The sequence below is a fragment of the Scyliorhinus canicula genome, chromosome 15, assembly GCF_902713615.1.
Source record: "Scyliorhinus canicula chromosome 15, sScyCan1.1, whole genome shotgun sequence".
Taxonomy (NCBI): domain Eukaryota; kingdom Metazoa; phylum Chordata; class Chondrichthyes; order Carcharhiniformes; family Scyliorhinidae; genus Scyliorhinus; species Scyliorhinus canicula.
Window position 1 is genome coordinate 133212328 of NC_052160.1, and position 288358 is coordinate 133500685.

Below are 288358 nucleotides of genomic sequence, written 5' to 3' on the forward strand. Positions count from 1 at the left end.
GTACATGTCCGGGGGGGGGGGGGGGGGGGGGGGGGGTAACTTGATTGAAGTATATAAGTTCCTGAATGGTCTTGACAAGGCGGATGTGGAAAGGGTATTTCCTCTTGTGGGCGAGTCCAGAACTAGGGGGCAACTGTTTTAAAATTAGGGCTCGCCCATGGAGGACAGAGATGAGGAAAAACCCTTTCTGTCAGAGGGTCGTGTGGCTTCGGAACTTTCTGCCTCAGAAGGCGGTGGAGGTGGGGAGGGGGAGGGGTCATTGAATATTTTTAAGGCAGAAGTAGATAGAATCTTGTTAGGCAAGGGAATCAAAGGTTATCATGAGTTAGACAGGGAATGTGGAGCTCAACACAAACAGATCAGTCAAGATCTTATTGAATGGCGGAGCAGAGTCAAGGGGCCGAATGGTCGACTTCTGCTCCTATTTCATATGTTCATAATTCTCGCATTTTCCCTCGCCTTTCCTTCGCCTGTTCCCGTACCAGCCTCCCCGGACAGGCGCCGGAATGTGGCGACTAGGGGCTTTTCACAGTAACTTCATTGAAGCCTACTTGTGACAATAAGCAATTTTCATTTCATTTCATTTCATTTTTGAACTCCCGTCCTCTTGAGATGGGGGTAACCATCCCGTGACCCTCTTTGTTTACCTGCACACTGCTTTCAGTGATTTGTGTGCATGGATGCCTATTTTATTTGATCCTTGTGTTGAACTCCCTCGATGGCTTCACCCTTCCTTATCCTGTAACCTGTATCCTCCAACACTCCAAGAGCTCTGCATTCCCCAGTTCTGGTCTTTGCTGCATTCCCAATTTTCATTAGTCCACCATTGGTGCCAGACCTTCAGCTGTTTAGATCTTCAGATCTGGAATATTTTTCCCTACCTCGACCTCCTATAAGCTTACCCCTTTAAGCAAGCATTCATACCTGGAGTAATACCCCCTTTTCTGGTTTGATGTCAGACATTTTCTGACAAAGCTCCTTAAGTGCCATGTTGCATATTAGAAAGTTAAAGGTGCTATATGAATGCAGCCGTTATGATTCCATTAGCCATTTTTTTTCTAATTACTCTCAGTACCAATTATTAGCAATTTGCGCAGATTGATTTCAATCCTTTCGCTCAATGACCATGTTGAATTGTTTTTAGTGAATCATCTTTTCCACACCTTTGCCATTCACCATTTAACCATAAAGCTTCGGTAACTGAATATCATCCACCTTAGCGGCCCAATGGACCCTTCCAATGATTATTGTCACCTCAGTGCTTTCCATCCCATCCGCCCTTTCCCTGACTCATAGAAACATAGAAAATAGGAGCTGGAATAGGCCATTTAGCCCTTCAAGCCTGTTCCACTATTCATTGGATGGCACAGTGGTTAGCAATGCTGTCTCACGGTGCCAGGGACCCGGGTTCGATTCTAACCTTGGGTGATTGTGTGTGTGGAGTTTGCACCTTCTCCCCGCGTCTGCGTGGATTTCTCCTGGATGATCCTTGTGTTGAACTCCCCAGATGGCTTGACCCTTCCTTATCCTGTATCCTACACCATTCCAAGAGCTCTGCATTCCCCAGATCTGGTCTTTGATGCTTTCCTAATTTTCATCACTCCACCTCTGGCGGCCAACCCTTCAGCTGCCTAGATCTTCAGATCCTCCGGTTTCCTCCTACAGTCCAAAGATGTGCAGGTTAGGTGGATTGGCCATGACAAATTGCCCCTTAGTGTCCGATGGGTCTGTGGGGTTACAGGGCTATGGTGGGGTTATGGGCCCAGGTGAGGTGCTCTTTTGGTGTGTCGGTGCAGGATTGATGGGCCAAATGGCCTCCTTCTGCACTATAGGGATTCTATGTCTTTGTCAATTCTGATCATGGCTGATCATCCAACAGTTACCGCTTGACCCCCCCCCCCCCCCCCCCCCCCCACCCACCATATCCTTTGACCCGCTTGGCCCCAGGTGCTTTATCTAATTCCTTCTTGAAACCATACAGGGTGGGATTCTTCATCGACTGACACCAGAATCGCGAAACGCGATTGGGTGGAGAATCGGTTTTGACGCCGAAATTTTGGCGGGCGGCGGGTTCACGCCAAATTGTAATTCAGCTGTGCCTTGACAGCGGTGTCAATGTGTTTCACTCCACAGGTACAGTAAACGCCGTTGGCATATCATTAGCGGGCCTGACCCGGTATTCTCCTGGGCCGGCACAATCCTCCACCGGGGCGAATTCCCGACGGCAAGGTTCACTCGTGCACAGGCACTGTGGCTGGTGAGGGGGGGTACAGAAAGTGTCCAACATGGCTATGGTGTGCTGACAGTTGTGCCGCTGGTCAGGGGGCTTTTGCCGGGGCCGGGGTGAGTGGCGGTGGGTGACCAGGAGGTGGGCTGTGGGGTTGGAATGGACGGGCACGGAACACCATATCCGTAGCCGGCAAGGCAGTCATGCAGCAGCGCACGCCGCTAACAGCCCACTGTGAACTTATCGCCACAGGTCGTATGTGTTCCCCCCGCCCCAGGGCATCCCCCTAAGTGCCCTCTGGCACCAGCCGCCCCATCAACTGGATAGGCGGGTTCCCGCATAACCACTGCCACCCTGTTGGCTGGGATGAATGTTTGTGGGGAATGGTGAGCTAATATGTGCTGCAGCTTGTCAGCTTTCGAGTATCAATCCCGACACTGACGAATCCGGCACCATTGGAATCGATCGTGTTCCACATGGCGTCGGTTCTCGCCTCTCAATGGCCGATGAGTTGGTCCAGGTGCAGCACCAGTTTTGCTGTCGTATGTGGTGATATGCATCACTGTAAATACACAAGGGGTTAATGCAAATACACTAAGACTAAGTAAACACTATAGGGAGCACCAGAGACATGCAGACATACAACTAATGAACACATAGAATAGGACACGACCAATGGGCAGTCAAGACACCCAGAGGTGACACTACCACAAGGGGGCAACCCATATAAAAGGACAGGGCACACAGGCTCTTTCTCTTTTCCACAGGCGACACTTAGAGAGAAGGACAGGGGCAGATCGGAAGCATCACACCCACCGCGTGGCTTAGAAAAGACTGGTTAGTTAGACTGAGTTGCTATCGCAAGATTAGCAGGAGAATCGAACTCAAGTAGGAGAATTGTTAACTGTTCAATAAATGTGTTAAACCTATCTCCAAGTCTGAACCTTCCTTTGTCAGAGCATACATCAAGGAACCAGCTTATGCTACATGAAGAAGCAGAACACAACATCGTAGAGCTCCGCTAATCCTGCCCTGGCATCAATACTGTATCTCAGGAACGGAGAACCTGACTGACAATGTTTTGGCCTTCACCGCATTATGTGGTAGAGAATTCCACAGGCTCACCACTCTCCTCATCTCAGTCCCAATGGTTTACCCCGTATCCTTAGACTGTGACCCCAGGTTCTGGGACTCCTCCGCCATCTGAAACATCCTTCCTGCATCTACCCTGTCCAGTCCTGTTGGAATTTTATAGATTTCTACGAGATCCGCCTCATTCTTTTCAACTCCAGTGAATGTAATCCGACCGACTCAATCTCCCCTCATACGTCAGTCTTGTCACCTCATGAAATCAGCCTGGTAAACCTTTGCTGCATTCCTTCTGCAGCGAGAACATCCTGCCTCAGATAAGGAGACCAAAACTGCACACAGTATTCCAGGGGTGGCCTCAGCAAGGCCCTTTATATTTGCAGCAAGATATCCCTGCTCCTGTACTCGAATCCTCTCGCAATGAAGGCCAACATACCATTTGCCTTCTTTACTGCCTGCTTCACCGACTGCTTACCTTCAGTGACTGGTGTACAAGGACACCCAGGTCTCATTGCACATTCCCCTCTCTCAATTGATAGCCATTCAGATAATAATCTGCCTTCCTGTTTTTGCTACCGAAGTGGATAATCTCACATTTATCCTCATTATGCTACATCTACCATGCATTTGTCCACTCACTCATAAGAACATAAGAACTAGGAACAGGAGTCGACAATTCAGCCCCTCGAACCCGCTTCACCATTCAATACGATCATGGCTGATCTCCTCTCGGCCTCACCTCCACTGTCTTGCCCGTTCCCCATAACCCTTCAACCCATCAATAGTTACAAATCTGTCTATCTGCTCCTTCAATTTACCCAATATCCCGACATCCACCACACTCTGGGGTAGTGAATTCTACAGATTCACGGCTCTTTCAGAGAAGTAATTTCCCCTCATCCCTGTTTTAAATCTGCTACCCCTTATCTTAAAACTATGTCCTCTCTTCGCCCAATGCAGTTCTTCGATCCAAAGTCCTCCCACTATCTCCATACCTAACCCTTCCTCCCATGTCTTGTCCTGTGCTGACTGTGCCCTCTCCAGTAACCATCCGTACATGTCCGGGGGGGGGGGGGGGGGGGGGGGGGTAACTTGATTGAAGTATATAAGTTCCTGAATGGTCTTGACAAGGCGGATGTGGAAAGGGTATTTCCTCTTGTGGGCGAGTCCAGAACTAGGGGGCAACTGTTTTAAAATTAGGGCTCGCCCATGGAGGACAGAGATGAGGAAAAACCCTTTCTGTCAGAGGGTCGTGTGGCTTCGGAACTTTCTGCCTCAGAAGGCGGTGGAGGTGGGGAGGGGGAGGGGTCATTGAATATTTTTAAGGCAGAAGTAGATAGAATCTTGTTAGGCAAGGGAATCAAAGGTTATCATGAGTTAGACAGGGAATGTGGAGCTCAACACAAACAGATCAGTCAAGATCTTATTGAATGGCGGAGCAGAGTCAAGGGGCCGAATGGTCGACTTCTGCTCCTATTTCATATGTTCATAATTCTCGCATTTTCCCTCGCCTTTCCTTCGCCTGTTCCCGTACCAGCCTCCCCGGACAGGCGCCGGAATGTGGCGACTAGGGGCTTTTCACAGTAACTTCATTGAAGCCTACTTGTGACAATAAGCAATTTTCATTTCATTTCATTTCATTTTTGAACTCCCGTCCTCTTGAGATGGGGGTAACCATCCCGTGACCCTCTTTGTTTACCTGCACACTGCTTTCAGTGATTTGTGTGCATGGATGCCTATTTTATTTGATCCTTGTGTTGAACTCCCTCGATGGCTTCACCCTTCCTTATCCTGTAACCTGTATCCTCCAACACTCCAAGAGCTCTGCATTCCCCAGTTCTGGTCTTTGCTGCATTCCCAATTTTCATTAGTCCACCATTGGTGCCAGACCTTCAGCTGTTTAGATCTTCAGATCTGGAATATTTTTCCCTACCTCGACCTCCTATAAGCTTACCCCTTTAAGCAAGCATTCATACCTGGAGTAATACCCCCTTTTCTGGTTTGATGTCAGACATTTTCTGACAAAGCTCCTTAAGTGCCATGTTGCATATTAGAAAGTTAAAGGTGCTATATGAATGCAGCCGTTATGATTCCATTAGCCATTTTTTTCTAATTACTCTCAGTACCAATTATTAGCAATTTGCGCAGATTGATTTCAATCCTTTCGCTCAATGACCATGTTGAATTGTTTTTAGTGAATCATCTTTTCCACACCTTTGCCATTCACCATTTAACCATAAAGCTTCGGTAACTGAATATCATCCACCTTAGCGGCCCAATGGACCCTTCCAATGATTATTGTCACCTCAGTGCTTTCCATCCCATCCGCCCTTTCCCTGACTCATAGAAACATAGAAAATAGGAGCTGGAATAGGCCATTTAGCCCTTCAAGCCTGTTCCACTATTCATTGGATGGCACAGTGGTTAGCAATGCTGTCTCACGGTGCCAGGGACCCGGGTTCGATTCTAACCTTGGGTGATTGTGTGTGTGGAGTTTGCACCTTCTCCCCGCGTCTGCGTGGATTTCTCCTGGATGATCCTTGTGTTGAACTCCCCAGATGGCTTGACCCTTCCTTATCCTGTATCCTACACCATTCCAAGAGCTCTGCATTCCCCAGATCTGGTCTTTGATGCTTTCCTAATTTTCATCACTCCACCTCTGGCGGCCAACCCTTCAGCTGCCTAGATCTTCAGATCCTCCGGTTTCCTCCTACAGTCCAAAGATGTGCAGGTTAGGTGGATTGGCCATGACAAATTGCCCCTTAGTGTCCGATGGGTCTGTGGGGTTACAGGGCTATGGTGGGGTTATGGGCCCAGGTGAGGTGCTCTTTTGGTGTGTCGGTGCAGGATTGATGGGCCAAATGGCCTCCTTCTGCACTATAGGGATTCTATGTCTTTGTCAATTCTGATCATGGCTGATCATCCAACAGTTACCGCTTGACCCCCCCCCCCCCCCCCCCCCCCCCCCCCCCCCACCCACCATATCCTTTGACCCGCTTGGCCCCAGGTGCTTTATCTAATTCCTTCTTGAAACCATACAGGGTGGGATTCTTCATCGACTGACACCAGAATCGCGAAACGCGATTGGGTGGAGAATCGGTTTTGACGCCGAAATTTTGGCGGGCGGCGGGTTCACGCCAAATTGTAATTCAGCTGTGCCTTGACAGCGGTGTCAATGTGTTTCACTCCACAGGTACAGTAAATGCCGTTGGCATATCATTAGCGGGCCTGACCCGGTATTCTCCTGGGCCGGCACAATCCTCCACCGGGGCGAATTCCCGACGGCAAGGTTCACTCGTGCACAGGCACTGTGGCTGGTGAGGGGGGGTACAGAAAGTGTCCAACATGGCTATGGTGTGCTGACAGTTGTGCCGCTGGTCAGGGGGCTTTTGCCGGGGCCGGGGTGAGTGGCGGTGGGTGACCAGGAGGTGGGCTGTGGGGTTGGAATGGACGGGCACGGAACACCATATCCGTAGCCGGCAAGGCAGTCATGCAGCAGCGCACGCCGCTAACAGCCCACTGTGAACTTATCGCCACAGGTCGTATGTGTTCCCCCCGCCCCAGGGCATCCCCCTAAGTGCCCTCTGGCACCAGCCGCCCCATCAACTGGATAGGCGGGTTCCCGCATAACCACTGCCACCCTGTTGGCTGGGATGAATGTTTGTGGGGAATGGTGAGCTAATATGTGCTGCAGCTTGTCAGCTTTCGAGTATCAATCCCGACACTGACGAATCCGGCACCATTGGAATCGATCGTGTTCCACATGGCGTCGGTTCTCGCCTCTCAATGGCCGATGAGTTGGTCCAGGTGCAGCACCAGTTTTGCTGTCGTATGTGGTGATATGCATCACTGTAAATACACAAGGGGTTAATGCAAATACACTAAGACTAAGTAAACACTATAGGGAGCACCAGAGACATGCAGACATACAACTAATGAACACATAGAATAGGACACGACCAATGGGCAGTCAAGACACCCAGAGGTGACACTACCACAAGGGGGCAACCCATATAAAAGGACAGGGCACACAGGCTCTTTCTCTTTTCCACAGGCGACACTTAGAGAGAAGGACAGGGGCAGATCGGAAGCATCACACCCACCGCGTGGCTTAGAAAAGACTGGTTAGTTAGACTGAGTTGCTATCGCAAGATTAGCAGGAGAATCGAACTCAAGTAGGAGAATTGTTAACTGTTCAATAAATGTGTTAAACCTATCTCCAAGTCTGAACCTTCCTTTGTCAGAGCATACATCAAGGAACCAGCTTATGCTACATGAAGAAGCAGAACACAACATCGTAGAGCTCCGCTAATCCTGCCCTGGCATCAATACTGTATCTCAGGAACGGAGAACCTGACTGACAATGTTTTGGCCTTCACCGCATTATGTGGTAGAGAATTCCACAGGCTCACCACTCTCCTCATCTCAGTCCCAATGGTTTACCCCGTATCCTTAGACTGTGACCCCAGGTTCTGGGACTCCTCCGCCATCTGAAACATCCTTCCTGCATCTACCCTGTCCAGTCCTGTTGGAATTTTATAGATTTCTACGAGATCCGCCTCATTCTTTTCAACTCCAGTGAATGTAATCCGACCGACTCAATCTCCCCTCATACGTCAGTCTTGTCACCTCATGAAATCAGCCTGGTAAACCTTTGCTGCATTCCTTCTGCAGCGAGAACATCCTGCCTCAGATAAGGAGACCAAAACTGCACACGGTATTCCAGGGGTGGCCTCAGCAAGGCCCTTTATATTTGCAGCAAGATATCCCTGCTCCTGTACTCGAATCCTCTCGCTATGAAGGCCAACATACCATTTGCCTTCTTTACTGCCTGCTTCACCGACTGCTTACCTTCAGTGACTGGTGTACAAGGACACCCAGGTCTCATTGCACATTCCCCTCTCTCAATTGATAGCCATTCAGATAATAATCTGCCTTCCTGTTTTTGCTACCGAAGTGGATAATCTCACATTTATCCTCATTATGCTACATCTACCATGCATTTGTCCACTCACTCATAAGAACATAAGAACTAGGAACAGGAGTCGACAATTCAGCCCCTCGAACCCGCTTCACCATTCAATACGATCATGGCTGATCTCCTCTCGGCCTCACCTCCACTGTCTTGCCCGTTCCCCATAACCCTTCAACCCATCAATAGTTACAAATCTGTCTATCTGCTCCTTCAATTTACCCAATATCCCGACATCCACCACACTCTGGGGTAGTGAATTCTACAGATTCACGGCTCTTTCAGAGAAGTAATTTCCCCTCATCCCTGTTTTAAATCTGCTACCCCTTATCTTAAAACTATGTCCTCTCAATGCTCTTTGGTGAGTGACAAGAAAATATGTTGAATTAACCCATGCGGTCCAGATTTAGAAATCGTGCATCAAATCAACTAGTCAGGTTGAGATTCAGAATCACAAAATTGTTACAATGCAGAGTGAGGCCATTCGGCCCATTCTGTCTGCAGCGGCCCTCCTACTGAACGATTCATTCATGTTATTCCCCTGCCTGCTCCCTGTAACCCGGCACATTCTGCCTTCTCAGACAATAGTCAAATTCCCTTTCGAATGCTTCGATTGAGGTTTCCTCCACCTCAGACAGTGCATTCCACACCTTAACCACTCGCTGCATGAAAACGTTTGTTGCATCTCACTTCTGTTCCTTTTGTCAATTATTTTAAATCTGTGCTCCCTCAGTCTGGATCCTTATCATAACTGGGAATACTTTCTCTCTCTCTCACTACTCGATCCCAGACCTCTCATGATTTTAAATACAGCTGGCGGATCTCCTCTCAGCCTTCGTTTCTTCAAGGAACTCAGTCCCAACTTCTTCAATCTATCTTCATAACTGGAGTTCCTCATCCTTGGGACCATTCTTGTGAATCTTTTCTGCACCCTCTCCAAACATCTTTCCTAATGTGTGAGGCTCAGAATCACACACAATACTCCAGCTGAGGCCAAACTAATGTCTATCGATTAACTAATTTACTGTCGCAAGTACCAAAGTACAGTGAAAAGTATTTTTCTGCGGCCAAGGGAACATTCACAGTATGTACATAGTAGACAGAATACATTGAAAAATGGTACATTGACAAATAGTTATTGGTTAGAGTGCGAACAAGGGGCCAAACAAAGCAAATACATGAGGAAGAGCAGCATAGGGCATTGTTCTTACAGGGAACAGATCAATCCGAGGGGGAGTTGTTGAGGAGTCTAGTAGCTGTGGGGAAGAAGCTGTTCCTATGTCTGGATGTGCGGGTCTTCAGACTTCTGTATCTTCTGCCTGATGGACGGGTCTGGAAGAAGGCAATGCCTGGGTGTGAGAGGGCTCTGACAATGCTGTCTGCCTTCCTGATGCAGCAGGAGGTGTAGACAGAATCAATGGGAGGGTAGCAAGCTTGTGTGATGCGTTGGGCTGGGTTCACCACACTCTGCAGTTTCTTGTGATCTTGGGCCGAGCAGTTGCCATACCGAGCTGTGATGCAAGTTTAAATTAATCTCCTGTACTTTATGCCCCTACTAATAATGCCCAGGATACCGTATGCTTTATTACACGCCCTCTCCACCTGTCCTGCCACCTTATAGGGGCTGGTTTAACATAGTGGGCTAAACAGCTGGCTTGTAATGCAGAACAAGGCCAGCAGTGCGAGTTCAATTCCCATACCGGCCTCCCCGAACAGGCTCCGGAATATGGCAACTCGGGGCTTTTCACAGTAACTTCATTGAAGCCTACTTGTGACAATAAACGATTATTATTATCTCCAATTGCCCCAGCATCCACAGCCTTTGGGTAGAAAAGGATCCAAATTTTTACTACTCTTTGGGTGAGTAAGTGCTTCTTGATTTCCGACTGAAATGACGGAGATCTAATTTTAAAACTGAAGTTCTTAATTCCCCCATCAAAAGAAATGGTTTCTCTCAATCTATCCCATCGAATCCTTTTAACGTTTTAAACTAAATTAGCGGCACAGTGGTGCAGTGGTTAGCACTGCTGCCTCACGGCGGCAAGAACCATGGTTCAATCCCTCCCCGGGTCACTGTCCGTGTGCAGTTTGCACATTCGCCCTGTGTCTGTGTGGGTCTCACCCCCACAACCCGAAAGATGTGCAGGGTATGTGGATTGGCCACGCTAAATTGACTTTAATCAGAAATGAAAAGAATTGTATACTCTAAATTTATTTTAAAACATTTTAATCCAAGCGCATCGATCACCCGTCAATCCCCAACCACAGAAACACAAGTCAAATTTCTTCAATAATCTCCACAACCTTAATCAGAATTCGAGGCAAAATTAACAGCCATGCGGCTAGATGCGGGTTAACTAAGGAAGGTCGGTGTGGATCTAGCAAAGGAAAATCAATCGTGTTTAACTAAATTGCTGACATTTTTGAAAAGATAGCAGAGAGGGTTGATGAGGGTGATGCTGCTGATGTGGTGTACATGGACTTCCAAAAGGCATTTGATGCAGTGCGACAGAACAGATTTTGAACTAAGTTATAGTTTATGATAAAAGGGACAGCAGCAACATGGAAATTAAATTGCCCGAGTGACAGAAAACTGTGTGGTTGATAATGGATGTTTTTCAGACTGGAGGACAGGTTGTAGTGGAGTTTTGCAAAGGTTAGTGCTGGGACCCTTGCTGTTCCTGACAGATATTAATGACTCAGACCTCGGTGTAGGGGACCAGTTTTGAAGTTTGAGGATGATACGAAAATCTGAAGCATTATGAACTATAAGGAGGATCATGTAGAACTTCTAAAGGACATTGACAAGGTGGTAGGATGGGCAGACAGGTGGCAGATGACGATCAATGCAGACAAAGGTGAAGTGATTCATTTTGGTCTGATAAACATGGAGCGCCAATGTAAAATAAAGGGTATAATTCTAACAGGGATGCAGGAGCAGAGGGACCTGGTGTATATCTACATAAATCATTAAATCATTCTGGCGCCTGTTCGGGGAGGCCGGTACGGAAATTGAACCTGCGCTGCTGGCATTGTTCTGCATTACAAGCCAGCTGTTTAGCCCACTGTGCTAGATCAAGATTGATAAATGTTTGTTGGGTAAGAGTATTGAGGAATATGAAGCAGGCTTGAGGGGCGAAATGGCTTCCTCTTGTTCCTAATGTCCCTCTTTACTCCTGCTCAAAAGCCAGGTTTGAGGCTGGGCTCCATTTGACATTCCTTTGAGAATTTTCTGACCAGGGCTGCCAATGTCATACACGCAATGCGACTTTCTGTTCAGGAACTGCTCCTAACAAATGATTATAACTAAGTCTTGAAACATTTTCAACATTTAAGGTCACAAAATTCCGCTTGTTAACGAAAAACAGGAGGTTTTCTTCTATAATTAACCCACTAGCAGAATGACAGGAATGCACAACTTCAAAGTAACAATCTCCGAGCAATTTTATTACTAGGCCATTAATTTTACAGCGAGAAGAAACATTCTTCAGCTCAAGTTAAATTGTACCTTCTGTGGACACGGTTGTGCTTTTTAAAAGTCTGTAGACAGTGACTCCTAGTGGTATTAGACACCTATGCTGGCTTAGAATCATGGTTACAGCTTAGGCCTCGTCTGCAGGAATATTGTGACCTAGCCAACTTTGGGAATCAATCTGATTAGAAGGATGTTGAAGCTTGGGAGAGGCTGCAGAAGACATTTATAAGAATGGGTCAGGGTGTGAGAGACTGCAGTGAGGTGAGAGATGCTGGGATCAATTTCCCCGGTGCAGAAAACATGCTGTTGTAGCCACCTGGGGTGGCCACGTCCCGATTCCAAAATGGACACTCGCAAAGAGTGCAGGGAAAAACGGACAACGCTAGAGAAAACAAGCAGGCGCAAGGTTTCCTGTGTATTAAGATTTGCAGAACCCAGACAGAACTGAAACCAATAGCCATTAGTATATTAATGAGCTATCTCCGGAGACAAAAAGAGACATTGAAACAATCGAGAGCAGCACAGACTCCCCGGCGCCAGTAGGAGCTAAAACAAAGGCAGGCCAACGGCCAACGATCAGGGAACAACTCCGGTATTGGAGAAAATCAATACTAACGATTGGGACATGGTCCAATTAATTGGGACCAAGTCCGGGGTCCGCCCAGAAGGACGCAAAACCCCTGGGGACTATAAAACAGAGTCCCCAAGGTCAGTTTGCTCTTCTCTTACCCTGACTCCTCTCCATCTTCAACTTGGCATTTGGCTCTCAGCGACGAGAGGCCACCAAGCACCAGCCAAGTAAGTCTAAGATCAACGCACGCTACGAGATAGGCTCCTAGCTACTATTCTATACCAGTTCGAAGCCAGCAGTATCAGAACCGGACAACGGCCATTGTTTCTCTGGCTGAGTGGGCCACTCGAAGCTAAGTATAGGCTTTAAGTAGTAGTTGTAGTTTAGCGAGTAGAGTTTATGCATGAGTAATAATTGACTATGTAAATAAATGTGTATTGATTTCAAACTTACTAACTGGTGTATCGAGCCATTGATCAGTACTTGGCTTTGAACCCTGTGGTGGTATCAGAAAGATAACTAGCGACTCTTGAGCAAAGGTAATTAAAACAGAGCAAATTAAGGGAAAGCATAACGAGCAACAATGACAAGGGATCCTTGCTGTTATGCATCTTGTAGATGGTACAAACTGCAGCCACACTGGGCCAATAGCGGATGGCGTGAATGTTTAATGTAGCATTTGGGATGTTGATCAAGCAACTGCTTTGCTGTGGATGCTGGTTGAACTTTCTGAGTGTTGTTGGAGCGGGATGCAAGGGGAGCACTCCCATCACACTCCTGACTTGTGCCTAGTGGATGGGATGTGCTGGGGTTGCACAAGACTCTCATGCGAATGCAAGTTCAGCCAATTATTTTTTTTCCAATTAAGGGGCAGTTTAGCGTGGCCAATCCACCTACCCTGCACATCTTTGTGTTGTGGGGGTGAAACCCATGCAGACATGGGGAGAATGTGCAAACTCCACACGGACAGTGACCCAGGGCCGGGATTGAAGCTGGGACCTTGTCGCCGCAATCCCAGTGCTAACCACTGCGCCACATGCTGCCCCGCAAGTTCATTTGAACTCTTTCTTTCAAAACAGAGCTGAATGTAGCACGCTTGATTGACTGGTTGAGCTGGTTTTGGATAACAGCACAACTTGGCAGCAACAAACTTGCATTTATATAGCACCTTTCACAAACTTGAGGCATTCCAAAATATTTTACAGTCGATTAAATACTTTTTTAAGTGCAGCTGCTGTTGTGGGAAATCTGACAGCCAACTTGTGGACACGAACTCCCACAAACAGCAATGCGATAATGGACCGGTAACAGGTTTCAGGCAGCGGAAACAGAAAATGCACTTACGCCGCTTCTCGACCTTTTGGCTCAGAGCAAGAGTCAAATCAAGCCCAAGATGAGGAGCAATGCCTTTTCTTGCCAGCTTGGATCTTGTATGTCTCCCTTGTGGAGACCATGAATTGGCTTCAATTTGAATTGGATTTTGGAGCAATGGGGTGGATTGACGTGTCCAATCTGCGCATTAGCATTGTAACTTTAAGGATGGGGGGGCAGAAAGAAAATGCACTTACAGGTCAGGCAGTGCCTGCAAAGAGAGTAAAACAGAAGGAATATTCAGGTCTTTGACCTTTCATCAGAAGTTCTGTTTTGATTCAGAGTTCCAATATCTGCAGTAGTTTGTTTTTGTAATCCATTTTAAGTGTGGGTTAATATTGACCAGGACATCATGAAGTCGAACCCCCCTCTGCCCTTCCGCAATTAGTGCCAAGCTAGGATCTTAGCACATCCACCAAGGAAGGTCTCATCCGGGGGCCAGCACCAACCAACAGTGCGTCGCTCCCTCAAGACTGCATTGACAGGCCCAGCCCGTGTGTCATGTTCAAATATGGAACGGGGCTTGAACTAACAACACTTCTGACTCAGGCAAGAATGCTACCCCCTGACCCATGGCTGACAGCACATATCCGTAGCATGTAAAGAAAGGAAAATTAACGGATACAAATTTTGTTTAAAATTCTTGCAGCATTGGGCACATGGCATTGAAGGCCAGACCACATATTCAGTGTCAGTTTATGTTGCCCTCTGGCAGGAGTTTACTTTACATGGAAAAGTTGGATCAGTGAATAGTTTGAAATGTCTGCACTTTATGATTTGTCGAACTACGGCAACATGATTTTGCAATGTACATTAGTGTTGCACATTACCAAATCGCTTCGCGATGACTCAAGAACTTCCAACTTTTTGTTTTAATCACAGCATTGCAGCTTCAATGCTAGCACCGTAGAGGGTTAAAATTCACAACTGCACAAAGCTGATATAAAACACCAAGAATGCATGGCTTCCAAAAGGTGTTTTTTGAGAATATACAGTACCACTTTAAATGTCCACGCTCACAACTGGGGCACAGATGCAGTAGTGTGTGCCACATGAAAGATGCACTGTAGCAACATTGGGCAGTGTGGTGGCACAGTGGTTAGCACTGCTGCCTCACAACTCCAGCAACACGGGTTCAATTCCAGTCTCGGGTGACTGTCTGTGTGGAGTTTGCACTTTCTCCCCCCTGTCTGCGTGGGTTTCCTCCCACAGTCCAAAGATGTGCAGGTTAGGTGGATTGGCCACACTAAATTTCCCCTTAGTGTCCAAATGGTTAGATGGGGTTATGGGGATAGGGTGGTGGCTTAAGTGGAGTGCTCTTTCTAAGGGCCGTGCAGACTAGATGGGCTGAATGGCTTCCTTCTGCACTGGAAGTTCTTAGAAAGCACCTTCCAAACTTGCAACCTCTTCTAATCAGAAGGACAATGGCAGCGGAACACCGTCACCTACAAGTTCCCCGACAAGCCACACCTCATCCTGACTGGGAACTATGTAGCCGTTGCTCTATCGGCACTGGCTCAAAATCCTGCCACTCCCTCCCAAAAAAACTTTTGATGCATCTATACTACATGGACTGCAGCGGTTCAAGAATGCAGCTCATCACCACTCTCTGAAGAGCAAATTGGGATAGGCAATACATGTGGGCTATGCCTGTGACATCCCAGGAACAAATTTTAAAACACATTTGCATTAGTGGATCACAGATAATAATAGCCAGGGAGATTGTGCTTATCTATCCTATTTGTTAATTGTGTCTTATGTGTTGGCTATGCAGGTTCTGGTTAACCTTCTCTAAAGACCAGTACGTAGCAACTCAGATGGGGACTCTGGGTTTATATTCCCTGCCCATGCCAATTTTAGTTTCCCAATTGTTGCTCTGGCTGAGGGAATCAAATTGAGCAGTTGTCAGCACCTCATAGATCACATATTGGATTAGCCCATAGTTGCGCAAAGGAACCTTCCATTTATTTAGGGCCAGAACTTACGATCTCCAGATGGTCATACCCCAGAGTTGCCCCCATGATGTGCTACGGGCCTCCTCAGATGTCCTCACGTACTGACTACGTGGGAATTGCCCAGGAAGCTTGGACTTCCAACAGACAATATCCCTGCATCCAGAACCCTCTGAAAATGTCTCCAACCGAGTTAGAGTTGGGAGACTTGGATGATTCCGACTTATCTGAAGTTACCGAGAAGTTAGAAGGATCTCCTGGACGAATATCCCACTTATCCCTCGACTCCCCACTGGACCGCCCCAACTAATCCCCTCGGACAACCCGATTACTCCCACGACCCAACCAACACCCAACCCCCTCCCCTCCCCCTCCCCCAATTAACTTACACACTTGCCTTATACTCCATAGCTTCTTAAAGTGGCTTTGGAGACATTTGAGCTCTTTACTTACCAAAATATGGCAGCTGGTGCCATTTAAAAAGGTGCATGGCTTCTACAGCTATGCTCTCTGCTGTCCCTGTGTCAATTGCTGCACTGAGAGGTTGGATGGTACCTCCATTGGAAGACAGGCTAAGAAATCATAGACAGTGTGGTGAATGAGATTCACACGGTATTATAAGTTACCAATGTCACTCTGTTCCCATTGTATATATGTACCGATATTGTAAGTGCAGTTGCACTACCTGACCACCAGGGGGAGTAGCTCTGGGAGTACTCGAGAGTTTGTACTGGGCTCCCCCCTTGGCTCCGCCCAGAACTCCTCCCCCTGGAGCTGCTGTATAAAGATCCGTGCCACAGAGCCAGCCGGCCAGTTCATCGAAAGTTCAACGGCAAACAGGCTGGCTCTGTTGTAAGTATATTAAAACCGCTATTCTAATCCTACAAGCACGTGTCCGTAGGATTGATGGTTCCATCAATTTAATATACTTACGAAACAGTTGAAGTAAATCATGGAAGCAGCCCTCAAGCCCGGACGCCTAGAACTCGACCTGCAGGATGCAGAGGCTAAAGAAATTTTCTCCCACTGGCTGAGAAGTTTTAAGGCCTACCTGGCAGAAGCCAGCACCGCTGGAACAACGGAGGAACAAAAGCTCAGCCTACTGCACGCGAGGGTAAGCCACAGAATCTCCACACAGCTAAATCCTGCCGGTTCTTACACCGCAGCGCTGGCGATATTGGACAAAATGTACGTTAGGCCCATTAATGAGGTTTATGCACGCCACGTGTTTACGACCCGCCGTCAGCGGCCTACAGAAACGCTAGCCGAGTTTGTACGTGAACTGAACAATCTCTCTAATGACTGTAATTATCAGGCCGTTACCGCGGCTGAACATAGGGAGCTTGCTGTGCAGGACGTTTTCGTAGTGGGCCTTAGATCGAACTATGTGCACCAAAGACTGCTAGAAAAGGGGGCCCAGGACTTAGATACTACTGTGGAGGCTGCTACCACTATGGAAGTCTCCTTCCGCAGCCTCACCTTGTTTCCCGCGGACCCCGCAACCTCATCGTGGGTCCCCGACCAACAACTCCCCCAGGCCTGTGCCGCACTGCCCCCCAGCTACTGCGCTGCCAAAGCCAGTTACGCTGCAGCCCCAGCCAGTCACTCTGCTGCCCCAGTCAGCTACTCAGCTGCCCCAGCCTGCCATTTCTGTGGACAAAGCCAGCACCCGCGGCAGCACTGCCCAGCCCGATCCACGACCTGCAGCAGCTGCGGGAAGAAAGGCCACTATGCTAGAGTGTGCCTCGCGAAAAGGGCCCCAGTTTCTAACTCCCCAGTAGAGAGAACAAATCGCTCCCAGCAGCAGCGGGCCCGCGGGGCCCGAAACGCTGCGGCCTACGCCCCGACTCCGCCCCCTCCCGCCACGTGCGATCCATGGGGCCCGCCATCTTGGCAAACCCCCACCATGCGGCCGGCCACGTGCGATCTATGGGGGCCGCCATCTTGGCAAACCCCCACCACGCGGCCGGCCACGTGCGATTGATGGGGGCCGCCATCTTGGTCGCCATCTTCCGCGCCGCTCACCACGTGCGATCCACGGGCCCCATCTGCATCTCCATGCTCAGATAGCTCATCAGAAGACTACGACTTCCCCGGGCACCCATCACGCGGCCCGCAACTCATCGCGGTCACCCTAGATCAATCCCGCCCCAAGTATCTACGAAGTTCGATGGCGGAGGTCCAGATCAACGGGTACAGCACGCCATGCTTTTTTGACTCCGGGAGCACCGAGAGCTTCATACACCCAGAGCTGGTAAGACGCTGTTCGCTTCCTATTTTTCCTGTGAGCCAAACTATCACCCTCGCTTCGGTCTCCCACTCAGTCCAAATCCAAGGACGCACCGTCGCTATGCTCACAATTCGAGGCACTAGTTATTTGAAATTTAAACTTTATGTCCTGCCCCATCTCTGCGCCGCGCGCCACTCTTATTAGGCCTGGATTTCCAGTGCAACCTCAAGAGCCTCACCCTCAGATTCGGTGGGACCCTGCCCCCACTCACTATCTGCAGCCTAGCCACGCTGCGCATCTCCCCCCCTCCTCTCTTCGCCAATCTCACTCCAGATTGCAAACCAGTAGCTACTCGCAGCAGGCGATACAGCCGACAGGATAGGGTCTTTATCCGATCAGAGGTCCGACGGTGCTCAGTGAGGTGATCACAGAGGCCAGTAATAGTCCCTGGAGAGCTCAGGTGGTGGTCGTCAAGACCGGGGAAAAGTTTTGCATGGTCGTCGACTATAGTCAGACCATAAATCGCTTTACGCTCCTAGCCGCGTATCCCCTCCCCAGAATTGCAGACATGGTTAACCAGATCGCCCAGTATCGGCTATTTTCCACGGTGGATCTGAAGTCGGCATACCACCAGCTCCCAATCCGCCCGGAGGACCGCTACTACACGGCGTTCGAGGCCGATGGCCGCCTCTTCCATTTCCTCTGGGTTCCCTTCGGCATCACTAACGGGGTTTCGGTGTTCCAACGAGCAATGGACCGAATGGTAGACCAGTACAGGCTGCGGGCCACGTTTCCGTATCTGGACAATGTTACCATCTGCGGCTATGACCAGCAGGACCACGACGCCAACCTCCACCGTTTTCTCCAAACGGCACAGAAATTAAATCAGAAAAGAAATCACTTATAACAAGGAGAAATGCGTTTTCCGCACAGACTGGCCATCCTCGGCTACGTCGTGGAGAACGGAGTCCTGGGCCCAGACCCGGACCGCATGCACCCCCTCTTAGAACTCCCCCTCCCTCATTGTCCCAAGGCCCTCAAACGGTGCTTGGGGTTCTTTTCATACTACGCCCAGTTGATCCCTCAATCTGCGGACAAAGCTCGTCCACTCTTTAAGGCCACACGATTTCCCCTGTCACCTGAGGCGCGCCAGGCCTTCAGCTGCATCAAGGAGGACATCGCCAAAGCAGCCATGCGGGCGGTGGATGAATCCACTCCCTTTCAGGTTGAGAGCGACGCCTCAGAGGTAGCTCTAGCTGCCACTTTAAATCAGGCAGGGAGGCCCGTTGCATTTTTCTCCCGTGAGAACTCTCCACCTATAGTTACGATATTCAATATCGACCGGGGAAGCTCAACGAGCCCTCGGATGCCCTATCCTGCGGGACATGCGCCAGTGCGCAGATCAGCCATCTGAAAGCCATCCACGATGACCTCTGCCATCCAGGGGTCACCCGGCTCGCCCACTACATCAGAGCCCAAAACCTGCCTTTCTCCAATGAGGAGGTAAAAGCAGTCACCAGGGACTGCCCGATCTGTGCAGAGTGCAAACCGCACTTCTATAGACCAGACAGGGCCCACCTGGTCAAGGCTTCTAGGCCCTTTGAACGCCTTGCGATCGATTTCAAAGGGCCATTCCCCTCCACTAACAAGAACATTTATTTTCTCAACATCATAAACGAGTTCTCCCGATTCCCCTTCGCCATCCCATGCTCCGATATGACCTCCCACACAGTCATTAGGGCCCTGCATAGTGGGTTTCCCCAGTTACGTGCACAGCGACCAGGGTTTGTCCTTTATGAGCGACGAGCTGCGTCAGTACCTGCTCGACAAGGGCATCGCCTCGAGCAGGACTACCAGTTACAACCCCAGGGGGAACGGGCAGGTGGAGAGGGGGAACGGGCAGGTGGAGAGGGAGAACGCGACGGTCTGGAAGACCGTCCTACTGACCCTTCGGTCTAGAAAACGCCAAGTCTCCAATGGCAAGAATTCCCCCCCATACGCTCTCCACGCAATTAGATCACTCCTCTGTACAGCGACTAATCAAACCCCTCACGAGCGGCTCTTCATTTTTTCTAGGGGCACTACCACCAGGGTCTCACTTCCGGCGTGGCTGAGGACACCAGGCCCGGTTCTCCTGAGGAAGCACGTCAGGGCGCACAAAACCGACACCCTTGTTGAAAAGGTGCGCCTCCTCCATTCCAACCCCCAGTACGCATTTGTGGAGTTCCCGGACGGTCGTCAGGACACAGTATCCCTTCGGGACCTGGCACCCGCTGGATCCAGCCCCCCCCTACCCCCACTGAGGAACCCCTTACCCCGTTCCCTATGTTGCCACCACCTCGCGCCCCCGATCTCGCCCCACCGGTTCCACACGCCAGCACCAGCCCGCCCCCAGTCTCCGGTCGAGCCAGAGGTGTACGAAGTTTGGATGAGACCCACCCTGGAGTCTGCCATCGTACCCCAGCTCTCAACACCCACCCAGCCACCGCAAGAGGCTGCAACCCCGGTGCTCCGCAGATCGCAACGAACGATTCGTCCACCGGACAGACTAACTCTGTGAGCCACCACCCCCGCAGGACTTGATTTTTTTCACAGGGGGTGAATGAGATTATAAGTTGCCCGTGTCACTCTGTTCCCATTGTATATATGTACCGATATTGTAAGTGCAGTTGCACTACCTGACCACCAGGGGGAGTAGCACTGGGAGTACTCGAGAGTTTGTACTGGGCTCCCCCCTTGGCTCCGCCCAGAACTCCTTCCCCTGGAGCTGCTGTATAAAGATCCATGCCAGAGCCAGCCGGCCACTTCATCGAAAGTTCAACGGCGAAAAGGCTGGCTCTGTTGTAAGTATATTAAAACCGCTATTCTAATCCTACAAGCACGTGTCCGCAGAATTGATGGTTCCATCAGACAGGTACGGGGCTAACGTTTTGCCTGACAGGGATGCCATTCCGGGCTTCTCATGTCAGACAGTGCAAAAGGAAGCCATTCAACCCATGGTGCGTGTACCAGCTCTGATGGAAGAGCTGGGTAGTAAAACTGATTAGATGGAATCCTTCAAATTTCCATTTTTCATGTATAAATCCATTTAAGTTTAAGGTTACTATTGAATCTTCTTTCATCATTTCAAGCAGTACATTCAGGATCATAACTTGCTGCTTTAAAAAAAAAATCATCTCCCATCTGTTTTTTTCCCCAATTACCTTGAATCTGTGCCTTGATTACTAATCCTTCGGTGAGGAGGGTTGGTGAGAATGCGGGCGAGAGGGGAGAGAAAATGGGGAGGGAAAGTGGGGAGGGGAATTGGAATCATATTGGGTTACATGTGTTTAGGAATTGTGGGATTGATTTTATATTCTAAGATCATGCTGGAATTTTAGAAACCCCAGGTTAAGCCTCAACTGGAATATTGTGAGCAATTCTCGACAACGCACTGCAAGGAAGATCTAAAGGCCGAGATCCAGAGGTTTGAAGGGATGTTACCAGAGATGAGGGGCGCAATTCTCCGAAAGGGAGACTAAGTGTTCGCGCTGCGAAACAAGTGTGGGGATAACCGATTTAGGCCCCCACAGGGGGCTAGCACGGCGCTAGAGCAGTTCATGCTGCTCCAGCCTCCCTTCCCGGCGTCAACCCACACATGGGCAGGGGACTTCTTCAGCGTGCCGGCCCCAACGCAACATGGCGTGGGGGTTCAGGGCCGGCCGTGCAACAAAGTACGCCCAGAAGGGGGGGGGGGGGGGGGAAGAGCCCGGCCTGCCATTCGGTGGGCCCCGATCGCAGGCCAGACCCCATCGGAGGGCCCCCCCGGGACGGAGCCCCTCTTCTCCCCCCCCCATCCCCATAGGCCGCCCCCGACCCTTCGCGCAGAGTTCCCACCGGCATCAAGCAGGGGTGAACGGTGCCAGGGGGACTCTGCCGTTTCCGCTTGGCCCAATCTAGCCGGAGAATCAGCAGCCCGGCTGCGGACCGGCGCCACGCCAAACGCGTTGACACAAATGGCGGCGATTCTCCGCACCTCGGATAATCGCGCACCGGCATCGGGGCGGCATGGCGCTGTTGCGGCGATTCTGCAGCCCAGCGCAGGGCTGGGAGAATCACGCACGAGGTATCCCATTAAGAGGGGAGATTGGAATTTATGAGAATTCTTGCTGGAAAGTGGATACATTTTTTTTCCACTGGCACACGTGCGATGGACAAAGTAGTCTCCTGTTGTGCCATTAAAAAAATCTTCATGAAAATATATTTTACTTGAATCTTGAAATTGAATTTGTGCATGCTACGTGCAATCCAGTCATATTTTGTTTTCCCTTGCTTGTCCTATGCACAAATATAGGAGATTGAGGGGTGCTCTGATTGGGATGTTTAAAATGATCTAATATATTATTTCTTCTGATGTTGAAATGGAGAACAAACAAACCCAATCTTAAAATTAGATGAGAATTAGAATTCAAATTAGTGGGGAAGGAGCCCCATGGTTAGAGGAATTTGAGAGATAGGGCAACGACACCAAGATACTTAAAATTGAGAACAAGCATTTTCAATTTAATTATTTGGGGAACGGTGGACTAGTCTACTTCAGCAGAATCCATGAATAGATTATCTTGAATGCCCATGTCCCTTATTTTTCACCACAAAATTAGGCCACATTGCCATTTCTTTAATTCAGGTTCCAGGATAGCAGCTCCTGCATTTACACCAACACACATGGCTCAACTTTTTCAGTTGCCAAATCAAAGACCTTCAACAAACTGGGCTCTATAATTCTTCTGCTATGACTAATATGGTCAAAACTTCAGGAGGTATCAGTTGAACATTGGTCTCCCATAATCTGGACCAGATGCGGTGCAGTATAAAAATGGCTTTGCGTAAGATACTGAAGGACTATTGGTACAAATGGCACCATACCTCTGTTATGTGTCAGAAGGGGAGAAACTAGCAAGCTCCAGTCGAATTCTTGGCTAAACTCCTTCAGAACAAATTATAAACTATGCTGTAAGCAGTCTGCAGTACAGCTGCAATCAAAATGTTGCATCATGGAAATTTGCCGTGTGAAAATGTAATTTTGCAGCTGTGATTCCCGGAAACTGTGGGAAGCAGTGAAGACCCACCCTGGTCTGTTTGCAGAGTGAAGCGTGGCCTCTGTACAGCACAGCTGAAGCAAAGGCCTGCACTTGTTCCATATCCTCCAAAGTATCTGTAGCTTCCTGTAGCCTGGGCGTACTCCTGGCTCGCTGGACAGTCACTCATTAACAATGAAAACATTTGATTTCTGCTGTTAAAGAACCAAGTGTACAGGTTAAAAGGTGCTTGGTCGAACATCCCATCTCCGGAACAGTATCAGGAAAGAGCTTCATTGCCACTGAACAGGGGAAGTGAAGTGCACAAATCAGCCAGCTTCTCCCTTCTGATGTTAAAATCTTAATCGTCCTTTTCAACTCTGTCCAAGGCTTCACAACCCCAATCCTACATCTCTGCAACCTGTACAGCCTACACCTGATAGATCTCTATGTCTACTGCGGTTCTTGTGTATACCTGATTTTTTTTTTGCTTAATTAGTGTGCATGCCTCAACCCCAAGTTCTGGAATTTTCTCTCTAAACCTCTTTCTTTTAAGACAGGTCTTAAAATTTACTACTGGCCAAGTTTTTGGTCAGCTGCCCTCATATCTCATGCAGCTCAGTGTCTATCTTGGTTTGGTAATGTACATTCTGGGACAGTTTAAAGGCACTATATAAATGCAAACTGTTGTTGCCACCCAGTGACCATTGTGTGGTTGTGGCGAGAGGATTGGATTGGATTTAGATATGATGCCCACACAATGATTAATGCTGCATCAGCTCTAGCTATTTAGTTCACACAAAGTTACAGCCCTGCAGATGAGCAATATTGTTTTTGCAGCAGTCAGTGTCTTTAAGAAAATGGACAAAAATCCAGGATCACCTATTGACTATTTTAGGATTTAAACCTCCAAATCTCTTGAATAGATTGGGATCAATGGAATGACACAATGGAAGGGCATCATGACTGATCAGTCAAACTGCAGGAACCAAAAAACTTATACTGTTGAATAAATTTATTGAAAAATTGGTTTATTTTTTGACAATTTTATTTCAAGTTTTTGTTTCAGTTGTGTAGAAGTGTACATTTATCTAGAACATTTATTCTTCTAGAAAGTAAAATACAATGAAGGGATGATGGGAGATTCCGATATAAAGTGTATCCTTGAAAACTCTTGCACCCAGATCTTTATGCTGAGCACATATAGATAATGAGGAACACTGACAGGTGAAGTTCCCCAAGGGATCAGTGACTAAAAGCAACCAAGTACTTCTTCATCCTTGCCATTTATACAAGACAATGTTAATCTGATAACGTTGCCAATTGATTTATTCCCCCCCCAACCAAAAAATTTAAAACTCCTTCCATGATTCTTTGTCCACCTGAATAAACATCTCAATGACACAGACCCAGTATCAAATTCTTTGGCATGGGGATATGCTTTCCTGGCAAAATAGTTCAGCCACATGGTAATTAAGCATCTTGAGGGCTAAAGAAAAAGACATTGATGTTTGAGATTTCAACAAACTAACATTGTAGCTTGCTAAAGTCCCAGTGGAATCCAAGTATTAGCAGAACTTTTCAGACAGTGAGGTTTCAGTTTTTCTCCCTGGCCAGCCACCCCAATCCTCCCCGGACATTGTTTCTAAACACAAAATCCTCTTATGATAGTTCTAAGGGAGTTAGCAGCCCTCCTGCCATTCACTATTACAGTCACACTTGTGCCCGACAGCCACATACATGCACACTTCCCAGTCGGCATCAATGAATAGCAGTTTAGAAGTAGGAACTTAACCTAATTTTGTCCCTCCCGAAGTATAGTGCCCCAAATGCAGACCCAAGTAATGCTCAACCCTTAAGACCACAGGCAGATAGCACAAGTAGTGAGCGTATTGGGATGGAAGTGCATCAACTAATCTGATTCACTGAGGAAACAGACTTTGAAATGCTGAGGTAGGGGGTTGTTAATTTCCCGATATCTTAACATATTCTAATACATCAATTCATACGTTGGACACAAGAAAGCCATCCATGGTGTCCAATAGCTGACAGGTTCAAACAATCATAGGGTAAATTCAGGGCTAATAACAGGAATATTTTCTTCACATAAGAACGTAGAATGGGCTTCCAGTGGACCAAATGGCCGTTCCCATCCTTGTAGGCATCTTGGAACAGAGGTGCACATTTAAATACAAGCATAAAATTCTTCCAATCCGATTTTGCAGCACAGGAATGCTTTTTCCTTATAAAAGAGAAATGAACATATTTTCCACCTGCAAATAGGTGCCCTCCATTGTAGCACTGTGGAAGAAATCTGTCGGAGGTAACTGCTCTTAAGTAATAAATATATTGCAACATGAAGGTGAAAGTAAAGAAAAATTAAAACAGTAAGAATAATCTTGAAATAATGGAACTGCGAATAACAAACATTCACACTGCCTAGAAATGCCACAGGAACAGCCCGTGGATTGTACAAAGTTGTTTCCCCAGGAGTTGGTGCAGCAATACAATTGACCTGATGCCCACATTTGGGAGGAAAGGGCATCAGAGTCCTGGAAGGCATGTCATCGGAGTGTCAGTAAGAATAGTAACTTAAATAATTCAGCCAATAACAACATATCATAACTTAACTTCAGGTATCTCTTTAAATAACTTGATAAAATAAACTTTGAACCTTGCATGTAAAAAAAAAGAGAGTTTACATTTTTAACAGCAATTGGAGGACTTACGGCTTAGAATCTGTAATGCACAACATCCCATGAGAGGGGCTTCTCTCTTCTCTACTTTATCACAATAGACCACTCCCTCTAATCAATAAGGTTGTCTTTGGGCTCTGTAAAGTGTGTGCTCTAAAAAGGGAGTGCTTTACACATGTTTTCTATTAAAGGAGATAACATAACCAGAGATGATTATTTATACAACATTACAACTAGCCTGGCTCGCTGTAGGATCATGTTGCATACTTGACTCGATAGCTGTGTTCTTTTGAATGTCCACTAGTTCTAACCCCTTTCACATTTTTGAGCCCTCAAGTATCCAAAATTAGGAAAATATTTCTGTTTTTCTCATGTAGCGTGGAGGTGAAAGATAATTTACTGCTGCAATATGATGATCCAAAGCACTTAAAAGCAATAGTACACAGTTTTATGTAACTGAAATGGAAAGGGCCATCTTGTAAATCGATGCAAACAGAATACTTTTTCCAAAACATACATACTCTGCATGGAATCAATTTTCATTCTCTCACCGTGCCCCACCTAGTGAACTAATGTAAAATTGTTTGAAAACATAGCTAAGCATTTAAAGCAGAAGGTAAATTGAAGAGGGAACACATTATGTTTGAACTATTTCCCCGATTGATAGTGAGAAAAACACTTGGATTAAAGATTTTTGTTAAACTTTGGACTTGACGATAGAGGCATTGAGCAGATCTTGCTCCTCATGATTGACAGTGTCCTATTTAAAACATCAGGCCAGCCAAAGAATTAATCAGGCACAATCTAAGAAACTTTGCAGGGTATTTTTTAGGAGAAAATGGAGTGCACCTCAAGTAAAAAAGAACCCCCCCCCCCGCCCTCAAACCGGACTTCCACTTCAATGCCACTTCTGAGAACTTTCAAAGGGCTTTTGTAGAAACAGTTGGCCATGTTGGGAGTTAAGAGGAAACTAGTTCACACAGCATAATAGTAGGTTTTAAAAAATTCAGTTAAGACTTGGAAAATAAAAATAAGCTGTTATACTAAACAGGGAGATATCCCTTTTCAGTTCTTACACTTAACTATCCATGGTCAGTTACCAGGTCTTTGCCACTAATAGGATAAACTGGATATTTAGAGGCTTTCCACATCTTATTGCTCTTCATTACTACATACACAAAGTTTATTTTAATAATACAAGAATGCAGCCAATGGCAAACACGCTGTTCTTCCACTGTCAGTGACAATCTTTGATGCAAATAACCTGACCTTCAGAGAACCAACAGCACTATGGACCAAAAAAAAACATGGACCCACACATCTGCCACTGAATTAAGACTGGCTGTTTTAATAAAGCAAACGGAGGAACAAAGAGTCCTGGGCATTCGTTCTTTCAGCCCCTATTTTTCATAGCAAAATCATGTACATCTAAAGTAATACAGTACAGCAGTGTGGTAACACTCCTAAACAGGACCTGTTACCGCCTGTACTAAAGCACCAAGATAAATGTGCCTTTTGACTGCCTTACTATAAAGGTCTATTGTGCCTACATAAAGTGCTTGATGCTGCAAGAACTGCAAGATCCCCAGGGAGAGCTCTGACTGGGAAGTGGCAGTAAATCTTCAAAATACAATACTGTTAAAGTGGAAAAGGAAAATATCAATTAAATTGTTCAGCTGACATACGAGGAATGAACCCAATTACTTACAATTAAATTATCAAATTGTGCAATTAATATTTTTCAATTTTACTGTAGAGCAGTTTTCCTAATATTCGATAATTTCTGTATGAAAATTTTGTTGGGTTTTAATTTGATGTTCGATTAACTTTGCCATTGTATGACTCAATATTTGTGATTTAATGTTTGTGTCAAAGTGACAAATCCAAACATTGTGAAAATAAGATCCAAATTACAGTTTGTTAAATTTGTAGGGTTAGCAATTTGCTTTGTTCCATTCATTTGTCTTTTGTACGCCTGTCAACTAGTTACGTGGCCATAACTCGGACAAACAAATTTGTTGGGGCTAATCATTTGCTTTAGTATAGGTGCGCGGGAACTGGCACTTCCTCTTCCACCTGGCTTTTTGTACAAAATGAATGTACCCAGGCAGCAAATCATGCAGAAGGTGCGGTTAATTTGTGAGATTTATTTTTGGCTGCTAGGCAAATGGGTTTGTGTTTTTTGAGGCTTAACCATGAATCAAGGCCCTGATGGAAGATAAAAATCCAAGCCACACCACTAGCTGAAACAAAATCTTAAAAAGTTGGGAAATGCACAGCAGGCTAGTCAGTACCTGTGGAGAGAAAAGACAAGTTAACGTTTGGGTTGAGAGGGAAGGATATACATCTGTATACTGAGAAATCATGACTAAATGATAAAACACAGATCTGCTGCATCATTCCAATCAAAGTCCTTTGGTTTGCCTGTGTATATAGTTTACGCCCTCGCCTTTTCAGATCGTATTAATATGCCCGCTCTTCTTTTATTTTCCAGGTGTTCTATTCCATCACAAATACTGCCTGGCCTGCTGTGTTTCTTGGTGCTTCTGTTTTAGATTTTCTGCATCACAAATCCAGTTATTACCACATGATTCATCGATTGATGCAAATGTAATCATAAGGAATGTAATGCGGTGGGCTACAAACATTAAGAAATGGTGAAACCAGTAGAAAAAACATGTTATACAGTTCAAACTAAAAATCCAGCAATTATTTGAGATGGGATCTGATTGCCAAGGCCTATTGGGAGCAGTAGTCACTGATGCGACTGAACAAGTGGAATGATGGTCAGCACTGAATATAGACATTCAATTACCTCTCTTGAAATTGCCCTAATTCCAGAAATCTAATTCCTTAGAACATTATTTTGAATAACTTGTCGAATACATAGATTATATTAGTTAATCGCCTGTAGCACTGCAGAGTCCAAATCAATTAAACCGTGGTTAGAAGGTGGGGATAAATGTTTCCATTTTAAATTCCTACGCCCACTTTATTAATGGAAACTCCAATGTAAACCTGCCACCCTACAATTGTACCCTCTCGCTTGTGGGGGTACAACAATGCCATCACTGGCAGGAGAGCATCTTTGCAGCAAGACAAGTCTACAAAACAAGTTTTGGTTATAAATTTAGACTCAGGAATTTATACTGGAAAACTAAAACAGGAAGCACGCACAGATTTAAGAGTTTTAATATATTAAATTCCTGCATCAAACAGATCAGGACAGTAATGCTCCAGCATCAATATTCATCAGGCTCTAGATTTATAATTTTGACCATCCAAGCAAGCTTGCTACAAAGGCGATGGTTCAAGTTTTAAAACAGGAAAAAGTATAATTTAAAGTAAATAATATTTTAACCAAAAGTGCTTCACATTTAATTCTGGAGATTAAAAGCTGACCTTCAAAATGTACACTCCTTTTTCCTCATGCTGCACCTACACAGGAAAGCACATCCCTTCCTAAATGGCAAGAATTTCCATTGCGTTAACAGTGTGCTACCTTGCATTATTGTCCTTCCTGTTACACACACTAATGTATTATTGATGTATTAGAATGGCCCTGCTGACACCACATCCTTGCATGGCATTGCATTAGCCCCATATGTCCTGTGACTATGTTTTTGCAGTACAGCTGGACTAAGATTATTTAACTTCCAACTAACTTGACTGGCCATATTGTAACCTTTCTCCTCTTTCTCTTTTCTACTGATGCTCCTTCCCTTTTTCAAAGACTCGTGGTACAGTTTCTCTCTATGTTCAAGCAATCATGTTTGCGCGTATAAGCCTAGGAATTCAGTGCAAACCTGGAACCTTCTGGTCTATCTGGCTCACCATTTGACATATTTACTCATCAAGGCAACTATAAATCATGGTCCTTGCAAAATTCCATAAAACTACAAGCTGTTTTCAGGCTACTGATGGGATGGCTTTCAACTAGGTGCAGGCTTCACCAACTCTGAACCCATTTAATTGCACACTGATTTTCAAACCAGTGCTCTGCATGACAATGCTTCCTAGGTGCCAATAGTTTCCAAAAAAGAAATAAGAGCACCAAAAGATACAGCAATTCTCTGATTAAAACAGGAAAATAATGCGAAACATATTGTTCTCTTTGGGAATGTTTTTCTGGTATTATCTCTACTGTAAGTATCTTATGTTTGATCCAAATCACCTCTGTTTGAGGGTACTTTTGATTGCTGCACTCTCCACCCCATATCTGAGGATTGATTCCCGATATGATTTGTATTTGCTTGGAGAGTCCACCTATTGGAATTGCAAACTTACTCCAGCCTGCAGTAATTATTAGAAATAATGAAAGCACACATTTCCCCCAGATAGTTAATGCAGGAAATGAAAGGCGGCAAAAAATGTTGAAAAAGTGGGACACACACATTGTTGGTATGGTTTGGATAGACAAGATCAAATAGGTAAAAGGGATTTCTTCGTCTGAATCTATGGCATGGGCTGGAATTTCATTTTACATGAAACATATTTTCAGTGAACGATATGATTGCTTGAAGTGTGGATCATTTTGTGTCTTTAACATGTTGAGCACATGGAGTGCTGCTAACATTTTGGTGTATTACCACAATCCCTCTGCTATTGCTGATGTGCTATGTTGCTTATTTCACGTCTGCTGATCGTCAAACACCCAATTTGCTCTTTCCAACAAGACATTGTTCTCCATTAGCTCACAATGGTCTTTGGAACCAAATAGGAGAATATGAGAGGGTGTGCTGTGGCTGAAAGAAGGGAGAAAGCAAAAGTGGAAACATGCACCTAATCTCCTGATCTACCAGGTGTTGCTTAACCGGCACCTGGATAAAAAATATTCTCATGTTGCTTCACCAAATAGTCCTTATAAATAAAAAATATAATCTTTAAAAAAAATTCCAGAAATGCACCACAAAAAGCCACTGCGCCCTGATGAGGCAAACTTATTTCAATCATTACTTATCCACACAAAGCTGATACACACCCTGCAACAACAGCACAGCAGCTGTGAAAATGTATTTTAACAGCTTTAAAAGCTTCACACCAAACCCAACATGTAGGTCCAAAACACTCTCTCTCAATCAGAGAGAGGTGACCGTTCTCTGGTTAACAGGTCAAGTGATTGTAAGGTATAGGGAAGAGCAAATCCATCGTGCTTAAATACATTTAAAAAAATAACAAATTGTAGAAAACCTACCTACTAACACATATCATGATGGTCTTAATTCCTGGTAACACCGTCAATTGAATTTTTGAACAGGTTATAATGTCTTTATTTTCTACCGCACTAATGGATCCTACCATGACTCAAAATCCCCCCCCCCACCCACCCCACCCCCACTACAGGTCATGTGTCATAATCCAACATTATCTCAGTGACCAAGACATCTCTTGCCATTTCATATTTGCCAAGACGAGGCTGCAATAGTTTGCCCATTTACTGATGCTGGCAGCTACAGCAGCAAATCAAGCCAGTGCGAAAGATGTAAAACTGAGAAAATTAAAATTTTAAAATATGGTCCAGTGTGGCAGCAACCTTCTGTCACCAAAAGCATCTGTAATTTTAGCTCCAACGCTCTACCCGTTCTTCAATTGCAAATCTTCCCAAATGGGAAAAGCAAAACTTCCTTCACCGCCTGCTCAAGCAGTCCAACAGAAATATCTTCAGCACCTCCCCTCCTCCTAGTGCCTTAAGAAGCGAGAATTAATTCCTGCTTCTTGCAAGGGCTGTTTTCACATAAACCGGAATGTGCAATGTGATTAAGCTTAGGGGATCTCGCAAACCATGTGCTATATCGAATGTATATTAGTTATAAATAAATATATAAGCAGTCACACAAATAATATCGATTCTCTCCCTGACCCCCACAAAAACTCTTAAATATTTGTTATAAGTTAACAAGAAAACAAAAAAGAAATACTGAAATGGTACAATTCATTATGAACAATGTTTTCCTCAAACTTCCTTCTTTCATTGCTTGCTTCAGTCAGCGTGCAACAAGTTTCTCAAACTGTTCAGTTGAGATCTTTCAGAAGAGCAACAGTTCGATCAGCTCTTCCTTCTCATGGGCCTCATCACATTGTGAGTCACATTGCTGCACATAGCTGCCAAACCAACAATGTCATCGATATCGATGTGAGGTGGTGGGGTGAGAGAGGAGGAGAAAAACAAGAGGTTAGAATCCTTGTTTTTTTTCTTTTAAAAAGCACGCCGATCTGTCAGCTATCAAAAATGTCCAGATCAGCTGGGTAACTGGATCTGTTCTGAGAAGTACATAATATTTTCCCATTGCTTCCAGAGGGAGACGAGGAACAGCACCAGCAGCAGCGTGCTCAGCACCCGAAACCGTGTCTTCATGAGAGGAGTGATGAAGTTGGCTATGGTGGAGACAAAGACCAGTATGACAGCCATGAGTGCCAAGATAACGTTGATGAATTTGCCCAGCAGTGCCCTTGCATTAGCGTTCTCCACCCCTTCCAGTTGCACCACCTGTTGTTGCTGTTGCTGAAGCTCCAGTTTGGTAATCCGGGTGAGACACGACTCCAGTGCTTCCTGTAAAGGGTGAACAAAGAAGAGGAACCAATGAGTGAGGCGTTAGACTCCTAGATTCCTTACAACACATGGGCGTTTTTGAGAGAGGACCCAAGGTAGATTATCAGGGCAGACAGATCAAGCACACAACTATGCTATGCTTGGCTTGAGAATAGTAAATACCCAACTTGGAAAGCATTCTATTCTCAGCACTAACATCCCTCAAATGGAAAAAAAAGACATCCTCCGGGACATTGTGGGTGAAAATGGGGTGGGTTGGGGCGGAGGGTGCAAGGCAGAAAATGCCAGAAATTACAAAACAAAATAGAGACTCTCCAGGATATTACTTAATATCTACTGAAAATCCACTGAAGTCCTGCCAGGGTGACAAAATGTTTCTTACAACCATGCAACAGCTGAACTGATGGATCCATCACATGTACTTTATAAACACTTTGGCTCAACAATCAACGCTGGAAATTTCTTGAAACATGACCCAACTAACTGTTATAAGAAGAAAATAAGGGAAAGCAAAAAAAAAAGAATTGCCATTCAGCCCACCCAACACCCTCCATTCATGATTATATAGAATTATATAGAATGTATAATTACATAGTATGATTATCTAGAATTTATACAGCACAGGAGGCAGCCATTCAGCCCATAATGCATTCACAGACTCTTTAAAAGAGCTATCCAATTATTCCCACTGCCCTGCTCTTTCTTCACAGTCCTGAAAATCTTTTTTTAAAGTATTTATTCAATTCTCTGGAAAGTTGCCGCTAAATTTGCTTCCACTGCTTTTTAGTGAAGTGGATTTCAGATCATTGCAACGCACCAACTTAAAAAGAAATCTCCACCTTCCCTCGATTTCTTTTGCCAATTGTGTTCTATGTTTGTCCTCTACTTATTGACTCCTGCAAGTGGGGACAGTTTCTCGCCATGAAATTTTCATATCAAAAAAGGCCCTTCATGACTTTGAAAAACTCCAATTAAACATTCCCTTAACCCTCTCTGCTCTAAGGTTATTTATAAGAACAGGAGATGCTCTTTTCTGCAACACCATCCATTGCTCCCCTACTTTAAAGAGAAGTTCCATAACAAGCATTTCTCAAAAACATTTAAATAAAAATAAGCAACAAAATCTTCAATTTTATTTTTAAATTTAGAGTTCCCAATTCATTTTTCCCAATTAAGGGGCAATTTAGCGTGGCCAATCCACCTACCCTGCACATCTTTGGGTTGTGGGGTCGAAACCCACACAGACATGGGGAGAATGTGCAAACTCCACACGGACAGTGACCCAGAGCCGGGATCGAACCTGGGACCTCGGTGCCATGAGGCAGCAGCACTAACCACTGTGCTACCCATCATAATCTTCAATGCTTGGACAGCAATGAGGTAGATTACTGTGGCAACTTTTTATAGCTTATTCAGATTAATGTTGTTTTGGTTTCATTTCTCAAAGTCTACACACAAATATGAAGACATTGACCTTTACGAATGGAAAATCTGCAATGAAAAACCATGAAGAGTATATTGCAGAAGGAACTGACAGCAAATCCAAACTAGAAAATGAAGTAGGGATGAAAATGGATGTCGAAGGGTGAGAAAACAAAAAAAAAATGGGGGGGGGGGGGGGAAGAGAATTACTTTTGCCGCTATTACATGTTAAAACAAAGGACCTTCAGCTCTTTTAAAGGTTAAAGAGCACAGAGCAAATTGGGGTACAGCTGGAGTGCTGTGTGGTCAGCAGACAACGCAGAGTGGCTGTAAATTAGTCAGAACCGGATCAGACAGTTCAGGAATGTGTCTGCTCAGACACTCTTAGAATTATCAGTAACATCCTTCTTTGAACAATACATTTAGCAGTGTGCGATTATCTTGGACGTACCGTATCAAAGCAAATACTGATAGGGACAGTATCCTGAACCGCCCAGACACCCCCTCATACAGAAACCACACACATTCCTCAGCCCCAAAGAATGTTTTTTTGCCTTTTTTTATGTCCAATTGCCACACATACCACATCCCGACCAAGATCATCTTTTGTTTGCAGTCCCATGTCAATGACGTGCTGTATGTTGCCATGCAAAGCACATCAACTGAGGAGCAATTATACCTGCACTCTCCCCTTCTGCAGAAGGCATAGCTACCATCAAGAATTTACCACTCAGGGAATTACACAAATGGGAATCTGCATCTTCAGACTCTACAGGACGATACTTCTGACATTTCCATTCTGGTTTATAAAAAAAAGACCATTCAGCCCATCCAGGGTGTTCTGCCATTCAGTTAGATCAAGGGTGATCTATATCCCAATTTATCTGCCTTCATTTTGTAACCTTTAATACGCAATAGACAAAAACCGTATCAATTTCATTTTGACATTTTCAATTGATCTGGCCTCAACAGTGCTTTTGAGTTCCATTTCCACTACCTTTTGGGTGAAGAAATCTGTCCTACACGACCACTGAACATCTTAGCTCTAATTTTAAGGCCACGCACCCTTATTCTAGGTTTCCCCACCAAAAGCAATAGTTTTCCTCCATTCATCCCCAACTCCTTAAATCATCTTAAATACCAAAATTAGTTCCCCCTCAATCGTCTATACTAAGGCACCCCTAGTCTATGCAACCTGTCATAACTTAACGTTTTCGTTCCAGATGTGTCAATTATTTCCAGGCTCAGTTCCTGATTTGGGCAGATTTAATCTCAGCTGAGGCAATAGTAATGCACTTCAACTAGCTTTGGAAAATCACACCCACATCTCTGCTCAAAATCAGTATTCTGTGGCTTGTACCGAAAAGCACACCTGGATACATGCAAAGATGTGTACAGATGCAACTGTGATGCTCCAATGGTCAAGCAGCTTGCTGACACTAACTGTCCTTTGACTGCACTTTCCAAAGGAAGCCACCTACACCATCTAAAATAAGGGCAACAGGCGTTATTGAAACACCAACACCCACAAGAACCCCTCCAAGTAACACACCATCTTGACTTGGAAATAATCGCTGTTCCTTCCCTGCTGCTGGATCCTGGAACTCCCTCTCTAACAGCAGTGTAGGTGCACATACAAACACCAGACAACAGATGAACTTCAGCGGTTCAAGAAGGTAGCTCACCACCACCTTCTCAACAGCAATTAGAGAGGGGCAATAGATTTTTAAAAAATTTAAATTTAAGAGCACCCAATTCATTTTTTCAAATTAAGGGGTAATTTTTAGCGTGTTCAATCCACCTACCTTGCACATCTTTGGGTTGTGGGGGCAAAACCCACGCAAACACGGGGAGAATGTGCAAACTCCACACGGACAGTGACCCAGAGCCGGAATCGAACCTGGGACCTCGGCGCTGTGAGGCAGCAGGGCTAACCCACTGCGCCACCGTGCTGCCCCGAGAGTGGCAATAGATAATGGCAATGTCAGTGACAGTCATACCTCAATAAATGAATTTTTAAAATACTGAACGGTTGGTCATTTGAGCAAGGTTGTGAAGAAACATTTGGGTTTATGAAATTGCATTGCCACATAAGTCAGCATTTTCAGGAAAGGGTGCAAGAAAAAGAATGATACTGCCAAACAGACAAATAGAAATACAAAGCAAGGAAGGAGGGAAGAGAGAGAAAATAAATGAGTGCATGCATATGCATGCCGCAAATGGATTTCTGTTTGACACATCTGCGTGATGGTGAACAAAAAGAAATGTAACTGAAAGCAATAAAAACAAAGTTATCTGACCAAACAAATTAACTTAACAGTTTATAAGCAAGCAACGCTACTGTTATCACCAAGATTTAATTAAAATATAACAGTGGCCTTGTGATTGATTCATACAATCTCCAAACAAGAATTGTCTGGAGCCACCACATCGTCTCAGTGAGTGGGGTGAATGAAGATTGCACAAAAAGTAAGTTTCCTTCTGTTCGACTATTAACACACAAAGGTTAGATTCACAGGCAGGTCTAGTCAAATGGATTTGGAAGCACTACATTTAGGTTAACTTCAACACTGTTTCATTTGGCCTAAAGGATGGAAGGTTTTGAAAAATGAAATGAAAATCGCTTATTGTCACGAGTAGGCTTCAATGAAGTTACTGTGAAAAGCCCCTAGTCGCCACATTCCGGCGCCTGTCCGGGGAGGCTGGTACGGGAATCGAACCATGCTGCTGGCCTGCTTGAAAAGCCAGCGATTTAGCCTGGTGAGCTAAACCAGCCCCTTTTCAACAGACATTGGGATTTGTAATCTAATTAATAATAATTTGAAGTCCAAATTGCAGAAAATATCCATTTACTTCCAATTGTGGCACGGTAGCACAGTGATTAGCACTGTTGCTTCAGAGTGCCAGGGTCCCTGGTTTGATTCCTGGCTTGGGTCACTGTCTGTGTGGAGTCTGCACTTTCTCCCCATGGCTGCGTGGGTTTCCTCCGGGTGCTCCGGTTTCCTCCCACAAGTCCCAAAAGACATGCTTGTTAGGTGAATTGGACATTCTGAATTCTCCCTCCGTATACCCGAACAGGTGCCGGAATGTGGTTTTTCACAGTAACTTCATTGCAGTGTTAATGTAAGCCTACTTGTGACAATAAAGTTTATTATTATTAAATTTGGTTCCTTCTGTTAATGACATTCTGCAGCCTTTTAATCAAAGGTGCATGAGAGCAGTCCAGGATTATTTGCTCCATGGTGTGAACTTCATTCCTATCAGGAAGTACCTCATCCCCTTGAAGTACAGTTGAAATCTGCACCACGGAAATATGCAGGCATGTTCACCAACAAGCAGTTCATTTATTAGTGGAACGTTTACCTGGATATCTCTGGCCCTCTCATCCGATTGGTACGCCACTTTTTCCTCCATACTGGCAAGCTCCTGTTTCAAGTTAGACATTTCATTTTGATGAAGCTCCGTAAGATCATTCAGCTGCTCCTCCAGGCGTTCGTACCTGCACAGAGAGAAATGTAAAACTGCCATTAAAACAATTAATAATGCTTCCTGTTGATAGCATAAAGCAACAAACAGCTTTCTTAAGTTGCTATAAAACCAGACAATGCTGAAAATACTCAGGTTAGGCAACATCTGTAAAAAGAGACACTGAATTGATACATCAAAAGTTCATCGACATAAAACGTTAACTTTTTTTCTCCCCACAGATGCTTCCAAACCTGCCGAGCATCAGTTTCAATTTAAGATTTCCAGCATCTGCAGTTTTTTGCTCTTGTATTCCGAAATCAGACCCCGTCCTTCTCTCGATGTCAGTTGAACCATTATTAGGGGTGGAAGAGGAGCTCAGTCTACAGTAGTTTCAGGGTATGTCTCTTGCATACTTAAACACTAAATTTGTACAGACAATGCACAATATCCCAGATCACACTTCCAGGTTTATGCCGTTGCAACTCGCACTGGCCAGTAGGCAATACCCACATAATCAATGAACTAAAAAGGAGCATTACTCTCCATGCATAGTGTTCGCTTTGAAAATAAAGTAGAGACATCAAGAGGATTGATGAAAGGCTAGAAAAAGTTGGATTCTTCAGTCTTGGCAGGAGGCTAATCAGAGATAACCTGTAGCAGAACATGAGATACTAATTGGGATAGAAAATGTTAATCTTGAGCAGTATACCAAATTACAAGAGGGCAAAGAGGGCAAAAATAATAACTGGGAAAGTCTAGTTCAAGACCAATACCAGGAAGCATTTATTCACAAAGTAATTAACATTTAATTAATTATTGCTAAGCACAAGTTATTCTGTATTTATTTGGAAAATTAATGCAATTCCATGAAAGTTGGAAGATACACTGTTCTAGTCTATGAATTATTCTGCTCATAAAGTGGGGCCCTTATCATCTTTTAATGTCACAAAGTCTAATTATAAGCAAGTACAAACATTGTCAAAATGAATCGCAGATTAGAAGGTTAATTTCAGCCTCCAGGTTAATAACCACCAAAAGCAGCTAAATGGAGTTGAGGTACAGATCAAGCTTCATCTGATCGAATGGTGGAACAAACCCCAGGGGCTGAATGGCTCATTGCTGGTCCTACATTCTCTTTTCAATTAAAAAAAAATGGTTTTGCAATGTGAAAAAGTACAAGAGGAGCCAGAATATAATGGATGACATTCACACACATTTCCACCCCCCCCCCCCCCCCCCCCCACCCCCCAAAGTATGATGCTGTTTATCAATTGAATCAGCACATTTGCAGCAATTTGGTATTGGGGCTGACATTTTATGATCTATTTAAGTAATCACTGCTAATATTTTAATAGCAGAAATAAAATATAGCTATCACAAAATAAGATTTAGTAACTCAAATTAAGTAATTTATTCATTTGTTTTGTTCCTACTTGATTGGGGGCCGGTTTAGCTCAGTTGGCTGGTAGTGATGGAGAAATTGGCCAACAGCGCGAGTTCAATTCCCGTACTGGCTAAGGCCTTCTCAATCTTGCCCCTCACCTGAGGTGTGGTGATCAGGTTAAATCATCACACCTCAGTCCACTCCCCCCTCAAAGAGGAAAGTTGCCTCTGGTCACCTGGGACTACAGCGACGTTACTTTACTTTTACTTGATTGGAGACTGTGTTTAATAAATAACAGGAGCTGGTGTGCATTGTACGTTCTGTCTCTGTGCGACCTTATCTCATTTTTCAATTTGGGGGGGGGGGGGGGGTGTAAGCAAGGGAGAAATTGGAAACGGGCGTAAGTTAAGATGTGGGTGTATGCTTCAGAGAATTTGAGTAACACACTGCCTGAAATTAAGTGTGACAGGCAAGTTTAACACTAACAGACAGGAAACTGCACTGCATTAATGGATGGGTGTGCTATGTAGGAGAAATAAAAGAGGATTAAAACACAGTCACAGGAAATACTCAATAAAATCAGCAGGTCAGCAGCATCTGTGGAGAGAGAAATAAGAGTTAACATTTCAGGTCAAAGATCTTTCATCAGAACTGGAAGACATCAGAAATGGGGTGGGTCAGAAACAACTGTGCTACACTTGGGTAACTGTAAAGGAGTGAGGGCAGAGTTGGCAGGAGCGGACTGAGAAAGGAATTTAGCTGGAAAAACGGTTGATCATCCATGGCAGACGTTTATGACTCACAACAAAGATACATCCCAATGAGGAAGAAGAATTCTAGGAAGTGGATAAATCAACCATGGTTAACCAAGCAAATTAAGGATATCAAACTGAAGGAAAATACATGAAGATTACTAGTAAGCCAGAGGATTGGGAAACTTTTAAAAAACAGCAAAATATGGCCTAAAAAAATTATAAATAGGGAAAAGATAAACTATGAGGGTAAACTCGCAAGTAATAGAAAAATGGTCAGCAAGAGCTACTTTAAATATATAAAAAACTGAACATAGGCCCCTTTGTGAGACTGGGGGAGTAATAATGCGGAATCAAGAAATGGCAGAGGTGGTAAATAAATACTTTGTTTCAGACTTCACAGGGATTAGCATTGCAAAAATACCAAATAATCAAGAGGAAAAATGCAGGGGGTGGGGGTTACTACGGAAACTAATGGGGTTAAAGGGCACTACGTTTTTAAAAATTAATTTTCTTACGGGATGTGAGTGCCGCTGATTAGTCCAGCATTTATTGCCCATCCCTAGTTTCTCTTCAGAAGGTGGCAGTGAGCTGGCTTCTTGGCCATTGCAGTCCCTGTGGTGTAGGTGTACCTGCAGTGCTGGTATACCTGCAGTGCTGTTAGGGAAGGAATTCCAGGATTTTGACCCAGCTACAGTGAAGGAAGGGTGACATATTGCAATGTCAGAACGGTGAATGACTTGGAGGGCAACCTCCCAGTGGTGTTATTCCCAGGTATCTGCTGCTCTTGTCATTCTAGAACAGGGGTGGGCAAACTTTTCCGTGCAAGGGCCACATTCAGAAATTCACAATTTTAAAGGGCCGCATAGTATATTAAGTAAAATAATTACCTCACCCGGTTATGATTCTGGGCGCCTCATATAGAACACAGAACAGTACAGCACAAAACAGGCCCTTCGGCCCTCGATGTTGTGCCGAGCAATGATCACCCTACTCAAGTCAACGTATCCACCCTATACCAGTAAGTAACCCAACAGCCCCCCCCCCCCCCCCATTTAAAAATTATTATTTTTTTTTTAAAATGACTTAGTGGGCCGCATAAAGACCTTTATGCATGTGGCCCGCGGGCCGTAGTTTGCCCACCCCTGTTCTAGAATGTAGTAGTCGTGGATTTGGAAGGTGCTGCCCAAGGGACTTTGCTGAATTCCTGCAGTGCATCTTGTAGATCAGGCATTGTCAAATTCGGGGGCGCAACCCACGGGTGGGTCGCGGGCGGGTGTCAGGAGGGTCGTGGAGTAATCTGTCGCGGTACTCCCGATCGCGCAAATCCGCGTGCAACAGCCGGCTTTTAATATGCCGACTACAAGCGGCCTTCAAAATGGCCAGGAACAGATTTTTAAAATTTGGCCGCACTGCGCACACATGCCCAACATGGGTGTGCATGCGCAAAAACAATGCACATGCGCACCGATGATCGGGCATGCATGCGCAGTGCGGCCGCTTTTGTTTTTATATGGTCGCAGCCTTTTTTTTTTAAACAAGTTTGGGGGGGGGCCAAAGGGGTCATTGGGGCCAAAGGGACCCAAAACCATTTTCTCCATTTTTGTCAACGTGGGCCGGTGTGAGCCGAGCAGATCGGCCGGGGTGGGTCTCGCAGGTCGGTCAGTTGGTAAAAATGGGCCCCCAAAAAAAAGGCTTGAAAAATACTGTAAGAAGTCTTACAACACCAGGTTAAAGTCCAACAGGTTTGTTTCAAACACGAGCTTTCGGAGCACGGCTCCTTCTTCAGGTGAATCTGAAGAAGGAGCCGTGCTCCGAAAGCTCGTGTTTGAAACAAACCTGTTGGACTTTAACCTGGTGTTGTAAGACTTCTTACTGTGCTCACCCCAGTCCAACGCCGGCATCTCCACATCTTGAAAAATACTGTTGTATATGGTACACATGGCTGCCAGTGTTTGTCGATGGAAAGGTGGAATCAAGTGGGCTGCTTTGTCGTGGATGGTGTTGAGCTTCTTGAGGGTTGTTGGAGCTGCACTCATCCAGGCAAGTGGAGAGTATTCCATTGCACTCCTGACTTGAGCCTTGTCGATAGTGGACAGGCTTTGCGAGGGTCAGGAGGTGAGTTACTCACCAGAGGATTCCTAGCCTTTGACCTGCTCTGGCAGCCACAGTATGGCTTGTCCAGCTCTAATTCTGGTTAATGATAACCCCCAGAATATTAACAATGGAGGATTCAGTTATGGTAATGCCATTGAATGTTAAGGGGTGATGGTTACATCCTCTCTAGTTGGAGATCGTCATTACCTGGCACTTGTGTGGCGTGAACGTTACTTGCCACTTGTTAGCCCATGCCTGGATAGTGTTCGGGTCTTGCTGCATTTGGACATGAACTGCACCAGTATTTGAGCCATGAGTGGTACTGAAAATTGTGCAGTCATCTACCAATATTCCCACTTCTGACTTTAAGGTGGGAGAGAAGGCGATTGATGAAGCGGCTGAAGATAGTTGGGCCTAGGACAACCTAACAGTGTTTAACACTGCTGCCTCACAGCGCTAGAGACCCTGGTTTAATTCCGACCTTGGGTGACTGTGTCAAGTTTGCACATTCTCCCCGTGGGTTTCCTTCAGTGCTCCTTTTTCTTCACACAGTTCAAAGGTGGGGTTATGGGGTTACAGGGATAGGGCAGGGATAGATTTGCTCGGGCTCCTCCATACCACACTCAAATACAAGCCTGCAGGATCATTGCTGGAATATGGTCAGGATCCTTGCAGTATCCAGTGCCTTCAGCTGTTTCTTGATATCACGTGGAGTGAATTGAATTGGCTAAAAACTGACATCTGTGATGCTGGGACCTCTGGAGGAGACAGAGATGGATCATCCACTGGGAACTTCTGGCTGAAGATGTTGCCATTGCTTCAGCCTTATCTTTTGTACAGGTTGTGCTGGGCTCCTCAAACATGGAGGATGGGGATATTTGTGGAGCCTCCTCGTCCAATGAGTTGTTTAGTTGCCCACCACCATTCACAGCTGGATGTGGCAGGGCTGTGGAGCTCAGATCTAATCCATTGGTTGTGGAATTACTTATTTCTGTCTATTACTTGCTGCTTATGTTGTTGACTTGCAAGTGGTCCTGTGTTCTGGCATGCCGTCCTGCATGCTTCATTGAACCAGGGTTGAACCACTGGCTTAAGTGGTAGAGTGGAGGATATGCTGGGCCATGAGGTTACAGATTGTGGCTGAGAACAATCCTGCTGCTGCTGATAGTCCACGGCATCTCATATTGCTAGACCTGTTCTAACTCTATCCTATTTAGCAGGGGGTCGGTTAGCTCAGTTGGCTGGACGGCTGATTCGTTACGCGAGTGACGCCAACAGCGTGGGTTCAATTCCTGTTCTGGCTGAAGTAATTCATGAAAGCCCCTCCTTATCGACCTTGCTCCTCGCCTGAGATGTAGTGACCTTCAGATTAAATCACCACCAGTCAGCTCAGAAGGGAGAGCAATCTGTGGCTGTGGCAATATTTTTAATCCCATTTACCACAGTGTTAATGCCATACAACACAATGGAGGTATCCTCAATGTGAAGACAGGACTTTGTCTCCACAAGGACCCTGCAGTCGTCACCGATGCGGTCATGGACAGATGCATCTAGAGTAGGCAAGTTGGTGAGAATGAGGTAAAGTTGCTGGTTCCCTCACCACCCGCCACAGTCCCAGTTTAGCAGCTGTGTCCTTTTGGACCCAATCAGCTCAGTCTGTGATGGTATTACCGAGCCACTCTTGGCTATAGTTATTGAAGTCCCCTCCCAAAGTACATTCTGTGCCCGTGCCACCCTCAGTGCTTCCGTCAAATTCAACATGGAGGACTGATTCATCAGTTGAAGGGGGAACGATTCATGGCAATCAGCAAGAGGTTGCCATGCCCATGTTGAGGACTCCCACGGCACTCCCTCCTGACTGTATATCACTGTGCCGTTGCCTTTGCTGGGTCTGTCCTGCCGATGAGATAGGATATACTCAGGAATAGTTATAGTGGTGTCTGGGACAGGAGCTGTAAGCTATGATTCTGTGAGTATGAGTCTGTGAGACAGCACAAACTGTCAGATGTCAGTAAGGAGGACTTTGCAGAGTTTCCCATTCTCATTTTCGGAGCCGAGGGCCAGCCGGTTTGTGTTTTTTTTAATACAACTGAGTGGCTTGCCAGGACATTTCAGAGGGCATGGAAGAGTCAACTATATTGCTGAGGATCTGGAGTCACATGTAGGCAGACCAGGCAAGGATGGCAGGTTCCTTCTCTAAAGGGCATTTCTACAACAATCGACAATTAATTCATAATTAGACTTAATTTTATGCATTCAATTCCACCATCTGCTATGGTTTTGATTTGATCCCAGGTCCCGAGAGGATTACTCTTGGTCTCTGGATTACTGGTCCACTGTCTGCAATGCCATTGATCCACCGATCTGATGGATTGCATCCTAGGATATTAAAGGAAGTAGCTACAGAGATAGTGGATGCACTGGCAATAATCTTCCAGTAAGAATCTTACAACACTAGGTTAAAGTCCAACATGTTTGTTTCAAACACTAGCTTTCGGAGCACTGCTCCTTCCTCAGGTGATCCTGAGGCATTCACCTGAGGAAGGAGCAGTGCTCCGAAAGCTAGTGTTGGAAACAAACATGTTGGACTTGAACCTGGTGTTGTAAGATTCTTACTGTGCTCACCCCAGTCCAACGCTGGCGTCTCCACATCATAATAATCTTCCAAGAATCTTAAATTCTGGAAAAGTCCCTGAAGATTGGAAAACTGCCAATGTAACACCCTTATTAAAAAAGAGAGAGCGCCAAAAGACCAGTTAGCTTAACATCTGTCATTGGGAAAATGTTAGAGTCCATTATAAAGGGTGGAACAACAGTATTTAAATAGAGTTGGCATCATCTTCATGAAGGGGAAATCATGCCTGACTAATTTATTAGAATTCTTCGAGGTGGTAACAAGCAGGATAGATAAAGGGGAACCAGTAGATGTAATATACTTGGATTTCCAAACAGCATTTGATAAGCTACTGCATAAAAGGTTACTTAATAAGATAAAGGCCCATGGTGTTAGAGGGAGTATATTAGCAGAGGATTGGGTAACTAATTGAAGACAGAGTTGGGATAACAGGAGCATTTTTAAGATTGCCACCTGTAACTTTTGGAGTGCCACAGGGATCACTGCTGGGCCACAATTATTTGGAATATATATTAATGACTTGGGTGAGGGAAGTGCATGTACTATTGCTAAGTTTGCAGATGACACAAAATAAGGTGGGAAGGCAAGTGGTGAGGGTGACAAATTTGCAGAGGGATATAAACATGTTAAGTCAGTGGGCAAAACTTGACAGATGGACTATAATGTAAGAAAATGTGAAGTTATCCATTTTGGTACGAAGAATAAAATAGATGAATATTACTTTATTGAAGGTGGGCCGCACTGCAGCACAGAGGAATTTCGGGGCCCTCGTGCACAACTCACAAAAAGCTAGCATGCAAGTTCAGCAGATTATTGGGAAGGCAAATGGAATGTTGGCTTCCATTTTAAAGGGAATGGAGTATAAAAAATAAGGAAGTCCTGCTAAAACTATACAAGGCACTAGTCAGACCACACCTGGAATATGGTGAACAGTTCTGGTCCCCATATCTTTTTTAAAAATAAATTTAGAGTATCCAATTATTATTTTTTCCAATTAAGGGGCAATTTAGCGTGGACAATCCACCTAACCTGCACATCTTTGGGTTGTGGGGGTGAAATCCACACAGACAAGGGGAGAATGTGCAAACTCCACACAGACAGTGACCTGGGATCAGGATTGAACCAGAGTCCTGGGCGCCATAGGCAGCAGCGCTAACCACTGCACCACCATGCCGCCCCTGGTTCCCTTATCTAAGGAAAGACACAGTGGCATTGGAGACAATCCAGAGAAGGTTTGCTAGGTTGATTCTGGGTATAGAGGGTTTTATGAGAAGAGGTTAAGTAGGTTAAGCCTATTCTCATTGGAGTTTAGAAGAATGATAGGTGACCTTATTGAGACATAGGATTCTCAGGGCGCTTGACAGGGTAGATGTTAAGAGTTTGTTTTCCCTTGAAAAGTCTAGGACCAGAGGGCATAATCTCAGAGTAAGGGGTTGTCCATTTAAGACAAAGAAGAGGGAGAATTTCTTCTCTCAGTTTAGCAATTCTGTGGAATTCTTTACTGTGGAGACTGGTTTGTTAAGTATGTTCAAGGCTGAGATAGAATTATAGAATCCCGACAGTGCAAGAGGCAATTCAGCCCATCGGGTCTGTACCGATCCTCTGAAAGAGCACCCTACCTAGGGCAACCCCCACACTATGCCAAAAACTATCTCCGATAGACAGATTTTTAATCAGTAAGTGGAGTTGAGGATTATCACAACAGATCAGTCATGATCTCATTGAATGTGTTATGGGAGCGGCGTTCAGAACCCCAAAATATATCAGAGAGTTCAACCAACCTCTCCCTTTAATGTATTGTTGCTTTTGAAGCACACGGCTTGTTCCCTAGGTATGGATTACAATTATGGACACGTGTTTTTTAAACACAAAACAATGTTTATTCCATGAACTCAACTTAACCTTTTAAAATAAACATTGGATCTCTTAACACCCCTTTCTTCAAAGATAACCCCGAAAATAATACAACACTAAATAATCCCTCAAAATGTTCCTTCAAACCTCCAAAAGACTTAGCACCTTTAAACAGAAACACATCAGGTTAAAGACATTACTATTATGAGTTTAAATCATCCAAATGATTCAGAGATAGTCTTTCATGGCAGAGATCACCGCAGATCCAGCTCACAGCAAACACAGACACGCCCAAGCTCTTTTCCTCAAAACCTTGCTTTCTCCTTTCAAACAGCTCACAGCAAACCAGCCAGGCACTTTTCAGCTGCTCTCTCTCAAACTGAAAACAAAAGCAGAAGTGAGCTCAACTCAGCTACCCCCACCCTCTGACATCACTTCAGGAATATGAGCTGCTCCATTTCTTAAAGGTACATTGCTTAAACATCCATTCCTTAAAAGGTACTCTCACATGACAAATGGCAGAGCAGACTCGATGGGCTGAATGGCCTTCTTCTGCTCCTATGCTTGATGGGAGGGGACAAAGCTAAAAGGGGAAAAGAACAAATTAGGGGGGTCTGGGTGGGGGGGGCAAGAGTAAATTAAGAGACAAAAGTGATAGAGATAAAAGGTAAAGGAGGACAAGTACTGAAACAGAAGATGGATCTGGAGACATTAATAATTACAGCAGACATGGGGCAAACATGAACAATCTGGCAAAGAGAAGATGAATTTTGTGTGGCTTGAGAATGCAGCAAGAGGTCTGAAAGGCACCAGGATCAGTAGGTTTCATTTAAACCTCCTCTTCCTGATTATTTGTTCCGTCTCTTGTGTTTGCTGAAAAGCTGCTCATCTCTTAACATCTTCCAATTCTCACCAAAAGGTCATAACCTGAAATGTTAATGCTGTTTTTATCGCTCCACAGATCTTCGGACCTGCTTAGTACTTCCACAATTCTGTTTTTATTACAGATATCCAGCATGCAAGTATCTTGCTTCCCTTTAAAAAGTGTTCATTGACCATAGTCAGGGTGTGAGGGTACACTGACGGTAGGGTCACAATACTGACGGAGAAATTCCAACTAGCAAGGGGCAACAAACTCAGGTACCTGCAGCTTAAAAGCTTCCTATGAAAGGAGACAAGGACATACTCACGACCACCGTGAGACACACTATTGGAAGGACAACTGGATGCAGACATTCTAGGCAGAGGGAACTGTAGTGACATGTACAAATGACTGATCGAGAGGGCCAACACCGAACTGGACGTGACGAGGAGGAAATGGGAGGACGATCTGGTGTTTGAAATAGGGTTGGGACTCTTGAGCGAAGCACTACGTAGGGGCAACTCCATTTCCACATGCACAAGACTCAACCTAACGCAACTAAAAGTGGTACATAGAGCCCACTTGACCAGAACCCGAATGGGTAGGCTTTCCTGGAGGTGGAGGACAGATGTGAACGGTGCAAAGGAGGCCCGACCTACTGCGCCCAAATGGTCTGGTCTTGCCCAGACTTGCTGGTTACTGGACACCTTCTTCGAAGCAATGTCCAAAGTGGTGGTGATGAGGGTGGAACCATGACCGAAAGTGGCAGTCTTCAGGGTATCAGATCAGCCAGATCTGTTCATGGGGAGGGGGGACACCCTTGCCTTTGCTGCCCTGATCGCCCACCATAGAATCCTGCTCGGCTGGCGGTCAGCAGCACCAGCTAAAGCTGCAGACTGGCTGTCCGACTGTCGGAGATTCTCCAAATGGAAAAAAATCAAATTCGCCATCCGTGGGTCGGAAGACCGCTTCCTCAAAACATGGGAGCCATTCACCCGACTGTTCCGGGACCCGTTTGTGGCCAACAAATAAGTAGCCAGGAAAAAGTAGCCAAGACATGATAGAAGAGAAGGAGGACCCAGGGCGAACAAGAATAGGTAGCCAAACCTAGCAAGAAAGAAAAGGGGTAGCAGGGAAGGGGGGAAACAATAGAGAGGAACCAGAAGGGAGAAAGGAGAAGGGAACACAAACTAGAGGGGGGGGGGGGGGGCACAGGGGACTATTAATGACCACAACAAACACAGCAAGGCAAAAAGAGAAAGCAAGAACGGGAAGAGGGAACCACTCATGGCCGAAGCTTACGCAACTGTGCAGCGATAAAAAGCGAACCAAAAGTATAAATAGCATCAGGGGCACCGCCCAGGTGCCCCTCCCACCCTGCTTGGTAATAAAAAAGAAAAAGGGGTAGGGGGAACCCCTTTCTCATTTTGTATTTTTACTTCCTTTATTTTTGTGTATATTTGTAATTATACCATGTACAAAACCCAATCAAAACGTTAAAAAAAAATAGCAGATGCTTACACAAAGAAAGAGAGGAAAAGTTAGTAAGAGACAAAGTTCAGTTGACATGCTTTCTTCTTTGAAACCAAAAACGGTTGACTGCATCAGTGATACCTTCCTCTCAAAATTACATTCAAAGATGTTACAATGTACTTTATTACTGTTCCACTTTAATCTATATAGTTAACTGGCTAATTTGAAAAATAATTATATTGTGCACTTCTGATGTACATTGCCAGCAGGTGCACTACACTGAAATGGCTGGCGGAACAAATGCATGTGGAAGTCTGTGGTAGGCAGCACCACCACCAGGCATTTCATGGTACTACCACCCTGGCGGTTAAATCAATTACTGCCTGCCCTCTTTGGATTTTCCACATTATTCAACCCTCAATTCAACATACCCAAGCCTTTTATATCAGATAATCTTCTCAACCAAGGATGGACAGACGCTGCTATTAAGTGCAACCGATGTCAGCCCTCAGTTGACGACTGGGTGGTCCTGTAAAGTTGAGATTCTTTCCCTGTCTTTCCAAATTTACTTTATTTTGTTTTCCCATCCTCTACTCTTGTCCCTTACCTGTATTTGAGAACACCATAACCACTTAAAGCACATATTTTTCAATTTTGTTCACTAATTTATACATGTAATTCTGGGCGGGTTACATTAATATGACTCCAGCACTTTAATGTGTTAATTCAACCGAGCAGAGTTAAAACTAGCCCAGTTCACTATATATTACAGGTTACATGGTCTTACATACATGTGTACAGAGTTCGCCATGTTTTAACAATATTTTGAGGGATCAGGGTTATTCGTTTGTTAGGGTATGGGTGGATGAAGTGATGGCAGCAGTTTAGGTCAAGTCCAAATTATACTCAAGTTGGTTCCTTTCCCTTCTGTTCGGTTTCCTTCCACATTGCCTTGAATCTTTTTCCACCTGGCTTCCGCACACATGCACGATTTTGCAGGGATCACCAGGTAATGATTAGGACAAGATGCCCAGGTTAATATTCCCCTCTTCCCAGCTTAGTAGTGCTCATTTCAAAATCTAGCACACACCATCTGTAGCCACAGCTGAGATGTACCTCAGGCAAATCTGTTTCACCTCAAAAGCAATTTGACAGAAGAATCTCTGGTGGTGCAGACTCACTTATTATGGAGAGAAATGGGCTTTTCAAAACAGTGACTGTACATGCTGAGAACATACTGGGGTAATCACAATACCATAAAGCTGAATATCATCTAAACCACAACTGAAAATAGATTGCACTGGAAGGGAGTGCTCTCTGACCTTGAGGTGAAAGAGGATTTTCCATCAAGGACTATATTGTTTCATGGCTACCAGTAAAGTCTGAATGCACCAATGCTGTTGTCTTAGGAATGAAATTGAGCATGTTCACATAGATACCATATTTAATAAACCATTTTTTCCCTAAATGTAACCTGTTTGCTGATAGGAACTGGGATAAATAAAAGGGAAGGGAGAAGATAGCACATTTGGATTTCATGATAGTGCAGACATCATTTCCCTATTGCTCAAGCCAATATTCATCAAATTTTAGAAGCTAGATACCTGTATCGTTCTTCTTGCAAACACTGTGTCATGTAGGCATAGTCTCTTTGTAGCTGCCCTTTCAAGTCTTCCATTGCATCTTCCAAATGTGACTGGCTATCTTTAATTTCGCGAAGTTCATCCAGGATAGTATCGAAATTGTTATGATGGCTGTCCAGTGTATTCGATTTGGGGCTCCCCATACCTCCAGCCCCCGCCCCAGAGTTACTCCCACCTGCTGAGCCAGAAGTTGCACTGGAACATTCATCCTCACTTCCATACTTGGGGCTTGACACTAGTGTAGCACTTCCACTCAGAGTCCTGGCAGTCTCTTCCTGATGTGACTCATCCAATGTGTCTTTCAAGTGGGCAATGTTGTCAGCGCTGCCAAACTTGTTTCGTATCAGACTGGCAAATTCCCGTGGCTTGGAAACGACAGCTGTGTGGGTGACTTGAGAGAGACCAGACAGGCCTCCCTTCACACCTTCCACCACACCTCCGCCAAATCCACTGATTCCAGCTCGGACATTGGCACCCACATCCTTTAGACCTTGCTGCATGTCCCGCAAAACATCCTTTGGCTGCCTCGAAAGACCATTTTGTTCAATCTCTGTAAAAGTTAATCAAAAAATTTATATTATGAATGAAATAAAGCATGTACAATTTAGCCTTTATCAATCTCTTAAATACACGATTCATATGCTCCCTTGTCCTCTTTATAAATCGTCAAGTACTCCACTACAAGTGAAAGGATATAGACCTGCTCTCAGACATTCATCAATCTCACTTTGCATACTTCCAACTGCCCAGCTGCAGAATCAAACACATCTGTGTAATTTTCCATGACTGCAACGAGCTACACAATATTTGTTCTGTACCTCCCTGATTAGGCACTGGTAATCCAGAATCATAGTACACAGAAGCACAAGTATTATACCATTTTAAAAGATAATTGGATCATAAGGATGATAAATGACACTAAAGGACCTTAGCACGGATGAAGCATTTTATCTATTCATTTAGTTTTCATTTCTCTATTTCTCATTAGGTCTGTGGCTGACGTTTGGCTGCAGTTCCACAGAGGGTTGTGAGGGGCACTTAGCATACCACAAATGACTTGTAGAGTGGCCATTTCATATGCAAGCTTAAATTGCAAAATTATTTGTTACCCACAGCTGACAATTATATATAGGCTTACATGGCGGCATGTGATGCAGTGGTTAGCACTGGGACTGCAGCGCCGCGGACCCGGGTTCAAATCCTGGCTCTGGGTTACTACCAGTGTGGAGTTTTCACATTCTCCCCATATCTGTGTGGGTTTCACCCCCCACAACCCAAAGATGTGCAGGTTAGCTGGATTGGCCTTTCTAAATTGCCCCTTCATTTAAAAAAAACACAATTGGGTACTCTAAATTTAGTTTTTAAAATTAAAAAAAATAAAAATAGGCGTATATATATAGGCTCTCTGACAATGAGGAATGGGGCATTCAATTGGCAACAAAATTCTATGCCTACAAATGATGCTGGCAACCTTAGACCTCATCTGCAGCTCTCACCCGAACTCAAAATAGACTGAGGACTAGAACTCAAACCTGCTCCTTGCTTTATTTTCCAATGAGATCAGCAAGGGAGTTATCCCTTCAGTTTCTAGAGCAGAAGGTTTATGCACCTACATGAATAACATCGAGCTAGTTTGCTCTCATCAACAAACCTATTTTAACTCATTACCTCTACCTGTCACTTTAGGTGACCATGTCTAAACCTTAAACATAAACGGTGAACATGCCGCGGTATAAGTATTTTTCTGTGAACTCGATCAGTATAACCGGAGCTCTGCGAATCCAGATATAAAAACATGGAAGCAACAAGTCGATGGGCCTCACCGAGTGTGTTCCTTCCACAGGTCAGACAATTTATCCAACTGGAGACTCCATCTACCCCCAAAACAACATTTCTGGATAAGTGCTTCTTGAGCTCAAAAATTCTCATGCAACATTTTGGAAATTTGATCCTTAAGTTTGGACTACTCAACTCTCGTTTGTTGAACCCCGTCTGACAGCCGAGCCTGGTCTCCAGTCATCTCTGATTTCTCTACCATGGGCCAAGACTTCCCTTCTCTGGAACCATGTGGTGGTTGCTGTGCAACTGCCACCACACATTAAAAGAATCGACACACAGGTATCTTCTACCCCTTCATATAGGCCTATCTCGCTCCTTAACGTAGACGCTAAATTGCTGGCGAAGATCCTGGCTACCAGGATAGAGGATTGTGTGCCAGAGGTAATTAATGAAGATCAGACAGGATTTGTCAAGGGGCGGCTGCTCAACACGAATGTGCGGAGACTGCTCAATGTTATCATGATGCCGGCAGTGGAGGGGGAGGCAGAGATAGTGGTGGCGCTGGACGCAGAGAAAGCATTTGATAGAGTTGAGTGGGGGTACCTGTGGGAGGTGCTGGAGAGGTTTGGATCTGGGGAGGGATTCATCAAATGGGTGAGGCTGCTTTATGCGGCGCCGATGGCGAGTGTAGTCACAAATTGAAGGAGATCGGAGTATTTTAGGCTTTATCGTGGGACCAGGCAGGGGTGTCCCCTGTCCCCCCTGTTCTTTGCACTGGCGATTGAACCGCTGGCCATGGCGTTGAGGGAGTCAGGGAAGTGGAGGGGTCTGGTGCGGGGTGGGGAGGAGCACCGGGTATCGCTGTATGCGGACGACCTGCTGTTATATGTGGCGGACCCAGAGGGGGGAATGCCGGGGGTGATGGAGCTGTTAGCGGAATTTGGGGGCTTCTCGGGCTATAAGCTGAACTTAGGAAAGAGCGAGGTATTTGTAGTGCACCCGGGAGATCAGGAGGAGGGAATTGGGAGGCTCCCCTTCAGGAGGGCAGTGAAGAGTTTCAGGTACCTGGGGGTGCAGGTGGCCAGGAGTTGGGGGCCTCTTCATAGAACATAGATCATAGAACAGTACAGCACAGAACAGGCCCTTCGGCCCTCAATGTTGTGCCGAGCAATGATCACCCTACTCAAACCCACGTATCCACCCTATACCCATAACCCAACAACCCCCCCTTAACCTTACTTTTTAGGACACTACGGGCAATTTAGCATGGCCAATCCACCTAACCCGCACATCTTTGGACTGTGGGAGGAAACCGGAGCACCCGGAGGAAACCCACGCACACACGGGGAGGACGTGCAGACTCCACACAGACAGTGACCCAGCGGGAATTCAACCTGGGACCCTGGAGCTGTGAAGCATTTATGCTAACCACCATGCTACCATGCTGCCCTTCATAAGCTTAACTTAACCAGATTAGTGCAACAGATGGAGGAGGAATTTAAACGGTGGGACATGGTGCCACTATCGCTGGCGGGCAGAGTGCAATCCGTCAAAATGACGGTTCTCCCGAGGTTCTTGTTCCTCTTCCAGTGCTTGCCCATCTTTATCCCTAGGGCCTTTTTTAAAAGGGTGACCAGCAGCATCATGGGATTTGTTTGGGCGCATGGCACCCCGAGGGTGAAGAGGGTCTTCTTGGAGCGGAGTAGAGATGGGGGGGGGTCTGGCGTTGCCCAACCTCTCGGAGTACTACTGGGCGGCCAACGTGTCAATGGTGCGTAAGTGGGTGATGGAGGGGGAGGGGGCAGCATGGAAACGGATGGAGAGAGCGTCCTGTGGGGATACAAGCCTGGGGGCCCTGGTAACGGCGCCGTGGCCGCTCCCTCCCACGAGGTATACCACGAGTCCGGTGGTGGCGGCTACCCTCAAGATTTGGGGGCAGTGGAGGCGACATAGGGGAGAAGTGGAGGGCTCGATGGAGGCTCCGTTAAGGGGGAACCATAGGTTCGTCCCGGGGGACATGGATGGGTGATTTCGGGGATGGTATAGTCCGGGCATTAGACAGCTGAGGGACCTGTTTATCGACGGAAGGTTTGCGAGCCTGGGGGAGTTGGAGGAGAAATTTGGGCTCCCGCCGGGAAACATGTTTAGATATCTGCAGGTAAAGGCATTTGCTAGACGGCAGGTGGAGGGATTCCCTGCGCTCCCCACGAGGGGGGTGAGTGACAGCGTGCTCTCGGGGGTCTGGGTCGGGGAGGGGAAGATATCCGATATCTACAAGCTTATGCAGGAGGTGGAAGAGGCGTCAGTAGAGGAGCTGAAAACGAAGTGGGAGGGGGAACAGATCGAAGACGGGACATGGGCTGATGCCCTGGAGAGGGTAAATTCTTCCTCCTCGTGAGCGCGGCTTAGCCTCATCCAATTCAAGGTGCTGCATAGGGCCCACATGACTGGGACGAGGATGAGTAGGTTCTTTGGGGGTGAAGGTAGGTGCATCAGGTGCTCGGGGAGTCCAGCGAACCATGCCCATATGTTCTGGGCATGCCCGGCATTGGAGGAGTTCTGGAAGGGGTGGCGAGGACGGTGTCAAGGGTGGTGGGATCCAGGGTCAAGCCAGGATGGGGACTCGCGATCTTTGGGGTTGGGGTAGAGCCGGGAGTGCAGGGGGCGAAAGAGGCCGGTGTGCTGGCCTTTGCGTCCCTAGTAGCCCGGCGAAGGATTTTGCTACAGTGGAAGGACGCGAGGCCCCCAAGCGTGGAGACCTGGATCAATGACATGGCGGGCTTCATTAAGCTTGAGAAGGTTAAATTCGCCCTGAGATGATCGGTGCAAGGGTTCTTTAAACAGTGGCAACCTTTCCTCGACTTTCTGGCTCAACGATAGGGTACTGGGACAGTAGCAGCAGCAACCCTGGGGGGGGGTGGTGTACGTTGATTATGTTGGCTTATTTTATTTAAATTTGATTTATTTAATTTTAATTTATGGTTAAGTTCTCTTGTTTGGGGGGGGGGGGGGTGGGGGATGGGGGGAGTGTGATACATGTGATGTTACGGTATGGGGGGAATTGTCGGTGTTATGGGGCTGTTAGTTGCATATTACTGCTTGTTGCTATACTTGTTGTTATATTTTTATATTTTCTGTAAAAAAATTCCAATAAAAATTATTTTTTAAAAAAGGTATCTTCTACCCCAACCCCATACCACCCACCCAGACCCGAACATCGCACTGCCATTATAGTTTGGGGACTTATATGCTACAACATTGACATCACCGTCCTGAGCGAGTCACAACTGGCAGGAGGCCAGCCAGGTGGGAGATACACTTCCCCCTCAAAAGCCAAACCAGAAGAACGGGGTTAGCTTCGCCACAAAAAACTAATTGTTGGACATTTCAATGAATCCTCCTGTGAGGTAAGTGAGCACTTCATGACCCTACGGCTCAGCTGGCTCAGAAGCATCTCACACCACAGCTTGTTAGTGCTTACACCCTGATCCTGGACTCAACGAACGAGACAAAGAGGCATTGTACTCCAGCCTTGACCAAATGCTGCCCAACATCCCAAAGGGAGACCAGCAGATTCTCCCGGATGACTTCAATGCCAAAGCTGGGAGGGGTGCAAGCCCTTCGAAAGATTCATCAGGCAGGGAAAGCGTAGGAAATGTAAACCCCAACAGAGTCCCCCTCCTCCTGGTCATAATGAACACTCTGTTCGGCCAGAGAGACAAGCACAAGACCTCATAGCAACACCCACGCTTCAAACAGTGGCAACTAATAGACTTCCAACATCGTCTGAGGGGCGTTTGTTATGGATGCCTGGTCAGCCCTCAACAATGGCCAAGATACTGAACCAGATGCTTAATGTTTTTTAAGTTTTAATGCGGTACTGAAAGATCGATTCCTTCCAGGAATGATAAGAAATAGGGCGTTGTTATTTTATAAACAAACTTTATTAAAACAAAAGAAAACAATTTTTAAACTTTTACTCCAGCTTCAACACCAATAGATTACATGCAGCTTCTTAACCTTAACACATTAGTTTCCATTAGCTAACACTAACAGAACATGCAGCTCTCGTTCCACTTACACAAACAGACAAAGGCAATACAGGTCGAGTATCCCTTATTCAAAATGCTTGGGTCCCAGTCTCTCAGATTCTGGAATTTTTCAAATTTTGGAATTCCAAGCTGTAAAGACCCTCGGACACCACTCTGATACGCCAGTCCATGCTGTGGCTGATGGGGGGTGGGGTAGAAGGTAATCAGGTACCGGGTTCAACACTTTTGGTGCAATAAACCTGTGTTGTCTATTGGAAGGACACACACACACACGCATGTGTTTCGGCCACAGGAACAGACACCGTGCTAGGATCAGCTGACACGGAGGACTCAATTGTGAAATGTCACATAGCCAGCAGATTTCAGTTGAACAATTTTTTAACTAGAAATATAATTTTGGTGCTAAAAAAAGTGCTGATTTCAGAGCTTTTTGAATGAAGGATAGTCAATCTGTACTTTTATTTACGAAGCAATTGGTCTTCTGGAGGGACATTCATTCTGAACTCTTTCCAAAGCCTGCCACGGTGGCAACTTTCATGACCTCTCTGGGCGATTTCCACAGCCTTCTCCTGTAATTGTTCTTCCTCTCTCTCCAAGCTCCGCCCACCCTCTCAAACAAAGGTTCTCCCCTGAGGTGGCTAGCCTTGAATCCCTCATCATTGTATTGGCCAATTGCCCACTCCTGCTTATACAAAATAACAGCTATGCCATTCACATGCAATGGGCCAAAATGGGTAATCAGACTCTGTAATGCGATAATGGCTGGTCGTACAAGCTTGTGCCGACTGACAATGGATCTTGAATGGATCATCCTGGCTGAACAAGGGCATCCAGTGTATTCTCACCAACAAGGTTTAGTCTGAAGGGGACACGGTAAGATAGGCTGTGGGTGTGTCCCTCTGACTTAGCTGCTGACAAATGTTTTAACCCCCAAATTGCCTGCTACATCTTGGACCCCAATTCTGGACCCAAGTTCTTAATATCGCCCTATCATTACATTGTGAAGATGTCCACATCACCCGTGCCACAAACAGAGCAGAAGACTGCTGGACTGACTAACAATTAATCCGTTCTACCATTCCATCTTCCTGGCCCCAAACCGACAAAAGGTAAAACAAATGCTGTCATAGGAGACTCAATGTCACTGGACTCAAAGACATTGAGAAGACCTATTCAGTCTGCACTGCAGTCAATCTGGCAACAACCAATAAGCCAGAGCCAGAGTATTCACAGCACCTGATACTCCCGAAAAGCTACCACAGTCAGGACCCACAACGAGATGCAATGTCTCTTGTAGCCACCTAGGGTGGCCACTGCCCAACACAAAATGGAAGATTACAAAGAATGCAGGGAAAATGGACATGTTGCAAAAGCAAGCAGCTTGCAAAAGCGCTTGTGTATTCTGACTGCTGGCGAAACCAGACAGCACTGTGAAAAAAACAAGTTAGCATACTAATGAGGCGATACCCGGTGATTCCCAGGTACAATTGAAATAAGTTAACTCAAATTGCTACATTGAATAGAAGGCCAGACTTCTCGACGCCAAGAGAAGTCCAAAACAATAAGCCCCAAGAACCGCCCAGTGATCGAAGGACTGCCCCGTTATTGGGAAAATTCAAATCAATCAATTGGGAAGAGACCCAATCGATTGCGAGTGCATAGAGGGTCCGCCCAGGTGGGCGCGAGACCCTGGGAGAGGTATAAGACAGAGACCCGAGCCCAGCTCGCTCTCTTGACTAGCTCTCTTAGCCAGCCTCTCCTTGACCAGCCAGCCCTCCCAGCAGAACACCGTTGCAGCAGAAGATCTTGAGAAGGAGAGGCCTGGTCAGCAGCCGCCATCAAGTAAGTGTCATACAACGCTCGCTACGAGAGTAGACACTCCTGACCGCTTTAGTCCACACCGACTGGAAGCCTGAGGATCCAGGACAAAGCTAGAGGCCGTTGTTCCCTGATCCGGCAGTTCCCTTATTCCAGATAAGTATTGGCCTGTTAGTGGTAGGATTAGCCTAGTCTTGTAGTTTTATATGCATAATTAGTAGATAACTGTATTATAATAAACGTGTCTTGTTTGAACTTACTAACTGGTGTATGGAGTTATTGGTCTGAACTTGAACTTGAAACTTGTGGCGGTATCTTAACGATACCTGGCGACTCTAGAGCTAAGGAACAAAACAGGGCCAGATCGAGTGTAAAGCACACTCACCCAGAACGAGCAACACTCTCAACCAGGAAACACTGAGACTCGTTCGACAGGAATGATCAGAGATCCAAGATCTTCTAGCCACCACAAAACCTCTCTCTCCCTCTCTCTTTCCCCCCCCCCCCCCCCCACACACACACACATGCAAAATAGAAGCAAATCATCCTTGACCCTGAGGACTGCCAAGAACAAGGGGAAGCTGACCTCCCAAGTTATCATGCTGCTCTTTTTGCTCAAAAATAGGAACCTTTTGTTCTTCTGGAAGACATCACAGATGCTTACTGCTCAATTTTTATTTTATATTCTGAAGCAACTATGCATCTAGCCTTTTTGAAGTTTAGTATTGTTGGGACGGTTAGCCCAAAAGAAAACCCAAAATATTTTCTTCTATTTACTTAACTAGAATTATAGAGTTTTAAACTTTCTGAAAATCTTTCGTTTAAATTCCTAGCTCCTGTTTCAATTTCTCTATTTCACTTTCTATTTCAAGATTATAGAGTTTTAAACTTTCTGAAAATCTTTCGTTTAAATTCCTAGCTCCTGTTTCAATTTCTCGATTTCACTTTCTATTTCGAGTGGGGGAATTTATCCATGCCCTCAGGTTTCATTCCTTTGACAATTTTGTGGAAACAGGAAGTGAAAGAAATAAGTGTGGCAAAAATCAAAACGTATCGGAAAAATATTTTGAGCAGAATTGATTTATTCCACTAATCTGAATTTCAATTCTTATATTGAGTGGCTTGCTGAGAAGACAGCTGAGAGAGACGATCTAGACTCGGATGATGTAGCGTCTATTTGGGTGAAGGTAAAAAAAACAGCAAGGGAAAGACGACAGGAACATAAAATACTGGGCAATCTCAGCAGGTCTGGCCACATCCGTGGAGAGAGAAGGGCGTTAACGTTTCGAGTCTGAGTGACTCCTCGTCAAAGCTGATAGTCATCCAGACTCGAAACATTAGTACCCTCTTCTCTCCACAGATGCAGTCAGACCTGCTGAGATTGCCCTATACTTTCTGTTTGTGTTTCAGATTCAAGCATCCGCATTAATTTGCTTTGACATAAGGGAAAGACAACATCAATAGTAGTTTAGGAGACCCCTAAACAGTAGCGACACTGGATACAAAATCAACAAATAATAGGAGAAGGTAAAAGAATAAAGATAGTGTGGGTGACTTTAACCTTCATGTTGATTGGGTTAATCAAGTTGGTACAGGTAACTATGATAACAAATTCATAAGAGTGCATTTGGAATAGTTTCCTAGAGCAATATGTCATGGAGCGAACTAGAGAACAGACTATCTTGGATCTGGTAATGGGTAATGAGGCAGGTTAAATAAATGACTAAGAAAAGATCCTCTAAGTAGTATTGATCATAACATTAACATCCAGTTTGAGAGTGAGAAACTTAGGTCGGAAACAAATGTGTTTAATTTAAATGAAAGGAATTAGAATGGCATGAAGGTAAGACTTAGCTAAAGTGGACTGGGCAGATAGATTAGCAGGAAAGACAGTGCACAAGTAGTGGCAGACATTTAAGGAGGTAATTCATGGCTCTCAGCAAAAATATATCCCATAAGGAGGAAAGATTTTAAGGGAGGGATAAACCAACCATGGCTAACCAAGGAAGTTAAGAGTATCAAGTTTGAACAAAAAGCATACAAGGAGGCAAAAGTCAGCGATAGTCCCGAAGATTGGGATAAATTCACAATCCAGCAAAGGAGGGCTAAAAAGATAATAAAGAGGGAGAAAATAAACTGAGGGCAAAGTAACAAACTAAATTGCCGACTGTTGCTCTTAGTTCATGTGTTCCAAGAAAGAACTATTGTGGCTGATTTCACCATCGAGCTCTTGATCTGTAGCACTATAGGTAGCAGCACCTATATGGCGTTCATCACCAAGGAGGAAGTTTCTTGATTAATACATGAAATGAAAATCGCTTATTGTCACGAGTAAGCTTCAATTAAGTTACTGTGAAAAGTCCCTAGTCACCACATTCCGGCGCCTGTTCGGGGAGGCTGTTACGGGAATCGAACCGTGCTGCTGGCCTGCCTTGGTCTGCTTTCAAAGCCAGCGATTTAGCCCAGTGTGCTAAAACAGCCCCTATGCATAGATAATACATAGATCAGGGGTTACGGGAGAAGGCAGGAGAATTGAAATGAGGTACATACCAACCATGATTGCATTTCAGAGCAGACGCAATGGGCCAAATGGCCTAGTTCTGCTCCTGTATCTTATGAATTTACATAAAAAATTGACAAGAAGAGCTTCTTTAAATATATAGAAATGAAAAGACAGTTCAAAGTGAACACAGACACCTTAGAAAATGAATCTGTGGAGATAGTTATGGGAACAAGGGAATGACAAAGGAATTAAACAGATATTTTGTATCAGTCTTTACGGTGGAAGATGCTTCAAACATCCCATTAATACTCAAGAATATGGGGGAGGAATTGAATACCATCACCAGAGAAGTTCGACAAACATTCCGACTGAGGTTATTCATGAAAGACCCCGCCTTCTCAATCTTGCCTCTCGCACGAGGTGCGTTGATTCTCAGGTTAAATCACCACCAGTCAGCTCTCTCCTCAAAAGGGGAAAGCAGCCTATCGTCATCCGGGAATATGGCGACTTTACAATGCATTTACATCAGACAAACTAAAGCAGCTAATAGATCTCCTCGTCCTGATGGCTTGCATCCTAGGAACCTAAAAGCCGTAGCTATAGAGATAGTGGATGCATAGGTTGTCATTTTCCAAAATTGCTTTGATTCTGGAGGAGTACTGGAGAATTGGAAAACTGTCAATGTGACGCATCTTTTCAAAAAGGGGAGGCAGGCAAATGCAGGTAACCATGGGCCAATTCGGCCAACATCTATTGTTGGAAAAATGGTGGAATCAAATAACAAAGTAATAGCACATTCGGCAAATCACAATCTAATTAAGCAGAGTCAGCATGGCTTCATGAAAGGGAAATCAAGTCTGCCTTATTTATTAGATTTTTTCGAGGAAGCCTCAACCAAAGTGGATAGAGTAGAACCAATAGATGTGTTGTATTTGGACTTCCAGAAGGCGTTCAACAAGGTACCTCACAAAAGGTTAAGTCACAAGGCCATGGTGTTGCAGGTAGTATATTGGCATGGATAGATAATTGCTAATGGGCAGGAAACAAATGCCGTTAGGGAGTTCCTTTTCAGTTTGGCGACTTGTAACTAGTGGGGTTCCACAGGAATCAGTGCTGGGACCGCAATTGTTTACAATAAATATTTAGACTTGGAGGAAGGAAACAAATGCACTGTAGCCAAATTTACAGATAGCACAAAAACAGGTGGAAAGGCAAGTTGCGACACAATTACACACAGTTTGCAAAGAGATATTGATAGGTTAAGTAAGTTGGTAAAAAGTTGGCAAATGGAGCAAATGGGAAAATGTGAAGTTGTTCATTTTGGAAGAGAGAACAAAAGAACAGTATTATTTAAATGAAGAAAAACTGCAGAAGGCTGCAACACAAAGAAACTTGGGGATACTTGTGCACAAAACACAAGGGGCAGGGGGGGGGGGGGTGGAATCAGGGTACTGACCTTGGATCAACCATGATCATAATCGATGGTGGAGCAGGCAGGCTCAAAGGGCTCCTCCTGCTTCTATTTTCTACGTATGTTTCTACGTAAAAGTCTTAATGCTCCATTTTCACCACCAATTATCGACCTAAAAACATACACTTAAAATTCTAAGCTAATCAGACCTCAGTGTTCAGTGTGGGAGTTGTTGAGCAAACTGGAGCTAGTGTTCTTACCCATACTTGCTTCTTGACCCAATTTTCAAGATACATTGTTAGACAGAAAGAGATGAGACAGTGAAATCATCGGTTTGGGCAGATGTGAGACAGAACAGATAGATTAACGCTCCACATTTGGCACCCAAACAAAAAACATTATTTCTCCCTCAATTTTCCTCCCATGTTAAAAGTCAAACTGAGGGTAGACTTCGCTTTCTGGCAAGTCCACATGTGTACATTAAGGAGAGGACATGAGTTGGCTCATCACTTTTGCCCTTCCATCAGGGAAAACCTGCCTACATTTACTGTTTAGGCTGACAGGTGAATTATTACTACCTTAGTAAGCATTGGGGCAACTATACCGTAAATGTGAATCACATCTTCAGGACAGCACGCTAGAGAATTGGTAGGGACAGGGACAAAAAATGTAAATGGGCTAATTAAAATAGTTTCCTATTTCAAATCAAAAACTGACTACATACCCCCATCTTTCAGTGAATAGTTAGCAAGATTAACCCCATGCCTCTTCAAACCGTGGCTCTCATAGGAATATATTAGTATTACTGACAACTACAGTTCTCAATGTTACCTTTTAGTTTTCTGTGGTAGTGTTCTAGCTTCTTGTGCAGTTGTGCAATTGTCTGTGCCGATTTCTGGTTCTTCTTCTCAAAGACCTGCTTGATACGGGAGGCTTGCTGTTTGTCTGCATTGTTGGCCAACTTCAAATACTCTGCTACGTTATCATCCCGTGCAGTTTGCTCAATTTTTATCTGCTCTGTGATTTTCAGGATCTTCTGGTGAAGGTGATCTATGGCGGCTTTCGTTTTATGAGGATCTGGGGTCCCATCGGGCACATCAAGGCTGATGTTGGAGTCTGAGCCCCCATGGCTGGTGTTTGCTGGCAAACCGAGTGTACTCACATCTCCCTTTTCAAGCTGAAAGAGGTACAGAAAGTTAACTTTTTTAATGCAACTTGTAACATATATAGTTTTTTTCTCTACAAATCACTTTCATGCTCTCTTGAAGTTGCTGACCCACAGGGGAGCTCAATTTCCCAGGCACCTGCAGCTAACCTTGTGACTATGGCCGTTCATAATATATATTATCTTATATTATACATGTATAATAGCCTTATGAGGGGTTTTAAGTTGAAACTCATGGAATTAAGCACATTATTAAACCAGTTTATGAAATTGGCTAAGTGGCAGGAGTCAGAGACAGGGATAATGGGCAAGTTGGCATTGTGACTAGTAGTGCCCGACAAGGATATTAGGTGGGACATCAACTATTCACTGTATTAATTAACTTGAATGATGGGATAGAAAAAGCCACATATCAAAGTTTACACAAACCAGTGTTTACAGGATCATAAAATTAAAGAAATTTTAATAGATTGAGTGGACAAAAACCATAGCAAATGGATTTCAATGTCGGCTTCGACCTTCAAAAGGGACAGAACTGGGTAAATGACAAAAAGCTAGAAACAGTAGAACTCCAAAGAGACACAGGGTCCATGTACACGGATCACTGAAAGATTATTAACAGGTTAAAAAATAATGAAAAACACTAATGGAATTAGTGAATGGTCTAGAATACAATGTTCTTCTACAGCAATATACAGTCTATGTTCAGATCATATCTGGAGTATCGTGCTCAGTTCCGGGTGCCATACCTGAAGGATTGATTGACCTTGGAAGGAGTTCAACATACATTTACCAAAATGATACCCATACAAGGAAAATTACAGAAACTAGGGTTATATTACTATTCTAATTTCAGGCAGTGCATGATTTTAATCAAAGTTTGCAGGATATTAAAGGAAACCAATAAGGTAGTGAGAGATCAATTATTTAAACTGGTTTGAGATTCTAAGACATCGCCTAAAATTTAGGCATTTCTGGAGTAACGTTAGGAAAATAGTTCCTACACTCAAAGGATTGTAACAAGTTCAAATATCTTCCACAAACGGCAGCTAATAGTAGATCAATTGTTAATTTCAAAATCGGAGATTGATTGACTTCCATGAACTAAAGCTATTAAGGCATATGGGGCAAAGATTGGTCAATGCAGTTGGGTCACAAATCAGCCATGATCTCATTGAATGGTGAAACAGGCTAGAGTCTACATTTGTTTCTGCTTTCTTATCCCCATTTTCACACAAATTGACAGGTTTCAAATTGATTAACAAACCTCCCAAAAGTCCCTTGCATTTGGCTTGCCACGTTTGGCATTCATGGACTTTCAGAATTTACAAGGGAGTTAGGTTTTTCGTTATACACAAACACATAGTGCCATGTTAACCTGCAAAGCAAAACTATAGTTTGTATTATGTTGTAATTTAGTTTTTGATGTCAGTTGACTTATGTACACGGATTACGACAATTGAATCATGTGGTTTTTCCCTTCTTCCCTCTTCCAACCTCCACTACCCACACTCCAGTCACTTCAGTAAGGAATTCACGGGAAATTTATTTACCCAAAGAATGTTGAGAATGTGAAAGTAGCTGTCATATGGAGTAGTTGAGGTGAATACTATAGTTACATTGAAGAGAAATCCGAGGGATAAAGGAGTAGAAGTATATGTTGAGAGGGTTAGATGAAGTAGGCTGGGAGGATGCTTGTGTGAAGCACAAACACCAGCATGGACTAGCTCGGCCAAATAGTCTGTGTGCTGTAATTTTTATAATTCTGTGTAAAGGACTGCTTCCCAATATCAGTCCTGATCATGCCTTTTTAACAATTTGCACTTATGTCATCATGTCCTGCAGTCAATAGTTTGACATGAAATAGTGCTGGACATTAGTTCCTTTTCCTCCTTGTCGCTATTTATATACCCTGCAGAGGCCCCTTCTCATTTGACTCATGCAAGATTAGACAGCTCAAGTTTTAGAAATTTTCCTCACAACAATACTGCACAATTCAAACTCTGATCTAAAAGTTTGACTGCTGTTTGTTGGAGGCACTCACGCTGAAGTGAAGGAGTCAGTGTCAAACTAAGTTTAGAATTATACTGCCCTTTTTAACGTCATAAAGTAGGAATGGAAGTACCTTCCCTTTAGAGAAGAATATGCCCATGTGCTCTTAATAAATTACTGTAGCTTTCAGATTAGGCAAATTCAAGTAACAGGACTTGAGATAGTATGGGGCAGCAGGGTAGCATGGCGGTTAGCATAAATGCTTCACAGCTCCAGGGTCCCAGGTTCGATTCCCGGCTGGGTCACTGTCTGTGTGGAGTCTGCACGTCCTCCCCCTGTGTGCGTGGGTTTCCTCCGGGTGCTCCGGTTTCCTCCCACAGTCCAAAGATGTGCGGGTTAGGTGGATTGGCCATGCTAAATTGCCCGTAGTGTCCTAAAAAGTAAGGTTAAGGGGGGGTTGTTGGGTTATGGGTATATGGTGGATACGTGGGTTTGAGTGGGGTGATCATGGCTCGGCACAACATTGAGGGCCGAAGGGCCTGTTCTGTGCTGTACTGTTCTATGTTGGAAAGACAGAAATAACTCCCTCAGGGCTCCCGCACCACAGCACAAACAATAGATTACCTTTAAAAGACCACTATCTTACATAGGCAAATGCAGCAGCCGATTTGTAAAGAGAAAGATCCCAGCAGCAAATGAACAACTAGGTGCTCTATTCTGATGGCAAGCAGCAAGGTTATTAAAGTCAGGCTAGAGAGTGTAGGCAACATCATTGAAAAGCAAGGTTAAAGTCAGGCGAGGGAGTGTTTGCAACATCGTTCACAAAGAAAGAGGTATTCCCTTGTTATGTTCAAGGTGAAAGAAAAACAACCTAAATCATATTATACTCTCAAAAGAATACTAACCCTCAAAAACTTAAAACAAAAAAAGCAGCATTTTGGAACAGAAAGGCCACTTAGGTTAGCGGGACTTGCTTTTTTTCATGCTTCACTTCAAATTACCCCTTCTCTACATAGCCCAGGATTTCTTTCTCCACCAGCAATATACCTAATCCAATGTACATCAGCAATGGAGTGCCTTACAATTGGTCTTGGGGACATTTGGGTACAGGGGTGAACCCAGCATTTCCACTGATGTCATTGCCCAGTGATTCTTCCTTAAAAATGCACACGTCGATAGGACAAGTCTCTTAAATTGCCCAAATGAATTCAATGTGGTGGTGGTGGGGGGGGGGGGGGGGGGGGGGGGGGGGGAGGAGGAGGGAAGAGTGGAGGTTAACAACAATAATATTTATTTACCTTTATTGCACACCAGTTGGTTTAATGAGGAAGAAAATGCCATAACTTACCCCTCAATGGACTTGACAAAAAAATTTTTTTTGGCTAAGCTAATGGGAGAGTAAAATGCAGCACTAACTGTACAAAACATTTGATTAGGCGAGTTAAGGTAAAAGCAAAATAAAACTTGCATTTATGTAGCATCTTTCACCACCAATGAAATACCTGAAATGTGGTCAACATCATAAGGGGCAGCACGGTAGCATTGTGGATAGCACAAATGCTTCACAGCTCCAGGGTCCCAGGTTCGATTCCGGCTTGGGTCATTGTCTGTGCGGAGTCTGCACATCCTCCTCGTGTGTGCGTGGGTTTCCTCCGGGTGCTCCGGTTTCCTCCCACAGTCCAAAGATGTGCAGGTTAGGTGGATTGCCCATGATAAATTGCCCTTAGTGTCCAAAATTGCCCTTAGTGTTGGGTGGGATTACTGGGTTATGGGGATAGGGTGGAGGTGTTGACCTTGGGTAGGGTGCTCTTTCCAAGAGCCGGTGCAGACTCGATGGGCCGAATGGCCTCCTTCTGCACTGTAAATTCTATGATAATGTAGGAAACATGACAATCAATTTACACAGGGAATCTACAAATAGAAAATTGACAATGATATGTTTTACTGATGTTGACCAAGGGATAAATATTAGCCAGGACACCAGGGACAACTCCCTGCTCTTCTTCAAAATAGTGCCATGGGATCTTTTACATCTGCCCGAGAGGACAAGCAGGGCCCCAGATCAATTACTAATCTGTCAGCACCTGTGACAGTGTAGCACTTTCGCAGTAATGCACTGAGTGCTAGTCTTGATTTTCTTTTGTGCTCAAGTCTTGGGATGGACTTGAACCCACTCGATCCTTTAACTCTAGAGACAAGCATTCTCAGAACTGAGTCATAGTTGATAGCCGTGGCAAATTACACATGTAACTCTAGGTCATGTGAAAGTGAGGCATCACTCTCTGGTCTCTGCAGAATTAGAATTGGTCTTTATGTGGATTCACATCTGCATAGGAGCAAGCAAGCAGCTGTGGCACTACTGTTGACATGACATCAATAAATGCTGACTACTTGGCATCTGTACAGTCCAAAGATTCATGCTTTGATATCAAGGGCATATGAACCACAAATTTGATTAATAGGCTTCAGAGCTGAGTCTCATGAGTTCTGGAAACCAGTGACAAATGGGATGCACAAATGCAGAAAATTGGATCGCAAAAGCCCCAAAATTACAAATCATGGATAAGTTTGTCTTGGGTAATGGTCCCAGCACAATGAACCCAGTATGCTGGGAGCATGGGGTAATAAAAACACATTTATGAAGACTTAGATTAAGATCTTGAGATTTCACCTCAATATCCAAACTACTTTTCCCTCGTAAATGATTTTTCATTACAGCAATCTTACAACAGGTCACTGCTGCAGGTACGGCTTTACCGTAAAGTGTCACAAGCAAAACTAATTGCATCTTCATTGACTAACTGAATAAAAATCTAACGGAATAAAAATCTACCAAGCAGGGACTGATACGATCAGAAACATTACTTCAAAAAAAAAAAACTATTTTTATGCACTTTTCTTGAGCACCACAGTCTTTTCAATTTACAAACACGCTTAAATGGAGAACTGATGAATTTCCATTTGGTAGCTCCACAAATGATAAAGTCTCCTACATGTTTTAATGGGTACTGTAAAAACATATTTTGCAAATGAACTCTGTTGAAATCTTTAACCATTAAAAGAGGTCCTAAAATTATTTGCATAAATTTCTGAATTTAATAAACAAAAGTAGTAATATTGTAGAAACCCAAGCGCCGAAAGACCATTATTTTAGCATCAGCATGTCTCCTGAAACTGAGAGGCTGCTGCAATCTTCAGCCAGTTCCTACATCACCCAGAGAATTCAGTACCAAAAGAGTTACAGTACCTTCAGTTTGTTTCCATGAAATTTCTCTTTCCACATGATAAGAAAAAGTTGGTGTACATAGTCAAAAGATCAGCACAGAAGGAATGGTGAACCAGACAAAAGATCAGCACAGGAATGGTGAACCAGTCAGTGCAGCTTAAGACACAGCGTGCCTACCATTAATAGCATCCAGCACAGTTGCACCACTGCCTCTAGTGCAAGATCCACCCTCTCCAGCAAATCAGAATGGCCCCTTTGTTACACCTATTTAGTGGTAGCATGTAGCTCTTTTCTCAAGTACACAACCTGAGAAATCAAATAATCAATATGAAAATGCACTCCGTTGAAACCACACCGAATGATGTACTACTAATATACAAAACAGCTAAATTAGTTGAACTTCCCAATATTCAGGTCACGTGTTTCAGAAATGATTCCTGTTAAATGCAGACAGTGATTGCATCAGGAATGGTTTCCTTTCCTATTTTGCTGAATTTCAAATGTTTTTATAACATGTGCTACTTTATGAAAATTACTGGGCCCTCAAGTGTCGCCTTTCACCAAGTTTCTTATTGTTGGCATGGACAGTTTTTTGAGGTAAGGCTTCAAAAGGTTCACATTACTCTATCACTTGACATCAGTACTGTGCTTTGAAAGGGTTTATTGTGATTCTGTGACAAGATGCTGAGGATTCAAATGTGTTTGTTCTTATTTAGAAATTCTGCACCATGAGCAGGTTGATGTAATCATTGCAAATTCCTGTAAACGTCAACTACATTTTTGGGACTCTCCTCTATTCATTTATGGTCCAGATTAAAGTGAAAGGGGAGTAAAATCACAAGCCTTGAAGATGCTTTAATAGTGTAGGATATTCAAGTGTTTAAATAATGCTGAATGTACCAAAGGTATATCCAATCTAAAACCTTCAGGACAATCTTATTTTCATTTGCTTATATCATTGATAGGGCATAGATAATAAGTCTTTATTAGGGTCACAAGTAGGCTTACAGTAACACTGCAATGAAGTTACTGTGAAAATCCCTTAGTCACCACACTTGCCTGTTCAGATACATTGAGGGAGAATTCAGAATGTCCAATTGACCCAACAGCACATCTTTCAGGATTCTGGGAGGAAACCGAGCGCCCAGGGGAACCGACGCAGACCTGGGGATAACGTGCAGATTCCACATAGACAGTGACCCAAGCCGGGAATCGAACCTGGGGCACTGGATGTTGTGAAGCAACAGTACTAACCACTGTGCTATCCACAGGAAGAAACTTTTCCCCTTGATCGGGGGATCAATGACCAGGGGGCATAGATTTAAGCTAAGGGGCAGGAGGTTTAGAGGGGATGTGAGGGAAAACTTTACCCAGAGGGTTGAGAGAGTCTGGAACTCATTGCCTAAAAAAGGTGGTGAAGGCTGAGGCCCTCATAATATTTAAGTATTTAGATGTGCACTTGTTATCCCAAGGCATTCAAAGCTGTGGGCTAAGTGCTGGAAAATGGGATTTGAATAGTTGGTTATTTTAGACCAGCTCAGACACGATGGGCTGAAGGGCCTTTTCTGTGCTATATGACTCCATGATGAGCTGCCTTATAGAATAGAATTTATAGTACAGGAGGCCATTCGACCCATCGAGTCTGCGCCAGCCCTTAGTAAGAGCACCCTACTTAAGCCCACACCTCCACCCCATCCCCATAACCCAGTAACCCCACCTAACTGTTGGACACTATGGGGCAATTTAGCATGGCCAACCCACCAAACCCGCACATCTTTGAATTGTGGGAAGAAACCAGAGCACCGGAGGAAATCCACGCAGACACAGGGAAAACGTACAGACTCCGCACAGTGACCCAAGCCGCGTTGTTAAGCAACAGTGCTAACCCCTGTGCTACTGTGCCATCCCCACATTACCAACAAAATAGCTTCACAGTTAACAGTTACAACAGTTCTCAAGTAAACGAAACATCAACATGCTTCCTAAACCAGCCATTATATTCCAATTAAGCAAACCTGTGTATACATAATAATAATAGCTTGTCACAAGTAGGCTTCAATGAAGTTACTGTGAAAAGCCCCTACATAAAATACCATTCATGAATAAAGTTAACAATTAGGTTCTTTAAACTATGTCAGCAAATCTGTATACATACACCCACCGCACCTTTAGGGAATTCCAGGATATTGACTCAGTAACAGTTAAGGAACTTGCAATATTGTTCCAAATCAAGATGGTGTGTGGTTTGGAGGATGTTCCAATGCACTGACTGCCCGGTTTTTATAAGATGGTAGAAGTTGCAGGTTTGGAAGGTGCTATTGGTTGAAGCACAACGAGTGGCTGCTGTGCATCTTTTATATGGTACACTTGCTGCCACTGTGCACTGGTGGTGGAGGGAGTAAACGTTTAAGATGCTGGATGGAATACGAATCAAGTTGGCAGCTTTGCCCAGGATGTCGTTGAGCTTCTTGTGCATTGTTGGAGCTGCACTCATCCAAACAAATGCAGGATATATTTCATCACACATCTGACCTGTGCCTTGTCGCTGGACAGACTTTGAGGAGTCAGGAGGCAAGTTACTCACTGCAAAATTCACAACTGTAGCCACACGCCTTGTCGAGTTATGTTTTTGGTCAAATGGTAAATCCGAGGAGGTTGATGGGGAGGAATAATAATTGTTGGGTAGGCACAATCTTACTCATTAGAATGGTGTACAAAAATACACAATACCCACTTATTTGAACTTTCAGAGGTATTCATGATACCCAGCTCCATCGCTTCATCACTGCGAGGCGCCCTGGAATTAGCCTAGTGATTATTCTTTACATTGGTTTGCTAACTTCTATTTTTTGGAATTTTCACTTCTTCCAGCTCAATATCAGGGTAACATCAGCCACCATCTTTAGGAATCACCAGCTCTGCTGAACCAGACTGATGGTGACCTATGCGTCCTATTTAAGCCAGATAAACATTTGATCCAAACATTTCTCCATCATAAATAGCAGCAGCTACTTATTCATTCAAGGGATATTGGTGTCGCTGGCTGATTGAGTATTTATTGCCCATCCCATGTTGTTTTGGATCTGGAGTCACATGTAGGCCAGACCAAGTAAGGACGACAGATTTCCCTTCCAGATGTGCTTTTATGGCAATCGATAATGGTTTCATGGTCATCATTAGACTTCTAATTCCAAATTTTTATTGAATACAAATTTCATCATCTGCCATTGAGGGTTTTGAACCTGGGTCCCCAGATCATAACTATGGGTCGCTGGATTACTAGTCCAGCGACAATACCACTATGCCACTACCTCCCACCTTTATAACATTTACCCACATCTACCCTTATCTCAGTCCACCTCACTGGAACCCTCATCCATGCCCCAAGCTCAACCATTTTGACTTTTCTGGTCATCCTTCCATTCAAAACCATTCAAAAACTTCACTTCACCCAAATCTTTGCTGTCATATCTTATCCCACACCCAAGCCAAGGAGTTCTCCTGGACTCCAAAGGTCTTAAATTCAAAACTTCACCCTAGTGTTTAAATTCCTCAGATATCTTGCCCTTCCCATCCATGAAACCTCACTCAATGTCACTACATGCCCCAGAATTTTGCATTCCCTTTTGTGTCTTGCCCTGCACTTCACCAATGGCAGTCATGCTCCAAACCATGGAGGCCTCACACATTGCACTGACCCAAATAAAACACAAAATCCTTTATTTGTCCAGAACTTTATATTGTTTTTAACATAAACTTTTTGAAAACACTTTTATAAGTGTATTTAGAGCCAGGGGATTGGAAACGAATACCAGAAGACTGATAGACTTCCAGCTCAAATCTCAAGCTTGCCATACATGCCTCCAGTTGAGAAGTTTGTGGGCTAAAATCCATTGCCCAGAGTTTGAATACATAATCTCAGTTTGCTCAGCAGTGCAGTTACAGCTGCCTTGTAATGCAGAACAAGGCCAGCAGCGCGGGTTCAATTCCTGTACCGGCCTCCCCGAACAGGCACCGGAATGCGGCGACTAGGAGCTTTTCACAGTAACTTCATTGAAATCTACTTGTGACAATAAGCGATTATTATTATTAGAACTGAGGCAGTGCTAAATTGTTCATAATGTAACTTCCACAGAGATATTAAACTGAGGTTTTGATTGCCTGTTCAAGTGAGCCTCAAAAATTCCGAAACATTATTCAAAGAGGATCAGGAGGGTTGTCTGAGATAGCATTCCTTCTTCACCTGCTACTACCAAAAGCAGAGCATCATTCATCCTTAGTTGTTAGAGAGATTTTGCTTTGTGTAAAAGTGCTTCATTTGTCAAAGTAATAATTGTCAGGGCGGCATGTGGAACAGTGGATAGCATTGGGACTGCGGCACTGAGGACCCGGGTTTGAATCCGACCCTGGGTCACTGTCCGTGTGGAGTTTGCACATTCTCCCCATGTCTGCGTGGGTTTCACCCCCATAACCCAAAGATGAGCAGGTTAGGTGGATTGGCCACGCTAAATTGCCCCTTAATTGGAAAAATGAATTGGGTACTCTAAATTTTTTAAAAAGTGATTGTGTCACATGCACTTAACATGACATCCAGAAGCAGTTCATTTAGCACACCCAATGGCACTGTTATTATTCCTACGCTAATTGATATAGTTGCCATCTGCTTCAAAGTAGAATCATAGAATAGTTAAGCACAGAGGAAGGCCATTTGTCTTGTCAGGTCTGTGCTGGCTCTCTGAAGGAGCACTTCACCAATTAAAAAAAATAATTCATCATGGGGCATGGGCGTTGCTGGCTCGATGAAATGCTTTGAGTTGGAGAAATGCAATAAAGTACTGCATAAATGGTTTTCCTCCTGCAACATAAAATATCAATAAAAACAACACATACAAACATATCAGATAGGAGCAGAAGTAGGCCATTCAGCCCCTCGACCCTGCTCAGCTATTCAATAAGATTATAGCGGATCTGTGTTGAGAATTGCAAAAAAGTGTTCCAACCTCATGTGAGAATTGTCTGGATAGAGGAAATAGAAGAAAATAATAGGTAGAGGGAAAAGAAGAAACAAATACACATTTCTGAAACTGCTAAATAGAAGGCACATGATGGGAATGACTGGTTAAATGCCTCCAGCTGCCCAGATTAGTTACTGGCTCCATTCATTGGATAATTATTACAGTTAGTCAGTCATTAACACAGCTTATAATTATACAATGAATGCAATATAAATAAACAAATGAACAGCTTTCCCTATCAACTCTCTTTGCCCCATTTCTGAAGGTATTCATTCCTTGTTGAGCTTTGGTTCAATGGGCATTTGCAAAACCCTGATAACTTGCCCAAACAACCACCCTTTGATTGAGGCTAGATAGTAATTATGAACTACTTATTCAGCTACAGAATGCATCATAGGTGGTAAGAATTACTAGATAAAGCTCAGGATTGGAAACTGTGGATTTTTTTTGCTCACCTACGTGTAACCTACTAACAAATTAGTTCATTGGTGTCCCTCCAAAAGTGTTTCCAGGAAACATCAAGGGTCAAATTTGGTACCTTCCTGTATTTCTCAGTTACCCTGGCCAAGTGAGCAGAAGCAACTTTTTAAAAAAAGAAAAAAAGGGACTATTCCACGTCAGCCCAAAATAAATTAATGAAAGCCTTGATATTGGTCATTTTCAGTTAACTGTGTTTTTCCATATCATTATCAAGCGTAGCTTGTCACAGAAGTGAAACATGGGCTTCTGTGAATTTCAGCATCATACTGCACATTCAAGCACAAAATACTGCAGAAACAAACATTTTGTAACGGATACATTAAACAGCAATTTACTAATTTGCATACACTGTACATTAGTTCCTGTTTTCAAAGGACTGAAGCAGAGTAATGATATCGGTTTCACATACAGCAAGTACAATATGAGGTACGAACTAATAAGAAAAGCTGAAAACCTGACACAAGGAATAATAAATGCTGGAAACACACAACGGATCTGAGAGTCTGCAAACAGAAGAGGCAGCTTAACCCTTTATCAGAAATATTGAACATTCAACTGTCCGAATGCAAGAGATTCATACAAATTCGAAGTTTGCATGCAGACTTTTTCCTTCAAGGATAAACCGTTGACAAAATTCACAATTGCACTGCTGGAGTTAGGAATAGATAGCAAACAAGTTCAGTGAAGTGAAGAAGTTTTTTTCATGGCTTATATCCATTCTTGTTTATGCAAACAGCGCTTTACATGCAGATGGACCCAGATTTTGTTTCATATTCACTGTTGAAGGGGTGAAATGCAGAGAAAATGTACTGAAGTTTTGTAAGCTTGCTCGAAAATATCTTTCCATTTTACACCCTAAGGGCACAGGGTAAACTACTATGCATGTGGAAAATGGCCACGACGACTACAAAATAAAGAATCAATCAAGTTGACCTCTCAATGTTTCCTTCCACCACTCAATATATACTTTTGCTCTTCCAGATATTTACAGCAATAGTTAGAAGTTTAAAAAAATACATGGATGAAAATCTGGTTACCGTATTGTTGTGAGAAGCAAGAACATTAACTGTATCCAAGTGAAAATGTTCTGTTGTTGGTGGCACCGCCTCATCACCTGGCATGGCTAATTGACTCAAATGCCACTTTTCACTTCCTCCATCTTTCCTTTTTTCTACCTCATACCAGCTCCAGAGGAGAGTTCTTTGTAGAGACGAGCAAATCACTGCAGGAAGCTAGTGAACTACTCTGCGCGCTGCCCATGAGAGCATCTATGCTGTTCTTTAAACACATCACTTAGTATAGAATGAAATAAAATAGAACAAGGAGCTGCTTTGAACTTGACGTATCTATTATCTTCAAGGGTTATCATGTAACTTCAAATGAACACGAAGATTGATGTTTAATTCATTTGATTTGTTTTGTAAAACCCGCACATAATCAAAGGCAACAGGAGCAGTGCTTTGTAACAATTAATGCTTTGGGTCGAACGTGTTTATTTCTGTGAGCTTCCTCCGGCATTCTACTCCCCTTTCAAATTCAGCTTCACTTTAGTGGTTCAGACCAAGAGCCTGCAGTATGGAACATCCTTTTCTCTCTTGGGAGCTGCACTACTTAGACTTTTGTACAGATGGATGCAAAGGCTTGCCGACAGAAATAGCTACAGCACACACATCAACATAACAAAATAAGGATGGTATGAGGTTTTTGTGTCATAGCAAAATTTAAAAGAAGCATTCAGTAGACTTGGAATCAAAGGGTAAAGTGTTTTAATGTTCTGACCAGGTATTTTAATCACCTAAATGCACATTTTCAGACTATTGTCTGAAAAGACACTTTTTTTTTTAAATGTCTTCTGTCCCCTCACTAGTTTAAAATATCTGATGCAGAAACAGTCCACTCTATTGTCAAATATTTAAATATCAAAAAATGATCACCCCATCAACAAAAATGTTTTATTCCTCCTGAAAATGAACTTAAAAAAATAATCCTTGATACAGTTATTATCCTCTGTCCATTATTTTATAATTTCATGGGATGTGAGGACGTCACTAGTTTAAATCTTTGACAACTATTTTTTTGTACTAACTCTTCACCCCCTACAAGTTGGATAAAACCTATAACATCCCATTTACAAAATAATTTTTTATTCATTTAACACTGTAGATCAATTATTTTTCAAATCCCAGCAGAAAGCAGCTGCCTTGAATTTTAATACTTCTATAGAGCATGTGACATTTTTCCAATTTGTATTAAATTGCAACGTCTGTTTCGCTCTTCAAATACGATGCCCTCAGAGCAGAGTTCTGAGTAGAGGCTCAATTCGGGGATGTTGGCAGATAGAGAATTTTGTGACAAAGTACGGATTGTGATGAAAGATTATGTAGAATTGAACCAATAGCACTGCTGTCTCACGGCACCGAGTTCCCAGGTTCAATCCCAGCTCTGGGACACTGTCATTGTGGAGCTTTCACATTCTCCCAGTGTTTGCATGGGTTTCACCCCACAACCCAAAGTTGTGCAGGATAGGTGGATGGGTCACGCTAAATTGCCCCTTAATTGGAAGAAACAGAATTGGGTACTCTAAATTTATTTAAAAATAGAATTGAGCCAAAACAGGAAGGTGTCGGTGGTCACTTTTTGGGAAGCGCTAAAAACAGTGGTTCGAGGGGAGATCATCTCATTCAAGGCTCATGCGGATAGGAAAAGGAGGGGGGAAATAATATGAAAGGTTACTGAACGAGATAGTGAAGGTAGATGGGGAGTACTCGAGGGTTCCCACCAGGGAAGGGTTGGCTCAGGACCTGGGTTCGAATCCCGGCCCTGGGTCACTGTCCGTTTGCAGTTTGCACATTCTCCCCGTGTCTGCGTGGCTTTCACCCCCACAACCCAAGGATGTACAGGTTAGGTGGATTGGGCACGCTAAATTGCCCCTTAATTGGAAAAAAATCATTGGGTACTCTAAATTTATATATTTAAAAAAATTACAGGGGCAAATTGATCGGCTGACAGCGGGGAGGGCGGTAGGACAGCTGCGTAGGGCAAGAGGGGTGCAATACGGAGAGAAGGAGAATCGAATGTTAGCGCATCAGCTGCAGAGGCAGGCTGTGTCCTGGGCAATATTGGAGATACGGACTGGGGCAGGGGATGTGGTGTTGGAGCCAGGGAAGATAAATGGCAGGCGCTAGAGGAGCCCCTGGGGCCGAGGGAGATATTGGACCGTATAAGTGGTATAAAGTCGGGGAAGGCCCCGGGGCCCAATGGCTACCAGGCGGAATTTTAGAAGGTGTTTGCAATGGGTCTGGCATCACACCTCTTAGGGGCGTTTAATGAGGTGTTGGCGAAGGCAATGACGCAGGCAACGATTAAGTTAATACCAAAAAAGGAGACGGACCCGTTGGAATGTGGGCCATATAGGCCCCTATCGCTGTTAAATACAGACGCGAAAGTGCTGGCTAAGTTGGTGGCGGGAAGGAGGGAAGGTTGTGTTCTGGGGGTGGTTGCGGAGGACCAAACAGGCTTCTTAAAGGGCAGGCAGCTTTCTAGCAATATAATGTTATCATGTGATCATGGCCCCATCGGACTCTCAGGCACCGGAGATAGTGGTATCCATGGACACGGAGAAGGCATTCGACTAGGTGGAGTGGCGGTACCTTTTTGATGTCCAGACACCTGATCTTTATTCCAAAGGCCGTCTTCGGAAACACAATTATTTCAGACTTTGTATGGGCTGGGAAGGTGCCAATAGTTAAGAGAACCCTGTTACAGAGGCACAGGCAGCAGGGAGAGTTGGCATTGCCGAACCTGCTACATTACTATTGGGCTTGATGTGGAGAAGTTGAGGCGATGGTGGGAAGGAAAGGGGGGTAAAATGGGTTAGGATGGAGGAGGAATCCTGGAGGGGGTCCAGTTTAAGGGCTGTGGTGACAACATGGTTGCCAATGGCGCTGTGCAGATACTCAGGGACCCCGATGGTGCAGTCCACGGTGAAGATCTGAACCAGCTTAGGAAGCACTTTAGGATAGAGAGGATGTCAGTGTTAATGCTGTTGGTTGAAAACCACGGTTTTGTGCCGGGGGGATAGATGGCAAGTATCGGAAGTGCAGCTGGTTACGGTGAGGGATTTGTATCCGGAAGAAGGAAATGAGAGGAAGTGAGTTTAGGTACGGGAAATATATTTTTTAAAAGCATATTGGAAATGCAAAAAAAAAAAAACTGAAATTGGGGGTTGGAATGTGCTGTCTGTGAGAGTGGTGGATGTGCATTCCATAGGAGGTATCAAAAGAGAACTGGATATGTATTTGAAAGTGATGAGTTTAGAGGGCTACGGAAATAGGGCTGGGGAATGGGACTAACCAGGCTGCTCTTTTGGGAGCTGGTGCAGACACAATGGGTCAAATGGCCTCCTGCTGTGCTGTAAATAACAATTAGTTCAGTACAAATGGTGCAGTCATTTACTCAGTTACTTGAGTCCAATCAGGAAACAGATTACAAACTTATAATTCATTCCCCCAGGGGATGAGTGCTGTGAACCTAATCATCTGAAGATTAAGGAACATGAAACCATTTAGGACAGGTGGAGATATGGAATACATTAGATGTAAAAAGACGCTGTGTGAAAACACAAGTGTCATGCACAGTACAGGTATGAAGATATGACAAATTTTCATGCCCTATTTTTAAAAAAGTTGCTCAAGATGGCTGCAGCTTATCGTGTAACTTGGCAATGCTCAGCTTCAGATAGTCCCGAGACTCAAGCAAATACCCAATTAAAATATGGACAATTACAATCGTGTGTGAAATATACACATCCCTTTGTTAACGATGGACTGTCAACAGAAACACACCTTCAGACTCATCATTCTGCTCCACCATGGACAGCAGACTCATCATTCTGCTTCATCATGGAAAATGGAGACATTGAAACTCAATGGGTGGTAAATGAATATGAAATTGATCTCATCGCCCTTTCATTGTATTGCGATGGCTCTTCATCCCAAACACAATGACCTTGGTTGCCTGAAACTCTCAGGGCGTGTGGTAACTTGACCATAGGAAGGTATTTGAATGTGTTCCAAAAGTTAATACTTTTTTTACATGTAAAAATATTGAAACAACACTATAACATGGATTCAGAAGCAAGCAACAGTTATACACAACTATACACAAGCTCCTCGTGGCAATACGAAAACCTACAATACCAATAACCTCACATGTGCATGCTCACACTCGTTAAAGGCCTCCATACATATAATCAAATAGAAAGATGCTTACTATATCATTTCTCCATCCCCCCTCAAATTTCAATCTCACTTAAGGAAAGAAACATAATAACATACATCTCAATTATACACTCTTTCAGGAGCTTTGTGACTACATTGTGATCTGTGTAGACCACTAGTGACTCAGGAGACACTCATGAATCTTGGCTCAGTTGAGCTAGACTTGTGGGCTCAAAAGTAGATTGGGTCCGAGGGAAATAATGTCCCCCAACCTCCCTAGGAATAGAGTCCACTGGATGCCCCGAAGCAACAGGAACCACTTTGTTGAAATGCCACAACAATATTTTCTTCTGCCGGGAGATCAGAAAACTTAGCTATCTCAAGAGTCATGGTGCAGACGAATGTGATCTGGGCATCTGCAGATATCCCTTCCATTAGTTTGTTTCACCATGTAAGATAATGGACCACTTATTCAGAAACATATACCTACAGTGCAGAAGGAGGCCATTCAGCCCATCGAGTCTACACCCACTTTCTAAAAGAGCATCCTCTCCAGACCCACTCCCACATCCCATCTCCATAACCCCACCTAGTCTTTTGGACTCTAATGGGCAATTTAGAATGGTCAATTTACATTTTATTTTCATTCATTCATTGGACATGGGGTCACAGGCTGTGCCACCATTTATTGCCCATTCCTAATTTCCCTTGAGGGGGCATTAAGAGTAAATCACATTGTACTAGGCCAAAACGGATAAGGACGGCAGATTTCCTTCCCTAAAGGACATTAGTGAAGCAGATGGGTTTTTACGACAATTGACAATGGTTTCATGGTTATCATTAGACTTTTAATTCCATATTTTTACTGAATTAAAATTTCACCATCTACTGTGATGGGATTTGTACCTGAAAGCATTACTCTGGATCTCTGGTTTACCAGTCCAGTGACAATACCACTACGCCACCGCCTCAGTACAATCAGTAAGAATGAACGCCAACACCTCCTCCACAATAGTCCTCAATACCGGTGCCCCGCAAGGCTGTGTACTTAGCCCCCTACTCTACCCCCTGTACACACACGACTGTGTGGCAAAACTTGGTTCCAACTCCATCTACAAGTTGGCTGACGATACGACCATAGTGGGCCGGATCTCGAATAACAACGAGTCAGAATACAGGAGGGAGACAGAGAACCTTGTAGAGTGGTGCAGCGACAACATCTCTCCCTCAATGCCAGCAAAACTAAAGAGCTGGTCATTGACTTCAGGAAGTAAAGTACTGTACACACCCCTGTCAGCATCAACGGGGCCAAGATGGAGATGGTTAGCAGTTTCAAATTCCTAGGGGTGCACATCACCAAAAATCTGTCCTGGTCCACTCACGTCGATGCTATCAGCAAGAAAGCGCAACAGCGCCTAATTTCCTTAGGAAACTAAGGAAATTCGGCATGTCCACATTAACCCGTACCAACCTTTACAGATGCACCATAGAAAGCATCCTATCGGGCTGCATCACAGCCTGTTATGGCAACTGCTCGGCCCAGGACCGCAAGGAACTTCAGAGAGTCGTGAATACCGCCCAGTCCATTACACGAACCTGCCTCCCATCCATGGACTCCATCTACACCTCCCGCTGCCTGGGGAAAGCGGGCAGCATAATCAAGGATCCCTCCCACCCGGCTTACTCACTTTTCCAACTTCTTCCATCGGGCAGGAGATACAGAAGTCTGAGAACACGCACGAACAGACTCAAAAACAGCTTCTTACCCACCGTCACCAGACTCCTAAATGACCCTCTTATAGACTGACCTCATTAACACTACACCCTGGATGCTTCATCCGATGCCGGTGCTTATGTAGTTACATTGTATATCTTGTGTTGCCCTATTATGTACTTTCTTGTATTTTGTTTAATTCCTTTTTCTTCCCATGTACGGAATGATCTGTTGAGCTGCTTGCAGAAAAATACTTTTCACTGTACCTCGGTACACGTGACAATAAACAATCCAATCAATCCCCTAACCTACACATCTTTGGGGAGAAATCGGAGAACCTGGAAGGAACCCACGGAGACACGGGGAGAACGTGCAGGCTAAGACAGTCACCCGAGTTTGGAATTGAACCCAGGTGCCTGGTGCTGTGAGGCAGCAGTGCTAACCACTGTACCGCCCAGGCTGATTCAGGTTGAAGTGCTCCTCCTTAATTTTCCCACTGAACAAGATATCATCCAAATAAATTACCACACAGGGAATCCACTGCAACAAATTGGAAGACACCCCAAAAACTAGACGCCTATTTGAACAAACCCTTGTTAATGGGGTAATTTAGTTTTCCTCCAACAAGAGCTATTGGTAGGCTTGACGCATGTCAAGTTTGGAAAACATCTTGCCTCCTGCCAGAGTTGAAAACAGATCTTTATGGCAATGGGTAATCGTCCAGTTTGGAAGCTTGATTTATGTTGGGCTTGCAATCCCTATATATGCGTACAGTACCATCACTTTTAAGAACCAGTACAATTGGAGCTGCCTAACGGGAAACCGGAATAGATTCAATGATTCCCAGCCTTTGCAGCCGATCCAACTCCTCCTCCATTTTGCCTTTCCTGGTATCAGACACCCTGGACTTGAAAAAGTGAGGAGCCTGTACCCAGGTTATTTTTGAAAACCTCAGGATATTTCTGAATGACATTCCCTGTCACTGTAGTGTGCTTTATCTAACCCCGGTTCAACCAAAATTTCCTGAGCGAGTCATGCCTGGGTAGATAGGCCCATGCCCTTTTATGAGCAGAAGCCACGATGTTACTTCTTGGCTGTTGCGTGCAATGCCCACCTCCGACGCTGCATGTAATGGTATGGTCTCCAGTATAAGTCCGAAGGTTAATCCCTACCTGAGTACGGGCTGGTGCCTGCTTCAATCCACAAATCATCCTGTAGGGCTCCTCATTGAATGGCAAATGCAGAGGCTTCTGTGTCCACGTCCAAGTTTCTGTCCATCAATGCCATTGTAGCATAGACAAGCTCGGCCTCACTCAAATGTTGTGGGAGTGCTCCCGTGTGCTTTACAGGTGATGTGTAGCTGACTGAGGCTTATTTGACTTTCCCAGCTCAGCCTTCTTATACTCCTGCACTTTTTTTGTCCCCAATTGTGCCAGACTGCATCCATGAACTTGGATTTGCATACTGTGTGCCTCCACAACTGAAACATTCCACTGTTTCCCTTTCTGTTTGCTGTCGCTTTTCTTACTTGATGCCCTTTACCTGGCTGTGCCTCACCACTGGCCTTTTTAATATCTTTTGCATTGTTCGCAACTAAAGCTGCAACTGAAATTTTTCCCGTTTCTGTGGCGTTGCTAAACTCCTCATTAACCTGCAAGTCTTCACCCCAATACATACTCAGGAGAACGGAGCACTGTTCAGCCTCATCTGAATTTCATTCGCTAAGAAAAAGTATCCTAATCTTTCTGCACATTCAGTCCAGTCCTTGTGCCCCTCCACAAACTTCACTGAAAGCTATGGCGCCAATTTCGTCCAAGATGAAACTCACGGAAACCCGTCTTTCGATCGTCGTCCACTTTGAAAATGAGCTAGACTGTACAAAATTTTGTATTGACATGCTGAACGTCAAATATTTGTTTTCCTGTTTAATTCTTGTTTCCAAAAAGATGTGGTAACTTAACCACAGAAATGTAGTCAAATGCACTGCACAAGTTAAATCTTGTAAAAACGTAGAACATAGTACAGCATGGATTCAGAAACTAGTATTTCTACACAACAAAAACACAAGCTCCTTGTGGCGATACAAAAAACCGATGTTACCGATGATGGCATCACCTGCATGCACCCACTTTCAAAAGATATCCATACATATAATCAAATCTAAAGATGCTTATTATAACACTACATCAGTGAGAAATGCCATAACCCTAGATGTTTACTGGTCTAATGCACCACCTTATATTTGGAAAAGGACTTGGGATTTGTAACAGGTCACAATGAGTAACGGCAGTCATGTCTGTTACCTGCTTTTATATTAAAATAGCAAAAGCTGTTCTCAAATAGATACCATCAAAAACATCATGTTAGCCATGGAACCAGTTGCAAGATCATGGTAATACAAAGCTGTACCTTGAAAGTGAGAGAAGGACTCGTCCCAACGTTTTTTAAAAAAAATCTTCTACGGGATATGGGCATCAATACAAAGGTCAGTATCTGTTGTCCATCCCTAATTCCCCTTGAACAGAGTGGTTTGCTAGGGTCATTGCATGGGCAGTTAAGAGCCAACTATACTGCTGCAGTTGTATGTAGCCAGACTAGGTAAGGATACCAGATTTCCTTCCCAAAAGTGGCATCAGTGAACCAGATGGGGTTTTACCACAATCGGTGATAGTTCCATGGTTACCGTTACTGGGATAGCTTTCAGATCCAACTTAATTAATTGAATCTAAATTCCACCAACGGTCATGGTGGGATTTGAACCTATGTCCCCAAAGCACTAGCCTGGGGCCCCATGACTAGGTCTAAGGACACTGCAAATACCCACCATCACCCCTTCGAGTTCACATGAGGGCTAGCCATCTGGCAATACAAACATAAGAAGCTTCGCAGTCTGAGAATCCTCTGCTTTTAGTTCGTACTTGCAGAAGCATCAATTCATCTCAGAAACCACAGGCCTGCTGTGAAAAATGTAAATAATTCCAGATACAATCGTGTTGTTTTTTTCTGCATCTAATGGGTGTGTGCCGCATCTGTGGGATAGAGACATCGGACGGGATTCTCCTGCCCCCCCCCCCCCCCCGGGTCGGAGAATCGCCAAGGGTCGGCGTGAATCCCGCCCTCGCCGGCCGCCGAATTCTCTGGCCCTCCAAAAGTCGGCAAGACATGAGTGGTGCCGCCTGCCCCGGAAAATGGCGGGAACCAACGCGACTCAATGGGCACCGGGGCTGCCCGAAGTCTCCGGACAACGATGGGCCGAAGTCCCGCTGGTTTTTTTGCCGGTCCCGCCGGCGTGGATCAGACTAGGTCCCTTATCAGCGGGACCTGGCGGCACGGGTGGGGTCCCAGGTCCTGGGGGGGGGCACGGGGCGATCTGGCCCTGGGGGGTGCCCCATGGTGGCCTGGCCTGCGATCGGGGCCCACCGATCGGCGGGCGTGCCTGTGCCGTGGGGGCACTCTTTTCCTACGCGTCAGCCGTATCAGCCTCCACGATGGCCGACACGTAGGTGTCCCCCGTCCTGCGCATGTGCGGGGATGACGTCAGCAGCGACTGTCACACCCGCGCACATGCGGACCCTCGCCGGCCGGCAGAGTCCCTTTGGCCCCGGCTGGTGTGGTGCCAAAGGCCTTCCACGCCGGCCGGCGGGTCACAAACTACTCCGGCGCCGGCCTAGCCCCTGAAGGTGCGGCGGATTCTGCACCTTTGGGGCGGGTCGACGCCGGAGTGGTTCACGCCACTCCGCCCCGCCGAGACCCCCCGCCCCGCCGGGTAGGGGAGAACCCCGCCCATCATGTTTTAAACCTCTGTGGCAACTAAATGATCTTTATTTTTACATTCATAAAAGCTTATTGCTGTAGTCATTTAAATTGAGACACATCTGTGGGTAAGAAAATACACTAAACTCACACAAAAAGTAAGATCCAGGACAAAAAAAAAATGCTTTGTCCATGACAAAAGGAAAAGCAATGATGAAGAAACAGACAGGGTTATTAACCTGAGAAATGCACTGTTTCAATGTGCACCAATACATGCTCAATTGGAAGATTTTTAAAAATTGGGCCAATTTATGATTTTACAAAAACACTGAGGGATATGGTTTGTAGAGTAAGAAAATGATCCAAGACTTGTTTAATGAAGCAAGTGGATTAAACTGAGGGATGTTTCTTGTTTTATTCACTCAAACTAAGCTCAGCTAACTTTAAAAAAAAATTGTTGCAAACTACATTTAAACTAATATACATTCTACACAATCCTCACCATCACACCTGATCTATAAATATCCCTACCTTCACGACCTCGGACGAGGCAAGAGACCCATCAGCTGCTTGCCCGAGCAACCATTCTTCAAGTATGAACTTGTAGATGAATACTGCCAAACAATTCAAGTGCAGAAGCCATCACAGCTGAGCTCAATCCTTTCCTCACTGTACTTATACTGCATATAAACAGACTGTAAAGGATCACTTGAAAATGATTGGAAAAGTTCCATACATTTCCTCAGCGTCAGAGTGGAGGAGATTGGAAACTAACCACATGGGGCATCTCACCATAAAGTCGATGCCTTGAACAGGATTCCACTATACTGTTATTCCACTATACCATTATCCATTGAATGCACCCCGCACCCCGGAGACACTACCTTAATTTATACAGCTAATCTATTGAACTGACAATAGAGCAATTGAAGATATACTTATAAAGCCTATCTTCAAAAGTAGCAGAGCTACTTTAACACAAGAAAGAAAATTCTGCGAACTAAAATCTTATATTCTCCAACTTCTACATTTATTGGTCTGCCATGAGACACCAGCCTACTGCCCAAAGCAGATGATGCTATATATAAAGACAGACTGCAAGAATTCCATTCACATGTCATAAAACAAGATTTAAGCAAGTAATTTTATGTGACAAGAGCTTAAATATAGATATAATTCTTCATTTTTTTCATTTCATTTTCATTTCACAAGTGCTTTTCAATATCTTTATCAGTGTAGGTGTTAGAACTAAGCAGCATACATATTTGCACTCTCCTCCTAAAGTCAATAATTCATGCTGAATTGTTTCGCAGGCAACACATCTATGTCTTGCCCAGTAACCACTACTCAGTAACCGCCACTGTGATCCTTGAACAGAGATAGGAGCAGTAGGACATTTGGTCCATCGAGCCTGCTCAGTCATTCAATGAAATGGCTAATCATCTACCTCAACGCCACTGTCCCATCCAGTCAAGCCAAATGCTGAATAGAAATTCACAAATACGCACTTCCCATAATGGTCACTAGATAGAGATCGTGGCTAAATTTTACATGCCCCTGGCAGGTGTGTTTTTTAGGGAGGGGGCGTGTAAAATCCAGTCGAGGATAACTCACCTGATTCCCCAAAGCAATAATGCAGACTATACCAAGCAAAACACAAAATTGTGCACCGTTGACAAGGCACAAGTCAGGAGTGTAATGGAACACTCTCCATTTGCCTGAATGAATGCAGTTCCGACAACATGCATGAAGTTCAATGCCATTCAAGCCAAAGTAGCCCGCTTGAATGGCACCCATTGGAGCACCAACACATGGGGGCAGCAGTGTGCATCATCTTACAAGATACACTGCAGGAACTGAAGCCTGCTTCAACAGCACCATCCAGGACCCAGGGCCTCACCTCCTTCGCAAAAGGAATTAGGGATGAGCAATAAATACTGGCCTAGCCAGTGACACCCATATTCTGCAAAATAACTTTTCTTTTTAAAAAAAAAAAAAATCTTTTTATTGGCTTTTCTCATATTTAAAAACAGTTGTTACTTATATACATTACATTTTTCTTGCCCGCGCTAATTTGATTTGTTTTACAGAGAGGTTTGTTTTGTCCTTCATTTGACCAATTGTACTTACATTTTGGTGCCTGTGGACCGGTCTATGATATCCCCCTTCCTCCTCCTCCCCACATTGGTTTCAGCACCCTTCCTCTTCTCTTATGGTTTCCCCATTTTTCTCTTCACACCACTGCCGATTGCCAGCCGAGCAGGATTCTCCGGCATGCGATTAGGGAAGCGAAAGCAAGGGCGTTGACCTCCTGCCCCATGTGTAGCTCTGGCTGCTCCGATACCCTGAAGATTGCCACTATTGAGCATGGCTTCACCCTCACTCCAACTTTGGACATTGCCTCGGAGAAGTGTTGGTTTGGAAATTCTCGGGTTCTTGCTCTCTCCCCCCCTCCCCCACACACACACACACAAACGCCATGATTAGCCTGCCTATGTTTTGGAAAAAGACCTTGGGGATGAAGATCGGGATGGATCTAAACAGGAAGAGGAACCTTGGCAGTACGTTCATCTTGATGAAATAAAATGTTTTTTGACATGCGAGTTTTAAACCGTTCAAAATGTTTTTTTGTTAACTAGGACATCAAAGCATATATCAATTGGTTGGGTAAGAAAAAGCTATAAAAGTTTAGAAATAAAGAAATAATAAAGAAAAATTAGAAATAAAAAGAACGGTGGAAATGCACAAGTCCATCAGCATCTGTAAAAGGAACAGGCAGGCTAATATTAAACGGTGAAGAACATTTGCCAGATGCTAGCTTGTTGTTTCTCCACAAAGACTGACTGGCCAAATCAAAAGCAAAATATTCCAGAGGCTGGAAATGACAACAGAAAACTTTGGAAATACTCACTAAATCTGGCAGCATCTGTGGAGAGAGAAAAACAGTTAATATTTCAGGTTGATGACCTTTCTTCAGGCCACTGACCTGAAAAGTTACATTAAGTCCGTTCCTCTCCCCACAGATGCTGTCGGATCGGTTGATATTTCCATCATTGCTTTCAATTGACTGCCCAAATGCTTGCATTTCCAGCATTCTCCGAACTGGATATTATCTCATAAATCCTTTAAATCTACCCACAATATTTTATTTTAGTACTGGTCTGTCACCCAACTTAGCAACTGAAGGTTACTTTGTAAGCACCTTCATTTAGACTGTGACGGCTCCCTAATACCTTTCATCTTTCCATTTATAACTAGAAGCTGCCAGCTCCTAATACTGAATATCAGCAAAATGACAGGTGCCACATCACAAGTGTCTTCCAACAGTGGTGTAAAATACTGCAATCAGTTAAAATTCAACCAACCAATCTGTTTTGGATCAGTTTCACTGGGAGCTAATGGTAAGATTTTTAGAAAAGTAATATTAATGATGAAACACTTTTATCTGGCGACGCAATCAGTGTTCAACTTAATAACATTCATAGCAAACTGAGGACTAAAGTAATGAAAAAGTCACTATTTGCTATTGACAGTGATATTGAAAGTATTACAGATTACAGAGAGAGAGAGAGAGAGAGAGAGAGAGAGAGAGAGAGAGAGAAATACAGCACAGAACAGGCCCTTCGGCCCACGATGTTGTGGTGAACTTTTATCCTAGGTTAATCATAGAATTTTGGACACTAAGGGCAATTTATCATGGCCAATCCACCCAACCTGCATATCTTTGGACTGTGGAAGGAAACTGGAGCACCCGGAGGAAACCCACGCACACACGGGGAGGATGTGCAGACTCCACACAGACAGTGACCCAAGTCAAATCGAACTTGGGACCCTGGAGCTGTGAAGCAATTGTGCTATCCACAATGCTACCGTGCGGCCCTTAAGAAGAAACTAATCTACACTCCATTATTCTACCCTAATCCATGTACCTATCCAATAGCCGCTTGAAGGTCCCTTACGTTTCCGACTCAACTACTTCCACAGGCAGTGCATTCCATGCCCCCACTACTCTCTGGGTAAAGAACCTACCTCTGACTTCCCCCCTATATCTTCCACCATTTACCTTAAATTTATGTCCCCTTGTAATGGTGTGTTCCACCCGGGGAAAAAGTCTCTGACTGTCTACTCTATCTATTCCCCTGATCATCTTATAAACCTCTATCAAGTCGCCCCTCATCCTTCTCCGTTCTAATGAGAAAAAGCCTAGCACCCTCAACCTTTCCTCATAAGACCTACTCTCCATTCCAGGCAACATCCTGGTAAATAGACATAGAATTTACAGTGCAGAAGGAGGCCATTCGGCCCATCGAGTCTGCACCGGCTCCTGGAAAGAGCACCCTACCCAAGGTTAACACCTCCACCCTATCCCCATAACCCAGCAACCCCACAACCCAGTAACCCCACCCAACACTAAGGGCAATTTTGGACACTAAGGGGAATTTATCATGGCCAATCCACCTAACCTGCACATCTTTGGACTGTGGGAGGAAACCGGAGCACCCGGAGGAAACCCACACACACACGGGGAGGATGTGCAGACTCCGCACAGACAGTGACCCAAGCCGGAATCGAACCTGGGACCCTGGAGCTGTGAAGCGATTGTGCTATCCACAATGCTACCGTTTGCACCTCCTTACAGCAGCAATGCAGAGGAGACTAAAAAAGAAGCAAAACTATAATAGTATATTTTTGAGGCAGTGAAAATTGAAATTCCTCTAATTTTACTTCAAAATATTCATTTTAGTTTTTCTATGCTCTCATGTCCCTGGATTTTAACTACTCAGAAATAAAATCCTACAATTATAGAATTTTACATCACAGAAGGCCTTTTGGCCCTTCCTACCTGTGTTACTTCTTTGAAAGAGCTGCCAAGTCTTTCTCTTATGCTCCCTCCTCAGCGTCCTGCAATTCTTTTCTTACCAATTATCTATTTTATTAATTTATGAAAGTTACTGCTGGATATACTATTATTTGTATGTTTCAGACCAGTAAACACAAAGTCTCATCTCCCACCTGGTTCTTTTAACAATTACTTGAATCTGTGTCCTCTGGTTAGAGAATCGCGCGCCAAGATAATCCGTTTCTACCCACTTACTCTCTCAACTTCTCAATTTTGAATGCTTCTGCTAAGTTTCCCCTGAACCTTCTCTGCTCCGAGAAAACCAGTCCAGCTTCTCTCATCTCCACACATGACTGAAGTCAATCATTTCTGCCATCATTCTTATAATCCTTCTCTGCCTCATATTCTAGACCACACTGTAGGAAGCAAGTGAACACAGTGCATCAGAGGTTTAAAGAATGGCTCCAGAATTGAGAAACTTCAGTACTGAGGATTGATTTGGAGAGGTTGGAACCGTTCTCCTTGGAAGGGCGGCAGTTCAGAGATTCGATAGAGGTATTCAAAATGATGAGGGAGCGGGACAGAGTAAATAGGGAGAAACTGTTCCCGCTCGTAAAAGGATTTCAAACTAGAGGGCACAGATTTGAAGTGATTTGCAAAAGAAGCAAATGTGATGAGAGAGAAAACATTTACTCAAAGTGTGGGGTTTGGGTCTGGAATGCACTGTCTGGAAGTATGGGGGAGGCAAGTTCAATCCAGGAATTCAAGAGGGTATTAGATGATTATTTGAATAGAAATAATGTGCAAGGGTACAGGGAAAAGGCAGGAGAATAGCAGCTGGTGCAGACACAATTGGCCGAATGGTCTCCTGCACTATCACAATTCTGTGATTCAGAAAAATACTCTAGCTGAGGCTTCCTGGGTTACGAAGTGTTATAACGTTTTAGTTCATAAAAAGTACTGCAAATATTGTTCATTGTTTTGCTTTGTTCTTATTTGTTACCCAACAAGTTCAGTCTCCATCTTGGGTCTAAACAATCATGCAAGAGATATATCATCTGGTTACAGGGGTTGAGAGCTGACTATACAGCACAGTAGCACAATCGCTTCACAGCTCCAGGGTCCCAGGTTCGATTCCGGCTTGGGTCACTGTCTGTGCGGAGTCTGCACATCCTCCCAGTGTGCGTTTCCTCCGGGTGTTCCGGTTTCCTCCCACAGTCCAAAGATGTGCAGGTTAGGTGGATTGGCCATGATAAATTGCCCCTAGTGTCCAGAATTGCCCTTACTGTTGGGTCGGGTTACTGGGTTATGGGGATAGGGTGGAGGTGTTAACCTTGGGTGGGGTGCTCTTTCCAGGAGCCGGTGCAGACTCGATGGGCCGAATGGCCTCCTTCTGCACTGTAAATTCTATGTAAAAAAATATGTAAAATGCTGATACCATCGCCTTTCTGAAGAGGGCAGTATGTCTAAGTGGTTTTGCACCTCAGGCAGCTTTTAGCTATCCAGGAGGGACAGAATATAATACTTACTATTATTATGATAATCTCTCTCATGCACTCTCTCTCTCCCTGTCACATGTTTGTTTCAAAGATGTACAAATGATTAATGTGCTTTTCTTTTTTTAGTTTTACCCTCTTTGTCACTCAAAATTGAATCAATGTGAATCCCCAAAATGTGGATAAAATGCCAAGCAAAGAGGGAATGATACACTCAATCATCAAGGAATGGGGTGAGCAGGAATACAGAGAAAGCAATGCTAAATGCAAGAGGAGGAACCTCAATAATGTATCAGTAAGCAGACCAGTTAGTATCAATTGTAATGTATCTAACTAAGAGGTGATGCTCGAAAGGTCTTGCAGAAACCACAGGACCAAATTTCTTAGAGCCCGATCACTGCCACCAAAATTGGGGAAACTGAGAAATTCTGGCTATCACGGACCCAAATCCCAGAAGCAGGGTTGCTAATAGAAAGACAGAGGGCCTTACAAATTCATGGTGATGCATGGAGCTAGGAATTTCAGAGCTGGTAGCTGAGTTGAACATGCTCAACAGATGCCACGGTAGACGAGTTCCAACAACACACAAATGACTGGAAACACTTCCCAGATCTTGCAGTGCTGTTGCGGAGGGAGTTCCAGGATTTTGAGCCAGTGACAGTGAAGGGACAGCGATATATTTTCAAAGTCAAAATGGCGAGTGGCTTGGAGAGCAACTTCCAGGTGGTGTTCTTGCCCTCTCTAGATGATAGTGGTCATGGGTTTGGAAGGTGCTGTTGAATGAATCTCAGTAAGTTCCAACAATATATCTTGCAGATGGTACACACTGCTGCTACTGTGTATCAGTGGTGGAGGGAGTGAATGTTTCTGGATGGGATGCCAAATAAGCGGGCTGCTTTGTCCTGGATGGTGTCGAGCTTCTCGAGTGTTGTTGGAGCTGCCCTCATCCAGGCAAGTGGACAGTATTCCATCACACTCCTGACCTGTGCTTTGCCGATGCAGGACGGTCTTTGTGGTGTCAGGAGGCGAGTTATCTGCTGCAGGATTCCCAGCTTGTGATCTGCTCTTGCCGCTAAAATATTAAATAGTCCAGTTCAGTTTCTGGTCAAAGTTGACGCTTAGAATGTTGATAGTAAGCGATATTGCAATGGTAATGCCATTGAAGGACAAGGGGCGATGGTCAGATTCTCTCTTGTAGGAGATGGCCATTGCCTGGCACTTGTGTGGCACAAATTTTATTTGCCACTTCTCAACCCAAACTTGGATATTGTCCAAGTCTTGTTACATTAGAGTGCGGACTGCTCCAGTACCTGAAAAACTGCAAATGGTGCTGGATAGGCTGGGGCTTTCTTCCCTGGAGAGTAGGAGGCTTAGGGATTATCATATAAAGGTCTAGAAAATAATGAGGGCCTAGATAAGGTAGACAGTCAACATCTTTTCCCAAAGGTAGGGGAGGCTAAAACTAGAGGGCATAGGTTTAAGTAAGAGGGGAGAGATACAAAAAAGTCCAGACGGGCAATTCTTTCAAAGAGGGTGGAGAGGCAATTGGGACTAGTTTAGTGGTAAAAGCTGGGCGGTATGGACAAGTTGGGCCATAGGACGTGTTTTCATGTTGTAAACTTCTATGACTCGAGGTGAACCCAGAAGGGAGGGGGACAGAGTTGGAGGGACTATCATTCAAACAAGCCCAAAACAAATTCTGCTACCTGGGGATCCAAATTGCCCATAACTGGACATGGATACACAAATGGAACCTGACAAGTCTGCTGGCGAACATTCCAATTCCCGCTAGCAGAGAGAGTGCAGACAATGAAAATCAACATACTACCCAGGTTCCTCTGTTCAGATCCTCCCCGATGTACATCCCCAAGGCCTTCTGCAACACAGTAGATAAACTAATCATGGCATGTCTGTGTGTGTGTGTGTGTGTGTGTGTGTGTGTGTGTGTGTGAGTGAGTGAGTGATCCAAGAAAAGGCCCTACAAAGAAAAAGTAGCATGGGAGGCTTGGCCCTCCTAAACCTACAGTTCTACCACTGAGACGGGTGGAGGAATCTGGAGCAGAATGGGTGAGGATAGAGGAAGTTCCTGCATAGGGACGCCCCCTCCAAGCCCTTGTCACAACTGCTCCCATCCTCTCCGACCAAACACTCAATAATCTCAATGGTGGTAGCCATGCTCCAAACGTGGTATCAAATAAGACAACACTTTGGCCTAACCGAAATGTTCACTATGGCCCCATCCGTAACAATCACGCCTGCAGCAATGGACACCACCTGCAAACGGTGGAGGCAGGACAAGGGGACACTGACAGTTAGCAACGTGTACACAAAAGACATACTAGCGACCCTGGAGGAACTCAGGGAGAGGTTCAAACTACCTAAAGGGAACGAGAGGAGATATATACAGGTCAAGAAAGTCCTCTGTAGGGAAGTGACAACATACCCCCAGAAGCCTGTACACTTGCTAGCTGAGGAACTGTTAGACGTGGGTGATCTGGGGAAAGGGAACTGTGGGGATCTGTATGGACGACTGTTGGAGGATTTGAGTGTAGGAATACTGTAATTGTATAGGGTATTGGTGAGCCCCGCCTGGGATATTGTGTGCAGTTTTGTTGTCCTTATCTGCGGAAGGATGTTCTTGCTATGGAGGGAGTGCAGCGAAAGTTTACTAAGCTGATCCCTGGGATGGCGGGATTGTCATATGAGAGGAGACTAAATCAGTTAGGATTATATAGAAGAGTGAGGGGGATCTCATAGAAACTTAGAAAATTCCAACAGGATTAGACACGGTAGATTAAGAAAGAATTTTCCCAATGGTGGGGGAGTCGAGAACTAGGGGTCATAGTTTGTGGATAAGGGGTAAACCTTTTAGGACTGAGGTGAGGAGAAATTTCTTCACCCGGAGAGTGGTGAATCTATGGAATTCACTACCTCAGAGAGGAGCTACGGCCAAAATGTTGTACAATTCTAACAAGGAATTAGATATAGCTCTAGGGGCTAAAGGGATCAAGTGATATGTGGAGGGGAAAGTTGGGATCAGCGTACTGAACCTGATGATCAGCCTTGTCATAACGAATGGCGGAGCAGGCACGAAGGGCTGAATGGCCTCCTCCTGCTTCTATTTTCTATGTTCACGCTCCCCCCGGACAAGACATGGGGAAAATGGGAGCAAGAACTAGGCATGGAAGTAGGAGGAGAACTGTGGATCAAAGCACTAAACAGGGCGATCTCCACCTCCATATGTGCAGGGTCGAGCCTAATGCAACTGAAGGTGGTGCACAGAGCGCACTTAACCAGAACCTAAATGACAGGTTCTTCCTAGAGGTGGAGGTCAAATCAAATGGTGCCAGGGAGGCCCAGCCAACCACATCCACATATTCTGGGCCTGCCCCAGACTTGTTGGGTTCTGGGCGATCTTCTTTGAGGCAACATTCAAGGTTGTGGGGGTGAGGGTGGAGCCATGTCCAACGGTGGTGGTCTTCAGGGTTTCAGATCAGCCAGAACTATAGGGGGGCATTGCCCCAGCCTCCCTAATCACTCAGTGAAGAATCCTGCTCGGCTGGCGAACAGCAGTACCACCCAAAGCTGCAGACTGGCTGTCTGACCTTTCAGAATTCCTCCACCTGGAGAAGATAAACTTTGCACCATCCATGGGTTGGAAGAGGGCGTCTACAAGACATGGGAGCCATTTATTAAGTTGTTCCAAAAGCGGTTTTGACATAGCTGCAGGGGACAGGCCCCAGCCGTAAGGCAAGCAGGAAAAGGCAGAGGGAGCAACGACACGCTGGGCAAGGCAAGCTAGGGCCAACACTGGGCAGTCCAACTAAGCACAGCAGCCAAAGGGGGCCCTTAGCCACGGGGGTGGGGACACGTGTAAATATGTGTAATGTTTGTTTGCATCGTTTTTGTTCTCTTCTTCTTGCTGTTCAGCTTATCTCTCACTTGTAATTTTAAGTTTTTCTTTGGTGGCTTTGCTCAACACAACACAAATTTAAAGCACAAACTGGAATGTGTAACACAAGAATGTGTAAACCAATATATTTTTTTTAATGAATTAGCTTTCGAATATGCTGTGTTCAAAAAGAATCGAATGAATTCAATGGGTAAGCAGCTAAACTTCATGGAGTAGGATGTTCCTGGCTTCAATCCTCAGTTTGTGGTGTGTTAACTAACCTCAGCCTGGTCAGCTGGAAGTGATACAAGCGACACAACAAACATATACACACACAAAGTATGATTCCATTTATGTCACAGCATCTTGATCCAACCAAATGAAAAATATTGGTGAATAGCCACTATTGTGCAGATCCCCACTCGATGAGGTAAATCCCCGATTGGTGACAATAACTTGAATTATATTATTTCTGGAAAATACATTTAATTAAACAGAAAGAACAGCATTTGTCAAGGAAGACTGATCTTGCAATTGGTTCAAATTCTGCCTTGAAGTTGAAAATGAAAATCGCTTATTGTCACGAGTAGGCTTCAAATGAAGTTACTGTGAAAAGCCCCCTAGTCGCCACATTCCAGCACCTGTCCGGGGAGGCTGTTACGGGAATCGAACCATGCTGCTGGCTTGCCTTGGTCTGCTTTCAAAGCCAGCGATTTAGACCAGTGAGCTAAACAGCCCCTGTTGGACTGCATGTTTACAAGTGACTGGAATTGCCAGTTTTCTGATAAAACCTGATGCAACTCCTGACTCAAAATAGAACACTTCAAAATAAATCAGCAGGTGCGTCACAGTGTATCACTATGTTGCTAAGAATATAAAGGCTTCAATTTTAATAAGATTTGAGTGGCACATAGGAAGTGGAATTCTCAGTGCAAGTGGAGTAAGTGGCCCTCAAGACACATCATCTTGCTTGGTAAAGGATTAGCTTGCAAGTGTGAATTTGGTGTTCATTGTTTGTGCCACATGACACCACTGTCTCAGCCTCAACAAAACTGAAGACACACTTCTCTCCTGATTCTACGTCTTCATCTCATTTTAACACTTCTGTGGCCAGTGACATACTTTACATTATGCAGGAGTACTGTCCGAGTGTCACACCACATATTTGCAGCTGTGCTGAGATCTCTCAGATCCTAGGTGCAGTTAAAGACAAAGATGGTGAGCAGAATCAAAATGTTCCACCATCGAGAAGCAGAGAAAGCCAGTGCCCAAGACACCAACCACAATTCTTACAAAGTACCCCAATAAACACAATGGTCTAGGCACAGGCTTAGGATAGTCAACTCACTTAGGCTCCTGGCTACAGAACAATAAAATTGCATTTGGGGAAGAATTAGTCACAAATCTGTAAAGTAATCGACAACCTCACACAGTGAGGTAGTCAGTAACAGATGATAAACTGAAACTTGAGACGAATGCAGCAAAGAATGCTTTGACTAGTTGTGGTTAAATTGTATTGTTGGGCAGAGGGCAAACGTTTTTCACATTCCTAGCTTACTTCCATATAATTGAAAGATCTTTTCATGTACATTCAACATTACATAAATATTTACATAAGTTGTTATTTTGGATTACAATATCATTAAAATTGCATGCACACACACATATCTGCAAGTTTCTTACAGAAGTGACAGCATTTCAAAATTATTTAAGTGGCTGTGAATGGAACTTTGGAATGTTGCGTCAAGAAAGATGCTATAAAAGTCTTGCATTTATAATGCATCTTTGACTTTTATTGGCGTTTTACAGCTGATTAAGTTCATCTGAATTGTAGGCAGCCTACAGATGTACAGCAAGCTCCCACAAACAACGCAATATGATTGATTGAAGGATACCTGCTTGCCACGACACCAGATTAACTCCCCGGCTCTTTTTGATAGTGTATCATACATTCATCCGAACCGCAGACAGGGCCCCATTCTCACTCTGACATGCTGCACTTCCTCAGAATTGCGCTTGGTGCCACAGCCTGGTTTAGTATGCTCAAGTCCTGGAGTGGGATTTTAACCCATAACCCTCTGATTCAGAGGCAATTGTGTAATCAACTGAGCCACAGATGACACTGCAGATCTTCAAATTCCATTTTGCAAGTATATCCCGAAACAAGTAAGTGAGGTTCAAAGAGAATTCTGCAAGAGACCCTGCATGTATACATGTTTTAAAATCCCTTTTTAGAAAATGCATGGAGGTCAGCAACATGTTTGTCAAACACTATTCTGGCAGAATTAATTTTTTTTTGGGTTTGAACTAGAAAAACTAGGTAAAGAATCCAGACTGCTCAAAGTGCAGACATGCATTTTTTAACATTTGTTCTTGGGATGCGAGCATCATTGTAAAGGCTAGCAGGTATTTCCCCTCACCCACTACAGCATTGGACCAAATAACTATTGCTTCACAACACCGGTAAAAGTGGATGATTAAATGCACTTTTCAATACTGATCCGACTCCACAGTCGAATAGATTTTCAAATTGTCAATAAAGAATAAATAATAAAAATGCCCAGACTGTGACCTCTAAAGTGGAGAGATAAGGGAATTGGCAATTGCATGCCTAAAGCCTGGTCCACAGGGTGGGTTAATACCGGAGGGAAAGAATTATATATCCTTAGCACAATATCTGGTGAAAGGTGTACAGCAGCAGCAGCTACCACCACAGCCATACCAAGCTGCAGAGAACAGTCCGCTCTGAAAACAAGTTATTGCTAAAAGGGCATAGTTAAAATCCAAAGCTTGAACTAAAGATTATGCATTCGCTAAAACTGAAGACTGTTTTCCCAAATGCACATAAAAAAATCCTGTGCATGATAATTATTTGCTGGAGTTAGCTCAGATTTATATAATATTGCATGTTGTTTAGGAAAGGGGACATCTCACAGAATTAAGGAATTTACATTCGGCCCATCGAGTCTGCATCGGCCCTTGGAGAGAGCACCCTACTCAAGCCCATGCCTCCACCCTATCCCCATAACGCAGTAACCCCACTTAACCTTTTTTGGATACTAAGGGCAATTTAGCATAGCCAATCCACCTAACCTGCACATCTTTGGACTGTGGGAGGAAACCGGAGCACCCAGAAGAAACACAACGCAGACACGGGGCGGACGTGAAAACTCCGCACAAACAGTGGCCCAAGCCAGGAATCGAACCTGTGACCTGTTAAGGAAACATAGGGAGTTGGGAGTAACTTCATGTGATACAGCATGTGTAGACTCATCAGTGCAGTTAAGCGTACTGTTGCAGTCTACTGCAGTCCTTCTTGTCATTTGTTTTTCTTTTAAGTCAATATTAATAATAATCTTTATCAACTGATTACAAAATAGTTGGATTGTTCCGCCCTGATTTGCATCTATTTTCTCACCAGCAGAACCAGTGTTCCAAGCTTCTGGGCTTTTTGAGAGAAAATGGGAGTAGGCCATTTGGCCCTTCAAGCATGCTCCACCATTCACTATGATCATGGCTGATAATCCAACTCAACAGCGAGCCCCCCCCCCCCCCCCCCCCCCCCCCCCCCCCCCCCCGGCATATCCTTTGACCCCATTAGCTCCAAGAGCTATATCTAACTTCTTCTTGAAAACATACAATGTTTTGGCCTAAATTACTTTACGGCAACAAATTGCACAGGCTTACCATTCTCATGGTGAAGGCATGTCTCCTCATCTCAGTCCAAAATGGTCTACCCAGGTCCACAGACTATGGCCGCTGGTTCTGGATGACCTCACCATCAGGAATATCCTTCTTGCAACTACCCCGTCCAGTCCTGATAGAACCTTTCTAGGAGGTCCCCCTCATTCTTCGGAACTCTTAACAAATATAATCCAAAGTGACTCAACCTCTCCTCATACGCCAGTCCCACCATCACAGGAAATCAGTCTGGTAAACCTTTGCTGTACTCCCTCCATAGCAACATCCTTCCTCAGATAAGGAGACCAAAACTGCACACAATACTCTAGATGTGGTCTCACCAAGGTCCTTTATATTTGCAGCAAGATATCCCTGCTCGTGTACTGTAATCGTCTCACTATGAATGCCAGCATATTATTTGTTTTCTTTACCGCCTGCTGCACCTACATGTTTACTTTCAGCGATCAGTATACGAGGACTTGTAGGTCTCATTGCACGTTCCGCGCTCTCAATTTATAGATTTTCAGATAATAATCCGCCTTCCTTTTTTTTTTGCTACCAAATGCTACCTCACATTTATCCACATCATACTGCATCTGCCATTCACTCACTCAACTTGTCGAAATCACACTGAAGCATCTCTGCATCCTCCTCAGCTCACCCTCTCACACAGCTGTGTCATCTGCAAATTTGGAGATATTACACTTAGTTCCCTCATCTAAATCATTAATATATATTGAGTAATTGGGATCCCAGCACTGCCTGCTATTCGGAAAAAGACCAGTTTACTCCTACTCTCTGCTTCCCGTCTACCAACTAGTTTTCTATCCATTTTAATACACTACCCCCAATCCCTTATGCTTTCGTTTTAGATGCTAATCTCTTGTTGTGGGACTTTGTCCAAAGTCTTCTAAAAGTCTATATAAACCATATCCACTGACTCCCTTCATCAACTCTATCAACTCTACTAGTTGCATCCTCGAAGAATTCAAGTAGATTTGACGAGCAGGATTTCCATTTCATAAATCCATGCTGACCCTGTATGCGTCTGCTACTGTTCTCCAAGTGCTTGGTTATCAAGTCTTTTATAATGGACTCTTCGCATTTTCCCCATAACTGACATCAGACAGACAGTTCTAAAATTTAGTGTTTTCTTTCTACCTCTCTTTTTAAATAGTGGGGTTACATTAGCTACCCTCCAATCTGTAGGAACTGTTCCATAGTCTATAGAATTATAAAAGATGGCAAACAAACAATGTATACATTGTTTCCAGGACCACTTCCTTTAATACTCTGGGATGTAAATATCAGGCCCTGGGGAATTAACGGCCTTCAATCTCATCAATTCCCTATTAATTATTCGAGTTCTTTCCCTTCACTAAACCATTATTTGTATCCTCTTTTGTGAAGACAGAACCAAAGGGTGTATTTAATTGGTCAGCCATTTCTTTGTTCCCCATCAAAACCTCCCCTGCTTCTGACTGTAAGAGACATTTGTCTTCACCAACCTTTTTCTCTTCACATACCTGTAGAAAGGTTTAGTCAGGTTTATACTTCCCGCAAGCTCACAATCATACTTTATTTTTCCCTTCCTCATCAATCCGTGTCCTCCTTTGCTCAATTCTAAACTGCTCCCAACCCTCGGGTCTGTTGTTTTTTTCTGGCCACTTTGTATGCCTCTTAGTTGGATCTAATTTCTCTAATCTCTCATTTCCCTTTTACTTTCATGCAAGACAGGAATAAACATTGTTTCAGTTCACCTATGCGCTCTTCGAATTTTTGCTATTGCCTATCCCACCGTCATCTCTTTAAGTAAAGTTTCCCAACCCACCATAGCCAACTCGCGCTTCATACCATTGTCGTTTCCTTAATTATGATTCAGGACCCTAGTCAGGTTCAGGACCCTCATCTCAGAATCAACAAAGGAACTCTCCAATTTGATGATGAATTCTACCATATTATGGTCATTCATCCCAAGGGGCCTCACACGACTAGACAGTCAATTATTATTTTCTCTTCACAAAATGCCCAGTCTAGGATGGCCTGTTCTCTAGCTGGTTCCTTAGAGTATTGGTCCAGAAAAGCATCCCATAAACATTCCAGGAATTCCTCCTCTATGGCATTGTTACGAATGGAATTTTCCCAACTTCAATGCTGATTAAAGTCACCCATAATTTCAGATGTTCCTTCATTGCATGCATCTCTAATTTCCTGTCTAGAGCCATTCCCAAGATCACCACTACAGTACGGGGTCTATATACAAGCCCCATAAACGTTTTTTGTCCCTTGGCATTTCTCAGCTCTAACCACACAGATTCCACATCGGACTAATATCTTTCCTCACTATTGTATTAATTTCCTCTTTAACCAGCAATGCAACCCCATCGCCTTTTCCTTTTTGACTGTCCCTCCTAAATACGGAATACTACTGGATCTTCAGTTCTCATCCCTGGGCACTCTGCAGTCATGTCTCCCCAATCCCAACGTATCATACCAATTTACATCTATTTGCTTGATTAATTCATCCACTTCACTGTGAATGCGCTGCGCCGTAAGGCACAACACCTTAAAAGGCTTGCCTTTTTAGCATTACTTGTCCCATTCCCACTATTGTCACTAAGGCTGTTAACCCGCTGGCTGTTCACCCTCCCCATTCAGAACATCCTGGAGCCACTTGGAGACACCTTTGACCCTCACACCACGGAGGCAGCATAGCATCCTGGAGTCTCATTTACGGTCACAGAAACAGCATCTATTCCCCTTCTAACTGAATTCCCTATAACTATTGCATTACCACACTTTTCATTCCTCTTCTGTGCAGCACAGCCAACCGTGGTGCAATGCATTTGGCTGTTACTGCTTTCCCTTGAAATCCTATTCCCTCAACAGCAGCCAAAGCACTATATCTGTTTTGCAGGGAAATAGCCAGAGGAGATTCCTGCATCCTCTTGCTCTGCCTGGTAGTCACCCATTTCCTTCCTGCCTGAGGGGTGGCCACCTCTCTGTATGTGTTATCCACAATACTCTCCACCTCACGGGTGCTCCATAGTGGCCACAGCCATGGCTCCAGCACCAAAACTCAGGCTTCCAGGAGCTGCACTTCCTGGCTGCGGGCAGTGGAAATGTTCCCGGCTTCCCACATAGTGCAGGAAGAGCACATCATGGCTTTGACCTTTCCTGCTATGATTTACACTTTTAAATTAAATTAAGCATTTTGGAAGATTCTTAAAATAAAATGATCTCCAGGGCCCTTCTCCTCTGCTCCTGCTTGTTGCAGAATACAGCCCTTACAAATGATGAACTACAAAATAAGACTTTAAAAACCTCAAGCGAGAGTAGTGAACATTTAGCCGACTGTACTCACGGTACTCAAAGATCACCAACCGTTAACAAAGGGGCCTCTCTTTCTCAGTCACCCGTTAGCACTCTACAGCAGCCTGAAGCAGCACTCCATTGCAGATCCTGACATGTAACACCAGTGGGGTTCTTTAAATTGTTTGTAAGTTAGTATGGTATCGTTAAGATGTCAGGCAATTTAATTAATTCAGTTTCACCGTTTTGGCATGGTAGGATCAAACGTAACATCTGTGTTAGTAGTGTACATCACTACATTGTGATATTAATGTTCCACTGGAATAAGTCTTTTCTATTAAGTCTGTGATTTCAATGAGTAATGCCTACCGTCAGCTCACAAGTCTGCAGATTCATCAATTTAATAGTTTAAATGTTTTAAGACATGCTGACACCCACACACACAAGCACCATTTTAGTCAATGAATCAGAGAACTGTTATTTTAATCTGTGCTATTGAGAACAATGAACAAAAAGTATGTTAAAGGAATTAACAAAACCTGAGCCACAACTGGTAACCCACACTTCCATCCATGTGGCCAAATTGTCCAAAAACAAATGTATGTCAAAATACCTGTTTAAAAGGATGAGCAGATTAAGCAGTAATTTCAGCACCTTTTAAGATAGAGTGGACTAACATTTGATTTGTTTTTTAACAAATCGAAATGAGAGGGTAGACAGCATTAAGTGCAGAGAAATAAATTGAGAAATAATAAAATGGATGGAATTCAACAAATGAAGTAACTTCCAGATACAGAACATCAAGGTTTAATTTTCAATTCTTTGGATAGTTATTTTTAAACAAAGGAACTATATGCACTGAACATGTCAGCATGGAGCAGCAACACCAGGAGTAAATACTGGTGTAAGTGATTTACCAACATAGAGAGACAGATGACTGTTAATTTTACTGTTTGAAAATTTGTTCAACAGTAGAAAATTATACCAACAGCAACGGAAACAGTGCTTTCAATCACTCCACAGTTTATTCCTGAAATTTTGCAGTACTGCAATCCAACATAAAATGCACTAAACCATAATTAGTGGACTAGAATCATAATCATTGTGTTGACCTGACGGCAAAATGCTCTGGATATTAAACATATTTTGTTGTCAATCTTCTTTCAAGCAAGCAGAGTAGTGGCAATTTCCAATAGTGTGACACTATTATTTGGAGGCTGTCAACATTCATTGCTCAGATCAGCATCACTGCTGCATGGGAGATGCCAAATTACAAACCTTTTGTTTAAACCTGGGCACACCAATAAAACATATAGTACTCACAAATGTTCCCAGTAACGAATTCAGCAGAAAAATTCTTCCACCTGCAGAGGAATGGTCCATCTGCATATCCTCGTGTCACAAACCACAGAATCGATCAAGTAAATATCCGGTCTGTGATCATCACTGCTCGAGTGGAAAGCCCTCAACACAAGGAATCCCTTCTGCCAGCAGTAGTTAAGGAAAATAAAATAAACTGCTCTACTCGAATGCTGCAGCACAAGAGCCGATAGAAACCGGTTCCTGCTGGTTTAAATAGAACCACTTTGCAACATTCGATGAATTGCACAGACCCAAGACTTTAACTACAGTGTCTCACGCTAAATGTACAAAAGGCAACGTGTGCACGGTACACAATGTCAGCTAACATTGTATTCATTTCCTCAATCGAAGCTCATTCACCAAGATCACAACAGCAGCATTTCTACATCGCAAAACTTGGTAAAAATTCTCATAGCTTTGTAGCCTCTGTAGAAAATTATACTCCACACAGCAATGTTATATGGTGTTACACAGCTTAATTTTTTTTTATGAAAAAGACTAGGAAAATAATGAAGTTATATTAGGAACAGGTGCCATTATGTTGTGAGAGAACTCTCAACTAATTGAGACTGAGAAAGCACAAATTTTGATCCAGCCATTGTCAACTTGGAATAAAGCAAGCGTGCATGGGTATTATATATACACAACAGATAAAAGTGACGTATAATTATCTGTCATGCAGCTTTATAAAATAAATACCAACTGCAAAGATTAAAACCAGCGTGTTTCAGGTTTGATTATTCTTTGCTTCAAATTGATCTTCAGCAGCCTGAACGAGGCTATCAGCCTTGCTACAGGATTACTGGTGTGCAGTTTTTCCATTTTCCACAGTCATATTGCCTCAATTCAGAGCTCTATAGTTACCATTCTGAGAATGGAATAGAAGATTAAAAGGCAATTTAAGCAAAGCTGCTCATCTTTCATAACTGTATCATTGTGAAGTGCCACTGGGCGCAGCACAACAAGCCAGTCACTGGCCACAAATCCATCAAATGCCTAACCTCTTCCAGTTAAATATCTGGGGTGAACAATTATTATTGTTATTTTGGCTGTGAGCTTTAAAAAAAAATACTGTTACAGGAGGGAAAATGTCTTTAGCAAACTGTGATGCGTTTGCTATTTTATGATACATTAATCCCTCTCGATTTCAATGCTACTTCAATTACACAGCTGGACTCTGTTAAAAAATATATTCATTTGTCATGAGCACTACACAGAAGACAATATAAGCAATGACTTAAACCTGAAAATGTTACCTCGGGTCTGCCAAGTGTCCAGCATATTCTTGGAGAAGGCTGGATTTTGTCAGTGTTACGTTAACTATATGTCATGTTCAATACCCTGTTGTAGGATATGTAATCCTCATCAACATATTGTTAAGACACACAAAACAATATGACACTCAATAGAAAAGGATACTTTACTATTGCGTCTTGCCCACTTAAGACTCAGCATGAACTGTAAATTTCAACTAACTTCTGCAGTTCAAGGTTCAGGAAATGAAAGGCATTTTCTTTTCTGACCCTTTCTTTCTTTTTCACGTACAATCCCACTGGTGCACTCTGATTCTGCCAAACTGTAATCAGAGATTTCCAGACCATGCTTCATGCTGCTTGCACTACTTGTGCTCTGAAGTCGAGGCTTCTGACACCCTATGGTAGAAGCCCTATTGGTAACTTACCAACCAGACAATTTGTAACATGATCCATCCATTCATGCCAAAAGTGACCGTCACTCAAACCACCAGCTGCAGTCAGCTCCAATTTAAAGCAGAAAAGAAACCTACAGCACAATGTTCATTATCAAAAAACCAATGAGATATATTTGTGATGTCAGAAAATAGTGTTGGTCATCCATCCTCCAACTAACTACAGCTGTGTCAAGCTTGTTCAGTCAGCCAAAGCGACAAACATTGATCAAAACCTCCCTCTGCCACGTGTTTACAGGACACTCTGCACATTTGTTGCAATCAATCTGCTAAAATTATACAGTCCTGACATTACTGGCAAGGACACTAACACCTACAAACATTCATGAGTGGACTGGCACTTGAACCACAGGCAACATTTTATCACTGAGACCTTGATTCAGTGTGAAGAAAATAATCATTAGTTTGCAGCATTCAAATCAGACTGCATGGCGAAATGTCACAGAATATGATGCAGCTCTGAAAATACTGCGAAGTACAGTTAGGGGCAGATTAGCCCAAAGGTTCAAAAAGCATTCCGTCCTGGTAAGTGAGAATCCAAGCTAGCCTGTAATGAATTAATTACAACCATGTACTCCACTGAACTACATAGTTTTAGCGAATACAGAACATAATTACATAACTTTAGGTTACAAATTAATACAGCAAACCCAAAACAACACCAGAAAATAGAAAGATCAGCCAACAGAGAAAAGACAAATTTAAGGTTTGAATAGTCAATCCATGAGCGTGAAGGGCCCACGGGTATAATATTACCTCTTAACATCAAGATCGCAAGGAGAATTAATGTTTGGATTCGGAGTGTAGTTCAATGACATCAACTTACAGGCTCGGTATATAACTATTAACTGTTGTTGGATCCAGCAACTGCGTCAAAATATTAATACATTTATAGCATTATTAGAATATATAAGGAAATATAAACTGAGTGAAGGCCACATTGGAAGCCTTCTCCTTCCATAATGTATAGTAAGGTATCTTTAGGATGCAAAGTTTGGAAGCGCAGCCTATGGGCAGCACTCCATTCATTTACAGACTAAAAGCTGGCCTACGTGTACAAAAGAACCAAGAACTAGAAGCAAGAGTAGGCCATCTGACCCCTCTAACCTGCTCCGCTATTCAATAAGACCGTGGCTGATCTGTGTGTGGACTCAGCTCCACTTAGCCACCCACTCACCGTAACCTTTTATTCATTTACTGTTCAAAAATCTATCTACCTTTGCCTTAAAAACATTTAACGAGGTAGCCTCAACTGCTTCACTGGGCAGGAAATTTCACAGGTTCAGGGCCCTTTGAGTGAAGTTCCTCCACAACTCAGTCCTAAATCTGTTCTCCTTATTCTGAGGCTATGCACCCTAGTTCTAGTTTCACGCCTGTGGAAACAGCCTCCCTTCTTCTATCCTATGCATTTCCCTTCATAATTTTATTTGTTTCGATAAGATCCCCCCCTCATTCTTCTGTAGGATGAGTTCTCAAAATAAAAAGTAATTTTCCCCGTGTCCCCAGGCTTCTTTTGCCAGCTGACTGGACATTTTGGGCATGTTATGTGTAAATAGGCCTGTCTCAAGCGTGATGCTGAAACCAGCCTGGGCATAAGCATACTTCAGTCATGACATACACACACTGACATATTAAACAATTTCTGCTGGCTTATAAAGGCAGTAAACAGCTGAATATGATGAAACATTGAAAGATTCACAAAAGCTCCATTAGTTAATTGTCCACCCTGAGGATAACAGCATATATGCATTTAAGTGGAAGCTACACGAGGTGAAAGGATTAGAACAAGATGTTGACAAGAGTTAAATTAAATAAATAAGACAGGATGTTTGTGTGGAGCATAAACACTGGCACAGACCAGCTGGTCTGAATGGCCTGTTCCTGTGCTGTAAATTCTATGCAATTAAATACAGACCAGGAGATTTATACTTGATAGAAGAAATTATTGTGCAAGGCTTGAAGTCATGAGGCATTAATGTAAAAGCACCTGTTGACAAGTTTCAAATGGCAGTTTATTGGATAGCATTCTGATTTCCCTTTCTTTGTGTTGCCATAATCAACTGCATCTTCTTTTTTTTTAATTTAGAGTACCCAATTCATTTTTTCCAATTAAGGGGCAATTTAGCGTGGCCAATCCACCTAACCTGCACATCTTTGGGTTGTGGGGGCGAAACCCACACAAACACGGGGAGAATGTGTAAACTCCACACGGACAGTGACCCAGAGCCAGGATCGAACCTGGGACCTCGGCGCCGTGAGGCAACAGGGCTAACCCACTGCACCACTGTGCAGCCCATCAACAGCATCTTCAAAGGAAAAGTAGCGACTGAGCAATATCGGGGGGGGGCGATAATCAAAAACAAAAAAAAAATTCTGGACAATCTCAGCAAATCTAACAGCATCTGTGGAGAGTCTGGATGACTCTGTCAAAGAATAATCAAAAAAACTTGGTTCGAAACGTGGGTTTTGAGAAGACAACTCAAGGGGAGGTAGGAGGCAACAAAACAGAGGTTTAAGCAGAGAATAAGGTCAGGAAAGTTAAGACCATCATACAAGTAGTAATGGGGAAAGAAGCAAACAAGCTATAGGGCCGAATGGACAGAGAAATAAGACTGAAAGATTGCGATGTTAGAAATGTTAAACACCATGGTGGAAATTGTAAACAAGATTTAAACTCAATGTCTTGGACACTTGGAGCCAGTAGAATTCAATAAGGATACAAGTGATGATGAGTGGAAGACTTGAGCGTAGTTGGGTTTTGAACGAGTCCGAGTCCATCTGCGGTAAAACTCAAGGAACCCAGTGAGAAGACACTGGAAAATTTGAGCTTGAGAGATAATAAAAGCACAAATAAAGACAGAAACTGAATTGAATTCCTTTTGTTGCAGTCAGGGAGTCGAAAGGAAATTCTAGCAAAGGAGCTGTTGCTTGGGTCAGGAGAAGCATTAATACAAATGGATCCCCTTTGTGAAGGTCCCCCCGGTACCCTGGTCTCTTATGGAAAGACAGTGAAATGTCACTGGCAATGCGTAAACAGAAGCTGTGGGGCAGCCAGATTAGCTCCATTATGTTGAGTCTGTTCATCTTCCCGCTATACTAAGCCACATAGTCGAAAACACATTCGATAATAGTAACTCAACAGACATTAGGGCTTAGGGGAGGGAAGAGGCAAATTATGTTCCAGTGTTACCATCCCTATTATTTAGTTCACTGATCCCAATATTATATTAAAATTGCATCAAATTAAAGAACAGCTGCAGCACAAAATCAGATCATTTACACCAACAACAAAAACAGAAAATATTGGACAACCTCAGCAGGTCTGACATTATCTGTGGAGAGAGAATGAAGCTAACGTTTCGAGTCTGGATGACTCTTTCTCAAAATTCCTGGTCATTTAGACTAATCGGGTTAGTATTTATACTCAACTCAAGTCTCCTCTCACTCTAGTTAATAATAATCTTTATTATTGTCAAAAGTAGGCTTACATTAACACTGCGACTGTGAAAAGCCCCTCCTCGCCACACTCCGGTGCCTGTTCGGGTACACGGAGGGAGAATTTAGAATGTCTAAAATACCTAACAGCACATCTTTCGGGGCTTGTGGGAGGAAACCAGAGCAAACCCACGCAGACACGGGGAGAACGTGCGGACTCCACACAGACAGAGGCCCATACTGGTAAGCGAACCTGGGACCCTGGTGCTGTGAACCAACAATGGTAACCACTATGCTACCTTTCCACCCTTAGTTACCTTTCTCTAACCTACACCCATATCCATGTATTCATGGGTACACGGTGTAACATGGTTGAAAGATTTGCTTCTGCAAGAAGTTTAATTCATCACTTGCCTCAAATGATATCAACAACCACCAGCACTTCACTCAAGAGTTACAAAGATCAAAATATTCTCTTCATGTGACTCTTTCCCAAACACATTTCATGCTTTGAAGGCCAAAATTACGAACAGTACAGCTGGGTGTTTTCCCACAGCTCAAGCTGATACAGTACGAGAATATCAAACACCTGCTTTGCTGGGATCCTGGCAAGGAAACAAATGCCTCCAGTGCAGCAGCACAAAGAATTCATACACCCACCATTTACACTTCACTGGAATGTGCAAGATATCACGGTTTTCAGAGGATAAATCAGATACAGTAGTACTGTGAAGACATTTTTACACTAACGTGAGAAACAAGGGTGTAAGTAAATTATTTGTAACATTGCAAACAAATTTAGAAACTGAACGAAGAATTGCAAAAATGTTGTATTTTAGGATAGTTGATATTAAACACGTCAGCAAGACTTCCTTCCTAGCTCACTGGGTAAACCTACTGATTGGTTAATTAATAGAAAGCAAAGAGTTGGGATAAATGGGTGTTTCTCTGGTTGGCAATCAGTAGCTAGTGGTGTCCCTCAGGGATCCGTGTTGGGCCCACAATTGTTCACAATTTACATAGATGATTTGGAGTTGGGGACCAAGGGCAATGTGTCCAAGTTTGCAGATGACACTAAGATGAATGGTAAAGCGAAAAGTGCAGAGGATACTGGAAGTCTGCAGAGGGATTTGGATAGGTTAAGTGAATGGGCTCGGGTCTGGCAGATGGAATACAATGTTGACAAATGTGAGGTTATCCATTTTGGTAGGAATAACAGCAAACGGGATTATTATTTAAACGATAAAATATTAAAGCATGCCGCTGTTCAGAGAGACTTGGGTGTGCTAGTGCATGAGTCACAGAAGGTTGGTTTACAAGTGCAACAGGTGATTAAGAAGGCAAATGGAATTTTGTCCTTCATTGCTAGAGGGATGGAGTTTAAGACTAGGGAGGTTATGTTGCAATTGTATAAGGTGTTAGTGCGGCCACACCTGGAGTATTGTGTTCAGTTTTGGTCTCCTTACTTGAGAAAGGACGTACTGGCGCTGGAGGGTGTGCAGAGGAGATTCACTAGGTTAATCCCAGAGCTGAAGGGGTTGGATTATGAGGAGAGGTTGAGTAGACTGGGACTGTACTCGTTGGAATTTAGAAGGATGAGGGGGGATCTTATAGAAACATTTAAAATTATGAAGGGAATAGATAGGATAGATGCGGGCAGGTTGTTTCCACTGGCGGGTGACAGCAGAACTAGGGGGCATAGCCTCAAAATAAGGGGAAGTAGATTTAGGACTGAGTTTAGGAGGAACTTCTTCACCCAAAGGGTTGTGAATCTATGGAATTCCTTGCCCAGTGAAGCAGTTGAGGCTCCTTCATTACATGTTTTTAAGGTAAAGATAGATAGTTTTTTGAAGAATAAAGGGATTAAGGGTTATGGTGTTCGGGCCGGAAAGTGGAGCTGAGTCCACAAAAGATCAGCCATGATCTAATTGAATGGCGGAGCAGGCTCGAGGGGCCAGATGGCCTACTCCTGCTCCTAGTTCTTATGTTCTTATGTTCTTACCAGGACAGTGAGCCATTCAAGGAGGTTCCAAATTCAATCCATGGGTAAATTACCTTGTTGCATACTGAATAGTATTGGGGAACATTATAATAGAGCTCAATACTCCCATGCTAACAGTCCCATACTCCCATTCCTGATCAGTAAACTAACCCTAATTTACCTCAAAACCAGTTCACAATAGCTCAAAGTACATTTTGATATACTTTACAATGCAATCTAGACGTATATTATATATTTTTATATTCAATGTTCCTGTAGCTTTTTACATAGAACAGACAGTGTAGCCACCTGGGGTGGCCACGTCCCAATTCCAAAATGGACACTCGCAAAGAGTGCAGGGAAAAACGGACAACACTAGAAAAACAAGCAGGTACAAGGTTTGCCTGTGGATTGGAACTTGCAGCTCCCAGACAGAACTGAAACTACAAGCCATTAGCATAGTAATGAGCTATCTCCGGGGACAAAAGAGAAACATTTAAACAATCGGTACCAGGGCAGACTCCCCGGCGCCAGTGGAGACTAAAACAAAGGCAGGCCAACGGTTACCATGGGCCCGCCCAGCGATCAGGGAATGACCCTGTTATTGGAGAGAATCGATACAAACGATTGGGACATGGTCCAATTAATTGGGACCAAGTCCACGGTCCGCCCAGAAGGGCATGAAACCCTTTGCACTATAAAACGGAGTCCCCAAGGTCAGAACGCTCTCTGAAGCGCTTGGAAGAACTCTTACTCTTCTTCTTCACCTTCACTTTGGCCTTTGGCTCTCAGCGACAAGAGGCCCGCCAAACACCAGCCAAGTAAGTCTAATGTCAACGCACGCTACGAGATAGGCGCTCCTAGCTACTATTCTATACCAGTTCGAAGCCAGCAGTATCAGAATCGGACAACGGCCATTGTTTCTCTGACTGAGTGGGCCCTCAAAGCTAAGTATAGGCTTTTAGTAGTAGTTGTAGTTTAGTGAGTAGAGTTTGTGCATGAGTAATAATTGACTGTGTGCGTAAATAAATGTGCATTGATTTCAAACTTGGGTGGGTCGCGAAGGACGGCCGGGTTGGGTCCCGAAGGTTGGCCGGTAAAAATAGGTCCCCGAAAAAAAAGTTTGTAGAACACTGATCTACTGGACAGAGTGCTGGTGGCGGACGAATTGGGGGACGCTAGATGCGCGAACATGTTCAGACGAAACTTTGAAGAAATAAGACGAGACACGGGAAAAGTGGGAGGAGGTGCAAGGCATGAACATAGGGTAAGGACTCTGGATTGAAGCACTGCACAGGGCAAACTACACCTCCTCATGCACAAGGCTGAACCTAACGCAACTAAAGGTGGTGCATAGGGTGCACCCAACCAGTACATGACTAAGTGGGTTCTTCCCGGAGGTGGAGGATAATTGGGCACGGTGTCAGGGAGGTCTGGCCAACCACACATCTGGCCCTGCCCCAAACTTTTCGGGGCCTTTTTCGAGGCCATGAGAATGGAGTCATGCCCTTTAGTGGCGGTCTTTAAGATTTTGGAACACCCAAAACTCGTTATGAGGTGGGTCAGGTGACTAGCCTTTGCTTTCCTAATTGCCTGCCGGAGTTTCCTGCTCGCCACGAAAAGTTATGGACTGGCTGTCTTACTTAACAGAATTCCTGAAATTGAAAAACTGAAATTCACCATCAGGGGATCGGAGGAAGGCTTCCAAAACACATGGAGACGCGGAGAACAGAGACACTTCACCAGCCACTTTAGGGAACTGTTCATGGCTAGCAACTTGCGCCGCGGTGGGGTGGGGGCGGGGGAGAGACAGAACCCAAAATATCGAGGTGCAGGAGCCCACAAGCAGCACTACAGAAGCACAGCCCACCAATGGAAAGGCATACTATTCAGACAAGGCCTCACCACACTTGGGACTCTCCGTCCCCCACAGGGAACAATAGAGTGGGGTCTCTACGTTGACACACCAGAACAGAGAGCCGCCAGATCGGGCATGATCCACCAACATAGACCACACCTGTAAAATGTACAGCACAGATACAGCTCAACTGCATAGTGGTTAGAGGCAAAGGAAGGAAAATATTATATTTACATAACCATGGCTGTTTGGGTTATGTTTTAGGTACTTTGATCATATTCTTAGTATGTTTACGACAATGGTGTAGCTGTTTATATTTTATACAAATAAAATTACAGCACAGGAACAGGCCCTTCGGCCCTCCCAGCCTGCACCGATCCAGATCCTTTATCTAAACCTGTCGCCTATTTTCCAAGGATCTACTGCCCTCTGTTCCCCGCCCGTTCATATATCTGTCGAGATGCATCTTAAATGATGCTATCGTGCCTGCCTCTACCACCTCCGCTGGCCAAGCGTTCCAGGCACCCACCACCCTCTGCCAAAAAAACTTTCCACGCACATCTCCCTTAAACTTTCCCCCTCTCACCTTAAAACCATGACCCCTTGTAATTGACATCCGCACTCTTGGAAAATGCTTGTTGCTATCCACCCTGTCCCCTCTCATAATTTTGTAGACCTCAATCAGGTCCCCCCCTCAACCTCCATCTTTCCAACGAAAACAATCCTTTTTTTTTTTTAATTTAGATTACCCAATTATTTTTTCTATTAAGGGGCAATTTAGCGTGGCCAATCCACCTACTATGCACATTTTTTTGGGTTGTGGGGGCGAAACCCACGCAGACACAGGGAGAATGTGCAAACTCCACACGGACAGTGACCCAGAGCCGGGATCGAACCTGGGACCTCAGCGCCGTGAGGCGGTTGTGCTAACCACTAGGCCACCGTGCTGCCCCACGAAAACAATCCTAATCTACTCAACCTTTCTTCATAGCTAGCAACCTCCATACCAGGCAACATCCTGGTGAACCTCCTCTGCACCCTCTCTAAAGCATCCAGATCTTTCTGGTAATGAGGCGACCAGAACTGCACGCAGTATTCCAAATGTGGCCTAACCAAAGTCCCATACAACTCTAACATGACCTGCCGACTCTTGTACTCAATGCCCCGTCCGATGAAGGCAAGCATGCTGTATGCCTTCTTGACCACTCTATCGACCTGCGTTGCCACCTTCAGGGTACAATGGACCTGAACTCCCAGATCTCTCTGGACATCAATTTTCCCCAGGACTCTTCCATCGACCGTATAGTCCGCTCTTGAATTAGATCTTCCAAAATGCATCACCTCGCATTTGCCTGGATTGAACTCCATCTGCCATTTCTCTGCCCAACTCTCCAATCTATCTATATTTTGCTGTATTCTTTGACAGTCCTCCTCGCTATCTGCAACTCCACCAATCTTAGCGTCATCTGCAAACTTGCTAATCAGACCAGCTATACCTTCGTCCAGATCATTTATGTATATCACAAAGAACAGTGGTCCGAGCACGAATCCCTGTGGAACACCACTAGTCACCGTTCTCCATTTTGAGGCACTCCCTTCCACCACTACTCTCTGTCTTCTGTTGCCCAGCCAGTTCTTTATCCATCTAGCTAGTACACCCTGAACCCATACAACTTCACTTTTTTCATCAACCTACCATGGGTAACTTTATCAAACGCCTTACTGAGGTCCATGTATATGACATCTACAGCCCTTCCCTCATCAATTAATTTTGTCACTTCCTCAAAGAATTCTGTTAGGTTTGTAAGACAAGGGCAGCACGGTGGCCTAGTGGTTAGCACAACCGCCTCACGGCGCTGAGGTCCCAGGTTCGATCCCGGCTCTGGGTCACTGTCCATGTGGAGTTTGCACATTCTCCCCGTGTCTGCGTGGGTTTCGCCCCCACAACCCAAAAATGTGCAGAGTAGGTGGATTGGCCACGCTAAATTGCCCCTTAATTGGAAAAAATAATTGGGTAATCTAAATTTATTTTAAAAAAGGTTTGTAAGACATAATCTTCCCTGCACAAAACAATGCTGCCAATCACTGATAAGTATTTTCTTCCAAATGGGAATAGATCTTATCCCTCAGTATCTTCTCCAACAGTTTGCCTACCACTGACATCAAGCTCACAGGTCAATAATTCTCTGGATTATCCCTGCTACCCTTCTTAAACAAAGGGACAACATTAGCAATTCTCCAGTCCTCCGGGACCTCACCCGTGCTCAAGCAGGCTGCAAAGATATCTGTTAAGGCCCCAGCTATTTCGTCCCTCACTTCCCTCAGTCACCTGGGATAGATCCCATCCGGATCTGGGGACTTGTCCACCTTAATGCCTTTTAGAATACCCAAAACATCCCCCTTCCTTATGCCAACTTGTCCCAGAGTATTTAAACATCCATCCCTAGCCTCAACATCCGTCATGTCCCTCTCCTTGGTGGATACCGATGCAAAGTACTCATTAAGAATCTCACCCATTTCCTCTGACTCCACGCATAAATTCCCTCTTTTACCTTTGAGTGAGCCAATCCTTTCTCTAATTACCCTCTTGCTCCTTATATACGAATAAAAGGCTTGAGATTTTTCTTGACCCTGTCAGCCAAAGATATTTCATGACCCCTTCCTGAGTTGGACTATTTACATACTGCTCTAAAAAAATCTCCTGGATCCTCCTTACAAATTCTGCTCCATCTACGCCTCCAACGCTACATGAGTCCCATTCAATGTTGGGGAAGTTAAAATCTCCCATCACAACCACCCTATTGCCCGTACATTTTTCTATAATCTGTCTACATATTCGTACCTCTACTTCACGCTCACTTTTGGGAGACCTGTAGTAAAGTCCCAACACCCTTCCTATTTCTTAGCTCTACCCATATTGCCTCAGTGCTGGAATCCTCCATCGTGCCCTCCTTAATCACACTTGTGCTATCATCTCTGACCAGTAATGCAACTCCTCCACCCCTTTTGCCTACCTCTCTATCCCTCCTGAAACATCTATACCCTGGGATATTTCGTTGTCAGTCTTGCCCTTCCCTCAACCAAGTCTCAGTAATACCAATAACATCATATTCCCAGGTACTAATCCAAGCCCTAAGGTCATCTGCTTGACCTGCTACACTTCTCGCATTAAAACAAATACACCTCAGACCACCTGTCCCTTTGCGATCATCATCTTTTCCCTGTCTACTCTTCCCCTTAGCCACATTGAGTTTATTATCTAATACCTTACTGGCTTTAGTTGCTGCCTCTTTACTGACCTCTAACTTCCTAATCTGGTTCCCATCCCGCTGCCACATTAGTTTAAAACCTCCCCAACAGTGTTAGCAAAAGCACCCCCTCGGACGTTGGTTCCAGTCCTGCCCAGGTGTAGACCATCCAATTTGTAATGGTCCCACCACCCCCAGAACCAGTTCCAATGTCCCAAAAATCTGAACCCCTCCATCCTGCACCATCTCTCAAGCCACGTATTCATTCTGACTATTCTTGAATTTCTACTCTGACTTGTAGCCACCTGAGTTGGCCACTTCCCCACACAAAATGTAGAAACAAAAAGACAGCAGGGAAAATTGGACAATACTAGAGAAACAAGCAGTTTTGCAGAGTTCATGTGTATTCTGCCTGCAAAGAAAGCAGACAGCACCGAAACCAGCAGTTTGCATATTAATGAGCGATTCCCGGGAACAATGGATACAACGATTAGCTACATTTGGGACATTCTATAGCAGGTCAGACTTCTCGGCGCCAACGGGAGTCTGAAACAAAGGAGACAAACAAGCCAGGGAGAACCGCCCAGTGATCGAGAAACGGCCCCAGTATTGGGGAATTCAAACCAATCGATTGGTATGGGATCCAATCGATTGAAAGTACGCTCGGGGTCCGCCCAAAAGGGCGCGAAGCCCCTGGGACCTATAAAAGACAGGTCCCAAGTTCAGTTCACTCTCTTAGCCGGCCCTCCCAGCAGAACACCTTAGCAGCTCTCGAAGCACTTGACTGTAAGACGGAGAGGCCTGGCCAATTGCTGCACCACCAAGTAAGTGTCATACAACGCACGCTACGAGATAGACACTCCTGACCCCTTAGTCCATACCAGCTGGAAGCCTGCAGATCCAGTACAGAGCAAGAGGCCATTGTTCGCCGATCTGGCAGGTTCCCTTATCTAGATAAGTATTGGCCTATTAGTGGTAGGACTAGTTTAGTCTTTTAGTATTATATGCATGAGTAGCGAATAACTGTGTATTAATAAACGTGTCTTGTTTTGAACCTTACTAATTGGTGTATTGAGTCACTGATCTGAACTTGAACCTCGTGGTGGTATCATAAGGATACCTGGCGACTCTAGAGCTAAGTAATAAAACAGAACCAATTAAGTGTAAAGCACACTCACCAGAACGAGCAACAGACTGTCTCGTGGCACTGGTAGCAATCCTGAGATTACTACTTTGAGGTCCTACTTTTTAAACTTATCTCCTAACTCCCTAAATTCTGATTGTAGGACCGTATCCCATTTTTTAACTATATTGTTGGTGCCTATAGGCACCACGACAACGGGCTGTTCACTCTCCCCCTTTAGTATGTCCTGCGGCCGACCTGAGACATCCCTGACCCGTGCACCCGGGAAGCAACATACCATTCGGGAGTCTCGTTTTCGGCCACAGAAACGCCTGACTACACCCCTTACAATTGAATCCCCTATGACTATAACCCTGCCAGTCTTTTTCCCGCCCTTCTGTGCAGCAGAGCCAGCCACGGTGCCATGAGCCTGGCTACTACTGCCTTCCCCTGGTGAGTCATCTCCCCCAACAGTATCCAAAACTGTATACCTGTTTTGGAGGGAGATGACCGCAGGGGACACCTGTACTGCCTTCCTGCTCTTTCTCTGCCTTTTGGTCACCCATTTCCTGTCTCCCTCACCAATCCTAATCTGCGGTGTGACCAACTCACTGAACGTGCTATCCACAACCTCCTCAGCATCACGGATGCTCCAAAGTGAATCCATCCGCAGCTCCAGAGCCGCCATACAGTCTAACAGGAGCTGCAGCTGGACACACTTCCCGCACATTAAGGAGACAGGGGCATCGGCCGCCTCCCTGAACTCCCACAATGAGCACGAGGAGCATAACACGGGTCTGGGATCTCCTGCCATTTTTACACTTTACCTTAACTGATTACAAATATAATATCAAATAATGAACAAGTGAAAGGAATAAGGATTTTACTCACCAATCACAATACTTACCAACACACGAAGAGTTAAATTTCTCCCAGCTACTGCTAATTGGAGCACTTTCCTTACCAGCCAATCAGGTCACTGCTTTGCTGTGATGTCACTCTTCAAGGTAAGTTTTTAAAGAGGTAAACTTACCTTCCCGTCAGACCTCTGGCCACTGCTCCCGCCATAAATCTGAAGCTATAACTTGCGGATAAAAGAAAAGAAGGAAAGAGCTTACCTGATATTCACTCACGCCCTTAGGTTAAAGGAGGTAAAAGGGTGGGGGACACTACAAGTTTTGGATGCAGTGACCGCAACGCAATGCACTGATGCAAATTTTCCCCGCAACTGCCAATCAGCAGCTCCGCTCTACTGCCCTCTGCTGGATCAAAGGTGTTACAAGTGTGTATTTGGATTAATGAAATGTGTGTAATGAAAATAGTCAATAAAAACATTTTTTTTTTTTTTTTTTTTAAAGCACCACAAATGCGTACAGACCCATATTTTTTCAACCGTACACAATTGATGTAGCCCATCCAAGTTAACAGGTTCAAGGGATTCCCGTTCTGACCAGCCTTTCTAATTCTGCCTCTACCTTGGGTCTGATTGCGCACAGCACTGGCACAACCTTTCAGCATCCCACCTGACTTTCTTCCTCGATCTTTAGCTTTACCAAGATATCCCTCATGCTTCCCAGCTCAAGATTTTGAAAGGCCTGATTCATAATCAGTTGTAAGATTTACCTCGGTCCAATTTAATCTCCAGCCAAGTTCTTCCCAATAGTGCCGGATTATTTCATTTAACTATGTGAAAGGACAAATCTGCCATCTGTGCATTTAATTGCACTGTTAACTCAATACAGCTAGCCTGCAGGTCTCAGCCGACACCGTGTCAATTCTTGTGCTTGGATTCAACTGTGAGCTTCTTTGGCTGCTAATTCCATGGAAACAGCAACTTCCAAGCTTGCGTTAAGGTCAGGCTGCTTTCGGTTAACAACTGCTTTTAAATAGCTTCACTCATTAAACCAGACTAATCTATGTCTGATGGCATCGTTTAACACATCCCTCAAATTTGCAGTGTTCAGCCCGGCTTTTTAAGTTAGCTACAAACTAATTGACTCACTTCAAGCATGCCCTGTACCAGCTATAGTGGCCATCATCCTCAGAACACAACAGCACGTTTGGCGTTTGGTACACTGCAATAAATGGGGTAAATAGAACCATTTTGAAAATGCTGCAGATTTGTGATAGTGTTGACACAGTCACAGAGAAGGGCAAGATTTTCATAGTCTGAACATGGTTTGCAGCAAACTGGAGCTAAAGGTAAAGATTGACACCGGAACAAAATGCAACTATTTCCCAGGCAACCACTGTTAGAACTAGAGCCAGAAACAGCACCAGACCCCAACACCCACGTATATCTCATGGTCTTTGGTAGACAAACCATGCACATGGAAGGTGTGGCCACCCCAATGCAGCTCCACGTTTCATACTGTTGACCAGTGCCCAAGGTCATTGTGTCTTCAACACAGCATCACACTGGGACTCATCCGCCTTGGTCCACTTGCTCTGCAATACCAGACTCCAGAAATGAGAATGCACAAATACCTTTTCAACTGCGATGTAATTGATAAGCTACCTGCAATATACCACAAGGGTAAATGGCTCAGTACCACTAAAAGTATGTGCGCCACAAGTACCATTAGCCATCAATCGGAAGGCGGTCAATGAGGTGCATTAGAGACGGCACTGGGTGTCATAACTGCCATAAACGAGGCCATAGATTGGGTTTCAACAATGGTGGCTGCAGTAAAGAAAAAATGGCACGGTCAGGATTTGCTAGCGATCAAGTGCACTTAAACAAGCTCAGTTCACATCATCCCATGAAGATAGTTGAACAGGTGCTATGTCCAATGCTAAGGTCTTCAGCATTTATGATGCGAAATGCGGATTCTGGCAAATTCCACCTGAAGAAGTGTCCTGGAAAGTTGAGTACATCCAAGTCTCCAGTCGGCAGATGCCATTTTCTTTGTATGCTCTTTGGCATCTCCACTGGCAGAGAGGGTTTCCAGCGGTTGATGGAGCAACTCTTTGCAGGCCAAACCTGCAAAATTATCAATAGAATCCTCGTTTGGGGTGGTAAATGCAAGAAGGTGACTTAGGACCATGACAGCTGAAGCTTAACCATGCGAAATGCGGATTCAGGGTCAACCAGGTTCCCTGTGTGGGTCATTTAGTCACAGCCGATGATGCGAAGCAGGATGCAGACAAGGCAATGGTTTTACGGAAGATCGATCCAGAATGGCAGATCGCAGATCACACACACACACTTTGGCTCCAACTCCTTCTACAAGTATGCTGATGACACGAACGCAGTGGATCGGATCTCAAACAAAGATGAGTCAGAGTACAGGAGGGAGAACTGAGGAGCTAGTCATCGACTGCAGGAAGCAAAGTACTGCACACGCCCCTGCCTGTAGCCATGGTGCCATGGTGGAGTTTGTTAACAGCTTCAAATTCCTAGGTGTACACATCACCAACCATCTGTCCTGGTCCACCCACATCAATGCTACGACCAAGAAAGCACAACAGTGCCTATACTTCCTCAGGAAACAAAGGAAATTCAGCATGTCCACATTGACTCTCAGCAACTTTTACAGGTGCACCATAGAAAGCACCCTATCTGGCTGCAGCACAGCCTCGTATAGCAACTGCTCGGTCCAGAACTGTAAGAAACTACAGAGAGTCATAAACGCAGCCCAGTTCATCACGCAAACCCACCTCCCATCCATTGACTGTCTATATCTCCCGCTGCCTTGGACCCTCTCACCCAGTTATTCTCTCTTACAACCTCTTGAATCGGGCAGAAGAAACAAGCTTCCGAGAGCACGCACCAACAGACTAAAAAACAGCTTCTTCCCCACTATTACCATATACCTAATTGGCCATCTTATGGACTGAACTAATCTCTCAAACATGGTCTCTACTGTTGTAGCACCAAACTCCGCATGCTTCACCCGGTGTCTATGTCTTTATATTTATTGTATGTCCAATGTTTTTCATGTATGGAACGATCTGTCTGGACTGTATGCAGAATACTTTTTACTGTACCTCGATACAGATGACAATAAATTGAAATAAAACTTACACTATCCATTATTTCTTTCAATACTATGATATCTAAATTGTTGACGCTGTTGTTCTGACATTGGACATTTACACTCTAAATATTAACACTTCTGCTGAAATTTTCTTCTTTATGATCAACTCAGAAATTCTAAAACATGCATTACTGCCACCCAGGGGTGTACATTAATGTACACAGAGATCTGTGCCTGATTATGAACAGTGCAGAATGGATATTGGCACTGATCCTTTGGACAGTAGACGTCTGGAAGTACTCAGGCACAGTTCCTCTGCACCAGTTGGAATGAATTAGTCTTGTTGTTAATAAATGAAAAATTCTTTCTGGAAGTGTGTTGCGGTCATTTTAAATTAGTTACTGCACAGCTGGGAGTAACAAGCGCACATAGAATACACATAATTTGGGCCAAGATACACACATCCACAACTATTGGAATCTGATAACATTTCAGTTCCTGGCTCTGTATTTTATAAAAAATATAGTTGGCTATAGACAGCTAAACAGGGTGAACTTTCGTTATTTATTGAGAGAATGCGAGTATAAGGTGACATACAACAGTTGGACTGTCATTAACTGGTTAAAGGATACAAGACTATTCAAATTTTCTCCATCAAAAAGAGAGTTGTTCAAAAATTGGACTGCATTATGACTTCATCAGGCTACATACCTTTCTCTACTTCAATCAATTGTCATTCTTCACGTGAAGTTCAAATGCAGAGAACTTCAGTGTAGCCCAAACTAGTTTTCTCCCATGGTTTAACAGATACACACTTCTGTGGTGGGGTTCACTGCTATATTCCCAGAAGCAGGAACTTGAGCCATTTTTCCCTCCCCTATCCCGAATGTAATGACAAATTTAGAGCCTGACTGCTGCAGTATCAACCTCACTAATGGCAGAACTCTCACTTTCAGAACTTGAGCACCGAAATCAAGGTTAACAGCTGACTACAACAATAATGGAGTGTTGGATTGTCAGAGGTGCTATCTCAGATGAGATATTAATTGGAGATCCCACTTCCCTGTTAAAATGTATGTGAACGGTCCCATGTCACTACTTGGAGAGAACAACATTTTCAGTGTCTTGGCCAGTCAAAACTATCTAGATTTATGGTTACTTATTTAAATCGCTATTCAACGATTGCTTGTGTGGGCAAACTTCTGTTGTTTGGCTGCATTCTAACACAACTCCTTCATTGGCTGTGAAAGGCGTTGCAAAATCCTAAAGATGAGAAAGATGCCTCATAAATGCAATTTCTTTTTTATCCAAGTTAGCGCAGGCAGGAGGTGGAACCTGAGACTTTGATGGCCTGTATGGCCCAGCACTGTACCATGCAGTGCTATTACCATCTGTGATTAAGGAAGCTATAAATCAGTGATTGAAACAAAGTTTTCAAAAGACACACTACCGTCACAACTTAACCGTTTGCATTAATAAAGTCTAAATTGTGCACTTACTTATTTCAACCACAGAAATTTCAGGCTTACAGATTTTTGAATTTTTCTTTAACATTATATTCAATGGCGACAGCCAGCTGTACTATCTGTTGTTTACCACAAGAGGTCCGTCGCGATCTATGCACAGACAACTCTCCCTCTGGTGGCTGGATATAGGCATTACGGCACAAGTCGATGTAATCCAGATTCAGGCATTTACCAACCGATTAATTTTATCAAATGTGTGAACATTTTTCTGTTGATTTAGAATCTAGGCTGACAATTCTGCATCTTTTGTCTTTTCTTGGAAGACATATTCGACATTCTTCGATCAAACTTAAATTGATTTGGTTTATTTTTAAATGTTTCAACTGAGCCATTAACAGCTATTTTTTTGCTCAACAAGTTGGCGGTGCTAAACATATATTATTCCAGAAGACAATTTTAGCTTAAATTACTTCAGATTACAACCATGTCCCAGCATCCACACTACTGATTTCCTTAATTATTTCATCAACCAAAGAAAGCAAGAGAGGCAGGGATAGCTCTGCATACACCGCACAGTTGAAAGATCCCTATTGAAACTTGGTCTCTTCAATTGTACCAAGAGCGCCACACAACATTGTCTTTCTTTGCCTGACTGGAGAGGAAATAAGAAGTGTTAAACACGAGAAATGAATAGAAGGTGCCAGTGTTATCTGCTGCAAGTAACAGAAGTAGGCATTCACATTATATTTTACATGCTCTGACGCACAAGAATTACGATATTGTGAGTGGGTAGCATCTCAAATCTGGGAAGCAACCAAGGTAGAAATACACATGCAAGGGCAGGTCTGCTGACCTCTGATGACCACATACGAAGAGATCAGATTGTTCCACTATAAAATATTGCATAGGTCAGTTTTTGCTTACACTTCTTTTGCTGACAGATTTCATGTACTTTCATCCAAGTGACTCTTTATCAGCAAGCTGAGACAGGGCTATTTAATCATGGGAGCCACATCACAGCTAAGGCTGACGTAGAGTCCATTCATTGGTGAATCTCCAGCCGCCAGAGGGAGAATGAATCTCATGGCCATACTCACTACATACTTGGGAGGAAACAGCAGACAATTTAAGCATAATTGTCTTACGAGGATGGCTTTGACAGACTGAACGCGTTTCCACTGGAATTTTGAAGAGTGATCATGTATATAAGACACTGAATGGCATTGACAAGGTGGATGTGTAACAGATGTTTCCTCTTGCCGCTGAGTCCATACCTAGGGGGCACGGTTTTAAATGAGGGTTGCCCTTCTCAGGCAGAGATGAGCAGAAACTTTTAGGTACAGGTACACAAGATTCTTGTTAAGCAAGGAGATCAAAAGTCAAAAGGTTATTGGGGGTTGATCGGAATGTGGCACTCAAACAAACAAATCAGTCATGATCTTATTGAATGGCAGAGCAGCTTCGACATGCTAAATGGCCTACTTCGACTCCGATTTCACATGTCCGTTTGTTGTTGCAGCAAATCAAAATAGCAGACAGATGAAAATGACTCATAACATAGCAGCAACTAGTAGTGGGTTGAATAGCAGGTGGCATTTTTACATGTTAATCGTAATAGATTCAGGTGTTGCCATATTCAAAAAATCATTGCTAAATTAACAGGAAATATGTATGTAACTAAACGGTACAAGCATTATGCCTTTGTGCAGATTTTTGCTGTCATACAATTCCTTGGGCAGAGCCACATTCAAATGGTCATCACTGCAATGTCAGTAAGTTGTTCAACAGCACAACTTATCACAATTAAGCACAACCCCATCCCCACCCAAAATCCTCAACCAATGATTTTCCAGTCATCTCTCGATTAGCAGTCTGGAGCTAAAGCCTGAGCAATTGTGCCTTGTATTGCCCAAGATGCTGAGGGCAAATATAGTGCCGTTAGTATTACACCTGCTAAGGACTGTTAATTCACATTAGACAGGAGTTAGAATTAGATGTAGTTACAACTCGACAATTAAAAATTTCCCAATCTAATCCTTTAAATTCATTTTCAACTCAGCAGGAAGTTAAAAATAGCAAATTTCTCCCTCGAAAAGTGGAACTGAGATTGTTATGGACATTCCAGATGTGTACTAAATCCAGTAAATTCATATTGTTAATGCACTCCATATAAGCCAACAAATATATCGTCTTTTGGCATGATTCTATCAAAAATGGCCTACATTTCAAAACCAATTCCCTCCATTTTTAGATTTCCTATCACAGCACTCGATTGCTTGTGGTATGCGTTTCTAAGCCGTACATTCATACCATATGCAAGGACCATTTGCGAGATGATTTTTAAAACGTGATGAGAAGCAAATCAGACGTGACAAATTCAGAGGCATTATTAGCAGTTAACACAGATGAACCACTAAAGTTGTCGCAAATTCAATTTTGAATTTTAAACCCAAATCACACAACCTTTCGCCAACATTTCTAAAAATCATATCTATACACAGACCATCTCAGCATACTCCATGTAGCTTAGACAGCTTGCAAACAAACCCTTCTGCTTTCAGTAACAGGAATCCATTCTGTACTACCCTGTAATTCCCTAGAACAGAGTGCTTATTGTTAAACCTACATATCTGAAAACACAAAAGCTTAATAGGCTCAGCAGGCTGAAGCAAAGGAGGAACAAATGCCCTGCAATAACCTCTTCAACAACAGATGCATCACAGAGTAGGGAACACTTCTTCATTTGAATCACTGTAATGCCACATTCGGTTGGCTTTGGATGGAAAGCTTTTTCAGGCAGAAGTGCAGAGTGAGCCTGCTTTTCTATTTCTCCTCTCGCCATATTCCAAAAATGATCCAAGCATGTACTAACTGGGCAAGCATGATGAGTTGAACAAGTCTATGAACATCATTCCCCAGTGCTTATATATAATTACGTGCCTCTGGTATATTGGCCATTGGAAGCCAACATACATTTCACCCAGGACTTGAGAGTTCGTCAGCTGAATGGAGGACAGTACATGGGCGGCACGGTGGGTAGAACTTTTGCTTCACAGCGCCAGGGACCCAGGTTCAATTCCTGCTTGGGTCACTGTCTATGCAGAGTCTGCACGTTCTCCCCGTGTCTGCGTAGGTTTCTCCGGGTGCTCCAGTTTCCTCCCTCAAGTCCCAAAAGACGTGCTGTTAGGTGAATTGGACATTCTGAATTCTCCCTCTGTGTATCCAAACAGGTGCCGGAATGTGGCGACTAGGGGCTTTTTAAAAAATAAATATTTTTATTCTCCTTTTTCACATTTTCTCTCAAATTTTCACCCACCAACAATAATCAATAAGCAGTAACCAAAAAATGTAAATCCCCATATCAACAACAACAATCCCATCCTCCCACCAACCCCCAAACAACTGCCTGCATGTTATCATAAACAAATAACAAAAGCGAATCAGGAATCACCCACAGTCACCATTAACACATAGTCCCCCTCCCCCCAGCCAAACCATCCCCCCCCCCCCCCCAACTAATGTACGATGTAGTCCAATTCTTGAAAGTGCATAATGAATAACGTCCATCAATTGTAGAACCCCTCCATCCTTCCCCTCAGTTCAAACTTGACCTTCTCAACAGTCAAGAATTCCAACAGGTCCTCCTGACATGCCAGGGTACAAGGTGGAGAGGTTGCTCTCCATCCCAACTTCGGGCAATCAACAAGGCGAATGCTACAACATGTACCTCCACACCCGTTTCCAACCCCAGCCAGTCCAACCGGAAAATGTGTTTGTGTGGAAACTAGGAGACAGTTGGCCTTGTCTGTGAAATATACAACAGTTAACCAAGAGCTAAACAGGCAGTCAGCTTTCATTCACTAGTAGCCTACTTCAGCAGAGATTGAAAAAAATGCCAGAATCTATGGAGGAGAGCTACGTAAACTATCAGCAATTTCAAGAGGCAATGAGAAAGTTTTATTGGGATGGAAAATTAGGGTTAGGCTATACGCAAGAAATATCACAAAATAACAAAATGGAGAATTGAGAAATTTCATATTTTGATTGACAAAGTTATATATTTTGAACAATGTTGAATTCTGGGATAGCATGCCTGGATTGGAATGATATTTTAACAGGTATATATTTATTTATAATCAACTTCAACGCTAATAAGATGAGGTCAAATCCCTGCAGTGAAGCGCACTGTTCAACTGGCTGATTGAACAATGCTTACAAAATGGTTCGACCTGGTTAGGTTTACTGCTCCAAGTACACAGTTCTGACATTACATCCTTTTAACAAGCAGTGTTCACTTACACTAATCAACAACTCCTTCTCAAGCTGAGTTGTGCCAGAAAGGGACTGCCTCAAGACAGCCGACATAGTTTGTTTGCAATCGTGTACAGAAATACGATATTATTAAAAGGGGAGGGTGGCCTCCATCTCGGAACCATTGTCAAGCTTGCCGCCAAAAGCATTACATAGCAGAGAACTGCTACTTTATCAAACAAATGTGCCATTTTGTAAGCATGGCTGAGGTTCAAAAGCCAAACAAACTGAAGGGTTTGAATGTTAAACTTTCAAAGCAGTGCCCCAGATATTTGCAGATTACGATGAAACCCAAATGCAATTTTTTTTTTTAGAAACCTTTTATATCTTAGCAACCCGTTCTCTGTATATCAACACACTCCCCAAGTCCTCAGATCCGGTTGTCTTTTTAAAAAAATCAATTTTGAGTACCCAATTCATTTTTTTTCCAATTAAGGGGCAATTTAGCATGGCTAATCCACCTACCCTGCACATCTTTGGGTTGTGGGGGTGAAACCCACACAGACATGGGGAGAATGTGCAAACTCCACACGGACAGTGACCCAGAGCCAGGATCGAACCGGGGATATTGACACTGTGAAGGGGCAGTGCTAAGCCACTGCGCCAACGTGCTGCCCAGATCTACTGCTGTAAATTGTCATAATAGCAATCATTGCAACCCAAAGTATCCCACTGACTGAAGTGTATTGAGATGTTTGGGTGAAATGGTGCTACATAAATAAACACTTAGAACTCTTCGGTGTCACCAGCACATTGAATAATATATAAAGCACATAAATTACTTCAAGGGATGATCACCATCATTGCACCAATTACTCTTTGAACCACGACTTGGTGCTGAAAACTAGGCATGGAAATCTAAATGGATCAAACTGAACATTGAGTGTGCCCCAAGCATCTACTTGGAAATATATGAAATAATCCCAGATAAGCAACACTTTATTTAATCTGGAATTCAGTGACAAGGTTTAATTTTTGATAAACGAAAGGACCATTTCCTATTCCCTTTATTTTACTATGTTATTTTATTGTTTTAATTCTTTTCAAACCATCAGTTCCAACAGCTAACAAGATGGGCAGGCAATCTAATTTTTCAGTGTTTGCAAAACTTGCTCTGCAGTCGACGATGAGAAAATGAACTATGTGCTAACCACTGATTTTCAATGCGAAATGCCTGGCCTCCTCATGACAGCTGGGATTTGGTGCTGGGATATAATGAAAATCTGACATACTTTTCTTTCTGCTAATAATTATAATAATAATACTCTTTTATTGTCACAAGTAGGTTTACATTAACACTGCAATTAAGTTACTGTGAAAAGTCCCTTAGTCGCAACATTCCAACGCTTGTTCGGTTACACGGAAGGAGAATTCATAATGTCCAAATTAACTAATACAACGTCTTTCGGGACTTGTGGGAGGAAACCGGAGCAGCCGCAGGAAACCCACGCAGACACGGGGAGAACATGCAGACTCCACACAGACAGTGACCAAGCTGGGGGAATCGAACCAGAGACCCTGGTGCTGTGAAGCCACAGTGCTACCATGCTGCCCCTTGCTCTCTTCCTGCTCTTTGCAACACATTATGAAATCAAGGCTTGCCAGATTATGCCTTGCTCATTATGATTCAGGATCTCAAAATCTTCATGTCCGTAAGTCTTCCTTTTCTCCAGCAACCTTTCTGGATTTCGATTTTGTTTATTGTCACATGTACCGAGCTACAGTGAAAAGTATTTTTCTGCGAGCAGCTCAACAGATCATTAAGTATATGAAAGAAAATTAAAAAAATTTAAATACATAATACGACAACACAAGGTACACAATGTAACTATACAACACCGGCATCGGGCGAAGTATCCAGGGGTGTACTGTTAACCAGGTCAGTCCAAAAGAGGGTCGTTTAGGAGTCTGGTAACAGTGGGGAAGAAGCTGTTTCTGAGTCTGTTCATGCATGTTCCTCAGAATTTTGTATCTCCTGACCAATGGAAGAAGTTGGAAGAGTGAGTAAGAGTGACCCCGGGTGGGAGGGGTCTTTGATTATGCTGCCCATTTTCCCCAGGCAGCAGGAGGTCTAGATGGAATCAATGGATGAGAGGCAAGTTTGCGTGATGGACTGGGCTGTGTTCACGAATCTGAAGTTTCTTGCGGTCTTGGGCCTAGCAGTTGGCATACCAGGCTGTGTTGCAGCCAGATAGGATGCTTGGTATGGTGCATCTGTAAAAGTTGGTACGGGTTAATGTGGACATGCCGGTTGGTGGTAGCATCGCCATGGGTGGACCAGGACAGATTTTTGTATATGAGTACCCCGAGGTATTTGAAGCTGTTAACCATCCCCACCTCGGCCCCGTTGATGCTGACAGGGGTGCGTACAGTACTTTGCTTCCTGAAGTCAATGACCAGCTCTTTAGTTTTGCTGGCATTGAGAGATAGATTGTTGTCGCTGCACCACTCGACAAGGTTCTCTGTCTCCCTCCTGTATTCTGACTCGTCGTTATTCGATACCAAAGTTAGCAGGGACAACATGATGCTCTCCCCCAGCCTATAAATGATGACAGTTTTCAGTCACCTCACCTCCACGCTCCACCCCTCCTCCCCCCTCCCCCCCCCCACCCACCCCTATTCATCTAAACCCTCTCTTCTAAAAACCTCTATCTTCCTACATGTCTTCCAAAGTTCTTCAGTTGCTTTCAGTTAGCTCCACCTTTAATTCCTCCCTATTACGGTTTGGTGTGACATGAAACTGATTTTCCATGGGGTATTTTGTTATGTCGAAGGCTATACCAATATATATTGTGGACTGAGCAGTGGGTCTCAAACTTTTCCATCTGCTGACTGACCACTTAGAAGGGGAAAAGACCCCGAAGGCTACCAACCCCATCTGCTTTCACTTGCCACAACAGAAAGAGATTCAATTATTAGCAAGAATGTTCTATATTTTGATGGGACACCAAGCTCTGATGCCTGATACCAACCTGGGTTCCACGTTCGGCCAGTTCCTCCTCTGTTTTCAGGCCCAGAAGTTTTGAAAATCCAATCTCACAATAGTACGTTGTAACAGCAACATAAATCTGATTTCTGAAGCCATATGCTGCTATCCCCACTGAGGACAACGTGTGCCAAATGCATAGGAAGCAGATGGCTGGACAAAGCCACACGAGTAGTGACGACGAGGATTTTTGCCTTCTCTCGTATGGCATTGTGCATCAGTGACTTGCATTTTGGACCAGTCCACGGACCATCTGGAGGGCTCTTGTGGACAACTGTACCACATTTTGAGAACTACTGGCCTAAAGGTGTGGCAATTTCTTCTACCAGCCATACTTGTAACTTCATTTGTTCTCAATAAAATATATTCATGCTGGAGACTTTTACTTTGTGGAAGGCAATTATGTTTCACTCTACAACATGCATGTCTGTCAGTATGGAAGCCTGGCACCAATACAGGTTACCAAGTTTCATCACAACTATTGCCCCATTAACCAAAACAGTCATTGTTGAAAGCTTTTTATCTTAACCTCTGACAGTCCTGTTATTGAGAGCTTGAATTTATGACAAATGGGGTGGAATACAATTCCTAAAATCTCATGGAACACTGAGCAAAGTCACACAATTAAAACAGATAGAGTTTTTTGCTAGTCACCACTAAACATGTCAGTAAAACAGGAAATGACACAGTTCTCATTGAGATCTGTCTTGATCAAATGAAACTGACGTCAAACAGCAAAACAAAAGATGTGGTCATCTTTCTTAATACTGGCATTTTGATGATTCTAGTATTGTAGCATCTTGTGGCATTCTTTGGTCAGATGGCAATATTAACTTTTAAAAGTAATCAGGATCACTGTAAAAAGGTAATAAGTACAGATTGATCAGTATAAATGGAGTTACCTGGATGAAGCACCATTGCCCGTAATGCAATGGTATCAAGTATGCAAAAAGGAAAGCTTCGGGGATCTCTCATCGTCCGATTTATTTTCTATGAAATCTGTTGCTTGGAATTGAGTATTTCCCTTAGGCAAGAGGATTAAAATTAGATATTCTGGAAAACTTGATGCAAACATGGTCACTAGCTCTGATGTTATCACAGGCAAACTCTACAGGATACAGTTGCTTCTAAAACCTTCTGTTTGAGTTCTGAACACAGTAGTATGTTTATTTCCCAAAGTGGCAACCAAGAGATATAATGGAGTGCCAATGCTCTGAAAAGCAATGTGGTCAGCTACAAGTTGGAGGACATATCTGAACTATTAACATGCGAAAATCCCAATTCAGGTTGTGAAGATTTTTTTTGAAAGAAGAAGGAGTCATTAAGTGTATGAAGAAGCTGGAGCTCAACAGCTAGCCATTTGGAATTTATTTTTCAATTAATTAATTCATGGGATGAGGGTGTCACTGGCTCGGTCAGCATTTATTGCTCTCCCTATTACCCTCGAGAAGGTTGTGGCAAGCAGCCACCTTGAACAGTTACAGTCTTTCCAGAGTAGGTACACTGACAGTTCTGTAAGAAAGGGAGTTGCAGGATTCTGATCCAGCAATATTTGCGGCGCTTTCGGATGTTTCCCCCGATTCTTAACTCACCTAACCCAAAATCTAACCCCCCCCCCCCCCCCCCCCCCCCCCCCCCCCCCCGATTGTTGTCGGCCTTTGGGTCCGCCCCGGGTGCCAAGCGGAGCCTGTTTGAAAACCAGCGAGCAACCCTGCGCGGGTGTCGGGCGGCTGGAGCTGAGGTGTCGGGCCCAGCGACGCGGCAGACGGAGCCAAACGGACAACGAGGCAGCAGGCCCGAAGCCAGGGCGAGATGTAGGTGAAATGTTCCTCATTGGGTGGCTCCCGCCTAGAATGGGTAGCTCCCGTCTAGAATGTTTTAAGACTGAAGTCTGATCCCAGAGGAATTCTTGAGGAATACAAAAAAGAGGAGAAAGAAGTTTTAAAGAAAGTTTGTGAAAAGAACATTTTTTCTTCTTTTTCTTGAAGGAAGAATTTTTTTTAAAAAAACGATTGAAGGAAAGAAGGGGAAAAAAACGAAAAATTATAAGTCGTTAAAGGATGCGAAAAGCAGCGTTGAAGAAGGGAGGAAGCGCGGGCTCGCCGTTGAATGAGAGGACCAGCAAAAGTGCTGACAAGATGGCGGATGCTGGACTGCATGGTTAAATCTGCATGGTGGGGCTGCACTGCTTACGGTGGAAAAGATGACCGAGGACATGGCTGTGGAGCTGGAAAAGCAGTTTGCGAGGCACATGGAGATCTTGAGGAAGGAAATGGCAGTCACATTGAAGTAATTGGTGGAGGAGGCATTCGGCCCGGTGTGGGTAGCTGTGGCAAAGACATTGGCCTAGGTGAGAGAGCAGGGCGAGAAGATGAAGTAAGTGGAGGAAGTCGTGTCGCAGCACAGCGACCAGCTCACCTCAACGGGGGACGAGCTGCGGAGGGTGGTGGAGGTCAACAGAGGACTCCGAGCAAAGCTCGAGGACTTGGAGAACCGTTCAAGGCGACAATCTGAGAATTGTGGGCTTGTCCGAAGGGACAGCGGACACAAGGCCAACAGAGTACTTCGCTAAGAGGTTGACGGAGTTTATGGAGGAGGGCGAGAACCCCTCCCGCTATGAGCTGGACCGAGCTTGTCGGTCATTAAGGCCAAAGCCCAAGTGAATGAGCCGCCAAGAACAGTAGTTACCTACTTCCATAAGTACTGCATGAAGGAGAAGGTGTTAAGCTGGGCAAAGCAGAAGCGCGAGGTGCAGTGGGATGGTGCTAGAGTTCAGATTTAACAGGACTTGACAGTGGAGTCAGCAAAAAGACAAGCAGCGTTCGGGCAAGAGAAGGCGGCACTGTAAAAGGGGGTGCGCTTTGGTATGGTGTATCCGGCGAGGCTGAGGGTGACGTATAACGGCAAAGACTTTATTTTGAAACAGTGGAGGCGGCTCAGGCGTTCGCGAGGGCAGAAGGCTTGGGAAAGATGTGAGGAGCAGAGCTGGAAGAGAGTTTGTGGACTGTGATAGGGGAGCTGGAAAATGTATAAATGCTATCACTTTCTTTTCATTGATGTATATTGTAATTTACTTCACTTCGCATTGTTACAGGGTTCAAGTTATTGGTTGGGTTGATTGGCATTCTGTGTTGCAACTGTTATATTTCACTTTAGTGAATTGTATGGGTTGGATTGTTGTTTTTTTCTCTGGGACTGGGTGGGAGATGATGGTATACCTTGGGAGGTGCCCACCCGCGCTAGGTAACTGAAGTCGGCTAGTGAATGGAAGTGAGGAGATGGGGTGCCTGCGGACATTGGAGACTGGTTAGCATATTTTGATGGGCCTACGAGGCGAGCAGGGGTGAATCGATGCTGGAAGATGTTTTTTTGAGATTAAATGTAGGGGGGGACTTTGAGAGGGTTGGGGGGGGTTCGATGTTAATAATGGATAGGGGCGGGCAGACCATGGGGCAGGGCCTGGTTGTATGATGATGGCGGATAAGAACATAAGAACTAGGAGCAGAAGTAGGCCATCTGGCCCCTCGAGCCTGCTCCGCCATTCAATGAGATCATGGCTGATCTTTTGTGGACTCAGCTCCACTTTCCGGCCCAAACACCATAACCCTTAATCCCTTTATTCTTCAGAATAAAGAAGGGGGGTGGGGGGGAGAGAGAGACCCCCAGTTAGGATAGTCACGTGGAACATGAGGGGGGTTAGGAGGTCCGGTCAAGAGTGCTTGCGCATCTTAAAAGTTTGAAAGCCGATGTAGCAATGCTGCAGGAGACTCACTTGAGGGTGAAGGGCCAGGTGAGACTTAAGGAGGGCAGGTTTGGTCAGGTGTTTGACTCTGGATTTGACGGAAGGGCTCGAGGGGGAGCAGTAATGATCAGCAAAAGAGTACATTTCCAGATGGAGAATGTGGTGGCAGATCAGGGGGGTAGATATGTGATTGTGACAGGGGCGCTGGAGGAGAGATTAGTGGCACTGTTAAGTGTATACAATCCCAATTGGGACAATGTGGGATTCGCGAGGAAGGTGTTTGTGGCCATCCCCGACTTGGACACACACGAACTGATTGTGGAGGGGGACTGGAACTTGGTGCAGGGGCCAAGGTTGGACAGTTCACGGCCGCGCTCGCAGGTCCCATCAGGAGGGGCGAAGGCGTTGGCTGGGCTAATGGTGGAAATGGGAGGGGTGGACCCTTGGAGGTTTCTGCACCCGAGGGAATGGGAGTACTCGTTTTTCTCAGCAGTCCATAAGGTACACTCGCAGATCAACTTTTCCGTGGTGGGGAAGGCTTTGCTGGCTGGGGTTAAGGGGTCGGAATACTCTGCAATTGCACTATCAGATCATGCTCCACATTGGGTGGATACAGTACTGGAGAAGGGCGTCGCGGAGAAGCCGGGATGGAAATTAGATGCGAGACTTTTGGGGGTTCTGTGACAAAATTGAAAAGGTAATTGAGGAATATGTAGGTTTCAACTGTAGGGGTGAGGCGTCGAAGGCAGTTGTCTGGGGGCTCTAAAGGCAGTGGTGAGGGGTGAGGTGATCTTGTTTAAGGCCAGGGTGGACAATGAGGAGAGGGTAGAGTGGCAGAGGGTAATAGATGAGATGTTGGAGGTAGATAGGAGTTATACAGAAGATGGAGACCCAGCGAAGTTGGAAAAGAGGAAGGAACTACAGGCGAGCTTTGACCGACTTCCGGTAAGGGAAACTGTTCAGGTGAGAGACCGGGCAGGGAAGTTGGTGGTGGCTCCGGATCTGATTAACAAGGTCTTTGAGGAATTTTATGAGAGGTTGTACAGGTCAGACCCACCTGGGGGAGACCGGGAGATGCAGGAATTTCTAGCTGGGTTGGAGTAACCAAGGGTCGGGGAGGGGGACAGGGTTACATTGGAAGGAGCGATAGTGGAGCAGGAGATAAAAGATGCGATTGGGAGGATGCAGTCGGGAAAGGTGGCAGGGCCGGTTGGGTTTCCAGGGGAATATTATAAAAAAATTCAAGGATAAGCTGGCACCCCTGATGGTGGGTATGTTTGAGGAGGCGACAGGGAAGGGGGTGTTGCCACAAACCTTGGGGCAGGCATCGATTTCCCTGATGCTAAAAAAAGGCACGCACCCGGTGGAGTGTGGGTCGGATAGGCCCATATTACTTTTGCATGTGGACACAAACGTATTGGTGAAGGTACTGGTAGGTAGGCTGGTAGGCTGGAGTAGTGTCTCCCGAAGGTGATAGGTGAAGATCAGGCGGGGTTCGTGAGAGGGAGATAGCCCTTTTCAAACGTTAGAAGGGTATTGAACATGATTATGGTACCGGCGGGCCGGAAGGAAACAGAGATGGTTGTGGCATTTGGACGCTGAGAAGGCGTTTGATCGGGTAGAATGGGGGTACTTGATGGCAGTTCTGGGAGGTTTGGGATCGGACCAAGATTTGTAAACTGGGTAAAACTACTATACAAGGAACCGAGGGCGAGTGTCCGCACAAACAACATCAGCTCAAGATACTTGTCTCTCCACCGTGGGACTAGGCAGGGATGCCTCATGTCCCCCCTGCTGTTTGCACTCGCGATTGAGCCGTTGGCCATCACATTAAAAAGTTTGGGGGTATGGAAAGAAATAGTGTGGGGGTTATAGAGCATAGGGTGTCCTTATATGCCGATGACTTGCTGTGATACGTGTCGGAACCGAGTGTTTCGATAGGGGGAATATTGGAGCTGATTCGGGTCTTTCTCAGGGTACAACCTAAATCTGGACAAGAGTGAATATTTTGTGGTGTCTCAGCCGGGGGTGGGGGGCTGCCATTCCGTTGGGCCAGGGACTCACTTTAGGTACCTGGGGGTGCAGGTTGCCCGAGAGTTGGGGGAGGGGTCTCCGCAGGTACAACATTTCTAGTTTGGTGGGGAGAATGAAAGCTGATCTGGCAAGATGGGATAGTCTCCCTCGGTCACTGGCAGGTCAGGTGCAGGTGGTTAAAATGAACGTGTTGCTGCGATTTCTGTTTATTTTCCAATGCCTACCGATTTTCCTGCCAAAGGCTTTTTTCAGAGAGATTGAGGGAATGATTATTTCGTTCATATGGGGAGGGAAGGTGGCCAGAGTTAGAAAGCTGCTGCTACAGAGGAGAAGGCAGGCAAGGGGTTTGGGTCTTCCGAACCTGATGCATTACTACTGGGTGGCGACTGTGGAGAAGGTGCAGAGCTGGGTCAGAGGGGTTGATTCCCAGTGGGTCAGAATGGAGGAGAGTTTGTGCAGGGGGGTCAGGATTGAAAGCACTAGCAACAGCGCCGCTCCCGATGGCCCCGGGGAAATACTCAGGGAGTCCGTTAATAACAGCTTCATTGAGAATTTGGAAGCAGTTTCGCCAACACTTCGGGTTGGGGGCATGTTCAAGGGAAATACCAATTCGGGGGAACCGCAGATTTGAGGCGGGGAAGTGGGATGGAAATTTTCGGAAATGGGAGGAGAAGGGGATTAAGACGCTAAAAGATTTGTTTCTTCGGGGTTGGTTTGCAGGATTGAAGGAGCTGGAAGCAAAATATGAGCTGGAGCAGGGGGAAATGTTTAGATACATGCAGGTTCGAGATTTTGCCAGAAAGGAGATACAGAGCTTCCCGGTGGAGCCGGCCTCCACATTGCTGGAGGAGGTGCTGATGACAGGGAGACTGGAGAAGGGGTTAGTGTCAGCGGTTTACGGAGCTATTTTGGAAGAGGAGAAGGCACCACTGGAAGGGATCAAAGCAAAGTGGGAGGAAGAGTTGAGAGAGGATATGGAGGAGGGGTTCTGGTGTGAGGTGCTCTGGAGAGTGAACGCCTCCCCTTGTGCGCGAGGTTGGGGCTGATACAGCTGAAAGTGGTATATAGAGCATACCTCAAGGGCGAGGATGAGCTGATTCTTTGAAGGAGTAGAAGATGTGTGCGAATTTTGGGGGGGGGGGGGAAGGCTAAGTTTGAACTGTGGGGAAAGATGGAGGGATTCTACAATGCATGGGCATTATTCATTATGCACTTTCAAGAACTGGATAACATGAAACATTAGTTGGGGTGGGGGGGGGGGGAAGGAAGGAAGGAAGCTGTGTGTGTTAATGGTGACCACGGGTGATTCCAGATTCCTTTTTGTTATTTGTTTATGTAAACATGCTGTCTAATGTTTGGGGTTTGGTGGGAGGATGGGAACGTTGTTATTGATATGGGGATTGACATATTTGTTATTGATTATTGGTTATTGTTGGTGGGTGTAAATTTGGGAGAAAATGTGAAAAAGGAGGAGAATAAAAATATTTATTAAAACAAAGGACAAAAAAAATCAAAGTTCGAGAGAAAACAGATTTAGGTTTTTTTTATTTTAGTTGATTCCAATTTTCCACAGCTCACTAGATTCAGGGAAGGTTCCATTCGATGGAAGGATGACAAATGTAAATCCATTATTCAAAAAGGGATGGTAAATGGAGTACAATGTAGGAAAATGTGAAATTATCTCAATTTGGCAGGAAGAATAAAAAAAAGTGAAACATTGCAGAGCTCAGATGCAGAAGGATCTGGGTGTCTGACTGCAGAAATCACAAACGGCTAGTATGTAGATACAGCAAGTAATGAGGAAAGCTAATAGAACATCATTTATTGCGAGGGGAATTTAATACAAAAGTAGGGAGGTTATGCTTCAGTTACACAGAGTGAGACCACATCCAGAATACTGTGTACAGATTGGTCACCTTAATCAAGGATGTAAATGCATTTAAAGCAGTTGAGAGAAGGTTTACAAAACTGCTACCAAGAATGGGTGGGTTTTCTTGTGTGGAAGGACTGGACAAGCTAGGCTTTCATCCTGTAGAGTTTAGAAGAGTAAGAGACGACTTGATTGAAACAGAAGATCCTGAAGGATCTTGACAGGGTGGATGTGGAGATAATGTTTCCTCTTGTTAGGGGGGGAGAATTTAGAACTAGGGGGGTCACTGTTTAAAAATAAGGGGTCGCCCATCTAAAACAGAGATGAGGTGAAATATTTTCTGAGGATTCTGATATTTTGGAACTTTCTTCCTGAAAAGGTGGTGGAAACAGAGTCTTTAATATTTTTACGGCAGAGGTGGATAGATTATTGGTAAGCAAGGGGTGATACGTTATTGGTGAGTAGGTAGGATACAGATACGAGGTTACTATCAGATCAGCCATGATCTTATTAAATGGTGGAGTAGCCTTGAGGGGCTGAATAACCTAGTCCTGTTTCTTCTGAGAAGGACATGGTTTTCAAGTCTTGGGGTCTTGGGACTAGTTCTGAAACAGGAGTGAGCTGCACCAGAAATAGCTGGGGCAAACATTGTTGCGAAGGAAGCACAGGGCCACAAAAATATCAAAAAGGCAATCTTCTACCTGAGTGAGGAATAACAAAGACATTGAGTGCTTTGACTCAGTTTTCACAAATTAGATCAATGCTAATATCGTAAATCATTTGAAAGAAGGGAGAAATAATTAACTGGGCTTGCAACGCAAAGAGCAAGTACGAAAGAAATTAGCCAAATCTAAATTTTTAAAAATCACTTGTATCTGGTGTTTTATGTCCAAGGATCCTGGTGGAAGATAGAAACAAATAACAGTCTATGAGCAAAATTTCAAAGATTTTGTAAGGGGAAAAATGCCACCAAAATTGGAAGATAGTAAATTTGAATTTCCAACGAAAAGTTAAGTACCAAAAATATTTGAATTGTGATAGTAATTCTTCAAATGACTCAGCAGGTAGAAGTAAAATTATACACTGCATCATAAATGATTGCAATATTTTCAGCTTGATCCCTGGTCTGTGGTATCAGCTAAGACATAACTAACCAATGTATGCATGGATAAAGAGGAAAAATATAATCATGCTCCTGAGCATTATCCTGTGCAATAAGCACATATGGAAGGATATTGGGTGAGTGAGGGATTTTAACTGACATCCCTCAGCTATTTCCGTGCTCTGGTTGGATACTTTCTAAGGTTCCTCAGGAAAAGATAAAGGATTACTCGTCTATCTGCATGTGCTACTTCCAATGTGATTAATGAATTCCAAACAGCATTCATGCAGTGACTTTGTTAGAATTGAGGAAGTATCCAATGCAGAACACAACCAGAACATTTCACAGAAAATTGATAATTGCTGGAACACATTTTGTAGCTTGCAAAAATATTGATCTTTTACTTCGAATCCAGTTCAAAACCAATCCCCAGGCACACTAGATAAACTCAATATCAGGCCAGATTCTTCCGAAGCTTCCAAACATAATATATGGAAATAAACAGCAATTAATTTCAATTATATTTTCATTGCACTCAGAGGACTATTGAGAAAGCAAGTGTAAAATCCTCGTCAGTGGCTACCAGAAGTAGAGATCTTCAACCCCCTTTCAATAAGCAACACTGGTGATGGTCTTCAGTTAATGTTGGTTAGACCTTTCAGTCCAAGGAGTGTGACAATACAGGGATTGCAGTTGTCAGTCGTGACCTATGTGAGAATGTATTAAAAATCTTATTTTTCCCAATTCGCGGTTCCCCAAAATAAAAGTATATCACTGCAAGAGAATCACACGCTTGCTACTGCGGGCAGTTAACATTCGTACTGAGCACACCAGAGTCAAGCAAAACACATTCGGATGCAAACCAAGGCTCCCTATACTGAGCTACAGTAAAATGTACCACCTCAGTGTTAGCATAGCATTTCGCCACTTCCTGCAACTAGCATAATAATAATCTTTATTAGTATCACAAGTAACACTGCAATGAAGTTACTGTGAAAATCCCCTCATCACCACACTCCAGCGCATGGTTGGGTATGTTTTATAGGGGAATTAATTCACCTAACAAGCACATTTTTCGGGACTTGTGGGAGGAAACCGGAACACCCGGAGAAAAGCCACGCAGACACGGGGAGAATGTACAGACTCCGCACAGGCAGTGACCCAAACCGGGAATCAAGCGCAGGTCCCTGGCGCTGTGAAGTAGCAGTGCTGACCACTGTGATACTGTGTCACCCATGCGGTAGCCTCTGGTAAAATGACAACTTAGTATTACTTTTAAAAATAAAATTTGCATTTCTGGAGCACCTTTTATGTTGTTAGGTCATCCCAAAGCATTTTACAGACAGTTCAGTACAACTGACATGTAGACACTGTTATAGGGAAACATGACACATTCACTTTAAGCACAGCTAAGTCCCAGAAGCAGCAATGAGATAATGATCAGTGAATGTATTTCAGTGCTGTTGATGGAGATATACATTGGCCAGGATATTGGAGAACTCTTTGCATATTCCATGTGGATCTTTTGTATCCACCAGAGAGGGAAAAGTTTCAGTTCAACAATTTGGCACTCTCAGCACTTCACTGAAATGCCAGCTTGGAGGTCTCTAGAGTGGGACTTGTACCCATGATGTGCTAGAAAAGAGACTGTCATCACCGAGACAAGGCTCACTAGTGCCAACTTAAACACAGTGGTGTGTTTCAGGGCCTGACAGAAGATGAGTACTCAGGCTCATTTCATGTAGAGCCGGTACAGACAATACAACAGTCTGGACTGGCTTTAAAACTAGGCTTCAGAGGTGAAAGGCCAGTAACTAAACCAACATCGAGACAATGCTTTGTCGCTATGATGCAACAAAAACCAGCTCGCAAGAATACAGCACCTTTATTGTACTACACAAGAATATTACCAAAATAAATTTAATGCTGTGCCATATGATCAGGTGAAACTAAGTAGGTGTTAAGGAGCACCTTAAAGAAGAGAGAAAGAGTGACAGAGTGGTTTAGAAAATCATAGAGCTTTATAGTACAGCACAGAAAGAGGTCCTTTGGCCCATCCTGTCTGCACCAGCCATCAAGCACCTTTCTATCTGTGTGCGTGGGTTTCCTCCGGGTGCTCCGGTTTCCTCCCACAGTCCAAAGATGTGCGGGTTAGGTGGATTGGCCATGCTAAATTGCCCGTAGTGTCCTAATAAAAGTAAGGTTAAGGGGGGCGTTGTTGGGTTACGGGTATAGGGTAGATACGTGGGTTTGAGTAGGGTGATCATGGCTCGGCACAACATTGAGGGCCGAAGGGCCTGTTCTGTGCTGTACTGTTCTATGTTCTATGTTCTATGTATTGTCATCCCATTTTCTAGCACGTGATCCGTAACCTTGTATGTTATGGCATTTCAAGTACTCGTGTAAATGCTCGTTAGATTTGAGAGAGTTCCCGCCTCTATGACCCTTTCAGGCAACGAGTTCTAGATTCCCATCAGTCTGGGTGAATAAGTTGTTCCTCAAATTGGCGAGAAATCCCCTGCCCCTCAGCTAAAATCAATGCCCCCTGGTAGTTGACCCCTCTACAACAGGGGAAAATTTCTTCCTACATCCCCGTGCTCCATCGCTCAATTTTGTACACCTCAATTAGGTCCCCTACAGTCTTCTCTGTTCCAAGTAAAATAAATCCAGCCCAACCAGCCTCTCGTCATAGCTGCCACACTCCAGCCGAGGAAACATCCTGGTAAATTTCCTCTGCACTCTTTCTAGCACAATCACACCTCAATCTTTCTCCTCATCTTTTGTATGAAAACAAATAACTCCTGTGCATTAAATTTCATAAGTAAACCCATTTCATCAGTCCTCTTGAATTTTATCACCATCTCCCTCACAGTTCATAATACTGCCTTGAGTCAACCCCAACTTTCTGTAGTGTGGCGAACAGAGCTGCACTTGCTGTGGCCTAACAAACATTTCACAGAGCTCCATCATCACCTTCCAGCTGTAATATCCCACTTTTGGCGAATAAAGGCAAGTATCCTATATGCCTGCTTAGCCACCTCATCTAACTGTCCTGCAGCCTTCAGGGATCATTGGACAAGCACCCACGGTCCCCCTGTACATCCTAGCTTCCCACCGTTCATTGTGTATTCCCTTGCCTTGTTATCCTCCCAAAATGCATCACCGCACACTTTTCAGGGTTAAATTCCATTTGCCACCGTTCTGCCCATCTGACTAGCCCGACCCCGGGTCACTGTCCTTGCTTCTTTATGGCCTATGTGTGGAGTTTGCTCTCCCCGCGTCTGCGCGGGTACCAGCCCCACAACCCAAAGATGTGCAGGGTAGGTGGATCAGCCACGCCAAACTGCCCCCCAACTGGAAAAAACAAATTTGGTACGCTAAATTTTTTTTTTTTTTTTTTTAAAAGAGGAACCAGTGGATATACTGTGCTTAGATTTCCATAAGGCATTTGTTAAGGTACCACACCAAAGGTTATTGCAGAAAATAAAAGCTCATGGTTTAGGGCAGGGGTGGGCAAACTTTTCCGTGCAAGGGCCGCATTCAGAAATTCACAATTCACAAAGGGCCGCATAGTATATTAAGTAAAATAATTACTTCACCCGGTTATGATTCTGGGCGCCTCACATAGAACATAGAACAGTACAGCACAGAACAGGCCCTTCAGCCCTCGACGTTGTGCCAAGCAATGATCACCCTACTCAAGTCAACGTATCCACCCTATGCCAGTAAGTAACCCAACAGCCCCCCCACCCATTAACCTTTTTAAAAAAAATTTTAAAAAAAAAAAAAAAAATTTTTTTTTTAAAAAACAAATTTTTTTTTTTTTTTTTTAATGACTTGGTGGGCCGCAGAAATACCTTTGGCGGGCCGCATGCGGCCCGCGGGCCGTAGTTTGCCCACCCCTGGTTTAGGGGGTGTTATAAATCTGCCTGCTTACCACTGGCTGGGGACTAATGGCAATCCCACAATACTTTGGGAGTATGAGCTTCTGCAATTTTGGGGGGGGGGGATCATTAGCCGATTGCCTGCATAAATAAAGCTGGCCAGTTTGGAACCAGCTAGAGAGGAGTGAGCAGCAGGGGATTTGCTGCTGCTGTATATATATGTTTTTGTAAATAAATGTTATTTCTTTCTATCCTTCAACTCATGCTGGATTCTTCGTGGCCCTCACAAAAGGGGGTAACATATTGGGATGGATTGAAGATTGGGCAGCTAACAGGAAACAGAGCACAAGCAGACATGAGTCTTTTTCTGGTTGGCAGACAAGTGGTGTGCCATAGGGAGGAGTGCTGGGGCCTTGAATTGTTCAAAGTCATACAAACTACTTGGATAAAAGGTCTGACGGCATGGTTGCTAAATTTGCTGACAACACAAAAACAGGTAGGAAAGCAAATTGTGAAGAGGACACAAGGAGGCGACAAATGATATAGATAGGTTCAGTGGACAAATATCTGACAAATGGAGTATAATGTAGGCAAATGTGAAATTGTTCATTTTGGCAACAATAATAAAACAGAAAATTATCTAAATTGTAAGGGATTACAGTGGGATCTAGGTGCCCTCGTGCATGTATCACAAAAGGCTAGTATGCAGATAGAGAAGTTACGCTTCAGTTATACAGGACATTGCTGATACCATATCTGGAATATCGTGTTATAGTTCTGGGTCTCCTTATTTAGGGAAAGATGCAAATGCGTTAGACACAATTCAGAGAAGGTTTACCAGACCAATACCAGGAATGGGCATGTTGTTTAATGAGGTTCAGCTTGAATCGACTGGAATTTAAACGAGTATCAGGTGACTTGATCAAAACCTTGAAGTTCCTGGGGGGTTATGGCAGGGTGGATGTGCAGAGGATCGATCCACTTGTAGGAGATCTAGAACGTGGAGTCATTGTTTCAAGTAAGGGTTCACACATTTAAGACAGCAATGAGAAGAAATTCTCGGACGGTCAGGAGGCTTTGGCACTCCCTTCCTCATAAGGCAGGAGAAGCAAAGTGTTTGAATATTTTTTTTAAATTTAGAGTACCCAATTCATTTTTTCCAATTAAGGGGCAATTTAGTGTGGCCAATCCACCTAGCCTGCACATCTTTGGGTTGTGGGGGCGAAACCCACGCAAACACGGGGAGAATGTGCAAACGCCACACGGACAGTGACCCAGAGCCGGGATTGAACCTGGGACCTCGGCGCCGTGAGGCAGCAGTGCTAACCCACTGCGCCACCGTGCTGCCTATGTTTGAATATTTTTAAATAAGAGCTAGATAGATTCTTGAGAAACAAGGGGCTGAATGGTTATCAGGAGTAGGCACAAATGTGGGGTTGAGGTTACAATCAGATAATCTACTTGAATAGTGGAGTAGGCTCGAGCGACTGCGTGGCTTGTTCCTGCTCAAATTTGTATGTTCGTATTTAAGTATGCAAGACATCAAGGTCCTCAGTAGTAGTTCTCAAGTAGCTCAGTGAACATTAGAATCTACTTCACACTGTGGACTCGGGGTAGAAACCTACTATCTACAATTACTGAAGAAACTACATCTCAATAAAAATACACTGGTTGAGAAGTGCCCAGGTTTGATTTTCAGCCATGTTCTAGTAGGGCTTTTACAGCTGATGGGAACTAGGGTGGGGAGCAGTGATGGATGAATGAGGCAGGGTTCCCATTTCAAATCATTAAGCTGGAAAATAGATACCAATGTGGGCATCAAATGAGGATATGGTGGCACTTGGCTGTGATTATAATGCCTCCCCAAAAGTTACTAAGCTCAGACGGAACAAATGGCCACTTGTACACAGTTCTGAAGTATTGTCAGGGCCTATCCAACCTGTTGCGGGATTTGATGAAGAATTACAATCATTGCTATCTTATAATTCAGAATATTTGACTATAGTAATGAGAACACTTCCTTTGTGTTCAGTGTTTTAGAAAAAGGCTAATTCTAAGCCCATGACTTCTCTACAGATTCGAGCAAAAAAATTCTTCCACATGAATTTACTCACCAGCCTGCAGATATGCTGATTTTGAGAAAATGCTGAGCTGTCTTGCAAAAAAGCCTTTCTACAAAGTAGATTAACACACTAATTAATTCTCCCAAACCACTTTTCTAACAGCCTCAATCCATCTGCGATTGGCTGAACCACCTGATCACCATCAACCTCGGGCAGCTGAGGTACATTACACTTTATCCCAGTGCAAATAAGGTATTAGAATCCTACATAGAACATACAGTGCAGAAGCAGGCTATTCGGCCCATCGAGTCTGCACCGAAAGGAAGAATGAAAATCACTTATTGTCACAAGTAGACTTCAAATGGGGCGCAGGAGCAGCAGGAGACTCTCCAGCGCTGCTTCCAGGAGTTCAAAGCAGAGCTGCTAGAGCCTTTGAAGGCTTCCATCGACAAGGTGATGGAGACTCAGACTGCCCAGGGGGTGGCAATTCGGGAGATCCGACAACAGGCCGCTGAAAGAGAGGATGAGGCCTCAGCCCTAGTGACAAAGGTGGAGATGCATGAGGCGCTCCACAAAAAGTGTCAGGAGCGGTTCGAGGAGCAGGAGAACCGGTCGAGGCGGAAGAATTTGCGGATCTTGGGCCTCCCGGAGGGGTCAGACTTGGGGGTCTACGTGGTCTTCATGCTGAACTCGCTGATGGGAGCTGGGTCCTTCCAGGGGCCCCTGGAGCTGGAGGGGGCCCACAGAATTCTGGCAAGAAGGCCCAAACTGAATGAGCCGCCACAGGCAGTGCTGGTGCGGTTTCATCGGTTCGCTGACGGGGAGTGTGTGCTCAGGTGGGCCAAGAAGGAGCAGAGCAGCAGGTGGGAGAACGCGGTGGTACAGATCTACCAGGACTGGAGTGCGGAGATGGCCAAGCGGAGGGCCGGATACAACCGGACGAAGACAGTGCTACATCGAAAAGGAGTAAATTTCGGCATGCTGCAGCCGGCGCGTTTGTGGGTCACCTATAGGGACCGGCACTTTTACTTCGAGTCCCCGGAGGAGGCGTGGGCCTTCGTGCAGGCCAAGAAGTTGGACTCAAACTGAGGGTTGGGTGCGGGGGGCTCTGTGTAACTGTGTTATCTTTTGAGGGGGGGGGGGGTTCTGTTTAATGTTGGTTCTATGTTGTTTTCAGGGTGTGTGGGGTAGTCTTTTTGCTTGGGCTCGGTGGATGGGCTCGAGGAGGGGGGCAGATTGGCTGTGTGGGGAGCTGATGGTGGGAAGGGGGGCTGGGGCCCTGCGGGGGGATGGGGCCGACAATGGGTGTTGTTTTAGAGGTGACGGGGCCGGACAGGAGGAAAGCGCGGGCTTTTTCCCGCGCTGAGGGGGGTGGAGCCGGAGCTGGTAGCGCGGGCTTTTTTCCCTGCGCGAGAGCGGGAGGAGGAGAAGGAGAGCCTGCTCGTGGGCACAGGGGAGGAGGGGCAGCCCCACGTTGCGAGGGGTCGGAGGAGTGGCGCGAGTTGCCGGGGTCAGCAGGAGTCAGCTGGCTTACGGGAGTACTATGGAGGGAGTAACGCGGCCAGGGGGGGCCCTAGCTTCGGGGGGGTAACCGGGCTGCTGCTGGAATGGCCAGGGAGGAGCTGAAGTATGCAGAGGGGGTCGAGTTGGGGGTTTGCCGCCGTGGGAAACGGGCCGAGTGGGAGGCGCGGGCCTGTGGCAGGCAGAGGAAGGGTTATGGCTAGTCGGAGGGGGGCAGGGAGCCGGCTGATAACCTGGAATGTGAGGGGACTGAATGGGCCGCTCAAACGGGCCCGCGTGTTCGCGCACCTGAAGGGGCTGAAGGCGGACGTGGCTATGCTCCAGGAGACACACCTGAAGGTGGTGCACCAGGTTAGATTGAGGACAGGAGGGGTAGGCCAAGTGTTTCATTCAGGGCTGGATGCAAAAAAATCGAGGGGTGGCGATCCTGGTGGGAAAGAGGGTGTCGTTTGAGGTGTTGAATGTGGTGGTGGACAGCGACGGGAGGTATGTGATGGTGAGCGGCAAGCTGCAGGGGGAACGGATGGTGTTGGTCAACGTGTACGCCCCGAACTGGGATGATGCGGGTTTTATGCGGCGCATGCTGGGCCGCATTCCAGATCTGGAGGCCGGGGGCCTGATAATGGGGGGGGGGGGGGGGGGGGGGGGGGGGGGGGGGGGAAGAGAGAGATTTTAATACAGTGTTGGACCCGCTACTGGATCGGTCCAGGTCCAGGACGGGTAGGAGGCCAGTGGCGGCCAAGGTGTTGAGGGGGTTCATGGATCAGATGGGAGGGGTGGATCCTTGGAGGTTTGCGAGGCCAAGGGCCAGGGAGTTTTCCTACTTCTCCCATGTGCACAAGGCCTATTCCAGGATCAACTTTTTCATTACGAGTAGGCCGCTGATTCCGAGGGTGGAGGACACCGAATATTCGGCGATAGCCATTTCAGATCATGCCCTGCATTGGGTGGTACTCGAGCTGGGGTGGGAAAGAGACCAGTGCCCGCTCTGGCGCTTGGAGGTGGGGCTGTTGGCAGATGAGGTGGTGAGCGGACGGGTTTGAGGAGGTATCATGAGGTACCTGGAGGCTAATGATAATGGGGAGGTCCGAGTGGGGATGGTCTGGGAGGCACATAAGGCGGTGGTCAGAGGGGAGCTGATCTCCATTCGAACCCATAGGGAGAGGAGGGAGCGGAGAGAGAGGGAGAGGTTGGTGGGGAGCTGGTGAGGGTGGACAGGAGATACGCGGAGGCTCCGGAGGAGGGATTGCTGAGGGAGCGGTGTAGTCTTCAGGCCAAGTTTGACCTGCTGACCACTAGAAAGGCGGAGGCCCAGTGGAGGAAGGCACAGGGAGCGGTGTATGAATATGGGGAGAAGGCGAGTAGGATGCTGGCGCATCAGCTCCGCAAGCGGGATGAGGCTAGGGAGATTGGTGGAGTTTAAGGATAGGGGAGGAAATGTGGTACGAAGGGAGGTAGATATCAATGGGGTCTTCAGGGACTTCTATGAGGAACTGTATCGGTCTGAACTCCCGGCGGGGGGATGGGGCGCTTCTTGGACCGGCTGCGATTCCAGAGGGTGGAGGAGGGACAGGTAGAGGGATTGGGGGCGCCGATTGAGCTCGAGGAGCTGGTCAAAGGGATTGGGAGCATGCAGTCGGGGAAGGCGCCGGGGCCAGATGGGTTTCCGGTCGAATTTTATAAGAAGTATGCGGACCTGTTGGGTCCCCTGTTGGTTAGGACCTTCAACGAGGGATGGAAGGGTGGGGCTCTGCCCCCGACTGTGTCCCGGGCGATGATTTCCCTGATCCTTAAGCGGGACAAGGACCCCCTGCAGTGTGGGTCATACAGGCCGATCTCGCTGTTAAATGTAGACGCCGAACTGATGGCGAAGATCTTGGCCACGAGGATAGTGGACTGTGTGCCACGGGTCATTCATGAGGATCAGACGGGGTTCGTGAAGGGGCGACAGTTGAACACCAACACATGGAGGCTCTTGAATGTAATAATGATGCCGGCGGTAGCGGGGGAAGCGGAGATAGTGGTGGCGCTGGACGTGGAGAAGGCCTTTGATAGGGTTGAGTGGGAGTACTTATGGGAGGTGCTGGATAGGTTTGGGTTTGGGGAGGGGTTTGTCAGATGGGTGAGACTATTATATGAGGCCCCGATGGCGAGCGTGACCACGAATAGGAGGAGATCGGAGTATTTTCGGTTATATCGAGGGACGAGGCAGGGGTGTCCCCTGTCCCCCCGCTTTTTGCGTTAGCAATTGAACCCCTGGCATTGAGGGAGTCGAGGAACTGGAGGGGACTGGCGCGAGGGGGGGGAGGAGCACCGTGTTGCTCTATGCCACTGATTTATTGTTGTATGTGGCGGACCCGGTGGGGGGAATGCCGGAGGTGATGAAGATCCTTAGGGAATTTGGGAAGTTTTCAGGATACAAGCTCAACCTGGGGAAGAGCGAGCTGTTTGTCGTGCATTCGGGGGACCAGGAGGAGGGGATTGGTAGGCTCCCACTAAAAAGAGCGGAGAGGAGTTTTAGGTACTTGGGAGTTCAGGTGACCAGGAGCTGGGGGGCCCTACACAAACTCAACTTTACAAGGCTGTTGGAGCAAATGGAGGAGTGAAAAGATGGGACATGTTGCCGCTGTCTCTGGCGGGCAGGGTGCAGTCCGTCAAGATGACGGTGCTCCCGAGGTTTTTGTTCCTGTTCCAGTGCCTTCCCATCCTTATCCCGAAGGCTCTTTTCAGAGGGTCAACAGGAGCATTACAGGGTTTGTGTGGGCGCATGGGACCCCGAGGGTGAGATGGGTGTTCTTGGAGCGGGGCAGGGATAGGGAGGGGCTGGCGCTGCCCAACCTCTGTGGGTACTATTGGGATGTTAACGCAGCGATGGTGCGTAAGTGGGTGATGGACGGGGAGGGGGCAGCATGGAAGAGGATGGAGATGGTGTCCTGTGTGGGCACGAGCCTGGAGGCGCTGGTGAAATTTGGGGGCAGTGGAGGCGACACACGGGGGAGGTGGGGGCCTCGATGAGGTCCCCAATACGGGGGAACCATCGGTTTGTCCCAGGGAATATTGACGGTGGGTTCCTGGGTTGGCACAGGGCGGGTATTAGGAGGTTGGAGGACCTGTTTTTAGATGGGAGGTTTGCTAGCCTGGGTGAGCTAGAGGGGAAGTTCGGGCTCCCCCCGGGGAACATCTTCAGATACATGCAGGTAAGGGCGTTTGCCAGGCGGCAGGTGACGGGGTTCCCGCTGTTGCCCCCGCGTGGGATCCAGGACAGGTTGCTCTCGGGGGTGTGGGTTGGAGAGGGGAAGATTTCGGAAATATACCAAGTGATGCAGGAGTTGGACGAGGCCTCGGTGGAGGAGCTAAAGGAAAAATGGGAAGAGGAGCTGGGTGAGGAGATTGAGGAGGGGACGTGGGCGGATGCTCCAGGAAGGGTGAACTCCTCCTCTTCTTGTGCGAGGCTCAGTCTCATACAGTTTAAGGTGCTGCATAGGGCTCATATGACCGGGACGAGGATGAGTCGATTCTTTGGGGGGCGAGGACAGGTGCAATAGGTGCTCAGGGAGCCCAGCAAATCATACCCATATGTTCTGGGCATGCACAGCGCTGAGGGAATTTTCGAAGGGGGTAGCGAGCACGGTGTCGAGGGTGGTAGGATCCAGGGTCGAGCCAGGCTGGGGACTCGCAATATTTGGGGTTGCGGTGGAGCCGGGAGTGCAGGTGGCGAAAGAGGCCGGTGTTCTGGCCTTTGCATCCCTCGTAGCCCGGCGGAGGATTCTTCTTCAGTGGAAGGATGCGAGGCCCCCAAGCGTGGAGGCCTGGATCAATGATATGGCGGAGTTCCTCAAAATGGAAAGGATGAAATTTGCCCTAAGGGGATCAGTTCAGGGGTTTTTCAGGCAGTGGCAGCCTTTTCTAGATTTCCTAGGGAAAGAAGCCATCGGCAGCGCAGCCCAGGGGGGGTCGTCTCGGTGGTTGGGGTTGAAGGGACGTGTACATATGTTCTTCGTTTACGACGGGCGTTGATCTATTTTTTCTGTTTTGTATTTACAGGAGGGGGGGGGGGGGTTTGTTTTCTTTGGTTTTTCTCAGTTAATATATAATTTGTTGTTATTAATATTTTGTAAAAATTTGCATAAAAATTTCAAAACAAAAAAGTTGACTTCAAATTAAGTTACTGTGAAAAGGCCCTAGTCGCCACATTCCGCACCTGTTCAGGGAGGCTAGTACGGGAATTGAACTGTGTTGCTGGCCTGCTTTAAAAGTCAGCTCTTTAGACCTGTGCTAAACCAGATAAATAACATGGAAATGCCAACACTGCAAAGCACCCCTCAAAATCACACATCATCCTGACTTGGAACACAGAACATACAGTGCAGAAGGAGGCCATTCGACCCATTGAGTCTGCACCGAACAAATTATGCCCTCACTTCCACCCTATCTCCGTAACCCAATAACCCGTCCTACCCTTTTTGGTCAGTCAGGGCAATTTATCATGACCAATCCACCAAACCTGCACGTCTTTGGACTGTGGGAGGAAACTAGAACACCCAGAGGAAACCCACACAAACACTGGGAAAACGTGCAGACTCCGCACAGACAGTGACCCAGCAGGGAATCAAACCTGGGACTCTGGGGCTGTGGACTTGTGCTACCGTGCTGCCCACCGTTTTGCCTACGTTCAACCTAGTTCAAATCTCTTCTGAAACTTAGCTCACTTGCAGTAATAAATGCATAGATCTGCACCGAAACTTGATATTGATACCTAGTGGTGAGTCATAGGTAATCAGGGTCTCATTTCAGTTTTTGTTTTGAAAGAGAGAATGAATTTATTACTTTTTCTGAAATTGGTCACAGCTTTTTAAATTCAACAGTCACAGATAGTCTTTGAAAGATGAGGATTAATGGCCATTTTTAAAGTAATATAAATAGCTTTCCACTCGAGGATAACGACTAGTTAAAAAAAACTTAATTATATCTTGATTTTGATGGCAAGGTGCCAATGAATTTGAATACTACCTGAACTTTCCGCATATAACTGGCTGCAAGATCCAACCTGCTGTGCACACCTATTAAGTTCCAAAACTCACGTGCATCAGTTGAGATGAGGGCTAAAGCTCAAATTTCAGAAAGGAGTGCACTGGTGCAGAGTGGAATCACTGGGAGTGGCAGGAGGCAGGGTGGGTGGTGCTCTTTTCCTTTTGCATCTTCTTCAGCCTCCTGGAGACCAGGAGTTGAAAAGGGCGTGAGGGCGGATCCACAAGAGAAACATAAGTTAATCGAGCTGGACCAGGAGTCAGCGCAAGAGGAGTGATGGGTCACTTTGAAAATATCAATGCTATTAGGCAAAGTCAATGTCGATTTATGAAGGGAAATAATGTTTGACAAAGTTACTGGAGTTTTTGCAGATGTAATTTCTCAAATAGATTTTTGTTTGAAATAAAATAATGAAATAATCTTTATGGTCCCAAGTAGGCTTACAATAACACTGCAATGAAGTTACTGTGAAAATCCCCGACACTCCGGCACCTGTTCAGGTACACAGAGGGAGAATTCAGAATGTCCCAATTACCTAACAAGCACATCTTTCGGGACTTGTGGGAGGAAACCGGAGCACCTGGAGGAAACCCACGCAGATACGGGGAGAACTCTACACAGATAGTGACCTAAGCTGGAAATTGAACTTGGGACCCTGACACTGTGAAACAATAGTGCTAACCACTGTGCTGCCATTAGAATACCCAATTCATTTTTCCCCCCCAAATTAAGAGACAATTTAGCATGGCCAATCCACATACCCTTAAAATATTTTGGGTTATGGGGGGTTAGACCCACGCAGACATGGGGAGAATGTGCAAACTCCACACGGACAGTGACCCGGGCCAAAATAGAACCCGGGTACTCAGCGCCGTGAGGCAGCAGTGCTAACCACATCGTCATCATACCACCCTTAATTTGGAAAATAAATAACAACGAACCAGTTGATGTGTATTTGGATTTTCAGAAAGCTTCCGATAAACCTCCACATAAGACGGGTGTGGGCAAAATTAAAGCACATGGGATTGGAAGCAATACATTGGCTTGAATTGACAGGAAACAGAGTTGGGGACGAATGGGGTATCGCAGGAATCTGTGCCGGGCCCTGGCTATTAAGAACATAAGAACTAGGAGCAGGAGTAGGCCATATGGCCCCTCGAGCCTACTCCACCATTCAATGAGATATTGGCTGATCTTTTGTGGGCTCAGCTCCACTTTCCGATCCGAACACCATAACCCTTAAACCCTTTCTTCTTCAAAAAACTATCCATATTTATCTTAAACATTTAATGAAGGAGCCTCAACTGCTTCACTGGGCAAGGAATTCCATAGATTCACGACTCTTTAGGTGAAGAAGTTCCTCCTAAACTCAGTCCTAAATCTACTTCCCCTTATTTTGAGGCTATGCCCCCTAGTTCTGCTTTCACCCGCCAGTGGAAACAACCTGCCCGCATCTATCCTATCTATCCCCTTCATAATTTTATATGTTTCTAGAAGATCCCCCCTCATCCTTCTAAATTCCAACGAGTACAGTCCTAGTCCACTCAATCTCATCTCGTAATCCAACCCCTTCAACTCCGGGATTAACCTAGTGAATCTCCTCTGCACACCCTCCAGTGCCAGTACGTCCTTTCTCAAGCAAGGAGACCAAAACTGAACACAATACTCCAGGTGTGGCCTCACTAACACCTTATACAATTGCAACATAACCTCCTTAAACTCCATCCCTCTAGCAATGAAGGACAAAATTCCATTTGCCTTCTTAATCACCTGTTGCACCTGTAAACCAACCTTCTGTAACTCATGCACTAGCACACCCAAGTCTCTCTGCACAGCGGCATGCTTTAATATTTTATCGTTTAAATAATAATCCCGTTTGCTGTTATTCCTACCAAAACGGATAACCTCACATGTGTCAACATTGTATTCTATCTGCCAGACCCTAGCCCATTCACTTAACCTATCCAAATCCCTCTGCAGACTTCCAGTATCCTCTGCACTTTTCGCTTTACCACTCATCTTAGTGTCATCTGCAAACTTGGACACATTGCCCTTGGTCCCCAACTCCAAATCATCTATGTAAATTGTGAACAATTGTGGGCCCAACACGGATCCCTGAGGGACACCACGAGATACTGATTGCCAACCAGAGAAACACCCATTTATCCCAACTCTTTGCTTTCTATTAATTAACCAATCCTCTATCCATGCTACTACTTTACCCTTAATGCAATGCATCTTTATCTTATGCAGCAACCTTTTGTGTGGCACCTCGTCAAAGGCTTTCTGGAAATCCAGATATACCACATCCATCGGCTCCCCGTTATCTACTGCACTGGTAATGTCCTCAAAAAATTCCACTAAATTAGTTAGGCACGACCTGCCTTTTACGAACCCATGCTGCGTCTGCCCAATGGGACAATTTCTATCCAGATGCCTCGCAATTTCTTCCTTGATGATAGATTCCAGCATCTTCCCTATTACCGAAGTTAAACTCACTGGCCTATAATTTCCTGCTTTCTGCCTACCTCTTTACCACTCATCTTAGTGTCATCTGCAAACTTGGACATATTGCCCTTGGTCACCAACTCCAAATCATCTGTGTGCATTTATTCACAATATATATCTATGATTTGGATGAGGGAACCAAGTGTAATATTTCCAAGTTTGCTGAGGACACAAGACTAGAATTGTGAATGGGGAGGAGGCAATTTCAGCAATTTTGAGAGAGTAGACAAATTCACAGTGTAACGCTGATGGGGTGAAGTTATCCACTTCAGTAAGAAAGACAGAAAGGCAGAATATTATTTTAATGGTGATAGATCGAGAAATCTTGATATTCAAAGAAACCTGGGTGTCACTGCAGGCACGGAAGCAGTTCGGAAGGTAAATGGTAGGTTGGCCTTCGTTGCAAGAGGACTGGAGTACAGGAGCAAGGGTGTCTTACTGCAGCTGTACAGGGCCTTGGCGAGATCCCACCTCAAGTATGGTGTGCAGTCTTGGTCTCCTTACCCAAGAAAGGATATACTTGCCATTGTGGGAATGCAGCGAAGGTTCACCAGATTGATTCCTGGGATGGCCGGACTGTCCTATGAGGACAGATTGTGTTGACTGCATTCACTGGAATTTAGGAAAATTGAGAGGGGGTCGCATTGAAATGTATAAATTTCTGACAGGGTTGAACAGACTGGATTAAGGGATGATGTTTCCCCTGGCTTGGTAGGGGGTAAGAGGGGAAGGGCGTCTAGAACAAGGGGGTTATAGTTCCAGGGTTCAAGATAGGCCATTTAGGACCGAGATGAGGAGAAATTTCTTCCCTCAGAACATGGCAAAACTGTGGAATTCTCTACCAGAAGGCTCTGAAAGCCTGAAGCTATTTAAAAGGAGGAAATGGTTAGATTTCTGGACACAAAAGGCATCAGGAGTGATGGAGAGAGGAGTATGGCATTGAGACAGAAGATCAGGTTATCATATTGAATGGCGGAGCAGGCTCAAGAAGCACTCCTCCAATTGTCTGCGTTTTAACTGGAATGCAATTGATCTCATGTTCTACCACCAGAACAAGAGAGTGGACTGTACATTTAATGAGTACAGGCTAATTTAGACACATCGTCAGACATCAACCACACGTCCTATAATGTGGGTAAATGCAGCGTGTTTCGAGTGGGTAACCCCAGGTATAGAATCATAGAATTTATAATGCAGAAGGAGGCCATTCGGCCCATCAGGTCTGCACTAGCCCTTAGAAAGAGCACCCCACTTAAGCCCACACCGCCATCCTATCCCCGCAACCCAGTAATCCCACCTAACCTTTTTGGACACCAAGGGCAATTTATCATGGCCAATCCGCCAAATGTGCACATCTTTGGACTGTGGGAGGAAACCAGAGCACCCAGAGGAAGCCTACGCAGACACGAGGAGAACATGCAGACTCTGCACAGACAGTGACCCAAGCCGGAATCTAACCTGGCACCTGGAGCTGTGAAGCAACTGTGCTAACCACTATGCTACTGTGCTTATAGTATGTGTAAGTGAGAGAGCATGATCAGAAAAGAAACCTGGGTTTTGTGGCAGATAAAACAGTGCGAAACAGAACTTCATCTCGGTCACATCCAATTTTTTGGTCGTGTTAACAATAACGCAGCGCAAAGACATGAAAAGGAATAAGTAGCATGGAGAAAGTAGCAAAGCAGGGAATGGGCAGGAACAGGAGGAAGAAAGGAAGACTTCAATGCAATATTTCTCAAAGAACGCAGAATCTGCAGTTAGATTCAAGTCACGGCTTTGGAGGAAAAGTTGGCAATTAAACAAGCGCTCCATTCAAGTTGGATTAATTTTGTTCTGTACAAAAGGTGCATCATGGGGACCACAGCATGAAAACACAGGAGCATCGAAATTGTAAACAAAAGAGTATCAAAAAATAGGCTAGCATTGTGCCGTGAAAGATGAATGAACAATGCAGTTTATTAAAAATAGATGCTGTGTCTTTGGTCCATCAAAATGGACATCCAGCATAAAGTCCAACAAAATAAACTGACAAAAAGGCACCTCTGAAAAAACATGGGGTATAGAAAAAACAGCTCTTAGTAATATATTGATAAAAAGCATTCATCATGTTAATGCAATAGATGCCTGCAACAGAGTTTTTAAAAAAAGAGGATATGCAGCATCATGTGTAAAATAGCTCAAGCTATTCTGGCAGTCTGAGATGTTTATCAGCAATCCTGGGGGACTGGACGAATGGAAGAATTGCAAAGTCTAGCATATTGCCAGCTAGTTATTTGCAATACAGTGACAAAGAACACAGTCAGGAATTCATCTATGGCATCAAAAATAGCATTTAATTCTCCTGCAGCTAACATACACGAAAAATGATACGAAGGATTGTATTACCAGGCCGTACTCTCCACTGCACCTTAAGCAGTTTACAAAAGTCATCCTAACACCACATAACAAAGTAATGAGTGCTGTTTTTTCAAGTTCTCCATTGATACCCTCCTTTCCTGCAGCTACTGACATGTAGAATTGTGCCTCAACACATTTACCAGTGATCTCAAGAATCAAATTCAAGGACTTCCAGTGGCGGCTATGAAGGAGTAAGTCGCACTTTTGGTGGCTCCCACTCTGGTCGGACTTTTGGACCTTTTCCCCGTTTTTCTACCGGACTTGAATTATAAAACGGATGTTAGTGGCAATTGTTTACTGAATTCCCACTTCTGTGCATGGACAGAAGGACTACAAGTGTTCGTAAGGGCAGAATTAAAAAGATAGACAAGGCTTGGGCTGCAGCTGCAACAGAAGACAGCATGGCGGAGGATCAGACCTCTGGCTAGTCAACCTAGCAGTCGATGGAGCAGCTGATGCAAGTCACTCAGGAAGGTTTTGCTGCGCAGAAACAGGACTGCTTGGACCCGATAAAAGAGTCGATTGAGCGGTTGGAGCATAGATTGAACTCCCAGGATCGGGCGATCCAGAAGGTGGAGACGACGCTGGCTGAGTAGGAGGAGCATCAGACTGCGGTGGAGCTGGAGGTGGGAATGCTGAGGGACCAGCAGAAGAAGCTCCTGGAGAAGGTGGAGGACCTAGAAAATAGGTACCGCTGGCAGAACCTAAGAATCGTCAGGCTCCCGGAGGGGTCCGAAGGAATGGACGCTGGGGCATACATCGCAGACATGTTTGTGAAGCTGCTGGGCATTCTCCCAGCCCTTGGGAGGTGGATAGGGCTCACAGAGCGCTTGAGGAAACCGCAAATGGGAGACCCCCGAGGGCAATGGTGGTGAGGTTCCACAGGTTCTCGGATAAGGAGCGCATTCTACAGTGGGCCAGCAGACATGGAGCTGTAAATGGGACAATAGCATCCTGCGTGTTTACCAGTACCCGAGTTTAGAGGTAGCCAGGAGGAGAGTAGACTTCAACCAGATCAGGTCGATCCTTTTTTAGAAATAGGTGAAGTTTGGCTATTATACCCAGCCCGTCTCTGGGTCACGCATGAGGATCAGCACTTCTACTTTGAGTCGCCCGAGGACACGTTGGACTTTGCGAAAAAGAAAGCGCTGGTGATGGATTGAGAACTTTTGAACTTAGCGGCAACGTTCATGTTTTGTTTTTTCTTTTTGTTTCTCTGTTTTTATAAAAAGTTTCTCGTTTTGCATTTCATGGAAGATGTTTGTGATGCTTTTTGCATTGATTTGAAACCAGCAGTAGAGCTGAGTGAGTTGAGGGTTTCATTTGCACTGTGGGGGTGGTGGGGGGGGGGGGGGGGGAGGAGATGAGGGGCTTGTTTTGATCTTGATGTTTTTCTGTTGGGCAATTGTGTGGGGATTGTTTGATGTTGGAGTTTATTTGTATGAGCGGGGGGTGGGGAGGGAACAATAGGTGGGAGACATGGGGGAAATTTCAGCAGCGGTGGTGTGGGAAGCACTGAAGGCGGTGGTCCGGGGGGGGGGGGGGGGGGGGGGGGGGGGGTCAATGAGCCCACAAACTAGGCTGATCACCTGGAATGTTCAAGGGTTAAATAGGCCGGTTAAAAGGGCATGTGGTTCACGCATTTTAGGGGACTGAAGGCGGACGTGGTAATGTTGCAGGAGACGCACCTTAGAATTATGGACCATGTTATGGTGGAAGTATTGAAAGAACGTGGATGTTTGCACATTTTTGCCTTTTTTGCTTCCTTTCTGATGATGTCTGTAACTGTTTATAAAGCCAAAAACTACCTCAATAAAATTGTTTATTAAAAAAAAGAATTATGGACCAGGTTAGACTGAGGAAAGGCTGGGTCAGTCAGGTCTTTCACTCGGGACTAAATTTAAAGACGAGAGGGGTCACGATCTTGATCAATAAGCGGCTGGTGTTTGAGGCGGGTAGAAAAGTCTCGGACGTGGGAGGTCAGTACATTATGGTCAGTGGGAAGCTAGAGGCGGTGCAGGTGGTATTAGTAAATGTGTATGCACCAAATTGTGATGATGTGGAGTTTATAAAGAGGATGCTGGGGAAGATACCAGACCTGGACTTGCACAGGTTGGTCATGGGTGGGGACTTCAACACAGTTATGGACCCTGGCTTGGACCAGTCAAGCTCGAAAACAGGCAGGGCAAAGGGACTAAGAGGCTTCATGGAGCTAATGGGGGGGGGGGGGGGGGGGGGGAGGAGGAGGAGGAGGAGGAGGAGGAGGAGGAGGAGGAGGAGGAGGAGGAGGAGGAGGAGGAGGAGGAGGAGGTGTGTGAGAGTGGCTGAGGAAATGTATTCAGAACGACCTGCAGGAAATTTCAGCAGCAGTGGTGTGGGAAGCACTGGAGGGCTTGAAGGCCATGCAGGCGGGTAAGGCCCGGGGTCCGGACGGGTACCAAGTGGAGTTTTATAAGAAGTTCTCGGGGATATTGGGGCCTGTGTTGAGGATGTTCAATGAGGCAAGGGAAAGGGGGATTGCCCCGACAATGTCACAGGCAACAATTTTGCTGATTCTGAAGCGGAACAAGAACCCGGAGCTGTGCGAGTCCTACAGGCCAATCTCCCTGCTGAATGTAGATGCCAAGTTGCTGGCCAAAATCTTGTCCTCCAGGATCGAGGATTGTGTTCCGGATGTTATTGGGGAGGACCAGATGGGGTTTGTTAAAGGCAGGCAGTTGGTGGCCAATGTAAGAAGGTTATTAAATGTGATCATGATGCCCCCAGAAGGTAAGGAGGTGGAGGTAGTGATTGCAATGGATGCAGAAAAGGCTTTTGATCGGGTAGAATGGGACTTCTGTACGTTTCGGACCCAATAGAGGGGATGGAAGAAATCATGGGGACTCTGGGGGAATTTGGCAGGTTTTCGGGATTTAAGCTTAATATAGGCGACTGGGAGAGCTGCCGTTTAGGTTAGTAAAGGGAAGCTTTAGGTACCTCGGCATCCAAGTGGCACGGGAATGGGACTAGCTGCATAAATTGAATCTGGCCCAGCTGGTGGACCAAATGAAGGACGATTTTTGGAGATGTGACGCACTTCCGTTGTCTCTGGCTGGGAGGGTGCAAACGGTGAAGATGGCGGTACTCCAGAGATTCCTATTTGTATTTCAGTGTCTCTCCATCTTTATTCCGCGGTCCTTTTTTCAAGAGGGTCAACAGAGCGATCACGGGCTTCGTCTCGACGGGCAAAACCCCGCGAGTAAGGAAGGTAATGCTCGAGTGGAGTCGGGGAGAGGGCGGGCTGGCACTGCCAAATTTTAGCAACTATTACTGGGCAGCTAATATAGCCATGATCAGGAAGTGGGGTCGGCATGGGTGCGTATGGAGGTGGCTTCATGAAAGGGCACCAGTTTGGGGGCATTGGTAACTGCGCCTCTGCCTTCCCACCGGCACGGTGCTTCACCTGTCCAGTGGTGGTGGTGGTCCTGAGAGGCTGGGGCCAGTGGAGAGGCATGTGGGAGCATCGGTCTGGCCCCAATCTATGACAATCACCGGTTTGCCCCGGGGAGTACGGACGGAATGTTCCAGTTATGGCGGAGAGCTGGGATTAAGAGGATGGGGGATATGTTCATAGAGGGTAGCTTTCAGAGTACGAGGGCGTTGGAGGAAAAGTTTGGGTTTTGAGGGGTAACTAATTCAGGTATCTGCAGGTGCAGGACTTCCGTCGTAAACAGCCGTCAATCTTCCCGCTCCTACAGCTAAGGGGGATTCGGGACAGGGTAGTTTCCAGAGGGTGGGTAGGAGAAGGGAGTGTCTCGGACATTTATAAGGAGCTTATGGGGTCGGAGGAGACGCAGACCGAGGAGCTGAAGCGCAAGTGCGAGGAGGAGCTGGGAGGCGAGATAGAGGATGGTTTATGGGCAGACGCGTTGAGTAGAGTCAATGCGTCTGCAACATGTGCCAGGCTCAGCCTGATACAATTTAAGGTTGTTCACCGGGCTCACAGGACAGTGGCCCAGATGAGCAGATTCTTTGGGGTGGAGGACTGGTGCGCAAAATGTGCGGGAGGACAGGCAAATCATGTCCACATGTTTTGGACATGTCTGAAGCTTAGGAGATTTTGGCAGGGGTTCGCGGACGTCATGTCCACGATGTTAATAACAAGGGTGACGCTGAGTCCAGAAGTGGTGATTTTTGGAGTGTCAGAAGACCCGAGAATCCAGGAGGAGAAAGAGGCAGATGTTCTGGCCTTTGCTTCCCTGGTAGCCCAGAGATGGATACTATTAGCATGGAGGGATTCAAAGCCCCCAAAGTCGGAGACCTGGTTGTCGGACATGGCTAGCTTTCTCTGTTTGGAGAAAATCAAGTTCGCCTTGAGAGGGTCACTGTTTGGGTTCACACGGAGGTGGCAACCGTTTGTCAATTTCTTTGCGGGGAAATTAATCGTCAGCAGACTCGGGGGGGGGGGGGGGGGGGGGGTAGTTTAGATTAGAGTAGGGGGTCAATAAGGGTGGGACCTGTACGAGAGGTAAATGGTTTTTGCACTATGTTTATGGTTTTATGCATATTGTTTGTTTTGTTGTCACTATACCAAAAATACTTCAATAAAATGTTTATTAAAAAAAAGAAACAAATTCAAGTTATCATTCCTCATAAGTAGGCTTGGAAAATACGGGTGCTTACAGAGCACAACATTCATAGGAGAGGGTGATCACAATTGAGCCAATTCAGTCTTCATCCAATCTCATTTAAATGCTCCTTCAGCATGGAAAATCTGAACTGGTCCCTTGTTGAATTTCCCCCTCTCAAGCCTCCAAAGTCACCCATCATATTGTAGGATTCCCACATTACAACAAGGACGACACTTTAAAAGTAGTTCATTGTCCACCATGGGATATCCTGAAAAAGCTGCTGTATAATTGAAAGTTGGAATCTACATTTTTGACTTAGACGAGGGGACCAAGTATTCAATTTTGATACAAAATTAGCTGGGGATGTTAGCTGTGAGGAGGGTGCTTGGTGTCAGAACATGGAACATACAGTGCCTTCGGCCCATCGAATTTGCACTGACCCAGTTAAGCCCTCACTTCCACCCCGCAGCCCAATAACCCCTCCTAACCCTTTTGGTCACTAAGGGCAATTTACCATGGTCAATCCACCTAACCAGCACATCTTTGGACGTTTATGCAAATGGATAGAGACAGGTTAAGTGGTTGAGCAAGCAAGCATGTGGCAATTGGAATATAATGCAAAGAAATGCAACATTATGGTAGGAAAAAAATTTTAAAAGGAGAATTTTTAAAACCAAGATAGACGAGGAAATATTGGTGTTCAGAGAGACCTGGATGACCTTTTACATGATTCATAGGAAGTTAACATTTAGGTACAACCAGCAATTAAGTTAATTGTATGTAGGCCATGATATACACGTCTTAGAAGTAGTGCAACAAAGGTTCAGTATACTGACTTGTCGGGTGGGAAATCGCCCATGAAGAAAATTTAAGGAAGCTAGGTTATTCAGAAGAGTGTGAGGTGATCTCACTGAAGCATGAACATTTTTAAGAAGCCTGACATGCTAGATGCTTTCCCTGGCTGGAGAGTCTAGAACTAGAAGTCTCGGAATAAGGGATCCTTCTTACAGGACTAAGATGGGAAGATATTTTTGTTCTTGTGAACCTTCGGAATTCTCCACTAGAGATGGCTGTGGATGCACAGTGGGTTGAGTTTATTCAATAGAGGTCAATAGATTTTTGGATACCAAAGGAATCAAGGACCAGGAAGGTAGACTTAAGGTCAGCAAATTATGTTATTCAAGGGTGGAGTAGTGCCCAAGGCCCAAATTGTTGTACTCTTGCTCCTATTTCTTGTGCTTTTTTCTTCCAAGTGTGGAACCTTCCGAATTTATATCGTCAGTTCAGGTATTTCTGAGCCTGATGCCTACCAGGATTCTGCTGCAACTTCAACAATGGTTCATCATCATTGCAATGCAGCAAACCAACTTGACATTCTCATGCATGACTGACAAGTGTAAAACTAAAAATGTTCATTCAAGTTCAACTAACTTGTGAATTAAAATCTCATTCCCAGTAATTTACATTACCTCCCTCAGTAGATATGCACCGTTTGCTTAAGTACTTCCTTTATGAAGCTTTCTCTTGGTTCATAATTATAAAAATATTTTTCCTATATCTGACTGCAGACGACTTTTTTGTTTTACAAGTTTCAACAATATAGATTTTCCTCATCCCAATAAAGTAATTTATTTTAAAAATGTAATGCCGTTGGAAAATAATACAAGCATTATCCACTCTTTGAGCAACTAGTACCTGTGCCATCAAATGGTTCAAACCCAAATGACTTGGGTTGCTCCTGAAGAAGAGCTCAATCGGGTGGTGGCAGAAAAAGTGAAATCTCCAACCTACAGAATCAATCGCTCCCAACTCCAATTGCTTATGAAATGAAAATCGCTTATTGTCACGAGTAGGCTTCAAATGAAGTTACTGTGAAAAGCCCCAAGTCGCCACATTCCGGCGCCTGTTCGGGGAGGCTGTTACGGGAATCGAACCGTGCTGCTGGCCTGCTTGGTCTGCTTTCAAAGGCAGCGATTTAGCCCAGTGTGCTAAACAGCCCTGCGAATGAAGAAATGCCTGATGGAACCTCAAAAATGCATAAATCTCTCTGTTAAATTTCTTTTGGACTGAAGAATAACACAATTGTGTCTGTGAATAAAATATCTAAAAATGTATGCAGACTAAATGCGAATCAAGTAATCATAAATTAGAGTATTCTGATGAACAAGGAGCAAGGAAATAAAATCATGGATGAAAAAAAAATTGATTTCTTTTCTGGAGATCTTCCTAGTTTGAAAAAAAAATGATTGAAATCTTCATGTGGAATTCTCATCCATGCAAAGATCCCCAAATCTCCTGGATGCCTTTCTTTACTCCATGAAGTTCTGCTCCAAACTCTAGCGTATATTTCCCCTCCAGAAGCTGACTGACAGGATCTGTATTAGCAGCACTTTGCTTCCAAGTCCTGCATCGTGTACAGCATGGCTCAGATCAGTGATGGGCAGCCTAGGCTAGTGGACTGGGCTGCATGAGTGACCGTCATCTTAGCAGGCATCAAGACTGAAAAATGAAAATCGCTTATTGTCACGAGTAGGTTTCAAATGAAGTTACTGTGAAAAGCCCCTAGTCGCCACATTCCGGCGCCTGTTCAGGGAGGCTGAATGTTGGATCAGGCTTGTCCACTAACCATGACTCCACAAATAAGATGAAATACATGTAATACACATCAAATATTTCTGAGCAATTTAGAGAACATGCATAATCATTTATATATTATTAGAACTATCAACTTCAAATGGTAAAAATAAATATTTACATTTTGGATGCAGAGGGATTGCGCATGGCGAACACAGTCAATGTTGTGTGCAATCAGTATGCACCTCATTTCACTTGCCCTTGCTTTGCGTGGGTATCATTTTAGTCATACCAGTAAGGATAAAACTATGTGGACGGAGTTCAGTGAAATGTGACATTCCTGCGCGTGGGCAACGGTCAACAAAATGTCTCATGGTCCGCACTCATAATCAGGTGGGCTGCAGGTGGCCCTCCACTGGTTCAGACAAAAACAGAGAACCTTTGCATGAGTCAACTTACTAATTTCCCCACAAAACTAGCCAATTTTCGACCAAACTATTCACAGTGCATGTATGTCCACTTGGAACTAAGTTTAATGTGCTTTAAAACATTTCCACATAGGTCGATTAGAGACAAGAATTGGAAGGCAGTTTTAAACTATTGTCCAGAGGTCAAATAAAATTTGCTGAAACATATATATTTTTTTTAAATTTAGAGTACCCAATTCATTTTTCCAATTAAGGGGCAATTTCGCAAGGCCAATCCACCTACCGTGCACATCTTTTGGGTTGTGGGGGCGAAACCCACGCAAACACGGGGAGAATGTGCAAACTCCACATGGACAATGACCCAGAGCCGGGATCAAACCTGGAACTTCAGCGTCATGAGGCAGCAGTGCTAACCACTGCACCGTGTTGCCCTGCTGAAACATATTAAAATCCACTTTGAAGTTCACAGAATGCTCTGGTACTTCTTTTGCCAAAACCATCTGCTAATATGCGAGTTAAACTCAATAATGTTGGCCATGCATTCAGTTGCCACGATCTAAGCTCTAGAACAGTGGTTCCCAATCTTTTCAGTAACATTGCACACTTCAACGAAACAAACAATTCCAAGGCACATCCACTTTTTTCAACTGAACCGATTGCTCATAAAGGTCACATTTATTATGGTTACAGTCTTATTAGATTGGAATATGTGCCCAGTTTGCCCAATCTCTCTTCATAGGGCTGTCCTAACAAATCAAGTCTGGTGAACCTTTGTTGCACTCTGTGGCAATAATATTCTTTGAGGCAAGGGAACCAAAGCTGCACACAGTACTCCAGATGGAGTCGAACCAAGCTCCTATACAGTTGCAGTGAGATTGCACTATTTCTGTACGCAAATCTTCATGTGATAAAGGCCAGCATTCCATTAGCCTTCCTAATAGTTTGCTGCATGGTGTCTGTCAGCATGCTGCTGCCGTGCCATGCCCATGAATGGTATCACCGAGGGTTTTCTCCTGATTCCAGCCATAAGCCCCATAAGGGCCCTCTGTGGTTAGGTAACACTGATGGTAGTCTTCAATACTTCTTGGGCGACATACACTTGCATCTCTTCCATCATCGTGTCAATGGCTCGAATGACCACCCCCACTTCCATGCCTTGATGACTATGTACAAACAAGCCTGCTCTGCCATTTTTAAATCCTGATGTCAACATCTGTAGTGCAAACTGCCTGCTGGCACACCTTCGGCTGTTGACCCCCATTGGGAAGCCAGGAGCCTCCTGAAGGTTTAAAGGTATCTACACCCTCTCACTGCAACCATATGCAATTTCCATTGGGGGAATGGGGGAAGGGAGGGAAGGGGGTACTCTGTCCTATCACCTTGTGGACCCCCCCCCCACCCCTCTCCCTGGTAGTGCTATCTCCACTGTTTTCCCCTCCGCCATCTGTTCAATGGAATCTCCAAACCATGTGTCACTACTGCCCTCCCCACCATTTTGGTAGGAATAACAGCAAACGGGATTATTATTTAAACGATAAAATATTAAAGCATGCCGCTGTTCAGAGAGACTTGGGTGTGCTAGTGCATGAGTCACAGAAGGTTGGTTTACAAGTGCAACAGGTGATTAAGAAGGCAAATGGAATTTGTCCTTCATTGCTAGAGGGATGGAGTTTAAGACTAGGGAGGTTATGTTGCAATTGTATAAGGTGTTAGTGCGGCCACACCTGGAGTATTGTGTTCAGTTTTGGTCTCCTTACTTGAGAAAGGACGTACTGGCACTGGAGGGTGTGCAGAGGAGATTCACTAGGTTAATCCCAGAGCTGAAGGGGTTGGATTATGAGGAGAGGTTGAGTAGACTGGGACTATACTCGTTGGAATTTAGAAGGATGAGGGGGGATCTTATAGAAACAATTATGAAGGGAATAGATAGGATAGATGCGGGCAGGTTGTTTCCACTGGCGGGTGACAGCAGAACTAGGGGGCATAGCCTCAAAATAAGGGGAAGTAGATTTAGGACTGAGTTTAGGAGGAACTTCTTCACCCAAAGGGTTGTGAATCTATGGAATTCCTTGCCCAGTGAAGCAGTTGAGGCTCCTTCATTACATGTTTTTAAGGTAAAGATAGATAGTTTTTTGAAGAATAAAGGGATTAAGGGTTATGGTGTTCGGGCCGGAAAGTGGAGCTGAGTCCACAAAAGATTAGCCATGATCTAATTGAATGGCGGAGCAGGCTCGAGGGGCCAGATGGCCTACTCCTGCTCCTAGTTCTTATGTTCTCCCAAATTGCTCCTGCTGTTATCTCCCAGTTCCCGTACCGCCTCCCCTAGTTCAGTCGTCGTTTCCAGAGCCTTCAATCTAGGTTTTTGTAGTTCGAATGACTAGAACTAGTTCCAAATGTGGTTTACTGCTGTGTTTAAAACGTTCAGAACTCAGCCACCTATTTTTATCGTTAGCTCAGTTGAAAAACATTATACCAAAGGAAGGAGTGCCAAATGCTGTTGATGTTTCAGAGTATAACTAAAAAAGCTAAAAACTAAAAAAAAAAATTGTTTTTCAACTTTAGCAGGTTACTCGCAAAATAACAATGCAAAAACACAGCGAATTCAGCTGTTGCAAATGGTGTAACTGGCTACAGTCCTGTCCTTTCATTAACCCCCACACTGTAAACAGAATGTGTGAAGTAGGTTTTAGGGTGGAGGGGAATGGAGTATGGGGGAAGGAGAGACGGGACAGAGTGTGAGCACCCAGCATTGTGCTCGTAAACCAGCGATGAGCCTGCATCACGGTGGGAGTTGGAGGCTGATGCTTGTGTGTGCCCATGGAGCCTCGGCATTCAGTGAAACATTGCCAAGGCAGGCCGCAGCACACTTTTAACTTTCACAGTTCTCGTGCAGCACACCGGTTGAAAACCTCTCCCCTAGAATTCCCTCTCTAACTCTCTCCACCTCTGTAGCTATGCTTCTACTTTAAGATGCTCCTTAAAACTTACCTCTTTGCTTAAGCTTTTGGTTATCTGTCCAAATAGTGTGTCAAATTTTGATTACATTCCTGTGAAGTGCCTTGGGACATTCTACCACATGAAAAATGCCTCGAGATATTTCATTGTTTTAATGGAGCCACATCATCATAATGGTCACTGAATTCAAGGATGATATCTGCTTAGGGTCAAAGGTTTCTGCTTGGGCAGCACAGTGATGTTAGCCCTGATGCCTCATGGCGCCGAGGTCCCAGGTTCGATACCGGCTCGGAGTCACTGTCCGTGTGGAGTTTGCACATTCTCCCTGTGTTTGCATGGGTTTCACACCCACAACCCAAAGATGTGCAGGCTAGATGGATTGGCCACACTAAATTGCCCCTTAATTGGGAAAAAATGAATTGGGTACACTAAAGATATATTTTTAAAAATTAAAAAATAAAGTTTCTGCTACGGGTCTTCATGTGCACAAATTGGCTGATTCACGGCCCACAGATCTGAGCACACAGGACAGGATATTCCAGAGGGATCCAGAGTACAGGATTTGCTTCATTCTCTTCCACATGCTTCATCATGAAGACATTGTGACTCAAAGTGCAGCTTGATCATCAAGTTGTCACTATTTTGTACAATTGGTAGCAAGATCCGACCAGTCATCAATGTCAATGTTGCCGCATTTCAAGGAGATGAAGCGTATTTTTTTTTTTTTTTTCTTAAAATTTAGAGTACCCAATTATTTTTTCCAATTAAGGGGCAATTTAGCGAGGCCAATCCACCTATCCTGCACATCTTTTGGGTTGTGGGGGTGAAACCCACGCAGACACGGGGAGAATGTGCAAACTCCACACGGACAGTGACCCAGGGCCGGGATTCGAACCCGGGTCCTCAGCGCCGTAGGCAGCAATGCTAACCATTGTGCCACCGTGCTGCCCTATGAAGCGTATTTCTTTGTCCACCCCTGGATCGCTGGCCATTTGAGAGTTGAGAAAGCAGAGCTATATAAATGCAAGCTGTTATTGTGTTGAAGATCACATGCAACCTTGTCTTTCTACTGACCCTCCAACAGAAGCTACAATAACTGCCAGTTTACTGATAAAGGAAAAAAAATAACAAAACATTAATGTCTGGTGCATTGCTCTGCCAGCATCCCAACATCAATATAAATATAAGCATAAAAGGAAAAGACTTTGGGTTCAGGAAACATATTTCCTTTGGAGGCAGTCACAGATTAGATTCAAACTTAGTTTTCAGCTCTCCTTGTCAATTAAGCACATGACTCAAAACTGAAATGCTGTGAAGCTGATTCACTGACAGTAAAGAATACAGCCTTTTAGCAAAGTTCTTTTACCCAACACTGGGTAAAGTTCATACAAAAGGATTATTGTCTTTGTAAAACACATTTCCTGTGGGAACTCCAACTAATAATGATGGAAGCAGAGCAAGAGGAAGGCTGGAAGAATTAATTGGCAACTGGGAATGACACCTGGGTGTCATTCTCTATTACTGTTTTCTATGGACAAAAGGCATCAACTCCAAACTAACTTCCTGAATTACATTAGTGATAAAATCTGTAGTCAGTCCCACAACAAGCACATTTAAATAACAGACCATTTGAGAGAGCAGATAAATGCTTGGTACAGTGCTATGCCATGCAGAGCAGGGAAGGACTGGTGGAGTATGCTGATATCAAACAGCACTTCAGCTGGAAAATTACAACTGCTTCAGCAGCCTGACTGTGGGAACTGTGACAAAAGACAATCAGTCTCAATTCCTGATCAATACTCAAGAAATATACCATAGATCATGGCATATAAACCACTGAACATGCAAGATCCTTTAACCCACCTCCAGCATTTTCCCACGAGCTGGACTCCACCTCCTGCCCGCGGCCAGCTGCTGATCTTTTCATTGAGAACTATCTGCTGTCAGCTCTCCCAATTTCTCTGCCACTCTCACCAACTCCAACCTGTCTCCCTCTGAACGTGCTGCACTGTTCAGTTAGATCCAACCCTGACCTTGTGATCAAACCGACTGACAAGGGTGCCATTCTTGTCTGGCATACTGTATTTCTAATGGGCTCAGATGGGGCTACGTTGTAAAGAATAAATACAAGAAATAACCATGTGGGTACTGCTCAGCAACTGGGCCATGTAAAGTGGAGAAGGTTTAACAGACTGATTCCAGGGATGGCTGGACTGTCATATGAGGAGAGATTGACTAGGTTGGGATTGTTCTCGCTGGTGTTCAGAAGAATGAGGAGGGATCTCAGAGACATATAAAATTCGAACAGGACTAGACAGGGTAGATGCAGGGAAGATGTTACCAATGATGGGTGAGTCCAGAACCAGGGGTCACAGTCTGAGGATTCAGGGTAAACCATTTCAGACAGAGATAAGGGGACATTTCTTCACACAAAAAAAGAGTGGTGAGCCTGTGGATTTCATTGCCACAGGAAGTAGTTGATGCTAAAACTTAGAATATATTCAAGAGGCAGCTAGATATAGCACTTGGGGAGAATGAAATCAAAGGCTATGGGGAGAAAGCAGGATTATGCTATCGAGTTGGATGATCAGCCATGATCGTGATGAATGGCGGAGAATCTATGAATCTATGTATGTCAGCTCTTAAGTTTTAGTTCAGCTGAGGCGGCATGGTAGCACAGTAGTTAGCACTGTTGCTTCACAGCACCAGGGGCCCTGTTTCGATTCCCAGCTTGGGTCACTGTCTGCATGTTCTCCCCGTGTCTGCATGTCCTCCGGGTGCTCTGGTTTCCTCCCACAAGTCCCGAAAGACGTGCTTGTCCGGTGACTTGGACATTCTGAATTCTCCCTCAGTGTACCCGAATAACCGCCATACTGTGGTGACTAGGGCATTTTCACAGTAACTTCATTGCAGTGTTAAAGTAAGCCTGCTTGTGTCACTTATTAGATTGTTTAACAGAAGGCAGCTTTCATAGTTCTTCTAGAAGCGATTGGTTTAGAAGTCAAGAGAGGGGAAATATCTTCCAGCTTTACTCGAAGAAAAGCCATACCATGGAGTATACGTTCAGAATTGACGTGCAAAAATTTGAACAACAGCTACTTAAGGAAACTAGATAAATACACAACCCAAAGATGTGCAGGTTAGGTGAATTGACCACGTTAAATTGCCCCTTAATTGGGAAAAAATAAATAAATAATTGGGTACTCTAGATTTTAAAAAATAATTTTTTTTTTTAAAAAAGGATGCCATAAAGCAGATTATCCTTTTAAAGAAAAAGTGGAGCGGAAGCTTCGGTTAAGATTCATTTGTAAAAACATTATGAGAAGGTTTCAAGGCGTGTTTTGGGGTGAAGTGTCGAAACACATCATCTTGTGGGGAGGGGGAGGAGAAATACACAGATAATAACCTGGGTTCAGAGCAGTGTGTGTATTTGACTACAGTCATCTTGTCTGCTTAAAAAGTGACTTTTTGCATTCATGAGACCATTGCAGCTCAAGATGTGTTTTGTAATCCATGTTAATCTTTAAACCTATCTGTATTTGTTAAACGAATAATCCAACCTTTCACGTTTAATTAATATTTTTTTCTTGCTGTTAAAACTTGGTCAGCTGCAATGTTCCAGTGAAGCCCAATGCAAGCTGGAGTAGCAGCATCTCATCTTCCTATTTGGCAAGCTACAGCCCTCAGGACTGAACATCTGAATTCAACCATTTTAGACTGTGACCTTTTTCCTCCACCTTAAATACCTTTTTTTAAAAAAAGAATTTCATACATTTCCCTTAATGCAATAACCTTGGCTCCCCCGCCTGCACCGCAACCCCTCCCCCACCAAACTGGGCCATCTGTCTTTTGTTGTGATGGACGCTAGACCTTGTTTCAATCTCTCACAGCTACAGTTAATATCCAACATATTTCTCTCTCGCTTTAGTTCTGAAGAGACAAACAGATGTGATTTTTAAACTATTTTCTTTCTCTACAGATGCTGCCAGACCTGATGAGTTTTTCCAGCATTCTCTCTTCTGCTTACGAGAGAATCCCATTTTTCGAGCGCCAAAATGTATGTATAACATTTTGGCAATCTATGCTCAGACCTTAAGTTAACCCGATTTTTCAGTTAATAAGTGTGCTTAGGGTTATAGAGTGGCCTCTGTTTTTCAGCTCAGAAATATATGTTTTGTTTCAAGCCAGAGATGCATGTTTCGAATTATACTCACCTTTGTACTTGGCATACAGGATCAAGCAGATGATACAAGTCTTATTAAAAGATGAGCAGGAGTTGAAGGCACATCCACACCAAGCAGACAGCGCATGATGACTGGTAAGAGAAATGGGTACTCCTGCAGCAAAAACAGCAGTTTTGTTTTGCACTGTGTGTAAGATTATCTCCATTTTTGGAAGAGTTTTGAGCTTCAACGGTCAATATATATGCCATGATCCACGTTGCGTAGACATGCATATGCCAAAATTTGGAAATGAGAGTGACAATGAGATTAACAGTGCTCAATGTGATAATGGCACAAATCAGACAATGACTTCCAGAGAACATGCACAGTTGATGTGGATTCCAGAAGTTATTGCCCAGCTACCTTGTCCCTCTATAACAATACTTTGCTAGTAGTCTCAACATTGAAATCAATAAGGGTGTGAAATAGCATTTCTGGCCCACTAAAATACAGCAGAACAACCAAGGAGTGTGGCTCAGGTTCAAAGTGAATTTCAATAATTACTGTCAAACAACCTCCCTGGCCCTGAAAATTTCATTTCTTGTATGGAGTCACATTTCCTTCATAATGTATTTCGTGTTGCCGGTTTAAAAATAGTCAATTTTTTTATCCTCTCTTAAGCTTTTTGTTTTAAAATGAAATCTTCCATTTGCTCTTCAGCCCATGATTTAAATCTAATTACTACTGATTGCTTTATACTTCCTGCATGGCTCAGGGACTATTTTTCAACCTACTTGAAGAGTCCTGATATTTCCTGCCCTTTCAGAATTCACATAATTATTGAGTCTTCCAATTCTCTATGTTGAGAGGAGGGGAAACCAGAGGTGGTGTTTTCACAAGGGAAGTGCTGTACACATCATGAACCAAGTGGATTTGATTTATTACCAAAACTGAACATGATGGAGCCAAGTCAGCTTGGTTGTGGAATGAAACTAAGTACAAGCAAAACAGATACTCCAGACATCAGGCATGTTGAAATTAAACAAAAATTGTTTGGGGAGGGGGAGAAGAGGTGTTTTGACCGCAAACAGTATCAAAACAGTAACAAACTAATCGAATCATAAAGAGGGCATGCAAAAAGAGCTTGTAAAAGAACGAGAGCCAGTTGCCAAAACTTGAGTGCTCTTCCAACTGTGGGCCCAGAGTCCCTTTCCCCCTGAAAGGGATTCCTCACTTCAGCACCTCTTCCCCATTAACACTTTTGCACCAGGACCTGACTCTTCAGTGTGCATCACAGATGGGAATTTCTTTCTTTTTAACAGGCTAAGAATTCCAACATTTTAATTAATTGCAACAGCAAACAGCTTCCCAGGCAAAGCAAAATGAGAGTTTGAGCTTGCGACCAACAACAAGGGGCATGCCTGGAAGTGCAGAACACTGTAATCCTAACCATTGAAAATTTACTTTAATCTCCAAACCAACAGAGTAGCTGCAGTTAAATTAAATTCAGCAAATCAACAAAACTGGGTCACTTTCATTAGGATTCACTTGTTTAAAATTACTGATGGTGTTATGACACACTGTTACACCACAATAGGGCTGTTTTTGCCAAGGGGTAAAATGAAAATTGAGAATGAGTGAAGTCACATTCCATTTTTATTAAAAGTGTTCCTGGATTTTTGAAGGCTGAACACCACGTCCCTCAACATAAGAACTAGGAGCAGGAGTAGGCCATATGGCCCCTGAAGCCTGCTCCCCCATTCAATGAGATCATGGCTGATCTTTTGTGGACTCAGCTCCACTTTTCGGCCCGAACACCATAACCCTTAATTCTTCAAAAAACTATCTATCTTTACCCTAAAAACATTTAATGAAGGAGCCTCAACTGCTTCACTGGGCAAGGAATTCCATAGATTCACGACTCTTTGGGTGAAGAAGTTCCTCCTAAACTCAGTCCTAAATCTACTTCCCCTTATTTTGAGGCTATGCCCCCTAGTTCTGCTTTCACCCGCCAGTGGAAACAACCTGCCCGCATCTATCCTATCTATTCCCTTCATAATTTTATATGTTTCTATAAGATCCCACCTCATCCTTCTAAATTCCAACGAGTACAGTCCTAGTCTACTCAACCTCGCCTCGTAATCCAACCTCTTCAGCTCTGGGATTAACCAAGTGAATCTCCTCTGCACACCCTCCAGCGCCAGTACGTCCTTTCTCAGATAAGGAGACCAAAACGGAACACAATACTCCAGATGTGGCCTCACTAACACCTTATACAATTGCAGCATAACCTCCCTAGTCTTAAACTCCATCCCTCTAGCAATGAAGGACAAAACTCCATTTGCCTTCTTGATCACCTGTTGCATCTGTGAATCAACTTTTTGCAACTCATGCACGAGCACACCCAGGTCTCTCTGCACAGCAGCATGTTTTAATATTAATCATTTAAATAATAATCCCTTTTGCTGTTATTCCTACCAAAATGGATAACCTCACATTTGTCAACATTGTATTCCATCTGCCAGACACTATTTTATTTACTGCCAGACAGTATTTTGTTTATTTTTTAAAATCCTCTGAACAGGTTTAAAGCAGAGAACCAACATCAAGGTAGTAGAAGGATATGGGGTGGGATTCTCCATCACTGTGATTCTCCGCTTCACCGGCAGCGCACTCACACCTGCAGATTTCCCAACAGCGTGGGGGTGACCACAGTGGGAATCCCCAAAACCCAATTGGCCGGCTGCCGGGATGGAGGATTCCGCTGCCGGTGGGGGCTCACCGCGGCAGAAAACAGGTCTGGCAGGACGGAGAATCCCACACGCGATGGTTGAACAAAGAAAAGTATAGTATAGGAACAGGCCCTTCAGCCCTCCAAGCCTGTGCCGATCATGATGCTCCAAATACAAAAAAACCTTCTGCCTTTACTCGGTCCATATCCCTCTATTTCCTCTCTATTCATGTACCCACCCCAATGCCTCTTAAATGTTCCTAATGTGCCTGCTTCCCCCATATCAACTGGCAGTGCATTCCAGGCACCCAACCATTCTCTGCGTTAAAAACCTACCCCGCACATCCCGCTTAAACATTCCCCCTCTCACCTTGAACCTGTGCCCCCTTGTAACTGACACTTCCACACTTGGGAAAAGCCTCTGACTATCCACCCTGTCGATGCCTCTCATCATTTTGTAGACCTCTATCAGGTCTCCCCTCAGCCTCCTTCTTTCCAGTGAAAACAATGCTAGTTTATTCAACCACTCCTCATAGCCAACACCCTCAAAACCAAGTTTGAGACCATTTATTTAGCAGTACAGAGTGAGGTTTTGTTGCACTGGCTTGAACAGATACTTCTGGGCTTTAAACGCAAGCCTCGGACTTAACAACAGCTTTACAATGGGTTACATTTTTTTTCAGCAAGGAGAATAAGTGTTCGGGAATCCTCCTGAAAAGGCTGCCAAATTAACATTGTGGAGCACAAGTACGTGGATGAAAGTACGTGGATGTTTGCACATTTTTGCCTTTTTTGCTTCCTTTCTGATGATGTCTGTAACTGTTTATAAAGCCAAAAACTACCTCAATAAAATTGTTTATTAAAAAAAAGCATTGTGGAGCACAACTACAAGGGGCTGAGTCGACCATTCAAAACACATTACACTCTAAAAGCCAGGAGTGCATTCTAAATGTATTGACCAGATTTGAATCCAAGTTCCAGGAATTTAAGGATACAATTCAAACTTTTATTTCTTTTAACTCTGAAACCTAAAGTAATTAAAATCCACCTACAGGCTTTTCGGCAAGTCAGGCCTTTCAGTGCACAGTGAGATGGAACCTAGTGAGCTTTAATTAAACTCCTTTGCTTCATATTTTTGAACATCTTATTAAATTAACAAACGTTTCTTCATCCTTGTAATAGAAACATTTTATGCACATCTAACTCAGTAAAAGCAGACTTCATAAGCATATCATATCTTACTTATAAATGTCGAAATGTTTATAACAAACTGGTTGTTCTAAAATCTGTCCACCAAATTTCAAATGTTCACAAAAAAACTCAAACTAAAATATGATAATGTAGGCTTCTTCAGAAAACACTACTCACAGATTTGTAAATTGTAACATTGGTTCCCACAAACAGCAGAGCTTTTAATCTGACCAACCAGGCAACTGCAAACAACAGCTCTTTCCTGTCCTCATCCGAATTAATGCTACGATTCGTGCTTTTAATGATATCTCTCCTCCATTGCAGACAGAAGAAATCTTTAATTTTCCGAAGAAACAAAAAAAAATAGCCTTTCACAAGTGATTGAACTTGGTTAACCCTTTGCAATTTTTTCTCCCCTGTAATTGCCTGCACTGTTCAAATTCTGTCAGATTATAGAACAGCTTCTCTTGCAACCGCACCCAAAACATTTCTCTCATCCCAAACTGAATACATTAGTCAATTTTAGTCATAGGTTAAATAAACTTTATTCTTCAGTGCATCAAGCTGTACTTGTTGATGCAAAAAATAATTTTTATAAAATGTACATATTTTTAGCTAGGCTGTGGATGCCAACGATCAAAACCCTGCACTTTAAATAAATTATGAATGATAATTTCGATCATCACACCACTGATAAAAACCTACAATTTTGATCCTTTAAAGCCAGTCCATGTTTTCTCTTCCAAATAGTGCTCTCTTTTATTTCAAATTTAAGGGTAAATTCCGACTGTGCACTGCTAACCTGCAATTTAGCCACCATCTCCCAGGCATGAGCTCATGAGCAACGACCATTCCTCTTTTAAAAAGCACATCACTCTGAGATACAAGATAACTTTCAAAATGTTATATATTAATGGAGGAAAACGGACTAAAATGTAACAATCAATTGCTACATGCATGTTTTTAAATTGGTTTCATTTATTGAATTGTTTTTTGAGAAAGATTTCTCAACAAATTACTGAACGGTTATGCATCCATTATGTTGACATTTACCCGAGACTTGGAATTATGAAATAGGCTTGATTACCTTGTCGATTCAAAGTACGAGCTGTTAATGCTTAGAAATAGAGGACCTTGTATTTTGGACAGTTTCAGTGGTGCAGTTGAGGAGTTACAAATGGTGTTGAATATTGCATCATCAGAAACATTCCCACTTCTGATCTTATGTTGAAAGAAAGGTCATTGATGAAGTAGCTGAAAATGGATGGCCGAAGACACTACCTTGAGGAACTCCTGCAGTGATGTCCTGCAACTGAAATGATTGACCTCAAACCATCCACAATCTAAACAAAGAACAAACAAAGAAAAGTACAGCACAGGAACAGGCCCTTCGGCCCTCCAAGCCCGTGCTGACCACGCTGCCCGTCTAAATTAAAATCTTCTACACTTCCTGGGTCTGTATCCCTCTATTCCCATCCTATTCATATATTTGCCCCTCAAATGTCACTATCGTCCCTGCTTCCACCACCTCCTCCGGAAGCGAGTTCCAAGGACCCACTACCCTCTGTGTAAAAAAACTTGCCTCGTACATCTACTCTAAACCTTGCCCCTCGCACCTTAAACCTATGCCCCCTAATAATTGACCCCTCTATCCTGGGGAAAAGCCTCTGACTATCCATTCTGTCTATGCTCCTCATAATTTTGTAGACCTCTTTCAGGTCGCCCTTCGACATCCGTCATTCCAGTGAGAACAAACCGAGTTTATTCAACCGCTCCTCAGAGTTAATGCCCTCCATACAAGGCAACAGCCTGGTAAATCTCTTCTGCACCCTCTCCAAAGCCTCCATATCCTTCTGGTAGTGTGGCAACCAGAATTGAACACTATACCCCAAGTGTGGCCTAAGGTTCTATACAGCTGCAACCTGACTTGCCAATTCTTATACTCAATGCCATGGCCAATGAAGGCAAGCATGCCGTATGCCTTCTTGACTACCTTCTCCACCTGTGTTGCCCCTTTCAGCGACCTGTGGACCTGTACACCTAGATCTCTCTGACTTACAATACTCGAGGGTTCTACCATTCACTGTATATTAGACAGTGCATTAGACCTACCTGCATTAGACCTTCCAAAATGCATTACCTCACATTTGTCCGGATTAAACTCCATCTGCCATCTCTCCGCCCAAGTCTCCAAACGATCTAAATCCTGCTGTACCCTATGACAAGTCCTCATCGCTGTCCGCAATTCCACCAACCTTTGTGTCGTCTGCAAACTTACTAATCAGACCAGTTATATTTTCCTCCAAATCATTTATATATACGAGCAGCAACGGTCCCAGCACGGATCCCTGCAGAACACCACTAGTCACAGCCCTCCAATTAGAAAAGCACCCTTCCATTGCTGCTCTCTGCCTTCTATGACCTAGTCAGTTCTGTATCCACCTTGCCAGCTCACCCCTGATCCCATGTGACTCCACCTTTTGCACCAGCCAACCATGAGGCACCTTGTCAAAGGCCATACTGAAGTCCATATCGACAACATCCACTGCCCTACCTGCAATCATCTTTGTGACCTCTTCGAAAAACTCTATCAAGTTAGTGAGACACGACCTCCCCTTCACAAAACCATGCTGCCTCTCACAAACACGTCCATTTGCTTCCAAATGGGAGTAGAGCCTGTCTCGAAGAATTCTCTCCAATAATTTCCCTACCACTGACGTCAGGCTCATGGGCTTGTAGTTCCCTGGATTATCCTTGCTACCCTTCTTAAACAAAGGAACAACATTGGCTATTCTCCAGTCCTCTGGGACATCACCTAAAGGCAGTGAGGATCCAAAGATTTCTGCAAAGGCCTCAGCAATTTCCTTTCCAGCCTCCTTCAGTTTTCTGGGGTAGATCCCATCCGGCCCTGGAGACTTATCCACCTTAATATTTTTCAAGACGCCCAACCTCGTCTTTTTGGATCTCAATGTGACCCAGGCTATCTACACACCCTTCTCCAGACTCAACATCCACCAATTCTCTCTCTCTGGTGAATACTGATGCAAAGTATTCATTTAGTAACTCGCCCATTTCCTCTGGCTCCACACATAGATTCCCTTGCCTATTCTTCATTGGGCCAACCCTTTCCCTGGCTACCCTCTTGCTTTTTACGTACGTGTAAAAAGCCTTGGGATTTTCCTTAACCCTATTTGACAATGACTTTTCGTGACCTCTTCTAGCCCGCCTGACTCCTTGCTTAAGTTCCTTCCTACTTTCATTATATTCCACACAGGCTTCAGCTGTTCCCAGCCTTCTAGCCCTGACAAATGCCTCCTTTTTCTTTTTGATGAGGCCTACAATATCTCTCGGTATCCAAGGTTCCCTAAATTTGCCGTATTTATCCTTCTTCCGCACAGAACATGCCAGTCCTGAATTCCTTTTAACTGACATTTGAAAGCCTCCCACATGTCAGATGTTGATTTACCCTCAAACATCCTCCCCCAATCTAGATTCTACAGTTCCCGCCTGATATTATAATTAGCCTTTCCCCAATTTAGCACATTTACCCTAGGACCACTCTTCTCCTTGTCCACCAACACTTTAAAACTTACTGAATTGTGGTCACTGTTCCCAAAATGCTCCCCGACTGAAACTTCTACCACCTGGCCGGGCTCATTCCCCAATACCAGGTTTAGTACAGCCCCTTCCCTAGTTGGACTGTCTACATATTGTTTTAAGAAGTCCTCCTGGATGCTCCTTACAAACTCTGCCCCGTCTAAGCCCCTAGCACTAAGTGAGTCCCAGTCAATATTGGGGGAGTTGAAGTCTCCCATCACAACAACCCTGTTGTTTTTACTCTTTTCCAAAATCTGTCTACCTATTTGCTCCTCTATCACCTGCTGGCTGTTGGGAGGCCTGTAGTAAACCCCCAACACTGTGACTGCACCCTTCTTATTCCTGATCTCTACCCATATAGCCTCGCTGCCCTCTGAGGTGTCCTCCCGTAGTACAGCTGTGATATTCCCCCTAACCAGTAGCGCAACTCCGCCACCCCTTTTACATCCCCCTCTATCCCGCATGAAACATCTAAATCCTGGAACGTTTAGCTGCCAATGCTGTCCTTCCTCAACCAGGTCTCTAATGGCAACAACATCATAGTTCCAAGTACTAATCCAAGCTCTAAGTTCATCTGCCTTACCCGTAATACTTCTTGCATTAAAACATGTGCACTTCAGGCCACCAGACCCGCTGTTTTCAGCAACATCTCCCTGCCTGCTGTTCCTCAGAGCCATACTGGTCCTATTCCCTCGTTCTTCCTCAATGCTTTCACCTAATGACCTATTGCTCCGGTACCCACCCTAGTTTAAAGCTCCCGTGTGACACTAGCAAACCTCGCGGCCAGGATATTTATGCCTCTCCAGTTTAGATGCAACCCGTCCTTCTTATACAGGTCACACCTGCCCCGGAAGAGCTCCCAGTGGTCCAGATAACAGAAACCCTCCCTCCTACACCACTTGTTTAGCCACGTGTTTGTGCTACTTTGTGCTAAGTCGAACTCCAATCAGTGGATGCCTGGGCAATTTTTCACATTGCCGGGTTGATGCCAGTGTTGTCGTTATACTGGAACAGCTTGGCTAGGGACGCAAGTATTTCTGCTACACGTGTCTTGGTACTATTGCCAGGATATTGTCAGGACCCATGGCCTTTGCAGTATCCAGTACCTCCAGCCATTTCCGGATATCGAATAGAATGAATCGAACTGGCTGAAGACTGGTGTCTGTGATGCCCAGGTCCTCCAGAGGAGACCAAAATGGGTCATTCACTCAGCAATTCCACCGAAGATTGTGGCAAATGCTTCAACCTCATCTTTTGTACGGTTTTAAAGTGATTTAAAGGGAAGAGGCACAGAGAAGTTAATAAAGTAATGCCAGAACTTTGAACAGGAAGTTGAAAGCATGGTAACAACTGCTCAAGTAATTAAAATCAGGAATGCGCAACAGATCAGAGTTGGGGAAGCACAGAGATTAGTGGGTTATGGGCTGGAGGTTTGCAAGTGCCTGATAACCATCCCATTGGCCTGGCTAAATTTCAATCCACGTTTATGTTCTGCAGAAACCTAACTTCATAAATCATATCAAGTTACAATATTACATTGGGCGGCATGGCAGCACAGTGATTAGCACTGCTGCATCACGGCGCCAAGGACCCAGATTCGGTCACTGTCCGTGTGGAGTTTGCATCTCCCAGTATCTGCATAGGTCTCATCCCCACAACGCAAAGATGTGCAGGGTAGGTGAATTGGCCACGCTAAACTGTCCCTTAATTGGAAAAGAATTGGGTACTTTAATTTTTTTTTAAAGTTACAATATCACAAATGTTTTGAGCAGGATGGTATTCCACCTCACTGCCAATTCACCAGCGTTGTCCTCACCTCGAACTACAGTATTGCAGAAAATTTCAGAAAAAAAGAGTGCTGTACAGCTTTGTCCAATAAAACAGTGGGTTAGAAATACAATTCTACTTTTTCTAAATACTTCATGGTTAGACATTATATCAAACAGAATTTCAATGTGGCCAATTTATTAACCTTGATTGAGCATCCTCTAGCACCTTCCCAAGTGACCATCAGTCAATGACAGTGGGTGTCAGTTGGAAGGAGAAGGTTGCTCGGCCTGTGGTGCACTCATTGCAGCTAGGTGAAGAACAGGCTCTGTCGATGCCGAGGAATAGTCATTCTGCCCTCAGTTACACAAGGGAACACAAGGGAAAATGATGCCCAAATCCTAAATTTATAAGCTCACAAAGGAAAAATTATACAGATTTTCCATACACTTTCCTAACTGCTGAGTTTTTATTCCCTGCAAGTCACCCTCCCAACCTCTCCTCATGGCACTGAAATGCCAAGCAGCTCCATCATCACCAACTAACTTCTATTAACCTCACCAACATAGCCATTTTTATTCAAAGACTATTGTGAGGACCAACAGTAAAGGCTTTGGAGGCTGGGCCGGTAAGGGGAAACAACCTCTCAGCACCTACCCTGTTAAGTCCCGTGGCAATCTTGGATGTCTCAATAAGGTCACCTCTCGTTCTTTTAAACACCAATGAGTACAGGCCCAAACTATTCAACCTCGGCTCATAAGAAAACCCTTCCATACCTGGGATCATCACCGGAAGAGGCACGTCAGCCTCCAAGCCTGTGCCAATTATGATGCCCTAACTACAAAAAAAAACCTTCTGCCTTTACTCGGTCCATATCCCTCTATTGCCTCCCTGTTCCTGTACCCATCCAGGTGCCTCTTAAATGTTGCTAATGTGCCTGCTTCCACCAGATCCACTGGCAGCGCATTCCTGGCACCCACCATTCTCTGCATGAAAAACCTACCTCGCACATCTCCCGGAGACTTTTCCCCTCTCACCTTGAATCCATGTCCCCTTGTATTTGACACTTCCACACTTGGGAAAAGCCCGACTATCTATCCTGTCTATGCCTCAATTTTGTAGATCTCTATCAGGTCTCCCCTCAGTCTTTCGCCTTTCCAGTGAAAACAATCCTAGTTTATTCAATCTCCCTCATAGCCAACACCCTCGAGACCTGGCAACATCCTGGTGAAAATTCTTTGCACTCTCTCGAAATCTTCCACGTCCTCCAGATATTGTGGTGACCAGAACTGCTCACAATATTTCAAATGGGGCCGAACCAAGGTTTTATATAGCTGCAACATGATTTCCTAGCTCTTGTACTCAATGCTACGTCTGATGAAGGCAAGCGTTAATCACCTTGGCCACTGGTGTGGCCACTTTTCGGGAACTCTGGACCTGCATACCCAGATCCCTCTGTATTTTCATGTTCCCAACGGTTCTGCCATTTACAGTATAATTCATCCCTAGATTTGATCCTCCAAAACTCATTACATCGCATTTGTCCGGATTAAACTCCATCTGCCATTTCTGTGCCCAAGTCTCCAATCTATCAATATCCTGTTGTATCCTCTGACAATCCTCAGCACCATCAGCAACTCCGCCAATTTTAGTGTCATCTGCAAACTTACTAATCAGATCACCCACATTTTCTTTCAGATCGTTTATATATACTACAAACAACAGAGGTCCCAGTACTGATCCCTGCGGAACATCATTAGCTACAGATCTCCATTCTGACTAACACTCATCCACCACTACTCGGTCTTCTATAACCAAGCCAGTTCTTTATCCATCTGCCAGCCCGCACCGAATCCCATGTGGTTTTAGTTTTTCTACTTGTCTGCCTTGTGGGACCTTGTCTTACTAAAGTCCAAATAAAGTACATCCACAGCCCTTCCCTCAACAATGTTCTTTGTCACCTCTAAAAAAAAACGCAATCAAATTGATGAGACATGACCTTCTCTGTACAAACCATGCTGCCTGGCACTAACTAATCCATTTTCCTCTAAATGTGCATATATCCTGTTCCTCAGTATCTTTCCAAAAGCTTCCCACCACTGATGTCAGGCTCAACGGCCTATAACCTGCTGGATTATCCCTGCTTCCTTTTTTAAAACAAGGGAACAACATTGGCTATTCTCCAGTTCTCTGGAACCTTGCCTGTGGGGTCAAAGAGGATTTGAAGATATCTGTTAAGGCTCAGCTATTTCGGCCCATCACTGTAAGCCATCACAGCCAAGCCCAATACTGTCCTCAACCTACATTCAGACACAAAGATAAACTTTCCCGTGGAAGTCACTGGTTCGTCACCAAGAGCAGAAACCTTCACTAATTTTATTTGACACTTGCTTCACCCAGCTGAATCAACAGGCATCAGGATTAAGTATGGGATATCTGGTCCATGTTGGCTCGCACCACAATAAGTGAAAAGTTTACGTTAGGGCAGATTTACTGGAAAATGCTGGCCAATTTTCTTCTTTTCATGCTATGACATTTGTACTCAAAGAAACCCATAAAAGATATCTTATTACATCGCTGCTGTCTATATTTAATTTTGTCTGTCACCAAGATGGATAACTGCTGTAATACCTTAACTACAGAATGGCACAGTGGACCAAATTTGCTGAACTATTAGATCAATATATATATATTTTATGTGTGTCTGAATTGAAGTTTAAATGATTCTGATTTATTACAGTGCATACACAGACTATAATTAAAGTTTTACTATATTTTTTGCTTGAATTGGCAACTGAAAGCTAATCAAGAATAAGGTGCAGCCAATTGTCCCACTTGACTATTAAAAATATGTACAAATCTGTGGACTGTTTGCACTTTCAAAATGTAGACTTAAATACTTTTGAAATCCCACTCTATCTGCCAGATCTTTTGATATCAAGTTATTTTTCTGCTTCAGTGGTCTCTCTAGCAACAGGGATCCAGAGAGTCAGGGAAACATGGAATGCTGGTCAGTTAGTGTGTATATCAAAGCGTGCAGGCAAAAAGTCTAATCTCTCCAATAAGACACTCTGCAAGCCTGTTGTGAAGTTCGTTTAGGGAACTGGTGTTGGTTCTGAAGTTGAAGTCATACTGTAGTTAGTTTAGATTGTGGGTCTTGGGTGTCTCAGGGAGACATACCAGCTGAAGGAAAGCATCCAGTGAGTGGTCAGATGTCCGCCGGCAGAAAAAAGTTTGAAACAGAGCTAACCCAAGCAAGAAACCTTTATGTTGACAGAGTGGCAAATCTTCATTGGGGCCTTATGTATACAAGGGATTACTGGGATAAAAGAAATAGTGCAAGTTTGAATCATTTTGTGTTATCTGTATTGAAATCTCTCCATTCTTTGTGTCGTGTAATCTAGTTCATTTTTCTTGTTGAATAAATATTTTATTCTTTGAGTTAAAAGTAGACTCTAGTGAATGTGTTCACTAACTAACTTCCATGGTTTCTAAAAAAAAAGAGCAAATTAGAATCAATCAAGGCAGTTTTCACTCTGGAATCTGACTTGTATTATCAGCTGCAATCAGAACACAAACCAACACAACCCATGCATGTCTCAAGTTACGCCAGAATTGTCTTACTTCAATGATCACATGGCTCGTCTCCTGTTGTTCACCTTAGATGAGCTGCCCATAACCTATCACATACTAAGTTCTGCCCATCTTCAAACACCTCATGAGGTCCTGGTTTCCCCAAGACCAGAAATTTGAACCGCATCCTTGTATTTAAATTCCATTTCCTCACCTATCCTTATCTCTGTAACCTTCCTCGGTTGAAGATGATGGGCCAAATTATCTTCTGTGGCTGCAATTTCTATAATTGTACAATTTTTTCTTGGAGCAGAGATAAAACTGCCTCATTTACTTGATCAGAGTTCATATTGTATTTGGTGATCTTCGCAGAAAAGCAGATTCACTCAATTCCTATGTGCCTACTTTAAAAGTCTGAATGAAAATATAATTTCGAAACTGAAAGAATGTTTATCATCCACTGTTCAGGAATCTTAAACCTGTTGGAGGTAAACTGTAGCTATTTTTAGACTTTCAAACTAACTTCACCAAGTGTAATCACCGGCGGAATTAGCTATCAGACAAAGTTAAAAGAAAACATTACAGGGCCGCATGGTGGCGCAGTGGGTTAGCCCTGCTGCCTCACGGCACCAAGATCCCAGGTTCGATCCCAGCTCTGGGTCACTGTCCGTGTGGAGTTTGCACATTCTCCCTCTGTTTGCATAGGTTTCACCCCCACAACCCAAAGATGTGCAGGGTAGGTGGATTGGCCATGCTAAATTGCCCCTTAATTAGAAAAAATGAATTGGGTACTCTAAATTTAAGAAAAAAAGAAAACATTATTTAAGGAATTATTGCAGCAATAACTGGGCGTGTGATGGGGAATATCGGTGTGCAAAATGAGCATGTTGATGGCCTTTCTCATTCTGACTTATCCCATAGTTTAAATAATGGAGCTTCATTGTTGCCTCTCACTTGAACAAAACCTTTCAAATATACTTCTTCTCTCAGCTTTATTTTTACCATTCTCTTATTATGTTTTTGATTTTACATCCACTGCTCATTCTTTTGAGTGTGTTGCTGAACAAAGCTGGGGAGAGATGGAACACAAATTCTCAGCCAATATTCTCTGAATCATTCATCAGGAAAAGTGACAGGCACAGCCCCCACAAAAAACAATTGATTTGAATGTAAAACATGCATTCTAGAGAATCAGAGTGGGCTGCAGAGTTAGTATGTTAGATCAACAAAGTTGAATTTTTACAAAACGAACAGAACCCAACCTAGGACAGAACTTGCAGAAGACAAGCAAATAAAAAAGGCTACCAGAAAATACTAATGGATTAGGAAATCAATTGTGATGGAATGCAAGAGTTAAAATACAATGCTAGAAGTCTTTACAGGAAGTGAAGAACATAAACAAGACACACCTCAGGACATTGGCCAAATAAACACACCATCCTGTACACCATCCTGTTCAATTCTTTGTTCAGGCAAACTAGGGGAGAACGCAAATTTCTGAATTCGGGTTTGCATAGATGAAGTCAACATTTTAACAATCGTAGAACACAAGCAGACAACTCTGCACAACTACACAGTTCAAACAATATTTATAAACATACAAAAATGCCCAGCTTCTTCAAAGAAATGCATTTGCACATGCAGTTCAGCAGAGAGCAAAGGACAGTACACAAAACTGAAGGAATCTATCTTTCAGTTGGTTGGTCTGTCCTCACTTCTCTGTAACTAACTCTATGTCATTGCTTGAATTTGCTGCCCTACATGATGGCAACACAAAGACCTCCATGATCTGTAATGGCAGTTTATTGGGTATGTTATGGTGGAACAAATTTGCCGTCTATTACTTCTGGCAGGAATCCACTCTTCCTCAATGTGGTGCATTGAAACTAGAGCACCATAAAGATCCCAGCAATTGCATACATGCAACTAGTGAGAAAGTACGTCATTGTCGGTGCTCACCCTTTCAGAGCAGTCATTCAACGTAAGCACCATCTACCTACTGTTCAGAAGAGGATAAGAATTTTCCTGATATTTTGATCTCAGAGCCAGATTAAGAATTCTCAAGAACACTGAAGTCCACTGCACCACACGTTCCTTTGTGCAATTTATAATTCTTTGGACTCACTTTCCTTTGGGGAGCAAATAATCCAACAGCCACAGGTAAAACAAATTAAGTACCCTCGAGGCTCATCATGGTTGGACAGCAACTTGTGCAGTGTAGGCTGTTATGTTGCTACAATTGGTGTCAGTGTCACTGGATCAGGGGAATTTAGAATTGCCCCAGGAGCACTGTGATCTTTTCTGGATAGCACAGTACTGTGAAAATTGGCTATGCTGTGACAGCTTCCACTTTTCAGGATCTGTTGACAATCACTGTCTAGGTTCACAATAACTACCATATGGCCAAGGAACAGAAAAGGATGTCACAGTTGTGGAACTGTACCCCTGCAACGGTCAGAAGGAGGAAAAGCATAGCAGGATGAGGGAAAGGGGAGAAGGAATTAGCAGTAACATCTTTGGATGGCATGGTGTCGTAATGATTAGCACTGCTGCCTCACAATGCCAGGGACCCGATTCTGATCTTGGGCGACCTGTGTGGAATATACATGTCCTCCATGTGTCTGCGTGGGTTTCCTCCACAAGCTCTGGTTTCCTCCCACAGTCCCAAGATGTGCAGGTTTGGTGGACTGGCCATGCTAAATTGCCCCTTAGGGTCCAAATGTTAGGTAGGGTTTCAGGGGTAGGGTGTGGGCCGAGATAGGGTGCTCTTTCAGAGGGTCGGTGCAAACTTGATGGGCTGAATGGCCACCTTCTATACTCTGGGGATTCTATGATTTCTACTTACTGGGAGGCCGAGTGAAAAAATGGCTCTGTGCAGTGGGGTGTAAGCACCCCCAGTTCACAAGTCATTAAAACTGCTGATGGGAAGAAATTTACATAAGAGATTTAGATATGCTCAGATGAGAAATATTGAAGTGCAATGCAATTAACTTTTACCCAGATGATAACAATATATTTTATTCTTTAAATTGAAGGATTTTTTGTTTTTATAAATTAGAACAACCCCTGCAACTCAGGTTTTTTTATCTTGTGCAAATTCATGTTATATAACTTAGTGTCACACTCTCTAGAAAAGATGTCCAGAGATATGATTTTATGCTTTTGTATTGCTTATGACATATCCAGGCATGGTACAACTCCAATTCTAACAGTACCTTTTCAGAGCTACAATACAAGTACCTATTTGTATATTTTACATTACAAAAATGACAACATATTTTATTTGTTCAGAAGCTGAAATTCTCCTCACAAAACACAGTCCTAATCAAATAAAAAGACAGCTAACATCACTGGTAAACAGTAATCCCACCATCAATACTACATGACTTGACAAGACAATGTATTTTAAAACAGATGTATGTACCACAGAAGAACATACATTATTTATAAGGGATTACGCCTTAAATGGACAGTGTTATCACTTGGATTTCAAAAAGCTAACAATCAATGTGTGAAATGTACATTACTACAAATGCAGATTAGTTTCTGTCAAATTGTATATTTAGAGAGCATTGTGAGAAATCTAATATCTGGGCTCAGTACTAGCAGTTACAGATTTTTCACGAGTGGCAATAAAGGTGCAATCGAAAGTGATGAAGCAATGCGTGAATTTGCGTGGGACAATAACAGTAACATGAATGTGAATGCAATTTTCCCCTTTCATGTAGTGATCATGCATACAAATACAAGATTAAGCTTTCGGACAAATTCAGTCAGCAAATCTTCAATGGGCAGCGCGGGAGCATAGTGGTTAGCACAACTGCTTCACAGCTCCAGGGTCCCAGGTTCGATTCCCGGCTTGGGTCATTGTCTGTGCGGAGTCTGCATGTTCTCCCAGTGTGTACGTGGGTTTCTTCCGGGTGCTCCGGTTTCCTCCCACAGTCCAAAGACGGGCAGGTCAGGTGGATTGGCCATGGTGAATTGCCCTTAGTGTCCAAAAAAGGTTGGGTGGGGTTGCTGGGTTGCGGGGATAGGGTGGAGGTGTGGGCTTAGGTAGGGTGCTCTTTCAAAGAGCCAGTGCAGATTCAATGGGCCAAATGGCCTCCTTCTGCACTGTAAATTCTATGAACTTAAATATCAATCACTGCAGATCACTCAAGCTTCTTGAGGCAAGAACTATTTCTTTTCCCCAATTCTCCCATTTACTAAGCAACCTTTGTTAATCAAGAGGAAAGTACCAACATTTCCTCCATCCTCCACCTTCTTCAAGAGTTGCAAGAGATGATTCTTCCTTTGCTTCCTGTGAGTGTCCAGTACCCTTCAGTGCAAAGTAGATTATACATAATACACACATCACTTTCAAGGTTGTAACAGTTAACAGCCAAACCTTTGTTCAAATTCAAACAAGGGAGGTCAACTCTGTCCAACACAAATATGAATTTCAGTGTCGGTGTGATGCCAGGAAATCACCACCTAAGTCATCCAAATATATTGTCGCTTCTTTTATCTCACGGGATAAAAATGCTGGAACTCAATCCGTATCAGCACTGTGGGTGTACCTAAACCACATAGACTGCAATGGTTCAAGGCAGTAACTCACCACCACCGTCTCAAGGACAATCAGGCGATACCCAAATCCCATGATGAATGAAAAAATATGTAGGTCGTACGTCCCAACAATTGGTGGATTGTATACTTGTCCGATACTTCGACCTGCTCATTACCAGAGACAATACAGTGCCTGAAAACTTGAAGTGGACTTGGGCACCACAGTGGTGCAGTGGTTAGCACTGCAGTCTCACGGCGCCGAGGTCCCAGGTTCGATCCCGGCTCTGGGTCACTGTCAATGTCGTGTTTGCACATTCTCCTGTGTTTGCATGGATTTCGCCCCACAACCCAAAGATGTGGGCAGGTGGATTGACCATGCTAAATTGCCCCTTAATTGGAAAAAATCAATTGGGTACTCTAAATTTGAAAAAAAGTGGACTCTGAAATGGGAATGCAACTACAAGGTCTTGTCAAGCTCATTGTTCTACAGTTGGAGAAGGGTATAGAAACCGATCCTGAAGACATGGTCTTATGGCCAAAATCTGTTCCACTGGGTATATTCAAATATTTCAACATAAATAGACTGAACAACACAAGTAAAATGAAACATTTGATAAAAGGAGTTTTAGGTTAGAGGCCAAAAGCAGTTTATAGAATTTACAGTGCAGAAGAAGGCATTCGGCCCATCGTGTCTGCACTGGCTCTTGGAAAGAGCACCCTACCCAAGGTCAACACCTCCACCCTATCCCCATAACCCAGTAACCCACCCAACACTAAGGGCAATTTTTGACACGAAGGGCAATTTATCATGGCCAATCCACCTAACCTGCACATCTTTGGACTGTGGGAGGAAACCGGAGCACCCAGAGGAAACCCACGGACACACGGGGAGGATGTGCAGACTCCGCACAGACAGTGACCCAAGCCGGAATCGAACCTGGGACCCTGGAGCTGTGAAGCAATTGTGCTATCCACAATGCTACCGTGCTGCCTCGAGTACACAGAGCTGCAAATGGGACAATAGCACATTGCATGTCTTTCAGGACCCGAGCGTGGAGGTGGCCAGAAGGAGGGCAGGCTTCAAACAAGTGAAGGCAATCCTGTTTAAGAAGAAGGTGAAATTTGGGCTGCTACACCCGGCGCGTCTTTGGGTTGCACATGAGGACCAGCACTATTATTTTGAGTCGCTCGAAGACGCGATGGACTTTGCCAAGAAGGGCTGGCGCTAAACTGAGAACTTTTTGGTTTTAAGTTGTAACTTTTCTGAGTGATGTTTGTATGTTTCGATTGTTCTTTTTCTTCTGCTTTTGAGTTTGGGTGAAGATGGGGGAAGTAAAAGATATTCAGTTCTATGGGTTTTCAGTGTTTTGGTGGGGGTGGTTGGTGGGGGCTTTTTACTTTTTATTACTTTGATTTGCACTATTGGGGGGGTTCTTTGTAGGTTTTTCGTTTTGGGTTCTCGCCTATGGTAACTGAGAGATTGTTTGGGGAGTTACTCTGCTGACGAGGGAGGGACTTAGGTTTTGGGACAGAGAAGGGGTCAAGGGTGGGGGCTGCCAGGAGGCGGGCGATGGAGGTGCGGCGCACGGCCTGGAAGCGGGGTATTCTTGGTTAACATGTACGTGCGAAACTGGGACGATGTAGAATTCATAAAGAGGGTACTGGGGAAGATACCTGACCTGGACTCGCACAAGTTGGTGACAGGAGGGGATTTTAATACGGTCATTGACCCCGGCCTGGACCTGCTGTGTTCAAAAACGGGGAGGGTGCCAGCAATGGCAAAGGCGGCAGCCGGATTGATTTTTTCATTTTGAGCAGGGATTTGCTGGCTGGGGTGGTGGACATGGGGTATTCGGCCATCACTATTTCGGTTCATGCACCACACTGGGTGGAACTGCAGGTTAATGAGCAGAGCTTTCAGCGCCCGCAATGGAGATTGGACGTGGGCTTGTTGGCAGACGAAGCGGTGTGCGAGAGGCTGAGGAAGTGCATGCAGAACTACCTGCAGGTCAATGACACGGGGGAAGTCTCAGCAGCAGTGGTCTGGGAGGCGCTGAAAGCAGTGGTAAGAGGGGAGCCGATTTCGATCCGGGCTCATAGAGACAGGACGGATAGGGCAGAGACAGACCAGCTGGTTAAGGAGATCCTACAGATAGATAGGAGGTATGCGGCGACCCGGGGATGGACCTTTTAAGGGAACGTCGGAGGCTGCAGGCCGAGTTCAGGGTGCTGTCCACAGGTAGGGCAGTGGAACAACTTAGGAAGGCGAAGGGGGCGTTCTACGAACATGGGGAGGCGGCCAGCAGAATGCTGGCACAGCTGCTTAGGAAGAGGGAGGCAGCCAGGGAAATAGAGAGGGTGGTGGTGGGGGATGGGAATTTGCTCGGGGGATGGGAATTTGGTAGGGGTCTCGGCTGGGCTAAACAGGACATTCAGGGACTTTTACAGTAAACTGTCGCTCGGAACCCCCCCAGGGGGCCCCAATAGATGAGACGCTTTTTAGACAAACTGACCTTCCCAAGGGTGGGCAGGGAGCTGGTGGATGGGCTGGGAGCCCCGATTAGGGCCGAAGAAATAGTTGAGGGCTTGAAGGCAGTGCAGTCGGGTAAAGCCCCGGGGCCGGATGGGTATCCGGTGGAATTCCACAAGAAATTCTCGGGGATATTAGGGCCGTTGCTGGTCAAGGTTTTCAATGAGGCGAGAGATAGAGGGAGCTGCCCCGACGATGTCACAGGCAATTATTTCGTAAATATTGAAGCGGGACAAGAACCCGGAGCTATGTGGGTCATATAGGCCGATCTCACTGCTTAATGTGGACACCAAGCTGCTGGCCAAAGTTTTGGCCTCCAGGATTGAAGATTGTGTGCTGGATGTGATTATGGAGGATTACATAGAACATTCCAGCGCAGTACAGGCCCTTCGGCCCTCGATGTTGCGCCGACCTGTGAAACCCCTCTAAAGCCCATCTACACTATTCCCTTATCGTCCATATGTCTATCCAATGGCCATTTGAATGCCCTTAGCGTTGGCGAGACCACTACTGTTGCAGGCAGGGCATTCCACGCCCTTACTACTCTCGGAGGAAAGAACCTACCTCTGACATCTGTCCTATATCTATCTCCCCTCAATTTAAAGATATGTCCCCTCGTGCTAGACATCACCATCCGAGGAAAAAGGCTCTCACTGTCCACACTATCTAATCCTATCATCTTGTATGCCTCAATTAAGGCACCTCTTAACGTTCTTCTCTCTAACGAAAGCAGCCTCAAGTCCCTCAGCCTTCCCTTATAAGATCTTCCCTCCATAACCAGGCAATATCTGCACCCTTTCCAATGCTTCCACAACCTTCCTATAATGCGGCGACCAGAACTGCACGCAATACTCCAAATGCAGCCGCGCCAGAGTTTTGTGCAACTGCAACATGACCTCATGGCTCCAAACCTCAATCCCTCTACCACACCGTACGCCTTCTTAACAACCCTCTCAACCTGGGTGGCAACTTTCAGGGATCTATGTACATGGACACCGAGATCTCTCTGCTCATCCACACTACCAAGAATCTTCCCATTAGCCCAGTACTCTGTCTTCCTGTTATTCCTTCCAAAATGAATCACCTCACACTTTTCTGCATTAAACTCCATTTGCCACCTGTCAGCCCAGCTCTGCAGCTTATCTATGTCCCTCTGTAACTTGCAACATCCTTCCACGCTATCCACAACTCCACCGACTTTAGTGTCATCTGCAAATTTACTCACCCATCCTTCGACGCCCTCCTCCAGGTCATTTATAAAAATGACAAACAGCAACAGCCCCAAAACAGATCCTTGTGGTACACCACTAGTAACTGGACACCAGTCAGAGCATTTCCCATCAACCACCGCTCTTTGTCTTCTTCCAGCTAGCCAATTTCTGATCCAAACTGCTAAATCACCCTGAATACCATGCCTCCGTATTTTCTGCAATAGTGGGGAAAATGTGGGGAACCTTATCAAACGCTTTACTGAAATCCATATACACCACATCAACTGCTTTACCCTCATCCACCTGTTTGGTCATCTTCTCAAAGAACTCGATACGGTTTGTGAGGCACGACCTACCCTTCACAAAACCATGTTGACTATCTCTAATCAAATTATTCCTTTCCAGATGATTATACATCCTATCTCTTATAATCCTTTCCAAGACTTTGCCCACAACAGAAGTAAGGCTCACTGGTCTATAGTTACCGGGGTTGTCTCTACTCCCCTTCTTGAACAAGGGGACAACATTAGTGCAGGCAAGGGGTCAGAAGGGTCGGCTGGGGGAGCTACCGTTTAGGTTAGTGGGGGACAGTTTTAGGTACCTAGGGATACAAGTGGCATCCAACTGGGGCCGGTTACACAAGTTGAACTTGTCCCAGTTGGTTGAGCAGATGAGGGGCAAGTTTCGGAGATGGGATGCGCTACCGCTGTCTCTGGCTGGGAGGGTGCAGACGGTTAAGATGACGGTCCTACCGAGATTTTAATTTGTATTTCAATGCCTCCCAATTTTCATCCCAGTCCTTTTTTTAAGAGGGTTAACAAAATCATTCTGGGCTTTGTCTGGGCGGGCGAGCGAAGAAGGTGATGCTCGAGAGGAATGGGGGGGCTTGCCCTGCCAAATTTCAGTAATTATTACTGGGCGGCCAACATTGCTATGATAAGGAAATGGGTGGTGGGGGCAGGGTCGGTTTGGGAGCGGATGGAGGCAGCTTCATGTAGGGGCACCAGCCTGGGGGGAGTTGATAACGGCACCTCTGCCGTTTCCGCCGGCGAGATACTCCACCGGCCCCGTGCTGGTGGCGGCCTCGAGGATCTGGTGTCAGTGGAGGAGGTACGTTGGAGCAGTGGGAGCATTGGTTTGGTCCCCAATATGTGACAACCACCGGCTTGCCCCAGGGAGCTTGGATGGGGGGGTGGGGGGGTTTTGAATATTGCGAATGGCGGGAATTGAGAGGATGGGGGACCTGTTACTGGAAGGGAGCTTCCCTAGCTTGAGGGTGTTGGAGGAGAAGTTTGGGTTGGTAAAAGGGAACAAATTCAGATATCTACAGGTGCAGGACTTCATGTGCAGGCAGATATCATCTTTCCCACTCCCGCCACTAAGGGGGATCCAGAATAGGGTAGTGTCTAGGGGATGGGTGGGAGAGGGGAGCATCTCGGACATCTACAAAGTACTCATGGGGGCAGAGGAGACGCAGACCAAGGAGTTGAAGCATAATTGGGAGAACAAGCTAGGTGGTGAGATGGAGGATGGCTTATGGGCAGACGCACTGAGCAGATTCAAAGCAACCGTTGCATGCGCAAGGCTCAGCTTGATCCAATTCAAGGTGGTCCACCGGGCCCACATGAGAGTAGCCCGGATGTGTAGATTCTTTGGGGTACAGGACAGGTGTGTAAAATGTGCGGGCGGACTAGCAAATCATGTCGACATGTTCAGGGCATGTCCAAAACTTAGGGGATATTGGCAGGGGTTTGCGGAAGTCATGTCCAGAGTATTGAAAACAAGGATGGCAATGAGTCCAGAGGTGACAATTTTTGGGGTGTCGGAAGACGCAGGAATCCAGGAGGAGAAAGAGGCAGGTGTTCTGGCCTTTGCCTCCCTGGTAGGGATATTATTAGCTTGGAGGGACTCAAAGCCCCCGAAGTCGGAGACCTGGTTAACCGACATGTCGAGCTTTCTTGGCCTAGAGAAGATTAAATTCGCCTTGAGAGGGTCATTGTTAGGGTTCGCCCGGAGGTGGCAACCATTCATTGACTTCTTCACGGAGAATTAATCGTCAGCAATGGGGGAGGGGGTAGCGTAGAATAGGGGGTTAAATAGGCAGGTCTTGGAGAGATGGGAGTCGGTGTTTGCTCTATATTTATTGTTCTTTATACATTGTTTTTATACTGTTGCTGTTTGTAATGCCAAAAATACCTCATTAAAATTCTTTGTTAAAAAAAAAGAAGTCTTCTCAAATCCCATTTTCTGATGGTGAAGAGAAATGGCATGATGGAAAGCAGAAATTGATGGATTTTTTCAGAAATATCTACGGCAGTCTACTGTTACGTTTGCAAATTATTCCCTGGCCCTAGTAAAGGGAAACAATCATTTGTTAATGGGTAACAGGAGAAATGTTGGAAGAGATATTGTAGATCATGAAACTTGCAAAGTCATTTTAAGACTATGGGTGTGTTGGTTCAAAGATGTAAATTATCTGGAAGAATTGATTCTGCGATATCGGCTCAGCTTGAAAAGGAGTTTTTTTTACTGGAGAAAGTGGTGAGATGTATTTTTGCCACAGTAAAACTGCTGTCTTCCTTGGGATCACCTGAAGAGGACATGATGAGTCATCAGTGTCAAGTCACAGAAATAATTTTTTAGCCTGCCTTGAATATATTAGTGAATTTGACAAGCTTCTCAAAGAGCATTTGAAAGATCCCACCGGGATTCTCCGTTATGCCGGCACCCGGGGGTTTCCCAACGGTGGAGGCTGCCCCACAATGTGACACCCCATTCGGCTGGCGCAACGGAGAATCCCGCCAGCCAGTCGGGGCAGAAAAGTGATGCGGCGGGGCAGAGATCCCAGCCCCCGGTCACTGTCTGAGTGGAGTTTGCACATTTCCCAGTGCCTGCGTGGGTCTCGCCACAACAACCCAAAGATGTGCAGGGTAGATGGATTGGCCATGCAAAATTGCCTCTTAATTGAAAAATAAAAGAATAGGGTATGTTTTTTAAAAAGAGCATTTGAAAAGTTATCAATATTGTGGCTCAGGAAGACCAACTTTATAAATGCATAGAATCTACAATACCTACGATGACTTCAGCACTATAATGGCAGAGAGGCTCATAAACCAATTCACTAATTAAGTCAAAGATGTCAAATACTATTCCAGAATAATTGATTCAACATGTGGACCAATTAACATGAATTTTAAAATGCGTGACCAGCGATGGTGAAGCTAGAGCAAATTCTCGGCTTTGTCCAGCTCTAATCAGAGTGCCTGGAAACAATGGTTGGAAAATTATTTCAAATTTAGCTTTGACGTCAAAGATGGTTGATAAATAGTTGCTGCAAATATGGCAGGAGAATATTCAGGTCTACAAGCAAGACTGAACAGTGCAAGCTCCTGTGCATTATTCATCGCCTGTTCCAGTCACTCCTTGAACTTAATCTGCAACGCAGCAGCTGAATCTTGAGGTAGCCATATTTCTTTTTGGCTTTGTTCAAAACTTGAATGCCTTTTTTTCAGTTTCCACTAATCGGTAGAATATGCTGCAATCACATTTGGAGCAGCCACATGGAAAACATTTTACAGCCAAAAGAATTTGTGACACCAGGTGGTCCATGAGTGCAGATGCTGTTTTGGCTTTGAGGCTGAACCTTCTCAATATAAAGGAATGCTGATTGGACATATTCTCGAAAATCAAAGAAACCACATGTGAAAGCCGAAGCAATCTACTGGGAGGAACAGAATTAATACTATTGAGTCCAATATGACTCTTCTACAGGTTCACTTATGCCACTTTCAGGAAAGACTGTTCTTTAATCATTGCCAACCTCAGCAAAACCGGAATTGCCACACAACAGGAGTCACTACCCCTCAAATCACACTAAACTCAATACAAAAATCAACGATAGATGGTGTTAAGGTGTGAACTCCTGTAATTAACACCTTTTGAAAAACCACTCCAGCCAATGCAGATCCAAGATAGTCAAATAATTCAAGTAAAAATGTACCTTAACTAATATTCGAAAGATAATAATGAACATTTTTCAGTCAGCTAGATTTTCAGGTGGCACAGTGGCGCAGTAGTTAGCACTGCTACCTACGGTGCCGAGGACCCGGGTTCGATCCCAGCCCCGGGTCACTGTCTCTGAGGAGTTTGCACATTCTCCCCGTGGGTTTCACCCCCACAATCAAAATATATGCAGGGTAGGTGGATTGGCCACGCTAAATTACCCCTTAATGTGATTAAACTAATTGGATACTCTAATTATATTTTAAAAAAGACTTAGCTGATCAATATAAAGATTCAGTATCATTCATACGCACGTGCTAGTGACACTTTGAATAATTTTGCATGGTCAAACTATTTCCTCCCTAACGGTCAATACATTTCAAGAAGCTTTAACATTTTAGCGATAAATCTGAATTTCAGCAACAATGCAATCTTAAATATAATCATTACCAACGAAATTAATTGATTCGCTTACTGAATGGTTATTAGGATTTGTTAATGCCAACCAAGCAAAAGCAATCAACATTTTTTAACCAAGAAATTCAATTATCCAGTCTACCACATTAGCCATGAGAGTCATACAATTTATTGCACTGTGTTAGAAAGAAAGCAGTTGAAAGTAGCCTGACTTACAACCAAATGTCAACACAAATTTATCTTCCCAGAGGTTGAAGTTCAAAGTGCAGTAGGATGCAGCGAAACCAGGCATGAGACTGCCACTCCCCTCAAAAGAAAAATTGTGCAGAATACCCACCCATCTCCCTTTCATTCTGACATAGATATGCATGGTTTTGTTGCTGTGCACAAAGATGAGTTTGTTTCCATACAGAAATAGAGTTGATCCAAATGCATGGTTTTTACATAAACTCTGATAAATGCTCAAAAGAAGTGGCAGATGCATTGTTAATCCTGCAAGGTGACATCTGTGTCATTGAGGCTTTGCAGGTGAAAATCATACTCTGTTGATTGTGTTTCAAATTTCACTGTTCTTGCACTGCTGTGATACAAGTTTTGTTACAGCAGCTACACTTTACTGCCTTCCAAAGAAGGAGCACCCAAGAGGAAATAGAATTCAGATTTTTCAAAGCCCGAGTTCAGAATCAGTGAAAGTGTTTGAATTCAATCAGGCATTATTGACCATAGATGCAATTTCAAAATTAGAAGATATGTAAATTGAGGATAGGGAGGAAGAACCACAGCAGCTTTCTGGGTTGTCATCCAGCGTAGCACATGCTATTCCGCGTATTTTGTTTCCCAAAGAATGGCAGAAAATCCATTTCAAAAGTAGAATTACAAGTATTTTTTCCCCCAGTGAGAATATCGAACATCGAACATACAGTGCAGAAGGAGGCCATTCGGCCCATCGAGTCTGCACCGACTCACTTAAGCCCTCACTTCCACCCTCCCCACCTAACCCAACCTAACCTTTTTTGGTCACTAAGGGCAATTTATCATGGCCAATCCACCTAACCTGCACGTCTTTGGACTGTGGGAGGAAACCCACACAGACACGGGAAGAACGTGCAGACTCCGCACAGTGACCCAGCAGGGAATCGAACGTGGGACCCTGCCGCTGTGAAGCCACAGTGCTAATCACTTGTGCTACGTGAGACTTGGACAGATTTTTAAATGCCTTTTTTCATAAACAGGGAGCCTGTTAACATCTCTGTTTAGGAAAGCTCAATCAACTTTAAGCCATCGAGTGGCAATTTCTTGTAACCTCTCTATTTGTCTCTTCTCTTTTCAGCCATCTTTAGTCACCTGTCCTAATAACTATGGGGCTAAAGTCAAATACTTATTTGAATGTGCCTGAGAAGTGCCTTTATTGTGATAAAAATGTCTGAAAGTACTATCTAAATCCAGGTTCTTATTTCACGTGATGATGTTATTTCACTTCTGAACCTATTCTTGATATTCATAAAAGGATAACAATTTTACAACTTCAACTATGCAAAGCAAAACCCACAACTTCTGCACCTGAAAAAGTGGCCTATAATCAAAAAGTCCCTCTGGACAGAGTTCACCCCGAATACCCTGTGCATTTCTACTCAACAAAGCAAGGAAGGAATTCAAGTATTGGAGACTATTACAGAAATAGGCTTGGCCCCAGTATCAAAGCTTTGTCTGTGGCGCAAGGTAAATGAAGAAATTGAAGCCTAAAAAAAAACTTCAAAATAAATGACAAAACCTAGTAAAAGGTAAATGTATAATTAATGTCAAGAAGCTCTTCTTCATGCAATGAGTAATCAAACTACAAGATGGGTTTAAGTTGCACAGTAACCTCATAACAATCGCATTCTCAAATGGGGTGTGGGGAGAACGTTATAGTATGAATCCGGTTGGTGAACTTGGCTGGCCTAAAATACCTAATTTCATCCATATGTTTCTTATGCTTAACACTTCATGGGAGAGTTCCTTGCGACTACTAGGTGTAACATGTAATTGTGATGTACCACCGTAGATTCGTACACTGCCCTTAATCACTGGAACATTCAAAACGTTGATCCAAAACTTTTATGCCTGTAATTGAACTTGCACCATCCCATTCACCCACCACACAGTGCTTGCTGATTGGCTACTGGTCCAACAACATTTGAGGACCTAATTCCGTTGTGCCTCTTCACTGAAATCTTTGGTGGTCACATTAATCATCCTCAAGTTTAATTCTGTCCCCACTCAAAAGCAGAATGATGAATATCCAACAAGGTTAACTGATCCTTAGTAACATTTGGACTGAACTACTCAATTTGACCCATTCTAAAGACTCACATCTGAATATTGTATAATGGCAGAGAGTAATAAATATGGTACCTTATCAGTGATCCTTTCTGACTCGTCCCCTGTTTGGTGGATGGTGCTAATCTCTCCAGCAGAAAGCGATGTGTCTGTGGTGGAAGATGACCTAGGTCTGTATTGATGCTGCTGCAGGATTGCAGTTAGTGAACTGTCCTGAGGTACCTTCCGCATGAGATGAGGACTCCCTTTCTGGGTTTCAGCTGGTCCACTTTTTGACCTCCTGCTGCTGCTGTGGAGGCTGGCTCCTCTCTTGATGGATGGCCGAGACCGAATCTGTTGTAACACCCTGTTGAAGGCTGTGGGACGAGCAGGAAGATCATGAAGAGACATGGCATAGGACACACGGTGCATCTCCGGAGATCGCTCCTTTTCATCTGCAGAGTCGTGATCAGAGTGTCCATGAGAATGGTGGTGAAGTTGAGAAGAATCTTGCATACTCTGATCACGTTCCCGAGACCGCTTTCGGTGATGGAAAAGTTGCTTCAGACCATGTCCAAACATACCACCTGAACCTCCTTCAGATAGCTGCTGGATTCTCTTTTTAAAAACAAAAAGAGAAGAAAAATTTTAGCTTTTGTTCCCACCTTTGGAGATTTACTTTTCTCCCTAAGGTGCTATGCACCATTCAACAATGGCTAGAGAAAAGTTTTGTCCCCAGACCTCTGCCCACACTGAACTCATTAACATTTTGTTCATAAAAATAACATGAAATCAAACAATATACTTCAGTAATAATAGTAAACATAGGCATTTTGTGATTCTCTGGTCATCAATTTTTTCCATTGCCTATTTCCTCCTGAACTGCCTATTGGCAGCCAACATGCAATTTTTCGTAATGCAATCTGCAGTAAAGGAGGTTATGTTGTCATGGGCGGTTGCTAAACAGAGGTTCAGGAACTTCCCCACAAAAAAAAAGAGATGAGTGAGAGTCATGGTGGAAGCCTGGGAACAATTCATGGCATGGAGATGGGCAGAAAAGATAAAAAGAACGCATATAAACATAGACTACCACACTATATCAAGGAGTACTTATCTATAAAGGTACATTGTGTGTTGTACATTTTTTTCTAAAACCTTCACCAGAAGATTCCTCACACAGGAACAGTTGCACAACAGCTTCCGAGTATCATGCTCATGTGTTTTCTTCCCCACATGCAAGCTTAGGCAAGGAACAGAGTGTCATCAAACTGTGCAGCTGTGGTACACTACTCAACAACAGGGAGCATACCAACCAAGCCCAATCATGTCCTCACCGCATGGCCACTCGCGCACCTTTCAGTAAGACTCACTAGATCATAATCCGAAAGAACTCGGGTCATTTTTCTTTTCTAGCCCGTTACCTGGCCGAAGAGTGGTGAGACCTGCTGGCTGGGCTGAGTATCATATTCGTTGTCATTTAACTTATTTATCTCACAATGCCAAGCACAAAATTATGTTAACAACTTTGTTATGTTTCTGAGTAATTATAAATTCTATGGTAGACAAATGTTCCATAATATATATACTATATATGAGATTTACAATGTCATGGGCATGAAAGCAGAGCTGCTAACAAATATTAGACATGATTGGATTAGTCAACGTCTCATTTGTTAAATTGGGTTGAGGTAGAAATCTATTTATAAACATTCATGGTGCCTAAATATGTTGTGTGATTATTGTAAAACTTTGTTTGGTTTTGAAGTCGGAGACTTTCAGCAAAGCAGCCTAGTAACAAAGTCATAAATAAAGACTGTTTTTGAGTAACTTTTGTATCTAATCATTGAAGGAGGAACTGTGTGTGTCCCAGATTAGTAATTTCTGTTCGTACAAACTGGAGATTATTTTCTTCAAGTGAAGTAATTTCCTCCAGCAATGACACAGCGAGTGAAGTTTCTCATCCATGTGGTTGCAATAGTTGGGATACTTCATAATACTTCACAAGAGCGGTACTTTCCTTCACCCAATGGTCCCAGCAAAGCAGTCATACCTTACTTTTAGAAGTGGAGGCCAGTAAGAGCAAACCAAGAAAAAGTGCCAGAGCAACAAGAATGCTCAGTTCCAATCAATGGTCACTGACCTGACAGGTTAATTGTTTTGCTCCCCACAGATGCTGCCAAACCGGAGTGTTATTAAAATAATAAACAGTGGAAACAATGAGAATTTAACTGCCTGGCTGACAGTTCTGAGACCTAGTTTTAATTTGGAGTTCCATTGTTGTATAAACAGAGTGCAGCACACGTTTTTTTTTCTGCAAAACAATGCCAGTCATGAAAGACAAAAGTGGAAATACACAAAAAAAAATCTTCTGCAGAAAAACGTTGGTTTTGTACTAGACTGTCTGTGTGACTCATGCTTTCCGTTCTCACTCAAAACGTTCTTGACCAACAAGCTCCATTTTTTACGTAATTATTATACCAGAGATACTGAAATATACCCAAGTTGGACTGCCGGTGGCAGCCATGGTGTGAGTGGTCGCACACAAGGCAGCTCCTGCTTGAAGGTGTAGAAAATAGCTCTTTTCACTTGAAATTGGGTGCAACTTCGACAGAAATGTGCAGCTGAAGATCGGAGGAGTTCTCCCCGGGACTAGTATGTCTGCTGGCTACCAAACCAGGCAGAAGGTGAAAGACCTGGCCAAGGAGTTGGAGGAGACCTGTGGCGCAGCAGCCAGTGGAAGGATGGCGGAGGGGGAAGGGCTAGTGCAAGTTGGAAGCCCCAGATGGAACAGTTGATGGCCTTCATCAAGAAAAAGTTCTGCCAGCAGAGGAAGGACATACAGGAGGATCACTCAAAGGACATCAAAGGGGCTTGGCACCCCTGAAGGGCTTGAGGGAAAGGGTTGAGGAATGTTTGGAGGCGCAGGGGTCTCAGATCTGAGAGATTGAGAGGGTGATGTCGGACCACAGCTGTCCGTTGGTGGCATCGGAGGCGGAGGTGTGGCTCTCAGGAGACCTTTACAAAACGTTAAGAGCAAAGGTGGGCAGAAAAATGGACCGAGAAGGTAGAATCTTTAGATAGTATTCCTGCCTAAAGGAGTGAAAGGGGCGAGTGCCACGAGAAACGTTTCGAGGATGCCGACAGGGCTGGTGGTGGAGGGGGTTTTGGATAAGCCCCCTGAAGTGCAATACTCAGGTCTCTGAGACAGAAGCCGAGAGCAGGGAAGCCACCGCGGGGAAGATAAACAAGGCATTCAGGGATTGTTCCAAGGGGCTCTACAGGGCGGGACCCTGTGAAGACAAGGGCATGGGACAGTTCTTAGATTAACTGGAGTTTCCACAGCTGGAGGAAGAGAAGCGGCAGGCGCTGGAGGGGGAGGGGGAGGGGGGGGGGGGGAGGGGGAGGGGGAGGGAGATATTGGACTGTATAAGGGGTATGAAGTCGGGGAAGGCCCCGGGGCCCAGTGGAATTTTAGAACGAGTTTGCGACAGACCTGGCGCCACACCTCTTGGGGGCGTTTAATGAGCTGTTGGAGGCGGGGGAGCGGTTGGAGGGCGGGGGAGCGGTTGGAGGCGGGGGAGCGGTTGGAGGCTGTGGATCTATGACATGGGTTCAGTCCCCCCCCTCCTCCTCCTCCTCACCCCCCTCCTCCTCCTCACCCCCCTCCTCCTCCTCCTCCTCCTCCTCACCCCCCTCCTCCTCCTCACCCCCCTCCCCCTCCTCCTCCTCCTCCTCCTCACCCCCCTTCCCCTCCTCCTCCTCCTCACCCCCTCCCCCTCCTCCCCCTCCTCCTCCTCCTCACCCCCCTCCCCCTCCTCCTCCTCACCCCCCTCCCCCTCCTCCTCCTCACCCCCCCTCCTCCTCACCCCCCCTCCTCCTCACCCCCCTCCTCCTCACCCCCTCCTCACCCCCCTCCCCTCCTCCTCACCCCCCTCCTCCTCCTCCTCACCCCCCTCCTCCTCCTCCTCAACCCCCCTCCTCCTCCTCCTCAACCCCCCTCTCCTCCTCCTCAACCCCCCTCTCCTCCTCCTCAACCCCCCTCTCCTCCTCCTCAACCCCCCCTCCTCCTCCTCAACCCCCCCTCCTCCTCCTCCTCCTCACCCCCCCTCCTCCTCCTCCTCAACCCCCCCTCCTCCTCCTCCTCAACCCCCCTCCTCCTCCTCCTCAACCCCCCCCTCCTCCTCCTCCTCAACCCCCCCTCCTCCTCCTCCTCAACCCCCCCTCCTCCTCCTCCTCAACCCCCCCTCCTCCTCCTCCTCAACCCCCCCTCCTCCTCCTCCTCAACCCCCCCTCCTCCTCCTCCTCAACCCCCCCTCCTCCTCCTCCTCAACCCCCCCTCCTCCTCCTCCTCAACCCCCCTTCCTCCTCCTCCTCAACCCCCCTCCTCCTCCTCCTCAACCCCCCCTCCTCCTCCTCAACCCCCCCCTCCTCCTCCTCAACCCCCCCTCCTCCTCCTCCTCAACCCCCCCTCCTCCTCCTCCTCAACCCCGCCTCCTCCTCCTCCTCAAACCCCCCTCCTCCTCCTCAACCCCCCCTCCTCCTCCTCAACCCCCCCTCCTCTCCTCAACCCCCCCTCCTCCCCTCAACCCCCCCTCCTCCTCCTCAACCCCCCCTCCTCCTCCTCAACCCCCCCTCCTCCTCCTCAACCCCCCTCCTCCTCCTCAACCCCCCTCCTCCTCCTCAACCCCCCCCTCCTCCTCCTCAACCCCCCCTCCTCCTCTTCAACCCCCCCCTCCTCCTCTTCCACCCCCCCTCCTCCTCCTCAACCCCCCCTCCTCCTCCTCAACCCCCCCCTCCTCCTCCTCCTCAACCCCCCCTCCTCCTCCTCAACCCCCCTCCTCCTCCTCAACCCCCCTCCTCCTCCTCAACCCCCCCTCCTCCTCCTCAACCCCCCTCCCCCTCCTCCTCACCCCCCCTCCTCCTCCTCAAACCCCCCTCCTCCTCCTCAACCCCCCCTCCTCCTCCTCAACCCCCCTCCTCCTCCTCAACCCCCCTCCTCAACCCCCCCTCCTCCTCTTCAACCCCCCCTCCTCCTCTTCAACCCCCCCTCCTCCTCTTCAACCCCCCCTCCTCCTCTTCAACCCCCCCTCCTCCTCTTCACCCCCCCCTCCTCCTCTTCAACCCCCCCCCTCCTCCTCTTCAACCCCCCCTCCTCCTCCTCAACCCCCCCTCCTCCTCCTCAACCCCCCTCCCCCTCCTCAACCCCCCTCCCCCTCCTCCTCAACCCCCCCTCCTCCTCACCCCCCCTCCTCCTCCTCAACCCCCCTCCTCCTCTTCAACCCCCCCTCCTCCTCTTCACCCCCCCTCCTCCTCTTCAACCCCCCCTCCTCCTCTTCACCCCCCCTCCTCCTCTTCAACCCCCCCTCCACCTCTTCAACCCCCCCTCCACCTCTTCAACCCCCCCTCCTCCTCCTCAACCCCCCCTCCTCCTCCTCAACCCCCCCTCCTCCTCCTCAACCCCCCCTCCTCCTCCTCAACCCCCCCTCCTCCTCCTCAACCCCCCCCTCCTCCTCCTCCTCAACCCCCCCTCCTCCTCAACCCCCCTCCTCCTCCTCCTCCTCAACCCCCCTCCCCCTCCTCCTCAACCCCCCCCCTCCTCCTCAACCCCCCCCCCTCCTCCTCAACCCCCCCCCCTCCTCCTCAACCCCCCCCTCCTCCTCAACCCCCCCTCCTCCTCAACCTCAACCCCCCTCCTCCACCCCCCTCCTCCTCCTCCTCACCCCTCCTCCTCACCCCCATATACCCCCCTCCTCCTCACCCCCATATACCCCCCTCCTCCTCACCCCCATATACCGCCCCCCCATATACCCCCCTCCCCCCATATACCCCCCTCCTCCTCACCCCCATATACCCCCTCCCCCTCACCCCCATATACCCCCCTCCCCCTCACCCCCATATACCCCCCACCTCCTCACCCCCATATACCCCCCTCCTCCTCCTCACCCCATATACCCCCCCTCCTCCTCAACCCCATATACTCCCCTCCTCCTCAACCCCATATACTACCCTCCTCCTCACCCCCATATACCCCCCTCCTCACCCCCATATACCCCCTCCTTTTCACCCCCATATACCCCCCTCCTCCTCACCCCCATATACCCCCCTCCTCCTCACCCCCATATACCCCCCTCCTCCTCACCCCCATATACCCCCCTCCTCCTCACCCCCATATACCCCCCTCCTCCTCACCCCCATATACCCCCCTCCTCCTCACCCCCATATACCCCCCTCCTCCTCACCCCCATATACCCCCCTCCTCCTCACCCCCATCTACCCCCCTCCTCCTCACCCCCATATACCCCCCTCCTCCTCACCCCCATATACCCCCCTCCTCCTCACCCCCATATACCCCCCTCCTCCTCACCCCCATATACACCCCTCCTCCTCACCCCCATATACCCCCCTCCTCCTCACCCCCATATACCCCCCTCCTCCTCACCCCCATATACCCCCTTCCTTCTCAGCCCCATATACCCCCCTCCTCCTCAGCCCCATATACCCCCCTCCTCAGCCCCAGATACCCCCCTCCTCCTCCTCAGCCCCATATACCCCCCTCCTCCTCCTCAGACCCATATACCCCCCTCCTCCTCCTCAGCCCCATATACCCCCCTCCTCCTCCTCAGACCCATATACCCCCCTCCTCCTCCTCACCCCCATATACCCCCCTCCTCCTCCTCACCCCCATATACCCCCCTCCTCCTCCTCACCCCCCTATTTCCCCCCCCCCCCGTCCTCCTCACCCCCATATTCCCCCCCGTATCCCCCCCCCCGTCCTCCTCACCCCCACATTCCCCCCCCCCGTCCTCCTCACCCCCATATCCCCCCCTCCTCCTCACCCCCATATTCCCCCCTCCTCCTCACCCCCATATTCCCCCCTCCTCCTCACCCCCATATTCCCCCCTCCTCCTCACCCCCATATTCCCCCCTCCTCCTCACCCCCATATTCCCCCCTCCTCCTCACCCCCATATTCCGCTCCTCCTCCTCCTCCTCCCCATATTCCGCCCCTCCTCCTCCTCACCCCCAGAATCTGCCCCTCCTCCTCCTCACCCCCATATTCCGCCCCTCCTCCTCCTCATATTCCGCCCCTCCTCCTCCGCACCCCCATATTCCGCCCCTCCTCCTCCTCCCCATATTCCGCCCCTCCTCCTCCTCACCCCCAGAATCCGCCCCTCCTCCTCCTCACCCCCATATTCCGCCCCTCCTCCTCCCCCCCATATTCCACCCCTCCTCCTCCCCCCCATATTCCACCCCTCCTCCTCCTCACCCCCAGAATCCGCCCCTCCTCCTCCTCACCCCCATATTCCGCCCCTCCTCCTCCTCACCCCCAGAATCCGCCCCTCCTCCTCCTCAACCCCAGAATCCGCTCCTCCTCCTCACCCCCATATTCCCCCCCTCCTCCTCCTCACCCCCATATTCCCCCCCTCCTCCTCCTCACCCCCATATTCCCCCCCTCCTCCTCCTCACCCCCATATTCCCCCCCTCCTCCTCCTCACCCCCATATTCCCCCCTCCTCCTCACCCCCATATTCCCCCCCCTCCTCCTCACCCCCATATTCCCCCCCTCCTCACCCCCATATTCCCCCCTCCTCCTCACCCCCATATTTCCCCCCTCCTCCTCACCCCCGTATTCCCCCCCTCCTCCTCACCCCCGTATTCCCCCCCTCCTCCTCACCCCCATATTCTCCCCCTCCTCATCCCCATATTCCCCCCCCAGTCCTCCTCACCCCCATATTCCCCCCCCCCCTCCTCCTCACCACCCCCATATTTCCCACCCGTCCTCCTCACCCCCATATTCCCCCCTCCTCCTCACCCCCATATTCCCCCCCCCTCCTCCTCACCCCCATATTCTCCCCATCCTCCTCACCCCCATATCCCCCCCCCCCGACCTCCTCACCCCCATATTCCCCCCCCTCCTCCTCACCCCCATATTCCCCCCCCCTCCTCCTCACCCCCATTCCCCATCATAAGGGCAGGGTGCAGGTCGGCCTGCTGTTAAGCTTAATGTGATCGAGGCTTTACATGTTAAAGCTGATACATGTATTAATTGCAAATGTTTGACATACTGACAGTGAACCTCCCGAGGCAATCCTCACTCTGCTTGATCTCGGTGGGTCCCCAGGATGCACATCAGAGATGGACGCAGTCTGCTGCTTCCCATACCCTGTGGGTGCCACTTCTCTGCAGAGACCAGACTTTCTGGTGTCACTGTGCCATCCTGTTTTGCCCTCAAGATGTGCCTCGGTCAGCAGAGGGGGGGGATTCAGGACGAACTGGAGACCACTGTCGTCTCCTTGGTGACAGGCCTCGGGTTGGCTTGTAGCACTTCTTCCTCCCTTCCGGTGCCCTGGGGGTCCCCATGTAGTGAGCTCCAGAGGCATCTGCATCACCTCGCTCTCCCAGTTTTGGCACCTTCCCGTTGTCTGCACCATGGTGTCAACACCGTCGCTTTCTCTCGGTGACTGAGCCACGCTCTGGAGTGCCTCGGCAATGTCCACCTGCGTATGGGACATGTCCTTCAGCAACTGGGGCAAGATGTCAAGACCCTCCGCCATGGTCGTCACAGACTGAGCTATGCCCTGGACACCACCACACAAGATGCTGACCTCGTGGTCCAGACTTTCCACTATGGCCGCCATTCTAGTAATGTTGACCTCAGTGTCTCGCATTGTCAGCAGCATCTCCTGCTCCTGTAGCCTTTGAGGCTCCTCCAATCGCTATGCACTCGCTGGAATATTGCTGACATCCCTTCCGGAATCTCGTGGCCACGTCCTCGCATCTCCATTGGCTCTGATAACCTTGTTCAAGGGCTTTGCATCTGACTGGGACTCAGCCAAGACCTGGGATCCAGTGGACCTTCAAAAGCTGACGCACTTGCTTGTCCCTCCCTTCACCCAATATGCATCAGCAACACTGCGGTGCTCACCAGATTGTGCCCCGGAAGTCTGTCCACTAATTTTGCCCACCAAGGCATGTGTCTCTGCACTGGCGGAAGGTGGGGGTGATAGCTGTGACTCTTGAGTGGTGTTTTCCTCGGAACTTTCCTCCAAGGTAGTCTCTCGGGTGGGGGCCATCAGACGGAGATGCTGCGAGACAATGGGAATTAGGTCAGTGAGATGGAAGGAATATTTTGCCTGACATGAACAATTCACTTGAGACAGGTCATCTGGGTGAAGGGGCAGTGGACTTTTTAATGGGTGATCTCCTACTGCGAGGACAAAGAGAGGCTTTTGTGAGCTGTACGCTTAATGGATCACGGGGTCTACAGGTGTTTTTATGTGTGGATACCACAACTGGATTGAAGGAGTTGTGCTGGTGGATGCCAGTGTGTGTTGAGCAGCAAGCAAGAAGATCGGCTATGGGGAGGGTGCAAGGTGTCAGCCAGTGATGTGTGTGTGTGTGGGGGGGTGGTGACCCTGCTGCTGGCCCTCCGACCCCCTCGGGGGAACAGGATGCCCGCCTCATTCACAGCGTCGAGAAGACTGAACAGGATGGCATCCCCAAAGCGAGAAGCTGGTATGCATGCTACCATGCTTGTGTGCTGACGGGGAGTGATGGTGAGGGAGCATTTAAAAGCAGTTCCTCCTCGCCAGCGGCGAGTCTGCCAAATGAGACAGCGAGGCAGCCAATGATGGTGAGCAGCTCATCGGGTCTCATTTTCAGCAGTGTCGTCAAATACAGGCCACAATCTTGTCAGTCAAGAAACCCCTGCCAATCGTGTCCAAAATAGCACTCGACATTTTTTTGTTAAATCACGCCCTATATTTCTATGCAAACCAGAAAAGGTCTCCAATTTTCCTACGGTCAGCAGGCATGCATGCATTGTATACCAAACAATGTTACCAGCATACCAGGGTTGAGAACATGTGCAACACTGCTCCAGAATTACTATCCACCGTAACCCGGACTCCAACTGCACTTCTCACTATAGAAGGTGGAATCAAGATCATTTCTTGAAATGAACATGTTGTTTTCCCCATTAAAACCTGTACTTCAGCCAATCTGGTCATCTTGCACGTCGCTATTGTTTTTACAATGGCCCCGTCAAACATGTGGGCAACTGAAATGAAACAGTTCAGAGTTATGTGCTTAACAGCCTGTCTTGACCCAATTCATGCCTGACCAATAATCCGTACCTGTCTGACTCATTGAATGATCACTGTGGTAATGATGTAATCTCACCTGAAAAAAAATTGTCTAAACTTTTGATTCCCATGAGTATAACAGCTAAGGAACAGACAGATTGTTTAGTTATCGGGCCAGCTTCATTCAATCATTTTCCATATCTTCCCTTGCTGAATCAGAAACTTATGAAATTCAATCTTTGAAAGCTCCTGCTGAGGCAGAGTCCACTGCACTAAGTGACGAGTCTATTTCACAAGTCAATGACTAAGCACGAAGATGTTGCTCAATTCAGCCTCTTCATCTTACATTTCAAGCACATATACGGAAAGAAAATTCTTAAAAATATACAACCAAGTCATGTCCTTTTCAGACATTTTAAAATCAGATCAAAAATGGATAACTACACTTTGCCCACTAAGTTGCTACGTGAGGAGTGTTGTTAATGAGTGGGTTTGCAATGATCTCAATCGATTAACAGACTTGCACCACCCACTTCCGCAACAATGGTTTGAGAGCTCCTTGAAGCAAACATTTGTGTGGGGTTCCTAATCTAAGCCTTCAAAGAGCCCACAAATAAACTGTACATGGTAAATTAGACAGTTGCTGCACAGTGATTCAGAGGTAAGCCAAAGTGTTCCACATCTTTTATTTTATTTGCTTCTACTGTCATTATTGCTTCATTGGTATGCAGTTTCGTACTCAGCAGTATTTAACCCAATAAACAATTCTTCACAAATATGCACTGACAATGAGTTTCAGCAGTGTATTCAAAACCACCTAGATGATGCAAAGCAAGATCCGTGGCTCATTTTCATCCCTCCTATCTGGGACACAAGAGGTCAAATGTGCATACCAACTTATTTTCTGATTCAGATGTGGTAAACCAAAACACAGTAAATTTACCGAGACCCTCTGAGCTACATATCTATAGTATATATGTACCACATCTGCATTTTTTCACCCTATCCAAAACCCACAACTGACTCCAGTATCCCCACAACTTTGTGCAGCTATGTTTCTGTCAACCCAGCATTGTGTCTTCAGTCACCCGGCCACAGAGATCTAATAGTAATTTTAATTTCTCATGGGAGAAGAGGGAGCATTGGGTATTGCTTTTCCACTTCAACTTGAAGTAGCTAAGCATCAAGGTAAGAAAACAATTACGCAGAGACCAAGGGAAATTAAACCTCCTCTCAAAATACTGAGACTGGGCTGGGCAGAATGGTAGCAGAACTGTGGCTTCACAGCACTCGGGTCCCAGGTTCGATTCCCCGCTGGGTCACTGTCTGTGCGGAGTCTGCACGTTCTCCCCGTGTCTGCGTGAGTTTCCTCTGGATACTCCGGCTTCCTCCCACAGTCCAAAGACATGCAGATTAGGTGGATTGGCCATGATAAATTGCCCTTAGTGACCAAAAAAGGTTAGGAGGGGTTATTGGGTTACAGGGATAAGGTGGAATGAGGGCTAAATGGGTCGGTGCAGACTCGATGGGCTGAATGGCCTCCTTCTGCACTGTATGTTCTAGATTTAAATAAGACTGGGACAGAATGAATCAGTTCAAGAAAGGAGGAAGGAAGGCAAGTTGCCACAATGCATAATGAAGCAAATCCATCCACTGTACACAATCCAGACCTGCCAAATGGTACTCACTTGAAGTGCAGGCACTTGTTCTGGTTTACAAGGGTGCGTGCATGTGCGCATGTGCATTTAGCTTCATTGCAAGAAAGCATAGTACAGGGGAAGTTGGGCAAGGTAGGGGGCAGGTTGGTGGGGAATTGTTGTTGGGATGTTATTTATGTTCATAGAACATAGAACAGTACAGCACAGAACAGGCCCTTCAGCCCTCGATGTTGTGCCGAGCAATGATCACCCTACTCAAACCCACGTATCCACCCTATACCCGTAACCCAACAACTTCCCCCTTAACCTTACTTTTTAGGACACTACAGGCAATTTAGCATGGCCAATCCACCTAACCCGCACATCTTTGGACTGTGGGAGGAAACCGGAGCACCCGGAGGAAACCCACGCACACACGGGGAGGACGTGCAGACTCCACACAGACAGTGACCCAGCCGGGAATCGAACCTGGGACCCTGGAGCGGTGAAGCATTTATGCTAACCACCATGCTACCGTGCTGCCCCGTGTAAACCTTGTCGGCTGGGTTTTTTTGGTCTTAATGTGTGGTTGTTCATTGGGTTAAACTTTATAATATAAATGCCTCCGCCTCACGGCGCTGAGGTCCCGCCTCACGGCGCTGAGGTCCCAGGTTCGATCCCGGCTCTGGGTAACTGTCCGTGTGGAGTTTGCACATTCTCCCCGTGTCTGCGTGGGTTTCGCCCCCACAACCCAAAAATGTGCAGAGTAGGTGGATTGGCCATGCTAAATTGCCCCTTAATTGGAAAAAATAATTGGGTAATCTAAATTTTAAAAAAATAAAATAAAAAATAATATAAATGCCTCAATAAAATATTTTTCAAGAAAAAAAGATAAAAGGATAAAAGAAAAAAAATAGAAAATATAATATATTCAGGGTGTGGTCTCACCAAAGCCCTGTTGTAGGGGCTGGTTTAGCTCACTGGGCTAAATCACTGGCTTTTAAAGCAGATCAAGCAGGCCAGCAGCACGGTTCAATTCCTGTACCAGCCTCCCCGAACAGGCGCCGGAATGTGGCGACTAGGGGCTTTTCACAATAACTTCATTGAAGCCTACTCATGACAATAAGCAATTTTCATTTTCATTTATAGCAAGACTTCTTTATTCTTGTACTCTAATATATTCAGGGAAGTTCTGAAATTCATGCCTGCAATTCACAACTCAGACAATCTATCTGCAGAAAAATTAAAAAGGTTGTTTCTCCAAAGGGAAGGTGCGAAGCAAGCTTGGAAAGAGAATGATGACATGTATCTCACCTCAAAATAATTTTACACATTTTGCAGATGATTGCAAAGCTGGTAATATATTGTCTTCCCCTCTTAGCTTGGGCGTGCTTGCAGATGAACTCAAAGTTAGCATACATATGCAGCCGACAATAGGAAGGAGAATGGCGTGGTCTTTACTGCAAGGGAATTAGAGTATAAGAATAAAGAAGTCTTGCTACAACAGGGCTTTGGTGAGACCACACCCAGAATACTGTGTGCAGTTTTTGGCTCCATACACAACAAAGGCCAAACCTGCAGTGGAGGCTGTGCAGCAAAGTTTCACTGGACTGTTCCCTGGAGTGAGGTTTGTCCTCGGATGAGAGGCTGAGTAAGTTGAATTTAGGCGAATGAGTAGCGATCTCATTAAATCAGATCAAGAGTCACAAGGAGCTTGGAAGGTTAGATACTGAAAGGTTGCTTTCACTGGCTGGGAAATCGTGAACACGGGGCACAGTCTCAGGTTAAGACATTGATCATTGAAGACTGAAATAAGGAGAAATTTCTTCACTCAAAGGGTTGCAAATGCTTGAAATTCTGGACCACAGTGTTTAAAGATGGGTCAACTATAACTTTGGTGTCTCAGGGCATCAAGAACATGAAAGCAGGTGGGAAAGCCCAAGTTCAGTCGCAATTATGCTGATTGGCAGAGCGGTCTTGATGACTCGCATGGTTTACTCCTGCTCTTATCCCATGTTCATGTGTAACTGGGAATATCAGATGGAAATGGTTGGGAAGAGGAAGAACTCTAAAATTTGGGCAGAAAAGAGAATGAAGCTAACTGTGACCCAATCACCCCCAGCACAATCTACTTTGGCACCAAGTTGAACGTTTCGTAAAATATTATTGGGCTAAAGCTTTTCCTATTCGACCATATTGTACCTCCTTCAAATTCAGTATTTGTCCTCATAAATAGAACACTATTACGTGAATCAATCCCACTGTTAGAAAACATTATAAAAAGTTATAGATGGGCAGTATGGCTGTGCAGTGGTTAGCATTGCTGCTTCACCGCGCTGAGGTCGCAGGTTCGATCCCGGCTCTGGGACACTGTCCGTGTGGAATCTGCACATTCTCCCAGTGTTTGCGTGGGCTTCGTCCCCACAACCCAAAGATGTGCAGGGTAGGTGGAATGGCCACACTAAATTGTCCCTTAATTGGAAAAAATGAATTGGGTACTCTAAATTTATAAAAAAAGAAAGAAAAATAAAAGGTATAGATTATTTGTAGACATGGTGCTGAGGTGTTGGAGGTGGCAATTCACTCACACCACAAATTTTCAATGTAACCTTGGAGCTGTAGGGGGTGGAGTGAGAGACAAACCAAGGGCAGGCACTTCTACACAGAGACTGAAGAGCATGAATCAGATCAATAATCTATCTTGACCACCATGCAAAGTCGGAACTAGCAGGTGATATGCAGGAAAAATAGCGACACAATACAATACATAATCACTGACTGGGTTATTGTCGGCTAAAAGTAAAGTATTCACAATTGTCCACATCAGCTGTCATGCACCAATAATATGCATTTACAATCAGAAGAAATTGGTTTAAATTGAAGGTAGGGTAGCTTTGCGAGTTTTATTTTTGTTTTCCTTCCAAGAAAACTTTTGGAACATAGCAATACAATACCGTATCTATTATTCATGGCAAATTAAAAACATGGTTCAAAATGATAGGCTATTCGTTTCCACTATATCACAGTTATTAATCTTCCTCGTGGAAATAACAGCGTTCTGTTCAATGTCATGTGCTGTACTAGCCTCTATTCATAAAAATACACTGCAGTATGTGCTTCTATTAATGAGCAATGGGAGCACAAGGGGGCAATAACTAGAGTGCGGTGAATGGCCATTGGTGAATTACAAAACAGTAATAAAATTGAGAGGTTCAGACAATGTCATGAATCATAAAATTGAAACGTGACCAATTTTCTTTCACAAGTGGAAGACCGGATTAGGGTTTTAAGCCCTTTGTCAACCATTTATAGCACTCACAAAGACAGTGAATCTGTCATATTTTTAATGAACAGAAATTACCGAAGGTGGATTAATTTATTTGATTTTCTTCCTTCCTCTGCTGAAAGCTCTTTTCCTGGCGAGGATGCCATTTCAAGACCTACAGTGATCATTCCTCATGTGCAGGTTGAAGCAGCAAGACTATGCAGGCTATTATACTGTGCCGCACATCACAGATTAGAGCGACACTTCAACCAATGTATCCACACCCACTTTTCAACAGGATTTATTGGATAGGGATTAAGATTGGGCTGATTTTCCACTCTGCTGCCAGAGGCAGTGGCCAATTTGCCCCACCCAGATAGATCATTGCCCAGCTGGAATGAAGAGCTAAAATCTGCAGATTCACTTTGGCTCAATCAAAGAATACAACTTTTTTGCAGCATGCCAAACCAAAATTTAATTTCAATATCTTTCACCAGTTTTCACCTGTGACCCGAATACACAAGATGGAGGGAGTAACAATTCCTCTCTTCCCAATTACCTGACCATAGATTTCCATTCCAAAAATCCACATTAAGAAAAAGTGCAGTCAATAATCATTTAAATTACAGTTTCCAACAAACTGCAGACCACAAATAAATAAGAGCCCTTCCCTGGAAACCACCCTTGGGTGTAATACGACAGACAGATCAGTTAGCAATATCTTATTCAAAGCAAGGGCGGCACATTGGTTAGCGCTGTTGCCTCACAACATCAGGGAGCCGGGTTCAATTCAAGCCTTGAGTCACTGTCTGTGGGGCTTGCACTTTCTCCCAGTGTCTGTGTGGGTTTCCTCCGGGTGCTTCGGTTTCCTCCCCCAGTCCAAAATTGCACCTTAAGTGTCCAAATAAGTAGGGTGCTCTTTCCAAGGGCCGGTGCAGACTCGATGGGCCAAATGGCCTCCTTCTGCACTGTAAATTATCTGAAATATCTGCAGACTAGGTGGGGTATCCATGATATGGAGATGCCGGCATTGGACTGGGGTAAGCACAGTAAGAAGTCTCACAACACCAGGTTAAAGTCCAAACAGGTTTGTTTCAAACACGAGCTTTCGGAGCACTGCTCCGAGAGCTCGTGTTTGAAACAAACCTGTTGGACTTGACCCTGGTGTTGTGAGACTTCTTACTAGGTGGGGTATAGGGCAGGGGAGTGGGCTGGGTAGGATGCTCTTTCAGAGGGTTCATAAGACAAACAAGCATAATTCGGCCACTCGGCTCATCGAGTCTGCTCCGCCATTCAATCGTGGCTGATATTTTCTCATCCCCATTCTCCTGCCTTCTCCCCATAACCCGATCCCCAGTCGGTGCAGACTCAATGAGCTGAATGGCCTTCTTCTGCACTATCGTGATTCTTCGATTCTCAGGTTAAATTTTGAAATCAGAAGAATCACGCTTTCGACTCAGCGCCTTAAAATCGGGTTGCCAAATGAATCACCCCCAGTCCCAAACCTCTCTCCTACAAGAGCAAACGAAGCGTGGCGGAAGCAGGAATGTCTGGTGGGAAGTGGAAGCCATTGAAAGTATGCCTTTATGTAGCACCTTGCTGACATGGTGAACCACCCCCAAGGTGCTTCACGGGAGCGCTGCCAAACAAAATTTGGAAGCCCCACAACGACAGGCAAAAGTGAATTCCATCGAAGGGGTAGGGTTTTCAAAAGAAGAAAACCCACCCAAGTCACGATTGGGAGGGAAGAGGAACGTTTTGTGCTGTCTGTACCTTCAGGTCTGGAGTTTTGTTATTGCGGGATGATGGAGGCAGTGAGAGCGATGGGCAGGCAGCCTCTGTCGGAGCAGCATCACCTTGCTGCCTGAGTGCAGCATCGGCAGCCGGCTTCAGCCCCTGCTCCTCATCCAGGGGCAGCTCGTCAGACTTGCACCGCTTCATCTGCAAAACAAGAGGGAGGGAAGAAGATGAGTGGGATCTTGCTGTACATATTCCATAAAGCTCCCTCCGTCCCCCCTCCCCCAAACAAGGCACACAAATCATAGAGACAACCCCCTGAATTAGATATTGCCAGTGACAGGGAGGGGGTGACTCTCCCATCCACAGGAAATCCTCCAACCCTAATGACAAAATAAATTAAAGACTTCTGAGGTAAATTTACATGGCGACACCGCCTTTGGATTTTCAGCAGGAAGATTACCTCCGCGGCAAAAATGCACAACACTTTACTTCATGAATTTACAAATCCTGCCGATTTAACCGAGCGCTGATGGATATTTACATTATCTTTTTTTTAACCGCCATCACCGAAGCCCCTTCGACGCGCCGCCGTCTGACTGAGAGGGACAGCCATGTCGGCGGGCTGGGGGGGGCGGGACCACAGGAATCCCCGCCCCCCTTTTGCGCCGCCAACCAAGCCTGCCCGCCGGCCGGAAGTGACAGCCGGCGGTGATTGACGTCCCCGCTGACCAATCGAAAGCGCCAGACGCCTGAGAAGGTGTGGGCAGGGTTTATGGGGCCACATTCAAGGTAGGTTGCAGCTGGTGGCTCCCATTGGTGGAGGGCAGGGGAGAGAGAGAGGGAGGCTGGCAGGAAACTTCCATCATTGTCAGAGCTCCTCTGCACTGCACAGGCATTCCAATGCTATTGCTATCTTTCAATTATAACATTCATGGGACAGCTTCAACACAGAATATCCCACAGGGGCGAAGATCAAGACATTTGACCTTGACCAGGTGACCCAATTGGTCAATGAGGATTTCCCCTTCTTATTCAGTTCTCTGCCCAAATGCAAATCCAACCCACGATCACCACCATGCGTACAGCCTGGAGGCTGGTTCCAGAACCTATCTCAGCCAGAACGCCATTGAACCATATGCTGTTGGCACCAATGTCGCACAGCTTCGACTATGGCCTGGGCTTCCTTTTCCACAGAGGAGTGGCGGAGTTCGGAAGCCTGGAGGGTTCTGGAGAAGAAGGCCACGGGTCTGCCCGCTTGGTTCAGGGTGGCCGCCAGAGCAACTTCTGATGCGTCGCTCTCGACCTGGAAGGGGAGGGACTCGTCGATGGCGCGCATCGTGGCCTTTGTGATGTCCGCTTTGATGCGGCTAAAGGCCTGGCAGGCCTCTGTCGACAGCGGGAAGGTTGTGGTTTGAATGAGGGGACAGGCCTTGTCGGCGTAATTGGGAACCCATTGGGCGTAGTAAGCGAAGAACAGCAGGGGCAGCAGGGTAGCATGGTGGTTAGCATAAATGCTTCGCAGCTCCAGGGTCCCAAGTTCGATTCCCGGCTGGGTCACTGTCTGTGTGGAGTCTGCACGTCCTCCCCCTGTGTGCGTGGGTTTCCTCCGGGTGCTCCGGTTTCCTCCCACAGTCCAAAGATGTGCGGGTTAGGTGGATTGGCCATGCTAAATTGCCCGTAGTGTCCTAAAAAAAAGTAAGGTTAATGGGGGGGGGTTGTTGGGTTACGGGTATAGGGTGGATACGTGGGTTTGAGTAGGGTGATCATGGCTCGGCACAACATTGAGGCCCAAAGGGCCTGTTCTGTGCTGTACTGTTCTATGTTCTATGGTCTAACCCCAGGCAGCGTTTGAGGGATTTGAGGGTATTGGGGAGGGGGAGTTCCATCAGGGGGTGCATGCGTTCGGGGTTGGGGCCTATCACTTCGTTACACACTACGTAGCCGAGGATGGCTAGACGGTCGGTGCTAAACACACACTTATCCTTATTGTATGTGAGGTTAAGGAGTTTTGCGGTTTGGAGAAATTTCCAGAGGTTGGCGTTTAAATTGAATTTTGAATACCACCACAACATGGCGAGCCAGGAATCTCTTCCGCTCTTCACATCTGCCATTGGCATTTGTTGGAAGATTTGCAGATTGATGTTCAACCTGAATGGCCGTGTCATAAATGAATCTTTCTTTGCCGTCAAGTCCTGGAGCAGCACTTAGAAACCAGAGCTTCCACCTCAGAGACGGGGATGCTGCCCACCTGGTAAAAGGCCTCCACAAGGAAGTCTTTAAGGACTACTTAAAAGGAAGGGAGGATTGCAGGGGAATTCCAGAGCTTGGAGCCTGTCAGCAAAGTAATTGTCTCCAAAGGTAGAGTCATTAAAATTGGTAGTGTCTAACAGAGCATATATTTAAATCAATTGGAAATCTAGGGGACATCCACCTCTCTGTCGGTAAATGTCTATTAGCAGATACTTAAGAGGAGGAGTGACAGAATATGAATTAGAAAGAATGTGCCAACTGAAACAGGTCATGCAGTCCCTCTGCCTTAAAAGCATTCAAAGGCTCTGCTTCCACCACTTTTTGAGGACGAGAGTTGCAAATATTCACAACCTTCTGAGAGAAAAAAATCCTCATCTCTTTCTTCAATGGGTGACCCCTTATTTTTAAACATTTACCCCTAATTCTAGTTCCCACAAGGGGAAGCATTCTTTCCAAATCTACACTGTCCACTTGATCTTGGATGTTTCAATCAAGTCGCCTCTTACTCTTCTGAACTCCAGTGCTTACGAGCCTAGCCAAAAAGATATATTGAGGTTAAGTGAGTGAGCAAGGAGGGCAGCACGGTGGCCAAGTGGTTAGCACAGCTGACTCACGGCGCTGAGGTCCCAGGTTCGATTCTGGGTCACTGTCCGTGTGGAGTTTGCACATTCTCCCCGTGTCTGCGTGGGTTTCGCCCCCACAACCCAAAAATGTGCAGAGTAGGTGGATTGGCCACGCTAAATTGCCCTCTTAATTGGGTAATCTAAATTTATTTATTTTTTTTAAAGTGAGTGAGCAAGGATCTGGCAAATAGGGTATAATGTGGGCAATGGTGAAATTGTCCATTTTAGCAGAAAGAATAAAAAGGCACATCAAGTAAATGATGAGAGATTGCAGAGCTCTGAGATACAGAGGGATCTGGGCGTCCTTGTGCATGAATCACAAAACGTTAATTTGCAGCAACCTGTCCAAACTTTCCTCATTCCAGGTATTAGTCCAGTGAACTACCTCTGAACTGCTTCCAATCCAAATACATTCTTCCTTAAATAAGGAGACAAATACGATACATAATACTCCAGATGTGGTCTCACTACATTTAAAACTGAAGCACAGGTTGCGGTTCATCTGAACGGAATGAAGTCCCATAGTGAGCGTGTTTTGCCACGTATTTCCCGGCACTTGCAGTACCAAGAAACAGATGGTTATAAAATGCAGCCCGCATGACATAAGGGGCCTAAGCGGGGAACGCACGGCTGAGGTGTTCTGGCTTCTAACATTGTCCATGTAGCCCTGTTTTGTGCACTGAGGAGTGCACTCATTGGAACTGCAGCAAGAGATCAGGACTCCAACCTCCCAGGCCATCAGCGCAACTCCCACTCCCCAAGCACAGCACCTCCAGCCCAATTATGAGCACACAGCAAATGCTACCATAGCAATGCCAAACTGGCACCATGGCAGTGCCCCTGCAAGCTGCCACCTGGCCATCTTTGCTGTGCCAAATTGGCACTCAGGTAGAACTGCATTACTGGCAGTTCCAGGGTACCACCCTGCCCAAAGGGCATGCACCTGGGGGCCTCCACTCCCCCGGGAGATCCCTGTGAGTATCATTCTGCCTGGTCCTCATTTGTGGAGACCAATGCTGAACAGCACTCACCCAATGTCTCCAAGGCAAAAAAAATTGATCCCACAGCTCAGGTATCTCGGTAAACTGCACATTAAAGTGAGACTAGCTGTCTCGCTTTAATATGCAGATTTGTTAAAAGGTGATCCCGCCCTCAATGGGTGGGAATAACATTGCAACATCTCGTGAGATCACATTGGATTTCGCAAGGCGTTGCGAGCCGAGTAGATCCCGGGAGGCGTGTTGACCACGCTGTGTCACGCACGCTACTTTTCGGGAGCAACGTGGCCATTGGATCACGCCCATAATCTCCCTACTTTTGTATTCAGTTCCACTTGCAATAAATGCTGTTGCTGCATACTAACCTTTTGCGATTCAAGCACAAGTACACCCAGATCCATCCGTATCCCGGAGCTCTGCAATCTCTCACCATTTAGATGGTGCGCATTCAGGGTCCAAACCACTTGCATGAAAAAGTTGTTCCTCATGTCAATTCCGGTTCTTTTGCCAATTATTAAGTCAATGTTTCTGGTTGTTGACTCTGCCGCCAATGGGAACAATTTCTCTCTATCTACTCTGTCCAGAGCCCTCATTCTTTCGAAAGCTTCAGTCAAATCCCCTCTTCTCCAAGGCGCACAGCCTCAGCTTCTCCAACTATCTACCGAACTGAGGTTCCTCGTTGATGGAATTATTCTCAGGGATCTACTCTGTACACCCCCTAATGCCTTCGCAGCTTTCTAAATGTGTGATGCCCAGAACTGGTCAAAATATTGAAGGCTGAACTGATATTTCATCCAGGCTTATCATACCACCTTTGATTTTGAACTCTATTCGAGACTTAAAAACCAAAGGATCAAATACCATATGTTACGACAGGGAGATGTTCGGAAATTGGATCCGGAAATTGGATCGAAGATGTAGTGGGCAATTGAGGGGTGAACAGACTGAGGGTAAAACTGCTAGCACTGTGTTAAAGTTATACGCCCACACCTGGCCTGAGTTACAGTGTTCCATTCAGACTTAAAATCGCTCATGGGAATGAACAGGATACCCCTGTTCAGCTGGGGTTATTCACTCAAGATCCATTGTCCTTTGGAATACTCTGATCTGACCAGAATCTGATGGCACCTTTTGCCCATAAATTGGACGGTTTTAAAAATAAATTTAATGTGCCCAATTAAAGGGCCATTTAGCATGGCCAATCCACCTACCCTACATATCTTTAGGTTCATAGAAGTTATAGTGCAGAAGGAGGCCATTTGGCCCATCAAGTCTGCACCGGCTCTTGGAAAGAGCACCCTATCCAAGCCCACACCTCCACCCTATCCCCATAACCCCACTATGGCCAATTTTAGACACTAAGGGCAATTTAGCATGGCCAATCCACCTAACCTGCACATCTTTGGACTGTGGGAGGAAACCGGAGCACCCGGAGGAAACCCACGCAGACACGGGGAGAACGTGCAGACTCCGCACAGACAGTGACCCAAGCCGGGAATCGAACCTGGGACCCTGGAGCTGTGAAGAAATTGTGCTAACCACTATGCTACCGTGCTGCCCTTTTTTCTGCTTCTCTGGTTGTGGGGGTAAGACCCACGGAGGCAGGGGGCGAATGTGCAAACTCCACACAAACAGTGACCCGGGGCCGGGATTGCACCCAGGTCCTTGGCGACGTGATGCAGCAGTGCTAAGCACCGTACCACATGCCGTCCTTCCCGCACCATGATTTAGGCAGCATAATTGGTAAAGACTGATGAAAGATACTCATTTAATATTTCAGCCATGCCCCTGCTTCGATGCGTAAATTTCCCTCATCTGCCACACTCCTCATTTTAACATCCTTTTGCTACTCAGGTGTCTGGAGAAGACATTTGGGATGGAATTCTCTGATTGTTGGGATTCTCTTTCACTGGTAGCGCTTCCCCGTCCATGGGTTTCCCGGCAGCCTTGGGTGGCTTCAATGGGAAATCCCATTGACAAACAGAGGGAAGACTGAATCCCATCGCCAACAAACAACACGCCGCCGAGACACAGCGGACCCCCAAGAAACTGGGGGGCCCGAGAATGCCGCCTTTGGATTATTCACCTACACCCTCTCTGAGGCCTAGTTTTAAAGCCTATATTTTATGGAGTTGTCCAAATACTTTTCTGAAATATAGATTAAGCAATTACAATAATCACAAATATCATTTGAAGAAAGCAAATGAAATAAGAAATAATGAATTGTTGGAAAAAATCAAAGAAACATATTTATTCTGTGAAATCGATACACATGCTGCAGTGTGTTCAGTGCATGATAAACAAGCAGAAAGGGGGCAGAACCTGTAACTCAGTGCATTGAAAGTTGATGCATTTGTCGTCACAAAAATGGTGTCATGTAGGGTGAGAGAACTTAGAGTAGATTTATTTGAATAGTCCCTGAGGATGAAATAAATTAATAATTTGGAGGTATTCATGAATATAGCCACAGAGAGGATTTAAATACATTTCAGCATGGAATGCTCAAACGAGAATGAGTTAATGTTGTGAAGCAGTAGTGCAGCATGTTCTCCGGATTTGTGATCCTGTCTTTTGGCTTTTCTTTCGCATTTTGTCTTGTTTAATGATTGTGTGTGTTCTTACATTTATTACAGCGGTAATTGTATTTCTCAAAAGCATGTAAGTGTATCCCTTTTTTCTGCTTCTCTCCACCCTGAAGGCACTAACCCAATCTAAGGCTGAACAGGTTCATTTTGCAAAAAATGCCAACTCCACATATGTTAGTCCTTATAGTGAGTTTTTCACAGGGTATTTAACTGGCGGGGTGAGATGGAGTTTACTGGTGAATTTAAAGCATTGCCTAATCATGTCATGAATAACAGTCTAAAACTCTCAGATTTATTGGCTTTCACTTTCTACCCTAGATTGAGAGATTTTACAAAGGTATATACGTTTTCGGATGATGGACAAGGAATTTTGATTTCAATCGGTTGTGTAGTGTGAAATTGGAATCACCTGTCGACCACATCAGATCAGGTAGGCCGTCCTGAGAATGATTCATTTTCTTTTCCTGGGGGACATTATTGAACCAGACAGATTTTTACAACAATCCAACCCATTACATGTATTTGCTCACTGTTGTAGTTAATGAGGAGTCCCGAAAAGCTGAGTCAAAAGTAGTTTATTTCCTCCTCACAGCTCGGAAATACAGCAATAGTCTGAGTCCCGTCTGGACCATCCTGAGATGCAGGCTCCTTCCTGGGCCGGCTTTTATCTCGGGGAATTAATGAGTCCACTCTTTGGCCTCCGCCCTGTGGTGATATGCCTATGGGCCATATCATAGTTGGACGGTGTGAGACCTCCAACCAGCGGGTGGAGGTACAGATACACCATGTGGTTTCAAGACGAAGGTCATGTGATCTGGGACCTGTAAATAAAGAGAGGCTCACCTGGCCATCTCCAGAGGAACACGAGAGGTAGAGGGTAATAAGACATACATGTAACAGGTCAGCAGAAAGTGTAAGTTCCAGAAGAGTAGTAAGACTCCATGATAACGTGCTGTGTATCAGATTGTCATGCTACCGCACGAGACACAATAAAAGGATCTTGGTTTTGACTCCCAAATTTGGGAGTTCATCTTAAAGTCCAAGGGGCCAAACACAACACGCCCATCAGCGGGGGAGTTTATACTCCACAAGCTCCACAGGAAGGTAAATTGGGTCGGCCCATGCGTCTCATGGGTGTTATAACATTCCCTCCCCCCCCCCCCCCCCTCCAAAGTCTGTAAGTCCCTCTGTTGTAAGGAGTGGAGGAGGTTGTCTTTTCCCTTTTGCCTGCAGTCGCGCCTCCGGGCTGTTGTGGAGCTGGGTTGGGGTGTCTGAGGTGTGTTGGAGAAGGTCGTTTTTGCATCGATTGTTTTAGGGGCACCACTGTCTGGCGAGAGGCTGATATCTGAAAATTTGGATGTCTGAGTTTCCATGTCAAATCCTGAATCTTCCATTTCACACATCTCAATGTTCTAGCCCCTAGGGGATAATATCCTCGGGCCCTCTTGTTGCCGGGAGGATGGGGCTGGAAGACAGTTCCTCTAGAGTGTCCTGTTGCTGACTCCCTGCCCCAGAGGTGGTCGAGGTGCTTCTGCACTTTATCAAGTAACATACCGGTCTAATCTGTTTCACCAGGATCTCTGGAATCCGCCGGGTACCATTTCCGAAGTTTCGGATGTCATCTCCGAAGTTTCAGATGTATACAGCGTAGCCCGGGTCGGAAACTTCTGCCTGCGTCCGTTTGCTTCGGTACCACCACTGAAGTTCTTGACTCCTTTCCTGCCAATATTGGGCAACGCTCAGCAGGTTTTGACCCATCAACAGTTCTGTCAGTGCCACTCCACTCCATTCCTAATGTGTGGTGTGGTCTGGTTGCTGAACAAAAAGCGTGCCAGCCTCATCTCCATGGATCCCGTGGCTTGTTTCCTCATATCCTTCTTGAAAGTCTGAACTGCTCGTTCAACCAGACCATTTGAGGAAGGGTGGTGGGGGACCATCCGGGTATGCCTCACCCCGTTTGCCTTCGTAAAGTGTGCAAATTCCTCACTGGTGAACAGAGTACCATTGTCCGTGACTAATATCTCTGGGATGCCATGGGTTATAAATGAGAGTCGTACTTTCTCGCCAGTAGCCTTTGAAGTGGTGGATGACATTCGATGGACGTCTAGCCATTTGGAATTGCCGTCCACTTTCAGCAGGTACATAGAGCCTTGAAAGGACCGGCGAAATCTGCATGTAGGTGCATCCAACGCCGGCCTGGCCATTCCCATGGGTGGAGTGATGCGGCTGGCAGGAGCTTCTGATGCTCCTGGCACGTGGTGCATTGCTGGGCCAGTTGCTCGATCTCGCCATCCAGGCCTGGCCACCATACATAGCTCCTGGCGAGCATGTTCATCATTGACACTGCTGAGTGTCCATTGTGTAGATCTTGGAGTGGGTGGGTCTGTCCTGGCTTGGGATCACAAGGTGAGCTCCTCTCAGGCGGATGCCGTCCGCCACGCGGAGCTCTTGCTGCAATTGTAGAGCACAGGGATGATGGATGAAGGTGACGTGATGTAAGTGAAGATACATGCGGCCAGAGTCGTGGATGAGCTCATGTTTACTGAGGCTACAGGAAACCACAATGGGATTCAAGAATTCAGTCGACATTATCGTGAACAATCGGGATTCAGGGTCATTAGAAATGCATCCAGGGAACATTTCAGATAAGTGAGCGAGCTGGGCTGAACGCCTTCTCTTACCTGAAGCTGATTTTGAAGCTCGTGTTGCACTAAACTCGAAATTAGCAATCAGAAAGACATGGGGTGGGTTTCTCTGTCGGTCGACGCCAGAATCGGGAAACACGATTGGGCGGAAAATCGATTCTGATGCCAGATTCTCATCGGCTCGATGGCGGATGCGGCATCAATGTGTTCCAGAATGCATGTGCAGTAAACACCTTTGGCATATCATTAGTAGGCCCAATGCAGTATTCCCTGAGGCCTCCGCAATCCTCCGCTTCCACTGGGGCAAATTCCTCACAGCGAGGTTCACTTGTGCTTTTAAAAATCGTGAAATCGGCTGATGAGGGAGAGAGAGGAGGTAGGACACCAGCTGATGGGGGTGGAGAGCCAGCTCCCAATGAGGAGGAGCTGCCAAGGAGGTGCCACATGAGGCCTCGTGTGTACCGGCAGCGCCTGTCATTCAAGGACCTGCCAGACCGGGCAAGCCGTCAAAGACGCCGACTGAGCAGAGAGACAGTGCAACATATCTGCCAGATCATGGCACACCTGGCACCGCAGGGGTATGGGGGAGGGCAGCCACTCCCAGTGGCTGTCAAGGTAATGGTTGCCCTTAACTTTTAGACCACAGGGTCCTTCCAGGCACTGAGTGGGGACCTGTCCAGGATCTCACACAGCTCGGTGCAGAGGTGCATCCGCCCCGTCATAGAGGCCCTGTATGCCCCATCAGCACAATACATTCATTTCAATCTGGACCAAGCCCATCAAGCTGCCAGGGCAGCGGGGTTCTCTGCCATCGCTGGGATGCCCCGGGTCCAGGGGGTGATTGATGGGATGCACGTCGCCCTACCAGCGCCTGCAGATAACATGCCGCTCTATACCAACCAAAAGCGGCACCACACGATGAACGTGCAATTGATATGTGGCCATCAGCTGCGCATCATGCACATCTGCACCTGATACCCGGGCAGTGTGCACGGCGCCTTCATCCTGGCATACTCGACGATTCCTGGCTTCTTCGAAACGCCTCCGCCGGCTGGGGGGTTGGCTCCTGGGTGACAAGGATTAGCCACTGCGGTTGCGGCTAATTACACCTATCCGAAGGTCACAGACTAACAGAGAGACCCGAAACAACGGTGCCCATGCAGTGACCAAGGGTGAGATCGAGCGATGCTTCAACATCCTCAAAATGCGGTTCAGGTGCCTTGACCGCTCTGGAGGGGCCCTCCAGTTTGATGCTGAGAGGGTCGTCCGTATCGTGGTGGCCTGCTGCATCCTCCACAACATCGCGCAGTAGAGGAGCGATGTGCTGGAAGAGGAGGATGAACGCCAGACCTCCTCTAATGAGGAGGATGCGGGGGAGGGTGATGATGGACAGGACATGGGGCCCAGACAGGCAGGGGAGGCCACATGACGTATGCGTCAGGGCCAATGTGCACGGGACTCTCTGATCATCTCCAGGCTCACCAGCGGTGGGCGGGGACTGGCCAGGGACATGGCACCACAACCCACTCCTCCAGCCCCAGCCACCTCCCACCTGCAATCCCCTTTGTGATACATACCTGCCGCACCACGGGGGTATGGCTCCCCCACCACCTGGTGCTGCCAGTCCTGGAAGCCAGCCCTGGTCTTGACCAGGACTCGCACCATGGAGCAGAGAGAGTGGACCATTTCTGTCTGCGACTGTGCCACATCACCCATTGACTGTGCCATCACCTTCTGGGTCTGTGTCACATCAGCCAGTGACTCCGCCATCTCCCTCTCTCTGTCTCTGCGCCACATCAGCCAGCGCCTGGGCAATGCCGCCGATGTTCTCAGCCATGGCCTGCTATGACTGGGCCACGCGCAGAAGTGCCACTGCAATGTCTAGGTGGCTGTCGTACACGGCTACCTGTCAGAGCATGCCGATAAGCGGCTGCGGCTTGTCAGCCTCCTGATCGTCAATCGCGATTGCAGTGAATACCACACCATTTTTCAATAGAATCGATTGTGTTCCACGTAGCGCCAGTACCAGCCCTTCAACAACCACTGAATCGGTCCAGGTGCGGCGCCAGTTTTGCTGTCGTGACAGTCCACAAATCCTGCGCTGGAGTCAACACTTAGTCTCAGGAATGGAGAATCCCGCCGATGATGCAGGAAATGCAACCAAAAAAAATTCACTGCTCCAGCAGAGGGCGCTCTTATTAGGTCATGGTGAACACTTGTTATTCAGTCATAGAAAAGGAGAGTACAGAACAGAGGAGACCATTTGGCCCATCGAGTTAGTACCTGTTAATGCCCATATTTGTGAAAGAGGATTCAAGTTTCAATTGCCATGGGGAGTAATTTGTGCCCTAAACCCCTCTCTCCCTCTCCCTTTCCTTCTTTAGGACTTTGTTTAAAAGCTACCTCTGATAAAACCTTCGCTCACCTGTCCTCATGTCTCTTGCTCTGACTTGGTGCCAATTTTGTTTGAGAACGTTCCTTTGAAGTGCCTGAGAATGTTTTACCACAATAGGGTGAGGGGGGGGGGGGGGGGGGGAATGGGTTGCGATGGGGGGTGGAGGGGGGGTGGAGGGGGGGTGGGGGGGGGGATGGGTTGCGATGGGGGGGGAGGGGGGGTGGCCTCAACATCTGGGTTAGCTGTCCAGGAGACTTAAGTGTTGAGGCATGACAGTGATGAGCTCTCTGAATTACGCCGCCTGTCTAAGTAGGGTGCCTTTATCTCTTTCTCTCCTTGAAGGAGAAAGCAAGACTCATGCTCGTGACACTAATTGACCACCAAGAGTTAACCCTTCGCAATGTCAGCTCTCCACATCCTCAAAGTCAATGAATGAGCTGAAAACTCAGATGTCAGGATTCCAAATTTGGTGGCAGGGGATCAAGGGGAAATGTGGTCACTTCTTTGCTGGGACTGCAACGTCTTCCAGTTAGGATCCATCAGCCCACGTACCCCTCGCCCCCTTCATGTGTCCTTTATGGAGCTGTCCGACACCATGTGCCGTTGAAGACTCGGCCTTACGAAGGAGACTGGGTGGCACCCGTGCCACGTCCTTGCAGACTTGGTGCCATGTGATGGTGGAGAACGCCCGCTTCCTGTGGCTGTCAAGGTCACAGCAGCCCTCAACTTCCTTGCCACAGTGGCCGAGATATCAATCATCAGGCTGCAGGGCTGGGAAATCCTTGACTGCCTGCTGCCTATTCACTGCAAGAAGGTGATGACGGTTCGCAGTGAGGAATGGTCTGTGATGCTCCTTAGCTACTGTTTATGTCTGACTTCTGTCTGTCTACTGCCAGCACGCTGACTCCCCAGCTCATGTCTGAGTGAGGTTCTGCGTTACATTCCTTTGTCTCTTTGTTCGAGAAGGGGTTTGAGGGGAGAGTCCAGGGTTCACTGAATCATGCCTAAGTCCAATCACTGCAAAAGAAACATTAGCACTGAGAGGTTCTAACTGGTCGGCATGAAGGCCCAGTCAGAACAGGTGTGTCACGATGGGAAAACGTGTCTTGCCACTGGGAGGTGGGTTAAAGATTCTGAGGTGTTAAGGGGGTGAGCAACAATAATATAGAAACATATCAACATGTGTCAAGCGACAACGTCCCCCAACTACTAGTGCCTAACTTCACCCGTGCCCATGCTGTGCCCCTACAATTCCTCAGCCTTGCCTCCCCTCCCATTATGTCTCAGGGCGTCCGCAGGATGCACATCAGAGGTGGAGGTGGCCTGCTGCCTTCCATGCCCTGTTGCCTGAGATGCCCTTTGTGGGGGGGGGGGGGGGCATCCTCTGGAGGTCTGAGTCTGAGAGGGCCACGATCTACTTTTGGGTGGCACTGGTATGTCTGAGTTCCCCGGTCTCAGGGCTCCTGAGGTCTCTTGGATGGAAGGCCCTGTACTGCGCTCCAATGGACCCTCCTCCTTCTGGGCGCTCATTGGCCCCTGGGTTACTCCATGGGCTGTAGGGGTAGCTGGAGTGAGCCTCAGAAGCACCAATGTCATCTGGCGCTGCCAATCCTGAAGGCCCACCATTGCCTGAACCATTCACTTGAAGCCCCCGGCCATGGTCCTCAGGGACTGAGGCGTGCTTCGGAGTTCTCCCACCATGGAGCTGACCTCAAACACCAGGCTTTCCACTGCGGATGCCACCGTTGCATTGTTAGCCTGAGTGCCACACATAGCCAGCACCATCTCCTGTGGCACAAAGGCTTTGGGACTCCTCCATTTGGCCATACAGTCACAAGAGTGTTGCTGACATCCCCTCTTGGTATTCCCGGCTCTGCCTTTGCATCTCAAGCAGCTGAGGGATGAACGTGTCCAGAGGCACCCAGCTGGGGCACAACTGCGTCCAGGGAACTAGCAGACCTCCGATTGTCCAATCTCTGGGTCATTCCTGTCTCCATCTGCTATGCGTCAGAAGCTTTGTGATACTCGCCAGAGGGTGACCCAGAAGCCTGCCTGCTAAGGTCGCTCGCCGAGGTGTGTGTCACTGCGTTGGCGGATGTGCAGTTGATTGCCGTGACGCATCTTTGGTGTCCTCCTCTGACATCTCCTCCGAGGCCGTGTTGAGAGTGGGCGGTGGGACACTGCTGGTGTGCTGGCCAGGCTGATCAGGTGATGTTTCTGCAAGGAAAGGAACAAGGTATTAGTAGTGGCCAAGGCAGTGGTCCGGGATACACAGAACTCACTTGATTTTGGTCATCTGGATGTAGGTGCAGTGGCTCCTCACTTTTCTCTCCAAGGCACACCTCGCTCTGAGTGCAGGCCCTCTCCTGCTCCTCCTCTGCGGGCTCCAGGGCTCTCTCCTTGACAGGAATCAGGATTTTCTGCTCGGGCATTCCATTGTCTGTCTTCGCTTGTTCGCAAAGGTTGTGGACAAGCTTATCCTGCAGGAATACAAATGGGGATGATGATAGCTGGCTACCTGGCAGGTCAAATGTCAACCTGGCACCTGAGCCAGGAGGGGTTGTGAGGAGAGGAGTGCTGGGGAAGCTTGTGGGAGATTAGGTGCTGGGGCCCTCTTAGGCGGCAGCATGTGGGGCCGAGATTACATTCCGAGGGGTGATGGCAAGGTGGATTGTAGAGAGGATACAGGGAGAACTTACCCTGGCAGACCTGAGTCTTCATCTTCTTGCGGCATTGCACCATGTCCCCAGTGGAGGACGCTGGCACTGACCCTCCCTTGGGTGGGTTTGTGATTTTGCTCGAGAGCCTCCCATCAGCCTTTGTGTACATTGTTTCTCCACACTTACACAGTGAGCAAGTGCTGTGGAGCCGGTTAAATGCAACGCCCGCTTGATAGAACTGTGCAGATGACCCCCCCCCCCCCCCCCCCAGGACGGGCGAATCAGACACTTAGCGCCACAGGCACGTCGGTTTCCCCGAAAAATTGCAGTCGGCCTCGCATCCCGCCAGGGTCGATGGAATTCCCACCAGTTACCCCGCCGGAACAGACACGTGGGAAAATTTCCACCCACACTTTCCAAAGCTATCCTACATTGTCCGAAATGTCTTACATGGGATGTTCGTTTCTCCGGGGCTTTGTGGATCAAATTTTAATAGGATTTGTTGAGTTTTTAAAACTCAGCAAAAAAAACGAGCGGGGTGTTTAATAATTTATTCCAGTTTCTTTGCCTTGCGTAATTACACATTGAAATCAAATCCACAGAGCTGCTGCTGGGTTTGGTGTAAAGATTATTTTATTTCCTTCTCCTCTTTCTGAAATGGAGCTGAAGTGTCATTTCCTGGGCTTCTGTCTCACAATGACAGAATGAGTTCAATTCCATTACAATGGCACGGGTTCATGGAGTTTTACCAGTAATTTGGTCTTCCTCATTCCATCAATTCTCCTGGTAAGACTATAAATAAGATGATAAGACATAGGAGCAGAATTAGGCCACTCAGCCGATCAAGTCTGCTCTGCCATTCAATAATGGCTGATATTTTGCTCAGCCCCATTCTCCTGCCCTCTCCCAATAACCCCTGATCCCCTGATTAATCAAGAACCTATCTAGCTCTGTCTTAAAGACACTCAGTGATTTGGCCTCCGCAGCCTTCTGCGGCAAAGAGTTCCACAGATTCACCACCCTCTGGCTGAAGAAATTCCTCCTCATCTCTGTTTTAAAGGATCATCCCTTTAGTCTGAGATTGTGTCCTCTGGTTCTAGTTTTTCCGACAAGTGGAAACATCCTCTCCACATCCACTCTATCCAGGCCTCGCAGTATCCTGTAAGTTTCAATAAGATCCCCCCACATCCTTCTAAACTCCAATGAGTACAGACCCAGAGTCCTCATACGACATGGTCTTCTTTCCAGGGATCATTCTTGTGAAGCTCCTCTGGACCCTTTCCGAGGCCAGCACATCCTCCCTTAGATACGGGGCCCAAAACTGCTCACAATACTCCAAATGGGGTCTGACCAGAGCCTTATACAGCCTCAGAAGTACAAATGAGTGACTTGGGTCACATAATCATCGAAACATGCAGCACAGAAGGATGGCATTTGGCCCATCATGCCTATTCCAGCTCTTTGAACGACCTACCCAATCAATCCCACTCGCTTCCTTTTTCCAGCAGCCCTGCATTTTGTTTCCCCATTCGGTTATGCTGTAACCGCTCCTGCCTGGAAATTGATTATTCGGAAACACCAACTAATAGGAAAAATTTTTGAGCCTACCGAAGCAAACCCTGCCTCGTGTTAGTACAGCAATTTGGAAGCAGAGACATGGAAGACACTATATTTGGATCAGTAAAATAATTTTGATTGCTGGTTAACAATGTTTTGTCACTGTTTTATGCTTCAGGTAAATCCTTACGTCTACTGTGTTTTCTAGCTCCGACGCTGGTTCGGCATTTTAAAGTCATTCTATAATCGAGAAAATTCCAAAGTCCAGGAAAGACCTGGATCAAATTCCCCTTTTTTTATTTTTTTCCAACAAAGGGGCAATTTAGTGTAGCCAATCCACCTAGCCTGCACATCTTTGGGTTGTGTGGGAGAGACCCACGCAGACATGGGGAGAATGTGCAAACTCCACACGGACAGTGACCCGGAGCCGGGATCGGATCCGGGTCCTCAGTGCCGTACGGCAGCAGTGCTAACCACTGCGCCACCGTGCCACCCATCCAATTCCCTTTTGAAAGTTGCTGTTGAATCTCCTCCTACCGCACTTTGGGCATGCATTCTGCACCATAACAACTTGTGATGCAGATAAAGAAAAGTTCTCATCCATCCTTCTCGTTCTTCTGATTTATGTTAAATCTCTGTGTTTTCTGATTGATGACTCTCCTGCCACAGAAACAGTTTCTCCTTTTTAAAAATAAATTTAGTGTACCCAATTCATTTTTTCCAATTAAGGGCCAATTTAAGCTGACAGACAGCCCAGCTCCACCCACTCTCTGACATCACTGCAGTAGTAAATACCCATTTCTTAAAGGTACTCTCACATGACACCATGCAAACATGGGGAGAATGTGCAAACTCCACACGGACAGTGACCCATGGCAGGGATCGAACCTGGGACCTTGGCACCGTGAGGCAGCAATGCTAACCACTCCGCCATCGTGCTGCCCCAGAAACAGTTTCTCCTTATTTACTGTCTCGAAATCTCTAATAATTTTAACCACTTTAAATCAAACTCCCAAAACGAAAACAGAAAGATATTTATGTCTGATACAAGGTATTGAAATTCCAGTTCGATGAGCTATGCTGGAATTTGGCTGTATTGGCGTCTGACATGCCCAATGAAGGCACGTCCGAATCATCATCCTCAACATGTTCAGATAAAATTTCTCAGAGCTGATTTTTATTTAAAGACTGTGTCAGGTAACTGTTGCGATCAGGTGACTTTTGCACTTCTTGTTTCAAACTTCCAGAAAGTTCCTGATTGAATAACTGTGCGTGGGAACCTCTATCCTTATCCCTGAACGGACATACCTGGACGGAATCGATCTATGGGATTTATGTCTGCTACTGTCTGCGATTTATTCAAAACTTAAAGTCAATAGGCCTCCATACTTCACATCTCCAAGGTCAATGTTTAACAAATGTGAGCTGAAGAGATCAGTGATTCACAAGTGTCAGGGACCATCATCTATTTCTGATTGTGTAGTAATTGCTTCAGGTTTCCAAAGCAGGCTGGTTGGACAACACCAGTTTTGGTCAAGTAACTGAACCCAGCTTGAGATAACAAGTTGTATTATCTGACAAGCCAGGGAGACCTGGGAAGAGCATCACCGCAGAATAACAACTGCAGGCTGAGGCGGAAGCAACAAATTCTTGTTAAATTTGGACCTCTTTAAATAATAAGAGGGAATTTTTTTTATTCAATTGAACTGTTTAGAGCAGTAGAAGCTTTGACAATGCAGATGAGAAGTGAAAAACACATTTAGTAGTTTCCAATTCACATTTCTAAATTCAATTATTAATTAAAACCTCCCAGCCTGAATCTGAAATCCAAGGCTACCGGTGAAGAAATAAAATGAAATGAAATGAAAATCGCTTTATTGTCACGAGTAGGCTTCAATGAAGTTACTGTGAAAAGCCCCTAGTCACCACATTCCGGCGCCTGTCCGGGGAGGCTGGTATGGGAATCGAACCGTGCTGCTGGCCTGCCTTGGTCTGCTTTAAAAGCCAGCGATTTAGCCCAGTGAGCTAAACCAGCCCGGTACAAAACCACAAATGCCTAACTTTGTGACGTGCTACACCTTCGCCCCTTCAAGGAAGTCTTGCAATAATCATGTTATTTGGACTACAATTCAAGAGCGGAAAGGACTACTTGCTTTACCGAGCACACAATGACTGTTTTACAACTAGCCAGACACATGCACGATGAACTATTCTGTTGTTTGCACCTTGTACAATTGCCCTCTTCTCTTTAACTGTATTTTTCTCAAGTGTGGTGTGTGTGTATGGGTGTGCGAGTCTTGACAGATTGACAGGGAATTCTGAAGTTTGAAGCTGTTTGACTGGGAGGGATGGTGATGAAATCTCCTGAAACTTGTCCACCCAGTGCTGGAAACTCTTGGTCAGATAAAAAAATTATAACAGGCTTTGCAAGAGAGGACACAGCTAAAGACAAAGGGAGGAATTTTCCAGTCTTTCCCGGCGGCGGGATTTTCCAGGCCTGCCGAAGGCCGAACCCAGTGGCCGGACGGACAAGCCACATAAAACACCATAGAAATTGGCGGGATCAGAAAATCTCCACTGGCACATGATGGCCAATGGCGGGCCACCTGAGCCACCAGAAAACACACTGCGGGGGGGAAGGGGGGGTGGGGGGGGGGGGGGGGGGGGCAGAACATCCCGGCCGAAAGTTTTTAAAGCCATTACTCAGATCTGAGGGTACATGGGAAAGGGAGGAGATATCCATTTTGAAGCGTCTGCTGAGTTCCATTGGAATGGAGTGCAACGTCACTGGCTGCGGGGACAGAATGGGAACAGGAAGAGGGAGCCAATGTGGGGGCCCTGAGGGAGATTGCAGTTGTCCTGGCAGATAGAGTGGAGCTATTCAGCAAGGTGACCATCTGATCTGTGTTTCCTTTCTCCAATAAAGGGCAAAGCACACATAGTGAGCAGTGAATACACTGCATTAAATTATCACAACATGGTAACTGCAGTCTCATTTGGAAGGTATCTCTGAGTCCTGGACAAAGTGCGTGGAGAGGGACTTTGAAAATAAGAATATAATTACACAGGAATAAGAAAACTCTTCTACCCGAATCCTTTTTAAAAAAATGCATTTTATTACAAACATGTATCAAAACAGGTTACAGCGAACAAACAACCCGGGAAACATACTTCCCAACAATCAATTATACAGTCTGTACAGATTTTCCCCCTTTTTCACCCCTTCCCCCACGATGAACAGCCCCTCAAACACGGTCACAAACATCCCCCTTCTTTTCTCAAACCCCCCTGCTGAGCCCCTTAACTCATACTTTATCTTCTCTAACCGCAGGAAGTCGTACAGGTCACCCAACCAAACCGCTACCCCCGGTGACGATGCCAACCGCCACTCCAGCAAAATTCGCCGCCGTGCAATCAGAGAGGCGCAGGCCACGACATTAAGCTTTCCTCCTCGCCATGAGCTCCAGCTTCTCTGAGACCCCAAATATCACCACCAAAGGTCCTAGTACACCTCCTCCTCCACTATCCTGGCTAACACCGCGAACACTCCCGCCCAGAATCTTCCCAATTTTTCGCAACCCCAAAACATGTACGGGTGATTCGCTGGCCCCCGCCCACACCTGTCACACTCATCTGCTACCCCCTGAAAGAACCCACTCATTCTCGCCCGAGTCATATGCGCCCTGTGCACCACCTTAAACTGTATCAGGCTCATCCTTGCCCACAAGAGGAGGTCCCGTTTACCCTACACAGTGCCTCACTCCATACTCCCCAATTGATCTGCCCTCCCAACTCCGCTTCCCATTTCTCCTTGATCTTCACCAACCGCTCGCCTCCCTGCTCCCCCAGCCACTTGTCCTGCCCGAATCCTAACTCGCACCAAGTACCATCCTTGCGCTCTCTGAATTTCATTGGTTCTCAGTCCAGCAACTTCCCAATTTTAAAGTTCTCATCCTTGTCTTCAAATTTCTCAATGTCCTCACCCCCACTCTATCTTTGTAATGTTCTCTCGTCATGCAAGCCTTCAAGATCTCCGGCTCCTCTAATTTTGACTTATGCATCTCCTGTTTTAATGGCTTCAGTATTGGTGGCTCTGCTTGCAGCTGCCTGAGCCCTGAGCCCTGGAATTCACTCTCTAAGAATTTCTGTCTCTCCACCTCACTTTTGCTCCTCTTAAAACGCTCTTCAAAACATACCTTTGGAAGGCAGCACGGTGGTGCAGTGGTTAGCATTGCTGCCTCACGGTGCTGAGGTCCCAGATTGGATCCTGGCTCTGGGTCACTGTCCGTGTGGAGTTTGCACATTCTCCCCATGTCTGCGTGGGTTTCGCCCCCACAACCCAAAAAGATGTGCAGGATAGGTGGATTGGCCACGCTAAATTGTCCCTTAATTGGAAAAAAAAATGATTGGGTACTCTAAATTTAAAAAAAAACATACCTTTGGAAGCATGTGTTTGTTCATAGAATCATAGAATGTACAGGACAGAAGCATTCTAACCAAGCCCACACCTGCACCCTATTCCCATAACCCAGTAACCCCACCTCATCTAATGGCAATTTATCATGGCCAATCCACCTAACCTGCACAATTTTGGACTGTGGGAGGAAACCGGAGCGCCCGGAAGAAACCCACGCAGACACGGGGAGAACGTGCAGACTCCGCACAGACAGTGACCCAATCTGGGAATCGAACCTGGGACCCTGGAGCTGTGAAGTAACGATGCTAACTGCAGTGCTACCATGCTGCCCTAATCTGCCCTATTCTACCCTAATCTGCCCAGCAATAAATTTTATGTGATAACACACATGCGAACCGCCTTCGGAGGCTTTAGAGTGTTAATTGTGCTTTATAAATGAAAGTTGTTGTTGCTTTAACCAAACTGGTCCCTGATTTCTGCCAAAGTTGCTTTTGATTTCATCAAAAACCACGTACAGCAGAGCAGCTTGTGTGGTGAACTAATGTTAAAACTGATGTCAGTTTTTCTGGGGGAGGTTACAGGGATCTCAGAACATTGGGCCAGGTTCCAGAGATCTTGGAGCCACTGGGCTAGAGGAGGTTACAGAGATGATTCAGGGATGGTGATGTATGGGATGGCGAAACCTGAAAGAGCAAAACAAGAAGGTGTAAAGGCTGAGAATGGAGTTCATTTTCAATTCAGAAAAGAAAAAAAAAAACCCTCCATATCATAGAAACCTAAAATAAGAACAAATAAGGTTCAAAGCAAGTTGGTGAGTTGGTGATAGGGCTTATTCTTGTTGCAATGTCACTGACAGGTGACTGATTTCATGCAGAGCGGTGACCCAGCACGGCCTTTTCAGCATAATAAAGACTTCATTGAATGCATTTGGACATTCCTGCCTGCCTGTCATCTTAAAAGCCGCAGGTGTCCCAGTAAAATGCAAGAAAATCTAATTATCCTCGAGAGATGATGAGAATTGCAACAATTATAAAAAGTAATGACGATTTCAAAGGTTGAGAGCTGAATGTCAGAATCTGGGGACTTGATCTCTCGTTGTGGGGTAACACAAAGCTCAGACAGGGCCATGCTAAGGTGGGGATCAACGAAGAATGATTGTCCCCATCGCTTGATAGTTCCACTGAATTACAATCGCAATGACCCATTGTTATCCAACTCTGGCAGATGAAATGAAATGAAAATTGCTTATTGTCACAAGTAGGCTTCAATGAAGATACTGTGAAAAGCCCCTGGTCGCCACATTCCGGCGCCTGTTCAGGGAGGCTGGTACGAGAATTGAACCGTGCTGCCGGCCTGCCTTGGTCTGCTTTCAAAGCCAGCGATTTAGCCCAGTGTGCTAAACCAGCCCCTGGTAATAAGGAAGAGAACACCAGAGACACAAACAGGCCAGGATCTGACAACTGAATCTGTTGGAGAGAGCTTTCAGGAGAGTCCACAGCAGGACAAAGTAGTGTGAGCTGTATATAGAGCTCCAGGGCCTCTGATGAACAACCCATTAAGCAGAAACTGAAATCAGGGACAAAGCAATGTAAAGATGATTTATTGAGGAAGGTTCTGTTCAATGTGCCAATGCAGATCCGGAAGCAAAGCCCATGTGTGTTATATGCAGGGAAGTACTGTCAAATGAAAGTTTAAAACCTTCAAAACTTCGAAGACATTTGAAGACTCGGCATGGCAAGTTCGAGGACAAACTTCTTGATTTTTTTCAAAGGATGCAGCGAGAACTTAAATCGTCAGCTGAAGTCCTCAGCAGAGATGTAACATCGAATGACCAAGCAAATGAGATCGTGAGGACCAAGCATGCTCACCAGTCGCATTAAATGTAAGCAATAATGGTGATCCCGAAGGTCAATCGATGTGGGTCACGAAAGTTGGCCAGCCTGGGTCCTGGAGGTCAGCAGGTTGGTAAAAGTGGGTCACTGGAAAAAAAGTTTGAAAAACACTGCACAAGAGAACATCAGCTCAAAAAACAAATTTGTGGTTTCCAGATCCATGTGAGAATATTTTGCATTTTAAAGACATTTACTGCTATATGCGATTAGGTATTTTGAAAATAAGGAACTGCTGCTGCTTTAAAGGAGCATTTCCTTTGTGGCAAAAATAATTGTTGAAGATTCATAAATCAATAACAAAGTAATGTAATACAGTTGAGAAGAACAGCACAGGTGCATTTAAAGGGGTGTTAGGGGAACAGATGAGAGAGAAAGAAGTTGGAAGGCATGTTGGTAGGGTCAGTTGGAGAGGAGCATAAATACCGGGACTAAACTGGCCAAGAACTATTCTGCCTGTTTTCACCATCCAGTGCTTGGTCTGAAGCCCTGTAAGGAACAGCACCTCAAGCACAAATCTGGTGTTCTTGATTACTAAGGGGATTTCTTGATTAATATGAAGATCAGGGGTTATGGGGAGAAGGCAGGAGAATGGGGATGAGGAAAATATCAGCCATGACCGAATGGCAGAGCAGGCTTTATGGGCCAAATGTCCTAATTCTGTTCCTTTATCTTATGGTCTTATGGCCACACTGGACGACCTTCGCAACCCAAGCCGGCCGTCCTTCGTGACAGAAGGATTTAAACCATTCGGTTACCAGCAGCACTTTGCGATTACTGGAACTCAGGAGAAATTTAAGTTAAAACTTCTCAGGTGCAAATAAGAATTGTTTTATTTGTCTTCTATTGATTACAATTTGAAAGTCATTTAAAAGGCAATTCGTAGACAATTTGAAGCTTTCAAAGAATCACAGAACTTATCTTCTTGCTTAGGCAAACAGCTCGACAATGACTTTAAAAGTCAAAGTCTGAAAATGAAATATGAATACAGGGAGACAGTGAATTGTTCAGATCAAAGTATAGATGATTCAAGAAAAAGAGAGAGAGAAATCCAGCTAATCTTCAGCTTCAAAACAACACCACCAACCAACTAACCAACCTACCTACCCACCTAATAGTTGTGTTGGAGAAAATGATTAAATTAATTTGCAGAATATGTGTTTTTATTCCTTAATTTAAAACTGGGGCTTAATATGTACACTTAAACAACAATCCTTTACCTATATTAGGTGTATTAGAAATACCTGGCTTCTACAGTGACCCATGACGCCCGAACTTCACAACCCACCATTTTTGCTTATCTGTAATGTGATAGCTTGGCCGTCATGATCTCACTTGCTTTGTCATCCATTTCTGCAAAGGACTTCAGCTGATGATCTAAGTTCTTGCTGCATCTGTTGAAAAAAAATCAAGAGTTTGTCCTTGAACTCGCCACGGTGCAAATGCCTTTGAAGTTTGGAGGGTTTTAATCTTTCCTTCGCCAGCACTTCCCTGCATATAACACACATGGGCTTTGCATCCTGATTTGCATTGACACAATTAATAAACCCACACCTCAAGAAATCATCTTTATGCTGCTTTGTTCCTGATTTCAGCTTCTTCTTACCAGGTTGTTCACCAGAGGCCCTGGAGGTCACACCAGCATTGCTGGCAGCTACAAAATGTTGGAATCTCTCTCGCGGCCAGAGCACGTGACGTCAGTGTACGGGGTACGTGGTCTGTTCCCTGCTCCCTGCCGCCACTTCAGGAGAGAAGACTCCATCAATTTTCAAAAAGAATCTGCTCTTGGGTCGGTGAGCTGATGCATGCACGGGATTGCCAGCATTCTGAAAGCTGGTCGCAGCCGGCATTTTTAAAAGCCAGTCTCAGCCATTGGGCACTTCTTCCCACGACCAGGAACGCTGCAACCAATGGCCCGCGACCCATCTGACAATAGCCCACAGCCCGCGTCCCTGAGTTTGAAAATGACTGAACTAGGGGACACTAGTGGTCTAAGTAAGGGGTCTCCCATATAAGACAGACATTAGAAGATTTTATTTTTCTCTCAGAGGGTCCTGAATCAGTGGAACTCTCCTCTACAGAGAGTGGTGGAGACAGGGTCATTGAATATTTTCAAGGCTGAGTTAAGTAGACTTGATTGACAAGGGAGTCAGATACAGAGGGTAGGAAGGAAAGTGGGGTTCAGGCTACAATCAGATCAGCCAGGATCTTACTGAATTGTGCAGGAAGCTGGAGGGACCAATGGCCTACTCCTGCTCCTGCTTTGTATGTTTGTCTGCATGTATGTATTTTTTTTTAAATTTAGATTACCCAATTATTTTTTCCAATTAAGGGGCAATTTAGCGTGGCCAATCCACCTATCCTACACATCTTTTTGCTTAAGATTTGAAACTTGCCAATTTCATCAACAGCACATTTTAAACCGACACCTCTATCACATAGAAGACTGAGGGCAGGAGAAGCAAAGGAGCATCATCACCTGCAAGTTTCCCGCCAACCAAATCCTGACTTGGAATAATATCACTGTTCCTTCGCTGCGGTTGGGTCACAATCCCGGAACTCCCCAGCTAACAGCACAATGGGTGTATCTACACTGGATGGACTGCATGGCGGTTCAAGAAGGCAGCTCACCCCCCACCTTCTCAAAGGGCAATTAGGGATGGGCAACAAATGCTGGTCTTGTCAGAGATGTTCACATCTCACAAATTGACAGCAGTCATTTTCTTTTTTTAAAATTTAGAGTACCCAATTATTTTTTCCAATTAAGGGGCAATTTAGCGTGGCCAATCCACCTATCTTGCACATCTTTTTGGGTTGTGGGGGCGAAACCCACGCAGACACGGGGAGAATGTGCAAACTCCTCACGGACAGTGACCCAGGGCCGGGATTCGAACCCGGGTCCTCAGCGCCGTAGGCAGCAATGCTAACCACTGTGCCACTGTGCTGCCCTAGCAGTCATTTTCAAAGTCAGGGTCACGATCCACGGGTGGATAAAGGGCGGGTGTTGGGAGAGGTTCTTCCATTTTGTAGCTTCCAGCTGTGCTGATTTGAGCTCTAGCGCCGCTGGTGAACAACCCATGAAGAAGCTGAAATCAGGAACAAAGCAGCATACAGATGATTTCTTGAGGTATGGGTTTATTAATTGTGTCAATGCAAAGGATGCTAAGTTATTCTGTGTTATATGCAGCGAAGTACTGGCAAATGAAAGATTAAAACTCAAAACTTCTTTTAAATTCTTTTTTTTTGCCAATTAAGGGGCAATTTAGCTTGGCCAATCTACCTACCCTGCCCATCTTTGGGTTGTGTGGGTGAGATCCACGCAGTCATGGAGAGAATGTGCAAACTCCACATGGACAGTGACCCGGGGCCGGATCGAACCCGGGTCCTCGTGAGGCACCATTTCAGAGGCATTTGAAGATTAAGCATGGCGAGTTTGAGGACAAATCTCTTGATTTTTTTCAACGGATACAGTGAGATCTTAAATCATCAGCTGAGTCCTCAGCAGAAATATAACATTGAATGACAAAGCAAGTGAGATCATGAGGACCTAGTAGGCTCACCTGTCACATTAATGGTAAATGAAAATGGTGGGTTGCGAAAGTCGGCCGGCGTGGGGTGCGAAGGATGGCCGGTTGCTAAAAATGGGTCGCGGGCAAAAAAGTTGAAAAACATTGGTCTACAGCACCCAGGGGTGAGGCAGTGGGGCGACAGTACCTAGGAGGCTTTAGAACCACCTACCCAGGATCCCGGGGACTACCTGACCCAAAGGCTGTGGAACGACAGGACTCTGGGTTCCCAGAACTACATACCCAAAGGGCTTTGGAACTACATTACCCAGGATCTGCAGGACTACATTACCCAGGACTACATTACCCAAAGAGCTTTGGAACTACATTACCCATGATCCTGGGACTACATCAGGAGGGGAGGAGGGGAATACATTACTCAGGGACCTCACGACCACATTACAAAGGATTCTGGGAAAACATTACCCAGGGTAGCACGGCAGCATAGTGGTTAGCATAGTTGCTTCACAACTCCAGGGTCCAAGGTTCGATTCCCGGCTTGTTTCACTGTCTGTGTGGAGTCTGGTTCTCCCCGTGCCTGGGTGGGTTTCCTCCGGGTGCTCTGGTTTCCTCCCACAGTCCAAAGATGTGTGGGTTGGGTGGATTGGCCATGATAAATTGAACTTAGTGTCCAAAATAAAAAGATTAAGTGGCGATTGCTGGGTTACGGGGATGGTATGGATACGTGGGCTTGAGTATGGTGCTCTTTGTAAGGGCCGTTGCAGATGGGCTGAATGGCCTCCTTCGACACTGTAATTTCTATGAGGGTCCCCAGGACTACATCACCCAGGATCCCCATGACATGACCCTTCGACGGAAGGTGAGCATCCAGCAGAGGGCAGCAGAGCAGAGCTTCTGATTGGCTGTTCCGGGGAGATTTGCATACGTGCAGTGCGGTCAGCGTAAGTTGAAGGTGCACCTGCATCAGTGACCCGAGGAGTTCGACGGAAGGTGAGCATCCAGCAGAGGGCAGCAGAGCAGAGCTTCTGATTGGCTGTTCCGGGGAGATTTGCATACGTGCAGTGCGGTCAGCGTAAGTTGAAGGTGGTTTGTGAAGGGGCTGTTCTCGAGTGACAGCTTTACCCGAAACACTACTTACGTAGTCTCTCCCACCCATCCTCCTCCTCTAACCAAAAAAAAAGCTCTGTCCGTTGGATTGCTAAACTAACAAGTTTTTTATTTTTTTATTTTTCAGTAGTTGGGAAGTTAGTTCAGTGGGAATGGAGGCTAGGGCAGTTGAATGTTCCTCCTGCAGAATGTGGGAGGAAAGGGTCACCTCTCGTGTCCCTTCTGACTACATCTGCGGGAAGTGCACCCAACTCCAGCTCCTCGAGAGCCGCATTAGGGACCTGGAGCTGGAGCTGGATGAACTTCGGATCATTCGGGAGGCGGAGGAGGTTATTGAGAGGAGTTACAGGGAGGTAGTCACACCTCAGGTAAAAGAAGAAAGTAGATGGGTTACCGTCAGGGGAGGCAGAGGGAACCGGCAGGCAGTGCAGGGATCCCCTGTGGTCGTTCCCCTCTATAACAAGTATACCGTTTTGGATACTGTTGCGGGGGACGACTTACCAGGGGTAAGCAATAGGGCGCAGGTCTCTGGCACAGAGTCTGTCCCTGTTGCTCAGAAGGGAAGGGAGAAGAGGAACAGAACACTTGTCATTGGGGACTCCATAGTTAGAGGAACAGACAGGAGGTTCTGTGGGAACGAAAGAGACTCACGGTTGGTGTGTTGCCTCCCAGGTGCCAGGGTTCGTGATGTCTCTGATCGTGTGTTTGGGATCCTTAAGGGGGAGGGGGAGCAGCCCCAAGTCGTGGTCCACATAGGTACCAACGACATAGGTAGGAAGAGAGATGGGGATTTGAGACAGAAATTCAGGGAGCTAGGGTGGAAGCTGAGAGCTAGAACAAACAGAGTTGTTATCTCTGGGTTGTTACCCGTGCCACGTGCTAGCGAAGTAAGAAATAAGGAGAGAGAGGAGTTGAACACGTGTCTACAGGGATGGTGCAGGAGGGAGGGTTTTGGTTTCCTGGATAATTGGGGCTCATTCTGGGGTAGGTGGGACCTCTACAAACAGGATGGTCTTCACCTGAACCAGAGGGGTACCAATATCCTGGGAGGGAGATTTGCTAGTGCTCTTCGGGGGGGTTTAAACTAATTCAGCAGGGGGATGGGAACCTAAATTGTAGACCCAGTGTACAGGATGTTGAGAGTAGTGAGGTCAGGGATAGGGTTAAAAGTTCGAAAGAGGGCACCGGCAAGCAGGACGCTGGTTTGAAGTGTGTCTACTTCAACGCCAGGAGCATCCGGAATAAGGTGGGTGAGCTTGCAGCATGGGTTGGTACCTGGGATCTCGATGTTGTGGCGATTTCGGAGACATGGGTAGAGCAGGGACAGGAATGGTTGTTGCAGGTTCCAGGATTTAGATGTTTCTGTAAGAACAGAGAAGATGGTAAAAGAGGGGGGGGGGGTGTGGCATTGTTAATCAAGGAAAGTATTACGGCGGTAGAAAGGACGCTTGAGGACTCGTCTACTGAGGCAGTATGGGCCGAGGTTAGGAACAGTAGAGGAGAGGTCACCCTGTTGGGAGTTGTCTATAGACCTCCGAATAGTCCCAGAGATGTAGAGGAAAGGATTGCAAAGATGATTCTTGACAGGAGCGAGAGTAACAGGGTAGTTGTTATGGGGGACTTTAACTTTCCAAATATTGGCTGGAAATACTATAGTTCGAGTACTATAGATGGGTCAGTTTTTGTGCAGTGTGTGCAGGAGGGTTTTCTGACACAGTATGTAGACAGGCCAACAAGGGGCGAGGCCACATTGGATTTGGTACTGGGTAATGAACCCGGCCAGGTGTTAGATTTAGATGTAGGTGAGCACTTTGGTGATAGTGATCACAACTCGGTTATGTTTACTTTAGCAATGGGCAGGGATAGGTATATACCGCAAGGCAAGAATTATAGCTGGGGGAAAGGCAATTATGATGCTATTCGGCAAGATTTAGGAGGTATAGGATGGGGAAGGAAACTGCAGGGGATGGGTACAATCGAAATGTGGAGCTTTTTCAAGGAACAGCTACTGCGTGTCCTTGATAAGTATGTACCTGTCAGGCAGGGAGGAAGTTGTCGAGCAAGGGAGCCGTGGTTTACTAAGGAAGTTGAAGCACTTGTCAAGAGGAAGAAGAAGGCTTATGTTAGGATGAGACATGAAGGCTCAGTTAGGGCACTTGAGAGTTACAAGTTAGCCAGGAAGGACCTAAAGGGAGAGTTAAGAAGAGCGAGGAGAGGACACGAAAAGTCGTTGGCGGATAGGATCAAGGAAAACCCTAAGGCTTTCTATAGGTATATCAGGAACAAAAGAATGACTAGAGTAAGATTAGGGCCAATCAAGGATAGTAGTGGAAAGTTGTGTGTGGAATCAGAGGAGATAGGGGAAGCATTAAATGGATATTTTTCGTCAGTGTTTACACTGGAGAAAGACAATGCTGTCGAGGAGAACACTCAGGTTCAGTCGACCAGGCTAGATGGAATTGAGGTTCAAAAGGAGGAGGTGTTAGCAATTTTAGAAAATGTCAAAATAGACAAGTCCCCTGGGCCAGATGGGATTTATCCTAGGATTCTCTGGGAAGCCAGGGAGGAGATTGCTGAGCCTTTGTCCTTGATCTTTATGTCGTCTTTGTCGACAGGAATAGTGCCGGAAGACTGGAGGATAGCAAATGTTGTCCCCTTGTTCAAGAAGGGGAGTAGAGACAACCCTGGTAATTATAGACCTGTGAGCCTTACTTCGGTTGTGGGTAAAATGTTGGAAAAGGTTATAAGAGATAGGGTTTATAATCATCTTGAAAAGAACAAGTTGATTAGCGATACTCAACACGGTTTTGTGAAGGGTAGGTCATGTCTCACAAACCTTATTGAGTTTTTTGAGAAGGTGACCAAACAGGTGGATCAGGGTAAAGCTGTTGATGTGGTGTACATGGATTTCAGTAAGGCGTTTGATAAGGTTCCCCACGGTAGGCTATTGCAGAAAATAAGGAAGTATGGAATTGAAGGTGATTTAGCGGTTTGGATCAGTAATTGGCTAGCTGAAAGAAGACAGAGGGTGGTGGTTGATGGCAAATGTTCATCCTGGAGTTCAGTTACTAGTGGTGTACCGCAAGGATCTGTTTTGGGGCCACTGCTGTTTGTAATTTTTATAAATGACCTGGAAGAGGGTGTAGAAGGATGGGTTAGTAAATTTGCAGATGACACGAAGGTCGGTGGAGTTGTGGATAGTGCTGAAGGATGTTATAGGATACAGAGGGACATAGATAAGCTGCAGAGCTGGGCTGAGAGGTGGCAGATGGAGTTTAATGCGGAAAAGTGTGAGGTGGTTCACTTTGGAAGGAGCAACAGGAATGCAGAGTACTGGGCTAATGGCAAGATTCTTGGTAGTGTAGATGAACAGAGAGATCTCGGCATCCAGGTACATAAATCCCTGAAAGTTGCCACCCAGGTTAATAGGGCTGTTAAGAAGGCATATGGTGTGCTAGCCTTTATAAGCAGGGGGATTGAGTTTCGGAACCACAAGGTCATGCTGCAGCTGTACATAACTCTGGTGCGGCCACACCTGGAGTACTGCGTGCAGTTCTGGTCACCACATTATAGGAAGGATGTGGAAGCTTTGGAAAGGGTTCAGAGGAGATTTACTAGGATGTTGCCTGGTATGGAGGGAAGGTCTTACGAGGAAAGGCTCAGGGAATTGAGGTTGTTTTCGTTAGAGAGGAGAAGGCTGAGAGGTGACTTAATAGAGACATATAAGATAGTCAGAGGGTTAGATAGGGTGTACAGTGAGAGTCTTTTTCCTCGGATGGTGATGACCAACACGAGGGGACATAGCTTTAAATTGAGGGGTGAGAGATATAGGACAGATGTCAGAGGCAGTTTCTTTACTCAGAGAGTAGTAGGGGTGTGGAACGCCCTGCCTGCAATAGTAGTAGACTCGCCAACTTTAAGGGTATTTAAGTGGTCACTGGATAGACATATGGATGAAAATGGAATAGTGTAGGTCAGATAGGCTTCAGATGGTTTCACAGGTCGGCACAACATCGAGGGCCGAAGGGCCCGTACTGCGCTGTAGTGTTCTATGTTCTATGTTCTATGACCCAGGGGGCTCTAGAACTACATTACCCAGGATCCCTATGACAACATTACCCAGGAGGCTCTTGAACTACATTACCCAGGATCCCCATGACAATATTACCCAGGGGGCTCTGGAACTACATTACCCTAGGTCCCTAGGACTGTATTACCCAGCGTCCTCAGGACTACATTAGAGTTTGCAGCTCTACATTTTTGGGGGGGGCTCTGGGACTACATTACCCAGGGGGTGTTATGGTTAGGAATACATTACCCTGGGCTTTGACAAAGAGTCATCCGACTCGAAACGTTAGCTCTTTTCTCTCCCTACAGATGCTGCCAGACTTGCTGAGATTTTCCAGCATTTTCCTCTTCGTTTCAGATTCCAGCATCTGCAGTAATTTGCTTTTATTTTAATACATTACCCCGGTTCCCAGGACGACATTACCCAGGGGACTCGGGAACCACATTACCCAGGGTCCCCAGAACTACATTACGCTGGGTCCCGAGGACTACATTACCCAGGATCCCTATGACTACATCACCCAGAGTTCCCAGAACTACATTACCCAGGGGGCTGGAACTACATTACCCAGGATCCCCCGGGCGGGTGTTGTCTGTTGAGGGAAGCAGCAGCGGCGGCAGTGGTCCGGGTCCCGGAGCCGAGCTGGTGTCGGAGTCCCGCAGCCGGGCCCTGTTACCGGCCTACGCCGGGACATGGAGGCTGCAGGCGGCGGCGGTGGGGGCCGCTCCCTGTCGCCGGCGGCCAGGGAGCTACTGCGGACCCTGGGCAGCTGCAGCAAACACGCCTCGTACCTGCGGCAGAACCTGCGGGAGACCAAGAAGTACTTCAGGGAGCTACGGAACCCGCACGGCGGCAGCCCCGGGCCCCAGGAAGGTGAGCAGGGCCTGCGGGGAGAGGGAGACACCGGGCCCGGAGAGGCAGCTGACACTTGGGGGCTACTGCAAGGTGAGGCGGGTCTGGGTGCGGGAGATCCAGGGCCGGGAGTAGGGGAGTGGGATTTGTGGGGGGCGGTGTGTTGGGATTGGGGAATCAGAATTTTCAGAGCAGAAGGAGGCCATTCTGCCCATCAAATCTGTACTGGTTCTTGGAAATAGCACCCTATGTAAGTGTACGCCTCCACCCTATCCCAGTAATCCTAACTTTTCTGGTCACTAAGGACAATTTAGCATGTCCAATCCACCTAACCTGCACATCTTTGGACTGTGGGAGGAAACCGGAGCACCCGGACGAAACCCACGCAGACACAGGGAGAACGTGCAGATTGCGCACAGCCAGTGACCCAAGGGAATCGAACCTGGGACCCTGGAGCTGTGAAGCAATTGTGCTAACCACTGCTACCCAATCCCATGGGGGGAGATGGATAGAGAAGTAGTTGGCAGACAGGAAACCAGGAATAGGAATAAAAGTGTGCTTTTCCAAATGACAGGCAGTGACTAGTGGGATGCTGCAGGGATTGGGGCTAGGACCCCTGCTATTCATGGTGTGTATTAATGATTTAGATGGGGGAACTAAATGCAATATCTCCAGATTTGTAGATGGCACTGAGCTGGGCGGGAGGGTGAGTTGAGGAGGATGCGGAGATGCTTCAGGCATGATTTAGACAGGCTGAGCAAGTGGGGAAAATGCATGGCGGTTGCAGTGTAATGTAGATAAATGTGAGGTTATCCACTTTGGTAGCAAAAAATCAAGACTGGTTATTACCTGAATGGTTATAAATTTAAAAAGGGAATGTGCAAAGAGACTTGTGTGTCCTCGTAAATCAGTCACTGAAGGTAAGCATGCAGGTGCAGCAGGCGGTGAATAAAGCAAATTGTATGTTGGTCTTCTTAGCGGATTCGCTACCATAGAAAACAGTTGAGGCCAAAATGTTGTGAAGGAATTCAGTTTATCTCTGGGGGTGAAAGTGATTAAAGGTTATGTGGTTGTGGGTGGGGGGGGGGGGGCTATTGAGTTAGATGATCAGTTAAGTGGTGGACTAGGCTCGAAGGACCGAATGGCCTACTGCTATTTCTATCCACTGCATCCTTTAAGCTTTGTTGCAGAAATTAAATGCGCTTAGTGTACCTTGAGGACATGTAGAAAAAGTTAGTATGTCTCTGTCTGGAGCAGCCAATGGTAGTTGGAGGTAATTTTCAGTGATTTATGTCACTGTCCTTGGCCGGATAATGACTTAACTCTATGAACTGCTAACCTTTTATATATGTACCTTTTTAGTTTTCAGGATTGGCTGTAATGGTTTTTGGATATAGCTTTTGGGTCCAGTTTGCCAGTTGCCAGCATTATAAGATCAGTCACATTTCAGAATTTTCAACATCAAAGGATTTTGAATGAATATTGCTGAAAAGACATTTTGTCAAAGCTTTTCATCTTGCACTCATCAGGACTGTCAGGGGAATCTTGTGATTGTCCTGGTGAATGCAAGATGGAAAAACTTTGACACAAAGTCAAAAGGTATTTTTTTTTAGCAATATTCAAACTCTGCATTACCAAACAATGTTTTGGATTTAGAATAGTTACACTTAAATGATTTTTGAGAAGTATTTTGGCCGAAGACAAAGGGATTGAGATGGTTGGTAGTTGAATTTTAACACACCAGTCTTGCTATTTAGTCATACTTGTTAACAATTTGATTGTTTGTCTTCATAATCGATAACTATCTTTCCCATTGTGTTGGAAGATATTTGATCTCTGACTGAACAGTTGAGAATTAAGCACAAGGTCAGATGCCTGAACAAAAGAGTTCTACTGTTGCAATAGAAGCTGTCGTTGAGGTAAAAAAAGGTGCTGAATTGGAAGGTTGAAAAATAGAGGGGATGTCCATTTAAATTGAGCAGGCTGGCAATGAAGTGGGGTGGTGTCACGTGCAATTTTCATCTTTATTGCATGGAGATCAATTCTATCCATCATAGCAAATGAATAAGGCCAAAGCTTTTGCCCTATGTGCATCTGTTACCCTGGATTAGAACAACTCAACAACTTGAACCAAGCCTTGTTTCGTCCCTTGAGATTGAACAAAAAGATGCACAAATGGAAAAGATCTTGTCTTTTTCAGATTCTGCTGTTGTACAGATCAATGCATGGCTGAATGAGTCAACCCCCATAACTGCTGCACAGCTGGGCGGGCAGTGTGTTATACAACTGAAGCTGAGAAGGTATCTACAGCAGGCGCCAGTATATTAGAATAATTCAGATTTTCCAAGATGTGGTCAAAGTCAACTTTGTTTTTGTTCCAAGTGATCGATGATGGGAAAACGCAACCTTGCTTATTTGGTATATTGTTGAATGTATTTGGTGGCTCTCCTCTCTTGCAGCTAAACACAAAAATGTTAGATAAATGGGAAATGCACAATGGAAATTCCAGACTGTGGGACTGTCATTTTTGTTTGAGTCACTGAAATGTCACACGGACGACATGGTGCCTTTTCCTCACAATTGTTGCAAAAGAACAAAGAAAATTACAGCACAGCAACAGGCCCTTCGGCCGTCCCAGCCTGCACCGATCCAGATCCTTTATCTAAACCTGTTGCCTATTTTCCAAGGATCTACTTCCCTCTGTTCCCCGCCTGTTCATATATCTGTTGAGATACATCTTAAATTTTGCTCTCGTGCCCGCCTCTACCACCTCTGCTGGCAAAACGTTCCAGGCACCCACCACCCTCCATAAAAAAACTTTCCACGCACATCTCCCTTAAATTTTCCCCCTTTCATCTTGAAATCGTGACCCCTTGTAATTGACACCCCCAGTCTTGGAAAAAGCTTGTAGCTATCCAGCCTGCCCATACCTCTCTTAATTTTGTAGACCTCAATCAGGTCCCCCCTCAACCTCCGTCTTTCTAACGAAAACAATCCTAATCTACTCAACCTTTCTTCATAGCTAGCACCCTCCATACCAGGCAATATCCTGGTGAACCACCTCTGCACCCTCTCTAAAGCATCCACATACTTCTAGTAATGTGGCGACTGGAACTGCACGCAGTATTCCAAATGTGGCCTAACCAAAGTCCCATACGACTGTAACATGACCTGCCGACTCTTGTACTCAATACCCCGTCCGATGAAGGCAAGCATGCTGTATGCCTTCTTGACCACTCTATTGACCTGCGTTGCGACCTTCAGGATACAATGGACCTGAACTCCCAGATCTCTCTGTACATCAATTTCCCCCAGGTCTCTTCTATTGACTGTATAGTCCATTCTTGAATTGGACTTCCAAAATGCATCACCACGCTTTTGCCTGGATTGAACTCCATCGGCCATTTCTCTACCCAACTCTCCAATCTATCTATATTTTGCTGTATTCTCTGACAGTCCCCCTCGCTATCTGCAACTCCACCAAAGTTAGTATCATCTGAAAACTTGCTAATCAGACCACCTATACCTTCATCCAGATCATTTATGTATATCACAAACAACAGTGGTCCGAGCACGGATCCCTGTGGAACACCACTAGTCACCGTTCTCCATTTTGAGACAATGGTGACAATAGGATATTTTGCATCCAGCAGAGAGGCGAGATGGGGCATCACCTTTGGGTATCAGTACTCCGGAGGAGGTGGTGGGAGCAGGGACGATAGTGACGTTTAAGGGGCATTTTGACAAATACATGAATAGGATGGGAATAGAGGGATACGGACCCTGGAAGTGTAGAAGATTTTAGTTTAGATGGGCAGCATGGTCGGCGCAGGTTTGGAGGGCTGAAGGGCCTGTTCCTGTGCTGTACTTTTCTTTGTTCTTTGTACTGACAGTCAGTTCAGGAGTGACTCGGGTTAGGGTTAGTGACAGTCAGTTCAGGCGTGACTCGGGTGACAGTGTTACCCCGACTGCTTTAGCAGTTTCGTTTCTGAGCTGTTGAGTTACTGAATGTCCACTTTTCTCTTGTTGGTGTAATATTTCAATCTTGTACATACTTGATCTATATTTGCAACACTGTTAAATTGGAAGACTGTAACAGTGTCATGCCACATTGTAACCATGCATTGCAAGAAGCAAACGTGGAGCATTGTGTAGAGCGAATGGGTGCTTCTAATATACAATATGCCCCCTAAATGCTCAATCTTGCAAACATTCAAGAATCCTAAATACTGACAACATAGCAGATCCTTTGGCCCATTGTGTCAGCCTAACCCCACTTTACAGTTCTTTGTCTGTTGTAACCATGTAGGTGTACTTTTTTTAAATGCACTGAGGGTTGTCTTCCTCCATTCTCGGGTTTTTCTCCCATTTTTCTCTTCCCCCCCCCCTCCCTGCTGTTCGCCTTTCCTCCCCCCCCCCCACACCCCCAGTGGTTCGCCTTTCCTTCCTCTTAGACTGAGTTGTTCTTCCCCCCCCCCCACATTCTATCTCCCCCTCTCATACTTTGGCTGCTTTCCCCTGGTTCCTGGCTATTCTTCTGTTTGTTTGTTGGCCACAAACAAGACCCGGAACAATCGGATGAATGGCTCCCACATTCTGTGGAAGCCGTCGTCTGACCCTTGGATGGCGAATTTGATTTTCCCAGTTGGAGAGATTCTGAGAAGTCGGACAGCCAGTCAGGAGCTTTGGGTGGTGCTGCTGACCGCCAGCCGAACAGGATTCTACGCCGGGCGATCAGGGAGGCATGCTCCTGGTTATTGATGTTACTGACGAGAAGAAAGTTCCCCCCCACCCACCCTCCCCAGTACAAGTTGCGTAGTCTTTATCCATAATTCTGCAAACACATCCAAAAATTGCAGTTTTAAAAAATCTTATTGACCTTTTAGTACAGAAGTCCCTGACCCAAGCCAACATGAGCCTCGCTGACCATACTTGATCTTCAGCGCGAGTCCAGTTATTTTTTAATGTAAGATCATATGTGGCATCTGAAATCCAAAAGCGATCTTCCCCAAACATTTCCCATAATTGATAATCTTTATCATTGTCACAAGTAGGCTTACATTTCTGCATTGACTGAAAATCCCCTAGTTGCCACACTCTGGCGCCTGTTCGGGTACACTGAGGGAGAATGTCCAATTCACCTAAGGATTCAATTAGGGGCTGGTTTAGCACACGGGGCTAAATCGCTGGCTTTTAAAGCAGACCCAGGCAGGCCAGCAGCACGGTTCAATTCCCGTACCAGCCTCCCCGAACAGGCGCCGGAATGTGGTGACTAGGGGCTTTTCACAGTAACTTCATTGAAGCCTACTCGTGACAAGCGATTTTCATTTCATTTTTCACGTAACAAGCACGTCATTTGGGACTTGTGGGATGAAACCAGAGCACGCCAAGGAAGCCCACGCAGACATGGGAGACCGTGCTTCAAAGAAACCAACTCCAGTCTCTCAAATCTTTCCTCGGAGCTAAAATTCCACATTCCTGGCAGCATCCTCTTGACTCTCCTCTCTGGCCCCCTCTCAAATATAATCTCACGCTTCCTGTAATATGGATTATATGAAATCTAATGTTCTCTGTAACTGAGTATACCCACGATGTGCTTTTTAATTTTGTTGTTCACCTGTGCTTTCATTTCTCCCTTCTGAGTCCTTTACCATTTTCCTTTGATGTTGCTTTCCTTCCCCCTCCCCACCCCCAATACCTACAATTCTCTTCAAATTGGAAGAAATGCACGTCTGCTGATTTTTGTGTCAACACAAGTGAACAATCCTTATTGTTGGATCATAACCTTGAAAGTGGATCATGATGCCAAACTCTTGGCAGAAGATAACAGTTTGGTTTAATAATTAACTATGAATTAATTTCCTACTTGAGAGAAGATAATTTATTTGGAGTGGTTTTTGAAAGCTTTATCACAGCGCCGTTTGGAAGACCTTGCACACTGATTTTAAAAAATGTAAGCACAATAGTACAGATGCTGGAAATCTTAAATATAAAACTGAAAATAGTGGAAATAGTCAGCAGGACAGGCAGAATCCATGGAGTGAGCAACAGTAAACAGGCCAGTGACTTGGATCAGAATTGGCTAAGGTTAGAGATGTGATAGGTTTTAAGCAAGGACAGGGGAAAGGAGGAAAGAAAATCAAGACAATGTCTGTGATAGGTTGGAAGACAAGTGATTAAATGGCAAAGGGGTGATAGTGCAGGGAAAAGGAGGGGTGGTAATGGGACAAGTGAAGAGACGAAAGAGGGACCCGAAGGAGCTGAAGGGCGAAAACAGAATTATTTTGCAATTTAACTGTTTGCTTTCATCAATAAGATGTGAGAGAAGCAGGTGAGAAACGTGCACAAGAATTGAGTTGTACAATCTGTTGGGTCTTGCTACAGATCCATATTGAAATTATTTCAAAATTTGCTGGCTGGCTGGATCAGAGAAGAAAATGAGTTTCTGAATTTCTTGTGGTTGCTGGCATGCTTTATTTTGCACAGATCCGAATACATCAGAGTAGCCAAATGAAGCATCTGAAGAGGCACATGACGAGAGATGCACATCGCTCAAAGGAATATTGATGGCCCATCCCTTCATTACTGTGAATGAGTTTACTGTCAAGAGTAGCTAAATGAAGCATCTGAAGAGGCACATGACGAGAGATGCACGTCGCTCACAGGAGTATTGATGGCCCATTCCTTCATTATTGTGAATGAGTTTACTGGCTTAATACAGCTCTTCGGACATTTGAAAACATCATGCCAGGTGGTATGTGCACACTGATGACTGTCAGTTCTGCCTCACTACCACTTTTACCACCCCCCACCCCCGCAACTTCCCCATGGACACTGATCTATCACACTGTTTTTTGTCTAACATCCAGTACCACATGGAATATTCTCCCAGCAGATTAAGTTCAGTGAGATTGAAACTATTGTCTTTGGTCCCTGCAGCAAACTCTGTTCCCTAACCACTGACTCCATCCCCCATCTATCTCATGACTGCCAGTTTTCAGTCTTGGGTCTTGGTGTCATTATTTAATCCCAAGGTGAGCTTGCAATTGCACACTATTCCAAGACTGCCTACTTCCAGCTCTGTAAAATTGCCAGATTTTGTCTGCCTCAGTTCATCTGCGCCTGCAACCCTCATCTGTGCCTTTTTGGTTAATCAAACTTTGCAACAATGCCATGCTGGCTGGCCACCGATCTTCTATAGTGCATGAACCTAATCCCACCTAAAACTCCGCCGGGATCGTGACTTGGAATTAGTCCTGTTTACTCATCACCCTAGGCTTTCTGACCTACGTTGAATCTAAAGTCTGGCACCACTTCAATTTTTACATTTCATTATTGTTTAACTTAATGCACAGCCTTGCCCCTCTCTATCTTTAACTTCCAGCACTATAGCCCTCCAAGATCTTTTGTGCTTCTCCATTTCTGGCTTCTTGGGCATCGTCATCACTTCTCCATTTTTGACATGTTTACACCCAAATCTCTGGAATTCTTGCTGCCTGTCTCTGTCCTTGTAAACTGCACCGATCTCTGACCAAAATTCTTCCTGTTGGATTATAGGGTCATAGAATCATACAGCACAGAAAAGACCCTTTGGCCCATCACGTCTGCGTCGGTCAAAAACAACCACCTAACCATTCTAATCCCATTTTCCAGCAATTGGCCCATAGCCTGGTATGCCCTGGGATCGCAAGTGAAATGTTCTGAGGGTCTCTACCTGACTCACCCTTTCAGGCAGTGAATTCCAAATTCCCACCACCCTCTGGGTGAAAACATTTTTCCTCACATCCCCACTAAACCTCCTGCCCCCTACCTTATGTCTATGCCCCTGGTCATTGACACCTCCACCAAGGGGAAAGGTCTACTCCTGTCTACTCTTTCTATGCCCCTCATAATTTTATACATCTCAATCATGTCCCCCCTCAGTCTCCTCTGCTCCAAGAAAAACAACCCCAGTCTATCCAATTTCTCTTCATAACTAACGCTCTCCAGCCCAGGCAACTGTGCCGCCCTGCCTCTCCAAATGCAGATTAATTCTGACTCTCAAAATTGCTTCCAATAGTTTCCCCAGCACTGAGGTTAGACTTCCCTGCAGTTTTCTGATTGATTCCTTCCTCCCTTCTTGAATAAAGATATCACATTGGCAATCTTCCAGTCCTCTGGCACTTATGTGGCCCAAGAGGAATTGAAAATTATTGCCAGCGCCCCTGTTATTTCCTCAGTGGCCTGACTCATCAGCCTGGGAGACATTTCATCTGGCCCTGGGAATTTATCTTCCTTTAAGCCTGCCACACCACTCAGAACCTCCTGTCTGCCTGTGTTAATCTCTTTAATTTTATTAGTCCTTCTCCCTGATTTCTATACTCACACTGTCCCTCTCCTGAGTGAACATTGACACAATGTATTCATTTAGAACCTTATCTGCATCTTCTGGCTCCACACAAATTACCACACTTTCCCTAGTTATCCTTTTACCTTTAATGTACTTGGAAAAAACTTAGATTTTCCTTGTTATCACCTTGTTAGGCCCAGTGTCGAATTTTGTTTAGCAATACCCTTATGAAGCATCTTGTGTCATGTTAAATGTACAAATAAATACAAGTTGTTACGCTATAGTAAGGGAACAGTGTTGCTGTTGTCTATTATTACACGACAGCTAACCAATGGTGTCATACACAGGGTAATTGTGCAAAGTCCATCCTGGTTGGTTTTCTCCAGCCAGTGGAACCTACAGTTGAAGAGATGGTGACTGCACAACTTCCAATTTTGTCGAAAACTGAATTACCGGTGCTTCAGTATCTTTTGTATTGAATGGTTCTCCCTCAGGTTCCTTAAGTGAGCCCTTTGGGGATTTGTTCTTATCCCCATCTGTGATTTCTGTATAAGAGATTGTGGAGAATTTAAATCTAAGTATTTTGTACTCGTTTTGTTTGTTTGTTTGTTTCAGCAAAAGGAAACTGAGTCTTGTTTAGCATCGCAACTCCCTGCACATCTGTCTGGTTACAGTCTAAGCCATGTGTTCTAGCATGGATGTGTTTTGACGGCAATGATGCAAGTGGTTATTTTGGTATAAGCCATTAATCCCAGTTGTATATTTTATTCCATAGTTATTATGGCCTAATTAGTGACACCAGAGATTGCTTTTTAAACACTCCGACCTGTAGCATTTTAAATCAGTGAGATGTTGAGATATAAACTTTGTCCCAATGCCATCACTTGAGTAAACTGTTGAATCCCTGTGGTCATGAGAAGACCGAATCTCCTCTGAAGCTGAGAACAGTGTCTCATTTTTGTTGGTTTGGGTTAGTTTATAGCTCAGATGCAACATGGTAATGAACTTTGGATCAATAAATCGATGCTTTGACACCAGATTAAATTTAATTTGTCTGATAAATTGGCTAGAATTTACCCGTGTCCCACACTGTCCTGTTTGTTCCTCTTTTGAAGAATCTAATGCACAGAGCAGCCTGCTTTTTGACTCTGCATAATTCAGACTAGACAAAAATCAAAAGATGGATTTTCCCTCCTGTCACTGATTCTGCGATAAATGTTGACCAGATCAGGGTGTTAAGTTGTGTCAAGAAATTTGTTATGTCTACTTAACAGGGCCTCAGTCATCTCTTCGAAAAGACAGCACCTTTCGATAGTGCAGCACTCTGTCCGTACTGCCCAGAATTGTCCAGTTGAACACCTGCACTGATCTTTTCTCTCTTTTTACTGCACTCCTATCTGTCATCTGGCTGACTTTGGGTCCAGTCTGGGGAATTCCAGTGTAGATGTGCATTTTTCCACTCGACACTGTTGGTTTAATGTTTTCCTGGAGTAAATGGAAAAAATTAGTGATCTGAATCATTGTGCCAAAATAAATGGAGTCTACATTTTCATGTCGGGAAAAAGAAATGCTTCACATATCAGAGTTGTGCTCCTATCCAGGAGTTGATCTGAAATCAGCATTTGTTAACTATATGTATTTAAGGAACTGTACAAAATATTGGAAATTGCAGGTCGTTGGTTTTTCAGTTTGTGTTTGCATGGTGTAGTATATACTCCAGGGTGCTTTGAAAAGGTGAAATTGATGCCAAGCAATGTTATGAGGTGTCTGCAAGCATCGTCCAAAATATGATTTGGAGAAGACTTTGAAAAAATGTACGCAACAGCCGTAAGATGGATGGAGTCAGGAGTAGAGTTCCAATAGGCCAGAGTCTAGTGAATGGAATCTTGTCGGAAAACCCCAAGGAATCAGCTGCTTTCTGCTTGGGCTTGGATCTTTTCTCTTTCAGATCTGAGTCGCACAGTTTTGTGAGGATTTTGTTCTCTTTCTCATTATACTTTTCTCAGAAACATCAGCTAAACTGTTGCGTTGTTGCTTGTTTGAGAAATGGTGAGGAATAATACAAATTTAGCCCAATTGGATGCTTGTGCCTCCTCTGCTATTCAGTCAGATCAGGCTGATCATGTACTTCACACTTTTCCTGCCTTAACTCCACATCTGTTTGTTCTGATTCCACAACTGGCAGCTGTCATTCACGTTTAAAGCTGAGAGGTTCCCAGTTCTGCAGGATTACAATTCTGTGACTGAGCATTTCCCAATTTTTGTAAGCTGATTCTATTTGCCAAACAGCATGCAGCACAGGGACAACCGCGATGAGCACATTGCCTGTTGCTAAGCCTGCTTGACACAGAAATAAAGCTGTAAAAGCCAAAAGGGCCGTTGATTAAATTCCAACTCTGTTGTTCTGTTTGCAAGTTTCGGCCACGCTATCGATTTGAGGAGTACACATTTTCCATCAGTGTCTCCCTCCTGGGGAAAGTGAGAAAACAGCCGTGCCCACCGCTGCTCATTCAGTTGTGTGGATAAGGACACGACTGAGCTCTGCTGTGCTACCCTCTCTGGCATGGTGGCACAATGGTTAGCCCTGCGGCCTCACAACATCAGGGACCTGGCTTCAATTCCGGCCCTGGGTGACTGTGTGGAGTTTACATGTTCTTGCTGTGTCTGCATGGGCTTCCTCTGGGTGCTCCAGTTTCCTCCCATAATTGAGGAGTGCGCCTAGGTAGGATGCTCTTTCATAGAGTCGGTGAAGACAAGACGGGCTGAATGGCCTCCTTTTGTGGCCTTCTGTGGTTTCCATGAATATTGTAAACTGCTGATGCCTTATTGTTTGGCCTTGAGTATTGAGTGGTCACTTGGGTGAAATAACATACACCGAACAGCACTTCAGCTAATGTTTTCAAGCAAGGGTCAGTGCTCAGGAGAGGAGCAATAAAAATTGAAGAAAAGCTTAGCTGGGGTGGGATGATGGGAACTGACTTATTTAAAACCAAATTGGACAAATGTGAATTAAAATTGTATGGATCATTAATTCGATAGGGATAGAAAGTTACCACTACCGGGGCAGCACGGTAGCGCAAGTAGATAGCACTGTGGCTTACAGCGCCAGGGTCCCAGGTTCAATTCCCCGCTGGGTCACTGTCTGTGCGGAGTCTGCACGTTCTCCCCGTGTCTGGTGGGTTTCCTCCGGGTGCTCTGGTTTCCTCCCACAGTCCAAAGACGTGAAGGTTAGGTGGATTGGCCATGATAAATTGCCCTTAGTGACCAAAAAGGTTCGGAGGGGTTATTGGGTTAAGGGGATAGGGTTGAAGATTGGGCTTAAGTGGGTTGGTGCAGACTCGATGGACTGAATGGCCTCCTTCTGCACTGTATGTTCTATGTACTGGTTGTCAGGGTCCTTGTGCCATCTTCCACGTATCAACATGAGGGTGTGTAAAACTGGCGAAGATTAAGGGATTGATAGATTAGGGTGAGGATTTTAAAGTTCATTTGCAGCCTGACCTTCAAGATGGTGTCTGAGGCCGAACCATCTTCTGCTTTGTCAATGACCCCCTTCCATCATGAGATCAGAACTGGTGATGTTCGCTTGATTGTACAATGTTCAGCACCATTTGTAACTCCCCAGATACTGAAGCCACAATCCCAGAGGGCGATAAGCTGCTCTCGCCCTTGGGAGCTGACTGGTGGTGATTTAACCTGAGGGTCACCACACCTTAGGCGAGGGGCATGGTTGTGGAGGCAGGCAGCCCATGTCCAAATGCAGCAAGATCTGGACATAGTCTGCCAAGTAACATTTGCACCATACAAGTGCCAGGCAATCAATGACCATTGCGAACAAAAGAGAATCTAACCATCACCCTTTCATATTCAACGGCATTAACATGGCTGAACCCCCTCTACTATCAATGTCCTGGGGGTGGGTTACCATTGACCAGGAACTGAATTGGACTAGCTATATAAATACTGTGGCTACGAGAGCAGGTCAGAGCCTAGGAATCTTGTGGCAAGTAGCACAGCTCCTGATTTCCCAAAGTCTTTCCACCATCTGCAAGGCATAAATCAGGAGTGTGATGAAATACTCTCCATTTGCGTGGATGAGTGCAGCTCCAAAAACACTCACGCTCAGCGCGATCCAGGACAAAGCAGCCTTCTTGTTTGGAAACCCACCTGGAAATATTCATTCCCTTCCTCGACCAGTGCACAGTAGCAGCAGCATAAGAAGATGTACTGCAGCAACACAAGTCTCCTCAGACAACTCCTCAGACAGCACCTTCATCTATTACCATCTAGAAGGACACGGTAATGCATGGGAACACCTGGCAGTTTCCCTCTAAGCCACTCACCACCCTGACTTGGAAATATTTTGATGTTCTTCATTGCCTCTGGGTCAGACCCCAGAGCTCCCTTCCTAATAACACTGGATGTAACTGCACCACGTGAACTGCAGCGGTTCAAGAAGGCAGCTCACCACCACCTTCTCGAGGGCAATTAATGATGGGTAAGAAATGCTGGTCTAGCCAGTGATGCCCACATCCCTTGAACGAATAAACAAAATAATGTGAAGTGGGCCAGTGAGTACTGAGCGGGATAACATTGTGGACAATTTGGCATTTAGAGGATACAAAGCGAGCAACGAGACTGGAAGCTGCAAAAATATGTGTGCATACAAAAGCTTGAGGGGGAGGAGATGCAAGTACTCTGTTGGTTGAAGTATGAGGTTAAAGATTGAAGAGAATAGTGAATGGGCTGGTTCAGCTGAGGAATTGGTGCAGAGAAACTAAAATTTTGTGATCAAACCAGATGGCAATTGTTGAAAGGGCATTGCCCTAATTTTGGCTTGGCTCTTGCACTAATATTTTAAATTGGGGGGAAAGAGGAGGTTTTTAGTTTTATTCACTTGAATCTTTTCAGAGTTGTGTTTCAAAATGGCCTTGTTTCATTTCTCTGAGTCTTGAGGAACTGCGAGACAGCACAAGCTGGGCTTTGTATACCAGCTGAGAATTGGTTCAGCAATTTCAACATCATCAAAAGGGTATGGACGAATAACCAGTGTCTTTGAGACATGACTCTCCCAAAAAGCCATTTCTATCCTGAGCTTTGCCTGGAGACGGTATAGTTGAAATATGGAATTTTAGTTTTTGTTTTAGAATGCAGTTACACTGCTATGAAAGGATGGATATGCATTTTATGTACTGTCTTTTATTTCACCAAAGTCCAAAACACTTTGCAATCCATAACTTCAAGTAAAGTCACTATTGTGGGCTAAAACAGCTGGCTTGTGGGCAGCACGGTGGCGCAGTGGTAGCACTGCAGTCTCACAGCGCCGAGGTCCCAGGTTCGATTCCGGCTCTGGGTCACTGTCCGTGTAGAGTTTGCACATTCTCCCCGTGTTTGCGTGGGTTTCGCCCCCACAACCCAAAGATGTGCAGGGTAGGTGGATTGAACAATGCAAAATTGCCCCTTAATTGGAAAAAAATAATTGGGTATTCTAAATTTATAAAAATAAAAAACAGCTGGCTTGTAATGCAGAACAATGCCAGCAGCGAGGGTTCAATTCCCGTACCGGCCTCCCCGAACAGGCGCCGGAATGTGTAGACTAGGGGCTTTTCATAATAACTTCATTGAAGCCTACTGTGACAATAAGTCGTTATTATATTATTATTATTATTACTGATATGGAGCCAAAGGGAGCAGCCAAAATGTGACAGTAAGATCCCAGAGACGATAAAAGATCAATTTATGTTTTGGTCATGTCGACTGCAGACGGCATATTGGTCAGGAGCCTCGGGCAAGTCAAGTGCTTAATCTGTGAATAGTGTTGTGGGTCCTTTATCTATGCTGTGAATATCTTGATGATTCATATGTTTCAGAATGTAATTTTTAGGAATTTGCGGGTTAAATGAAAGAAATGGTGGAAAACTGACCTATGTTAATCTTGCAAATTCACGGTTGGTGTGAGTAAATTTAAACATTGGGTAATCCATCTCAGAGACTTCTAAGTGGGACAATTGAGTCTGCAGAGAGGGCAATTATATTTAATAGAAGTATATATTTATTTCATTTGTGCTGAAGGCAAACTAGTTTAAACTCATTTCTGTTTGAGACTAAATCAAAACATACCATGTTGTCATGGAAATGGGCTGTGGAGTTGGAAGCTTCTTTTGTTCAAATTATCTGGGTGTTGGCTCAGAAAGCAGGCAGTTGTTGCTTTGCTTTGATGTAAACCACATCTCACTGGATTGAGGGAGCCAACAGGAGATGATTGTTAGGACTGCAGTTTGGGCAGAGAAAATAATAACTTTACCATTCATTGCAGAATGTGGGTGTAACTTGAGCTTGGATTTTGAGTGAAGAAAACAGCTGGAATATTTGGTTAGTTTGCAGCTAGAAGTAGAAATCTACAGTGGTCCTCAGAACCTTGTGGCATGAATAAAATATGACCTTGGCGAACAGTTGGAAAGAAAGCGAGGATAGTTGAAGTGACTTCTGGAGGGCTGTGGCACACTGGGTTGGTCCTGAAATAAGTGATGGCGCCTTCAAGATTGTTGTAACGTATAAGGCAAATTCTTGGGTGTGGGGAGGGGGTGGGGGAGTAAAAAGTAGAGTTGAGTTTGTAGCATAAGTGATTATAAATAGCTTTAATTTGTTCTTGAGATGTGTGCGTCACTGGTTAGGTAATCATTTGTTGCCCGTCCCTGATAGTGTTGAGTGAATACTGCTTGCTTTGTTCCAGTTAAACTAAAGAGAAATCAGTCAGGTCAAGTGAAATTGCTTGCCTGAACAACAAGGTCCCAAGAAAAATAAAACTGCCACCGCACCACCTTCGTGACTCGTCAGTCCTTCTTCCTTCGTTCCCCCTGCCCCTTGATTCCACATTTTTCTTTTTGGATTTCCAAGTTTCGAGCTATCAATAAAGCCTCAAATATATGAAGGTTCCAAGGTGTTTCACCATATTTCATCTGTTTGTACTGAAGCATTACCATCTCATTACAAATTGGTATTGTTTCATCAGCTTGCAACTCGGGACTGTGTGCTTCTTTCAATTAGTAAATATTTGCTTGTTTAGTCTGTTGTAAAGGTTTTTGTTGACCAACTGTCTGCTGAAGTGCCCTGGGCATGTTGTAGGAATCCTATACGTATTCCAGAAGCTTAATAAATGGATTTATTGTTTGATCAGAGCATGCTCGGCCCTCCATTATTTTGCTTGCAAAGATTTGTTTCATAGGAAGCAGTTTTTTTTTTCTTCATTGGATGCAAGAACTCATCTCTGAAGAAACTCAAGTTATAATGGGGTGGTGTGAATTTTTGAGCCTGTAATTATCTTTATCCTCATTAGTCACAATTGATTCCGTTGAGACATTTCAGGGTGAGGGTCTTCATTACATTTTTAAATCTGTGCCCAAGTTCCAGTTCATAGTCATGTGACCATCATGAGTCTCCAGTCACAACATTAATTTTACAGCAACTGAATTGGAATTAAACTATAGTTTTGGACTTGAGAATATACTTCATGATGCATGTTGCTGATTTTGGAGAGTTCAGAGATGATTTTTATATCTCTTATGATCTCACAGTACCTGGTCCCATGTCCATGTTTTTTGTTCTAACTGAAATGTAAAGAACCAATCTAACAGTGCGTTTGTTTCTATCCTTTAGTTGAGCTGAGCATAATGAGATGTGACCGTTTTATGATTTCTGTGAAAAAAGACTTGTCTTTACACCCTGCTTTTCATGACCACCGGAGATCCCAAAACACTTTGCTGACAATGAAGCACTTTTTTAAAATGCGGCTGCTGTTGTAGTGTAGGAAATGCGACAGCCAATTTGTACACCGTGAACTCCAATAGGCGCTCTGATAAATGACCAATAATCTATTTTGTTATATTACTTGAGGGGTAACTATTGGCCAGGGCATGAGGAACCGTTCCCCATGTCTTTGAAATAGTGCCATGTAATGTTTTTCATCCACCTGAGTTGACACATGGGGCATCACTTTAATGTCTCATTTGAAAGATGACAGGTAGGGAGTCACTAAGCCACAAACTATGAACATATCCCAGTTTGAATCCTTGGCCCATTTGGTTATTAGCCAATCTTCAGTAGTTGGAAAGGTTTAAAATTGCTCTCCGTGCTTCTGGATTTGGAAGGGAAAATCTGGCCAGGGTTATTGTTCCTGTTTGCTGCCTTGTGAGTACATATGTGTAACCGTTGGAGAGGCGAGGATTGTATTTATATCCATTTCATAGTCAATTATAGAATTTACAGTGCAGAAGGAGGCCATTCGGCCCATCGAGTCAAGCCAAGATGATATGTGCTAACATTAAAGGATACTGGGAGGTGTCTGCTGTTGGTATAGTTCACGAACCAAAACCAAAGCCTTCAGTGAAGGAGGGAAGGATCTTGATGGAATGAGGTTAAAAGGCATGTGGATATGCAGTAAACAGAATGCAAGTACAATGAGACTGATGGTTCTGTCTAGTCTGTGTTCATTGAAGTGGATATGGAGAGTGTGACGGTCCTTGACTTGAGGCGTTAAATGATATTATTCCAGCTGTCTGCACAAGTATGTGAATTTAACTCGCTCACATTATGGTGCATTTGTACCTTTTCCAACACCACCTTCGTGAACCTGTTGGCACCTGCTATTCTTGCAAGAACATTACAAGAATCATGCTTTTTTTGCAATCATCAGCCTTGTTATTTATTTATTTGTGAATATATTGAGTTGTGCAATCCCTTGATCATGACAAAGCAAATTAGCCATGGTTGGCTCCGACTCTTTCTGGAAAAGGACATCACTTGGTTTGGCTCCATTTGAATTCTTGTAGAGGAAGAAAATGGCCACAAGAGAGAGTTACTCGAAAAATGCAGGGATTTGTGGGATCATATTTGTGTGGAATATTGTAGTCCTTTGGATTATGAAAGGTCTCTTTTGTTTTTGCCATCCTGTTTTAAGAACATGGAGAAAATTGGTTGCACCTAGTATTTGTGTTTGCACCTAAGGTTGTGTTGATTGAGATTTTGCAATTACTTTCACTCAATGCTACGTATCTGTTAACTGAAGTACAGGTAGTGGACAGTTTATTTCGGATACTTCGGAAAGCAGAATATGAAATTTAAAAAAAACTCTTGCTTGCATCTGAATTAAGATCCATAGAAGCATATGAAAATGGTCTTGCCACCATGTTCCGTCTCTTAATTTGTCACTATTTATGTACTTCACATGTAACACCCAAAACTGTAGTTCAATGAAAACAACTAAGATTGGTTTCGTAGATGATGAAAGCAATGCTTGTTTCTGGACAGATGTTCAAAAGTGTGCTAGACATCTCACAAGTGATTGGGTGCTTACTTTCTTCTCATCGATAGAATGGGAGTGCATGGCGGTGGCTGTAGAAACAGCCTGGGTGGAGTTTTTTCAGTTCTCTGGGAAATCCCCTTGACTGTGTTCCCCACGTCACATCCCCAACCTCCAGTCTAGGTGGTGATTGTACTTTTGTGTTGTATGTGAAGTAGTGTTGTATGTGAAGTGGTGTTATATCCATGTTTTTAGTATGTGACTCGGCTGAAGCCATCTTGCCATCCTTTGGACAGTCAACTGTTCAACAGCCAAAACTGGACCATGGAGTTGTGCAAGGCAGCTTGGTTACAGTCCCAATGTGTGCTGCAAAACTGACTTTTAGATCTTATCAGATTCTTCAGCTGATCATTTCTGAAGTGTTTTAAAATAAATTTAGAGTACCCAATTGGTTTTTTCCCAATTAAGGGGCAATTTGGCATGGCCAATCCACCTACCCTGCACATCTTTGGGTTGTGGGGACAAAACCCACGCAGACATGGGGAGAATGTGCAAACTCCACACAGACAGCGACTCGGGAATGGGATCGAACCTGGGTCCTCAGCGCTGTAGTCCCAAGGCTAACCACTGTGCTGGCATGCCGCTCGATCATTTCTGAAGTTGATGCAAACTGGGCATAATATTTTTGTGGTTTGGAGTTCTTGCTTAGTTGGCATGTTTTGAAGTCACTTCTGCATTTAGTAAAGATTATCTTTCCTTTTCACGCAGAATAGCATGCATGGCATGAATTCGATGTTTGTTTTTCAACAAAGCTCGTAATTCTGATCAGAGTGGTACTCAGGAAAAATCTGGATCTATTTAACACATCACATCTCTTGAACATCCCATGGTGTGTCACATACAATTAATCACCAACTGATGCTTATTATTACCAGAGGACTACAGCAACCAATTTGCTCACCACATGGTTATTTGAAAAACTAGATTTTTTTTTGCTAGTGGTGTTTGGGGATCAAAGTTGGTCAGGACAATGGGAGAAGTTTACATTTCGATTTCAGGATCTTTTGGCCACCACTGGGCAGGTGGATGGCTTTAGTTGAATATTTCATCATTTGTATTACATGGCTATTCATTGGAATTTTCAATTGTTCACAAATTTACATCAAACAAACAAAAGCAGAAAGATAGCTACAAGTATCAGTGTTTAGCAGATAAAGCACAAAGCAATCATCATTACATAATTGCGAACAAATAAGACCGGATGAATCGGGGACAAAATCCCCAACATATTCCTTCCATGGATAAATGACCTTTCTGCACCAATCAAGATATAGGCAACATAATAGATCCATGGTTACAAAACATGACAGAAGAAGACAACAATGCCCTGAGAACACCATTGCTCGTGAAATCTACTAACTCTAGCAGTGCAACTTAAACTCTTCTCCAGATCCAGGTAGCGATCCTATACCTTGGAGATGGCAAAATGACGAGGACCGGTCACGACCAAATCACGTTTATATGTTTTGGTTCTGCCGAAAACTGGAGGGGCATTGGAGGGAGGTCTTTCGGGTAATGTCAAGGGTGGTGCATGTGAGACTCGAATCAGGTCCTCCAGAAGCCATATTCGGGGTGTCAGATCGGCCGGGGTTGGAAGCGGGTGCGAAGGCAGATGTCTTGGCCTTTGCCTCGCTGATTGCCTGAAGGCTGATTCTGTTGGGGTGGAGATCAGCTTCTCCGCCCTGTGCCTCAGTGTGGCGAAGGGATCTGCTGGAGTTCCTAACACTCAAGAAAGTAAAGTTCAAGTTGAGGGGGAGGTTGGAAGGGTTCTACAACTCATGGGCCTTGTTCATCATGCATTTTTGCGAATTGGATGACATTGAACATTCGTTGGGGGGGGGGGTTTGGAATGTATAAATTAATGATGATTCTTTTTCATGATTTGTATTCAAAATTTTGGGAGCTGTTTGAGGGTGGGTGCGATGAGGGGTTTGGTTTGTTGGCTAAGGGATTGCCATTGTGTTTGTTGTTGTTAATTATCTGTTGTAAATATGATGAAAATGTGAAAGAGGAGAATAAAAATAGACCCCCCCCCCCCAAAAAAAAAAAAATAACCGGGAGACCAGCAAACCAAGTCCTCAATGGGATAATACACAGTCTGCTTGAGCCTGAAGAAAAAGACGCAGACTAAATAAAAACAAAAGGTCTGACTATGGGGGACAAAGAAACTGCGCAACTTCTGGAATCTACATTCAGCTTAACATGATGAAACCTTATATCAGAATAACCAACAGATGCATTCACAGTATTAACGGACAACAACATGATTATCAGGGAGTAAAGTCCTGGATAATAACTGAGCAACAATGCAGTCATCAGGATAAAGACTACTCCACTGGCGAAAAGAGAAAGTAAACAGCTGGAATAAAGTAGGGTCCGAAATGGAGAGCACGAGTATCTTGAGCCTCATTAGATCCAAAATGCTGATTTGGCCAAAACCAGGTGGTCAACTACCAAGGCTGTTGCACGGGGGACTGTCCAGTAGGCTCAGGGCTCAGGTATCCGGAACAGGACCACATACAACTCCAAGATTGAAAGTCCAGCCCAACCCCAAGCCTCTGAGATGGGACTAAATGTGCTCCATCGAATCTGAGCTGCCGGCCTCCATATAGAGATGGTAGAAACATGCAGCCAGTTATCAAACTGAGTTGGGAATTTCTCCAACACATCACTGAAGACACAGGTGCAACCGGGTTCCTCACTGGGTCCCCTTCATCCTCAGCCGAATTCCCCATAAAGGGTGGCAGGGAGGGCAGCACGGTGGCCTAGTGGTTAGCACAACCGCCTCACGGCGCTGAGGTCCCAGGTTCGATCCCGGCTCTGGGTCACTGTCTGTGTGGAGTTTGTACATTCTCCCCGTGTCTGCGTGGGTTTCGCCCCCACAACCCAAAAATGTGCAAGGTAGGTGGATTGGCCACGCTAAATTGCCCCTTAATTGGAAAAAATAATTGGGTAATCTAAATTTATAAAAAAAAATAAAAAAAAATAAAGGGTGGCAGGTCCTGTAACAGGAACTACCATGCAAAGGTTGGCTTCCACCAGTGACGGTGCTCTGCTATAAGAACCTTGTTGTGCTCCGCCTCCATAAAGACGCCTTGCAACTATTGAAATTGGGCTTTAATGTCCTGCACCGCAGAGCCAAGGCTATTGGACAAATTATCTTCATTGCAAATCGCCATCATCCATTGGTGTGCACTGTATCATCAGGGTGGGAAACCTCAAAAGCAGCTGTGTCACTGAAGACAACACCCCATCCCAACTTTCTGCAGCCGCCATGAATCAATGACGATTAAAGCTAAGTGCTGGAACATTGATCAATAGATGTTGGCACATGGCAAAAGCTATATAACCAATACAAGATACAAGGCATGCACAAAGATAATTAAAAGATGGGCCAAGCTGGAGCTGCAAAAAATGCAGTGCCTCCCACATTCACATCACGTTGTCCCTAATGTTTAATCTTTGAGGATGGCACCTCCAGCAATGCAGCAGTCTAATCATACTATACTAACGTCAACTCAACAAGTGGGGCTTGAGGCCACAATCCTGAGACCAGTGAGAATGCTACCAATTGAATCAAGCTGATAACAAGTGAAGACAAAAGTAAATGAGGCCTGTTGAGTTGGGCTGTCCTGCTGCGAGATGCTAACCTCGTGTCTTTTGAAGTCAGTTCGGCTCAGCATTGGTTCAAGAGCAGTGTGTTGTGCAGCAAAAGCCAACCCGACTTTATTTTCTTAAATCATCTAACTCCATGCTGGGGTGCTTTATGTTGCTGAGTGCGTACACTCCATACAGCATTGAACAGCCTGGGGTTAAAACTAATGCCGTGTTTGTTGCCGACGTGGTGCATACACATTTGCACCATTTTCTGTGTCGTCATTGTGAGTGACCTGAGTTCAGAACTCGACCCATTCCTCCAGTCTCTGTGATACTTATCCTCTTAGTTTTAATTTCAAGATTTTGGAAGCAGAAAGAGCTATTTGATTCTGAACAAAATGCAACGCCCATTTTCACGAGATAATTTCCTTCAACTTTCACTTTTCTGTGGCATGCACCCATTTCAAACGAGCGAGCATGTGCGTACAAAAGCTTGAAACTTCAAACTCTGTAAAATGCAGTAGAGCAGATTTTATGCTTCCAAAGCTGTTGAAACAACTGCACTAGCCGCACAGATTAAAATGGATTAGGAAATTGGCTGGCTCCCTATGGGTATGTTATTCTTCTCACCCAATGGATGCTCTGATGCTCTGTACACAAGAAATTTTCACCAATTTTTGAACTTCAGTTAGAATCCTGTATAGAGCAAATTTTATCTGCCCTCCCAGTGGTAAAGGTCTGCTGCAGTGTTCTTCAAACTTTTTTTCCGGGGACCCATTTTTACCAGCCGGCCGACCTCCGCGACCCACGCTAGCCGACCTGCGCGACCCACCATTTTCGCTTACCTTGTTTGCTGCTGACAAAAATGGAGGAAATGGTATTGGGTCCCTTTGGCCCTCGTACACGCTCCTCCAATGGAACCTGTTGATGAAGGTGAAGCCTTCCGGTGTCTCCATCTGTCCAAAGTTCTGCCTTTTTTTTTTCCTGTAGAATTTTATCAAATAAACCCCCCCCACCCCGAACTTGTTTAAAAAAATATAAATGAATAAAATAAATAAAACCCCGCCGAACTTGCAAAACAAAAAGCTGCAACCGTTTTTAAAAAAAGCGGCCGCACTGCGTACGCATGCCCGATCATCGGGGCGCATGCGCATAGTTTTGTGCACGCGGGCCGATGATCTGACACGCATGCGCAGTGTGGCCGCATTTTTTTTCCAAGTTCGTGGCAATTTTTATGGCCGCTTGCAGCCGGCGTTGTTAAGAGACGGCTGCTGCCGCTGTTGTGTGTAGATTTGCGCAATCGGGAGCGCCACGATGGACGGTTCTGCGACCCACCCGTGGGTCGCACCCCCGAGTTTGACAATGCCTGGTCTATACCACAGAAAAGGCTCCCTGGCATATCACATCTGCGCTGGTCAAAAACAACCACCTAATGATTCTAATCCCATCTTCCAGCACTTGACCCATAGCCTTGTTTTCCTTGACATTGTAAGTGCACAACCAAATACTAGTTAAATTTTATGAGGGCCTCTACCTCCACCACTTTTTCAGGCTGAGTGTTTCAGGCTCCCACCTACCCCTGGCTACGTTTTTCCTCATCCCCTCTAAACCACCTACCCCAATGCCTTAATTCTATGCCCCCTTGACATTCATCTCTCGAACAAGGGGAAACGTTTCTTCCTGTCTCCATACCTCTTTGCACTTAGAAAGTATTCCGCTCTATCCTTTTTTGGTCCAAAATGGATAACCTCCACTTGCTTACGTTGAATTCCATCTGTCACAATTTTGTTCATTCACCTAATCTGTCAAAACCTTCTGGCAATTTTATGCTATCATCCAGACTGTCTACAATGCTACCTAAGTTTGTATCATGAGCAAATTTGGATATATGATTTTCAATACCCTCATCCAAGTTATCAATTTATTGTATCAATAATTGAGGACTCAACACAAATCCCTGTGCTTCACCACTAGTCACACCCTGTCAATTGGAGTACTGGCCCATTATCTCCCCACTCAACCAGTCAATAATTTGCCCTCAACTCCGTGAGCTTCCACCTTAGTTAACAGTCTCTTATGTGGGACTTAATGCCTTCTGGAAGTCCATATAAACAACATCCATTAACATTCCCCTGTCTACTACCTGAGTCACCGCTTCAAAAAAATTCAATGATTTGTCAGGCATGACCTTGCCTTCAGGAATCCATGCTGGCTTTCCCTTATCAACCAAAACTTCAGTGCTCAGTTACCCTCGCTCTGATTTATAGATGCCAGCAATTTTCTAATCCAGAGGGACTACTCCTGAATCTAGGGAACTTTGAAAGATTATAGTTAGGGAATCTACAATGTGCACCTCTACTTCCTTTAACACACTTGGATGGAAACCATCTGGTCTTGGGGATTTGTTACTCTTTTCCATTAATTTCCTCGTTACGGATGCTGTACTTAAATTAAGTCCTTGTCCTCTATCGACTCTTAACTTGCGGCAAGTTATCCTCCTTTTCAGCTGTGAATATGGAGGCAAAGTAATTGTTCAACATGTCAGCCACTTCCCCATTATCTATCACAATATCTAAATTTTCACCTTTTAATGGGCCTTTTGACCACCCACTTTTCCTTGATATAACTATATCCCTTGCACGTTTCCTTTAATAATCCTTTTCAGTAGCTTTTGTAAGCTGTTTTGTGATCTGTTGCTGGTCTTTGGATCTATCCCAGCAAGGTGAATTATGGGGAACCTTGGATATGGCATAGTTAGGCTTCCAGAAGTTTTTTGACAAGGTGCTGCATAAAAGACTGATCCAGAAGATGAGATTGCAGGGGTTTGGGGGTACAGTGCTGGACTGGATTGAGGAATGGCTGACTGACAGAAAGCAAATGGTTGGGCTAAATGGGTCCTTCTCTGGCTGGCAAACTGTAAGTAGTGGGATGCTGCAGGGGTCAGTTCTCTGACCTCAACTGTTTTCAATGTGTATATAAATAATCTGCAAGCAGGGACAAAACATCGCAAAATTTGCATGTGATACTAAAATAGTTGGGAAAGCAGGCAGTGAAGTGGAGATAAAGTTCTTGCAGATGGATATAGATAGGCTGGAGATTGTGCTACAATTTGGCAGATGGCGTTCAATGTAAAGTGTAAGGTTATCCATTTTGGCCAGAAAAATATAAGGCAAATTATTATCTAAATGGGAAGCAGATTCAAGATGTGTCTGGGCAGAGGGACCTAGGTGTCTTTGTTTGTGAATCGCAGAAAGTCGGTGTGCAGGTACAGCATGTGATTGAAAAGGCAAATGGAATGTTGGTGTTCATTGCATAAGGATTGGAGTATAAAAGTAGAGGTGTTGTTGCAATTGTGTAGGATGTTGGTGATACCACATCTGGAGTACTTGTATCCAGTTTTCTTCTCCTTATTTGAGGAAGGATGTGGTGGCATTGGAGCCAGTTGAGAGGAGGTTCACCAGATTGATTCTGGGGATGAAGGGGTTAACGTATGAGGAGAGGTTAAACATTTTGGGCTTGTACTCACTGGAGTTTAGGATCAGAGGAGATCTGGATTGAGGTATATGAAATACTAACAAAGATTGATGAAGTAAACGTAGCAATATGTTCCCCTTTGTGGGGTAATCTAGAATGAGAGATCACTGATGTGATTGAGAGGCTATAGATTTAGAACAGGGATGAGGAGGAACTACTTCACGCAGAGGATGGTGAGTTTATGGAACTCGCTGCCCCATCGTGCGATGGAATCTGAGTCATTAAATGGTTTCAAGAAGGAGATAGATAAATTTCTGATTTAAAAAAAAAACTGGTTGAAGGGGTATGAGGAACAGGCAGAGAGGTGGATTTGAGACAAGGAAAAGATCAGTCATGATCTGATTGACTCGAAGGGCTGAATTGCCTACTTCTCCTAATTCCTGTGTTCCTATTCATCCAGATCTGTGCTTTATTTTGCAGTTTTGTAAGCCCTTTCTTTTAGTTTTATGCTGTCCCTCACCTCTTTAGTTGTTGTTGGTTGTTTTTTTTTGATGTGATGTATAGCTGGTCTATACTCATTCTGTATTTCGTTAAATGTTTATTTAAATATTCTCTACTGTTCTTTGTTGAATCCATTAACAGATCTTCCTAGTTTACTATGGACAGTCTCTGCTTCATCCTGTTAAAGTCAGCCGTAACCAAGTCTACTATTTTCGTAACTGATTTGTGCTTTCCACTTTCAAATGCTACATTGAATTTGATCAGATTGTGATCACAGAAATGTTCACGCACAGTTGGACTACTAATTAAATTTGGCTCATTACTCATAACTAAATCTAATATTGCCTGCCCCAATGTTACATCTAGAACGTATTGCTGTAGGAAACTATATCCTGGGCACAATCCAGAAATTCACTACCTTTCTGACAGATGCTTGTCTGCGTCTCCCAATCTGTGTAAATTAAAATCCCCATTAATGCCTTGGTTATATCCTTGCCTAATTTCTGCATTTGTACCATCTTAACACCTCTGAACTGCTACCGCGAGTCCAAAGGCAACACCCATTACAGTTTTGGATCATTTTTTTGTTCCACCCATATGCCTTCCTCTCATTTTATATCCTCCCTCTCCATTGAGATGCTGGAATTTCTTATCAGGAGGGCTACTCCATCCCCTCGGCCATCTTCCCTGTCCCTCTGGTAAACTTTATAATCCGGTCTATTTAGTTTCCAGCCCCAACCATCCTGCAGCCAGATCGGTTCAGGTGGAGACCTTCCGAACGGTACAGTTCCCTCCTGTCCTAATACTGATGCCAGTATCCCATAAAATGGAACCCCTCTTTGCCACACCACTCCTTCTTCAACCACATTCTCTCATCCCCATGCCAATTTGCACATGGCTCAGGGGTGTTTGGGGGGGGGGGGGGGGGGGGGGGGGAGGAAAGAGGGAAGAGAATCCGGAGATTATAACCCTTGAGGACCCGTTCTTTAATTTTGTTCTTAGTTCCTGAAATTTCACACAGGTCCTCTTGCCTAGGTTGTTTGTCCCAGCATGGACCACAAGAAGTGGATCGTCCCCCCCTTCTCTATTATCCTTTTGTGCTGGTCAGAGATAATATAATGACTCTGACCCTGGCATTGGGTAGGCAACATACCATGCGGGACTCTGTCCTACTTAAAAAGGATGCAATCAGTACCCCCTAATCATGGAATCCTCTTCCACTTCTCCTTTTGCTCTCCCCTGCTGAATGGCCCTCTGTAGCATGGTGCAGTGGTCAGTTGTTCATCCTTCCAACTGTCCTTTTCCTCATCAACCCAGGGAGCGTGTACTTCGTACCTGTTGGACAAGGTCAAGAGCTGAGGATCCTCCATTTGTGAATTCTGAATGCCTCACTTGCAGTCATACCTTGCTGTCATTAACCACTGGCTGAATTTGAGATACTTAATATGCGGGGTGTGACTACCTCCTGAATCGGACAGCAGCTCATCAACTCTGAGCTGAAATTCCTGTGCTGTAAACACTTGTTGTAGATTTGGTCACAGCAGCTCACAATGGGATCTCCCAGCTCACTTATCATGCAGCTATGGCACATCACCTGCCCAACCATCGCTACTTTACGAAGTTAATTCGTTTTACAAATTTGGTACAGATTCCCTCCCAGTCAATCACTGTGACATCACTTTATTCAGATTTTTTTGCTTCAGTGAAATGCCTGAGGTAAGTTATTTATCCTCGCAGCTCTGATGCTCTGATCCTCACGATCTGCTCTTCCTCCAGTCCCCAGTGATTCAATGTTGTAGGCCTCCTGCAACCTGTCCCCCCAGCTCTCTGGCCTTGGTCGTCACTGACCTCCGGGCATTGTAAGGGAAACAAGACACAGGAATACCTCCCTCCCCCACATCCCTTAACTCCCATACTTAACACAACACCAGTGTCTCACTCACTGCAGTTCGCAGTCCGTCTCATAAATATGCTTTCCCTTGGTGGTTTGCATCCTGAAATCCAGACCAGGTTTTCCAAATGACATTTTTAAACACCGTTTCCACTCACTTTTTTTTTAAAATTTAGAGTATCCAATTCCTTTCCAATTAAGGAGCAATTTAGCGTGGCCAATCCACCTATCCTGCCAACTTTGGGTTGTGGGGGTGAAACCCACGCAGACATGGGGAGAATGTGCAAACTCCACACGGACAGTGACCCAGAGCCGGGATCGAACCTGGGACCTCGGAGCCGTGAGGCAACCGTGCTAACCACTTGCGCCACCGTGCTGCCAGACTTCCTGTTTTTTAACAACAAATCCAGTCCAGGATTTTACACCCACCTCATTAGGATTCATTTGTCTTGACTGCTGTGCAAATGGTTCACAATTGCTTTAATTGTCAATGTTCATTCCTCAGTGTCCTTTCTCCAACTCCCCACAAATTGAACTAAAACTTAAAAAGCTCCTCTGCCAGACAAGGTCCCAATTACTCAGCAACAGTCACTTTCTCTATGCTTTCTGTTTATTCTTCATGCCATAGCCCTCTCCAAGCACAACAGAAACACAATTGGAACTTATCCAACCCACATATACAAACATCTTTGTCCAGCATGAATCTAACTGTACACATTACCCTTCCAGATGCAGAAACATTAAATTCAACCCATTTGAACATGTACCTTATTTCTACTGTCTACCAATACAAATATAAATGTGTTAAAACTACCTTTATTTTCCTAACATGACAGGATTCAGTCCATCATTTTCAGTGCATGTGCGGATAAGTGAGCATTAAGGTGGGTTTGGGTAGCCATCTTGCATTGGCAGGCGACAGTGTAAAACTAATGGGTCCTGGTGCGTGTCAATCTCCCATTGCTATGCCTCACTAAAATGATAAACACTTGCAGTACAAGTGATTAAGTTTATATTTGTCATTGCATTGCCTGATAGGGTGATGGCTACCTAGTCAATTGGATCATTCGAAAGGCATGTGGCTAAATAGATGAAGAAAAATTGCATTGACACGAGGAAAGAGCTGGGCTATGATGCGAACTGAATTGCTCTTTGAAAGAGCAGGCGGGCAAACCATGAGGTGACTGGGGCTCCTCCTGTGCTGAGATTCAATTGTTCTGATTGTCACAAAATTAAATTTCACATTTTCTGCTGGATTACATATGTTATTGTGCTTTGGGCCTTTGCTGACTCTTCATTTATTTAAACAAATATTTTGTTCAGACATATTTCTAAACACAAACTGAAGGAGAATTACACATTATAAATACCCAACACCCAGACCCCCCCCCCCCCCCCCCCCCCCTGCTGACTCCTCAATCCTCCTTAAAGAAGTCGATGAATGGCTTTCACCTCCGAGCGAGCCCGTCAACCGACCCCCTCAGGACGAACTGGACCTTCTCCAGCCTCCGGAATTCTGCCAGGTTGCTCACCCATGTCCCTGCTTTCGGTGGCTCTGAGTCCCTCCATCCAAGTAAGATTTGTCTCCGGGCTATCTGGGAGGCAAAGGCCAAGACATCGGCCCTCTTTCACCCCCTGGACGCCCGGGTCTTCCGACACCCCGAATATCCCTACCTCTGGACTCGGGGCCACTTCACCCCAGCACCTTGAACTTGCGTCTGTAGAGCCCCCTTAGCTTTGGATATGTCCAGAACATGTGGATGTGAATCGCAAGCCTCCCTGCACACCGGCCACACAGATCTTCTACCTCTTCAAAATATCTACTCATCCGCACTACCGTCATATGCGCCCTATGAATTACTTTAAACTGAATGAGGCTTAGCCTTGCACACAACGAGGGTGCGTTCACCCTCCGCAGGGCTTCCGCCCACGTCCTGGCCTCAACCTCCCCTCCAAGCTCCTCCTCCCACTTGCGCTTCATATCCCCCACTGGGGCCCCCTCCATTTCCATCAGCTCCTTTTAGACCTCGGACAGCTTTCCCTACCCTATCTCCTCCTTCGCCAGCACCTTGTCATGCAACCCCAAGGCAGTAACCCAGAAAAAGATAGCACCTCTCTTTTCACAAAATCCCAAGCCTGCGGGTTCCTGAAACCGTTCCCCCTGGGCGGCTGCTTCATGATAGTCTGCGTTAATTTCATGATAGTCTGCGTTAATTTCATGATGTTGAGAGCCAGTTTACGATGAATCCTATTTTTCTGAGCTCATTGTAAATTAGGGTTCAGGTATTAAGTGGACCACGAACTAACCTTTTACTAACTCATCTTCTGACGGGGAAGTCTGTAGTCCAATCTCCTTGCTATGAACCCACAAATACCCATTTTATAAAAATTCACATCATTCCTGTTTCGTCATTAGATTGCAGAGACTACACTCTTGTTATCTGATACAAACTTCTGTATCATGCTTTGGGGGGAAAATTGTAACTTTTTCTCAAAGGATGTGAGCATTCCTGGGTGAGCAGCATTTGTTTCCAATCCCAAATTGCCCTCTCAGGTGTTTGAATCGCTGGAAGGGAGTCTCTCGGAAGTTTCAAGGACAGAGATGATCCTTGCAACGTTCCAACTCTCTATCTTAAGAGAGATTTATTTGATAAATTTACACTCTTTTCTTTTAACTTGATCTAAATGAGGTTTGAAGGGACAAATCAATTATTTGTATTTTGTTTGGTACAATAGCTGTGTCATCAGAAGAGCACATTGTCTGATGTCATTAAAAACCCGCTCGCACTCCTGCCAGCACTCCAATGTCATTTTGGAAAGGAAATCTGCTTTCTGGGTCTGTGTGACTCCAGGCCCAGAGCTCTGTGTTTGACTCTTACCTGCCCTCTGACATAGTCTAACAAGTTGCTCAGTTGTCTCGGAGTGCATTCACAACCACCTTAAATATCAGTCTTCTCAACAACATCCATGTTGAAACATTTAAAAAAAACTTTACTCTGGGATTTTTGATAGTAACATCTCTCATTGCTCCTCCAGGTGCCTTGAGCTGTATATCGTTCCCACAACACGAAGAGGAGTACCTGCAGGCAACGGTGGGCTGCTTTCCATGTATTATGATCCTGGGTCAGAACTGCGGGGCCAAATGTCATGTACTGAACAGTCTGTTGGGTGAAAAGCTCTTGCCGGTAATCAAGAGTGGCAACGAGAAGAAGTGTAAAAGGAGACGGCTAAAGTTTACCCATGGAAAGAGGACCAGTATTAGCTTGGCCTTGCCTGGACAATATGTGTTAGTTCATCACCTTGCAGCACATCAGGGCAAATGGGACACCATTCCTGAGGAGGACCTGGAAATCCAAGATAGCAGTCAAGATCCTGCACATTGCGCAGCGCATCTGGAAGTAACGCTACATCATCCACTGTTGCAGGTAATGGGATTGCTGTTAATCTGGCTGTGGGAGTTATGTTTGTCTTTTACTTTTGCCTCCTGTTCTGCTAAAGGTCACCAACGTACAGTCTTGAAGATGTAATATTTTATGGAATGTGGGTGTCACTGGCTGTGCCAGTATTTATTACCTATCCCTTGTTAATATCCTTGGGGTGGGGGTGCAGTTACCATTGACCAAAAATTGAACTGGACTTGGCATATAAACACTGGCTACAAGAGCAGGTCAGAGACTGGAAATCCTGTGGCGAATAACTCTTCGTCTGACTTCCCAAAGCCTGCCCACCATCTACAAAGCATAAAGCAGGAGTATGATAGAACACTTGCCTGGATGAGTGCAGCTCCAACACTCACTTGCGTACACCCCAAGGTTAGTGACTCTTTGTCAGAATGGGAAATTAGGTTTCAAGGCAGCCAGAAATTCTACAGTCCCGTTCACTTCTGAAATGGAAAGAAATAGGCTACGAAAACGGCAGTCAACCTATTTCAAATGATGTAATACTAAATTTGTTTGAGAATTGAATTATTGCACATTCAATGTATTTCCACTTATTTATTTTGCTCTGGATTGAAATGGCGAGAGGAGTTTCCAATTTCTTTGTAAAATGCATGTTGGAATTAGCAGCAGATGGTATTGCCAACATGTTTCTTCGTATCTATAATCAAATGAAATATTATTCTTTGCCAGTGCCCTTTACTCCAACTGGTTTTTGGTTTTATTCTGAGATGGTCCCAAATCCGTACTGTAATATATATCTCGTACATTGGATGTCGGTTGTCATAACCTGTGGTTAAGCAGGTCATGGGATACTTACGAAACTGGGGGATTGATATTCCCAAAGCTATGGGGAATACACATCTTTAAAATTAAAAAAAAATAATTATTTTTTATTTAAAAAAAAATAAATTTAGAGTAAAAAATTATTTTTTTCCAATTAAGGGAAAATTTAGCGTGGCCAATTCATCTACCCTGCGCATCTTTTTAGGTTGTTGGGGTGGGACCCACGCAGACATGAGGAGAATGTGCAAAGTCAAAGCGGAGATTGACCCGGGGCTGTGATCGAACCTGGGGCATCGGTGCCGTGAGGCAGCAGTGCTAACTACTGTGCCACCATGCTGCCCCTGGAAATACACTCCTCCACTGAGGGGTGAGGTGCCCCTTTCTACATCCTGTGTGAAACTGGAGGGCCACGAACTGTGCAGTCTGTTTGGAGAATCATTTTTGTAGTGACTTTGAAACAGCTGGCTCAATCAGCCAAACCGTAGTGAGTGGTTTAGGTTGATTTGATTGAATTTATTATTGTCACATGTATTGGTATACAATGAAAAGTATTGTTTCTTGCATGCTGTACAGACAACGCATACTGGACATAAGGAAGGAAGGAGAGACTACAGAATGTAATGTTACATTCATAGCTAGGGTGTAGAGAAAAGATCAAGTTAATAAGAGGTAGGTCCATTCAAAAGCCTGATGGCAGCGGGGAAGAAGCTGTTCTTGAGTTGGTTGGCACGTGACCTCAAACTTCTGTATCTTTTTCCTGATTGAAGAAGGTGGAAGAAAGTATGTCCGGGGTGCATGAGGTCCTTAATTATGCTGGCTGCCTTTCCGAGGCAGCGGGAATTGTGGACAGTCAATGGATGGGAGACTGGTTTGCATGATGGCTTGGGCTACATTCACGACCGTTTGTAGTTTCCTGTGTCTTGGGCAGAGAAGGATCCATACCAAGCGGTGATACAGCCAGAAGGAATGCATTCTATGGTGCATCTGTAGAAGTTGGTGAGGCACGTAGCTGACGTGCCAAATTTCCTTAGTCTTCTGAGAAAGTAGAGTTGTTGGTGGGCTTTCTTAACTATTGTGTCGGCATGGGGAGGACCAGGACAGGTGGTTAATAATCTGGACACCTAAAAACTTGAAGCTCTCGACCCTTCCTACTTTGTTCCCATTGACAGGGGCATGTTCTCCTCTACGCTTCCTTAAGTCAATGACAATCTCCTTCGTTTTGTTGACATTGAGGGAGAGATTATTGTCTTCGCAACAGTTCACCATTTCTCATTCCTGTACTCTGTCTCGTCATTGTTTGAGATCCGACCCACTACGGTGGTGTCATCAGCAAATTTGAAAATCGAGTTGGAGGGAAATTTGGCCACACCGTCATAGGTGTATAAGGAGTGGAGTAGAGTAGAGGGCTGAGGACACAGCCTTGTGGGGCACCGGTGTTGAGGATGATCGTGGAGGAGGTGTTGTTGCCTAACTTTACTGATTATGGGGTTAGGAAATTCAGGATCCATTCACAGAGTGAGGAGCCGAGGCCCAGGCCATGGAGTTTGGATATGAGTTTTGTTGGAATCATGGTGTTGAAGGCGGAGTAGGAGTCTGACATAGGTGTCTTTGTTATCTAGATATTCCAGGGTTGAGTGGAAGGCCAGGGAGATGGTGTCTACCGTGGACCTGTTGCAGCATTAGGCGAACTGCAGTGAATCAAGGCAATCCAGGAGGCTGGAGTTGATTCATGCCATGACTAATCTTTCGAAGCACTCCATCATTTTCTTTTCTTTTTTTAAAATTTAGAGTGTCCAATTCATTTTTTCCAATTGAGGGGCAATTTAATGTGGCCAATCCACCTACTCTGCACATCTTTGGGTTGTGGGAGCAAAACCCACGTAAACGCGGGGAGAAACTCCACACTGACAGTGACCTGGAGTCGGGATCGTACCTGGGGCCTCGGTGCCATGAGGCAGCCATGCTATCCACTGCGCCACAGTGCTGCCCTGAAGCACTCCATAATGATGGATGTCAGAGCCACTGGACGATAGTCATTAAGGCATGCTGCTTGGCTTTTTTTTGTTACAGGCCTGATGGTCGTCTTCTTGAAGCAGATAGGGACCTCAGATTGTTGTAAAGAGAGGTTGAACATGTCTGTGAATACCCCCACCAGCTGATCCGCGTAAGACCTGAGTTCTCATCCGGATACCCCATCCAGGCCAGTGGCCTTCCGTGGGTTGACCTTTGAAATGGCTGCTCTGACATCTACAATGGTGACCTCGAGTACAAGTTCATCCGAGGCTTCTGGATGCTCTTGTTGACCTCTTGCTCAAAGGGCGCATAGAATGCGTTGAGCTCATCAGGGAGGGGTGCGTTGGAGCTGGTGATTTTACATGCCTTCATCTTGTAGCCTGATATGTCTCGCAGACCTTGCCATAGTCGGCGGGGGTCCATGTGGCTAGCCTGGGACTCGAGCTTGGTCCGGTACTGTCTTTTCGCATCTTTGATGGATCTCCTTAGATCATATCTGGCTTTCTTGTATCGGTCAGGGTCGCCTGACTTGAACACCTCAGACCTAGACTTCAGCAAGCAGTGGATATCCCTGTTCATCTAGGGTTTCTGGTTGGGAAACACGCATATTTGCTTCTTTAGCACACAATCTTCTGCACACTTTTATTAATGAAGTCAGTTACTGTAGTGGCATACTCATTCAGGCTGGTTGCATAAAAAGTCTAAGGTAATGAAGGGAATTGGGTGACTGAACCATGAGCAGGCTGCAGCTTTTAATTCATTTGCTTCTACACAGAGTTCTTGAAGCTAGAATCATAGAATGGTTACAGCAGAAAGGAGGCCATTTGGCCTGTTATGTCTGTTGTGGTTCTCTGAAGGAGCTTTTTGGCAGGTGCCATTCCTATGTCGTCTTCCTGTAGGCCTGCAAATCTTCCCTTTCAGATGATGATGATCCAATTCCCTTTTGAACGCTTCAATTGACGGTGACTCCTCCACACCCTCGGGCAGTGCATTCTCGATCCAAACCACTCAGAACATGATCCTGCTGTTGCTTCTTTTGCCAATTGTGTTAAATCTGTGTTCTTGATCCTGCTGCCATTGGAGTTTCACCCGATCTACTCTACCTGGACCCCTTGTGATTTTACATACCTCTCTCAAATTTCTCAACATTCCCTCTGGAGAGCAACCCACAACTTCTTTTTTTTTTAAAAATAATTTTTATTGAAAGAGTTTTTCCATACAGACATTTACCCCTACTAATTTTTAAATTATTTACAACACAATCCCTCTAGGCAAATATCCCTCCCTCGCCCGCCCTCTCGCGCGCACCAGTCCTTCCCCCCCCCCCCCCAGCAACAACTTAACAAACAAGGCAGCCTACAATTTCAGACATGAGCAGCGAGCAGACTTGCCCGCGTTACAGTCGTGCATGTCCCCCCACGACCATTGCTGCCCCCCCCCCCCCCCCCTCCCCCACCCACCCCCGGGTTGCTGCTGCCACGACCCCGAACGCTTATCTCTGATCTAAAAAGTCAAGGAAAGGTTGCCACCGCCTGGAGAATCCCTGTACCGACCCTCTCAGGGCAAATTTGATCCTTTCTAGCTGAATATAGCTAGCCATATCGTTAATCCAAGTTTCAACGCTTGGAGGCCTCGCGTCCTTCCATTGAATTAATATCCTTCGTCGAGCCATTAGGGACGCAAAGGCCAGTATTCCGGCCTCCCTAGCCTCCTGTACCCCCGGTTCTACCCCGACCCCAAAGATCGCAAGCCCCCATCCTGGTTTGACCCTGGACCCCACCACCTTCGACACCGTCCTTGCCACCCCCTTCCAGAACCCTTCCAGCACCGGACATGCCCAGAACATATGCACATGGTTCGCTGGGCTTCCCAGACATCTGACACACCTGTCCTCACCCCCAAAGAACCGGCTCATCCTTGTCCCCGTCATGTGAGCTCTATGCAGCACCTTAAATTGAATGAGGCTCAGCCTCGCACACGAGGAGGAAGAATTGACCTTCTCCAGTGCATCCGCCCACGTCCCGTCTTCTATCTGCTCTCCCAGCTCCCCTTCCCACTTGGCTTTCAGCTCCTCCCCTGATGCTTCTTCCGCCTCCTGCATTATCTTGTAGATGTCTGATATCTTCCCCCCTCCGACCCAGACCCCCGAGAGCACCCTATCACTCGCCCCCTTACTGGGGAGCAGGGGGAACCCCTCCACCTGCCGCCTAGCAAATGCCTTCACTTGTAAATATCTGAACATGTTTCCCGGGGGGAGCTCAAACTTCTCCTCCAGCCCTCCCAGGCTCGCAAACCTCCCCTCTATAAACAGGTCCTTCAGCTGCCGTATGCCCACCCTGTACCAGCTCTGAAATCCCCCGTCGATCTTCCCCGGGATGAATCTATGGTTCCCTCTTATTGGCGCCGCCAACAGACCTCCCATTTCCCCCCTGTGTCGCCTCCACTGCCCCCATATCTTGAGGGTGGCCGCCACCACCGGGCTCGTGGTGTACCTCGTGGGGGGGAGCGGCCATGGTGCCGTTACTAGGGCCCCCAGGCTTGTGTTGCCACAGGACGCCCTCTCCATTCGTTTCCAAGCTGCCCCCTCCCCTTCCATCATCCACTTGCGCACCATTGACACATTTGCCGCCCAGTAATACCCCGAGAGATTGGGTAGTGCCAGCCCTCCACTGTCCCTACTCCGCTCCAAAAAGACCCTCCTCACCCTTGGGGTGCCGTGCGCCCACACGTAGCTCATGATGCTACTCGTCACCTTTTTGAAGAAGGCCCTAGGGAGGAAGATGGGCAAGCACTGAAATAAAAACAAGAACCTTGGGAGGACCGTCATTTTGATTGACTGCACCCTCCCCGCCAGCGACAACGGTACCATGTCCCACCTCTTAAATTCCTCCTCCATCTGTTCCACCAGCCTGGAAAAGTTCAACTTGTGGAGGGTCCCCCAGTTCCTTGCCACCTGCACCCCTAAGTACCTAAAGCTCTTTCCTGCTCGCTTGAAGGGGAGTCTCCCAATACCCTCTCCCTGGTCCCCTGGGTGTATCACAAAAACCTCGCTTTTGCCCAAATTTAGTTTGTACCCCGAAAAGTCCCCAAACTCTGCTAATAGTTCCATTATCTCCGGCATTCCCCCTTCTGGGTCCGCCACGTACAGCAGTAGATCATCCGCATACAGCGATACTCGATGTTCCTCCCCTCCCCTAGTCAGTCCTCTCCACCCCCCTGAACCCCTCAGTGCCATCGCCAACGGTTCAATCGCCAGTGCGAAAAGTAGGGGGGATAGGGGACATCCCTGCCTGGTCCCTCGGTGGAGCCCGAAATACTCCGACCACCTCCCGTTTGTCACTACACTCGCCGTCGGGGCCGAGTAGAGCAACTTCACCCACTTAATAAACCCTTCCCCAAACCCGAACCGTTCCAACGTCTCCCACAGGTACTCCCACTCCACCCTATCGAATGCCTTCTCCGCGTCCAGCGCTACCACTATCTCAGCCTCCCCCTCCACTGCCGGTATCATAATTACATTCAGCAATCTCCGCACGTTCGTGTTGAGCTGCCGCCCCTTCACGAACCCCGTCTGGTCCTCATGGATTACCCCTGGCACACAATCCTTTATTCTAGCTGCCAGGATCTTTGCCAGCAACTTGGCATCCACGTTCAGAAGCGAGATAGGCCTGTAGGACCCGCACTGCACGGGGTCTTTATCCCGCTTCAATATCAGGGAGATCAGAGCCTGCGACATTGTCGGGGGCAGAACCCCCCCCTCTCGCGCCTCATTAAAGGCTCGTACCAGTACCGGTCCCACCAAGTCCACATTTTTCTTGTAGAATTCCACCGGGAACCCATCTGGCCCCGGCGCCTTCCCCGCTTGCATCTGACCTATTCCCTTGACTAGCTCCTCTAGCCCTATTGGCGCCCCCAGCCCTTCTACCAGCCCCTCCTGGACCCTTGGGAACCTCAATTTGTTTAGGAAGTCCTCCATTCCCCCTCTCCTCGTCGGTGGCTCAGACCGATACAACTCCTTGTAAAAATCCCTGAAGACCCCATTCACTTCTTGCCCCTTCTGCACTACCTTCCCGCCCCTCTCCTTCACTCCCCCAATCTCCCTAGCCGCATCTCGTTTGCGAAGCTGGTGTGCCAGCATCCTGCTCGCCTTTTCCCCATACTCATAGACCGCGCCCTGTGCCCTTCTCCACTGCGTCTCTGCCTTCCTGGTGGTCAGCAGGTCGAACTTGACCTGCAGGCTGCGCCGTTCTCCCAGCAGCCCCTCCTCTGGTGCCTCCGCATATCTCCTATCCACTTCCAATAGCTCCCCCACCAGCCTCTCCCTCTCCTGCCTCTCCTTTCTTTCTCTGTGTGCCCTTATGGAGATCAGCTCTCCCCTGATCACTGCCTTCAGGGCCTCCCAGACCATCCCCACCTGCACCTCACCCGTGTCATTCAAGTCCAGATAGCTCTCAATGCTCTTCCGGACCCTTTTACACACCTCGTCGTCCGCTAACAGCCCCACATCCAGCCGCCACAGCGGGCGTTGGTCCCGCGCCTCCCCCATTTCCACATCCACCCAATGTGGTGCATGATCAGAGATCGCAATGGCCGAGTACTCAGCTTCCCGTACCCTCGGGATCAGCCCCCTGCTCAAAACGAAGAAATCGATTCTGGAGTACACTCTATGGACGTGGGAGAAAAAGGAATACTCCCTCGCCCTCGGCCTACCAAACCTCCATGGGTCTACTCCTCCCATCTGCTCCATGTACCCCCTCAGCACTTCTGCCGCTGCCGGCCTCCTATTGGTCCTTGAGCTCGATCTGTCTAGCCCGGGGTCCAGCACTGTGTTAAAGTCCCCCCCCATGATCAAGCCCCCTGCCTCCAGTCCCGGAATGAGGCCCAATAGGCGCCTCATAAAACCCGCGTCATCCCAGTTCGGGGCATATACGTTGACCATCACCACTTTCTCCCCCTGCAGCTTACCCTTCACCATCACATACCTACCCTCCTTATCCGCCACCACCTCCTCCGCCACGAACGACACCCTCTTTCCCACCAGAATCGCCACCCCCCGGTTCTTTGCGTCCAATCCAGAGTGGAACACCTGTCCCACCCACCCCCTTCTCAGGCGAACCTGGTCCACTACCTTCAAATGGGTCTCCTGTAACATTGCTACATCAGCCTTCAGTCCCTTCAGGTGTGAGAATACCCTTGATCTCTTGACCGGCCCATTCAGCCCCCTCACGTTCCAAGTGATCAGCCGGGTCGCGGGACGACCCGCCCCCTTCCCCTGCCGATTAGCCATGTCCTGTTCCCTGCTCGCCTCGGGTCGACCCTCCCCTTCTGACCCGCTCCCCATGGCGATGGCCCCCTCCCCCCACCTCTCCAGTCCTCCACTTCCCGTTTCTGGTCTTTCCAGCAGCAACCCGGTGTCCCTCCCTAACCCCCCCCCCCCCCCCCCCCCCCCCAGGCTAGGACCCCTCCTAGCCGCGATGTACCCTCCATCGTACTCCCGTAAGTCAGCTGGTTCACGCTGACCCGGCTGCTCCTGCCACACTCCGACTCCCCCCGGCTCGGGGGGGGGGGGGGGGGGGGCGCCCCCCCCCCCCCTTGCCACTCCTCCCTGGCCCCGCTCCAACGCGGGAAAGGTCGCCATTGCTAGCCACGCCCCGCACTCCTCCCCTCCCCCTTCTCTGCCCCGCGCGCGGGAAAACAGAGGAAAGCCCGCGCTTTCGCCCTGCCACACCCCACCCCGCCATCTTCAGTTCCACCCCCGTCCCCGTCCATGCCTGTAAAGAACCCCCCCAGGAGCCCATATCCCCGATCTGCTCTCCCCCCCCCCCCGTCCCGCCTCCCCAACTTAACATTATAAATAACAGATAGATAACAAATAACAATGTACTTAACAGTCGCCCTCTACCAAACAGTATAAATAACCATAAATAACCATGAATAACCACAATAACAATAACTAAGGGAAGTTGGCAAAGGGGGGAAAAAACATCAGAAGAAAAACCCAAAGCAAGAGTTCAAGATCCAAACAAAGAAAGAAGAAAAAAAGGAAACCGTTCCAATAAGAGTTGCCCAGGTCCGACCCAGCCGAAAAAAAAACGCTTGTTCAGCTGAAAGTACCCGAGCGGCTACGGCCGCCAAGTATCCCCTGGGTCTAATTCGAGTCCAGTTTCTCTCCCTGTACAAAGGCCCACGCCTCCTCTGGGGACTCAAAATAGTGGTGTTGGTTCCTGTAGGTGACCCACAAGCGCTCTGGCTGCAGCATTCCGAACCTGATCCGTTTTGCATGTAGCACCGCCTTTGTCCGGTTGTACCGGGCCCGCCGCTTTGCCACCTCCGCACTCCAGTCCTGGTAGACCCTCACCGTCGAATTCTCCCACTTGCTGCTCCTTTCCCTCTTGGCCCACTCCAGCACTCTCTCACGATCGCTGAGTCGCTGGAACCGCACCAGCACCGCCCTCGGGGGCTCATTTGCTCTTGGCCTCCTAGCCATGACCCTGTAGGCCTCTTCCAGCTCCAGGGGCGAAGGGATGGCCCCTGCCCCCATCAGGGAGCTCAGCATTTCTGCTACGTATCCCGGGAGGTCTGACCCCTCCAGGCCTTCTGCCAGGCCCAAGATCCTCAGGTTCTTCCGCCTCATTCGGGTATCCAGCTCCTCAAAATGGCTCTGCCATTTCAGGTGGAGTGCCTCGTGCACCTCTACCTTTCCCACGAGGACCGTGGCCTCCTCCTCCCTCGCAGTCATCTCCTGCTGCAGCTCCCGAATCGACGCCTCTTGGGTCGCCTGGGCTCCCATCAGCCTGGTGGTCGTCGCATTCATTGACTCCAAGAGCTCCATTTTCAGCTCCGTAAAGAAGCGCAGGAGAGCGGCCTGCTGCTCCTCCGCCCATTTCCTCCATTCCTCGGGTGCGCCACCGGCCGCCATTTTGGTCTTCTTCCCCCGCTTTTTTTGGGGAGCTGCTGTTGCTTTCTTTACCACCCCACTCCGGGTACCGACCATAAAGTTGGTCTGGTTCTCCTCAGGGAGCCTTCCCCCACCGGGATTTGTCCTTTCAGCGCCGTTGGGGCCCTCCAATCGGCCCGAAAACACCTTTGTAGCAGGAGCCGCCAAACGTGCGACTTAGCTGGTCATAGCCGCAACCGGAAGTCCCAACCCACAACTTCATCTGCATAACTGAAGTTCTTCTTGCCTGGAGCAATTCAGCAGCTAGAATTGGGGGCGCAGTTTCAAAATAAGGAGTCTCCCTTTGAAGACTGAGACGAGGAGAAATTTATTTGTCAAGCAAGTCATTCGTCTTTGGAATTGTGTTCACGGAGCAGTGGAGGTTGCGTCATTGACTATATTCAAGGCTGAGTTTGGCGGGTTTTTGCACACTGAGTTGAGGGTGTGCAGGACGGGCAAGCAGGAAAGTGGATTTAAGGCCACAATCCCATCAGCCATGATTTTGGGGAATGATGGAACAGGCTCGATGGGCCAAATGGCGGCCTCCTAGTTTTTAATCGTATCTTTTTTGAAGTGTCAATGTTGTGCTGAATGATCTTGGGGGTATTTTGCATTTTGAAAATACGACTGAATATTTGAGAAATTATGCAAGGGATTGGCATGATGAGAAGCTAATTGGTGGGTACCCTTGGGTAGTGGTGTTTAGTCCTTATTTTACTGGATCCTGTCAAATCTTTGGATTCAAACGCACAATACCAAAATGTTCAGTCTCCTCTGTGCTGAGCAATAAATGGTGTTAAATACAGAACTTTCCAAAAAATAAGTCCAGATGTGAATTCTGGTGTAAATTCAGGAAATATTTTAACATTTGACCTTTTATTTTTGGAACACTGAAGAATGTGGGTGGGGATGACAGTTGCTATGTTGATTTAATACTGGGAGTGGTGCAGTGACTGTAATCCCTTCATTTCTGTTTATTACTTTTTGTCGTTATTATCCTTTGAGATGAGCCTGCTTTAATTTTATCCTTTTGTTGATGCAGTTTGGCTGCAGTTTGTTCCAGCATCTCGTATTGATTAGTTTGCTCTCTGCAACATGGAGCAATAAGTATTGTATTAAAGAAAAGCAGAAAATGCAGGCCATGCAGCACATGTCTAATAATAATCTTTATTAGTGTCAGAAGTAGGCTTGCATTAACACTGCAATAAAGTTACTGTGAAAATCCCCTGGTTTGCCACATTCCGGCGCCTGTTCGGGTACACGGGCAGCAGGGTAGCATGGTGGTTAGCATAAATGCTTCACAGCTCCAGGGTCCCAGGTTCGATTCCTGGCTGGGTCACTGTCTGTGCGGAGTCTGCACGTCCTCCCCCTGTGTGCGTGGGTTTCCTCCGGGTGCTCCGGTTTCCTCCCACAGTCCAAAGATGTGCGGGTTAGGTGGATTGGACGTGATAAATTGCCCGTAGTGTTCTAATAAAAGTAAGGTTAAGGGGGGGGGGGGTTGTTGGGTTACGGGTATAGGGTGGATACGTGGGTTTGAGTAGGGTGATCATGGTTCGGCACAACATTGAGGGCCGAAGGGCCTGTTCTGTGCTGTACTGTTCTATAAAGGGGGAATTCAGAATGTCCAATTCACCTACCAAGCACGTCTTTCGGGACTCGTGGAAGGAAACCGGACCACCCGGAGGAAACCCACACAGACACAGAGATTGTGCAGACTCCACCCAGGCCGGGAATCGAACCTGGGTCCCTGGCGCTGTGAAGCAACAGTGCTAACCACTGTGCTATCATGCCGCTCATGTAGAGAAAACAAACCAGTCAACACTGCAGGATGCCAAGATGTCATGATAATTGTCTGCTAGTGATTTCCTAGCTCCTTTCTGAACCAACACCACATTTTGGATTCGACCTTCACTTTATCCTATGACAAGGTGACGCATGGCCAGAGCAATTCAACAACCTGCGTTTCTTGTAGAGTTTTCAGCATAGTAAATGGCGCAAAAGATAAAAACACAGGTCACCTGGGTATTGCAATACCAATGGAGGAATAAGTATTGGTCAGGGTGCTTGGGGGATTTCATCTTGTTATTGTTACGAGGAATATTGTTACGGGGTATTTTACTGTCAGCTGAGAAGGCAGACAGTTTGACTTCTTATCCAAAAGACGGTATCTCCAATAATGTAACCCATTTCTCACTACTGCACTGGAGCATCAAGCTAGATTTCTGTGCTCAGGTCTTTGGAGTGGGCATTGAACCCACAACCTTGTGATGGGTGCGTGTTAGCCATCGATTTATGACTGGTTCGACAAGAGACCAGATTTGGAAGTCTGAGGCAATATGCTGCTCAAATCTCTAGTGCTGACTCTTACTGGTACTATTTATCTGCGTTGCAAGCTTGACCTGACCAA

At 45.6% G+C, this 288358-nt stretch overlaps 2 protein-coding genes across 9 annotated transcripts in view; one reads left to right on the forward strand and one right to left on the reverse strand.

The window, feature by feature from the left end:
- Nucleotides 1-30973: 30973 nt before the first annotated feature.
- tmcc2 (transmembrane and coiled-coil domain family 2) lies at nucleotides 30974-214736 on the reverse strand. Of its 6 annotated transcripts, none has more exons than XM_038820802.1 (7): nucleotides 214596-214736; nucleotides 214088-214255; nucleotides 197427-197948; nucleotides 62175-62520; nucleotides 49742-50330; nucleotides 36976-37111; nucleotides 30974-32190 (listed from the first exon to the last, which is right to left on the reverse strand). In XM_038820802.1, the coding sequence occupies exons 2-7, from the start codon at nucleotides 214253-214255 to the stop codon at nucleotides 31879-31881; spliced, it is 2073 nt and encodes a 690-aa protein (XP_038676730.1). In that variant the 5' UTR covers nucleotides 214596-214736; the 3' UTR covers nucleotides 30974-31878. The 6 variants fall into 6 exon arrangements, with proteins under 6 accessions (XP_038676730.1, XP_038676731.1, XP_038676733.1 ...); XM_038820803.1 differs by having other exon boundaries at nucleotides 214515-214705; XM_038820805.1 differs by lacking the exons at nucleotides 197427-197948; nucleotides 214088-214255; nucleotides 214596-214736 and adding an exon at nucleotides 102452-102905.
- A 30627-nt stretch (nucleotides 214737-245363) lies between these two features.
- dstyk (dual serine/threonine and tyrosine protein kinase) overlaps nucleotides 245364-288358 on the forward strand; it is a 113866-nt gene continuing 70871 nt past the window's right edge. For 2 of the 3 annotated variants that reach the window (XM_038819560.1, XM_038819562.1), the window contains exons 1-2: nucleotides 245364-245721; nucleotides 275815-276203. In XM_038819560.1, the coding sequence (XP_038675488.1) occupies nucleotides 245469-245721; nucleotides 275815-276203 (642 nt within the window). In that variant the 5' untranslated portion in view covers nucleotides 245364-245468. The remainder of the gene's footprint in view (nucleotides 245722-275814; nucleotides 276204-288358) is intronic. The other variant, XM_038819561.1, reaches the window with a different exon arrangement.

Excerpts from the sequence above, each read along its gene's own strand:
- tmcc2 (XM_038820802.1), bottom strand. The coding sequence starts at position 214,255 with ATGAAGCGGTGCAAGTCTGACGAGCTGCCCCTGGATGAGGAGCAGGGG. Across the intron at positions 197,949-214,087 it reads ACAAAACTCCAGACCTGAAG|AGAATCCAGCAGCTATCTGA; the intron begins GTACAGACAGCA and ends GTTTTTAAAAAG. Across the intron at positions 37,112-49,741 it reads TTGCAAGAAGAACGATACAG|GTACGAACGCCTGGAGGAGC; the intron begins GTATCTAGCTTC and ends CTCTCTGTGCAG.